This window comes from Mesoplodon densirostris, chromosome 3 (assembly GCF_025265405.1).
Source record: "Mesoplodon densirostris isolate mMesDen1 chromosome 3, mMesDen1 primary haplotype, whole genome shotgun sequence".
Taxonomy (NCBI): Eukaryota; Metazoa; Chordata; class Mammalia; order Artiodactyla; family Ziphiidae; genus Mesoplodon; species Mesoplodon densirostris.
Window position 1 is genome coordinate 136,555,088 of NC_082663.1, and position 239,698 is coordinate 136,794,785.

The following is a 239,698-nucleotide window of genomic DNA, read 5'->3' on the forward strand; positions in this document are numbered from 1 at the left end:
TAATTGTCCAACTCAGTTTGGTGATTACTCATTCAACACATTTTTCTAAACATCCTTTTAATGTGCCAGGCACCGTGATGGTTGCTGAGTATGTAATGGTGAGCAAAACCACACATAGTCTTCCTCACCATTAGGGAGCTTCCAGACTAGTGGGGGAGACAAACATTAATCCAAAAATCACCCTCCAAAAAGTACAATGACAATTGTCATAAGGGGTATGTCATAAGGTGCCCTCTACATATATAATTGGCGGATTTGACTTAGTAAAGCCAGGAAAGCTTCCCTGAGGAAGTGACATGGCTGAGACTAGCAGTATAATTTAGAGTTAAAGCAGGCAAAGCGGGGAGAGAAGATGTTTTCAGGCAAAGAGAGCAGATGTTTAAAGCAGCATGAGAAGCACGCATGAGGGCTAAAGTGAAAATGTGTGAGCAGAGAGGTATGAGATGAGACTGGCAAGGAAACCAGAGACTAGCCTCACATATAGGGACACCATTATTCCCCTTCACAGGTAAAAAAGCTGAGGCTCAGAGCTCTTGAGTAATTTGCTTATAGTCTCACAGTTAGTTAGCTGGTGGAGCCAGAAGCCAACCTGTGATAGGTAAAGATGTCCTTGTTCTAATCACCAGAACCTGTGCATGTGTTCGCTTACATGACAAAGGGGAATTAAGGTAGAATATGGAATTAAGGTTGCTAATAAACAGATCTTAAAATAGGGAGATTATTTTAGATCATCCAGGCAAGCCCAGTGTAATCTTAAGGAATCTCAAATATGGAAGAGGGAGGCAGAAGAAGAGGTTACAGTTGTATGAGATGAAAGAATTTGACCTGCTGTTGTAGGCTTTGAAGATGGAGGAAGAGGGCTGAGAGTCAAGGCATGCAGGTGGTCCTAGAAGCTGGAAAGGGCAAGGAAACAGATTCTACCCTAGAGATCCTCCAGAAAGGATCACAACCCTGCTGACATCTTGATTTTAGCCCAGTGAGACCCATTTTGCATTTCTGAACTACAGAACTGTAAGATAATAAGTTCGTGAGGCATCTAAACTTGTGATAATTTGTTACAGCAGCCAACAGAAAACTAACACACAAACTATTGTCCATCGACCCTAAAGTCCACGTTTCTACCCCTTGTGCTGCATGCCTTAACTGTTAGACGGGCTAAAGCAGGAACTATGAAGATTAAACTCTAATCCATCATATCATTTTGAGTCTGAGGTTCTTCAAAATATCATCTCTAAACCGTACAGCAAAGGGTATATATAATTTTTACTTACGCTTCATAGTTTTCTGAATTTTGAAAGGATGTGGTTGTGGGCTTTGACATCAGAAGAGAAGCTCTGCAATGTTGACTGAATGTTGGTAGAGAGATAACATTGGAGGCAAGTTGCCTTTGAACAACTCTCTGAAGATCAACTGCCTCTCCAACTCATTCCTTGCCCTGAAGCTGTTTCCTCTGGTTGTGTTGAGAGGTGATGCCCAAGGTGCATCTCTCTTCAAGGGCTGGATCATGAACAACTTTATCCTCCTGGAAGAACAGCTCATCAAGAAATCCCAACAAAAGAGAAGAACTTCTCCTTCGAACTTTAAAGTTCGATTCTTTGTTTTAACCAAAACCAGCCTGGCATACTTTGAGGACCGTCATGGGGTATGTGAGCACTTTGTTTTGTCCTTTTTAAAACAGTATTTTATAGTTAGACTGGGCTGACTCATGAAGATATACATAGAATAAAATAAGAACACAGAAAACACAGATGTACTTGTTATAACAACCTAAAAAGTACAGTAAGAGTAATTGGAAGAGAGCAAGGAGAAAAGTCAAGAGATGGGTTAATTGTATTAGGTGATTTCAGTTCTAAAAACTGTAAAAGAGTAAATTTATTATTCATTAGCTTACCTTTCCCCTGCAAGGTTAAGTTTGACTTTTAAATTATAATATTTTATGTGGCAAATGGAATGGTTAACTGATGGGTCCCATTTCAACATTTTTATGGATTCAGTTTTGTCTCAATGGTCATCACTCACCTGACATGGGGAATAATGATCCTTGGGCATTTAATTGTCTAGAATTTGCGAAGCCCAGTGGTAAACCTCTTCATCCCTTGGAGAACTTCCCAAGAGACTATCACACACAAAATGTTATGCAGTATAGAACAGCAGTTCTTATCTAGAAGATTACAGCTGCTTAGCTAAGTCAGTATTTATATATCTAAAGATAGTCTTATATTCCATAACATCAATAATAATAAGTGCAACACTAATAATCATAACAATGTAGTTTGGTACAAAAAGCACTGGAAGAGGGGTCAGGAGACCAAACTCCACTTCTCTCTAGGTGAGTTAGCCTGGGCAAATGTCTCTACCTATTGCATCAGGTTCATTCTTTTTTTTTTTTTTTTTTTTTTTGCTGTACGCGGGCCTCTCACCGCTGTGGCCTCTCCCGTTGCGGAGCACAGGCTCCGGACACACAGGCTCCGCGGCCATGGCTCGCGGGCCCAGCCGCTCTGCGGCATGTGGGATCTTCCGGGATCGGGGCACGAACCCGTGTCCCCTGCATCGGCAGGCGGACTCTCAACCACTGCGCCACCAGGGAAGCCCTGGGTTCATTCTTTATAAAATGAAAGGATTGGAAATACCACCTACAACATTCCTTTCTTCTTCCTTTGTTTCTATGAAGTAGCACTTGTAGAGCCCTTCTCAGCAATTTTTCAAAGCATGTTTGCCTCCTTACTATATCATTATATTATTTTTCCATCATCAAGGAGGTAGGGGAAACAACGTTGGTGCTTGATGGTCACTTAGAGACAAAGGCACTCTGATTCTTGGCTGAGGTCTGACTTAGTAAGTGTAGGCATGAGTTTGGGGTCTTTTGAGAGCCAGGCTTTGAAGTGTTCAATGAGATGGAGACTTGAAAGAGGCCAGGCCGGGTAATGGAGCCTATGGATTCCTAGACTTCTAAGTTGCAGGTGAAATAATACTGCCTCTTTTTTAGAGGTGAAAAGACATGCTCATCTTAAGCAGATGCTTACTGATAATAATCAGCCAATCAGTTGGGAATAATATGAAATTACTTATGCACAAGGCCCCTGTAGTAGATATTTAATGAATATTTGTTGACTAAATGAATGGAGGGCCAATAGCCAAGTTTTCAACTTGGAGAATTCATCATTTAGAGCTGATTAATCACATGGCATCAGTCAATTTTTTTTCTATTGTGAATGGGACATTAGAAGTTCTGGTTTCATATTTGAAAAGTAGTCATTTATGTTTAAATATTTTTTTCAAAGCCCATTTTACAGTTTTCACTAATTTTCTTTCCTGACTCAACACTTGACATAGCATCATCTCATGTACGTAGTACTGATCATTTCTGAGTGTAACTGCTTTTTTTGAACTGTTTGGTTGTGAATTCTGTACAATATTATTTGCAGATAGTCATACAACCAAATGGTCTTGATTCAGAATTTTGTTGGTAATATTCTGCATGTAGACAATGTTGTAAAGTAACTCAGCTTCTTCATTCAAGCATTATGAAAATTCTAGGACAATTAATTCATTCTGGGGAGCCCTGAGCTATAGTTTCTAACATTTCCATGCAGGATATAGCAGATATATAATGCACAAACATCAAATTTCTTATTTTCTAATGTCTATCCTTTATATTCATAAATAACATTTTAAAAAGCATTTCTTTAAATAGTACAGAAATTTATTGATTAGAAAATTTTCCAAGGTCACTGAGAAAGGGAAGATATGTCAGGTGTTATTGTTTATGTTCTATGTACATTCCATTGCTTAGGGCCATCGATTTGCACACAAGAGTACATTGTTCATTGCCCATAAATAAGAATAACACTTGTGGGAAGAAAGCTTTTTTACATTTATTTTTAAATTAAAGCTTCAGTCTTGCCATCTGTAAAATGGGTGTGATAATAGTATTCACTTCATGGAAAAATGGTGAATATTTAGAGAGAATATATTTAGATTGACCTATTAGAAATTACCATTTGGTAGATCAAAAAAAGATCAAATATTGGCAATTTCATATACGTAGTTCAACTTAATATATAAAGCACTTAACATAAGTCCTGTCATCTAGTAAGCATCTAGTAAAAATTAGCTATTATTTGTATCATCATTATATCTATGAAGGAGCTGGCAGGGTGGCATAATATAATCATTTTCAAATGAAGGGAAACATTCAAGGATTCTTCAAAGTCGGGCTAACATCAGGGTCCTGGATTCCCTCTATTCTGTGACTAAATATAACTGTGTGGGTAGAGACATACATGCATCATGAGATGTGTGATGTTGGGCCAACATTTCCCCTCTCAGGGTCTCAGCTTCTTTTTCTCTTTTCTCATTTGTAAAATTATGTTCATTGCAGCTCTAAAATTCTGTGGATTTATGATATCATATAAAAATAATCCTTTACACATTCAGGAACAAATACTGTAGTTCTGCAAAATAAGTCTGTTTTTTTCTAATTTCAAATTTCCATGCCCATTGTCATTATAATACATACTGACTGAGTCTTTTAATTTTACATGAATTTAGATCTGATGTCAGATGCCTGTTCAAAGTACTGAGATGTGCAAGTGTTTTCTGTGGGGCCGGGAAGCTCCTTTGTCATGCTGGAGCAGTGGGCCAGAAAGAAGCGTGGAGCTGTCAGGTGGTGACTGGCCACCAAGCGTGATTTCAGACACTCCCCTGTGCTTGCCAATTTCTAAGCAAAGTGATCCCTGTTGCCAGACATTCTTTAACAAAGGACAAGGAAAGATGAGGGCCCAGTGGTATGCTGGTAAATGTCTAACAATCATTGTACTGGTAATGGCAGTAGAGAATATGGGAGAGCCTTTGTTTGTGGTGTTTGCCAATTTCTATAGAGTAAATACTCCCATCATGACCAATGTCAAACTACCAATGTAAAGTCTACTGGCTCACAGAACTCCCGAAAATTTAGCAATCAGCTCTTATGTGGGCCAACATAAGCAGGCTCCAGCACACCACTGGCAGGGGCAGGCTTAAATAAAAATAAACTCTGGAGAGGTAGTCACCTACTGAACAACGTGCTTAGTTGTACAGGACTGATATCAGATCCTTTTTAGGGGTAAAAGAGAGAAATGGGGGGGTGGGGGCCCTCAGGTACTTTGAGTAAGCATGAGATGGGAGACAAGTGTCACAGAATGGTGAGGCCAGAATAATCTGCTACAGCTGGATTCAAATGCTGCTTCTATCACTTTCTAGATGTAGGATCTCAGGCAAGACATTTAGCCTCTTTAAGCCTCTGTTTCCTATTTGAAAAGTAAGGACCCCAACACTACTCAATGCTGAGTATTTCATGAGAAAAGTATGTTATAAGCTTGGTACTAATACAACCATCTTGATCTTCTGAAAGGCCCTCAGGAGAAATGGAAAGGTTTCCCAATTTTAATGACTCTTTGCACCTTAGGAAACAAGTTTTCCATGGTTACCATAGCATGGGAGCCATTACCACTTACACAGGACAGGAAAAACAGTCAAGATCACCATTCTAGTCATTGTCTGGATAGGGCCACCACTCCTCATGGACACTTCCCTTTAGCCAAAGTCTGATCTAGCAGCAGAAACATCTATTATAATATGCATCCTTCCTAAATTAAAGATGGCAGTTGGGGAGAGGATCCCCTTTCCTTGCTTTTGGCAACATTATTGCACAGTGGTCAAAAACACAGCTTCTGGGGTCAACAGATTTGGGTCAAAGAGCAGCTCTACCACTTAAGAGCTGTGTGGCTTTGCAAAGGTTGCTGAAGGCTGTGTGACCCTCTATAAAGCTATTTACATGTTTTAAAATGATCAAACATTCCTTCTTAAGTTTTTTTAATGAAATGAATGTTACCATTATTCTAATAATTATAGTAACTAATATTTACTGAGTACTTACTATGTGTCATTCACTGTGCTAAATGAATTATTTCATCTAATCCTTACACCTACCCTGTAAGTTAGGAACCATCATTACCTCAATTTACAGAGCATGTAACTGAGGCAAAGAGAATTTAAATAACTCCCTTATGTCTCCAGAGCCAACACAGCCTCACTGTTGAACAGTTCTTATTACTATTAACAGTTGCTGCTCATAGGCAATTGGCGATTCCACTGGGTTATTACAAAGTACGTAATGCCTTCTGGCTCTAGAGCCCTCCACCTAAAGGGCAGTCCTGAAAATCAGCAACCATGCCACATAGGTCTTCTGCAATGAAATGTGTTATGTGAGTTCTATCGTTTCCACATATACCCCAGGACAAATCTTTGTCTTCATTCACTTCTGGGAGCCTCCACCATGTGTCTAAATTTTGGCACTGAAAGTTCCTCTAGGATCTGTCCATTTCTCTCCATTTCCTAGAGTCACCTTTCTCGGGAAGCTGCCAGCATCTCTCACCTGGGATTGCTACCACTTCCTAATGGTCTCCCTGCACCCACTCCACCGGCCCCCCACCACTCCATTCCCCACACAGTAGCCAGTGTGAGCTTCTCACATGGTGACTGTGATCATGTCCTGATGACCCTCATCAGAAGCTGGCATGTCCCTTCAGTGGTTCTCCCTTTACCCTGAGAGTGGACGCTAAAATCTATCCCATGGTCTCCTCCATTTCAGTTCATGCTCCTTTTCCTCTCATCTCACTCCAAACACATAAGATTTTCTTCAACTTTAAGACCCCCCATTTTGAAGGTCACTTGCTTGGGGAAGCCTTCCTTCATTTCCCTAGCCTAGGTCATCTCCTCTTTTTATGCTCTGATACAGTGGCACATACCCTTCTTCAAAGTGCATGCCAAATTTGTAATTACCTAGTTATTAATGTGATTATTGTACTGATGTCATCCCCCTCCATTAGACTGTAAGCTTTACAAGGGCTGGTGCCCAATTTGCTAAGGATGGCATCATCAGGGTCTACCACAGTGCCTGGTACATATTATTCACTCATTATTTGCGAAAGAAAGAAAAGAAGGGAAGGAGGAATGTATAGATACAGTTGGAGAGGTTAGAGTTACACACGGGGACCCCTAACAGAACAAGGCTCAACACCAAAAGAGTTAAGAACAAAGCAAGTGATAAAGGACTTCAAACAGGAGATTCCTGGGTGCAGGAGTAAGTAATTAGGACTCCCTGGAGGCAGCAGATCATGGCTAGCCATGAGAATTCAGGAGGTTGGAGTCTTAAGATTTGGGTCAGAGACACACGTAGAAACCAGCAGGTAGGCCAGTCCCCCCTCCCAACTCTTTTTAAAAGAACCAAGCAACTCTGTTCTCTTTTACCGTCCACCCTGTCTTACCCTTCCTTCCTTCCCTTTTACAGCTAAACCCTTGGTAGATAATATTCTCAGAGCTACCCGAGCACTTTTGCTTGAGACTTTCACCACTCGTGATCTCTCTCCACTTCATTCCTACATGACTGAGTTGCCTTCCAGCTCAGCTCCCACTGACACTCAAGGCTTCCTACAATCTACTAGCCATACAACACCTAGAATAGACTTTTAAAATGAGAAATCAGATATTATGCCCTACTTTAAAGCCCTCCGTGACTGTTTAGAGTATTTAAGTTAATCCTCAACTATGGCCTACAAGACTCTTCACCCATGGTCCCTACCTGCCTTTCAGATTCATTTATTCCGATCCCTTCATCCATCATATCTGACTTCTTTCTGAACCTTGAACACTCCAAGCCATGCCCCCCTCTAGGGCCTCTGTACAGGAGCAGGACTAGGGTGAGATACACTTAAGGGGGCGCTCACTTTTAGGTCCTGCAAGGGCAGGGTCTTTGCATTAGCTGTTCCCACTGTCTGGAACAACCCAGATTTCTGTAGGGTTGGTTCTTTATTGTTTCCCAACTCTTCCAAGTATTTTCCCGGAATCCTTTTTCTTTTTCTTTTCTTTTAAAGTTCATAAACACTTCAGTAATCAATATCTGCACTTATTTATTGGGTTTATTGATGTGCTTCCCTGTTCATTTTCTGTCTTACGTCCACTGGAAGGTCACTTCCATGAGCGACTGACTGCCTTGCTCATCCCTATAACCTCTAGTACAGCGCTGGGCACATAGTAGGTGGTCAGTAAATATCCAGGGAATGAATGAAGGTCACATAACTCAAATTGAATTCAGAAGAGTATCTGGGAGCTAAAAATGTGGGCCTTGCCTAATCAGGCAAAGAAAAGTAAGAATCCAAAGCAAAGTACTTTGCAGTTCAGGCCACTCAAAGCCAAGAATGTGCGGTTTTGATGTCTGCATTAATGGCATTTCTTTGTGAATTGATTTTTACTTGTCTGATGTGATGCTGATGTTTTATGGAGATAGCCATTGGATAGAGAATTCTTGTTTTAGAGGCAAATACTCCCAAGTTAAAATTAGATTCAATTCCTACTGCTCAGGGTCTAGTACATCCATTAATCAGTTTCTGCAGTAAAAATAGGCCACAGGGTAAGACCATAGTGTGAGGGCTTAGTTCCTGACTCAGTCTGGAAGAAAGGTTTCACTGGAAAGCACAAGAGCTTAGTTTCTTAAACCATGAGGTTCATGTAATATATGATATCTTTATCTCAAACTCAGAAATGGACCCTATGGAAAATGAGTTTAAAGCTCTTCTCACGGGGCTTCCCTGGTGGCGCAGTGGTTGAGAGTCCGCCTGCTGATGTGGGGGACGCGGGTTCGTGCCCTGGTCCAGGGGGATCCCACGTGCCGCGGAGCGGCTGGGCCCGCGAGCCATGGCCGCTGAGCCTGCACGTCCGGAGCCTGTGCTCCGCAACGGGAGAGACCGCAGCAGTGAGAGGCCCGCATACCGCAAAAAAAAAAAAAAAAAAAAAAAAGCTCTTCTCACATTTTCAAGGCCCAAATAGTAGTCCTCATCCCCCCATTTCCCTAACTAACTAGTAGTAAATTCTTCCACTCATAAATGAGTTTTTAGGCCTACAGAAAATAGTCTATCTTCCAGGACATAATTTTCATTGAGAGGTTCGTCTGGGTTTGCCTTCACAAGACCCAGGAGCCTCACTTAAAGTGATCCAGAGGAGGGAATGGAAGGTCTGACATGGTTTCCCATGCACAGAAAATTCAGTTCCTTGAAATTCAGTGAAAGTTGTCAGTATTTTAATGGAATAAGAACCTGATCCAAACTCTTATGTTGCCATATAATTCCCACTAAACTAGAGTTATTTATAAGTAGACTTCTCATTATATTTTCCTTTTTTTGATATTCAAAAGTCACAGAGTTATACCTGCATATTATAAAAAATTCAAATACAAGACTTTTCTCTCTAAAATGACATATATTTGTACCAAAGCTTTATTACTATTATTATTATTATTATTATTATTATTATTATTAACCTAACCCTGTATCAGGGAACTGTTTCTATTCTGATATATATAGATTTACTCATTTGTTCAGCAAAGTTTCCTGAGCACCTACTATGTGCAGGGTGTCATGTTAGAGACTAGGAATACAGTGGTAAGTAATAGAGACAAGGTGTCTGACCTCATGCTTACATACTAGTGGGGGAAACATACAACAAGCAAGTATATAAATATAGGGAGCAGATACAGACTGCAGTAGGTTCTATGGAAAAACTAAGTAGTTGCTGGGGCTGAGTGGGAAGAGTGGTCAGAGAAGAAATTTCTATCCAGGGTAAACCTTGAAGGATGAGAAAGAGCCAGTCAAGTTAAGAAATGGAGGAGAGCATTCCAGGCAAAAGGAACTGCCAATACGAAGCCTCAAGGTAGAAAAAGCCTTGGCCTGTGTTAGGAACAGACAATTGAACACTCAGAGTTCAAGAGCCCCTTTCTTATAGCTTACAGCATCCCTCTTCCAGGGATACTTGGTCGAGACTCATCCTTGGTCTAGACTCACTCCACGCTTTGGTGGAAAAGCACCTGGTGTACCAACACTGAGGACCTCAGACTCACACTGAGCTCGGGTGGCCTTTAACAGCAAAGACTGAAAACAAGTTAGAATCCAGTTAAATCCACAATTAATCTCCAGAGACAGAGCAGTGAACCTTCACACCTCCACACTGTTAAAAAAATTAATGAAACAATTACACCCAATTGTTCTCCAAAACCCTTTTGTCTAAAAACATCAATTTACTGCCTCTGTGAGAATGATCTTTACTCTCATGCAGACATAAATTTCGTGTAGTTATAATCATAATGCATGATAATTTTATATTTTTCCATTTATTCTTTTTCCATTATTCTTTTGTAGATACATTTCCATTCATGTACTCCAAAGTAATCATTTTCTCAAATATATGATTTTTTAAATAATCAAGTGGTTCATGTCAGAGATGTACTTATCTATTTTCTGTACTGAACACACGACGAACTTATCTATCATCTATTGTTTGACATTAGGGTTGTTTTCAGGTGTAGTGAAAATGCTGAAAAATAACAGTATACCTAATATAGAACTTTCTGCTTTTTAAAATCGGCTCTTTAGGATAGAGTTATGTGGGATAACTGTGTCACGGGATAGCATTTTCTGATCTCTACCGTTTGTTGCTACATAATCTTCCAAAGAGATTGAAGCAATGCATGGGGCCACCAATAGTTACCAGAATCATTGGAGAAGATTATGTTTCTAAGAAGAAACTAATAAGAAAACAAAAGAATCCCATTGTTGTGGTGATCTTCAAATATCTAATACTATTTTGATAGGTTTTAAATGTTATAGTGAGAGAAAGGGCAAAAATATAATATTTTATACATGGGCAAGATAATTTGATTTAAAATCAGTCTTATGTATATGTAGATGAACCCATCCTACATAGTAGGATTGAAGGGGTGCCAAAAAGCCTCCTACTCTGCAAAATATTCCTCTCCCTAGATGATCATCTTAGGGGGTCTGAAAGGTTCACGTGAATGAGCTCTTTGGGTTAGATCATCAAGTCTCTTTATCAGGAAGCAAATGAAATGCAGAAAGGTATAACATAAGCCATTTTTGACTGCTCTGTAGAGGTTAGCTCTAACTTTAGATAGGGCCTCAGGGCCTGAAAGTCTCAAGCAGACTGTAATTCTGTAATTCTAGAAAAGTGAGATAAGGTGAGAAAGCAACAACCCAGCAGCTTAACAGAATGGGGACCTGGTACTGATTAATCTGGGTGACCTTGGTCAAGTCCTTCTTCTATCTGGGATTTGGTTATCTTGTCCATACTATCAAGTGATTAGACTAGATCAAAGTTTTCCAACTTTTTAAAGCCTGGAGCCCCCTTTTAGTATAAAATTACACGTGTTATTCCCATTCCCATATGTGAAGCAGAAGAAGTGTTCTAGTTGAAGAGAGAACAAGGAGGCTGCCCAGAACCCTACCCTCTTGGCCTTACCCTTGACCTGCAATAATCACCAAGGTGCTTCCAATTCTATGACCTCGGTCTCCCCAGGCTGTAAATTGAATAGTAGAAATGAAAAGATAACAGCTAGTTTAGAAAGTCATTTCACCTTGAAGCCTCATCTCTAACATAAAAAGTTGGATTGAATGATCTCTAAAGACCCCACCAGCTCAAAAGAAGTGGAAACTATGTGATTGTATCTCACTGCCAATGATATCAGGAATTCACAAATAGACATGGAGATTAGTTAAATATGGAAATCTTTCCAGGAAGTAATACAGCTAAGAGAAGGTTAATAATTGTATGGCTGATAAAAAACCATGTTATCAAAATCCAGGCATGAACCCAAGAATGCACCCTAAAAAAGAAGGCAGTCATTTCAAATGTAACCAACATAAAATTTAGAATAATATGAGCCAATACCTAATGAGTCCTTGCTGTGTTTCAGGGCACCAGATTAAGAGCTTTACATGTATCATATCAAAAATATTCACAATAACCACATGCAGTAGGTCCTATTGTTATCCCCATTGTATTGATGAGAAAAACAGAGGCTTGGAAAGGCTAAGTACCTTTTCTTAGGTCAGACATCTGGGACAAATATTAAAGTTGGAATTAAGCGTTCTACAATGGATACTTTCAGATCTAGGCTTGTTTGGGTCTGAGAAGTCTTGTAATAGAAGCCATGGGGACTGAGAAGGGAGAGTTGGGGCAAGGACTCATTGGTGAGTTTCCAACACTGTCTAATGAAGTCCTGAGTGGGGACCAGTAGGAATGCTCCTGTTAGCTCAGCGGGCCTACCTGAATGACAACACAACAACAACATCAACAAGAGCAGCCTGCAACAATAACCACAAGGAGAGGACTGAACACATTCCTATGGATTTTTCTCATTTATCCTCACAATTCTTTGAAGAAGATAAAAGTCAAATTCTGTTTTAGAGAGGAAGCAATCGAGACACAGGGAAGTTAAGCAATTTGCCCAAGGTCACAACAGCAGCTGTAAGTACAAAAGCAACAACTTACCTTAGGATTAGGGACTCGTTGTAGTTTGATCCCACACTGCTTCCTTGCCTGAAAGCAACCAACATAATCAACTTATCAGCTCTTCCAATGATTCTTTATGCATATATATATATACATACAAATAAACTTTCTTCTTTCCCTCCTTTTTATACAATGGTAGCATATGCTACATACACTTCCTAACTTTTCTTTTGGTTGATTAGCAATACTTCTTGAAGATCAATCCATACTGATATGCAAGGGGCTTCTTTATTCTTTTCTTTTTTGGGGGGGGTTGCATAATTTTTTGTTGTATGGATAAAAAAACCATCTTGATGGACATTTAGTCTGTTTCCAATTTTTTTGTCATTACAAACAATGAGGAATGAATAACCTTATAGGTATCTCACTTTCTATATGTATGAATATGTCTTAACCAGGGGCAATATTGCCCACCATCGGCAATGTCTGGAAATTTTTGGTTGTCATAACTGGGGAAGGAGGTGCTATTGGCTTTGGTGGGTAGAGCCAGGATGTTGGATGTTAAGTATCCTACAATGCACAGGACAAACTCACAGCAAAGATTTATTCAGCCCAAAATGTTAATAGTGCCAAGGCTGGGAAGCTGTAGTCTATAGAAAACATTTCTAGAAGTGGGATTGCTGTGTCAAAGGATATTAGCATCTGTTATTTTGCTGAACATGACCTAATTATTCTCCACGGAAGTCGTACCCATCAACATTCTCCAGGGCCATGTGTAAAATTCTTGTTTTCTCAAAACCTCACCAACAGTATTATCATACGTTTTGATCTTTGCAAGTCTGACAGATTTAAAAAATGGTATATCAGTAAAATTTATTTACACGTCTATTATTATAGTCAGTGAGCATCTTTTCATATGTTTAAGAGCAGTTTAGATCCCTTTTGCCCATCTTTCTATAATGTTGTTAGTATCTACCTTAATAATTTGTAGGAGCTCTTTATCTATTAGCTAAAACCTTTGGGCAGGCTAGTTTTAACTTACCTCTACGTTGTCAAGAAATTGTTATCCACTTGCCAATCATTCTAGATGTCTTTTTCAAATCATTTCTATTAAGAGTTTTGTCATGGAGTCCACAAATATTACTTTTTGCTACACACTTGGTCCTAGCTGCTGTTCCCTCAATCAACCAAGTAACAAATAATCAATTGAACATCATCTCTATGCAAGTAGTTATTTCCTGAAATCTAATGAAGTTGTTATCCATTTATATAGTATGGCTACTGAATCGCCAGTGCTCGAAAGGTAGATTCAAAAATACATTCTTTCAGACTCATTCGAAATCTAATATGCCCTATATTGGAAAGAAGGAGGGCTTTGAAAGAGCATTCAAAGACCAGAGATGCTGAGAGAGAAAATGTGCAGGACACCTTCAGGGTCTACTCTGTACCACTTAGTTCTTGCTCTTAATTTCCACATTAAGTCCTTTTCTCTCTACCCACTTTTGTAAGCAAATTTAAATGAACAATGCTTTTTTAAGGCTAAGATCACTAATATCATTGCTAAGAAGAATGAGGCTGGAATTATTCCTCAATCGTTGCATCACCTCTAAGACAAATACACCACATAAAAGCACACAGAGCTGTTTATTAATCTATAAAGAAAATGACTAGCACCCAAGGAGAGCAGGAGAGGAGATGTCATGAACTTGAACCTCCATGGATACAGAAGAGCAGGTGGCAGGTGCTGCCTGGCTGCCACTGACTGCTAAAGGGGTCATGAGGTTATAAAAGCAAACAGCTGCATCATTTTGCACACCCAGCATTTGATGTGTACCACTTGGCCTTCTCCCATAGTCATCTGCCAAACCCGTATTACAGTGTGGTGTTTTTTAAATGTGTGACTGCTTTAAAATAGTATTTTTATTTTTCTGCTTAGTAAATTTACATGCTCATGGCAAAATCTTCAAATATTATAATAATATATAACTTACCCTGCAAAAGTCTTCCATAGTGTCATCCACAAGGGAGAACCAGTATAGCAGTGTTACTTCTTGTATTATTTCTTTGATTATTGAACATATTAATATATATTTTATTATCTCTTTTCCCAAAAATGAGATGATGCTCCACCTATTGTTCTAAACCTACTTTTTACATTATATATATATATATATATATATATATATATATATATATATATATATTTCCCCTCCGTATAGACCAGCTTTACTCTTTGTTGATGGCTACAGAGTGGTCATAAGACAGATGAACCATAACTAATCTGACCGTTCGTCTATTGGTGGATATTTAGGTGTCTCTAGACTTTTCAGTGTAATAAATAATGCCACAAGGATTTTCCTACGTCTTTATATTTTGAACAAATGTTTCCATAGGATAAATCTTATAAGGGAAATTTATTTATTTTTTTTAGTTAACTGCTTTTAAATACAATAAAAGAAATACACGTTCATGGTAAAATAGTGAAACAGTATAGAAGGATATGAGGTGAAAAGAAAGTCTCTCTTCTTCCTACTCCCAAACCCCAGAAGTACTCCCAGGAGTATCTGCTCTTAATAGCTTCTTGTGAGAAAACACATTCATAATTTTAATAGAGGATCCCAAATTGAGTCTGGAAACTGTATGAGAGTATAGTCCTGTTTCTTTTCTTTTCTTTCTTTCTTTCTTCTTGTTTTTTTGTTTTTGTGGGGAGGTGGGGAGAGGGTGAGTAAAATCCTCTTATTTTCAGGTAGTCAGGGTGCTACTACTAATGAGATGGGGGACTTTAAGGGAAGCTTGAGTGTTTTCCCCACATCACAACCAGCCTCGTCGTAAACCATGGTGTGAAAAGCTGAGGTGAGGAAAGCCAGTTTACTGGTTCGGCCATGACTAAAAGGTCTTGTGGAAAGAAAAGGAGGCAGGTGTGGGATGGATCATAGTTTCCTGGCTTTAAGTCAGTCTAGGTGCCTCGAAACCTGCTACCTTAGCTCCAGATCTTCCCAGAACTTGAAAGTTTAGTGGGGGTAGGTCCAGGTGAACATGGACTGGGAGAGGGAAGAACCAGCAACAGCTAATTACAAATTACACTGGTGTTCTAGAAGACGCTGCTTTTTCCATTGAGATCACATCTTTATCAGGTACCAAGTAGCTCAGGTCATTATAACCCTGAGTTGCAGGTGTCAGCAGCATCCCTACTCCCCAAGAACTAAATGATTCAGAAGACCTAAGAGAACTAAGCCCAGAGAACTGAGACAACTTGCCCAATATTACTTGTTCTCACAGGGATTCCAACCATGACTTTTCCAAGTTCCGAGTTTCTGCTTGTCTCCCCTTCAGCATGAGGGTTCCCTTTGCCATAAAAGATAGAAAGCTGCATTGGGAGACTGGGAGGGAACTCGTGGGTTACCTCCAGCATGTTTTGCAGAGGGGATGGGACTAGAATCCAGGAAAGCTCCTAAAACCAATCTTAGAACTGTTAGTCAGAATTCTGGTAGGGGTGGGCGAAAGCAACCCCCCAAGTCAGTCACTGAAGTGTCACCTCCCATGATATCAGTTTCATTTCAATTTCATCATTGTGCCGTTTCAGATTGGTACAATGGCTGGCTGTACCACACGCCAGAAGAAGCAATGAACAAAATATTCAAAATGCCTGGTTAAAATCATCAAAAATATTTCCTAATCTTAAAGAAACCCTGATAAAAGCAGCATGTGGCTCCTTTTACAGTGTGATCCGAGAAAGCCTTTTTTTTTTTTTAATTATTTTTGGCTGTGTTGGGTCTTTGTTGCTGCGTGCGGCTTTCTCTAGTTGCGGTGAGCGGGGGCTACTCTTGCGGTGCGTGGGCTTCTCATTGCGGTGGCTTCTCTTGTTGTGGAGCACGGGCTCTAGGCACGCGGGCTTCAGTAGTTGTGGCTCTCGGGCTCTAGAGTGCAAGCTCAGTAGTTGTGGCGCACAGGCTCAGTTGCTCCGCGGCATGTGGGATCTTACTAGACCAGGGCTCGGGCCCATGTCCCCTGCATTGGCAGGTGGATTCTTAACCACTGCGCCACCAGAGAAGTCCCCGAGAAAGTCTTAAACGCATCGCTCCCCTTTGAAAAATACTGGTTCCCTTTGAAAAACACTCCCCCAGTTGATGCTTGAAATTTGATTATCAAATCTCCTTCTAGGTTTAAGTCTCTAATACCTGTCCTAATCCAAACTCCTGTGAAACAAATCAAGCCTTAAGCTCTCAGGAAGTCAATCTTAGGTGAATGACTATATGAGCGAGGTTTTGACGGGCGAGGGGGAAGGGAAGCAGAGAGCTGAAGTCCTCACATTTGCTAAAATGAGAGCAAATGTGACACAGCTGGGAAGACCAGGCAACAGGCCCCTTTCAAGGTTTTGCCCTGGTTTTACAAATAATTGGCAAAGTAAACAAATAACTCCGGAATGTCAAAATCACCAGGATCACCAGTTAAATATTAATGTTGTCCTCCCAAATGGTGGTTCTCAGTTACATATTTGCCTGAAAGGAAACCCCAAAGAAAATGTGGACACATAAAGACTAGAGAGTGAGGTCTTGTTCTATGGGCAGCATTTGGAGAAGGAAAGGAAAGGAAGTAACACTTGGGTGGTTGGTTTATCATTTGAATGATTTTCTTTTGCTAGTAGGTTTATGTAGATCTTTTAAATCCTCTAAGTTAACCCACTGATTCAGGGACAGTTATTATTTCCACTTAAAAAAAAACAAGGCAACAGAGAAGTTGAGACAATTGCCTGAGGTTGCACAGATGGTCAGGCAGACATGGGTTTGCCCGATGTAAAAGTTCCATTTCTCTCTCACTCAGCCTCACTGGAGGAGAAGGCTGAAGTTCTACTGTTTTTCAGAAGGGTGGAGATGTCCTCTTTCATGGGTAACCGACACACAGCTTCTTACTGATGTATCTGCTGGACTAGCTGAGCAGCCAAGGCACCAATGTTATAGGAGCGAAGAGGGAGCTCTGTGCTACCGCTTTGAAATCCAACATAAGCATTTCACAACCAAATGAGGCAGAAACAAATCTCCACTGGGTCACGGCTTACAGAAATTGGTCATGCAATTGATTGTGCAGCATTGGGTTTGGGGAATGAAAGTCTCCTACCTTAAGTCAAGGCAGGTGCAAAGCCATGAAGCAGTCATTAAGCACTCAGGCTCTGGAGTCACAGAGTTGAGCTTGTATGCTCACTTATAAAGAGACTCGGCCCCTCTGAACCTCAATGTCCTCACCTGAAAAATGGGGGAATAATACTCTGTAGGACTGTGATTAAATGAGATGGCCTGTTGAGTGCCTGAAGTATAGGAAATGCTCCCAAACGTTATGGTCTTTTGTTTTTTTCCTGCCTTCTTTAAAAGTCACAATCCAAAATTCTATTTCATAGGATACATTAACATAAAAAGAAAGGCGATATAAAAGCCACTTGCACAGGCTTACCTTGTACAAATATGTGGGCATCAGCATCTTTTTAGGTTGTGTTTGACATACATCAAATGTCCGGGGTGAAGCTTTGCAATATGAGGACAGCTTTGAATGTGGCCAAGAAAAGAGACAAGGCCAAGTGAAGTTCTGTGATTTTCACCTCAAGGGGTGCAGATGGAATAACGAGGAAGAATGAGGGCCTGCTTTACTTGGTGTCTCTCTTTCTCTGGTGGCTTTCATGTGACTTCCTTGGAAGGTTTTATGCTGGCAGTTTTCAGAAATAGCGCATTTGTTTGGGATGATTACAGGCAGTCACCATTTCCCAGAGACAAAGCTGCGTTTAGCTCACTGACCGACTAGGCACAGCTGACCCTGCTATTTACCACATAGCAGATCTCTGGAGATCTGAGGAGAACTGGCCTCAGGATGTCAGAGAGACTGACCAAGCAGGACGCATTGTGAGGGGGGAACCTGATCACTTCTCTGGGGCTGAGAGTGAACTTTGGTGATAGAATGTGAAATCCATTTCAACCGAAGGCTCACCTGACAGTCTCTTAAAATCCATGTTGGAACTCAACGAATATTAAGAAGTCAAAGAAGATCATCTGAGTTCAGAGAAATCTTCCCTGGAAATCTTGAAGCCACACTGTCTAATAAGGTAGCCACCAGTCATGTGTGGCTACTGATCACTTGCAATGTGGAGAATCCAAATTGAGATATCTTGTAAAATACACAAAGTCTTAATCCTTAAACATAATAGCTCTCGGGCTTCCCTGGTGGTGCAGTGGTTGGGGGTCCGCCTGCCAATGCAGGGGACACGGGTTCGTGCCCCGGTCTGGGAAGATCCCACATGCCGTGGAGCAGCTGGGGCCCGTGAGCCATGGCCACTGAGCCTGTGCGTCCGGAGTCTGTGCTCCGCAACGGGAGAGGCCACAACAGTGAGAGACCCATGTACCGCAAAAAAACAAAAAACAAAAAACATAATAGTTCTCAATTTTTTATGTTGATAACGTGGATATGATAATATTTAGAAATACTGGGTTAAACAAAATACTGTTCTTAAACTTAATTGTACTTGTTTCTTTTTGCTATTTTTAGTGCGGCTACTAGAAAATTTTAAATTCCATATATGGCTTACATTATGTTTCTGTGGGTTAGCACTGCTTTAGAACTTCACATAGAATTTGTATCCCTAGTCACGACTCCAGTTACTGTTTACGTCCACCTGATGCCCTGATTATGATGATCCCAGGCTATTAACAACTGATACTTATCCAGAATATTTCTACCCCAGGGTTTTTGCTCTTGCTGTTTATTCTACCTCAGTGCTAACTCTCCCAGACCTTCTATCTGGCTCCTTTTTTGACTTTCTGATCTCTTCTCAAATGCCCTGTCTCCAGTGAGGGCTGCCCTGACCACCAGTTGACCACATCAACCTGTCCTGTTCTCCTTAGAGGACTTGTATATATTGTCTGCCTTCCCAACTAGACTAGAGCTCCATGAGAAGGTCTACCATGTTCATCTCTCTATTTCCTGCACTCAAAACAGCACCTGGCTCAGAGCTGGCCCTCAATAAATATTCCTGAATGGCTAAACACATTAGCCTTAAGTCTGATTGAGACTATTTAAGCTGCGTTCCAACTCGGCACCCTTCGTTTATATCATCCTAACTGGGCACCCATGGTGGACCAGCCACTGTGATAGGCTTGGGGGATATGGTAACAGATGTCCTGGTCTCTACCCTCAGGAATGCAGGAGTTCCAGTGACAAAAATGTCTGCAAACAGAGTGGTCCTGTTACTGCCATGAGCCTTCTGTTGCATTTTACCATGTACACTACTAAGGAAATAACCCAACAGAGGTTGAAAACCAAGATAACCTCAAAGCTCAGACTCCCTGTTTATCACCTGTAGCTGCAGATGGTTTTTGAGAAGACAGCTCTCTTGTGCTCTTCTGCTTTTGAAAACAGATTACCCATTCCAAAGACTATGATTATGGGCAGGATCAGGACACTTATTTCTAGCTGTGAAAGACTCTAAATGAGAAGAGAGTTTGGGTCCAAAGGGCACATGTTTTCACAGGTTTTTAAGGGAAGACTGACCTCTTAATACATCCTGAGATTACAGCACACTGGAGACCACTATGTGGAAGAGATGCTCATTTTTGTTTTATATATTCTATAAATATGTGTGGGAAAGATAAATACATTCCAAATGGTTAACCTTGGCTAGCTCAGAGTTGTGGAGAAGGATAGGATACTAAAATACTAGAAATATTTTCTTAACATACCTCCATATTGTTTTATTTGTTACAATGAACATGGATAGATTTTGTACTTTCAAAAATGAATAAATTTGGGCTTCCCTGGTGGCGCAGTGGTTGAGAGTCCACCTGCCGATGCAGGGGACACGGGTTTGTGCCCCAGTCCGAGAGGATCCCACATGCCGCGGAGCGGCTGGGCCCGTGAGCCATGGCTGCTGAGCCTGCGCGTCCGGAGCCTGTGCTCCGCAACGGGAGAGGCCACAACAGTGAGAGGCCCACATACCGCAAAAAAAAAAAAAAAAAAAAAAAAAAGAATAAATTTGTTTTCAGAAAGAAAATTAAAAAAAAAAAGAAATACCACAAAACTTCCCTGTATTCAAGAGAGAGTACTTCTCACATCTTGACTTTTTTTCAATCTCAATTCTGTGCCTCAGCTACTAAAGCAAAGGCTAGCCATTAGGCTGAGTATCAAAAAGTGGAGAGTAAAGCCTGAGCTCATTTCTGGAGAATTTGATGATGTCATACTTCCCAAATACCCACCAAGTGCCCTCATATATCACAACTCTCTTGCCATAGTTAGGACTTCTTTAACCTCTTTCATTGGGAGGGTACCCTTTATTGAGGGCACATATCATAAGCCAGGTAATTCGTTTACATACTCCCATTTTATTCTGCAATCAACACTTAAAGGGTAGGCATTATTATCCTCACTTCTCAGACGTGGAAACTGAAGTCCAGGGAGGTTAGATGAATGACCCAAGGTCACAGAGCTGGTTAGAAGCAGAGCCCAACTTTGTCCCTAGCCCTTTCCAACCTTGTGCCTGATTCACCACCATCTGTGCTACCTCTTTCTTAAGGATAAGCTAAAATGAAGTGTTTTGCAACTGGTTCCATAACTGAATTAAACTCTATTCTCATTGGAAGCCTAATTCCAGGCACCTGTGAAAAGCTCCTGCTCTCCAAAAGCTTTTCCCTAACTAGCCTTCTATGGACCCTGATCATCTACCAACCTGACATGCCCTGGGATCCAAGGACGAGGACCCTTAGAAATGGGTAACACGTGACATGGTTATAAATCAGAAAGACCATCATGTGAATTAGTTATCAAGGAATACATCTAGCAGGTTCCAAGGAAATGACACATGGGGCCAGTAAAATTTAATGGGGGTGTGGAGAAGGGATAGTTACAGAGCAGAGTCAGGAATGTCCTACAGGGGTGCCACTGTGAGATCATGGATAACTAAGGGACACAGAGAAGGCAGATATAGAAAAGAAAGGTGCCACTAAAGGCATTTGTCACCAACCAGGTCAGGCCTGAGCTCACTTACTACGCTAATAAGGCTATGAATAGGTACAAAGCAGAAAAAAACTGGCACATGTGTGGTTTCCCACAGATTGCACTACCCATCCCAGCTGTAAGTTCTGCAAATGCTGCTGTTTGTCACAAGGTAACTGGGATATAAGGCACAGTGGCTCAATGCACAGAAGTCAGTCACTCCATCAAAAAGATGATTCAAATAACATGTTCTCCCAGAAGTCTGCTCAGAGTGTTCTTCTTAGGCACTGCGGGCTAAGAAGGAGCTTCTGGATATTTGGAGGGTTGGTTTACAGTGGATCTTATCTAGTAATGTATTTCTAGAAGCAGCCTGGACAAACATATTGTCTTCCTTCTTCCTTAAATGGAGTGTGCTTTTTCTCCCCACAGAAAAAGCGCACTTTGAAGGGCTCCATTGAACTTTCCCGAATCAAATGTGTCGAGATTGTGAAAAGTGACATTATCATCCCATGCCACTATAAATATCCATTTCAGGTAAGTGCACCAGGGAAAGGGGCTAGTTCCCCATTCCTTGGACAATGGTTAAAATGCTCAGTCATTGTACAAGAAGGTGGGACAGAGATGACTCTGGTCAAGGGTTAGAACTTAGACCAAGCCCAGAAGAAACTGCTGTTTTCTTTCAACCGATGATGCATTCATTCATTCAACAAAGATCAACCACAAAATATTGAAAAAGTTGTCCTTCATTTCCCTTTCCCTCATGTCTTCCCCACCTCAAGGAAAGCCCTAAGTACTCGACTCCTGGGGGGAGGAAAAAAACTATCAGGGGCCCCAAGCCTAATATTCCATAAGGGTGGTTTACTCATGACTTGGGACAACAGATTACAATACTTGGTTATAAACTGCTTGGAGGTCCTGGAGTAAAAAGACTCAGATTTTATAATCTGAGAACTATATGGAGTTGTGCTGTCCAATACAGTAGCCAGTAGCCACATGCAGATGTTTACTTTTAAATGTAAATTAATTTAAGTTACACAATATTAATCAGCTCCTGAGTCACACTAAGCCACATTCAATGAATAAACTTTTCACAACTTCAATAGCCACACGTGGCTAGTGGCTAATTTATTGGACAGCAGAGATTTTAGAACATTTCCATCACTGCAGAAAGTTCTATTGGACAGAGCTGGTGGAGAGTATATTTAGTCTTTAGGTCATGACATCATCTAAATCTCGTTACCACTCTTGACATTTATGGTTCTGAAAGAGTGGATATCTTCTTGCACATCCTAGGGTACCGTTCATGTTTACCAATCTGAGGAGTTAATATTCCACTTTTTAATGTGGCATAAAAAAGGACTTTTTTCCTACTAGAAATATGACCTCCACAAGTTGGAATTTTTAGTACCAAAAGTAAAGGAAATAACACATATTTTTCGCATCATTAAAATTCCAATTACAAATGAGTTCATAAAAAAAAAAGCCTGGTGAAATCCAAAGATGTGTAGTACATTAATAGTATTTGATCAATGTCAATTTCCTGGTTTTAAAAACATATTATGTTATGTAAGATGTTATCATTGGAGAAATTCCTGCGTGAAAAGTATACAGGAACTCTGTACTATCTTTGGAAATTCTTGGGTGTCTTATTTCAAATTAAGAAGTTTAAAAAAATCTCAATTGTATATTTATCATCTAATATCTTACTCTTTCATATGCCAGAATTTTTTTTAATCACTGAAAAATTAATATGAGAAGTAAACATCCTGTCTAGGTAAGTGGAGAACTCTTTTCTCCAGATATTTGAATTTAGTGATGGCATACTGGTGACATGTATTCGAAGATGAGCTGTGGAGTTTCACCCTGTATCTGCACAGCATCCTAACACCTAGATAAAAAGGACACTAGTCCCTAAATTACCCAAATGTTTGCCTTTTTGATGACAACTTGAGACCCCACTCTTGGCCCAGTAAGCCAGGTGGGCCTGCTGTCAGTCATACATCTCTGGCTGCATTGTTCACCTTGAACTCTGTGTGTGTTTCCAGGTTGTGCATGACAACTACCTCCTGTATGTGTTTGCTCCAGATCGCGAAAGCCGGCAGCGCTGGGTGCTGGCCCTTAAAGAAGGTAATTAACCTCCTGTGCAATTGAATCCCTGAGACGCCTAGATCCTCTAGAAGGCTTGAGTTCCATGATAGACTAAAGGGCGGCTGATGGTCAAACATTTCTCCCTTTTCGTGCTGGTGGAGGGTCCCACGTTTTCAACTTGGGTAACAACCAGTATAGTACAGGGTCAGGCAAATCCTCCCTGCCACCTGCTTTTGTAAAGGTCTGAGATAAGGATGTTTTTAATATTTTTTAATGGTTCTATTTTAAAGGGTTATGTAAGTACCTCCACAATATATCAATTGTGCCTGCTGGTGAGCAAAACCTAAAATATTTACTACCTAGTCCTTTAAGAAAAAGTCTGCTGACCCCTCGTACAGTATGAAGAATAAGAGCATGGGCCCTTGAGTTAGATGACCTGGGTTTGAATCCTGGCTCTGCCACTCACTAGCCATGTGTGCTTGGGCAACTTCCTTAACTGCTCTGTGCTTCAGTTTCTCCATCTGTTTTTAACAAGGGGAGGAGGAGGGAATAAAAATAATAATACCTGGGCTTCCCTGGTGGCGCAGTGGTTGAGAGTCCGCCTGCCAATGCAGGGGATACGGGTTCGTGCCCCAGTCCGGGAGGATCCCACATACCGCGGAGCGGCTGGGCCCGTGAGCCATGGCCGCTGAGCCTGTGCGTCTGGAGCCTGTGCTCCACAACGGGAGAGGCCACAAGAGTGAGAGGCCCGCATACCGCAAAAAAAAAAAAATAATAATAATAATAATAATACCTGCCTTCTGGTATTATGCTAAGTAGAATAAGTCAGACAGAGAAAGACAAATGCTGTATGTTTTCACTTATATGTGGAATCTAAAAAATAAAACAAATGAATATAACAAAACAGAAACAGACTCACATAAATGGAGAACAAACTAGCAGTCTCCAGAGCAGAGAGGGGTGGGAGGAGGGGCAAAAGAGATGAAGGGGATTAAGAGGTACAAACTACCAGTCATAAAATAAATAAGTCACAGGAATGTAATGTACAGCACAGGGAATATAGTCACTATTTTATAATAACTTTGTATGGTATGTAATCTACAAAAACACTGAATCACTATGTTGTGCACCTGAAACTAATATCATAAGTCAAATATATTTTAAAAAATAAATTTATGTATTTATTTTTTGCTGCGTTGGGTCTTTGTTGCTACATGCGGGCTTTCTCTAGTTGCAGTGAGCGGGGGCTACTCTTTGTTGCTGTGCAAGGGCTTCTCATTGCAGTGGCTTCTCTTGTTGTGGAGCACAGGCTCTAGGTGCGCAGGCTTCAGTAGTTGTGGCACACAGGCTTAGTTGCTCGGCCGCATGTGGCATCGTCCCGGACCAGGGCTCGAACCCATGTCCCCCACGTTGGCAGGAGGATCCTTAACTACTGCGCCACCTGGGAAGTCCCAACTATACTTTAATACATAAATTTTTTCAAAAGCACCTGCCTCCAGAGCTGCTAAGAGTAAGGCCCTTGGGACTATCCAGGCCCATAGTCAGAACCCAACAAATGTCAACTAGCCTTAAAGGTTTTCAGATCACCGTAAGGGTACTTCTTAGGACTCGCCTTCCCGACAGCATAATCAGAACCAGCACTGCGTTTATGAACATGAGATATGGAGCCAGGCTGCTAAGGAGAAAATTCCAGCTCTGCCAACTATTAGTGTGTGACCTTGGGCAAATTCCTTGACTTTTCAGTGTCTCCATTTCCTCAGCTATAAATTCTGACTAGAAACAGGCAGTCATAGGTTATTGTGAGAATTAAAAGTGTTAGGACATTGATTCACTTTGTTATAAAGCAGAAACTAACACACCATTGTAAAGCAATTATACTCCAATAAAGATGTTAAAAAAAAAAGTGTTAGGACATGTCAGACACTTGGAATCTTACCCAAAGAAAGCACTCAATCCATCTTACTATTATTATCATTTAATATTATATTATTGTCATTTAGCCTGAAGCCCTGGATTTCCAGGAGAACTGGGTTCAAATATTAATCTAAGTAGCTGTGGGGACTGAGGGTAGGCAAGCCATTTGAAATCTCGGGAGCCATGATGCCTCTATCTGAAAAATGAGAATAAACATACAAGTCTTTTCTTCTTCCAAGGTTTTTGCGAGTCCCAAATGGCAAGTGCCAGATAAACTGGGAAGTGCTCTCAAGTTTAACAGTCAACAGGCACAGAACAAACCCTAAAGTATGAAGTAACCAAAAGGGCCCCAACTATGCTCATTGGCCGTTCTACCTCGGTGGAGGGGTTTTACTCACAGGATGTTAAAGCTGAAAGAAGCATTAGAGATCATCTGTCTAGTCCTCTGTTTTTTTTTCTTAGGAGGAAAGCCTCTTTTTTCCTGTACCAAAATCTGACTTTAAAGCCACAAATCTAGAAAGGATAAAAGCAAAGTTGCTGTAGTTAAAGGTGGGAGAAATGGAGTGGTGAGAATCCTACCTATTCAGCCTTCCCTAAGTTCCCTAAGGCACTTTTGTGGGGCTCATGGTCCCAGTCTAACAACATCATGGCACAGTGGGAACTGGGGCTCAGATGAGGGTTTTGCCCAACCTAAGGACACACAACTAACTCAAGGCAGAACCAGATAAGAACCCAGATCTGCTGATGCCTAAATTCAATATACACTCCTCCATAAATGTATATGCCCGGAAAAAAGGGCCATTTTTCTGACTATTCTAGGCAATACTCATGCAAGTTCACACAGCAGGGTCAATCTCAAGGAATTATAAAGTTGGTGGCCCTTGATAGACTGACCTGGAAATAACTCTTCTGCTGGTGCCAACCCCTTTCAGAAACCAGGAATAACAACAGTTTGGTGCCCAAGTATCATCCTAATTTCTGGATGGATGGGAGATGGAGATGCTGTGCTCAACTGGAGAAGCTTGCTGTGGGCTGTGCCCAGTATGATCCCACCAAGAATGGTAAGTGACTATGAATTCCCTTTCTTCTTTGTACAGTGACTGGCCTCTCTACTAGTAGGAAGGAAAGGCTCTTTGCTTCCCATCACCAGGGGTGTCCAGGATTGAATGCAAAAGTCCACAATTTCAAAATTTTCAGAAGGCAATCATCCACCTCTACCACCAGTCTGTTGATGTTTTTTCATATCAAGGCTCATATCTTTTTAACTCCTTGATACTCAAAGTGTGGTTCTTAGACCAGCGGCATCAACATCACCTGGAAGCTAGTTAGAAATGCAAATACTAGGCCCCCTCCTAGGTCTACTGGATAAGAATTTGTATTTTAACAAGATAAGATCCCCAGGAGATCTGTGTGCACAGTAAAGTTTGAATAGCACCACTATACCTTCAAGTTAGGAAATTTGATTGCCACAGTCTACTCAAATCTGAAATTGTAGAGACAGCCCTAGAGATACATAATATTATCTATTACAGTGGCATCATATAACACATGTTCAATTACACAAGTTGAATTCTATACACTTGGAGGGGGAAGAAAGTAAAACCAAAAAAACTGCTCATTTTACAATGTGGCTTCTCCCCACAGCCTAACTGCACAGCAAAAACAAAAGATATTGTTTTTTGGCCTTTGAGGTCAAAGACCCAGGTCCTAGAGATTGGAGTGCACCTCGATTTTATCTTATGTGATGACTTTGGGACCTGAACCCCCAGTGAAGGGCAACTCCACTCTGATGCACTTTTACATACATTACACTCTCATTCCTCATGACCATCTGGAGTAGATGGTATGATGTTAAAGGAAGAGGAGGCTTGAGGACTTCAATATGCTCAAGGTCATACAGCGAGGAGGTGCTCTGCAAAGCCATTGTTGACTAGGAATGATGGATCATGTGGATGGTTTCCATAGCCCTCTCCTCTCAACCTCTCTTACCCTACTTAGCTTTTCTCATCCATCAGTTTCTTTTTTGCACTAAAACCTAATACCTCAGATTGACAGCCCAAGGCGGATGTGCTAAATGTAACACGTGGCTGGGTTTTCTGTGGCTTCCTGAGTTACACACCCTCTTAGTGTCACTTTAAAAACAACTACTTCTCACCCTCTACCTTGGGAGAGAAAGTTCAAGGTTACCAGTCCCTTGGCCCAGAAGAATATTTACCTAGTTTTAGAGGTGAGTGATCCCCTGCATTAGCCCTGTGGACCATCCTCACGAAGGTCAGTATCTCATGAAAAAGAAATGGAAGGTTTTATATGAGTGGAATCAACCACAAGAACAGGATGGTGTGGGCTTGCCTCAGTGACTGAAAGCTCTTTCCAAGGCCAGAGTGGTCTCCAAATTCCTGCCAGCACCTTGCTGTAGGTCCTTGGATGGGTCATTTGGCCATCAAGAACCCTAATATCCTCATCTCTAAAATGGAAGGGGAAGTTTTAGGGGTCCTAAGATGAAATCTTCTCTAAGCCCATTTCCAATTCTGAAATTCTTTGAATCTATGTTCCTGTTTTGCAATTTCCACTATGCATGTAGCAGCTGTTCCTATCCAAGGCAGACAGTATTTCCCTCCACTGAGTGGTACACACATGATGGAGGCGGGAGGAACATCTGAATGACTCACCAGGGTAGGACTGGTCATGCTAAGCTCCTCCCCACATGAAGCCAGGGTCTAACCACTGCACCCTGCTGATGCTCCTGCTTTTGAGTTGCAGTGTACCACCATCTCCTCATCTGAGCCTGTCCTCACTTTCCCTTCTTCTGACTTGGTTTAAATAACATCATGCACCATAGTTTCAACAGAATTGAGAGCAGACTTTTGAAGAAGCACACTGCACTGGGCACGTAGCACGTGATCATCTACTCTGAGTGAAGGCTTGTAGAATTCCCAGCGTTGGGCACATGTACCAAGCAGGGTCTAAGAGCACAGGGCTTCAGGATGAAAAACACCTGGTGTGAGTCCCAGCCCCTTCATGTCCTTGCTCTGTGACTTCATATATGTTACTTAACCTTTCTGAGTCTCTGTGCCTGTCTCATCATCTGTAAAATGGGGATTATGAGAATAAATAGCTACTTTGTGGGGTTGCTGGGAGACTCAGTGTGGGTGGGGAAGCTCTTAGCACAGCTGCAGGCACTTAGTGAGCTTGCAATAAATGGTAATTGTGTCTCTGAGCCTTTCTCATTTGTGGACAGAAGGGTCTGAAGCCGAGATAGTATGTGTGTGTCTGTCTGGGAAGTAGCAGAGGTGGTTGAGTTTTAAACAGACTCTGCTATACCCAATGCACAGCAGCACTTACATCTGCAACCAGAACTGGCCCCGATCTCACCACATACGAGCTTCACCCAGAGAGGGAGGAAGAAAGGCAAGACCAAGGCCAGAGGAAGAAGAAGGAGAGACCAGGCACAGAATGCTCAGGGCTGGAAGGGGCTCAAGTCCACACAGCTTGTGTGTGGTGGAGCTGGGGTTAGGACACCTGGCTCCTGGCTCCAAGCTGAGTGCCGAATAGGAACCATGTTTCCTATTATGTATGTCTCCTTCTTCTCTGTTAACTGCACACCCAATACCCAATCCTGCCCTTGCTTAAGGAGTTAGCACAAGGGTTGGGCTCCAGTGTCAATGTGTGAATCTCTTCTTACTACATCCCTGACACAGGCTGCCCACCTCCAAGTCAACCCCTTGCAGAGATGAGGCGCTCGCTGCCTGTAGATGCAGCCCACTCCCTGTTTACCTCTAATTGTTAAAGAAGTCCTTGAACTGAGCAGAAGCCTGGGCACTGCCTCCCATATCACACATCCTCCCAGACACACAGACACACAACTTAGGTCCGTTGATTCCAGGCTTGACCTTTTTTAGTGCCTCAAAGGACAAATGCTGAGACACAGATGGAGAGATGAAAGGGAAGAGGGAAAGGGAGAGAAAGAAGAGAAGAGAAAGGAGGAAAGAAGAAAGAGACACAGAGAGAAGAAGCGTGGAGACACAAAGAGATAAACAGAGCGGGGTGTTGGGGTGTTGTCTGGGGGAGTCAGCAAGAACAAATACTCGGAGCCCTTAAGATAACTGACTGAAAGTGGATTCCAGCCCTCTCAACAAGCAGCACGACAACCTCTCACTTCATCCACCCCCTCCTGAAGCCCACAGGGGCATCAGGAAACCAGTGAGTCACTGTCCCCCTGAGTCACCAATTCCAAGTCTTGGTTTAACAGGTGGAGGTGCCTTCGTGGAAGGCTCCATGCCCACTGGGAAGGACACACACTGAGAACCGATGTCAGCCCCTTTGGGCGAGGCTTTTCCTGGGGATACAGGAAGAGGGGCCCAGATATTGGCTTCTGGAAGTCTCTGGTGTCTCCTGGAAAACAAGATTGGGAATGAGCAGGCTGAAAGAGAAAAAACCCAGGCCCTGTGTCTCACCCTCCCCTCCTGCTGTTCTCTTTGGGGCCCCTTTTCTCTGAAAAGCCCCCTGCCGCTCACCTTTAGTTGGGCACATTCGGTTTCACGCTCATTTTCTTTTTCTGTTTTTCTCATTTCAGCTTCAAAGAAGCCTCTTCCTCCTACTCCTGAAGACAACAGGGTGAGTGAGAGCACGAGGTCCGGGCGCGGTGGGCTGGCGGCGCCGCGGGCTACAGCTCTGGTGTGGTCCCACTTGTGTTTCCCATCTGCCCAGGTTTCTCAAATGCCTGGCAGATGCAGCAGATTTGTGGTGATGCAGCTGAACTCAACACCATGGGTTTCTCGGGCCTGAATTATCTCGTGGGTGTGTCCAGGTAAAAGCCACCAGATCTTCACCCCACTGCCTTCACTCAGCAAACACTTGTTGGTAACAAACTGTGCAGCCAGGCACCTGACTAGGTTGGGGCATAATAACAGTTCACAGCTATATAAAATGTGTATTTACCCCACCCTTTGACATACAGTCATTTTGGAAGCATACGTTTGAGAATACCTTTTATTCTTCAAAGCACATCCACACTTTTACCAGCTATTTTGAAACTCACTATCTTCTCTAGCCACTTCAGAGGGTTATAGTTTTATTCTCATGTGAAAGCTTGGGAAAGCAAGTCCCATGAGAGGTTCTCCCAAAGCCATTCAGTAACTTAGTAGTCAAGCTAGTAGGATGCAGTTTCTGGTGTGGTGGTCTTGAACCCGAGTGGTGGTTCTCAAAGTGTGGTCCATGGACCAGCAGCATCAGCATCACCTGGGAGCTTGTTAAAAATGCAAATTCTCAGGCCCCACCCTAGACTTACTACATGCCAAATTCTAGGGGAGGAGCCCAGTAATCTGCATTTTAATAAACTTCCAGGTGATCCTGAGGCACAATGGAGTTTGAGACACATTGGTCTAATATACTGACTTACAAGACTTAGGTGATATCAAGTCAACTCTCAGGAAGCTATTTAGTTAAGAAGACAAAAAAAAAAAAAAAAAAAAAGGAGAAAGATCAACCTAAGCCCTCACTTTATGGTAACACCAGCACCAATATCCACATTTGAGTAATTTTACCCTTTATTCTAGAACCTACTGATTCAGCTTCCTCATGCTTCTTCCTGAAGCATGAGCTCTGCTTTTTCCCTCCAGCCAATATGGTGACATTTCAAAGACTGGCAGCTTCCCCATAAGGGAAGTTCTACATCACTCAAAAGCGGGCTGGCTTTCAGATTTGTCATCAGCCCCCTTCCTCACAACAGGAAAGAAGTGGACTGATATTGTAGCAGAAAATGAGCTCTCTCCCTTTTTATTTCATTCATCTTCTAAAGAATATTTCACCATCACCCTGGAAAACATGGTTCGGAATCCCCCTGCCCTGGCTTGTCGGGGGTTCCCCCCACAGTCCCACCTAAACCCGCACTTCTGCACCTTAGACTGGTTTGCTCCTGTCTGTTTTTCACTATCAGTGAAGGTGAAAGTCAGAAAACAGGGCCTATCCATCTCCCCTTGGACCCCACCACTTGGCTTCTCAGATTTCTTGGAGGAGAAAGCCTCTATACTGCTCTAGCACTCCAACCACAGGGCTTTTGGAATTACAGCTGTAGCTTCAACCATACGTCTAAATCCACAGTAACATTTCTTTTATCTTGAATTACTTGAATTCACTTCTCCCTTCACCTTCATGTTCTGTCTTCAAATGAGTGATGGCATCTTGAGTTGGCATCTAGAGAAGCTATACTTTTATTGATCTTTTTTAAAATAAATAAATTTATTTATTTTTGGCTGTGTTGGGTCTTCGTTGCTACGTGCAGGCTTTCTCTAGTTGCGGCGAGCAGGAGCTGCTCTTCGATGTGGCACACAGGCTTCTCATTGTGGTGGCTTCTCTTGTTGCAGAGCACGGGCTCTAGGCACGTGGGCTCAGTAGTTGTGGCGCACAGGCTTAGTTGCTCCGCGGCATGTGGGATCTTCCCAGACCAGGCATCGAACCCGTGTCCCCTGCATTGGCAGGAGGATTCTTAACCACTATGCCACCAAGGAAGTCCCCATATATGTTTTTATATACAAATATTGGGGCCTGGCTATACTGGACAACATAATAAAATAAAATGCACCTGTATTTGAATCCTGCTGGATTTGGCAGCTCAAATGCAACTGATACAGGAATGTAGTATCAGTGACTCAAAACTAGTATTACCATCTGTGATACGATTTTCCAAAATGGCAAACAACTCTTGGTCAAGTTCTGAACTAAACAAAGTGTGATCTTCCCTCAATGTAAAGGGTGGTTGCACTCCTAGGAAACCAAGTACTTCATATAGGGTTGAGGTAGGATCTAGGCTCAGAGTGTTATTGTATATTATTGTTGTAAGCAGGCTGCTCACCACGTGAATGTCTAACAGGACATTGAAAAGTTGTACAGGATGTGGGATGCTGCAGAGAGTTTTGCATCCTTGACCCTCTCCCATTCAATGCTAGTAGCACACCTCAACCTTCGTGACCTTTGAAACACTGCCATAGATGTCCAAAATGTCCCCTATGGAAAGGTTCTACATGGTTTAAGAACCCTGCTCTGACCTTTCTCTTGATAATAATTAATCAGTTGGGCCTATAATGAGATGAATACCATACCATATCCTTTCTTTATCTTCAGGTGCCCTTCAACAACTCCTTCCTCCACTGGCTCTTAGGGTGAAAGCCTCAGGCCCAACAACTCTTATCTGTAGTTCCCAATATATCACCTCACAAGCTCCACAGATAATCTTGACTTCAAATTCCCATCTGGGCTCAGCTGGGATGAGACACTGTATCAGTATGACAATTTTTTTTTTAATCTCCAGTATGTTTATGCCACCGATTGCTTCAATGTACTCAGAGAACTTATGATTTCCCATCACTGAATCTCATTCTAGCCAGTAATCTCAATCTCTTCCCATGTTTTCTGTCTCACAAACTCTGCCAACCTGTAGCAGGTGTGCCCACCCTGAACTCTTGTGATTGTTTACAGTCTCCTCTTCATATCTCAATATCTCTTCCTAAGAAACGTACTGAAAAGTAGAGACATAGGCAAGAGAGCCCACAAGAGGAACAAGGGGTCCCACATGATATAGTAGAGAAAGCATAAGGCTAACTCAATTGCTAAACTTGGCCACATCCATTTCTCCATCTGGGCCTCAGTTTCCCTATTCTAAACAAAAGAATGGATCAAATGATCTCTCAGAGGCACTCCAGCTCCAACAGTCTATGATTCTATGGATCTGGACAAGCCCACAAATAAAATCAGAAAAGCATGGACTGAATGATTTAGTGTTGACTTCACCCCCTTTGCGAACAATGTGATGCTTCTAGCAGAGAGGCTGTGAATTGTGACATGGTTCAAGGAAATAAACAAGCAGACTTTTGTGAAAAGCACAGCCGCTGGGAATTCACTGGGGTCAGAATTTACCACATAGAATGGGAGAGGCAATGAACTCCAGGTATTGAATGTCTTTGTGTCCTATTCAGCACCATAAGCCTAACTCATAAAGAAAGCCAACTAGGCAGGCAAATGGCCTCAGCAAATACCCCCAATGGACTATAGGAACCGGTGTCTGGCCTGGCATAGGTCCAAGAGCAAGTTACAGCTCGGGAACTTGCTGACCTCGTTCCACAGTTTACCTCCTTTCTACATCTTTGCTTGATTTTATTGTGTCCCTCCTCCAGCAGTTACTTCGGGAACCTGAAGAAACCTTGGTCATTGCCTTGTATGACTACCAAACGAATGATCCACAGGAACTCATGCTACAACGCAATGAGGAGTACTACCTGCTGGACAGTTCCGAGATTCACTGGTGGAGAGTTCAGGACAGGAATGGGTAAGGCACCTTCGTGGTTGCTGTCCCAGTTTTTGAGGTGAGGTGGGAACAAAGAAATACTGGAATGATTGTCCTACCTCTCTCAGCAGGACCACGGCACTGAGTTAGGAGAGGAGAGCAGGGGCAGGAGGAGGAAGGAAGAAGTAGTTGAAAAGGGTCTTTGCCCTTCTCAGAAGTGGCTGGGAGGCAGTCACTTGCTATACTGGCTCCCTGCACCCCATCAAGCACTTCCAGCCTCCAAACTCATCTAAAAATCTCCTGGGTTCTTCCACTGACATCCACAGTTTGGGAGAATGGCAACTTGTTCCACAAAGCACCATTGTTCTTGAGTGTTTAAGTGAGGTTGAAGGTACATCCCATTGTGAGGGTCTTATTTTTGGAGGAAAGAAAAGGTGCGTACAGATGGTGCAGATTGGTGGTTACATTAAGAAGCATCAGGAAAAAAATACTAAAGATTTAGTTAAACCAACTGCCTTTGAACTAGCCATCCGAATGATTCATGGAGAAAATAAAGTTGTGCAAATACAGTTTGCCCACTATAGGACTTTTGAATGAAAAAAATCTTATGACCCCTCCTCTGATCTGAAATATAGGAAAATTACTGTTATTGACCTTCAGAATGCTCTGGGATGTATATGACTTAGATACTAGTGCTTAGTTTAAAGTTATCAGATTCACACTGCTTTATAAGGCTTTCTTTTTTTCCTTTAAATATCAGAGGTATTTACCTATGCCCTGGAATAGTCTCCAGAATCATCTCCAGAAGATGATTTCAGTGATTGCCTAAATCCAACATAAAAGTGTGCCATAATTTAGCAAATTCCCTTCTTGGATGCTTAGGTTGTTTCTAATATTTTGCAAATATTAACAACACTGCAATTAACACCTTTCTATATTAATATTAAGTGTTTAAACATTTTCAAAGTGTGAGGTTATTATTAGTTTAAAAATATTTTAAAAAGAAAAAGAAAACACTCCATCATTGCAACATCTGGATAGCCTATGTTAATGTTTTATATATAAAATAAAAAACTAACAATAGTGAGAAATATACATAAAAATAAGCCACCCTCCATTTGCCCGCACATCAGTCCTAAAAGTATTCATTATTAAGTTACTTGTGCATCCTAAGCAAAAAAGTTATACATATACAAATACATCCTTTTTTCATTTGCACTAATGTGGCCCATTCTGGTCTTCACCTTGCTTTTAACCTTTAATGATATATCTTAGAGATACTTTCATATCAGCACATACAAATCTACCTTATTCTTTAAATAATTGCATAGTTTTAGAATGTATGCTTGCGTTATAAATATTTAGACAATATTTTATAGTGGGACATTTAGTTTCCAGGTTGCTCAGTGAAGATCTTGTATTACTCATGCTTGTGTATCTTGGTAATCTTTTGAAATTTATATATTTTTGAAAAAAAATTTTTTGAAAAATTTTTTTTCTTTGGGAAAAAAAAATATATCTAACATTTCTAACTATGGAACTGGTGAGTCAGACTATGTGAAGTCTTAATTTTGAAACATAAATCCCTCAAAAATTTTGCCAAATTCCCACCAACAGGGTATTCGAGTGCCAACACTGGGTATCATTAAACTTAACAACAAAAAAAGGACCAATTGTTGAGTAAAAAAAAAGAGGTACACAAATATCTTTAGGGTTAAGGCTTTACTTTTTTTTTTTTTTTTTTTTCCTGCGGTACGCGGGCCTCTCACTGCTGTGGCCTCTCCCGTTGCGGAGCACAGGCTCCGGATGTGCAGGCTCAGTGGCCATGGCTCACGGGCCCAGCCGCTCTGTGGCATGTGGGATCTTCGCGGACCGGGGCACGAACCCGTGTCCCCCTGCATTGGCAGGCGGACTCTCAACCACTGCGCCACCAGGGAAGCCCAAGGCTTTACTTTTCATATATATCAAAACTTACATTTTCAAGGCACCGTTTCTTTAAGTAGCCTTATCAACTCCACTGCAGGGGAAGTGAGGGAGAGGTATAAAACAAGATTAGGGCCTCCCTGGTGGCGCAGTGGTTAAGAGTCCGCCTGCCGATGCAGGGGATACGGGTTCGTGCCCCGGTCTGGGAGGATCCCATATGCCGCGGAGCGGCTGGGCCCGTGAGCCATGGCCGCTGGGCCTGCGCATCCGGAGCCTGTGCTCCGCAACGGGAGAGGCCACAACAGTGAGAGGCCCGCATACCGCAAAAAGAAAAAAAAAAAAAAAAAAAAAAAAACAAGATTAGATCAAGCACTGTGATCTTGGAGGCAGTGTCTCTTGCTAGCTGAGAACAGACGCCAAAGCCCCTCATCTGGAACCTCTCTCTGTAGTTGACTGGGGGAAACAAACAAAACCAGTCACATTACCTTCTCTTTGCCTGTTATGGGGAGGCCCATAGCAGAAACAGGTTCAAGACTGCCTGGCTCTACAAACACCAGAGGAACTTAGAAATTCATCCCTTCAATCAACTGACATTTCTTTAGCACAACTAATGTGCCAGGAAATTTCTTCTCCTAGGTCTCACTTCCCCAAATGACAGTTTACCCTTTGTTCATTGGCCCATGGAAAGGCTCAACTCTGCACTTCAAAGGGCATCAGAGAGGACACACCAGAGGCCAATCTGGCATAGGGGAATTTCCCCAGTTTGCTTTGTAATAGCCTGGTGAAGCAGGAAGTACACAAGATGGGGAAAAAGGAGACTTGGGCTTGAGTATCAGCTGCTTTTGTTGTACAGGACTTTGGAAAAGTCACTGAACTTCTGTGAATCCATTTCCTTATCTGTAAAATGCAGATGATAATATCAGCTTTCCATCTCAGAGTGTTGAGAAAATCAGTGAGATGAAGAAAGTGAAATGGCTTTGTAAAGTCTATACCTACACACAAGTGAAGACAATTATCATCATTTTGTAGATAACCCAGCTTTGGCTGGCATATTAAAACACAGTCATTCTACATGAAAATGAAAATAGTATTTGACCTACTAATATAATTGTAAACATATGGTGTGGCAAAAACAGACATAATTAAAAGGAATGCCAAAAGAAAGACATAAAAGAAATAGCAAATTTGAGAACAAGTTGACTCCCATCAGTTGGCACTGACTGCCTTGAGCACTGGGTTAAGAATGATTCTGAGGCTGGGTGTTCAGTTCTCCAAAGAAAGCATGCCATAATTGACTAGCAAGGTCAGGTCAGCCATGGGTACAAGATATGAGATATCCCATATTTGATATCACCATTCTTGATTTCTTCACTCCTCAGAACAATTCTGTGAAATAGATTACACATTTCCCATTAAACATAAATCACTAGGGACTTCCCTGGCGGTTCAGTGGTTAAGACTTCGCCTTCCACTGCAGGGGGTGCGGGTTCGATCCCTGGTCAGGGAGCCAAGGTCCCACGTGCCTTGCGGCCAAAAAACCAAAACAGAAAACAGAAACAATATTGTAACAAATTCAATAAAGACTTTAAAAATGGTCCACATCAAAAAAAAATCTTAAAGAACAAAACAAAACAAAAAAACATAAGTCACTAGATTACAAAATGGCCTTATACAAAAATTAAAACAGGTGATAGAGTAAACAGCAAGAAGTTATGAGACATCTTTTTATAGATTGCAGGGTCTGGAGGATTTTACATGGGATCTAGGTTAGGTCCTTCATTTTACAGGTACGGAGTCAGAGGCCTAGAGAGTGAAGGAGACACTGTTCTCACCTTGCAGTATTAAATGCGATAGTGTTTTGAAAAGTACAAAGCTACACACAGGTGTAAGGTATTTTGATGTTCTTATTAGTCTCTTAATCCATATGTCTTTGTTTATACACAATTTATTCCTGCTCAAAAGAAACCCCCAACCCCAAATCCAGCATGATTTTATCCTTTTTTTCTCATGTTTTACCATTTATGTTTGAAGGAGCTCATTTAACAAAAAATATTAGGGAGGCCTTGAATTAAAAGCTCACAAGTTTGACTGGCAGTATCTTTTGGGACCTGTGGTTGGCAAGTAATTCTTTATGTTTTATTTATTTTGGTTTCCCGACTGTAAAACACTAACACTAAAGCGGAAAAAATACTGATTATTACACACACACACAAATGTTTCCTAATAGAAAATAGAGACTGAACATTAATCTTTTTTCCAACAGAGGAAATTTCACAATGAAGAGATTAGCAAGCAGAGCTATTAAAGTAACCACTTCTTATTTATTATGATTCATATTTTAGTGGTAAAATCTACATAGCCTTTAACAGATAGCAGGTTGTTATTTTTAGCAATTCTTTTATTTGAAAATTTTAAAATGTCTTATCCCAAATGTTAAATAACATGAGACTTCATCTTTAAATGACTTTTAGTTGATTAAACCTATGAAATGGAGATGTGAAATTAGTTCTACATTAATCTAAACACTAATTTCCCTTTAACAGGCATGAAGGATACGTACCAAGCAGTTATCTGGTGGAAAAGTCTCCAAATAACCTGGAAACCTACGAGTAAGATATTTTATGTGTTTTCCAAAAATATGGTGCTAAGGAGTCCTCTTACATTAGGAGTGAATTATTGGTTGATTATTAAAATACCAGACATTTTCTCTTCTTGATCTGCTTTCTTCTCCCCCCATACTCTGATCCCTAAGTAAACAGTTGAGGGTCACTTTATTTATTTTCTTTTTTATTAGAAAGGTATTTTTATTTATTTATTTATTTTATTTATTTATTTTTGGCTGCGTTGGGTCTTCATTGCTGCGCGTAGGCTTTCTGTAGTTGTGGCGAGCGGAGGCTACTCTTCATTGCAGTGCGTGGGCTTCTCATTGCGGTGGCTTCTCTTGCTGCAGAGCATGGGCTCGAGGCATGCGGGCTTCAGTAGTTGTGGCGGGCAGGCTCAGTAGTTGTGGCTCACGGGCTCTAGGGCACAGGCTCAGTAGTTGTGGCACATGGGCTTAGTTGCTCTGCGGCATGTGGGATCTACACCTGCCAGGGATCGAACCTGTGTCCTCTGCATTGGCAGGTGGATTCTTAACCACTGCGCCACGTGGGAAGCCCGAGGGTCACTTTATTTTATTTATTTATTTTTGGCTGCATCGGGTCTTAGTTGCGGCATGCGGGATCTTACGTTGCAGTGTGCAGGCTTCTCTCTAGTTGTGGCGTGCGGGTTTTTTTCTCTCTCTAGTTGTGGCGCACAGGCTCCAGGGCACATGGGCTCTGTAGTTGTGGTGCACGGGTTCCAGAGTGCTTGGGCTCTGTAGTTTGCGGCCCGCAGGCTCTCTAGTTGAGGCGCATGAGCCCAGTAGTTGTGGTTCATGGGCTTAGTTGCCCCCTGCAGCATGTGGGATTTTAGTTCCCTGACCAGGGATCGAACCCGCATCCCCTGCATTGTAAGGGGGATTCTTTACCACTGGACCACCAGGGAAATCCCGAGGGTCACTTTAAATAGAAGGGGGAGGGTATGTGTTCTCATCTCCCCTTTTATCTAAGGGATGATTTTCAGATGCCTGCACATAACTGTGGTCAAAGGAAAAGGTTCTTCTGGGAATCCCAGGAATATTTATCTTACTTGAGAAGGAAAAAACACCATGAACACTGGATCAAATACAAACTGACTTAAAACATGGTTTAATGCCATATTTCCAATACCAAGATAGCAGACAAAAATATAGGTATTAAATATCTGCTTAGCTTGTGTTGTTTATTTCAAGCTGGCATTTAAAAGAAGAGTTCACATGGATATAACTTATTTTATTTTATTTATTTATTTATTTATTTTTGGCTGTGCTGGGTCTTTGTTGCTGTGTGCAGGCTTTCTCTAGTTGCGGCGAGTGGGGGCCACTCTTCGTTGCAGTGCGCAGGCTTCTCACTGCAGTGGTTTTTCCTATTGTGGAGCACAGGCTCTAGGTGCATGGGCTTCAGTAGTTGTGTCTCATGGGCTCTAGAGTGCAGGCTCAGTAGTTGTGGCGCATGGGCTTAGTTGCTCCACAGCATGTGGGATCTTCCCGGCCCAGGGCTCACATCTGTGTTCCCTGCATTGGCAAGCGGATTCTTAACCACTGTGCCACCAGGGAAGCCCCACATGGATATAATTTTAATGGAATTACTTAATGTTCAATAAAATTCAAGTGTAGAGTACAATGTACTCACCATGTACATGTATTTCCTAGCTCAGCTGCTGGAAGGCCCAGAAACAATAATACTACAGTAGCAATGTGTACACTCAGATCTTGGTTTTTTTGTTTTTTTGCTCTACGCGGGCCTCTCACTGTTGTGGCCTCTCCCATTGCGGAGCACAGGCTCCGGACGCGCAGGCTCAGCGGCCATGGCTCACGGGCCCACGGGCCATGGCTCCGCGGCATGTGGGATCTTCCCGGACCGGGGCACGAACCCGTGTCCCCTGCATCAGCAGGGGGACTCTCAACCACTGCGCCACCAGGGAAGCCCCAGATCTTGGTTTTTAAATAACACTTCCCACTAAAAAGAACTAGGACTTCTTGGAGAAATGGCTTGGGGATTCAGAGTCAGGGCAGGGAAAGAACAAAGATGAAACTGGAACATTTTGATGCATCAAAAAGTAAAGAAGTACCCCCCAATATTTTTTTGTTAAATAATGTGAACATATTGAAAGATCACAGAAGTCAGCTTAAAAATGCTCCTTTTGATTAAATCTGGGATAATCTGAGTATCAAAATAAATAATGACAGTAAGGGACTACAATCCACTGAGTAAAATAAAAAAATCAATAATAAATAAATAGCTTGATAGATAAGTAAGTAAATAAATAAATGGGCAAGAAGAGAAAAAAGCTCTTTCTTGCAGCAAAATGCCAACTAATGAATGTAGAAGGAACAATAAAGTTTAAAAATCACCATTTTATAACTCAAAGTACCAACTGATTCAGGCAAAAATCATCAATGAGTGTCACAAATAGGTGGTGAAAGTTTGATATTTACATAGTTTCAAAGTATCTTCTCACAAACCACTTACTAATAACAAAGAAGAAATATCTGGTAGATCCCATCTTAACTAAATGATCCAAGTTCACATCAATAATGGGGCAAGCAGACACCGTGCATCTCCTGATGTGATACACTGAGAAGGACACAACATCACTTCTGTGACATTGCTGCCCAAACATGCATAACCTGAATTATTCATGAGGAAATAACAGACAAATCCAAACTGAGGATAGTCTACAAAATAACTGCCCTGTGCTCTACAAAAATGTTAATATCATGAAAGACATGAAAGGCTGAGAAATTGGTCCACGTTAAAAAACTGAAGAGATGGGGTAACTAAATGCACCAGTAATCCTGGATCAATCTTGAACCATAAAAAAGCAAACCAAAAAAAGTTACAAAATATATTATTGAGACAACTGATAAAATTTGAATAAGGTCTAAAATTAGGTAATAGTATTGTATCAATGTTAAATTTCATGATTTTGGTAATTGTACTATGGTTATACAAGTGTATATTCTACTTGTTAGAAACACATACTGAAGTACTTAGGGGTAAAAGTCTATTCTCAAATGGCTCAAAAAATCTAGTTATCTATAGCTATCTACCTATCTATCTATCTATCTGGACAGAATGTAAAACAAATGTGTAAAATATCAACAATTGGTTCATCTATATGTGGGAGTTCTTTCACAGTATTTTACAACTTTTCTCTAAGTTCAAAATCATTTAGAGATAAAATTTTAAGTACTCATCAAGCTTAAGATACCAGGGTTGAAGAATGCTAGCTAATGAAACCTTCTATTAACTCATTTGTGTTATTAGTTCAAATGTGGTCAAGTTATTTGTTCCTGAAATTCTAACAGATTCTATAGTGAAGAACTATCATTTTCTGAAGAGTCTCTCAACCTGAGATTCATTTTGATCAAGTAGGTAAGAGAAGCCCCTCCCTCAGCTAACAGGAGTCATCACTTCCAAGAACACTCAAACTGTAATGAAATATATGAGATATGCTTAAAGAATAAAATTCTTTTATTATTTTACAGTCAACACCTTTAGAAAAAATTAGGTATTTATTTCAAATGATCACTAGGCTGGGAAGTTTTCTTTTTGTTTTGGTTTTTTACTTTTAATCAGAATTTCTTCATTTATGGTAGAAGGGGCACATTCAAACTTCCAACAGAGTATAAGGCCATAGGGAATACTGGAGCTTGGGGCACAAAAAAGGTATATTCCCCCTCTTGAAGATATTTTAAGTCACTTTTTTTTTTTTTCTTTGCGGTACACGGGCCTCTCACTGTTGTGGCCTCTCCCGTTGCGGAGCACAGGCTCCGGACGTGCGGGCTCAGCGGCCATGGCTCATGGACCCAGCCTATCCGCGGCATGTGGGATCTTCCTGGACCGGGGCACGAACCCGTGTCCCCTGCATCGGCAGGCAGGCTCTCAACCACTGCGCCACCAGGGAAGCCCTTAAGTCACTTTTAAAATGAAACACTACAGCATGCAAACAAAACAGTCTGTGAACTCTATTCTGCACTCTGTCAGTTTGCATTTCAGATATGGAATCGTAGCTAGATAATTAAATGACTCATAAACAAGCATCCAGATAGTTATTATATCTGGGTATACCAAAGAAAAAAAGGCCCAATATGATTACTTTTTTCCTTGAACTTAACATTGTCTAGATATCTGCATAAGAACTCAAAATTGTACCCCAGGAACATGATCATGGGTTGGTAAGTTGATTGGCTTCAGGTCTCCTGCCGTGGTTTGGGGACATGACTTTGGGCAAGTTTCTTCACCAGGTTGGATCTCAGATCCCTTTTCCTTAAACTGAAGGGTCAGGTAAGATGAAGGAAAGCAAAGCGTGGCACTCTTGCTGACATTCCCTCCCTGTGCCTGAACTCAGGGCAGACACCACTCTTAGATAGTGACATTCTTACTCCTTGAGCTCAGACTGGCCACACAGCTCCAGGAAGCCAGCACTAACTGATCAGAGCTGACACATAAGATGAAGCATATTTGTCAGGCTTCAACTAAATAAGTTCTAAGAGCCCACTGAGTTGGAAAGTACCATCCAGTTGCATGCGTTCAAAAGCTCAGATGAAGTGAAGTAAGTCAGACAGAGAAAGAAATATCGTATGATATCACTCTTATGTGGAATCTAAAAAAATGGCACAAATGAACTTATTTACAGGACAGAAATTGAGTCACAGATGTAGAAAACTTATGGTTACCAAGGGGGAAAGTGGGGTATAAATTGGGAGATTGGGATTGACATATACACACTACTATATATAAAAGATAACTAATAAGAACCTACTGTATAGCACAGGGAACACTATTTGGTGCCCTACAATGACGTATATGGGAATGGAGTCTAGAAGAGAGTAGATATATGTATATGTATGCCTGACTCACTTTGCTGTACAGCAGAAACTAACACAACATTGTAAATCCAATTAATTTAGAACAGTTTTTTTTAAAAAGCTCAGATGAATCCACTAATTCCCTTATTTGTGGCTACTCTCAAATAACCAAACAAGTTTTGTAAGTGGTGTTGCTTCCCCACCCAGAACTTCTCTCCCCCGGGCTTATTAATTTCCACAACTGATTGTTAACTGATGATCATTCTGTCTCCTCTAACCTAATAAGTGGACAGGGAGGCCAGGATATGGTTCAAGTGTTAACAACACTGAAAAACTGCAACCCTAAAAAACCACTCACATTCTTTTTTTTTTTTTTTTTTTACCACTTTTTAGTTGTTTTTTCACCAGACAACAAAATTATAAAAATAATGCTCCTGTTTGGACATGCTCCAGTTTGAAGAGCTCTACTTTAGAAGACACAGGGAGTATGGGTAGTAAAAGAATATAAATTATTTCACTCCATTTCATTTCTCTTTCAAACTTATACATTACACATTAAATTTTTGTATTAAAATATAGATAGGGAAAGAAGGACCCATGTGAGAACATGCACATGATAAATAGTGCAAAGATTACGTTCCTTAGGAGTTTGCAGATCGCAAAAACTATATCTGACAGGTGTAACCCCTGAAAGTTGTAGAGCTGGGGGCTACAGCATAGCAAACTAGGATTTTCTGGGGGGAGAGAGGGAGCCTGGTATTGTTTTTCCTTAAGTCCCTGGTATATGATAGTTACAGGCTCTTTATGGTGGTGGTAAGAGCATGGACTCTGGAGCCAGAATGGCTGCGTTCACATTCTGGCTACGCCTTACTAGCTCATTATTGACCTTGGGCAAGTCCCATAACCTGCTGATAACACTTTCTGACACATGATAGGTGAGCTACACATCAGCTAAATATTCTTTGCAGTCTTAAAGTTCTCACCAGAGTATGGCTGGAGTTTTCCCCCCAGCAAACTCTGATAGAGTCCACTGACCAGAGATATGATTTCAGCCTAGCTACAGCTAATGCAAAAGAGACTAATCAGGGCATACTCAGGAAGCCAAAGTTCATATCGAGGCTGTTTTAATGGAAACTTTATGAAAAGTCAGTTAGCATCTTTGTATAACTTGTATAATTCTAGTTTAGAGTCATCATTCATTAAAATTCCAAGAATGATACTACACTGCATTTATGTTACATGTCATCTGTTGTTGCTTGCTTGAGTATGATATACCACACATACAGATTAATGGCCAGCCAGGCAAGGAGCTGGACTGCTAGTTTCAAATGCTCAGATGTATGAAGAAGAGCTTTAGCACTACATATGTTAATGAAATCAAACTATAAAAATGACATTGAACCCATAGTGTACTTAGATTTGCTTTTCCCCATTATCCAAATCATTCCTTCACACTGCATTGGTTCCTAAAGGTGTCTGACATGAATTATTTCAGGTTAAGATCTATTCTTTGGTAGCAAAAATCAAGAAGTATCTCTACTTTCTTTTTTTATTTATACATTTAATCTATTATTCAAATTACTTATAGAAAATTTGATTTTAAAACTTCTCCAGAGAAGAAATGAGACACTTATCCTGAGAAAATAAGCCAGAAATCTTAAGAAATTAAAACAGCTGTATGATAAAATCAGAAACACAAAATTAAACAATATCGTGTCATCAAATGAACCCTGTGACACATTTTCCTTTTAAACCAACTTTGAAGCTCAATCTCAGGTTAGTTCGCTTTGTAAAAGTAGAAAATATGTGAATGTTTACCTTACTTTTAGCAGATTACATCCATTAAATTTTTTTAGTTTTTTCAGCAAATAAATTTAGCATTCCTTTGACAAGGAATAACAGGAATGCCTAAGGTTTTTCTACATTTGCATTTTTTACAAAGATAAACTAGCCTTATGAGACACTGTCAATGTCATTTGTGCAGGAGCTTTTGTGCAGCTGGGAAAAAAATGTAATTATTTTGCAGAAGATCTTGAAAACCAGTCTTACAGAGGAAAATACTGCAATTGTTTTAAAAGGATATTTGCTACACTTTCAAATTTATATTAAATTTTTACAGCTGCCCTAGCATCATCCTGCTAATAACCACCCACTGACTTACAAAATAGAGGAGAAGATAAATGTTTTCTAAAATTTTAATGTGGAAAATTTCCAACATGCACAAAAATAGAGAGAAAAATATAATGAACCTCCATGTACCCAAAACCCAGCTTCAACAATTATCCACATTTCACCAATTCTGATTCATTTGTTCCAATTAAACATTTTATTACCTGGAAATGGTTCATGCTTTTGCTTTTGAGTTTGAAAGCACTGGTAGAAACAAAAAGAACAAAAACTTTTCTGGCATTAATTATCTTTCATAAGTAAATAATGAAGTTTTTAAAAATGTCATTGATCTATGACTTTTTCCTGCTTTCAGGTGGTACAATAAGAGTATCAGCCGAGACAAAGCTGAGAAACTTCTTTTGGACACAGTAAGTCTCCTTAAACTGTCTTTGAACTTCAAATAAAATGAATTGTGTTACTTTTTTTCAGCCATGCTGTGCTTTGTGCTAATGCAGTGAGTTGACATATTGGATTGACAGTGGTGTCCATGTCTGGTAAAAGTCTTCTGGGGGTTCACAGGGTTAGCATACATCAGTATAAGAAACCTGGAGAGGATCAAAGGCCTTGGTATTCACGTGTGACCGTGACCACAACTTCCGTGGGTGGTCTTTCGGGCTGTGATGGCTGGCCCTGGGGAGCTGTGGTGCTGGTCTTCCTTGCCTGCATCTCTGGCTGGGTCAGGGGTGCCTGTGCTTCAGATTCAGCCTGGTTTGGCTGTGTGTGGATATAGAGGAAATACACCACTTGTTTTAACTTATTTTTCATGCAACCATTCTTCTTGAGAGCCATACGGTGCCGGAAGCAGGACTGACCTTACACAGGGGTGTCAGGATTAAGGGAGAGAAGGCGTGGTGTAGTGAGGAAAGTACTGGGTCCTGGCCACTGCTCTGGCTCCAACTCAGCGTGTGACTTCGGAAACATCTCTTCTTCCTTCCGGGCCTCAGTTTCTCAATGAGTACAAGAGGAGCACTGGACTAAATCAGGGATGACAATTACCCAGACTCATACTGCCACTCTCTGCTCCTGGCCCTGTGGCTGACACAGTTGATCAGAGTTCATGGCTTTGGGATCCTTCTCAAAACAGTGCTCCAGGATGCTGCCATCAATTGACTGGCATGCAAGGTAAAACCTCTTCCTGGATCAGAAGATCATTTGTTATTCTAAAACAGTGCCTCTAAAAGTACCTGTGGTGATGGACTACTTTTTGTGGTTGGTTTTTAATTCCCAATCTGTCACAGACTTATATTTTGTAAAATACAATAAAAATGAATTATCAGAAAAAAAGGAAAAATAAGAAGCAAAGACATAAAAAATGCAAGTCCAATTTTTTATTAGTATTAGATTCATTAAACATAAAATTACTCTGTCTGATTGCTATAAAAAGATTCTAAATGCTTACTCTCAATTTCTTTTTTTATCTGGTGGTGGACCAGTAACAATTTGCTAACTGGCACCCAACCATACACCACACTTAAAGTAGCACAGAAAATTGCACATTTAGGGCCCTTGCAGAGAAACCAAACGCATGGAGGTACTGAGAGAAAACTTTCTACAGGGAAATCAATCAATTTATCAGCGTATTTGCTTAGAGCAGTGGTTCGCAGGCCTGTCTGCACATTAAAATCACCTGGGAAACATTTTCAAAATACCAATGCCCAGGTCCCAGCCCAGATTCATTAAATCAAAATCTCTAATGGGCTAGAGGGGTGGGATAGGGAGGGTGGGAGGGAGACGCAAGAGGGAGGGGATGTGGGGATATATGTATATGTATAGCTGATTCACTTTGTTATACAGCAGAAACTAACACACCATTGTAAAGCAATTATACTCCAATAAGATGTTAAAAAAGAAGAAAACCTCTAGTGGGTAGGGTCCAGGCATTCGTAATTTAGAGGAAAATCTCTCCAGGTTAATCTAATATTCACATGATGTTAATGACCCACACCCAACACAAGCCTCACCAGTGAGACCAGAAAACAGTAGGCCTGGGTTGATGGAGGCATCAGTCTCTCTGTGCCAAAATGTTAGCCCTGTTCCTGCCATTTCATGTTCCTGCCATTTCCCAGTTATGGTTTGAAGGTATTTCCTATCTTTAAGAATCTTAAACTGCAAACCTCTCCTGGATGGAATGAAGCTGGAGTGACCAACTCATCCTGGTTTGCCTGGAACTGTTCCAGTTTTAAAACTGAGAGTCCTATGGCCCCAGAGCCCCTGCACCTCAGTCCCAGGCAAACTGGGACAGTTGATCACCCAAACCGGTGACCATTACCAGTTTGGACAGTGGCTAGGGGTGAGCTTAGAGAAGGAGACCTGGGAAGATAGCGCCCACCGATGCAGAGGGCGCGGGTTCGTGCCCCGGGCCGGGAGGATGCCATGTGCCGCAGAGCGGCTGGGCCTGTGAGCCATGGCCACTGGGCCTGCGCATCCAGAGCCTGTGCTCCGCAACGGGAGAGGCCACAACAGTGAGAGGCCCGCATACCGAAAAAAAAAAAAAAAGAGGGCAAGTCCAGTTTGTGGATTTTCCAAAAGACTATTTGTGTTTACCAGTGACGGATGCAGAACAGGCAGTCTGTATGATGTCAGCCGTCTCAATCAGCATCTGTTGCCTTTATGACATCTGCACCATTTCCTTTATTAGGATTTCTCAGTATAAACTCACATACCTTACCATTTTGCTGAGCACAGATCTAAGCACATAGAGATACTTGAGACAGGGTCTTTGATCTCAATAAGCTTTAGACTCTATTGAGAAACAAGACAAACTCAGAAGAAACAGAGGATAATCTAAGAAAAACTGAGCATATGCAGCAGGCTTTCAGTGGCCTCAGAGTTCTGAGAATATTCTAGAAGAATTAGAAAGATTTCATGGAGAAAGAGGAACTAAGCTGAGTCATTACTAGACTCTGGTTTCTCCTTGGTTCCACCTCGACTCAACACAATTATTTCCTGTGGTTCCCAATATCACACATTAGAATCACTGGGAAATTTTTAAAAATACAGACTCCCAGGCCCCAGCCCAGACCTACAGAATCAGACTCTCCAGGGTTAGTTTGTGGGAACCTATATTTTTTCAAGTCAAACTTGTGATGCATATGTGGCCCACTCAGCACCTATGTTATTGGATAACATAATAAATTATTAAATTAACCAATAAGAACTTATAATTAAATAAGAATTATACTGAGTTTAAACAAGTGCAGTTTTGTTATTTTCAATCCCACGTTGGTTAATGAAGTATTGCCCATGGAGCACCTAAAACAGCCCACATTAATGATTAGCAAAAGATGATTTCTATTTTACAGCAGTTCTTTGGAGACACAAATACATTCTGCTTGCTAGGGCAGTTGAAACATTCCTCCTTATTAATATTCTAGACTACTTCACCAAATCCTCTTTGCCTCCTTAGGTAATATAAGGGCAAACTTCAGTGGGTCCCTATATTGTATGATTTTTGAAACATCAGCTGAATTGTTTCAGGGGTGAATTTAGTGTCTCCTTATCTAACAATTATAGGACCCTTAAAAGATTGATTGATTCATTATTATTGACCAAAAATGGATTTATTTTATTTTTATTAAGTAAATCTCCTGATATACTGCCCCATGCATATTTCTCCACTAGAATATAAACCCTTTACCTTGTTCCTGCTGTACACAGGACCCCAGAACTGTACCTATGATAACGTAGTTGCTCAATGAATATTTATTGAGTGAATGAATATAGCAAATGCTTAAGAAGTGTTTTTAAATTAACAAATATGCTGTAGGAGAAGCTGGCTAATCATGAGCATCATTGGGGAGCTTTTAAAAAATACAAATTCCAGTACTCCGGCCCTCACCAGTCAGAAGCTTAGGAAGTGGTACCCAGGTGATTCTGGGTCTTACCCAAGTTTGGGAACCACAGAAAATATCTCCTATTGTGTCCTATCAATTCTTCGGATAGCACCTCCTCTAAGAAGCCACTCAGGCTTTCCCTCCCACAAGCTGTGGAATGTGGTTTTTCCACACCTTTGAACCCTTGTGGTGCAATGTCATGACATCTCCAGTGGCTCTGTTTTCACTCAGCCTCGGACCTCAGCAGTCTCTCTTCTGTCGTAACACATTTAGGTAGAGGGTGAATTCCTTGCCAGCAGGTACTCTATACTTTACAGCATTGCATACGTTGGGTGGCCTGAATTTTGGGCAGAAGCCTTATCTAAGACATTGGTTTATCATATTTCCATGATTCTAAGATGTTATTAAAGATACAGTACTGACTCCATACCAGGATTTTTTCAAGAAAAGAAATGAACCACCTCCAGAATGAAGAGTGGCTATCTGTCAGAGACACTCTTAAATTATAATGCGGTGTGAACAAGCTATAAGTTATCAGTCCATCTTTTTCACAATAACCTACCCTGTGTAGCAAGATTATCTTCTGTAAGGTGCCCTTCAAATCATATGGACAGAAAGAAAGGAGTAAATTCCTAACAGTCAACATGTCTCAGATGAAAGCAGACAATGGCATTAATACTTCTAACAGATGGTATACCATAGCATGTGATACTAACATCTAATGATAGTCCTAATAGTCCTTGTTCTGGTATTATATTCCAGGAACTGTTTTATGCACTTTAATTCTCCCAACCATCTTGCAAAAGTCATTTTACAACTGAGAAAACTGAAGCTCCTACATTTAATCAGGAAACATCTGTATTGATAGAATTATAGACTGAGTTAGAATTCCTTTTAAAGAACATCTGGTCCATCCCCTTTGTGCTACAGGGGAGTAAACTGAGTGTAAATCAGTGGCATAGCCTGGACTAGAGCAGGAACGCTTCTTCATAGACACACACACACACACACACACACACACGCACACATACACATGCACGCACACACAGTTAGTAAGGGAATATATGAGTTAAGTTCTATTCTCCCATCCCTATACTTCCCATCCGTGTATTTTACCCCCTTGGCATGATTTTTTTCTATTGTTACATCTTTATTTTTCTAGATAAAATAGTAAAAGGTAAAGTGAGACCTTGACTATATCCCGTGGGAACAAGCCCCCTCCCTGACCTACCCTGCCTGCATTGCACAGATCAGTGCCCCTATGCATGGCAATGACAGGAGCAGAGACCCTTTAGACTCCACCGTTCTTGGTGGTTGTGACTTCCTCTGAGCCCCTTGCAGGAAGTAGGTGATAAGGCACATGCCGGATGCGTCCTTTTCCTCAGAACCCTGCGCTGCCTCAGCCCTAAACCAGAGTTTCCTGTCACCAGCACTGAATGCCACCTAGAGCAACTACGATGGAGGAAGAGCTCTGCCAGCCTCCCGTCCTCGGCAGAGCTGACTGAAAACTTTACCTCTACTTTGTCTGATGTCTGTGAATCAGTTTACTCTTGTTAACAGTTGGGCCCCTCTCTAATCACAAATTTTAAAAAAATAATAATGGTTTCTTTGAAAGAATAACAACAACAAAACATTCTTAATTAAATAGAAGAGACATTACCACTCCCTTCTTCACAGATAGTTGATAAACTTGGGGTCTTTTTGGTCTATGTTTCTTCCCTTTAGAATAAGTTACATATGTAGATAATGTCTGCCTCAGCTAAAGTTTAGTTTCTTCCTGTCTTGAACTTAACCCATCACATTTCAGTGAGGCAAGAGCAAAAGCTTCGATATTTGGCAAAAGGGGAGAAATTTTGAAGACAAGTGATGGTACATGTAATACATGGATGAATATCACAAACATGATGTTGAGTAGAAGAAGCCAGACACAAATTCATTATTCACAACAGCCAAAAGTTGAAACAACCCCAATGCCCAGCAATTGATGTATAGATAAACAAAATGTGGCGTAATCCATACAACGGAATATTATGCAGCCATAAAAAGGAATGAAGTACTGATACATGCTACAACTTGATGAACCTTGTAAACAATATGCTAAGAGTAAGAATCCAGTCATAAGAGACCACATATTATATGATTTCATTTACATGAAATTTCTAGAATAGGCAAATCTATAGAGAAGTCATATTAGTGTGGCAGGGGTGCAAATGATACTGAGGTGTCTTTTGGGAGTGATGAAATATTCTAATATTATATTCTGGTGATGGTTATACAACTCTGTGATTTTGATAAAAATCACTGATTTGTACACTTAAAAGAGGAGAATTTCATGTTATCTAAATTAGGCTTCAAAAGCTGTTTTAAAATCTAATGAACTAATCTGGGAGTTTTTGGTGTCACATAGATCACCTTTACTTCAGAAACTGAATAAACTACTGACCCCAAAGGGGGGAAAATCTAATTTTTGGAAAATCAAGGGGTTTTTTTGTTTTTCGTTTTTTACATCTTTATTGGAGTATAATTGCTTTACAATGGTGTGTTAGTTTCTGCTTTATAACAAAGTGAATCAGTTATACATATACATATGTGTCCATATCTCTTCCCTCTTGTGTCTCCCTCCCTCCCACCCTCCCTATCCCACCCCTCCAGGCGGTCACAAAGCACCGAGCTGATCTCCCTGTGCTATGCGGCTGCTTCCCACTAGCTATCTACCTTATGTTTGGTAGTGTATATGTGTCCAGGCCACTCTCTCGCTTTGTCACAGCTTATCCTTCCCCCTCCCCATATCCTCAAGTCCATTCTCAAGTAGGTCTGTGTCTTTGGAAAATCAAGTTTTTTAAAAGGGCAATTTGCATGCAAAAGTTAGAAGGGTGTTTACTGTTGCACTGGATAAACAGTTTACATTCATATCTGAGAAGACAAAAATAAGAATCTGGTTAGTTCTCTGCTGTCCTCACCATGTCCAAGGTCATGCAGAGAGCACACTGTAGAGAATGTGGGAGGCTAACTATGGGCATAAGGTTGTACTATTGGTCCAGAAAGATTGACAACTCATTTTCTTAAATTTCAAAAAATTCATGAAATACAAAATCATTAAAGTAAATTCTGTGTGTTCAAAGACAGAATACTAGGACTGTCCTAGAGTACTACGACATCTTAGAAAAAGAAATGTAGCAGCTTTCTGTATTTTCCTCAATTCTTCCCCCGCTTTCAGGCAACAGCCAGGGCAGCCCTAGCTCACGACCTTGAGAAAGGAAGGTCAAGGGTGGACAACAGAGACCTGAAGATTCAGGTCTCAGCTTTGAATTTCTTCCTTTCTTTTTCCAGTTTTAGTGAGACATAATTGACCTATAACATTGTATAATTTGAAGGTGTGCCACATAATGATTTGATTTGTGTATATATTGTAAAATGATTAATACAATTTTAGTTAACGTCCATCTCTATACATAGTTACAATTTTTTTTCTTGTGAAGAGAACTTTTAAGATCTACTCTGAGCAACTTTCAAATATACAATACGGTATTGTTAACTGTAGTCACCATGCTGTACATTACATCCCCAGAATATATCTTATAACTGGAAATGTGTACCTTTTGACCACCTTCATCCAACTCCCCTACCCTCCGCTTCCCTCAACTTTCAAAATAGACTCTTGAATCTCCCAGCAGAGAGAAGAAGAGTTTGGGGAGTCTCACAAAATTGTTGTGGTAACCTCTAAGTTTGGCAAGAATGCACAATGATGTAAGGGCCAACCGTCCCCCCCAAATTCCCCTCTGCAGGGTTAGGGCCAAGGCAGAGGAAGCAGGTTACATGTCTACATGAGGATGAACTTTCTAACTATTAGTGCTCTTTCAGACGACAGGGACTACTCTTCAGGACTGTTATAAATAAGAAATGCATTTTCAGTTGACTCAGTGGAGACCAAATCTGGATGTCCATAAGCCTTTTAAAAGTTCAGGTCCCAGGGCCTCAGTCCTGGAGATTCCAAGTGTGTAGGTATGGGGAGGCGGGGTGGGAGGGAGCATAGCAAACAGCTCGTAGTCGTTGTTTTCTTTTGTCTTGTTCTGTGATTTAGATTCTTCAGGTGATTGTGATCACCAACAGTTTGGGGCACAGGGGTTTAGGGAGTTAGGCCAGATCAGTGGTTCTCAACCAGGGGTGATTTTGTCCCCCAGGGAACATGTGACAGTGTCTGGCATCCAGTTGATAGAGGCCAGGGATGCTGCTAAACATCCTATGATGACAGGGCAGCCCCCATGACAAAGAATTACTGCCCCCCAAATGTCTATAGTACTGAGGTTGGGATAACCCTGGGCTAGAGAACCTTTCTAGGGTCTTCTAAAAGGTCGTTTCTAACCCTGAGATTCTAGGATGCAAACAATTAGCATGGCCATCTGTGTATTATTTGTATGTGTAGATGACCCACCTTTGGGATTAGGGGGTGGAAGAGCTTCTAAACTGTGTATATTTTGCTCCATATACAACAAGTGTATGCCCACCACACGAGGTTCCTCTCTCTCTGGCTTTCACTTATGGCCCTTAGTGTGTCTAAGTTAAGCAAACCATAGCAACAGATTTTGCAAATATCACCAGCACAGATTGACAGGTGGGTAGGAACAGAGCCTTAGACACAAAGTACTCAAAAAACAGAGTTAAGACTTTCAAGTTCCTACCAGGACTGAAAAAACTGGTCTCCCCGTTTGTTAGTACTTATTTCATCAGCACTGGCAAAATTGTCAGTGGGGTGAAGGGTATATGTTGAGGGCTTCCCCTTCTCTCCACTTCCCTCATGCAACCAGCAGCTTCGTGTTCTTTCTCCTTTTGCCCTGCAGCAAAATCAGCACTTGAGAAAGGGCCTACAAAATATATTCCCATTAAGAAACTGATGAAGCTTCCAAGACAGAAGTTTTGTGCCCTTGTGGGGAACGGAGAAATGGCTTCTAATGTTTGTTGAATGGAGGCACCATGGACTAGTAGAATGAGCAAAGGTTTTGCTCACCTGCCACATTCAAGGTTCAAATCCCAGGTCTGCCACCTATATTTGTAGGTCGTAAGAGAGTCACTTCAGCTCTGCAGCACTCAGTATCCTCATCAGGAAATTGAAAATAATAACATCTAGACTGCAATGTTGTGGTGAAGGCTGGGCAATATCTGTAATGAGCTCCAAGAGGGCAGAGCTTATGTCTGTTTGCCTTCGTTTACTGCTTATGTCATCACTAGAATAGTCTTGGAACCATGGTAGGAGCTCAAGAAACGTCTCTGGAATGAATGAATGGAACGGTAGCCATTATAGCTGAAAGGCTGCTCTGTGCCAAGCTGGCCTACGGTATTTCCTCCTTTCACAGGCAAGAAAGTGAAGCTGGATGCACGAGCCTGGTTTCCTGGGATCGCTGATTTTCCATTCTTTCTAACCCTTCCAGGGCAAAGAAGGAGCCTTCATGGTACGAGATTCCAGGACTCCAGGGACATACACTGTGTCTGTTTTCACCAAGGCCATCGTAAGGTATGGTGCTAACTCAGCAAAGTGGGGAGAGACAGTCCTGAGGTGGGTGAGCAGTGAGCCACACACAGGAAAGTCAGACAGTCCCTAGAAATACTGTGTTTCCCTGATCCCTCTGAGAAAACCAAGGCTAGGGAGATTAAGAACATAACTGAAGTCACTTACCTAGAAAGTGACAGAGCTAGAGGGCTGGATGCCAGGTTGTCTTCCCAGTTGGCATCCCTGAGTACAAAGCTCTAAAGAAATAAACTACCTGGTCCTGTATTTGATGCATTTATAATTTAATCCAAAGAATAACAGAAAAGATACTTTTGACTGCAAGTGAGAAAATATGAATTCTAGTTCTGGCTCTGCTAATAAAACTATCCACCATTTATTGAGTCCTTACTACATGCCAGAACCTTACAGATCCTTTCACTGGGGGCTTGTCACCTGGGTACCCTCTGCCTAGCACATAGCAAAATTCCAGACTCCCAGGAGAAAATTAAGCATTGAGCATAAGCCACATTATTTATACAAACAACTTAGGTATAGGGAGCCATCCTTATCAGTCAGAGAATGGTGAGAGCCCTCCTGAAATCTAAGTTCTCAGAAGCCAGCCAAGGGCCAATCTTGCAAGCAGGCCTTTCTAAGGATAGCAGTCAGGGCTGCTATGTTAACTCTGATATACAAAGCCAAATAAGTACGAAGGGGCCAAGATGCTTCCTTAACATATGCTGAAGATTAGTTAAATCCACACAGCAGGGAAGGCAAACATGTGGCCCATACAAGACGACTGCCCATTTTGAGGTTTTGGAAGAAACATCACCAATCCATCATGGCACCAATCCTGAGTCCAGATGCAGCCTCAGAGTCCTTCTTAATACAGCAGCCAAGGCCAGCCTGTCAAGACTGACACACAAGTTGAAATATATCTGCAATCCATGTGAGAGGGCAGAAAACAAAGCTAATAGGAATCTGCTACCTGTAGACATTTCTGTCTCTAAACGTTGCCTCTTAATCATCACTGCATTTATGTTTCATTTGTTTAAGTGAGAACAACCCCTGTATAAAGCACTATCACATCAAAGAAACAAATGACAACCCCAAGCGATATTACGTGGCTGAAAAGTACGTGTTTGATTCCATCCCTCTCCTCGTCAATTATCACCAACACAATGGAGGAGGTGAGTTCTAAGGGACAAGGCCAGAGGGGGACCCTCACAGGGGAACTTGGAGAAAAGTGACAAACACCCAGCTGGGTTTCTTCATCTCAGACAAACTGACCATAAATAATAACTATACAAATAGAAAAGGATGCCAAACATTTGATTATATTACATATTCTTCATTAGCAAATTCTGCTGCTGGAATCATGAGATTTCACTACCTGCCCACCTGTGATATTATACCTCTTCTCAGGGAAAATGTAATATCAGTGACTGGGCTTTGGAATTTGTTTTCCAGAATAAAAATAGCTTTTGCATTGGATTATATTTTTTCCTGGTGATTTGACTTGGATGGTTGCTATGATAAAACTCTTAATGACTGCCTTTCACTTTGTAATCAACCCAGGCCTAGTCACTAGACTCCGGTATCCAGTTAGTTCCTGGAGGCAGAAAGCCCCGGTCACGGCAGGGCTGAGATATGGTAAGTAGTGCATTTGGGAATGTTATTCATTTGCACTAACTCACATCCCTAGAGGTCTGGGGTAAATTCTGAATGGACTTCCCCAGACGTAAAATGATCTCTGGAGATGGTGTGCATAAATGAACATTTACAATGTGTGTAAGATTACATCTATACGTATGCACATTTATCTAGGTCAAATCAATGTCTATTGGTTTTAGATGACAGTTCATCAATGAAGTGTTTACTGAACACCTACTTTGTACACAGCACTCTACTAAATGCTATTAGAAAAAAATATTAGAAACCAGTGCTATAGTACTGTGTTCTTGCCTATTTTCTAGAACTTCTGTATCATCTAGTTTGTTAGGTATGGGTCCATTGCAAGTGCTGTAAGCTAGCAGCATCCAGAAATGTCTGTCTGCATAGCACTGTGTTAAATTTTTTTGAATGCTTTTAGGCAGGGCGTGCATCTCTAGGGCCATAGGCCCTACTATTCCTTCTTGTCCTGTGGAACCGTTTCACCCACTTGTGATTTTCTGCCTGCATCCCCTGGTCCAAACTGTGCTGGTCGAGGAGAAGGCTGGTGTACCTTTCATTTTATATCTTCTAGATTGGTGGTTCTCAAGCTTCACTGTGCATCAAAGTTACATAGGATGCTTAAGAAAAGTGTTGACTTCCAGCCCCGACCCAACATTTACCAAAACACAGTCTCAGACAGTGGGGTCCTGGGGTTGCCTTTTCAACAAGTGCCCTAGGTGATTTTGACACAGGGGTTAAAGGGTGATACTTTGAGAAACACTGTGTGGGCTCTCCATCCCTAACCAGCACCATATCTGCACACAGTAGGTGCTCGGTACTGTTTTCTGTTGAGTCTGTGCCTCAAAGAGATAGAAATTGAACTGTTTATGGTACTAGACCAAGCATCAGGAAAGGATAATGCCCCTCAGTCTCCTTATAAAAATAAGATAATTCTAATACCTGTGGAATCCGAATGTGCTCATGCTGGATGGAAGCCCAGATAGCATTTTATGAACCCACTCATTTTTGCCAGTGTGAAAATTGAGACTCGGATCCCTTTTATTCTTTTTTTGAGCATTTATCGAAACCCTACCTATTGCGAGACTGTGTGCTGGCTTGCACCTCTGTACCAGTCCTCTTGGAATCTACCACCTTATCCCTAACCCCTGCTAAAGCCTAGCAAGTGCTATGTACATAATGGATGCTCTTGATGGATAAATGAATGAATGACCAGTTCAAATAAAACTTGCTCTATGTGAAAATTGACAATAAAAATTTTTCAATCAGGTATAGGAAATGGTTGGGACCTTAGAACCCTTTCATTGACTTTCTTTAATATCTCAACTAATGCCATCCTCCTTTCTCTTTCCATGTAATCGTCCCCACGCACATTTTTCATGGCTTTCAATATATGTTCTATGTTATTATTTGGGAAAAAAGATACTTTTATCTGTCTATAGTTCTAGGTATACAGGCTTATATCATCTGCCATCTTTGAGTTATATTAACAATAGGCTAACATTCTGTATAGGGCTATATAGTCTCCTGGGAGTCCTATACATCATATCTACTGCTTGCCAACTTTGGAAAACTCTTTCTCTTCCAGGGAAATGGGTGATTGATCCCTCAGAGCTCACTTTTGTGCAGGAGATTGGTAGCGGGCAGTTTGGGTTGGTGCATCTTGGCTACTGGCTCAACAGGGACAAGGTGGCCATCAAAACCATTCAGGAAGGAGCTATGTCAGAAGAGGACTTCGTCGAGGAGGCTGAAGTCATGATGTGAGTGGCCAAAACAAGAGTATGCAGAGATACCTTGGGAAGGATGTTCTGTGCTATGCTCTTTGAATACCATTCTGATGCCATCTTGTGCCACCTCCCTGCTCAAGTCCAGCGATGGCTTCCCATGGTATGGAGAATAACTCCGAGCTCCTCACTGTGGTCTAAAAGGCCCACCGTGGTCTGGCCCTGCCCACTCCCCAATCTCATCTCCTGCCCATCTTTCCTCTGGTTCCATGACATGCCAACCACACTGGCCTTCATTCATTCTTGCATACACCAGCTGAGTCCCTGCATTCTTCAGATCTCAGCTCAATGAGATATTTTTGTTTGGGGGAGGGAGTGTATTTTGGGGAGACTAAACTTAGACCATCTCACCCCTTGCCATTTTTCTTCAGGAAACTCTCTCACCCCAAGCTGGTCCAGCTCTATGGAGTGTGCCTGGAGCAAGCCCCCATCTGCCTGGTGTTTGAGTTCATGGAACACGGCTGCCTGTCAGATTACCTGCGCAGCCAGCGGGGGCTCTTTGCTGCAGAGACCCTGCTGGGCATGTGCCTGGATGTGTGTGAGGGCATGGCCTACCTGGAAGAGGCTTGTGTCATCCACAGAGACCTGGTAAGAGGGTGTAGGGCAAACCCCTACAGGTCCAGGGTGAAGGCGCATGTCCCACTGAAATGTAGAGCTACGAAGACTGGGAATGCATGAATCAATACCAAGGCATAAGCCATCTTCCTTCCCCTCTCAACTTCTTCCTTCCTCCACCCACTGTGGGATGTCCTCGTGGGACTCAGATCTGGGCTCTATTTCCAGCCCCACCTCTTTCACCCTCTGAATTGGAGTTTACGTTCTTTCTAAATAAAGCTAACAGCCTCTCCTTCTTAACCTCTCTGTGCCTCCTTTTCCTCTTGGTAAAAATGAAAGAAATTGACAAGCACATGTTTCTCAAAATGTTATCCAAGGATCTGCCAGGATCACATTGGGGTGATCCTAGAACCATCCTCAGAATCTCTGGGGGTTGAGGCTTGGGAATATTCATTTTAACATGTCCCCCTGTGGGATTTGCAGGCACATTAAAATTTGAGACTCATGGATCTTTTCTTGGTAAGGGCTCTTCCAATCGAATTAGGGACCATGTATCAGCCTTACTGAGGAATAGTTTTAAGAGAATTAGCAACTTCAACACATTCTTATTTTAGTCAAATGGGTGACAGTTTCTTCATATCATCCCTGAGGTTAACGTCAGGTTGCACTGGAGTTTACAGTTGGTTACACAACACCATGGATTTTTCTTCTGATTAGGATCCCAGGAATGAAGATGAAAGACCAGATTTACTCATCATGTTAAAGGATCTTAACATTCAACTTTCCATCAGGCACTAGTGAAGCTTAATTAGCATTTGTGAAGCTCCTCATTGCTTCTGCACAGCAGCACATGGAAAAGCAAAGGACTGTGATTATAGGAGACTCCTTAATTACTGATTACCCACCAAGTTTTCCTTTCCCTTTCGTTTGCCTGTCTCTGCTCCAGGCTGCCCGGAATTGTCTGGTTGGAGAAAACCAGGTCATCAAGGTGTCCGACTTTGGGATGACAAGGTAATACGGACCTGTGGTGCCGGCAAAGTCTCAGGAATGGGATGCAGGCCACTAGGACACTCAGACGATCTCTCTCCCCAGGTTCGTCCTTGATGACCAGTACACCAGTTCCTCAGGCACCAAATTCCCAGTGAAGTGGGCGTCCCCGGAAGTCTTCTCTTTCAGTCGCTATAGCAGCAAGTCGGATGTGTGGTCATTTGGTAAGTGTCATTCTGGCCCCACTCCCACATGACCTGGGACTGAGGGCCAGCTGTTTTATTTGTCAAATTCAGGCAGCCTTACTTGCCCTGAACACTGGATGGTGAGGGCGTCCCACTGAGAGTCTGTAGAAACAGCTCTGAAAGGAATGAAGGGGCCCTCATTATTGTATCTATTCTTGGACATGTTTGAAATAGGGGCAAAAATAAAAGCAAACACAGGATGCTGGTGATAGCTGCTGTGACATCAAAAGCTGGAGTCAGGAGATTAGAATATGAGCCCTTGAGAGCAGGGATCATGTTTTTTTCAACATTATATTTATTCTCACATTTATTCCCACATTTAACTCTCGATAAAGTATTTTACCCATTCATTCAACAACGATTTATTGAGCATCTACTACATGCTAGGAGCTAATTTAGGTGCTCACAAAGCAGTGGTACATAGGATAGAAAAGGCTCCTATTCTCTTGGAGCCCAGTTTGAAGGGGAGACAGCAACAATCATGTAAACAAGCTAACAAATATGTGTATAAGATAAAGTCAGGTAGCGGTAAGTGCTATGAATAAAACAAAAGAGTAATGGGAAAGAGAGGAACTGGAATGGAGGGAGGGTCTGTTTTATTTTATTTATTTATTTATTTATTTTTTTGCGGTACGCGGGCCTCTCACCGCTGCGGCCTCTCCCGTTGCGGAGCACAGGCTCCGGACGCGCAGGCCCAGCGGCCATGGCTCACGGGCCCAGCCGCTCCGCGGCATGCGGGATCCTCCCAGACCGGGGCACGAACCCATGTCCCCTGCATCGGCAGGCGGACTCTCAACCACTGCACCACCAGGGAAGCCCTGGAGGGTCTGTTTTAAATAGCACGGTCCGGGAAGCCTCTCTGAGGAGGTGACTGTTGAGCAGAGAGCTGAATGATGAGAGGGAGCTGTCTCCATTTGAAGGTCCAGGGAACAGTGTCTCTAACAAAGGAAGCAGCAAGTGCCAAAGTCTGGTGTGTCCAAAGAAAAGGGGTACTGACTTAGTGGGAGAACTGTAGGCAATGAAATTGGCAGGCCATGGTAAGGAATTAGAATTTCTTATAAGTGCAAATGGGCAAGAATGAAAAGACAGAATGAATGATGCTGGTGTGGCAAAAAGTACTAATTATTCTTGCTGATGTGTCCTGTCTTTCTAAGCCATAGTTTTTGCATATTAATGTATACACAAAACTATACTGGACAACCTCTTTGACTTGGATTGTAAGAAGGATTCTACTTCGGACAGGAATAGTTTGGAGTTTGATGTTGTCCTTCTATGTGAAGGGAAGGTTTGCCAAATATATTGGCTAGTAGTAGAAACCAGGGAGAAGAGGGCTAATTAAATCTCTTAGGAGAAGAACTAACTAATCTTCTCCAGCATTTTAGAATATCCATTTCCAACAACCAAGTGATTTTTGATTTTGAGTCCTTCTAAATTGTTCCTTAAAGTAGTTACCCTGTTCAACAGGCCTAACTATGACTTGGTTAGTCAAATTGAAGGTACAGAATGAACTTAAAAGAACAAAAACTGTGCTTGAGCAACCTCCCATTCTCTTTTCCCCAGTGCATATAACTAGGAAGGGTACGGCTGATGTGTGGCCACTCTCTATCGGTATGGCGGGTCATGCTGCACCAAGCCAGGTGTCCCATAAAGAGATGTTTGCAGCCATGGCCACTTTGTCACATTCACCTGCTGACTTGGAATGGGGTTTATTCTGCCACAGGTTGTCAGCCTAGGACTTTGCTGCTGCATCTTATAATTAGAGGGTTGAGCTAAAGTCCATCCCTTCCTAGGATATGTCATCTGAAGTGTCTGACTGATGAAAGCAGAATAGAGGGATGAGAAAACTGGGGTGGCAAACCTCAGAAACAGAAACCTGGATGGAAGAGAGCTTTTGCCTGCCTCAAGGCCACTGGGCTTTGTCACGCATTTTGAGGTTTATCCCCAATTAACTGCACTATTTTTTTTAACATCTTTATTGGAGTATAATTGCTTTACATTGTTTTGTTAGTTGCTGCTGTATGACAAGGTGAATCAGCTATACGTATACATATATCCCCACATCTCCTCCCTCTTGCGTCTCCCTCCCACCCTCCCTATCCCACCCCTCTAGGTGGTCACAAAGCATGAGCTGATCTCCCTGTGCTATAGGGCTGCTTCCCACTATCTGTTTTACATCTGGTAGTGTTTATATGTCAATGCCATTCTCTCACTTCGTCTCAGCTTCCCCTTCCCCTTCCCAGTGTCCTCAAGTCCATTCCCTACATCTGCGTCTTTATTCCTGTCCTGCCCCTAGGTTCTTCAGAGCCTTTTTTTTTTTTTTCCCTTAGATTCCATATATACGAACTGCACTATTTTAAACAAGTCAACTAACCTCTTTGGGCCTTACTCAGTTCCTCAATGCTTCACAAGGTTTGCATGAAAGCAGTTGTTTTCCAGCCAGCTTTCCCCCATTTTCCAAAGAAATCTCACTAGAAATCCTGGCATCTTGGGGGTGCTAATTGGTCTTATTTACTGAATTTCCATAACTCCTGAGGCATTTCTGAGGATCCCTTAGAAATTCTAATCCAGTTGTCTGGGCTAGGGCCCAGGATCTGCCATTGGAACAAATTTCTGAGTTGATTTTTCAAAACTTCAGATGTTTTAGGGATCATACTTTGGAAAACTCTGCCCTCAGGATCCCTGGACTATGCTTTGAAAACCACTGGATTAGGTGATCTGCAAGCTCTGTTCCCACTCTGACAACCTATGAATAGATGAGTACATAATAAAGCTGGTTGTAACATTTCTACTGAGGGCAAAAAAGGAAAAGGGATTAAATCAGAGGTCAAAAATGGACAACCTAAAGATTTTTGCTTGGTTAACACAGTATTTCTTTTAAATCAAATTGAGTTTATACTTTAAAACTCCCAATTTATGACTTATCTTTAAAAAATCAGAAAATGTAGCAATTCAGAGCCCTCATTCCCAGGTGCCCTATGCTGGCTGGAGCTAAATCACAGCTGCCCTTTTGGGGACAGAATTTTTGACCTCCAGTTTTTCACAGTCCTCCCTAGTCCCTGTTATGCAGACCTCATCCACTCCATTCATCTATAGCATGTGTAGACATTTGAGTTTACATCCCCTGAAACTTTTAGTAGTAACATTTGAGTTAGATATAACAAAGGGCTGAGCTTGAACATTCTTCACCACTAGGAAGGTAGGGAAATCGTTCTTCTTTAGAAATAGCACAGGCCTAATAAGCCTCAGGTGGCTTTTGATATTGTACTTTCTGGAGGTAGGGACTTGAATCTTAATGTCAAGGAGTCTGTGATTTCTAGAGGTAAGTTGGTTTGTTCGCTATTTAGGAACTTTATCACTAGCTGTTTCGATTCACCATTTCTCATAGGTGTGCTGATGTGGGAAGTCTTCAGTGAAGGCAAAATCCCGTATGAAAACCGAAGCAACTCAGAGGTGGTGGAAGACATCACCACTGGATTTCGGTTATACAAGCCTCGACTGGCCTCCTCACATATCTACCAGATCATGAATCATTGCTGGAAAGAGGTCAGTAAAGGAAGTGGTTCCCCAGTAGGGATGACAAAATAGATTAGCAAGAAAGTGATGTTGAGCATCTATTAACTAAAGGAGTTACTCATCCCCAGAAGAGCTGGCAGGGACCTTAAATGTTATTTGATTTGTAATATAATGTCACAAGCCATCAACATACTGTCAGAAAGGAAGAGTGGGGAAGGCCTAGGTCAATTTGTTGAGGAAAAAAGCATCTGTGACATCATAAAACCATTAAATATACATGAAGTTAGTTCTATAAACTGGTAAACAGAAGTTCACTGGTGCTGTGAAACTATTAAAATGACTGAATTAAAATTCATTTTATTCATACAACAATTCAGAATGGGAGCCAATTACTCTGCACCCTCCCAGACATCTCAGTTATCCTTGGGTGGCAGGCTATGCCTTAAGCCACATCAGCATGAGTGTTAGATGTCCTTGGGTGAGTTAGCAAATTTTAAATTTCAACCACAGTTGAAAGTTGCTGAATAGAGAATTAACACAAATTCAGATCATGGAAGGGTAACAGGGGGGATTTAAAAAGTATAGGATACTTGGGTTTTATCTCAGTTTTATCATTTCTTAATCATTAATCATGGGCCATTCTCTGAACCTCCTTTTTCTTACTGTAAGATAATTAAATAATGTTTGCTCTGTAAGTTCATAGAGCTTTTGTCATCAGAAACAAGGAAATAAACCATAAAGACATAAAGAAGGGTACAAAACAAATCTAGTCCACTTCTCAAGGATTAAATACTATAACAATTATGATAGCTGACATTTAGTACTTTTTTCTTTTTTAAATTTTTATTAATTTTTTAAATTAATAGACTTTGTTTAGAAGTTTTAGGTTTATAGAAAATTTGAGCCAACAGTGCAGAGAGTTCTCCCCTCTAAATAACATTTTGCATTAGTGTGGTACATTTGTTACAATTATTCTACCACCACGGACACATTATTATTAACTGAAGTCCATGTTTTACGTTAAGGTTCACTGCTTTTTTTGTACAGTTCTGTGAGTTTTGACAAATGTATATCATGTAGCTACCATTATAGTATCATACAGAATAGTGTCACTGCCTTTAAATGCACTGTGCTTCACCTATTTATCCCTTCCCCTCTTCTTCCCAAATCCCTGGAAACCATTGATCTTTTTATTGTCCAAGTTCTGCCTTTGCCAGAATGTCACATAGTTGAATCATAGAGTATGTAGCCTTTTCAGATTGGCTTCTTCCATTTAGAACTATGCATTTAAGATTCCTCCATGTCTTTTCATGGCTTGAAAGCTCACTTCTTTTTTTTTTTTTTTTTTGCTGTATGCGGGCCTCTCACTGTTGTGGCCTCTCCCGTTGCGGAGCACAGGCTCCGGATGCACAGGCCCAGCGGCCATGGCTCACAGGCCCAGCCGCTCCGCGGCATATGGGATCCTCCCAGACCGGGGCACGAACCCGTATCCCCTGCATCGGCAGGCGGACTCTCAACCACTGCGCCACCAGGGAGGCCCAGCTCACTTCTTTTTATCACTGAATAATATTTCCATTGTATGGATATATCACAGTTTGTTTATCCATTCACCTACTGAAGGACATCTTGGTGGCTTCCAGTTTTTGGCAGTTATGAATAAAGCTGCTATAAACATTTGTGTGCAAGTTTTTGTATGGACATAGATTTGTAGCTCAATTGGGTAAATATCTAGGGGTGTGATTCCTGGATCATATGAAATGAGTAGTTTCATAACACTATCATATGAAAATGTTTAGCCTTGTAAGAAACTGCCAGACTGTCTTCCAAAATGGCTACCATTTTCACATTCCCACCAGCAATGAGAGTTCCTGTTGCTCCACATCCCCACCAGCATTTGGCGTTGTCAGTGCTTTGATTTTAGCCATCTTAATAAGAATATAGTGGTATCTCATTGTTATTTTAATGTGCAAATCCCTAACATATGATGTTGAGCATCTTTTCATATGTGTATTTTCCATTTGTATACCTTTTTAAATGAGGTAACTGCTTAGATCTTTGCCCTTTTTTTTTTTTTTTTTTTTTTTTTTTTTGCGGTATGCAGGCCTCTCACTCTGTGCCCTCTCCCGTTGCGGAGCATAGGCTCTGGACGCGCAGGCTCAGCGGCCATGGCTCATGGGCCCAGTCGCTCCACGGCATGTGGGATCCTCCCAGACCGGGGCACAAACCCGCGTCCCCTGCATCGGCAGGTGGACCCTCAACCACTGCACCACCAGGGAAGCCCTGCCCATTTTTTAATAGGATTATTTGTTTTCTTGCTTTTGAGTTTTAAGAGGTCTTTGCATATTTTGGATATAAGTCCTTTATCAGATATGTGTTTTAAAAACATTTTCTCCCAGCCTATGGCTTATCTTTTCATTCACTTAGCAGTACCTTTTACAGAGCAGAAGTCTTTTACAGAGCAGAGTTGTTAATTTTAACAAAGTTCAACATCAATTTTTTTTTCTTTTATGAATCGTGCTTTTGGTGTTGTATCTAAAAACTCATTGCCAAACCCAAGGTCACCCAGATTTTCTCCTATGTTATCTTCTAGATGTCTTAAAAGTTTTGCATTTTATATTTACTTCTATGATCCATTTTAAGTTAATTTTTGTGAAGAGTGTCAGGTCTGTGTCTAGAGTCATCGTGTTGCATGTGGATGTCCAATTGCTCTAGAACCGTTTGTTGAAAAGACTACGCTTTCTCCATTGAATTGCCTTTGCTCCTCTGTCAAAGATTTGACTACATTTGTGTGGGTCTATTTCTGGGATCCCAACTCTCTTCCATTGACCTATTTGTCTATTCTTTCACCAATACCATGCTCTCTTGATTACTATAGCTTTATAGTAAGTCTTGAAGTCAGGAAGTATCAGTCCTCCAAACTTGTTCTTCTTCAGTATTGTGCTGGCTATTCTGAGTCTTTGGCCTTTCCATATGGAGTTTAGAGTTGGTTTGTCAGTATCTACAAAATAACTTGCTGGGATTCTTGTGATTGTGTTGAATCCATACATCAAGTTAAAAAGAAATGACATCTTAACAACAGCACGTCTTCCTAACCATGAACATGGAATATTTCTCGATATATTTAGCTCTCCTTTGATTTCTTTCTTTAGAATTTTATATTTTTCCTAAAATAGATACTATACATATTTCATGGGATTTATATCTAAATATTTTCTTTTTTAGTCTTACTGAGTGCTTATTTTATGTTGCATTTTTATATACAATTTTATTTAATTCTTACAACAATCTTATGAGATTGATAACATTATTATCCCCATTTTACAGATGACAAAACTGAGGTTCAAAAAGGTTAAGTAACCTGTTCAAAGGTCACACAGCTAATGAGTGGAAAAGCTATGATTCAAAAGCAGGCCAGGGCTTCCCTGGTGGCACAGTGGTTGAGAGTCTGCCTGCCGATGCAGGGGACACAGGTTCGTGCCCCGGTCCGGGAAGATCCCACGTGCTGCAGAGCGACTGGGCCCGTGAGCCATGGTCGCTGAGCCTGTGCGTCTGGAGCCTGTGCCCCACAACGGGAGAGGCCACAACAGTGAGAGGCTCGCATACAAAAAAAAAAAAAAAAAAAAAAAAAAGCAGGCCATATGATTCCAAAATACCTGCTGTCAACAACTAAGACATAATGGCCTCAAATACAATATATATAGAAGCATATTTAAAACTCAGCAGAGGGGATTGCTGTTTAACTCTGGTTTGCTTTGGAATTAGCTATGACACACAAGTACAAGGAAATCACAGAGTTCTTTTCTTCCCTCTCTAGAAACCAGAAGACCGGCCACCTTTCTCCAGACTCTTGAGTCAACTGGCTGAAATTGCAGAACCAGGACTTTAAAAGAGACTCAGTGCCAGGCCACGGGCTGCAGATCCTGAGTGGGGCAAGGAGGTCTTCCCACCACAGAGCATTAAAAGCTGCCACCATCCCAGGACTCCTCAGAGGCAACTGGCCTGTGGCGCCAGTCCCTAAGCTGCCACAGAGGCAGCGGCCTGATAGAGGCGGGTACCAGGCCACAGGCAGGAGGCTCAGCCACTGAACTGGGAGCAGGGCCAGAGCAGCCTGTACCCTTCCTCCAGCCTCTTATCTTGTGTGGAGCACAAACCTCAATCGACAGCTTTCAAGCAACATTTCTTGCACTTCTTAGAGAAAGGGAGAGATGGGGCAGGACCCTGGATTATTACCCTTATTGTTATTTTAAACATGGACCTAAAGTTCATGGTCAAGGGATTTTTTATTTGACCTGACAACACAGAATCCCAGGATATGGGGCAAGATGAACAAGGAGCAGGACTCTTTTTCAAGCAGAACTAGTGAGTTAATTAAAGTCACAAAGAGTAAGCTCTGCCTCTGTGATGCTGTCAGCCACAGCTTCCTGCCTTAGAGGATGATGGAACAGCTGCCCACATTAGAGGCCGGATATTCTGAGAAGCAGCTTTATGAGGTTTTACTCATAGAGTACCCTGCCACCTCTCTCCTTGAAGGGAGCATAAAGGACTGGGGTGAACAATTCTGATCTCACCGCTGGAGTACTGGGTATCTGGTGTCTGGGCAGAAAGAGGGCATCAGATGGTGGAAACACCTGGTACAGGGAAAGGCCTTAGGTTGTAACCACTTGGATGCTCATCTTTACTAACAAGCCAAGCAAGTGACTCTGAGTCCCCTTCTGTGCCGAATGCTTCCACAGGCATCCTGGGAGGAAATCATGGCTTCTGTAAACACTGACTTACTGAGGCCTCCAGGAATCAGTCCCCTCTCTGCATTCTTCCATCCTCATCAACAGAGTGCAGGCTTGTGCTGGAGAGTGTGGCCTGGCAGAGAAACTGAAGCTTGTTAAGGCCCTAGAGATTTGCAACTTTAAGGTTGAGACTTCCAAGTCTCCCCAGATTCTAAGAGAGGAGTAAGAGGTCTGTTCTTGTTCAAGCCATCTGGATGGAAACTGAGTCAGGCACCGAGTGGGGGGTTTCCAAGATGCACAAGGATGCCTACTGTTGATGGAGCACTTGAATATGCAAAGTGAATATGTACTGAGCTACAAGCCTTAACTGCAGAATCTCAGTTCACCCTGAGTTCACACCAGTGCAGTGAGATATTATTATTCTTCCCATTTTACAGATAATGGAACTTAGGCTTTGAAAAGCTTGGACACCTGCCTGAAGTGACAGAGCTAGGAAGAATACAGCCCATCTCTGTCTGACCGCAATGCACAGTTTCTCTATTTTTATTCAACACTGCCTCCTACTGAGGGTGAAAGGGATTGCTGAGGAGGTAAGTACAGTAGAGGGGAAAGTTCTAGAGGGCCAATAAAGAAGCCAACACAGCACCATCAGCAAGTAAAGTTGCTCCTGCATCGACCAGTGTGGCTGGTGGTGTAGCCCTCCAACTTGGAATAGGATCTTTTTTTCCTCATCTGTATCCTCACCTTCATCAGAGTTAATGACTTTGGAGTTACTAAAGGAGTAATTAGCTCTTTGATTCACTCAACCCACCAGAGTCATATTGCATGAAGCAATTTGTAGATGGGCTTCAAAGCAGCTTTAAAAGATTCTCCTGCAGAAGTGTAAATACTTCCTTGAATTATCACTTCAACTTTGAGCTGGCTGCGGTCTTCCTGGACACTTTCTGGGGAAGGGTATCCCTGATGTAAGAGAGATTTAATTTTCCTACAGTGTTCAGGGAAAACTCTTTTTGGATGCTGTTGAAATCAGCTCTTTCTAAAAAATCATGTGATATTTTGACCGGCTGAACATGCAGATGTACAACTTTTAAGTATAATTATTGTGAAACTGGTAGCTTCAAAAAAAAACTATCATTTAGAAGATGATATTTCTCAACTTATCCAAAATCATCCCTGTTTACTTTTTTGGCATTTTGTACATTCTTTTTTGGAACCTTTAATTAGAGATGATTTCTGGAACATCCAGCCTAGAAGGAAAACATCAGAATTGACTGATTTCTGTGGTATGGTTTAGAAAAATTCTCCCTTACATGGTATTATCTTGTACAAGCTCAGAATCATTGAGGCTTTAACTTAACATGTGTCAAGAGCCCTTCTCATATTTTGAAAATGGTGCCATGTGCTCACAGGGAATTCCCCTATGCAAAGTTTTGGTTCTAGATGCATTTTATAGATTTTGCATTGTGCCCTTTTGAGACTATGTATTTATATTTGGATAGATTGAATATTTATTAGTGTACAGTGATGGCTAATGTTCACAATTAAAATGTTACAAATATCTCTTATGCTTTGTAAATCGCACCAAAGTTAAGGTTGGGTCTAGCAAATAAAGCTGTGTATTTTAGTAAATAGGGTATGTACAGCCTGGGTCCATATTTATCCCAATGTCAGACAACCAAAAGTTTTCCACAAATAATAATGGTTACATAGTTTCACATTCCACAGACAAAGACTACACATCATTAAACATTGTTTCACCAAGTAAATATCAAATGCTTTGTTTCACCAAGTAAATAACAAATGCTTTGTTTCATTTCAAGTAAATATCAAACGCTTCCTGTGATCTCTGATATGCTGGGCTGAGTGCTGCAGAAACGAAGATGAAAAAGACACAGTCTTTACTTTTAAGAAACTCCAGGTATGGTTGGGAAGGCAGACATATAAACAAGTAAAATTATAATACAGCAATTAGAGCAACAACAGAAATAAGGTCAAAGTAGAGAAGAGCTCAGAAAAAGTGATGGAATCTATTGGGCAAAGGGCGACATCAGTGGAAACTTCTTAGAAACTTGCTACTCAAAGTGTGGTCCCCGGACCAGCAACAGCAGCATTACTAGCTTGTGAGAAATGCAAATTCTCTCTCCACCCTGAGATCCACTGAATGAGAATCTACATTTTAACAAGATCTACAGGTGATCATCTGCACATTAAAGTTTGTGAAGCACTGTCACAGAAGATATCATCTCTGACTCAGTTTTGAAGATGAATTATGCTTTTTTTAGGCAAGCCAATGGGCAGAAATAAGAGAAATACTTTCCGAGGAAACAAAACATATCGGAAAGCTATTATCAGTTTGCCATTGCTGGGGCATAGGGGCGGGTGTGTGTTTGTGTGTGTGTGTGTGTGTGTGCACTCTCAGCAAGGGTGAGGATAATAGAAGGGGTAGACAAGTTTAATCTAAGGCTATAAATCTAGACAAGGAGTTAGATTTTATTTTATTTTTTTAAATTTATTTTATTATTATTTTTTTTTGTGGTACGCGGACCTCTCACTGTTGTGGCCTCTCCCGTTGCGGAGCACAGGCTCCGGACGCGCAGGCTCAGCAGCCATGGCTCACGGGCCCAGCCGCTCTGAGGCATGTGGGATCCTCCCGGACCAGGGCACGAACCCGTGTCCCCTGCATCGGCAGGCGGACTCTCAACCACTGCGCCACCAGGGAAGCCCCAAGGAGCTAGATTTTAAAACACAAAAAAAGTTGGAACTCTAGTTGTAGAGAGGAAAAATGTCATTGAACAAGGAGAGAAGGTCAAATTTGTGTTTTAAAATATATTCTGGCAGCAATGTGGAGAGTGGATTTGAGAGAGCCAAAGCTGCTAGAAGAGAAACCAATCTGGAGATGATTTCTGACTTACTCCCAGTACCAAAGTGTTGTTCATACTCATTCTGTCATCTGCTGTGTGGGTGACATGTGGACATTGTAATTTGGAGTTCTTAAGCCACAGTTGGACAGCAAGGCACAGCTTTTCTCCTCCCTCCTAAAATCCCAGTGAAATAAGGGCTGGGTTATTATAGTTTTGGTGTACTGAGCTCTCCCTGTACCTTTCAGTTCACCAAATGCCCACGTCCACTGCAGGAGCCAGCTCATGCACCCAGAGGACCATCAGGTACCAGTGAGAAAGCCTGTGGCTTCCACACAGTCCTTTGTGGGACTCACCTCTGGGCTTGACTCCCCCTGGCAAATGACCCAGAGAGGAAGCTTCTAGAGCAGGATGGATGAACAGATCAGCTTCTCAGAGAGCATTTATCCTGCAGATCCTACTCTGCCTGGAACCACCCAACACACAAGACCACCACACTCAGGAAAAGGCAGAACATACCCCATTCAGCAAGATGGGCAGTGTGTGTGTGTGTGTGTGTGTGTGTGTGTGTGTGTGTGTGTGTGTGTGTGTCAGGTGTATACGATGAATAAGATATCAGTTGAGGACCAAACACATCATAGTCAAATTAAGATAATTCAAGGCGAGCCTATTTTAAAAGGACTATTTAACACAGTGTGGGTTTAGAAGAACCATAGGAAGTAGTACAGAGGGAAAGAACAGCCAAGGAGCAGTTACCACCCCTAGGCCCAAAGAGATGAGGAATGGGAGTGGTCCCTTGCTTGTGGAAGCAGAGAGTCACCTGGAGAAAGGTGCCTCGAGAGGAGAGGGCATTTAGTGAGAAACAGAGGAAGCCCAAGGCAGAAACACAAGGAGGAGGCTGTGGAATAAATATGCTGGCCCCACTCTCCTCCCTTCTCCCCATCAACTGCTGGGGTTTCTTGTTGGCCAAACCCAACTGGAAACCAGAGGACAAAGAAATACTAGTAGAGTAGTCCACAGAGGTCAGTCTGCAGGGGCGAGGGCAGGGTGAGAAGAGTGAAGTAGGTCTGGAGGAGCAAGAGAAGATATCCAGGGCTTCCCTGGTGGCGCAGTGGTTAAGAATCCGCCTGCCAATGCAGGGGACGTGGGTTCGAGCCCTGGTCCGAGAAGATCCCACATGCCGCGGAGCCACTAAGCCTGTGTGCCACAACTACTGAGCCTGTGTGCCACAACTACTGAGCCTGCACTCTAGAGCCCGCGAGCCATGACTACTGAAGCCTGGGTGCCTAGAGCCCATGCTCCGCAACAAAGAGAAGCCACCACAATGAGAAGCCCGCGCACCACAACGAAGAGTAGCCCTGGCTCGCCGCAACTAGAGAAAAACCCATGCACAGCAATAAAGACCAATGCAGCCAAAGATAAAATAAATAAATGTAAAAAAAAAAAGAGAGAGAGAGAGAAGATATCCAGTACACATGCCAACCTTTCTGTAAGAAGTCTCAGGCTAGTAAAAAATCCAACACATAAATAAATACAGTTGATTTTATGCTTTGCAGATTTTATACTTGCAAATTGCCTACTCACTAAAATCTATCTGTAACCCCAAAGTCAACTCTTGCAGCCCTTTCACAGTCATTCATGACATGCCCATGTCCAGAGCAGAGAAAAATTTGTCACTCTACATGCACATTCCCAGCTGAGGTCGAACAAGGCAAGGCCCTGCCTTCTCGTTTCAGCTCATACCATATACAAGTGTCTTTTTGAGGTCTATTTAGTGCCAAATTTTTTGCACTTGTATACATTTTATTGGTCATTTTGCTGTTTAAAGTGACCCTCAAGCATAGAGCTGAGGTGCTGTCTCGTGTAAGTGAAAGAAGGCTGTAATATATCTTACAAGGAAAACATGTGTTAGATGAGTTTCACTCCGCATGAGTTATAGTTCTGTTGACTGTGAGTTCAATGTTAATGAAGCCACAATACATATGAAACAAGGTGTTTTTGAACAGAAATGTGCATAAAACAAGGTTATGTGTAAATCAGGTGACTTTATTAAACATAACCACTGAATGATGAGAATCAACTGTGATTGCAAAGCACTGCTGTAGGTCATCTGATGGAGCAATGGTCACAATCCAGTGAGAGCACAGAGAGTGAAAATACCCAAGGAAGCAGGGAGGGCTTCACAGAGGAAGTGATATTTGAGCTGTGTCTTAAAGGGTAAATGGGAGTTCCTAAGGAAGGGAAGGTCTGGAAGAATGTTTCAGGCCAGAGAAACCAGCATGCATAAAAACACATCTTATTCCACCTTCTTCCTTTGCATTAATTTTATGTTAGGATTGGGAACCTCGGGGCCCAAAGCCAGCAGGTGCTGGAAAATCAGTTAAAGGAACCTAGTAGATTATGGTTCCTCACCCTCCAGGTTCACATCTACCCACACCCCTCTCTACCCATCTAGAGCTAACAAGGAGTTCCCGATCCCTTTTCATTTTCTCAGACTCATTTTGACTACAAATGTCTATAAGCTGAGACAAGCTATACAGACATTTACTTGCTTTTCTGTTGTGTATATCTCAAAGCTCTTTCCCATTTAAGATCATGTTTGACTTCTCCAGCAGCTTTGAAATGGAAGGGTGGGTGACAGGGTCTCACTTGACAGAAAGGTAAGTGAAACACAGCGTGCTGAGGTTGTAGAGCAACTCAACACAAGTGAGAATAGAACTCAGATTTTATTCCAACTCCTGCATTCTTCCTAAAGACCACGCCGAAATACAAACCATGGTAATAATAATAAAAACAATAAAAGCTCCCATTTTTTAAACATCTTTATTGGAGTATAATTGCTTTACAATGGTGTGTTAGTTTCTGCTTTATAACAAAGTGAATCAGCTATATGTATACATATATCCCCATATCCCCTCCCTCTTGTGTCTCCCTCCCACCCTCCCTACCCCACCCCTCTAGGAGGTCACAAAGCACCGAGCTGATCTCCTTGTGCTATGTGGCTGCTTCCCACTAGCTATCTATTTTACATTTGGTAGTGTATATATGTCCATGCCACTCTCTCACTTGGTCCCAGCTTACCCTTCCCCATCCCTGTGTCCTCAAGTCTATTCTCTATGTCTGTATCTTTATTCCTAGTCTGCCCCTAGGTTCTTCAGAAACTTTTTTCTTTTTTTTTTAGATTCCATATATATGCGTTAGCATACGGTATTTGTTTTTCTCTTTCTGACTTACTTCACTCTGTATGACAGATTCTAGGTCCATCCACCTCACTACAAATAACTCAATTTCGTTTCTTTTTATGACTGAGTAATATTCCATTGTATATATGTGTCACATCTTCTTTATCCATTCACCTGTCGATGGACAGTTACGTTGCTTCCATGGCCTGGCTATTGTAAATAGTGCTGTCATGAACATCATGGTACATGTCTCTTTTTGAATTATGGTTTTCTCCAGGTATATGCCCAGTAGTGGGATTGCTGGGTTGTATGGTAGTCCTGTTTTTAGTTTTTCAAAGAACCTCCATACTGTTCTCCATAGTGGCTGTACCAATTCACATTCCCACCAACAGTGCAAGAGGGTTCCTTTTCTCCATACCCTCTCCAGCATTTATTGTTTCTAGATTTTTTGATGATGGCCATTCTGACTGGTGTGAGATGATATCTCATTGTAGTTTTGATTTGCATTTCTCTAATGATTAATGATGTTGAGCATTCTTTCATGTGTTTGTTGGCAGTCTGTATATCTTCTTTGGAGAAATGTGTATTTAGGTCTTCTGCCCATTTTTGGATTGGGTTGTTTGTTTTTTGGACATTGAGCTGCATGAACTGCTTATAAATTTTGGAGATTAATCCTTTGTCAGTTGCTTCATTTGCAAATATTTTCTCCCATTCTGAGGGCTGTGTTTTCCTCTTGTTTATGGTTTCCTTTGCTGTGCAAAAGCTTTGAAGTTTCATTAGGTCCCATTTGTTTATTTTTGTTTTTATTGCCATTTCTCTAGGAGATGGGTCAAAAAGGATCTTGCTGTGATGTTTGTCATAGAGTGTTCTGCCTATGTCTTCCTCTAAGAGTTTGATAGTATCTGGCCTTACATTTAGGTCTTTAATCCATTTTGAGTTTATTTTTGTGTATGGTGTTAGGGAGTGTTCTAATTTCATTGTTTTACATGTAGGTGTCCAGTTTCCCCAGCACCACTTATTGAAAAGGCTGTCCTTGCTCCATTGTATATTCTTGCCTCCTGTATCAAAAATAAGGTGACCATATGTGCGTGGGTTTATCTCTGGGCTTTCTATCCTGTTCCATTGAGCTATGTTTCTGTTTTTGTGCCAGTACCATACTGTCTTGATTACTGTAGCTTTGTAGTATAGTCTGAAGTCAGGGAGCCTGATTCCTCCAGCTCCATTTTTCGTTCTCAAGATTGCTTTGGGTATTCGGGGTCTTTTGTGTTTCCACATAAATTGTGAAATTTTTTGTTCTAGTTCTGTAAAAAATGCCATTGGTAGTTTGATAGGGATTGCATTGAATCTGTAGATTGCTATGGGTAGTAGAGTCATTTTCACAATGTTGATTCTTCCAATCTAGGAAAACAGTATATCTCTCCATCTGTTTGTATCATCTTTAATTTCTTTCAGCAGTGTCTTATAGTTTTCTGCATACAGGTCTTTTGTCTCCTTAGGTAGGTTTATTCCTAGGTATTTTATTCTTTTGCTTGCAATGGTAAATGGGAGTGTTTCCTTAATTTTTCTTTCTGATTTTTCATCATCAGTGTATAGGAATGCAAGAGATTTCTGAGCATTAATTTTGTATCCTGCTACTTTACCAAATTCATTGATTAGCTATAGTAGTTTTCTGGTGGCATCTTTAGGATTTTCTATGTATAGTATCATGTCATCTCCAAACAGTGACAGTTTTACTTTTTCTCTTCTGATTTGGATTCCTTTCATTTCTTTTTCTTCTCTGATTGCTATGGCTAAAACTTCCAAAACTATGTTGAATAATAGTGTGGAAAGAGGGCAACCTTGTCTTGTTCCTGATCTTAGTGGAAATGGTTTCAGTTTTTCAACATTGAGAATGATGTTGACTGTGGGTTTGTCAAATATGGCCTTAATTATGTTGAGGTAAGTTCCCTCTATGGCTACTTTCTGGAGGGTTTTTATCATAAATGGGTGTTGAATTTTGTCAAAAGCTTTTTCTGCATCTATTGAGATGATCACATGGTTTTTATCCTTCAATTTGTTAATATGGTTTATCACATTGATTGATTTGCGTATATTGAAGAATCCTTGCATTCCTGGGATAAACCCCACTTGATCATGGTGTATGATCCTTTTAATGTGCTGTTGGATTTTGTTTGCTAGTATTTTGTTGAGGATTTTTGCATCTATGTTCATCAGTGATATTGGTCTGTAGTTTTCATTTTTGGGAAATCTTTGTCTGGTTTTGGTATCAGGGTGATGGTGGCCTCGTAGAATAAGTTTGGGAGTGTTCCTCCCTCTGCTATATTTTGGAAGAGTTTGAGAAGGATAGGTGTGAGCTCTTCTCTAAATGTTTGAAAGAATTCACCTGTGAATCCATCTGGTCCTGGGCTTCTGTTTGCTGGAAGATTTTTTTTTTTTTTTTTTTTTTTTTTTTTTGTGGTATGCGGGCCTCTCACTGTTGTGGCCTCTCCCGTTGCGGACCACAGGCTCCAGATGCACAGGCTCAGCAGCCATGGCTCACGGGCCTAGCCGCTCCGCGGCATGTGGGATCTTCCCGGACCAGGTCATGAACCCGTATCCCCTGCATCGGCCGGCAGACTCTCAACCACTGTGCCACCAGGGAAGCCCTGCTGGAAGATTTTTAATCACGGTTTCAATTTCAGTGCTTGTGATTGGTCTGTTCATATTTTCTATTTCTTCCTGGTTCAGTCTCAGAAGGTTGTGCTTTTCTAAGAATTTGTCCATTTCTTCCAGCTTGTCCATTTTACTGGCATATAGTTGCTTGTAGTAATCTCTCATGATCCTTTGTATTTCTGCAGTGTCAGTTGTTACTTCTCCTTTTTCATATCTAATTCTATTGATTTGAGTCTCCTCCCTTTTTTTCTTGATGAGTCTAATGGTTTATCAATTTTGTTTATCTTCTCAAAGAACCACCTTTTAGTTTTATTGATCTTTGCTATTGTTTCCTTCATTTCTTTTTCATTTATTTCTGATCTGATTTTATGATCTCTTTCCTTCTGTTAACTTTGGGGGTTTTTTTGTTCTTCTTTCTCTAATTGCTTTAGGTGTAAGGTTAGGTGTTTATTTGAGATGTTTCTTGTTTCTTGAGGTAGGATTGTATTGCTATACACTTCCCTCTTACAACTGCTTTTGCTGCATCCCATAGGTTTTGCGTCATCGTGTTTTCATTGTCATTTGTCTCTATGTATTTTTTGATTCCCTCTTTGATTTCTTCCGTGATCCCTTGGCTATTTAGTAGTGTATTGTTTAGCCTCCATGTGTTTGTATTTTTTACAGATATTTCCTGTAATTGATATCTAGTCTCATAGCATTGTGGTTGGAAAAAATACTTGATACAATTTCAATTTTCTTAAATTTACCAAGGCTTGATTTGTGACCCAAGATATGATCTATCCTGGAGAATGTTCCATGAGCACTTGAGAAGAAAGTGTATTCTGTTGTTTTGGATGGAATGTCCTATAAATATCAATCAAGTCCATCTTGTTTAATGTATCATTTAAAGCTTGTGTTTCCTTATTTATTTTCATTTTGGATGATCTGTCCATTGGTGAAAGTGGGGTGTTAAAGTCCCCTACTATGATTTTGTTACTGTCGATTTCCCCTTTTATGCTGTTAGCATTTGCCTTATGTATTGAGGTGCTCCTATGTTGGGTGCATAAATGTTTACAATTGTTAAATCTTCTTCTTGGATTGATCCCTTGATCATTATGTAGTGTCTTTCTTTGTCTCTTTCAGTAGTCTTTATTTTAAAGTGTATTTTGTCTGATATGAGAATTGCTACTCCAGCTCTCTTTTGATTTCCATTTGCATGGAATATCTTTTTCCATCCCCTCACTTTCAGTCTGTATGTGTCCCTAGGTCTGAAGTGGGTCTCTTGTAGACAGCATATATATGGGTCTTGTTTTTGTATCCATTCAGCCAGTCTATGTCTTTTGGTTGGAGCATTTAATCCATTTACATTTAAGGATATTATCTATATGTATGCTCCTATTTCCATTTTCTTAAGTGTTTTGGGTTTGTTATTGCAGGTCTTTTCCTTCTGTTGTGTTTCCTGCCTAGAGAAGTTCCTTTAGCATTTGTTGTAAAGCTGGTTTGGTGGTGCTGAATTCTGTTAGCTTTTGCTTGTTTGTAAAGGTTTTAATTTCTCCATTGAATCTGAATGAGATCCTTGCTCAGTAGAGTAATCTGGTTGTAGGTTTTTTCCGTTTCATCACTTTAAATATGTCTTGCCACTTCCTTCTGGCTTGCAGAGTTTCTGCTGAGAGATCAGCTGTTAACCTTATGGGGATTCCCTTGTATGTTATTTGTTGTTTTTCCCTTGTTGCTTTTAATATTTTTTTGTATTTAATTTTTAATAGTTTGTTTAATATGTGTCTTGGCATGTTTCTCTTTGGATTTATCCTGTATGGGATTCTCTGCAATTCCTGGACTTGATTGACTATTTCTTTTCCCATATTAGGGAAGTTTTCAACTATAATCTCTTCAAATATTTTCTCAGTCCCTTTCCTTTTCTCTTCTTCTTCTGGGACCCCTATAATTTGAAGATTGGTGCATTTAATGTTATCCCAGAGGTCTCTGAGACTGTCCTCAATTCTTTTCATTCTTTTTTCTTTATTCTGCTCTGCAGTAGTTATTTTCACTATTTTATCTTCCAGGTCACTTATCTATTCTTCTGCCTCAGTTATTGTGCTGTTGATTCCTTCTGGAGAATTTTTAATTTCATTTATTGTGTTGTTCATCACTGTTTGTTTGCTCTTTAGTTCTTCTAGGTCCTTGTTAAACGTTTCTTGTATTTTCTCCATCCTATTTCCCAGATTTTGGATCATCTTTACTATCATTACTCTGAATTGTTTTTCAGGTAGACTGCCTATTTCTTCTTCATTTGTTTGGACTGGTGGGTTTTTACCTGGCTCTTTCATCTGCTGTCTGTTTCTCTGTCTTCTCATTTTGCTGAACTTACTGTGTTTGGGGTGTCCTTTTCACAGGCTGCAGGTTCGTTGTTCCCATTTTTTTTGGTGTCTGCCCCCAATGGCTAAGGTTGGTTCAGTGGGTAGTGTAGGCTTCCTAGTGGAGGGGACTAGTGCCTGTGTTCTTGTGGATGAGGCTGGATCTTGTCTTTCTGGTGGGCAGGACCGCATCCGGTGGTGTGTTTTTGGGGTGTCTGTGACCTTATTATTATTTTAGGTAGCCTCTCTGCTAATGGGTGAGGTCATGTTCCTGTCTTGCTAGTTGTTTGGCATAAGGTGTCCAGCACTGTAGCTTGCTGGTTGTTGAGTGGAGCTGGGTCTTAGCATTGAGATGGAGTTCTCTGGGAGAGCTTTCGCCGTTTGATATTACATGGAGCTGGGAGGTCTCTGGTGGACCAATGTCCTGAACTCAGCTCTCCCACCTCAGAGGCACAAGCCTGACACCCGGCCAGAGCACCAAGACCCTGTCAGCCACACAGCTCAGAAGAAAAGGGAGAAAAAAAGAAAGAAAAAGAGAAAAAAAATAAAAGGAAATAAAGTTATTAAAATAAAAAATAAAAAAATTATTAAAAATTAAAAAGTAATAAAAGAAAGTAAGAAAGAAGAGAGCAACCAAACCAAAAAACTAATCCACCAATGATAACATGTGCTAAAAACTATACTAAAAAAAAAAAAAAAAAAGAGAGAGACAGAACCCTAGGAGAAATGGTAAAAGCAAAGCTATACAGACAAAATCACACAAAGAAGCATACACATACACTCTCACAAAAAGAGTAAAAGGAAAAAAATATATATCTATATATATATTTAAAAAGGAAGAGAGCAACCAAATCAATAAACAAATCTACCAGTGAAAATAAACTCTAAATACTAAACTAAGATAAACATAACACCAGAGACCAGTCAGTTCCATAGAGCAAACCCCAAGTCTACAGTTGCTCCCAAAGTCCACTGCCTCAGTTTTGGGATGATTCGTTGTCTATTCAGGTATTCCACAGATGCAGGGTACATCAAGTTGATTGTGGAGATGTAATCCGCTGCTCCTGAGGCTGCTGGGAGAAATTTCCCTTTCTCTTCTTTGTTCGCACAGCTCCCAGGGTTCAACTTTGGATTTGGCCCCGCCTCTGAGTGTAGGTCGCCTGAGGGCGTCTGTTCTTAGCTCAGACAGGATGGGATCAAAGGAGGGCTGATTAGGGAGCTCTGGCTCACTCAGGCCAGGGGAAGGAGGGGTACAGAATGCAGGGCAACCCTGCAGAAGCAGAGGCCAGCGTGACGTTGCACCAGCCTGAGGCGCGCTGTGCGTTCTCCCGGGGAAGTTGTCCCTGATCACGGGACCCTGGCAGTGGCGGGCTGCACAGGCTCCCGGGAGAGGAGGTGTGGATAGTGACCTGTGCTTGCACATAGGCTTCTTGGTGGCTGCAGCAGCAGCCTTAGCGTCTCATGCCCGTCTCTAGGGTCCGTGCTGATAGCTGCGGCTTGCACCCATCTCTGGAGCTCGTTTAGGCTGGAGCTCGTTTAGGCGGTGCTCTGAATCCCCTCTCCTCGTGCACCCCGAAACAATGGTCTCTTGCCTCTTCGGCAGCTCCAGACCTTTTCCCGGACTCCCTCCCGGCTAGCTGTGGCGCACTAGCCTCCTTCAGGCTGTGTTCACGCAGCCAACCCCAGTCCTCTCCATGGGATCCGACCTTCGAAGCCCGAGCCTCAGCTCCCAGCCCCCATCTGTCCCGGTGGGTGAATAGACAAGCCTCTCGGGCTGGTGAGGGCTGGTCGGCACCGATCCTCTTTGTGTGAATCTCTCTGCTTTGCCCTCTGCACCCCTGTTGCTGTGCTCTCCTGCGTGATTCCGAAGCTTCCCCCCACCTCCCCGCGTCTCCTCCAGTGAAGGGGCTTCCTAGTGCCAGAGGTTCAAGTCCTGTCCCTATTCTTTTGTCTTTGTTTTTTCTTTTTCCTTATGCCCTACCCAGTTACGTGGGGAGTTTCTTGCATTTTGGGAAATCTGAGGTCTTCTGCCAGCGTTCAGTAGGTGTCCTGTAGGAGTTGTTCCACATGTAGATGTATCTCTGATGTATTTGTGGGGAGGAAGATGATCTCCACATCTTACTCCTCCGCCATCTTGAATGTCTCCCAAAGCTCCCATTTTTGAGCATATATGATGGCTCTGCTTACTGTGTTACTTTGATTGTTTCATTTAATCTTCTGAGAACCCAAGGGATAGAAACAATTATGATCATCTCAATTTTGTAGATGAGGAGTACGGTGCTCAGTAACTTAGGAAAACCATTCATGGTCCCATAATTAGTAACAGGCAGAATTCGGGCTTGAAGCTAGACCTGTCTGTTCCCAAATTCCATGCTCCCAACCATTCTGTGGGGTGGATTATAGGGCCACTATGCCAGCCTCTAAGAATACAGCAGCACCAACCTCATTGTACCTTGGCTATGTTGTTGCATTCCAAATCTGGTTTGGAATATGCTCAAACTCTCCTCATCCGTTCTCATCCAAAGTTATGGTAAATAGTATTTGTTTAAATAAAGATGAAAGGTCCTTTGCAGTCAAGTTCTATGTAAAATATCTGACCTTCAGGGGAGGCCAGTTCTCTAGAAGTCGCGGAAGTGAGCAAAGTGAGAAAAAGACAGCAGAGAAGAGAGGGAATGCATTTCCAAATGACCCAGGACAGAGCTGCAATATTTCAATAGCAAAAAAGTCCCCAATATTTCATCTATAAAACAACAGAGCTACTTCTGAGGATTTTGTGAGGATAAAATTTGCCCATCCATACGCAGTACTTGGCAAAGAGACTAATCCCAAATAAACATCCAATAAATGTTAGTGTAGAATATCTGCTTTAACAAATTTTCAAAGAAGGAAATAGGCAACCCAGTTTCCTATGGAAAGACCTGGGTCTGGGTCCAGCCAGCCTTGGGCAACCCTTCCCCTCTCTGGGCCCCAGTTCTTTCATCTGTAAAATGAGGCAGTTTTGAGCAAGTGGTCAGGTTTTATCTAATGGACAATGTAAATTGTGTAACTGACCATCAAATTTCTCTTTTCCTGCTAACTACACGAATGTTTAACTACACAAACCAAATGTGTGAGCCTACTGTAGCAAACCCAAAGCACATGGAGATAGTTTTTGTATCATTCACATTTTCTCTCCATCTCATATCCCTTTTCCTTTCAAAAAAATATTACTGATTTAAAAACATTTTAATACAATGTGTCTCTATAACTTGCATTAAATGTGGTTTTAGAATAAGGTGACACAGTAATGAAAACATGGATTCTGTTTGGGAGGGGGGAAATGAGGCTATATATAATTTTGGTTAAAAGTTAAAAGCATAAGTTTTGGTTTCACTACCTTGAGCAAGTTATTTAACCTGCCTTAGTTTCCTCAATTATAAAATGGGACTAATAGTTATAGTTTCCTCATAGGATAATTTTAAATATTAAATGAGCTAATGCACTTGATAAATGTTAGCCATTATTATTAATATTTATGTTTTCTCTCTCCAGAACCAGTTCTTATGCCCATTTCAGATGCTCCACTATCGGTTTCTATGAAACAGGGTCTGCCGATGGATTTTAAAAGGAGACGGAGATGTCCTGACTTGGGGCTTTTCTAAAAACAAGGCAATGTTGCCACACAGAGAACTGCAATGCGTGGCCCACAACTTTGCAAGTGGCGAAGCAATTCTCACCTTATAGCTGTGAGAGCATTGCTGATGGTGCAGCCTGGGGATGGACGGGAAGGATATCTGAAGGCAGGAGACAGATGGCTCCAAATTTCAATGGCAACGTGTAAGCTTTCGCTTTTGATTATTCATTCAACCCACTTTTACTATTATCTCTATTATTTTACATAATAGAATGCCTGTTATGTACTAGGTGCTGAGGATGCAATGGAGAGCAAGACACATCTCTGCTCTGTTAGATTTTATGTTCAAATGGTGGTATGCAGGCAAGTATGCCAACGATCACAACACAGCATAACAAGTGGTAAGGTAGAGGAAGTCCAGGGAGTTATGGGAGCATGGATGGCTGACCCTAACCCAACCCAAACGTGGAGGGGTCATGGAGGAAGCAACAGCTGAGTGGATACCAGAAGGATGACTAGAAGGTAGGCACCATTGTGGGGGAAAAGTGTGGAAAGGGTAGGGAAAGGAGGAGAGATCATTCCAAGCAAAAAAGCCTAGCTTGTGCAAAGGCCAAATGCAACAGAGAACACAGCAAGTTTGGGGAACTAAAAGATTCCTCTTAGCTGAAGCACAGCAAGCTTGTTCACAGTAGAAGAGACTGGACAGGTAGACTCCAGATCATGGAGGCCACGGTAAGGAGGTTTGGCTCCATCCTGTGAGAAGTGAGGAGCTAGTGAATGCTTTAAGCATGGCAGGGGCATGTCCTTTGTTTTAACTCATGCAGTATTCCACATGCAGGGGGACCTTGGAGTATATCCAACCTACTTCACTGTACAGATGGGGAAACATAAGTGAAGTGACTTATCTAAGATCACTTAGTTGCAAAACCAGGACCAAAAGGCAAGCCTCTGGATTTCCAAAACAGTGGTTTCAACAAAACCATACTGCTTCCCCTTACAAGCAAATAGAATTCAGGGGCCAGGGAATCATTTTTGCCCAAGATCTAACCAAACATATACATAATCGTCCTTTTTGTTTTTAAGCAATGTGTTCCTGCAAGGTGAAAAGACAAGGAAGGAACCACAGGGAGAAATATGTCTTCCAGAAATCTACAGTATCTAAAATAATACGCCATATAGAATGAAAATCCAATATCTCATTGTTAGATATTTGTAATCACGGACACCCAAAATCCCAAGGATCACAGCAGAAAATTAAAAATTAAAAAAAAGAAAGAAACCTCACTTCTGTTTTTAAAGCCATCCTCCACAAACACACCCACAGCTTTCTCACATGGCACCAGGGACAGAATGTATATATATATATATATATATATATATATATATATATATAACTCATCCTTTCTGAAATAGCAATTTAAATTAGTATGAGTGATGTAACATCAAACCACAAAGGATCATGAATCCTGAGTGCTAGGGAAATGATGTGAGATCAGGGAGGGCAAAGACTTCCACAAGTTCTTTGCTGAGTGTTGAGTAATGTGGCTCCTCTATAAATAGCCCCTGATAGGAAGAGCTGAGTGATTAACTAGAAATTTGTGCGCCTTTTGGAAATATTTCAGAAAGGTTCCCCTGTAGCAAGACTTTACCCCTTAACTTTAAAAAGTCTCAAATGCTTTCAAATTATTTACCTTGTGAAGTAGGAAGTCAACTCTTATTCCCCACATTGTAGATAAGGTGGCACCTCAGGAACAGAGTGGTGAAGTGACTTGCTCAGGGGTCCCAAGGTTGGAATTTGGGGCAGCCTGACTTTCACCTGGTTTGAGGGCTCACCAGGCTGCATCTCCATGAGAACCGTTTCTTTGGAGACTTAGAGCAGATAAGTCTTGAAGAGAAAGGTGCCTGTCCTCTCAGTTCTTTCCCGGGCTTTGCCAGTAAATACTTCCGGTCACCATGTATTTGCCTTTTTGTCCATGAGGCAATTAATTCTTCCTGAATGAAGCTGAGGGAGATCCCTGCTTCAAAGAGGGCAGCTTCAGAGATTTGGCCCCAGGGAAGTGAAAGGGAGGCTGAGAAGGTAATTTTGAACAGAGGAACAGCATTTGGGATCAGACTCCATTGGTGGAAGCCCCCTCTCCCCAGCCCTCAGGTTTATTTTCTATCACTTCACACTGTTCTTCTTCACAGAACGTCTCTCAGTTGGAACTGGACATTTGCTAGGTACATTTATTTCCCGTCTCTCCTAATAGATGATAAGCTCCCGAAGTGCCGGGGCCTGTCTTTTGTACACCAGTACCTACTCAGCTCCTGGCACGGTGCTTGGAACAAAATAGGTGCTCGATAAATATTAGAGAGATAAATGAGCACTTGGAAATAATGTGAGATCAATGAGGTCCGAAAGAAGCCCAAATCTTCAGTCCTCCTACTGCTGCAGGTGTGGTTCCCAGGCCTGAGGGGTCCTGGGGACAAGTTCTCCCTAAGCGGCGCGGCTGGCTCGCCCGGGGCGGGAGCCCGGGTTGCAGGTCCGGGATGCGCCGACCGCGCAGAGGGGCGCGCCCACAGCCCCTGGCCGCAGCCATTTCCTGCTCTTTGTGTGACAGCCGCAGCGGCGAAGGGGCGGGATACCGGGGGCGGAGGAGGAGCCGCGGCGGGTGGAGGGGCGGGGCCGAGGGCGGGGCCCAGCGCGGCCGCAGCGGAGCGGAGCTGAGCAGAGCATCCTGCGCCCCGGCGCGGGCCACCGCAGTAGTCTCGGGCCGCTCCCCTAGACCTGCCGCAGACCCAGGTAAGCGGTGTTGGCAGGCCTTGCGGCCGGCGTGGGGACTGGGATGCTGCTGGGGATGGCGACGCGGCCGTAAGAATGCTCGAGGGGCCGGCACCTCTTCTCCCAGCCCCGGGGGGTGTGCTCAGCACGGCTGTTGGGCTAGCGCGGCCTGGGGGCTCCCGAAGCCCCCGGAGGCTGGACCTCCGGCCCGGAACAGCTCCCTGCCCGCTCCGGCCCACACTGGGCCCCGCGGCGCGTACCCACTGCGGGAGGCGCCGACGCACGGCGGAGCTGGGGCGCGGCGGCTGTGGCAGCAGCAGCAGGTGCGCGGCCTGGGCCGGAGCCGCCGGCCGGGGAGGAAGCGGCGCTCATCACGAGCATCGGAGACACCTGCAGCGGCCGCGAGCCCGGCGGCGGCGTCGGTCTCCTCGCGCCCAGGTACTGCAGAGCGCCGGCCGCCGCCTCTGCCGCCCCGGCCGCTATCGCCTCCCGCAGGGCCAGCGAGAACCGCCTGGGCCCGCCTGGCAGCCGCCTCGAGCACACAGAGCCCTTTAGTGAACGTGAGATGGGTGGGGCGAGGGGCGAAGAGGCGGCGTTTGGGGGTGGGGGCTTTAATGAGAGAGGAGGCACGCTGACCCGCTTTGAAGCCTTCCGGCCTAGCATTGCTCTCCCTCCCGGCTTTCTGGGGGCGGGGGAGGAGGTAGGGGAAAGGAGATGAGTGGGCTGACTCCTGGGGAAAAGGTTGGGCTTTCATGAGCTCTGAGCAGTCGGGAAGATGCCTACCTGTCAGTAGTAGGCTTCTGCTTTTCAGGGCAGCCCTCCCCCTCCATGGGTATACACCGTCTGAAAAGGAAGAGAAGGGCGTACTCTCCGTGTGGCAGTGGGGACGGCGGCGGGAAGCATGGTCCGAGAGGAGTATGGTTGTATTGAGAACCTGGCAGAGGAGGACGCTGGGACTGCCCAGGTGCCCTCCCCAGCCCAGGGAATTTGACCTCTGCTTGCCTAGTTTCCCCAGGACAGCAGAAAGACTCACCAAGGGCTGATGGGCTCTTACAGCCAGGCCAGAAAGGGGACAAGTATCTTTTCTTGCCGGCTCCCGGGCACCCCCTGCCTGTGTCCCCTTTAGGGCAGGGGGTGTCTTACGTTACTTTGGGGCACAGGCCTTGTTGCAAGCCATGCTGGCAACCATGAGATCACAGATGTTGGAGGGCGAAAGTCTAGGTTCACATCCCTGGCAGGATGGTGAAGGCCTTGAAGGTTGTTTTCTCCACCATCAGACCGTCCTTCTCTGTGACCCTCCCTGAGACTGCCCACCTCCAGTTCCATACACTGTCCTGTGCTCCACCATCCCCCCACCCATTCTCCTGTGTCAAAAATTGTTTTCAAGAAAGGAGCCAGTGGGGCTTCCCTGGTGGCGCACTGGTTGAGAGTCCGCCTGTCGATGCAGGGGACACGGGTTCGTGCCCCGGTCCGGGAAGATCCCACATGCCGCGGAGCGGCTGGGCCCGTGAGCCATGGCCGCTGAGCCTGTGCGTCCGGAGCCTGTGCTCCGCAACGGGAGAGGCCACAACAGTGAGAGGCCCGCGTAACGCAAAAAAAAAAAAAAAAGAAAGGAGCCAGTGAACACATTTATCCTCAAGAGCTAAATACACAAGAATTTCCCATTAGACACAGGAGGTGTTTTAGAAGTCATCTGACCAGAAAGGAAACAGAGGCTTAGAGGCATTTTAATGGGAAACAACGCTTTAAGTAAATAATATTTGATATCTCTAATGGTGGAATTTCAGGCAGTGGGCTGGAAGTGGGACTGGGGAACTGGGTAGCAATTTTGGGGAACAGCTTGATGAAATGACAACATTTAGCAGCTGTCAGCTCTGTTTGCATGCGGCAGGGGCAGCTTTGGCCCTAAGGGCAAAAATACCATAGGAGTAGTGTGTGTGTGTGTGTGTGTGTGTCTCTGTGTGTAACTGGTCAGGGGTTACTGTCACTAGAGGGTATTGTGGAGCGCCCAGTGTACACTTGGAGGAGGTGAAACTTTCCTATAGAGAGTTACTTGTTGGCACTGGCTACCATCTGCCAGGGCAGCTCCGAGGCCACAAGGAGAGTGTGTTATTGCTCACAAAGCCAGTTCCTCTGGCTAGTTCTGCAGGCTGAGCTTCTGGCTGGGGGCATTAGCGCTCTGCTCACTAAGCTTCTTTATTATATTTCCTGGCCAGTTCTGACTGGTTCTCTAGGCACCCAAGCCTGCCTTATTCAGTCCCTGCTGGTAATGGAAAAGGAAAAACTCATTTTAGGCATTAGGCCAATAGTAGGGTGTAAAATCCACCAGGATCGGAGAGTTTTACTCCAATCAAATCAGAGGCTGGCCCAGAGAAGACAGTAGGCAAGAATTTAAAAACTGGAAAAGGGTCTTGGGGGAACAGTACATGTCCCCTGTGATATATCATGCCCTCTCGGACATTCAGTGGGCCTCCGCTGCTGTCATTGATCAGCAAGCTGAATTAGGTGATGAATAGGCAACAAGCTAATTGACATTGGGAACAGCACTCCTGGAAAACAGTGCCGAGCTCTAGTCTCCATGTTTGAGGATCAGCCTACACTCTCAAAGAGGTTTCTTTTGGCCGCTGTTGGCCCCAGGGTTCCACCAAGAGCTGCACAAAATGGCCTTTTATAGTCTCCATGTGGCCACTGTAACAATGAGTCTATTTCTTTACTGGCAAGTATTAATTATTCACTTGTAGTTGACGAAACCAGGCATCAGTCACCTCATTGGAGCCTTTGTAAAAGGCCTTTGGTCTTATTGTTCTGAGGAGCAAAGCTAAGCCTAGGGTCCAGAGGATGGACCCTGCATTAGTAGTGGAGGTGGGGCAAGAGGGTAGAGCATACTGTCACCTCGGGCAGTGACACGGTGTGCCAGCAGTGGTGGGGAAGGAGCTGGTACTTAATTGGATGCTCTAGTAAACAAGGGATGCATGCAAATGCTATGCAGAGTGTCTAGCACATAGTAAGTACTATTATATTTATATGTTTATTGTTATAATGTATTAATTACATAATCATTAAGAATGTGGCTCATGCCACATTATATATTGTGGGTCAATTTAAGAACACAGATCTTTTGTTGTTGTCATTGTTGACTCTGCTAAAGGATTCTGTGGCCTTAGAAGGCCTCCCACAGTGAAGGTTCCACCCTGGTCACTCAGCAGACACCTCATTTCTGGTGGCCATGTCCAAGAACAGCACACCTGTGCGTTGGCTGGTGTAAGTCTTCATTGCTGGGGATGAGGAGGGATAGGAGTTCCTTGACCTGTTAAGAGGAGTCCCAGTTTGGGGGAGGAGGTGTCATCAACCCCGAGTTCTTACCAACTCTTCTACCTCCAGAGGCTTCCTGGATTTTGCTTTTCCCAGGGGAGTTGGTCTCTGTGACCAAGGAGCCCAGCCCCAGGTTGACCTGCAGAAGGTAGCCAAAGAAAGCGTGGTAAGATGTGGTGTCAGCAAGGGCCTCAGCTGTGAAGTGCTCCTTAGTAGCGCACTGAAGGTGGGTATAGCTGCAGTAGGAAGAGAGAATGGGGAGGGAATATGCCCAGCGGAAGCCCAGAGGTAGTTCTCACATTTCAACACAGATCAGGAAGGAGCTCTTCCTCTGTGTACATTCAGCATGTTGCAACCCAACCAAAAATGTTGAAGGCATGCTTCGCTTCCCCCAGCGGACAAAGCAGTACTGTGGTCTTCGGACACAAGATTTATCCCTGACTTGCTGTGTGCCTTTAAATCAGCCACTACCTCTCTGACTTTGAAAATTGGGGAACTGAAAGCAGTCTGCGCAGCTTGTTACCTACCTGTTGGCCACAGGAGCCTGTGGATGAGATAATGTTTGTAAACCTCAGGCTGAGAAGAAAAGGTCCTGGAAACAGAGGAGAGAAGGAGGTTCCCGAATGTGTGGCTCCTTTGGATGGCTGCCCTCCATTCCTAAAGGAACAATTTATTTATTATATATTGTGTGTCAACTTAAGAAGACAAATCTGTGGTCTCTCTGCACCACTGAGCCAACCGAAAGGGAAACTGAAAGGCACTTTGTGATTCACAGATTCTGTTAAGGGCCCTGGATGGTCTTGCCTGTACAAAGACACTTCAGAATTCGGTCAGTGCGTGTGGGACGCCTCCCAGGATGCAAAGATGTTGGGTACTGGCTGCCTAGCCATGGCCACTATGCTAAGCACTGTGTGTGATGTGCCTCAAAGGACCACCATACAGGCCACACTTCTTGGACCCTGGCAACAGAGGCAAAAACAAATTGGGTGCAAATTCTTGAAAGAAATTGTTTTGAGAAGGCAGAGGTTGGGTTCAGGCAGAATTTCTTGCAGGGATCATTCTGGCTGAGTGGCATTTTGATAGACTTGCAGCAACTCAGGAACAGTACAAGCCGAGAGGAAAGTAAACACGACCCGGAGAGCTGCCCGATAAAGACCCAACAGTGACTTATCAGTAGGTCTTTTGATTTTGTGTTTGCATCATCATTAGGCCATCTTAGGGCACTGGTTCTCAGACATTCATCTCTTCGTGGAACAGAGAGACGTTTAGTGTGTCCATGGTGTGTGGTCTCTGTCTTCTAAATAAGGCAGGAGATGAGGTCCTCTGCAGAAGTTAAAGGTGGTGGACTGGTTAGGAAAGTGCGGGAGATGTCTGGAGATTTGGAACAGCTGCCTTTGTGGGTGGAATAAGAAATCAAATGGGGATGAATGAGAGCATTGTCTAACTTTACTGAAGACCCAGCTGAGATCAAAGAGAATCTGCAGGGCTGACCCTCATAGAAGACACTGAGTAACTCAGTGTTAAGTGAAGGGATACCTGAGAATGATTTTCTATTTGTGCTTTTAAATTGTGATGGCTTAAGACCGATTCAGGCAAGGTATGAATGGTGAGACAAGAATTCAAAACTCAGGGTCAGCCATCAACCTCCAAGTATGCTATACCTTCATATGAGAAAGAGAAATGAAGTTCTGTTTTTTATTTTTTGAGGTGGAAACTGTATGACAGAAGAATTTGCTAAATATATCTATTCAGATTCTTATAGTAATAAGGCTGACTTAGATATGGTACCTTAGGGGACCATGATGTTTTAAATATATTTTTGTTTTTAATCAGAAGACATGAATTTTGGCCATTGGCTCTTGTATTCAACAAATAGTTCATGAAATGTTAATTAAGCAAGTAATGCTAGGATGTGCCCAGCTCTGTGCTAGTTGCTATGGGTCAGACCCCCCAAAAGATGACAGTTATCCTTGTCATTTTGGGTGGTACAAAGAATTAGTAAAATATAAAGCAGTTTATAATGCAGTAGGAAATTATGGACTCCAGACTGTGAGTGCTATGGGAATCCAAGAAATGAAGGTTGTGGTGGAGTTCAGCTTGTCAGACCTTCATGGAGGGGGCCTGTCTTGAATTGGGCCTTGACAGTGGTCAAAGGTAGGATATGAGAAGGGGAGAGGACAGTCCACTAGGGAGCAGAGAGAGTTTGAGCAAAGGCACAAGGCAAGAATGTCCATGGGCAGGTTTATGGCACCCTAAGTACTCTTGCCGCAGCGGACAGGTCGTGTTGGGAAGCATAGTCTTGAAGGACGTCCTTTGGATGGAGTGTCCCATTTATAGTCACAGTCATTTGCTTTTGAGTTGGAATGACTCTGAGAGAGGTTCAAGTTCAGTGATTCCTAACTAGTTGTTTTTGCTTTTGTTTTTTCCTAAGTACATTTGATGGACAGTATCGACATACTCAGTACATCACACCCAGCAGCCATTCCCCTCCCCAGCTCTACCCCATTTTCTCCCACTCAAGAAAAGAGATGAACATGCAAACAATGATACCATGGCAGGACTTTGAACCCTCCCTCACACATAATAAAAAGCACCTTGTTTGCAAACCTCACTAGTCAAACTGTTGCTGGGACAAGTTGCTGCAATAACCTTCGCAGCAGAGGTTTTGCCATCATGGTTGAGAAGCACTACTAGACAAGCCTTCTTATTTTACAGGCAGAGAAATTGCCCTTTTAGAGTGAGGGAAAGTGTGGTTTGAGGGCCTATGTCAGTCTTCAGGCTGAGCCACATTCGAGTTGCAACTTCACATCCATGAAGCTGAGGTTTGCATGCCCCGAGCTGGTGGTCGAAGTGAAGTCTTGCTCTTTGTTTCCACAGCAGTTGGAATGGCTTCCCTTTCTGAGTTTTAGCAGGTGCCTCTGAAGGGCAGCTCCTCTCCCCAGATACAAGTCACGTTGGTGCCCCGGCTGTGGTGCCCTGTCACAGGCCCCAGCGGGAGCAAATCAGCAAGCTGCCTACTGTGGCATGACCTCCCCTCCCAAGAGGGTGGGATCTGCCGGGTTGGGTTGTCAACGGAAAGCCCTCCTCAACCCTGGCTGGCAACACAGGAAGCAGCTGAGTGAAACGGCAAATGGAGTGGTAAGCCCTTTAGCCCCGCCAGGATCTTTTTCTTTGCTGTAAACAAACAGGAGGGTAGGCCTTCTCCAGAGACCCAAGTCGAGGCTGACTTGGACTTCTCGGCTGTGACCTCAGGTCCCCTGTGTGGAGAGAGGCTGCAAGTGACGGGGGCTCTGGGCCTGGGAGACCCACAGGGAGGGACTTACACATCAAAGGCTGCCTGAGACAGAGCCAGCTGTCTGACTGCCAGCAAGGCAGCCTTGAGTTGTTGTCTTTTAAAGTACATTTTAAATTTTTGATCAAAGCAATACACGCACATGCTTAAAAGAATCAAGTAGTATTGAAAGACTCACAGTGAAAAACAAGCATCCAGTGCCCACCTCCCCCAGAGGCTGCTGCTTTTAACTTACCATTTCTTCCAGTAGTTGCCTCCAGATCTGTAAATGATATGCTTCTGCTGCTCTTTCTTGATTTATCTATTCTAGGTGTCATCTATTCACTTCCTGCCGTGATAGATGAAGATTTCGCTTTCTGACACCATCCCTCTCTCTCCCCTGCCCTCATCTTCCAATATAGTAAGAGCTCTGTTTTAACCCAAATCATGTTTAAAGCATCTACCTTATTGAGACGTGTAAATGATGACCACGAGAGAGCCGAGTAATGTCCTTTGATTGTAGTATTTCCTTTCTTACATGGATTTTTGTTTTACTGCAGAATTCTTCCTCCCTCCTTCCCTCCCTCCCTTCCTTCTTTCTAATATTCCTCTTTTTCTTTTACGGCGCTGTCATATCAGTTATTGTGTTAGGTCCCCTTGTCTTCCCAGGAAGTTGCAGTGTTAGCCCAGCTCAGCCCCGAACTAGCCAAGGGACCCTGCCCAAGTCCTCTCGTGTCTTGACCTCAGTGTCCTTAGAGTAAAAAGAGAGCTCAGGTAGGAGGCTAGAGACCCATCTTGTCCTCATTCTAAACCTCAAAGCCCATCACCCCACCTCAGAGATTTGTATGTCTGAGGAATCTCTCCTCCTGGGCGGGGCAACCCCAGGCGCTGGCAGGTGGCAGTGCCACAGAAGCAGGCCGGGGAGGGGCCTGGTTCAGGCCCTGCCTCGTGGTGGTCCGCTCACCCTGCGGTCTAGGGGCTGCTCCCTGGGGTAGTGTGGCTGCGTCTCTTGCTTTCTTTTTCTTCCCTGTTCATTTTCATTCAGCACAGTCTCTGCGTGTAGGGGCAGACTCATACTCCCCAGACTCCCCAAGCTCCTGCCCCAGCTCCAGCTTTCTTTGCCCCACTTCCGCTTACGTTACATATACCCAAATTTCCCCAAAAGTGGTCATACATATACTAACATTTTTTGGTAAAAGCTTTATTGAGATATAGTTCACATATTGTACAATTCACCCATTTAAAGCATACAGCTCAGTGACTTTTAGCATATTCGCAGAGTTGTGCAACCATCATCACGTTTAATTTCCATAACATTTTCATCAACCCAGAAAGAAACTTCATACCCTTTAGCAACACCACCTATTTCCCTCAATCTCTACCCTGAGGCTAGGCAATTACTAATCTATCTTATATCTCTATAGATGTGCCTATTTTGGACATTTCCTTTAAAAGGTATGTTATGCTTCTTTCACTTAATATAATTTATTATTTCTAAAGTTCATCTACATTGTAGCATGTATCCATAATTCATTCCTTTTTGTGGCTGAGTAATATTCCATGGTATGGATATACCATACTTTATTCATCTGTTCATCAGTTGATGGATATTTGAGTTGTTTCCATTTTTGTCTATTACAAATAATGCTACTATGAGCATTCATGTACAAGTTTTTTTGTGAATGTATATTTTTATTTTTCTTAGGAATATACCTAGGAGTGGAATTGCTGGGTCTTATGGTAACTCTGTGTTTAAAAACGTGAGGAGGGGGCTTCCCTGGTGGCGCAGTGGTTGAGAGTCCGCCTGCCGATGTAGGGGACACGGGTTCGTGCCCCGGTCCAGGAAGATCCCACATGCCGCGGAGTGGCTAGCCCGTGAGCCATGGCCGCTGAGCCTGCACGTCCGGAGCCTGTGCTCTGCAATGGGAGAGGCCACAACAGTGAGAGGCCCGTGTACTGCAAAAAAAATAAATAAATAAACATGAGGAGGGACTTCCCTGGTGGCACACTGGTTAGGAATCCGCTTGCCAGTGCCGGGACACGGGTTCGATCCCTGGTCTAGGAAAATCCCACATGCCACGGAGCAACTAAGCCCATGCGCTGTAACTACTGGGCCTGTGCTCTAGAGCCTATGAACCACAACTACTGAGCCTGCGTGCCACACCTACTGAAGCCCATGCGCCTAGAGCCCGTGCTCCGCAACAAGAGAAGCTACTGCAATGAGAAGCCCGCGCACCGCAATGAAGAGTAGCCCCCACTCACTGCAACTAGAGAAAGCCTGAGCGCAGCCACGAAGACCCAACGCAGCCAAAAATAAATAAAATTAAAAAAAAATTTTTTTAAACATGAGGAACTGCCAAACTGTTTATCAAAGTGGCTGTACTATTTTACATTCCTACCAGCAATGAACGGGGGTTCCAATTTCACACCCTCACCAACACTTGTTTGCTTATAGCCATTTTAATAGATGTGAAGTAATATCTCATTGTGATTTTGATTTGCATTTCCCTAATAACTAGGAGTAATAATCATCTTTTAATGTGATTATTGGCCATTTGTATATCTTCTTTGGAGAAAAGTCTGTTCAGATCCTTTGCCTATTTTTAAAATTGGGTTGTCTTTTTATTATTGAATTTTAAGAGTTCTTTATATATTCTCCATGTTTAGCAGATATATGATTTCCAAATATTTTCTCCCATTCTGTGGATTGTCTTTTCACTTTTTTTTTTTTGGCCATACTGCACAGCTTGTGGGATCTTAGCTCCCCAACCTGGGATCGAACCTGGGCCCCAGCATTGAAAGTGCTAAGTCCTAACCACTGGACCTCCAGGGAATTCCCTCTTTTCACTTTTTTGATGATGTCTCTTGAAGTACAAAAGTTTTAAATTTAATTTTGATGGTGTGTAGTTTTATCTATTTTTTATTTCATTGTTTGTGCTTCTGGTGTCATTACATATTCCAAAGTCACAAATGTTTACTCCTGTGTTTTTTTCCTGAGAGTTTTATAGTTTTAGGTATTACATTTAGGTCTTTGATCCATTTTGAATTAATTCATTATGTGGTGTGAGGTAGAGGTTAAACTTCATTCTTTTGCATGTGGATGTCCAGCTGTCCCAAAACCATTTGTTGAAAAGAGTATTTTTTCCCCATTGAATTGTCTTGGCAACGATGTCAAAAAATCAGTTGACCATAAATGTTATCTTTGGATTCTCAATTCCATTCCATTGATCTATATTTCTGTCCTTATGCCAGCACCACACTGTTTGATTACTATAGCTTTGTAGTAAATTTTTACATCAAGAACTGTGCATCTTCCAATTTTGTTCTTTTTCAAGATTGTTTTGGCTATTCTAGGTGGGTCCCTTGAATTTCCATATGAATTTTAGGATCAGTTTGTCAATTTCTGCACAGAAGCCAGCTGGGATTTGAATAGGGATTACGTTGGATTTATATCAGTTTGGGAAACGTTGCCATTTTAACAGTGTAAGTCTTCCAATCTATGAAAATGGGATATCTTTTCATTTATTTGGGTTGTCTTTAATTTTTTCAACAGTGTTTTATAGTTTTCAGAGTATACATTTTACAATTCTTTTTGCTATATTTATGCCTAAGTATTGTATTGTTTTTGATGCTATGGTATATAGAGTTGTTTTCCTAATTTAATTTTTATATTGAGCATTGCTAATGAATAGAGATGTAATTGATTTTCCTTATATTCTTATATCCTGCAACTTTGCTGGACATGTTTATTCATTCTAATAGTTTTCTAGTGGATTTTTTTGGACTTTCTACATACAAGATCTTGTCATCTTCAAATAGAGATAATTTTACTTCTTCCTTTCTAATGTGGATATCATTTATTTCATTGCCTTTCCTAATTGTTCTGATACCCTGGCTAGAACCTCCAGCACAATGTTGAATAGAAATGGAGAGAGTGGACCTCTTCGTCTTCTTCCTAATCCTGGGGGAAAGCATTTAGTCTTTTATCATTAAGTCTGGTGTTGGCTGTAGCTGTTTTTGTAGCTGCCCTTTATCAGGTTGAGAAAGTTACCTTCTGTTCCTAGTTGGTTGAGTGTTTTTATTATGAAGGAGTGTGAGTTTTGTGAAATGCTTTTTCTGTGTGTGTTGTAATGATCCTGTGGGATTTGTCGTTTATTGCATTGATATGGCTTATCACATTCATTGATTTTTGGATGTTAATGTTAAACCAGTCTTACATTCCAGGGTGAATTTCACTTGGTCTTGGTGTATAATCCTTTTTATATGTTTATGGATTTAGGTTTTGTTGGGGGGACTAACATTTATGATGCACTTTCTGCCTACCAAGCTTTTTACATGGGATAACTCAGTTTTCAAAGCATATGAGGTAGGAACTATTATTATTCTTTATATCAAAATGAAGCACGTGAGGCTCAGAAACATCATGCCATCTTCCCGAGGTCACACAGCCAGGTAGCAGCAGAGTTAGGACTCTAGTTCACTACCACACTAAACCACCTCTAGTGAGCATATCAATGGTGGACGTGAGATGATTTTCACATGACACTCAGACCTGTGTTTGTTTTCATTGTTTTTTATTTTTTGTAGTTTCCCTCTGCTTCTCTATTAGGGATTATGATATAAAGCTTTCTTCTAAAATATATTTATAAAGTAGAAACAAAAAGTCTATTTAGAAAAAATACTAAGTAAATAATTGTACAGGCAGTTTATGGATATGACTACATATTCTGTGTTGATTTAAATTTTCTATGTTATTAATAATGAAGGAGAAGGAATGGGAAACTAGAAATGAAGACATGCTAAGTCATCTCTTTCCTCCTGTGTTGTCGGGGAATTCAGGTATGTTCATGCGTTCTTTCATCCATCCAGTACTTCCTCAGTGCCTCATCTTTCCTTGGCACCCTACTAAGGTCTCCAAGGTTTTCAGCGATGGGTAAGAAATGGTCTCTGGCTTCAGGGAGCTTGCACATGCATGCGTCGTTCTGCTCTGGTTCGGGGAGCAACGTATTTTTAATCTCGTGGGCAAACTCAGATTGAGTGCTAGTGGCCACTTGGAGTTTTGTATTTCACAAGAAGGATTCTGAGGCTACCCGTGGACTCATTGAGAAATAGAGACGTTATCAATGAGCAACATTTGCCCTGCTATGGGAAGAGGAAGTAGCAGTACTTTGGAATTTTTTCCTTGCTCAGTCAAATGCTGCTCCAAATGTTTTTTTTTGTGGGGGACAGTCTAAGCCTCCCTTATATTTATTTTTATATTTATATATTTATTTACTTATATATTTTTTATTTGCAGATATAAATATACATATGCATTTATTTTTTTAACTTTATTTTTATTTATTTGTTGCTTTCTAGCTGGAGAGATTTACAGACAAGGAAAATATTTCTTGGCCTCTCATGAAACCCAAAGGTGACAGTTACCTAATCTTTATGGCTTGAAAGAGCCTTACTCTTCAGAGGAAAGAAAAGGCAGCCAAGTTGGAAAAAAAAAAGAAAGTAAAGTGCTTGGTACCTTTCAAAAAGGTACAAAAGTGGTGCAGTCTAGAAGAAAGGGCTTAGAACTGGGAGTCAAGATATCCCATTTCTGCCCTAACTCAGTCACTAGTAGTGACCATGTTACCATGAATGAACGTTTTCATTTCTTAGCAACAGTGTGTCCTCCCTAGAAAAATAGCAAAAATAACACCTGTCCCCTCGAACCTGCAAGGGTGTTATGATTGAGGAAATCAAAATGAAAGATCTATAGAGTTAAGAATTAGTGTAATATTTCTGATGCCTTCCTCTTGTGTAGGAGAGTTGTTGCAATGTTTAATTCATCCATTCACTCTCTTAAAAAGAGGCCATCCAACTAGCTAATATTTCCCGAGTGCTTGCTGTGTGCCTGCTGTTGTGCTGAGCATTTCACGTGCTGTAATGTTATATAATCCTCATAATAAATCACTGAGGGCAGGGACTACTATTAATCATCGCCCTTTTACAGATAAGGAAACGGAGGCTCAGAGAGGTTAAGGAACATACTTATGGTTATGCAGCTAGGAAGTAACAGATGGCGGATATGAACACAGAACCCGAGCTTACCCACCATACTTAGCCTAGTTTTCCATGTCATTAAACCTTCTGACTTTTTTCGTTTTTCTTCCAGAAAGTCAGTCAGAAAATAACAATGCAGATCTTTTGCTTAGAGAATAGCAACCTGCATTCCCAAAGCCAGGCTCTCCTAGTGCCCATCCTGCGTCTGTGAGGCCCCTTGCTTCTTGTTCAGGATCTGTCAGTCATCTCAGTGGGGGAGTGGAGGGGTGGAGGGGTGGAGGGGGTCGGGCACGGGGCCTACAAGACCTTCTCAGAAGCAGATTGCCTGAGAGCCCAGTGTTATTACTACTCGGTGAAACCAGGCCCCTGAGTTTCAGTTTGTTATGAAGATGCTGAATTTAAATCTGCCATGAATGCCCCACATTGCACGTTGCAGCTGTGTCTGGTAAATGGTGCTCCCAGAACAGTGTTAGTTTTTTAAATATTTTATTAATTTCTCTTCCAAAGTGACAAAATGACCACGTGGTCGTAGACTCAGTATTAAGAATTCTTCTCCTTTGGAAGATTGCATAACAGGCAGGACACTTGCGGTGGAAAAGAAGTACTTATTTTCATGTATACCTCTGATAAAATTTCCGGAATGTTTTTTCTTTCTGACTGATGTGGAGTTGGCAGTGACTTCTAGCACTTGGGCTAAAAATGTCTGATTTCCTTCTCCCTTAGGCAGTGAATGATCTACAAAGGAACAGAGAAATCCATTAGAGAAGCTGTATTTGTAACGGAAATAAAGACTCCTAATTTACTGGCTCTGTAGGTCGTTCACTTATTGATTCTCATCAAGGGAAGGACGGGGGTATTATTGTGTTAAAGGGGAAAATCTTAAGGGTTATTCTGGTAAATGAGTATTTTAGAATCTGGGAACCTTAGAAGAAACCCAGGTTATAGGAGGAAGGAGAAGGTAAAGATCATAAGTAGGAGTCAGGGAAGATGAAGGAAGGGAAGACAGATTAGAACTGGGAGTGTATACATTGAGCTGGGAGTTTTTATGGAACATTTCTGACATATTTAAAATTGGAGGGACTTCCCTGGCGGTTCAGTGGTTAAGACTCCGAGCTGCCATTGCAGGGGGCCCAGGTTCCAGCCCTGGTCGGGGAACTAAGATCCCCCATGCTGCGTGGCGTGGCCAAAGATAAATAAATTAATTAAAAAGTAACATAAAATTGGATAAAAAATTATCATAAATCTCTGTGTGTAAGCATCACACAGGATTGACAATTATTAACTTTAGCTGGTTTTGTCTCATTTATTTCTCACGCTTCCCCCATCTAATATGATTTGGAAGCAAACCCCTGTATCCTTTTATCCATATTTTAGTAGGTATTTGTCGAAGATAAGGACTATTTTAAAATATAACCTCAATATTGTCACATCTAAAAAATAATGTTTCCTTAATACTGTCAAATATCGCGTCAGTAACTAGCCAGAGAAATTTTCCTGTTTTTTCATACATGTTACAATTTCATCTTTATGGTGGTTTGTTTGAAATAAGATCCAAATGAAGTAAAACCACGTGATAGTCTAAGTCTCTTATCATCTATAACTTCCCCCTCCATCTTTTTTTTTTCCCTTGCACTTTATTTGTTAAAGATACTCAGCCATTTGTCCAGCAGGCTTTCCCATAGATTGTATTTTACTGAGTACCTCACCGTGGTGTATTTTAACATGTTCTGTGCTCTGTATTTCCTGTCAGATTGTATGAAAGCCTTGATTAGATTCAGGTATTTTGTTTTGGGTTCAGCACTCTTTGTAAGGTGATGGTGTGTTTTTCCATCAGGAGGCACATAATATCTGGTTGTCCCTCATGTAGTGATGTTAGCAGCAGTTGGTGATCAGTGCCTACATCCATTTGTTCATTAGGGGTTGGAAACTGGGATATTTTAATTCTGTGAATATTTCTGGGGGAAAAAAGAAATACCTTTATAAAGAGAAGCATCTCTCTCTCCTACAATTCATTTATCCAGTGGTACAGTTGGTATAGGAAAGATTGGTTCAATGTTTGCGTCTTTCCTTTTATTTATTGATTTCCAACGTAAAAGTTGGTTCACAGGCATCCTCCAGCAGTAACAAAGGCATAAAACCAAGTTTTTATTAAGTGTCTTTACGATCTACTGGATTCACATATATTTGATATTGTTTCAAGTCCCTTGAGTTGTGCTAACTGGTGCTCAGATCACCCCATCTTTGGCCAATGGAAGCTGCCTCAATTTGGCCCCTGGGTCCCTTTGACATAGCCCTGTTGTCATAGATAAATAGTTGCTTCTAGGCCTTTCTTATAAGACAAACCTAGGTTCCAAGCCCAGCTCCAGCACTTGCCAGCCCTTGACTTTGTAAAGTGACCTAAATTCTGAGCTTCTGTTTGCTCATCTGTAAAATGGGAATAATCATAATACTTACCTTTATAAGGTTGATGCAAGATTAAAATAGCTGAGTGCTTGGCAGAGTGACACAGAGTAATGGCTTTAAAATGTTAGTTTTAGGGCTTCCCTGGTGGCGCAGTGGTTGAGAGTCCGCCTGCCGATGCAGGGGACGTGGGTTCGTGCCCCGGTCCAGGAAGATCCCACATGCCGCGGAGCGGCTGGGCCCATGAGCCATGGCTGCTGAGCCTGTGTGTCCGTAGCCTGTGCTCCGCAACGGGAGAGGCCACAACAGTGAGAGGCCCGCGTACCGTAAAAAAAAAAAAAAAAAAAAAAAAAGTTAGTTTTATTATTATTTGAATTAACGAAGAGAATTATTAGGGCTCTGGAGCTTACAGATCATTATGCCCTGGACAATCATTAACCCTTCCTGCAAAATTGACTTAACATTAATGTACTAAAGAAGACAATCTTTTCTGTGGATTGGCAAATGGTTTTGCTGTAGAACTGAATGCCACACTTAGAATTCAGGGCAGAGAAGAGAGCAGAGGAAGCAGCATAGGTGTGGAGAGGGCCTGAAACCACCTCGGTGAGGCCAGGCACCTACAGAGGGCAGAGGAGGCAGTTACTTCTGAGCTCCCCTGTGCCCTCATTGGATGTGGCCTTCACTGTTGCCATAGCGCGTGACAGGGAGGTGAGTTGAGAACTCAGTGAAGTGTGAAGCGGTAGTCAGCAGCTCAGCCCCATCTGCCCTCCCAGCCAGGCCTAAAGGAGACACAGGGGCAGCCTGCGTGGGGTGCGCTCTGCAACTGTGTCAGCCCTTCACAGCCTGGGCCCAGCTCTGCTGTCGCTGGTCCTTTTCTGCCCTGGCCTCTGACACCACATTTCCTAATGAGTGAGGCAAATTCTCTGACACTCTTGAGATTCCAGCCCTGAAGCAGGTCTCAGGCTTCCCTGGGATTAGGGATGGGGAGGGAGGGAGGCCGCTCTCCGGAGCACAGTCAGCCTTCTCCGTGTTTCCTCATTCGAATATGCTAAAGGGTTAGCAGTTGCTGCCACTGCTGCTTATTATTATGTTGTTAATCTTTTTTTAAAACTCGGTTTTCAGATTTTTGTTCACCTAGTCTACTATTTGTTTTGTTTTGCTGTTTTTTGCTTCATTTATTTCTGCTTTTGTAATTAGTAATCCCTGCATTCTCATTTTGGTGGTTTGATTTTTATCCTTTTTTAGGTTTTTGAGTGGAAAATTCAGTTCATTTAATTCTGCTTTCTTATTTCCTGTGAAATGCATTGACATTTATTCATGCTCTCTTTCAGTTCTAAATATTTTATAATTTCTATTTGAATTCCTCTTCAGCTATGAATAACCTCGCAGTATGTTTTTACAAATTTTCATAGATACGGGGTTTTTTCTTTGCTATAATTTGCATTATTGATTTCTAAGTTTATTGCACTGTAGTCAGTGAATGTTACTTCTAGAAGGTCATATTTGGGGGAACTTGTGAGAACTTGTTTTATGCCCTAAATCATGATGATTTTTAATGAATGTTTCACGTATGCTTTAAAAAATGAGTATTCTGTTTGCTGAGTGCTGAGTTCTTAAAATAGCAGTTAGCTCCTGTTAGGTAGGTGCTGTTTAGAACCTCTTCAGCTTCACTGCCTGGCAAAGTTCTCATCACACCCGCTGTAGTCTGCCAGGGTCTGAGACACAAAAATGTCCATTTTGGGCTGATTTGTTTGGTGTGGCTCACAAAACATACCATATGTCCAGGCCAAGGAAGACAATGGCTCTAATGTTTTTGCAAATAAGGTTAAATTTGCTGGAGTCTGAATTCTTTGACTCCCAGCTTAATTTCAAACTCTGGTTTCAAGTTGATAGTCTTTGGCTCTCTCAATCCTGGATGTTTGTGTTATGCAATAATTTAAGAGTGGAACTGATAAATATCTTCTTGAGTAACAAAAACTGGAGGCTGACTTTGGCCCATGCTCTAGCGTCAAGCATAACTTGAGGTCCTTTGCTCCTGGTCACTGTGGTTGTATGAGTGTCACCATAACTTCTCTGAGCCTTGTTTTTCCATCAGTTATGTGGATATGAGACCACCTGCCCTCAGAGGGTTGTGGTGAGGCTCAGTCAAGGCAATAGAGATAAAAAAGTACTTCGTAAACTGTAAAGAGATCCTTAGATAGCAGGCACGGGTTGAGGGCACCACGTGAAGAAGTAGCAAGTGGAAGCGGTCTTGGTGCGTGTTTCTTAACTCCCCGGGTTCTACGGAAGGAGCCTGGACAGGGTGAGCTTGGGAGAAGTGTTTGAAGGCCCCTGAAACTCTCCGTTTCCTTCTCTTCCATCCCCCCCAGTGCGGACAACAGAAACTGCCGCCATGACCACCCACGTCACCCTGGAAGATGCCCTGTCCAATGTGGACCTGCTGGAAGAGCTGCCCCTCCCTGACCAGCAGCCATGCATCGAACCCCCGCCTTCCTCCATCATGTACCAGGTTAAGTCCTCCCGGAGTACCGGGGCCGGATGGTGGGGGGTGGGATCAGGAATTCTGGGGATCCCCTGAGAGGGTTTGCTCTGAAGGCAGAGGGAAGTGGGATGCCTGCATCTAGAAGGTGAAAGGTCGTCAGCTGATGGAGTCCCTGGTGCACCGGTGGAGCTGAGCGTAAGCAATAGATAAGCTAGTAAATGTACACCAGGGCTGTTTCTCTTCCCTCAGGGAAGGCTTGTTGATCTGTTCTGACCCCAAGTACCTTCCCGGCTGTTCTTGCTGCAGCACCAACCAAGGTTTTGGCAGCTCTGACCTCATGAATTAAATATCGCAATTTAGAAACCCCTAGAGCCTGCCTGGGTAATTACTTTTCCTTCATGTATGTGAGAAGAGGTCTTCAACTCCCCACAGCTGATAATGGCTCCGGGAAGCCAGTCACAGTTGTTGGCTTTTGCCTGAGAGGCAAGCTTTTGACAAACCGTGATCGGATTGCTCAAAACTGCGATCCCACCTGGGCATGGTGGGAAGGGCTTCGGTGCAGCCGTAGTCATCCTTGCAAATAGCCCCTTGTCTGGGTGTGCTGGGCAAGTATACCATGTTATGAAAGAATTAGTTAATTGGAAATTTTTAGCTTTTTAGCTGTATTTGACCTTTTGAAAGTTCTTGGACTGCTAAATGAGACTGAATATAAACACATAGTATATTTTAAATTTCATTCAATGGCTAGATTTATTAAATAAGCACATACCTGAAGGTTCACCTCATCCACTTGGTTTATTCACATTTTCTAACCCAGATTAAATTTTAATTATGTAAATATCTTTTTTATTATTAGCAATACAGCAAAGTATTTATAACAAATAAAAATTTCCCTGTAGCTATGTCTATATATATACACATATATACACCCACACACCTTTTTACCATGTATATATATAATTTTTTTTTTTAACCAAAAGAGAATGACACTATATTATGTTGCTCTATGATTTGGCTTTTTTAACTTAAAATTTATTATGGGTATTTTTCCTGACAATACTGCTATGCTACCACACTGTATTTAACCACCACATAGTACTTATAAGATAAGCCCATTGTATGGATATACTATTATTTATTTAGCTTTTTGCTGTTAATGGATATTTGGATGGTTTCCAGTTTTTTTATTAAAAAAAATACTGCAGTTATTATTCTTGTACAGATGTATCTGCACCCTCAGGCAAGTATTTTTGCAACTGCTGGATCAAAGCAGTGTATATCTTCACCTTTTCTTCATCTTTCAAAAAATTTTTTTATTTTTTATACAATTTTTAAAGTTATTACAAAATATTGGCTACATTCCCAGTGTTGTACAATACAACCTTGAGCCTATTTTACATCCACTAGTTTGTACCTCGCATTCCCCACCACTGGTAACCACTAGTTTTTCCTCTATATCTGTGAGTCTGCTTCTTTCTAAAAAAAAAAACACGTCTTCACTTTTAAGAGCTATTTAGGCTTGTATGGTTTAAGCCTTTACTTCCAAGGCTCCCTGGGTGAACCTGATTACCCATGGGAAGCAGATGCAGGCCCTGGCTGTAGCCAGCTCCTGCCCAGTGGGATTCAGGGTGGGATTTCTTGGCGGAAGATGAGAGGGTGATGTAGAGATAGATTTCCACAGAGAACTTGGGCATTTGTTGGCAGCAGTTTATTCCCTGGACACCCAGCCACCTTGAACCTGTTTTCCAACCACCAAATGTTCCTGTTCTCTAATTCCTGCAGGCTAACTTTGACACAAACTTCGAGGACAGGAATGCGTTTGTCACAGGCATTGCAAGGTACATTGAGCAGGCTACAGTTCACTCCAGCATGGTAAGTCTCTGTGACCTTCAGGGACAGGCGTGCCCCCTGCTGGTGGGGGCGGGGCTGTGGGCAGCTTCTCTGGCCAGGGGCATGTGCTCAGCTGTTCCAAGAACACTCTGCCTCAGATCCATCTCCTCAAGCCCATCCTCATGCCCCACCCATCCCCTCTCAGCGCCTGGAGGCACACTGTTCCGTATCTTCCAGCCTTGCAAATCCTGCTCACCTTTGGGGCCGAACTCTATTCCCACTGTTCACTTCCCTGAGCTTCTCTAGCTTTGGGGGTTAACAGTTGATTAGATCCTCCCTTGTTTTATGCTTTATAGATAGATTACTGGCTGTGTGGAATTTTGGCCCTTGACCAAAGCACAAAGTTTCTCAAAAAAGGTTTGGAGTAACACATTCCTGGCGGCCTAAATCATTCACAAAGAGGGACCAGTTGTTTGACGGGTCTCTGTCTGACCCATCTGTGAGGGTGCCCTCCCTTCTTGGGCTTTCATTGATTTCATCCTCATGCATCGCTGACATTTCAAGAATTCCAAATTTCTCATTCACAGGTTCTGCCTGTGGGTCAGTGGACCTTTCTCACTATATCAGCGATAGCCTAAAGCCTGTCTCACCACACCCTGCCCATTCATTCAATAAATATTGTGTACCTGGTACCTGGAGAGACCCTGCTAAATGCTGGAGAGGGGGATATGCAAGGACAGATAGGGCTGGTCTTGGTTCTCAATGAGTCAAGTAGAAATAGACAGCCTTACCATTTATTGAACATTTTATGTGCAGATATTTTAAATGCGTTGTCTTAATTAATCCTCACCTCAACCCCTTGAAGAAGGTTCTATTACAATACTCATTTTATGGGTGGGGAAAACTGAGGTTCAGAAAAGTTAAGTAACTTACTCAGGGTCCTGCCGCTGACAAATGGCCAAGCTAAACCCAAATCTGTTTGACTACAGAACCTGTGCTCTAGATGGCTCTTTGCAAACAAATAAAAATATACAAAGTTAAAGGTAAAAGGCATGGTGAAAGTTCAAAGTCTTTAAGGGGCCCTGAGAGGGTCAGAGAAAGCTTGATGAAGGAAGTGGGTTTTGAGTAGACCCTTGTATACTGTACATAAACACACACATTATAACCATATATTATATATATATATATATATATATATACACACACACACACATATATATATATAATATATGGTTATTATATATACATAATATATATGTAATATATATATATATATATATATATATATATATATACCATATATAAATGGTACTTTAAACTATATAAGGTTTTCTTATACATGGTATCACTGGAACCTTATAACAGCCCTGTGACTTGCAAAGAGATTATTATTCCCATTTTAGGGATGAGAAAACTGAGACCTAGAAAAGTTAATAAGCAGGTTGCTCATGATCCCACAATTAGTAAATCACAGGGTTGAACCTAGAATCCAGGACTTAAGATTCCCAGCCCTGATCTCTTTGCACTGACCTCTGCTGTCCCCCACAATTAGAATTTTATCTGTCAGGGATGAGATGGAGAGCATCTGGCTGATGGAAGCAGCATGAGAAAAGGCACAGAATCAGAAGGCACAGAGACTGCCTGGGTTTGGACTGTAAAGTACATACAGGGAAATTCTTGGTGGTATTTATCAAAAATTAGATAAGGGTCAGTGCATAGAGGCTGTCTTCGTTTGATAGAGCTGCCATAACAAAATACCACAGACTGGGTGGCTTAAATAACAAATTTATTTTCTCCCAGTTCTGGAGACAAGAAGTCCAATATCAAGGTGTCAGCAGGGTTGCTTTCTCCTGAGGCCACTCCGTGGCTTACAGATGGCCGCCTTCTGGCTATGTCCTCACACGGTCTTTTGTCTGTGTAGGCACATGTAAGGTGTCTTTCTGTGTGTCCAAATTCTGTCAGATTGGATGAGGGCCCTTAATGGCCTCATGTTAACTTAATCATCTCTTTAAAGGCCCTGTCTCCAAATAGAGTCACATCTGAGGTCCTGAGGTTAGGACTTCAACATATAAAGTTGGCGGGGGGGGGACACAAGTCAGCCCATAATAGAGGGCTTTAATTCATTTAATCAAAAATCAGTAGCAATGGGAATTTTTCATTGATGGGAGAAATGTGAACAGAAATACACTTGAGGAATAAGTTCCATTTGTTAGTTTTGTGCAGAACAAGTGGTAAGGAGGCGTGAGTGAGGCGATAGTTAAAGTTATCTACACTGGAGGTGTCAAGGGCCGGATGAGGGCAATGGCGTGAGGGATGGCTAAGGGGACATGGATACGAGAGGCACTGGAGGTTGACTCCGCCTGGCTTCACAGTGTGCTGGGTGCTGGGGCCCATGGGAGTGACAACGATGCTGACTGAGGTTTCCTGGAAATACCAGGTCAGGGACACCAACAGGGCAGTCAGAGGAAGGGCCGGTTTGGAGGCAGATTGTATTCGTTTTCTATTGCTGCTGTAACAGAAGATTATCACAGATTTGGTGACCTAAAACAATACAAAGTTATTTGCTTACCATTTTTTTGGTCAGAAGCCTGGCATGGGATCTTACAGGGTTCACATCAAGGTGTGGGCAGGCCTGCATTCGTTTCTGAAGGTTCTAGAGGAGAATCTGTTGCCTTGTTTTTCCAGCTTCTAGACGCTGCCCGCATTCCCTGGCTCAGCCCCCTTGCATCCAGCAGTCACACCACTCCAATCTCTGCTTCCATCCTCACGGCTCCTGGTCTGACTCTCTCGCCTCCCTTTCACTTATTAGGACCCTTGCCATTACACTGGGTCCACCAGATAACCCAGGATGACCTCCCCATCTCAAGGTTGCTAACTTAATTCCATCTGCAGAGTCCCCTTTTGCCATGTAAGGTATTGTTTTCACAGGTTCTGGGGATTAGGATGCAGACATCTTTCTGGGGCCACTATTCTACCAACACAGGGATAGTGTTGATATGGTTTTAGTCAGGGTCTAAGATAGGGTGTACTGTTGACGTTCATGGCTAATGCCAAAACTTCACTTCCTCCACAATTTCCTCCTTGTACCTTTTGCTAAATCTTTCTGTAGAGTAGCTTTATCAGCAGCAAGAGGCTTCATTAGATGTTCATCTTCTTGTATTTCTCCTGCCCACACTGGGGCTAGGTGAATTTCTCAAAGGGTAGGATAGCCAGAGAAAAGAGGAAGAAGAGGAGGAGGAGGAAGTGTGTAATCCATGTAATTGGCCACCTATGAGGAACAGTCAAGGGTTCTTTGCTGGGGGGTGAGATGGGGGCTGAGTGTCCAAATAAGGCCTGAGAGGTACAGCCTGTCACTATCTGAAATTTGAACTGAACTCACATTGGGTTTAAATCATGGACTTACAGAATCTTATCAAGGTAAAGGACCTGAGAGGTACAGCCTGTCACTATCTGAAATTCGAACTGAACTCACATTGGGTTTAAATCGTGGACTTACAGAATCTTATCAAGGTAAAGGACCTGAGAGATCCTTAGTCCTACAGCTGTCAACCTAGGCTGCCCATTGGAATCACCTGGAAAGCATTAAAAACCACTTATGCCTGGGCCCCTCCCCCAGAGAGAATGATTTCGTTCCAGTGGAGCCCAGCCTGGGCATCAGGCGTTTTCAAAGTTGCCCAGATGACTAATATGCAGCCAGGGCTGAGAACCAGTGATTTAGGCCAACTCTTTGCCTCTAAATGAGAAAACCATGACATTGTCCAGATAAAAGTTGGGTCCAAGCAGAGCCAGGACCAGAACTCAAGTTTCCTGAAGCTCCATCCAACACACCGTCCTGACCTCTACATTCCAGGCATGATTATACAACAAATCTGACTGATGGTCAGCTGAACTGTCCGCAAGGCAGAGTCCACATCATTCTTGTTCACTGGCCTCTTTTCAGCACATAGCACCAAACCAGGGACCCGTGAGTGCTCAGTGAAAGGTTCACTGGATAAATGAATGAGAATATACCTGCCAGTGGGCAGTTTGGTGCTGATAAGTAGACACATGTCCCCTGTGCATTACTGTCACTTCCCTTTTCTGACACGTGTTCTGAAGCAACGGCAGCAGGAGACCCACAGGCTTGATCTTGGTTCTCTGTGGTCTCAAGCACAACATGTTACTGATTTAAAGAGTTCTCTAAATTAAGAATTGAAAGTGTGACTCGTCAGTGACATTTGCTGTTGAAAACAAAACTTTAAAAAGTAATAAGCTCCAAATTAAATCTGATCTTGTGCTAGGAAGATATGATGAAATAGATATGGTGTGTGGGATAAAAAATAAATCAGTAAGTGTTCATTTTTGTATCTATACAAACATTCACAAAAGAGATGATCTGGTAATACTCTTTTTATTGATACGTCCTTCATATAACAAAATTCACCACTTAAAGTGTGCAATTCAGTGTTTTAATAGTAGATTCACAGTGTTATACAATTATCACTACTATCTAATTTCCGTCACCACAAAGAGAAACCCCCAAACCTTTAGCAGTCCCTCCTAATTCTCTCCCCCAACCGCTAATCTACTTTCTGTTTCTATGGATTTATCTGTTCTGAACAGTTTGTCTAAATGGATCATATGATAGGTGGCCTTTTGTGTCTGGCTTCTTTCACTTAGCATAATGTTTTCAAAGTTCGTCCATGTTGTAGCCTGGATCAGTACTTCATTCCTTTTTACAGAAGAGTACTATTCCATTGCATGGCTATACCACATTTTATCTATCCATTCACCCGTTGGGTTGTTTCTGTTTTTTTGACTATTAGAATAATGTTGCTGTGAACAAGCGTGGAAGTTTCTGTGTGCACATATGCTTTCATTTCTCTTGGATACATACCTCAGAGCAGAATTGCTGGGTTATATGGTAACTCTGTGTTTAACTTTTTGAGGAACTGCCAGACTATCTTTTCCCTAGTAAGACTCTTAACTCCCTTTACAGATTACCTAGCGTGTATGTATGTTTGTATTGTATTTAATGCTCATAAAATTCTCTCAGGTTGTTATTGTCGTCATTATTAAACAGATGACTAAATGGAGAATTTTAGGCTAAGTGACTTCCTGAAGGCCAAAGGGCTAAGAAGTGATGAAGCTGGGATTTCAGCCCAGATATTTGGACACTGAGATTAGGGCTCTTTCCTATGAAGCACTTACTAGGTGAGGTGAGTCATCAGATTTGTTTTTCATGCTGTTGTTAGTTTTGCCATCTGCTCTGTATTATTTTTAAAAATCTTAATCTTGATCTTAACCATCTTCCTGCTTATGAAATAGTAAAGTGGGCTCTTACAAAAGAGCAGACATTATAGTCCCGTGTGATGTGAAAAGCGAAAGCCCCTGTGTATCCATCCCCGCAGAGAGCTTGCTATTCATAGTTGTGGTATGTATTCCACCAAACTATTTTTCCATACACAATAATATACTTTCATAATTATTACTCCGTGTTTTTTAACCTGTCCGCTGTACAGACTGTTTTGCTGCTTGCTTCTTTTCTTGCTAACTGTTCATCTGGGACAACTTTTGCTGTTGGAACTAGCAGGTCTGCCCCTCCTTTCTGAGGTAGCCATCTGTCTTTGAAAAATGTGTCCTGCTTGTAGAGCCCTGGAGTGTCTGATAGAGATCATTCAGGCCAGTGCTTCTCAAACTTATTGTGCACCTGGGAGTGTGAGTCCCCTGGGAATTTTATTGACATGCAGATTCAGATTCCATAGGCCCAGGGAGGGGCCTGAGACGCTGCATTTCTAATCAGCCCCCACCCCCCCGGGTGATGCTGACATTGCTGGTCCACAGAGCACACTGTGAGGCGTGACGACTGGGGGCGGGGGGAGCTGTTGAAAAGTCTCGGGGCGCCGGAGCCGTTTCTCCCCGCTGAGCCTGTTCTGCTTTTCAGAATGAAATGCTGGAGGAAGGGCACGAGTATGCGGTCATGCTCTACACCTGGCGCAGCTGTTCCCGGGCCATCCCCCAGGTGAGACAGTCCTGCCCCTTCAGGGGGTGCCTCCACCCTCCACCCCACCCCCGTCCAGATGACTGACCTTCTCCAGGCAGCAGGGAGTGAAGCAGGGCCTCTTACGGGAGGGGGTGCGCTGAAAACATTCAGAGAGCATCCCGTAAAACGGACACCAGCTTTTAAAAATTGCTCAATGTTAGTTTATTTTGAAAGCAGTATATGCTAACTGTACAACACCCAAACCACTGCAGAAAGGTAGAAAGTAAAAAGCAAGACATCCTCACCCCTCCCTCCACCACCCAAATCCCCCACCTCCCACCAAAGCGTAATCACTGTGGACGCTTGGCTGCGTATTCATCTGGCTCTCTTGCCTCAAACATCATGAATATTTCTGTGATTATTATTTTGTAAATTATTGTCGTTTACAAAAGTGTGTTGTTTCCTATTTATACAGTTCTGCCACTTGAATTTTTTACACTGTATTCTTTTTTTTTTTTTTTTTTTTCCGGTACGCGGGCCTCTCACTGTTGTGGCCTCTCCCGTTGCGGAGCACAGGCTCCGGACGCGCAGGCTCAGCGGCCATGGCTCACGGGCACAGCCGCTCCGCGGCATATGGGATCCTCCAGGACCGGGGCACGAACCCGTGTCCCCTGCATCGGCAGGCGGACTCTCAACCACTGCGCCACCAGGGAAGCCCTACACTGTATTCTTTATAACTGACTTTTTTCATGTTGACACACACAGATATTATTTTTACCATTATCATAGTTATATTATTTGTAGGTCCCACTGTAACCAAATCAACAGGCCACAGGTGTGTAAACAGAAACCATTCCTCTACCTTGCTCCCAATCCTAACCCCAAGAGGTAACTACTTACTAACAGCTTGGTTTTCGCACCCTTTCAGATTCTCTATACCTGTATTATATATGGATACACACGCACACACACTGTTTTGTGTTTTATTGAATAAAAACGGGATTAAATTACCCTTCCTGTCCTGCAGCTGTTTCCACCCCTCAGTTTATGGTAGCAATCTTTCCACCTCAGGTCAGAGATCTATCTCATTGCCCCTGACAGTTACATAATGACAGTGTATGAATGCATCATACTTTATCCATTTAATCATCGACTTCTGGATGTTTAGCTTGGTGCTTCCATTTTAAGAATTTCTATACAACAGTGTGAAGACTGTCCTTGTGTTTACTACCCTTTGCTCACTCTCCAGTTTCAGTGACCTGTTAGCAGCCTTGGGTGTGCATGCTGTGAACACATCTGCCACGGGATTCTGATGTGCTGAAAACCACTGGGCAGAGAAAATGGGCTTCTTAATGGGCCCACGTATGGCCAGGGGACTTTGTCCCAAGTGCATCCAGAGCCACGGACAGAACGTTTTCCTCTGCTTACGATCAGGCAGCGGCCCCCAGATAGGCGTAGGGGGTACTGGGGTAGGAGTGGGGGAAAGGCAGCAGGAGGGAGACTGTGCAGCTCACCGAAGTCGTGTGTACAGCTCATGGTCGGGGCACAGAACAGACTGAAAGAGAGGAGGGTCCTGTTCTGGGGACCAGCTGGTTTCTTTCTTGCAGCCAGTGTCTGGAGAGCCGTTCTGCCCCCGTCAGAATGTCAGACAGGGCTACCCCAGCCTCCTCTCACTAGGTAACCATACCATTGGTCATCCTAAATGAGGTGCATTCAACAGTGAAAACGGGCCCTGTTAATAAGACAGCAGGTGTGAACCAGGACCGCCTGGGCAAACCAGGGTGTGCGAAACCCCCTGTCTCCCCACAGGTGAAATGCAACGAGCAGCCCAACCGAGTGGAGATCTATGAGAAGACAGTGGAGGTGCTGGAGCCGGAGGTCACTAAGCTCATGAAGTTCATGTACTTTCAGGTGAGGGGTCAGGGTGGGTCTGGACCAGGACACCTGAGAAGGTCCCCACGCTTCTAGACACTGGTACTGGATTTCTGTGCCATGTTATTTATTCATTTGGCACTTTCTAGTGCCCCTGACCCACCCTGGGGTGAGCAAGACAGACAAGCCCCCTCCCTCCATATAATTCACATTCTAGTGGGCAAACGAGTGTGTTCTGGGTGGGAGGAGAGACTGACAGTTAACAATACACAACAGAACAAGTGCTGTGAATAAAATACAGTTAAAGAACCTCTGGCATGGAGGGTATCTTTGACATGGACGCAGCTTTAGGGACGGCCTCCATGGAGGTGGTGTTTGAACTGAGATCTGTATGATGTGAAAGAGGATGGCAGGTGATGATCCAGGGGCAGAGGGTTTCAGGCAGAAGGAACTGCAAAGGCAAAGACCCTGAAGCCTCAAGGAGTGTGACATGTTTAAGAAATGGAATGAAGCCAGGGAGGCTGCATAGTGAGCAGGGTAGGCAGGGACTTACTCATACAGCGCACTGCAGGCCAGGAGAAGAATACCTGGATTTTCTTCAAGCACCACGGGAAGCCGCTGGAGATTTCCAGTGACGTGATCTGATCGAGGTGTTCTGGCTGCTCTGTGGTTGATGGATGGGAAGTGGGGGGCAGCACAAGTGTCAGGGGAGAAGAGTGGCAGCAGGGAGACCAGTTGGGAAGCCAAGAAGAGTGAGCATTTAAAGGAGGAAGAGAGAAAAGACAGCCAAAGCCTCCTGTGAATGAAAGGTAAGAGGGCAAGCTGGTTATTATGCTTATTTGGAAGCCATCCAGGAATGCAGGCTGATGGCTTTAAGACCACCCTCTGCCCGGGTGGGAGTCCTACTACACACTCTGTGACCTCCACGTGTATTTATGAGCCTCATAAGTAGACCTGCACGCACTGGCCCAGGGTCTGCCCTGCGCCCAGCTCTGTGCTGGCCTTCTGGGGGAGGGAGATGGGAACATCTGGGGAAGGTGCAGATAGAGCCTCGAAGGCACAGAAGCCCAGGGTTCTGTCGCATTCTGACTGTGTTCTGTTAGTTATTTCAGACCTCTGACAACTTCAGTTTTCTTACCTTGGAAAGAATGCCTATTTCACAGGTTTTCTCTAGGGATAAATAAGGTCTGCTTGTAAAGTGCCCTGTTTGTAGAGCCCTCATTACGGAGCAGGTTTAACAAAGGGCAGCTGCTGTTATTAGCATCATGCACCTGCTTTCGAGGAACCTAAAATGTCTTTGGGAAGGCAGGTTCAAGAGAGAAAAGCTACCCCAAAACTAAGTATGTGCTAAACTGAGGGCCTCCTGACAGGAGGTGTTTAGAGAAGGGGGGAGCTGAAATAGTCTAGAACTGTGCTGTCCAGTAGCCACATATGGCTATCTACATGAATTAAAGTTAAATAAAATTTTAAATGCAGATCCTCCATTGCACTCGCCTTTTCAAGTATTCAGTATCCACATATGATGAGTGGCTATTGTATTGGACAGAGCAGGTATGGAACATTTCCATCATCCCAGAAAGCTGTGTTAGACTCTGGAAGGAGAAAGTGTGGCTTGATCTGATCTTTGAAGGCCTCCCTATCTCATTTCCTTGCTTTATTTTTCTCCATAGCACCTATCACATTCTAATATAGAGAATTTGTTTATTTTGTTTTCTGTCAGCCATCACTAGAATATAAGCTCCTTCCGGTAGAGACTTTTTCTTCCGTTTTGTTCCCTGCTTTACCCCAGAGCCAAGAATGGTGCCTGGCACGTGGAAGATGCTCAGTCAACACCCGTTTATTGGATGAATGAACCTCTTTCTCTGAGCATCCCTCTCACTCTCCATCTCTGCCCCCTTACTATCTGGTGCCTGCACTGTCCTAGGTCTTGGGATACACACATGAACAAGACAGTGTTTTCTCAGCAAGGGCGTGGTGAATGAATTCATTGGTTTGACTCACTTGGGGGCAGGTTCTGGGCTTCCCTCTAGAAATCATCTTAGTATTTCAGCACACCTCTGAGAAAGACCTCTGGGCAGATTTGCCTTTCTCTAAATGTCCAGGCTCTGACTAGGGCCCCAGGGGAGGCTCGACCTCACCAGAGAGTGCAGTGAGGCACCCCGCCAGGCCGCCGCATCCTGACCCGCTGCCCCTCTGCGTGCAGCGCAAGGCCATCGAACGCTTCTGCAGTGAGGTGAAACGGCTGTGCCATGCTGAGCGGAGGAAAGACTTTGTCTCCGAGGCCTACCTCTTGACCCTGGGCAAGTTCATCAACATGTTCGCAGTCCTGGACGAGCTGAAGAATATGAAGTGCAGCGTCAAGAACGATCACTCTGCCTACAAGAGGTCAGGGCCCCTCCCCCTCCCCCATCTTCCTGGGCCGCCGGCCAGTGGCCAGTGGGAGGAAGAGGACAGAGCCCTTCTAAGAGGCTCCTTCTCGGAACCAAGCTAGCCAGTCCCCAGACACAGTGGGGTTGGGGGCCTGCCTCTGTGTCTGCAGTTTAAGGAATAAGGTGCAGAGCTGAGCTTTGGAGAACTGGGTCTTGGCAGGGTTTTCTGTCTCAAGGTGGAATCAAATCCTCATTTGCCCCACCTGTGGAGCAGCAGCATTTTTCTGTGTCCCGTGCAGTCTGAGATTATATTGTGATTGATATAATCATCAAATAGTCACAGGAGTCATTCTCTGCAAGAATCAGAAAGCCAGTTAAAACTGCTTATGTAAAAGAAGCTGCGTTGGCTCCCAGGACAGAAAAGTCCTGGTCAGCTTGATCCAGGTACTCAGATGATATTGTTGGTCTGGTTCCCTCTACCTCTCAGCTCAGCTTTCCTCAGTATCAGCTTCATTCTCAGGCAGGCTCATGCCCTGTGTGGCCTCCAGCAGCTATAAGCGTCCCGCCAGCCAATGTAGCAACCCCAGCTCCTAAGGACGGAAAGAATGCTCCTCCTTGCAAATACTTTTGCAGAAGCCCCAGGGAGGATTGTCATTGCTCCCGCTTGGGTCATGAGCTGACCCCTCCATCAGACACTATACTATGTATGTGTGTGTTGGGGTGGTGCTGATGGGAGGGGTGCTCGTCCTTGGGGTCAGTTGGAGGTCAGTGTCAGCTCACAAGAAAGAAGGACTGAGGGGGGCGGAGGGGTCAGTCCTCTCCAGAAATTTGGATACAGCCACCCAAAAGTGGGGGAGGGCAGGCGAAAGCAGCTAATATACTTTGTGTTGGTTGAGGCTCAGATATGCTCCAGGGTGTCTGTGCACATCTCTTGGGAAGGGTTTTCTGTGTCACTGCTGAAGAGGGCCCCCCTCCGGAACCACATCCTCCCAGGGCTCCATGGTAACTAGAGAAAACAGACAACATACGGATCCTCACCGTTTTATCCTCCTGAGTGAATTGAAACCTGGGAGTACCCAGAAGACAGGGCCCCATTCAGAAATGGCAATTTCACAAAGATTCCATAGCCAGCTAGCTCATGGTACAGTATCTTCCCCACAGATTCTCCCCAGATGTGGCCAACTCCTTCCATCATGGTCACAGCCGACATGCTCTGTGGACCGGCTAGTGTCATGAGCAAGACAGGTGTCTTGTCTGTGTTCTACGGTCCATCGTGACATGGGCTGCATCACCTCCACCTCCAGGTCAGGCTGGAGAAGTCCCAGGGCTGTGGTTTTCTCCCTTTAAGTCCCGCTGTGTTCCCCACACCCATCATCCCTTCACTTGTGATCCCGTCAGGTTAAATAGACTTTGTTTTTCCATTCAATGTTTAGAAACATTGAGATTTTCCTACAAATAACATAATACGCAACGAAAACAAAACATCCTGCTGCCTGCGATTCTTCTCCGTGACTTACCGTGCAGTTTCACTGGAGGTCACTGTGAGGCACAGGGATTCCTGTTTCTCTCTGTCCTACCACAAGCTGGTTGACGGGATGCTAGCTGCCCTTAAACTTTCCTGGTCTTTGAGCTTCAGTGCGTTCTTGCCTCCTAATTTCAGATAACCCTTATTACAAGGGTGCAGACAGCTCCTAATGAAATGACTCCAGAACACACTCTCCTTTGATATTAGAGTCACTTGTGTTGTTCAGAGCCCCTTAACCTCAGGGACAGTGTATCCGGGTTAGCTGAGAGATGGGGCCCATGAGGCCCAGCTGAGGCCTGCTGTGCTTGAGCATCCCTCTCTGCAACACCCCTTCCCAGGGCGGCGCAGTTCCTGAGGAAGATGGCGGACCCCCAGTCTATCCAGGAGTCACAGAACCTGTCCATGTTCCTGGCCAACCACAACAGGATCACCCAGGTGATGGCAAACCCATGTTAGTCCTGGCCTGGCATCCCGCGACGCAGGCCAGGGCCTGGAGGTTGGTGGGGGGGCCCATGAGCAGAGGAGCTCTGTCCAGATCATCCGTCCCCTTTGCCCTACTCGGGCTTTAAGCTGCAGACCTAAGTCTCCCCTCCCAAACACAGATGGCCCTTTCACCCTCTCCGGAGTTTGTTCTCTGAAAACCTTCTAGCCAGTGTTCTGCCCCTGCATCGGTGTAGATTGAGAGCTTGGGTTCTGGAGTTAGACCGCCTTGTTTTCTCAACCTAGACCCTCCACTGACCCACTGTGAGGCCTCGGGCAAGGTCTAAGCCTCAGTTTCCTCGTCTGTAAAATGGGGCTGTTGTTTTGCCACTCATAGGACAGTGGTGAGAAATAAATGAGATACTATATAAAAAGCCCTTAACATGTAGAGCCTGATAGACAGCAAGGATATAAAAAGATGTAGTCATAGTTGCTGCCGCCACTTTGCCAGGGTATTCCCACTCAGCTGTGGCTCTCACGCTCTGCCTGACTTAAAATAACCTGTCTGGTGTATCTGTTAATTCAGTCTAAACAGGCACCAGCAGGAATGTCAGCAGGACCCCAGCCTAAACTTGAGAGGGGCCTTCAATCTTCAAAGGGTTTCCGGGCTAAAATTTTTCTCAGGGCTTCACTGGGCCTCCCCCGCTCTGTGTTACCTACAGAAGGCTCCTCAGTGTTGAGGCTTCAGGTTTTTTCCCGGGGACCCTGCCCCACGCCTGAGCCCCATGCACACCCTGCCGTGGGCCAGTGTCCCTTTGGAGACAAGGGGCCTGGGGTGGAGACCTCAGGCCTTCTTGTACAGGAAATGTCTTTGTACTGCTGTGTCCTGCCAGGAGGGAGACACCTGCTGGCCCAGCTCTCCTCCACTGAGCTTGGTCTTCCCACCATCATCTGAGAAGACGTCTTGGGCTCAGTCCACACTGTCAAAACTAAGCTGAGATTACCACGGGCCTAGCTGAACTGCTTTCAGCTCAGCCCCGTAAAGCGCTTTCTAACCATCAGAACTGCCAGGAAATACGATGGAAGGCCCCAAGGGGAGCAGGTCCCTGCCATGGGGGATGTGCAGGAGCTCTGACTAACCACTGTGGGCACGTTGAGGAGAGGCTGCAGGCTCCCCTCCACCCGGGGCGGTCAGTGAGGCCGGGCACTGTCCCAGGGCCCATTGGTGGCCCGTCCTGGGTGGTGTGTGTGTGAGGATGCAGGACGGGCTAACCGGGGCGGGGGCGCTGCTGTTTAGTGTCTCCACCAGCAACTGGAAGTGATCCCAGGCTATGAGGAGCTGCTGGCCGACATTGTCAACATCTGTGTGGATTACTACGAGAACAAGATGTATCTGACCCCCAGTGAGAAGCACATGCTCCTCAAGGTACAGCTCCCCCGGTCACACACCCCAGGGCCTGGGCTTGCCCTCTCACCTCCTTCTTATTTAAAATCATTTGTTTTTAATATTTCTTTCTTGTTACTTAAGCATTGATACAGATCTTACCGCATATAGTGTTTTGTAACCTGTTATTTGCCTTGAACATGTCATGTACACCTTTCCAGACATCATTAAGGCTCTTTCTACAGTGTGATTTTTTTTGGTGGGGGGGTATGCAGGCCTCTCACTGTTGTGGCCTCTCCCTTTGCGGAGCACAGGCTCAGCGGCCATGGCTCACGGGCCCAGCCGCTCCGTGGCGTGTGGGATCCTCCTGGACCGGGGCATGAACCCGCGTCCCCTGCATCGGCAGGCGGACTCTCAACCACTGCACCACCAGGGAAGCCCCTACAATGTGATGTTTAATGGCTGCCAAGTATTCCATTGTATGGGGACATTGTGATTTAACAGATCCCCTGTGGTTGGATATTTCTTTGCTAAACTGCATTGAAACTCTGTAGCATACCTTCGTGTCCATACTCTTGTTAAGCCAGACATCCTGGAGGAAAAAAATGCCAACTCAAGGGGAAGGCAGAATCTTCAAGCTTTTGCTGTATTTTGCCAAATGGGTCACATTTGTTTCATCAGTTTGCAAGTTTCATTTCTTAATTACCAAGTAATTTTTATTATTGTAGAAAATCTGGACTATACAGAAAAGCATAAAAAAATTGAATCTCTTACAATCTTTCCATCCAGAGATAACACTTTTAGCATTTTGATGTATATCTGTCTCATTTTTTCTGTGCTGATATATTTTCATATGTATGCAATTTACATATGCAATTTACATAAATTTTGTGCACGTGTAATTTTTATCCCACTTCATTAAATGCATTTGGAGGATTATGCAGCCCTTAAATAATGTCATTTGGATGAGCTTTAATTTCTTGAACCATTATTCTATCGTTAGCTGCTTAGATTATTTCCAATTTCCCTCTGACAACAATAGCCCGGAAATGAATAATCTTCTCCATATTCATATGCATCACCCCTTTTGATTCGTTCTTCCCCAGAATCTCTCCTTTTAAAATTCCGCTGCTGGTTTGACTTTTTCTTCCTCTCCATGTCGCCTCTTGCTATTTCAAGAATCCCAGCCCTGTTGGTGTTCCCTTCTTAACATTTCCATAACATCTCAAAGAAGCTTGCAGGACAGTGTGGCTTTGTGTCTTGTTCACTCTGGCTTCCTCTGCACAGTCAGAAATGCAGAGAAGTCACCCAGAGCTCAGCAGTCTCTCTCACCCCCAGTGCTATGCCGGGGCAATTACCATAGCTCTGCCCAGAATTGCTGCTTCCACTAAGTAGGTTGCTAAATCCCAGTCCTCCAAGCATCCTTGGATGCTGCCATCAGATTCTCAGGCCCTTCTTTTCTCTTGCCTGCTTTTAATCCTCCCACATCTCATCTTCCCAACCTTCTTTTCCCTCTCAATTCTCTGCCTCCTCAACCTGGACTCCTGCACTGCTTGCTGTTTCCCTCGTCTCTGCAGTTTGTTAGTGAACTCAGATGCCACCAGGGAGCGCCTTCTACCTTAAATGGAAAAGTCTGGTGCACACCCTGCGGAACTGCAAAATGCAAACGCCCATCCTCTAGTCCACTCCCTTAGGTGTCAGACGTGACTTATCCCCAGTCACGTAGCAACTGTGTGCTGAGGGAAGCTGCTTTCAACCTAGCAATTCAGGCCTCCTCAGGCTTGCTGTACATTCGACAAAAAGAGCAAAATAAGCCAGCATTCAGGAAACTTGTATGGACTGGAATATCAAGAATCAGCCTGTCAACCTGCTTATAGGGCATTGTCAGGCAAAAAATGTGTTCTTTTTGTTAATGAAGTCACCAATGAGATTCCTTGGGAATCTTTGTTGTAGTTTCCTTGGAGAACGGGGTGAATAGTTTCACATTCATTTACCATCTAGTGATTATTCATCAAGTGCCTGCGATGTGCTGGGGCCCAGGGATGCAGCAACAGCACCACTCAGTCCTTCCTCTCAAGAAGGATCTAAGTGCAATACATGTTGTTGTCAGATCCCGGTTCAGATCCTGTCTCTGCAGCTTACTAGCTGTGTGACCTTGGCAAGCTGTCTAACCTCTCTGTGTCTCCAATTCCTCATCTGTAGAATAAGGTTATTTTGTAGAACTTGACTCATAAGATTGTTGTGAGAATGAAGGATAATGCCTGCTAAATCCCAAAGCACAGACTGGCCCATGGGGGAGGACTCAAGAAGTGGCCGCCATGATAATATATGAAAGAGTCCTCTGCGTTTCTTCACAGAAATCAAATTTCTGGTTGAAATTAGACCTATGGGTCCCCCCCGCTTTTTTTTCTTTTTTTTTTTTTGAAGACACATGGTTTTTTGTCACAGAATGTGTCACTACAGGGAATGTGTACACATACACAGATCTGCTTTTTTTTGTTTTTTTGAAACTTTTCCAGTGGATGTGACTGGCTTCTGGCTCTGCCTGTTCTCACTCTAGGTAATGGGTTTCGGTCTCTACCTGATGGATGGAAATGTCAGTAACATTTACAAACTGGATGCCAAGAAGAGAATCAACCTCAGCAAAATCGATAAGTTCTTTAAGGTCAGCACCTGGGGCTGGGGTTGGGCAGGGGGCCAAGGGGTGGTCTCTCTGGGGAAAGGAATGAAATTAACCAGCAAGTAGTGGGGCTTATTGATTGAACTGTAGCTCTAAAGACCCCAAGAGGAGGAGAATAGAATGATAGGGCCTCCAGCTGCCCTGGGTAGAGGAATCTACACTATAGAAGGCATGTGCCTGAGTCTCAGGATTCAGCTGGGATTTGGCTAGGAGGACTTGTGATTCTTTCCGCATACTGCTTTTTCCCTTTTCTGAAATCCCTTGCCATCTAAAGAAAGAGGTGCGTCCCAGAAGACAAAGCCCACTTTAATTTTCAGTATATATCAGAGCCCACAGAAGCAGGAGGAATAAAGACTGGATTTTACATCGATTCACATTCGCAAACGCACAGCCTCTCCTGGCCCACCAGAGGCCCCTCGCTCTCCCTGCCTCTGGGCAGAATGCCTCATCAGCGTCTAGCCCACACTCAGTCCATCCCAGTGCCTCAGAGATTTGATCTTCTGGCCCCAAATCTTTAACAATAAAACCTTGTGGTTTGCCTTTGAGGTTTTCGCAAAGGGGTTTTCTCCTTTCGAAGTGAATTCCACGTTGTCAGTGTATTCTAGCATCAGGCATTTCAGGCCTGGAGTGGAGCCTCTGAGGTCAGACACGGGAAAACCAGGCTTCAATTAAAAGTGGAATTCCTCAAAGGTGTGGCCAAGCCTGGGTCCCACTGACTCTTGGAGGTTAAGAGGGAAATAAGTCACCAAAAGGCATCCTGTGGCTTGGCTTGGCTTCTTTTTGAAGCTGAAACTTTCACTTTTCTCTGGGGCTGCCCAAAGTGAAAACAGAGCTCATCTTGGGAGAACTGGCCATATCTGCCTCTGCCTTAAATCCGCATGAATGAGCTGGGGGTGGAGTGGAAGACCACAGTCTCGCCTCACAAAGACCTGGGTTTTAGTCTCGCTCTGCCACTTCATAGCTGGGTGACTTTGGGAAAGTCACAGAACTTCTCTGAAACTGAGTTCCCTGGCTCGAAAAACAGCAATGCTAAGGGTATCTACTTTATAGGGTTCCCTTGCAGATTCAGTGGGGTCACATAGGTCAGGCAAAGCCCTGGGTTATAATCCCAGCTCCTTGGCTTCTAGCCAGTCTTTGTGAAAACAGTCACTTCAGCTGTCAAAGCTTCAGTTTGTCCATCTGTTAAATGGCAATGATACTAGTACTGACCTCACCCAGTTATTCTGTGGATCGAAATACTGTTTTCTGATTTGCTTAATTGACTATTTTTTAGAGCAGTTTTAGGTTCACAGCAAAATCGAGCAGAATGAACGGGGATTTCCCATATACCCCCTGCCTCCACTCATACACAGCCTCCCCCATTGTCAGAACTCCCAACAGAGGGGTACATTTGTTATAGTCCATGAACCTACATTGTTGGCACATCATTATCACCCAAAGTCCGTGGTTTGCAGTAGGGATAACTCTTGGCACTGTGCATTCTGTAAGTTCTGACAAATGTATAATGATCTGTATCCAACATTATGGTATCATACAGAATAGTTTCTCTGCCCTAGAAACCCTCTGGTTTTGAAGGGCTTGGCACAGTGCCTAGTGCATAAGAAGCAGACAGAAAATACCAGCCTCCCCGTATCGTCTGCCCTCTGGTGTTAGGTGTTAAAGGTTTCAATCACTTCACGTTGTAGAGTTTCTCAAGAAGGTCATGCCCAGCCAGTGGCATCTGGGCACCCACTCACAGAGCTCAAAGCAGCGAGGATCCTCGAATCCAAGGAAAAGTAGAGCAGAAAAGACCCTGCCCTGGGAGGCAGACCATCTGGTCCTCATTCTTCATCTGTTCTGTCTGCTGGGTAACCTTGGACAAGTCACTTTGCCTCTCTGGGCTCAGTTGCTGGAACATAGGGATGGTTGGAGGCACGGGAGGACCTCTGTGCTGTCTGGGGCTCTTTGTGGTTCCAGGGTCACATCGTAGCATCTTCGGAAGCAGAAACTGGGGGTCATCCCAGGGGCACACACGGAGGCCTGTCTCCCCCGGCGGAAGGCAGCCACCTGGCCCTTCCCTCCGTGTCTCACGCACTGTATTTGCTTCCTTTGCAGCAGCTGCAGGTGGTGCCCCTTTTCGGCGACATGCAGATAGAGCTGGCCAGATACATTAAGACCAGTGCTCACTATGAAGAGAACAAGTCCAAGTGAGTGCCTGCCGTAATGTCTCTCGGCTCCCCCGAGGATGCCCAGCCCGGGCAGGGGGCCGAGGGGCCACTTCAGCCCCTCCCCCCTCCCCAGAGCCCTGGGCAGGTGGATTCCGTCCAATCACTGGCGCCTGGCAGAGGGGAGCAGTGGCTGGTGCTCTGAGCCCCATTGCACCTGCCCTTTGCTGCCAGGGTTCAAAAGTGCTCAGAGCACAGCCCTGCCCCTTCTCTGTCCCCATGGTGGCCCACGCCGCCTGCAGGGGAACAGCAGGAGTCCTCCTTCCCCTGAGAAGGGGGAAGAGTGACCGGCCCTCAGTGGTCAGGCAGAGTGAGATGGCCTTGTTCTTCATCACACTGGTTCTCTCTTCAGGTTTTGTGTCCACGCAGTAAGTATGCCGTGGAGGGTATTGTTCCGACGGTTCCGACTGTGAAGTAGGTTGACGACCTCTCCTTATGTCATTTTATAAACCACCACTCTAGGTGATCTGAGCTAAGATCTGGGGTGTCAGCGCCTCCTGGAAGTTGGGGGACGTTCGGCTACAGTCTTGGCCACCCCTTTGATCTCTGGCCTTGTTACAGAGGTTTCTGCCTGCGTTTCCATACAGAGGGGGGCCGACCATCCTTTAGTGAGGGGTGAGGGTATTAGGGCCTTAAAAGTATGTAAATGGAGTGTACTTGAACTCCACCAGCTTTGAGCCACAGCAGGTGAGTCTTGCCAGGGAAAGCTGGTTTAAGTCTTTTCATAACCCAGTGGCTGCTGGTGTATGAGGACGTCTTTCAGGAAAAGCACGGAGTCCAGAATGCTGAACTCATTGCTTAACTTTTCCCTGCGTGAATTCTCGGCCACCTAAGGTTGGTTGGGAGTGGTGATGTGACCAGGATGGTGGTCAGAGGTTCAAGTGATGGTGTCCCCATCCATACACGAGGACCTCAAAAGAAAAGTCATGCCAAATTATAGGCATGAGGAAGTCTGTCACCATTCTGCGTATTCTCTGGAGCGCCCTTTCAGAGCTCCTTCTGAAATAGTAAATTCTCTCTACAATGCATATCTGCTTTGTTTGGTGGCCATGCTTAATCTGTCCACTGGGTCACCCGGCACCAGATGGCAGAGGACAGTGAACGGGGTTGTCTTTTTTTCTCTTGCGGAAGGAGAGTGAACATTCTCATTCATTCATTTCCTCCCCAATTTAGGATGTTTTCCCAAAGATCTCTTTCCAAAAAGTTGAGGAAAGAGCTGAGGAGAAAGAAGAGAGGAAGGGGGAGAAGATGAGAAAGAGAGACCGGTGCCTTTCAGAATGGCTGTGGTTTTCCTCTCCATAGAGAGCTTCTGTGTTGCCAGCTTGCTGTTGAAAAAGAGGCACAGTCCCTTTAGTTTTCCCGAGTCCTGCCCATAGGCCCCCTCCAACGACAGCTTCAACCACAGGACGTAGTGCTGCCAGGGTCAGTAGATAGGTTTGGGAGGCCGCCCACCTTGCTTTTTCTTTGCTTGGATTCCAGTCCTTTGCAGCCCTAGAGAGGCTGCAAGTCCCTCCCCGCTCACGTCACTGGTAAGTACTGTGGACGCCCGTTATCTGGAAAAGCCTGCGATTGGGTCTTAGAGGAGGCCAGCCCCAAGCAGGAGGAGAAAAGGCTGTTCTGTTCAGCCTGCAGTCCCCGCAGCGGGATTTAGCAGGCACTCTTGCTGGTAGCTGGGACACCTCTTGGTCCACCCAGGGGAGCTGGCCACGTCGGCCGAGCACCAGGAGCAACTAGTGAATGGAAGGAGCCTGCCCCACCCAGGTGCCTAAGGCCAGGACCCACTCTGACCCCCCTGATTTTCTGCCCAGGTGGACGTGCACCCAGAGCAGCATCAGCCCCCAGTACAATATCTGCGAGCAGATGGTTCAGATCCGGGATGACCACATCCGCTTTATCTCCGAACTCGCTCGCTACAGCAACAGTGAGGTGAGCTCGCTCTGGCTGCTGGGATGGAGGCCCGTGTGGGCCCAGGGTGGGAAGGGGTGAGGACCGGCCAGCAAAGAGGTGAGATCATGGAGAGTGGAGGAGTAAGGGAATACACACTGGTGGCATGGATTTTAGAGCCAGATGGAACTGGGTGTGATTCTGGTTCTGCTGCTGACCTTCACAAGTTATTCAACATCCCCGAGCCTCAGTTTCCTCATCTGAAAAATGGAGCTAATAGTATCTGGAAAGGTTCATTGAGAGGATTAAACAATATGATGCATGGAAAATGCATTGTGCCTAGCAGCTAGTAACAGCCCAGTAATTGTTAGTCTGTGCGTGATCTAAACCATCTCCACCCTGGATGGCAAGAGAAACCAAGTTCTGAGCAATCATGGTGATAGCACCATCTAAATATTTTTAAACAACAATTATAAATAATCATTGTAGTAAGCCAGAAAATACAGTTAGCAGCAAAATAAGGTCATAAAAATCTCCTGTGATCCCACTAATTACATTTTTACTGGCACTGGATTTTTCTTTTCTTCCTTTTTTTTTTTTTTTTGTAGGGAAGCATGATCGGTGCACAAACCTCAGGAAAAATACAGCTAGGCAGAAGGAGGGAAAATCAATCATGTAAAATCCTCCACCCAGAACCAACTATGATTAACATTTGGGTGTATATATCCTTCTGGATCTCTTTCTGTATAAACCCTTCTAATGAATATATATGTTGGTTTAATAAATATAGGTCTCCAGATTTGAATTCCCTTATTACCTGGAGCTCCAGGAAGACTGCACTACCACGCATATGCCCACTGGCTCCACCATGTGGCCGATGGCCATACTTATGCTTTCCAAAACCCAAACTAGGGAAATGTCTTTGATCCAAGGGCATCATATTTGAAATGAGAACAGCCAGATAAATGCAGGTGGTGCGGTCATTTGACGAGTGGCCCACATTCTCAAGAGGGCTTCTGGTGGACATGGACCAGGGTCAAGCCCAAACCTTTGACTTTCTTACCTGTATGTGACAATGCACTGAACATAAGCTATGGGAATAATTTAAGTGCTGGGGACCCCTTCATTCCTTGTCCAGTTTTGGTATGATCTAAGAATGAGTCTGGCTCAAAGCTATTTTTAGAATTATACAGCTTATACATGTGTATGGACAGACCACTCTCAGTGTTCACAGCAGTTATATTCTGTAAAGTGGCCGTCAACACTAAATCAGCAAGTACTGAACCATCGCTCTTCGAGAAAATACAGGGTTAGGTTCCTGTGAGCTTCCGATCAGTGTTTCCATCAGCTGGTTTTTAATACATAACCTTATTTTACATGCGTTTCTGCTTAAAGACACCTTATGTAATATATATTGTTGATTTGTTAGCGTTAACTCACAGCCAGCAACACTATAATTCATGCCTGAGCAAAGCTTATCTAAAATACATATTTTCTCCATAATGCCCATCACAGCCTCCTTTCTCATAGGGGCATAGACCGAGCATCAGCACTGTGCTTGGGGGCCATTTTAAATAATGAAATCACCAGTAAAAAGTATAAGAATGTGGAAAATGGGACACTAAATAGACCAGGAACGGGACACTTGTGTACAGTAGGAGCCGAAACAAGAGAGCAGAGAGTTGCCTTGTTCAGCCTCAGCTGAGAACATGACTCAAATTTTTTCCCACTCTGCACACGTCTGAAACTGACCATGAAAGCACTGCAAGGATTGATCTTGAGGTGACAAATAAATTTTAGTAAATAGGGAAATTCACAAATAGAGAATCCACAAATAATGAGGACTGGCTCTATATGTATATATATACACATACACATATATCTATGCATATGCACAGTATACATACATATAGTATTTCACTGTGGAATATTACATGTTCAAATAGATGTTTATCTTCACCAGTGCTTTTTAGTCCGTGAGTCATTTCTAATTGAGTTGTGAAATCAATTTAGTGGTTTCTAATTAGCATTTTGTTATGAAATGGAATAAAAAAATCAGAGGGAATCTCAAGTATTGAGCATAAAGTTGCTTCGTGAAAAATGTTCATGCCTATGTTGAATACCTCTAAGTAGGTACGTGTTCCTGAGTTAGTATACAGTATGCACTTCCTACTGTAAATCGCAGACCCAAAAGTCTGAAAGCTGCTGTGCTGCAGTCAACCAGGGTCGTTGTGAGTGGGCCTCTGGCATCACACCACCTGAATTTGAACCCTCAATCAATTACAAGGCATGTGGCCTTTAGCAAGCCATTTGTCTGAGCCTCAGTTTGTCTGTCAAGTGGTATAATAATAGCAACTCCCTTGCAGTGTTCTTGGGGGAATCAGTGAAATAAGGTAGAAAAGTGCCAGGTGCGTCGACAGTGAGGGTGACAGCTGATGTTCCCCAGGTGGTGACGGGCTCCGGGCTGGACAGCCAGAAGTCGGACGAGGAGTACCGCGAACTCTTTGACCTGGCCCTGCGGGGCCTGCAGCTCTTGTCCAAGTGGAGCGCCCATGTCATGGAGGTGGTAGGTGTCCCAGGGCAGAGGGTCTGCCCCTTCCCGGCCCCTCCATCCTGAACTCGGTTCACTTGGAATCTGTCTGCCCCTGCCTCTCTCTGGCACTCTATTTTTTAAACCGCTTTATTGAGATATAATTCACACACCACACCATTCACCCATTTAAAATGTAAATTTGTTAATTTTTAGTATATTGCCAGTGCTGGGCAGCCGCAGTCAAATTTAGAACATTTTCATCACCTCAAGAAGAACCCGGTACAATCACCCCCTATTCCCTATCCCTGCAGCCCTAAGCAGTCTCCTTCTGTCTCTGTGGAGTTCCCTATTTTGGCTGTTTCCTATAAGTAGAATCGTATCATATGTGGTTATGTGTGTCTGGCTTCTTTTACTTCACATGTTCAAGGTCCCTCCACTGTAGCACAAATCAGTACCGCATTGCCTTTTATGACTGAGTGATAGTCCGTTGTGTGGACTCACCCCATTTGGTTGATGCATTCACCCGCTGATGGACGCGTGGGTCTCTCCTCTCTCCCCAGTACTCCTGGAAGCTCGTTCACCCCACGGACAAGTTCTGCAACAAGGACTGCCCGGGCACGGCCGAGGAGTATGAGCGAGCCACCCGCTACAACTACACCAGTGAGGAGAAGTTTGCCTTTGTCGAGGTGGGTGCTGACTCCCTGCGTCTCCTCGCCCCCCACCCCCAAGGCTGCTCAGTGTCAGCAGCCGTAGGGCTTCCTGGAGGGGTGCTGGGCCGGGCGGCAGCCATGGGCCTCTTGTGCATGCACTTCCCTGCCCCCTCCTCCCACCTGAATTCATCTCTGTCCCAAGTTGTTCTTTCAGAAGCGGTGAGAAACGCATTCTGTTCTTAGAATCCCAAAGAAAGAGGCACTCCGTTAGACCAAACAGCAGGGACAAAACACGTGGCCAAAAGAGATATAACAAATGCCCAGGCTGAGGAGTGGTTGGAGAACTTCAGATCGAAACTAAGATGAGATAGAATGCTGACCAGTCAGGATAGTAAAGATCTAGTAGATTGGTGATGTCTGTTGCTGGTTGAAGTGGGATGTAGACCTTCTCAGATACTTTGAGTGGCCAGTCCACATTTTACAGGCTTTCTGTGAGGGCATTCTGATCATCTGTATTCAGATTTTTAACAGGCATACCGTTTGGCACGTATATATCACAGGGAAATAAGCCAACTGTGCTGAGACATATATAACAGACATTTATTGCCGTATTGTTTATAATGCCAAAATATGTGAAACAACTGAAATGTCCTTCAGTATGGACCAGGTAAAATAAATAAAGGTACAGCTATATCATTGAATTCTATGCAGCCACTAAAATGGATGTACTGACATGAAAAGATATACACAGTATATTGTTAAAAAAGAAACAGGTTAAAGAGCAGCATGTAAAATGATGCCATTTCTACTAAAATTAATATACTTTTGCACACCTGCTCAAAATGGAAGGACATAAGTGTATATATTTATATATACCAAACCATTAACAGTAGTAATTTCTAAAGGGAGGATTCTACTTCCTGCTTTATAACCTTCTGATTTGGTTTTTTTTGTTTGATTACAAAAAGATATGTCTGTGAGGGTGACGGAGCTCATTCTTGCTGGGTTATGAGTGACAACTACCTCTTTCATGACTCTCTGAAGCCTAGAAGTCAGAGACTTGGATGCTACCCCTGGACCCTTCATCTCTCTGAGCCTCAGCCTCTTTGTCTATAAGATGGAGCTGATTATCTTTACCCACTTCCATCCCAGCATCATTGTTGAAAATCAAAGAGTAATTACCAGAGATAATGATGTAAATGAGCAGTGAAGGCTATAAAGCGTCATACATATTAGGGGTTAGAGTTGCTCTTTAGCTGATCTCCAGGCTGTACTTTAAAGAACTGAGGCTCAGTGGGGTCATTTCAGGCAGGTATGTGTTCCTGAGTTAGTAGATAGTATACACTTCCTACGGTAAATCACAGACCCAGAAGTCTGAAAGCTGCTGCACTGCAGTCAACCAGGGTCGTTGTGAGTGGGCCTCTGGCGTCACACCACCTGAATTTTTTTTTTTTTTACATCTTTATTGGAGTATAATTGCTTTACAATGGTGTGTTAGTTTCTGCTTTATAACAAAGTGAATCAGTTATACATAAACATATGTTCCCATATCTCTTCCCTCTTGCGTCTCCCTCCCTCCCACCCTCCCTATCCCACCCCTCTAGGACACCACCTGAATTTGAACCCTCTATCAATTACAAGGCACGTGGCCTTTAGCAAGACACTTGTCTGAGCCTCAGTTTATCTGCCAAGGGGTATAATAATAGCACCTCCCTTGCAGTGTTCTTGGGGGAATCAGTGAAATAAAGTAGAAAAGTGCCAGGTGCGTCGACAGTGAGGGTGACAACTGATGTTCCCCAGGTGGTGACGGGCTCCAGGCTGCGCAGCCAGAAGTCGGATGAGGAGTACCGCGAGTTTAAAATGTAAATTCATTAATTTTTAATATATTGCCAGTGCTGGGCAGCCGCAGTCAAATTTAGAACATTTTCATCACTTCAAAAAGAAACTGGTACATTCACCCCCTATTCCCTATCCCTGTAGCCCTAAGCAGTCTCCTTCTGTTTCTATAGAGTTCCCTGTTTTGGCTGTTTCCTATAAGTAGAATCATATCATATGTGGTTTTTGTGTCTGGCTTCTTTTACTTCATGTTTTCAGGGTCCCTCCATTGTAGCACAAATCAGTACTGCATCCCCTTTTATGACTGAGTGATAGTCCGTTGCGTGGACTCACCCCATTCGGTTGATGTGTTCACCCGCTGATGGACGTGTGGGTCTCTCCTCTCTCCCCAGACAGATTGTAATCACACTTGGCATTGAGCTGAGTAGTCCTGACCTCCTGGCACTTCCATTGCAAATAGTCAGCCTGGAAGACAGTTGCCCAGTCATCACTGGGGGAGAAAGTCCTCCTCAAGCCTGTTTATATAAAATGAGACTTACAGTCAAAGAGGACATACAACTTTGTAAAACTGTTTATACCTTTCTTTTCTTAATAAAAGCAATGCATAGGCACCATAGGTAGTTCAGAAAATGCTCCTCTCAACCCCACTCCTGCACTCACCTTCCCACAGTCTCAGAAAATCATCCAGCTACAACCACCAGTGGCATTTTCTGTATTTCCTTCTAGTCCTTACTTTACTATACCTTGAAGGTTTTATAATTTTTATTTTGTTAGTAAACCATGTAAAAATAAATTTAAGAAAAATAATTCTGGGGGGGCGGTGATGGTGGTGGGATGAATTGGGAGATTGGGATTGACATATTCAGACTAATATGTATAAAATAGGTAAGTAATAAGAACCTACTGTATAAAAACAATTAATTAAATTAAATTTTAAAGAAAGAAAGAAAAGTAATTTTACATGGCATTAAACAACACTAAAACACGGCAAAAGTATTATAGTAACCTGCACCACCTCACTCCTCCCTGAATCCCAAAATAGGAAACATCTTTTCACCTCGTCAAGCTATTTCTTCTGGCATTTATCTCTGTACTTCCACTAACAGCCTGATGGGGCTGTTCCTTGGTTTTTCAATTTATGGCATTTTCTATTGATTTCCTACTTTGGGAGAAAACAGTTTAGTTCTTTCATCTCTACCTCCCATTCCCACTCCCAATACACCCAATTCCTTTCTCCCATCTTCCCAAAGTGGCAATTTAACACTTTTTGGTTAAATTAATAGTTGCTCTATATTACTATAACTGAGTAACTGTTCATTGCTGAGTCATGCGGTCTAATATGAATACATCTCTTTTCTGGCACAGCTTTTGCCTTTTTGTTTGATAAGTTTTCTATGATCCAATCAAAAAGGAGCCCTCAAACATACCAATGTAAAACTTCCTACAAAAGAGCTAATCACAGTCATTATTTTATGAATTTTATTACTCTTTTTTTTCTTGGAGCCATTCCCGCTGAAGCCCCTTTTCCTTCTCTCCAATCTGAACTGATTTGTCTCTAGATCTGTTGTTCAGTTACTGATCTGAGATATCTCATCATCATTACCCTGGGATTCCCTTTGTCCCTCTCCTGTACTGGACCCCAGGGCTGACTCTCTCTTTATATTGGTGGAGTATATCCTCCAAAGCTTTCTAAGAAAGGGATTATGGGGGAAAATGTTTTACTTCTAAATTCACTTATAGTGAGTGGCTAGAGAATTTTAAATTGTAAATAATTTTTTCCCAGAATTTTGAAGGTATTATTCCATTGTTTTCTAGCTTTTAGTGTTGCTGCTGAAAAGTTGGATTCTAGTCTAATCCCTGTTTCCTTGTTATTTTTTCCTCTGTATAATTTTTTAATAATCGCTTTATTGAGATATAATTTATATATTAAAAAATTCACCCTTTAAAGTGTACACTTATTTTTAGTATATTCAGAGCTGTGAAACCATTACCACTGCCTAATTTTATAACATTTTTGTTATCCCCCCAAAAAAAACCCATACCCATTAGTGGTCATTTGCCATTCGTCCCTTTCCCCACCAGCCTCTGGCAACCACTAATCTACTTTCTGTCTGCATAGTTTTGCCTCTTCTGGAGATTATATTTAAATGGAGCCATATAATCTGTGATCCTTTGTGACTGGCTTCTTTCACTTAACATGATGTTTTCAGGGTTCATCCATGTTCTAGTATATATCAGTACTTCATTCCTTTATGATTGAATAATATTCCATTGTATGAATGTATCATATTTGTTTATATATTCACAAATTTGGGTTGTTTCAACTTTTTGGCTATCATGAATATGCTGATATGTACATTCGTATTTGTGTGGAAATATGTTTCATTCTCTTGAGTATATACCTAGAAGCAGAATTACTGGGTCACGTGGTGACTCTACGTTTAAAAATTTGAGGAACTGTAAAACTGTTTGCCAAAGCAGCTGCACCATTTTACATTTTCACCAGCAGTGTGCGAGAGTTGCAATTTCTTCATATTCTTGTCATCACTTATGGTCTGTTTTATTTTAGCCATCCTAGTTGTGAAGTAGTTTCTCATGGTGGTTTTGACTTGCATATCCCTAATAACTAATGATATTGAGCACCTTTTCATGTGCTTATTGGCCATCTGCATAGCTTCTTTGGAGAAATGTCTGTTCAGATTCTTTGCCCATTTTATTTTAGGTTATTTGTCTTTTTATTTTTGAAGTATAAGAATTTTTATATATTCTGTATCAGAAAAAGCTAATTAATTCAGGAAAATAGGAAAACAGGGACTGTTTTCTAAAATGCAGCCAAATTTATGAGCCAAGATGAAAAAGAGGAAAAAATTTTATCATGCATCTTGTTTTCCAGAACTGGTATATTTAAAAATATATCAATATTCAAACACCAAAAGAAAGAGTTTTTATATATTCTGGATACGAGTCCCTTATCAGACATATAATTTGAAAAAATTTTCCTCCATTCCATGGATTGTCTTTTTACTTGCTATTTGGTATCCTTTGAAGCACAAAAGTTTTCAATTTTGATGAAGTTCAATTTATTTTTTCTTTTGTCGCTTGTGCTTTTAGTGTCATATCTAAGAAACCATTGCCTAATCCAAGTTCTCAAAGATTTACTCCTATGTTTTCTTCTGAGATTTTTTCTTTTCTTTTTTTTTTTGTGGTACATGGGCCTCTCACTGTTGTGGCCTCTCCTGTTGCAGAGCACAGGCTCTGGACGCTCAGGCTCAGCGGCCATGGCTCACGGGCCCAGCCGCTCCGCGGCATGTGGGATCCTCCTGGACCGGGGCACGAACCCGTGTCCCCTGCATCGGCAGGCGGACTGTCAACCACTGCGCCACCAGGGAAGCCCCTTCTGAGATTTTTATAGTTTCAATTCTTACATTTAGGTCTTTGGTCATTTTGAGTTAATTTTTGTATATGGTGTGAGTAGGGGTCCAACTTCATTCTTTTGCATGCGGATGTCCAGTTGTCCCAGCACCAGTTGTTGGAAAGAGTATTCTTTCTCCATTGAATTGTCTTGGTACTCTTGTCAAAAATCAATTGACTATAAATGTAAGGGTTTATTTCTGGGCTTTCAGATCTCTTTCATTGATCTATATGTCTTTCTATATGCCACTACCATACCATTTTGATTACTGTAACTTTGTAGTAAGTTTTGAAATTAGGAAATGTGAGTCTAACTTTATTCTTTCGTTTTCATCTGTAGAATTTTATAGTCTATCTCTATCACAGTTTTTCTGAAGTTTCTCTGTAAGGCATCATGATAAGGGCCTTTTGCATTCATTGTTTGGGACACTAAATAGGCCATTGCAGTGTGGAAATACAAGTTCTGTAGGTCTGGGAAATTTTCTTGAATTTTAATTTTGATAATTTCCTCCTCTCTGTTTTCTCTGTTCTGTCTTTCTGGGTTTTCTATCTGTCAGATGTTGGATGCCCAGGAGTTAGTGTCTAATTTTCCTATCTTTTCTATCTTATTGCATATCACTTATTTTTGTTCTGCTTTATGAGATGTTTCCTTAATTTCAGTTTTCAACTCTGTTAGTATTTTTTATTTTGCCTATAATATTTTAAATGTCCAAAAGCTCCATCTTGTTCTCTAAATGTTTCTTTTTTTTTAACTGCACCCGACTCTTGTGTCGTGAATGTGCTATCTCCACAAGAATATTATTGTTTTTTTTCATCAGCTTTACTGAGGTATAATTTACATTTGGTAAACTGCATCCATTTAAAGTGTATAATTCACAAAGTTTTGACAGTTGTATATACACCTGTGAAACCAAAAACACAAGATGCAGAACATTTTCATCTCCCTTTAAGACTTCTTATGCCATTTGCAATCCATTCTTCCCTCTATCCTTGACCCTAAACAATCACATTTTTTGCCACCATAGATTTGTTTTCATTTTCTAGAATTTTATTTAAGTGGAATCATATAGTATGTATTTTGTGTGTGTGGCTTTTTCACTCAGCATAATAATTTTGAGACTCATCCACATTGTTTTTTGTATCAATAGTTTGTTTCGTTTCATTGCTGAGTATTTTTCCATTGTGTGGCTATTCTACAATTTGTGTATCTATTCAATTGTTGATAAACATTGGGCCATTTCCAGCTTTTGGCCAATGTAAGCAAAGTTGCTTTAAATATTTGCGTATAAGTGTTTGTGTAGACATAGGTTTTTATTTCTCTTGGAATGGTCATATTGGAGGTGTATGTTTAACTTTTTAAGAAACTGCCAAACAGTTTTCCAAAGCGGGTGTACCATTTTATATTCCCACCAATTATATATGAGTGTTCTTTTGCACACACCCTCACAGTTCTTGTGCTGTCAGTCTTATTAATTTTAGCCATTCTAATGGATATTTAGTACATCTCATTGTGGTTTCAATTTACATTTCCCTGAAGATTAATGATATTGAGCATCTTTTCATGTGCTTATTGGCTATTCATACATCTTCCTTTGTAAAGTGTTGTCTATTGAAATCTTTTGCCCATTTTTTAAAATTAGCTTTCCATCTTCTTACTGTTAAATTGTGAGAATCTTTATATATTCTAGATACAAGTCCTTATTCACAAATACATTGCAAATATTTTTTCTAATCGGTGACTTTGTCTTTTCATTTTCTTAGGGGTGCCTTCTAAAGAGCACCTGTTTTTAATTTTGATGAAGTTCAACTTATTTATTATTCTGTGGTTTGTGATTTTTTGTGTTCTAGCTAAGAAATCTCTGCCTAGCCCAAAGTTGCAAAGATTTTCCCTTAGGTCTAACAGATCTGCATACTATTCTGTGTTTGGAGTTATTCTGAAAAATCTTCATTATTTTGTCCTTCCTTTGTCCCTTATTTCCTAGTTTCATTGCCAGCCAGGAGCCCAGATTCTTTTATGAATTAACATTCCTTTAGAGCTTCTCTCTCATTATTTCTGCACTATAAAGGTTCTCTTCAGCAAAACCATTAGACAATTGGTTCTAGTGAAAATTCTTACCTTCTGAACTATTCTCACTATTTCTCCTGCCTCGAATGTTCTATTTCTTCATTTACAGTTTGGAGGAACATAAAGGCTTAGAATCTAAGCTCATTGATTCATTTACTCATTGCTTTTCAAGAAAAATCTCTTGAGGGCCCACCAGGGCCCCGGGCCCCAGGGATGGAGCCTACACAGCATGCCAAGCCTCACCCCTGCAGTGCTTACAGTCTGGTGCAAAGGGAGGAAATGGACCATGTCATGAGGGGTGTGACAAGTGTGCCAGTTGTCAGGAGGCTGATTTGAGAGGCTTTCCCCTCTGAATTCTTTTTTTTTTTTAACATCCTTATTGGAGTATAATTGCTTTACAATGGTGTGTTAGTTTCTGCTTTATAACAAAGTGAATCAGCTATACGTATACTTATATCCCCATATCCCCTCCCTCTTGCGTCTCCCTCCCACCCTCCCTATCCGACCCCTCTAGGTGGTCACAAAACACCGAGCTGATCTCCCTCCCCTCTGAATTCTGAGCTAATCTAGAAGTTTGCACTTGAGGCTGACGGGGGCCAAAGGATCAGGTTTGGTAAAGCTGGACCAGAGAATGTGACTTCACTCAAGGCCACACAAGGCTTCCTATTCCTCCCCCATCCCATGAAACTTCCCACTGGGAAACAGGCAAAGCAGCTGCATAAATATACACCTCCCATCCTCGGGATGGGGAGGGGTGACTACCGCAAGGACAAGACAGGCACCCAGAGGAGAGGACACACCCCACAGGCAGACAGATCCCAAGTGAGCGCCAAGGTCAAAGTGATGCTACACGCATCATAGTCACCTGTCTCCCCACCTCTGTAGACAGATAAGTGAGTTAAGGGGCTATGGAGGAGGTAAATAGAAGGGCAGAAGCCTTTCCCCACAAGACTTCTACAGGAATCCTATTTTATGGACTCAAGCAGCAACTGGCCAAATCATTTCAAAAGCAAAGATTGTAAAAATTCTATAGAAAGAAGTTCTATTTGATATTGTCTGTGGGTACACGGTATGTGGAGAGACCTCTCAAAGTCAGAGTGCTACTCAAAACATGGTGCATGGACCAGCTGCGAATTGTCACCAGTCAGAGTCAAGATGGGGAGCTGGTGCCAGAATGAAAATCAGCTGATGGTGAATCACACGCGCAGCGTGTGGCTGACATCTTTGCTTTGTAGTAGTACTTCCTTGATAAGGGAAGCGGAGTGCTGATTTCTCTTCTGGCACACATTGCCACCCAGCCGTGAACTGACACTCTGAGGAGCACTCACTGGCCTCATGCTTCAGGATGTCTCCTCCAGCACCCCCACGGAGACGTGGTGAGGGTACCGGACAGATGGGTATGCCAAGGCACAGTGAGCCTGACCTCGATCTGTGCCTGGCCAGGTGATCGCCATGATCAAAGGCCTGCAGGTGCTCATGGGCAGGATGGAGAGCGTCTTCAACCAGGCCATCAGGAACACCATCTACGCAGCCCTGCAGGACTTTGCCCAGGTGACCCTGCGTGAACCCCTCAGGCAGGCAGTGCGGAAGAAGAAGAATGTCCTCATCAGGTGGGTCTTCAGACAGCCTTTTCCAGGGGGCACATCCAAAATCGGGGTTGCTGGGTGCAAGCCAGAGAGGACGTTCCCAGCTCAGTCAGCTTCCAGGGAAGTGTCTGAACCCAAACGGACCTTCCAGTGAGTTCCAGCAAGTCCTATGAGGCCCTTTTAGGAGACTGGACATTTGGGATGAATTAAGCCTCCATCTCTGGGTTTGGAGCCCATATCCACCACTGTCTAGCTGTGTGAACTTAGTCATGTTACTTACCTTCTCTACACCTCAGTTTCCCTCATTTGTAAACTGTGGATGATGATGGTACCTACTCCACAGGCTGTTGGGATGATGAAATGAGATAATACATGTATAGACCTAAGCACACAGTAGCACGGAGTAAGTGTGCAACACATATAAGCTATTATTCAAGTTTTAAATATTACAGAGATTTAAATGGACTAATGAAACTGTCCTATAAGCAAAAAAGAAAAATAGCCATCCTTCACTCAGGTTCTCTCCCACTGTGTGGCCTCAGAGCTGAGTTCTCAGACAGCCAGTGGGCATCAGCATCACTGGGGCACTTGTAAAATGCAGACTTCTGGACTGCACCTCAAATCTGTGAAGCCAGCAACCCTGCGGATGGGGCCCTGGAGTGAGGATGTTTCACAAGCGTGCCAGGAGTTCTAAGGCACGTGGTCCTGGAACACCATGGACTCTAGAAGCAGGCTCGCAGTGCCTCTTTCCAGCTGGTCTGAATCCCAGTTCTTCCTTCTCCAGTGTCCTACAGGCAATTCGGAAAACCATCTGTGACTGGGAGGGAGGCCGAGAGCCCCCCAATGACCCGTGCTTGAGAGGGGAGAAGGACCCCAAAGGTGGATTTGACATCAAGGTGCCCCGGCGTGCCGTGGGGCCCTCCAGCACACAGGTAAGCAGCTCCAGGCACAGGCCAGCTCTGCTGACTCAGAGGCCAGCCAGGCTATGGTAGGTCATCCTGGCTGGACCATGGGGCAGTGGGGCTGGGGGTCCTCAGGCAGGAGGGGCAGGGTCAAGCGGCTGCTCTAGTCTTATTCTGCCATCTTGTTTTGTTATAAGAGGGAGGACCACTGACTTAAGATTCAGGAGACCTGGATTCTAGTCCTAGATACCTGTGTGACCTCGGGCACGTTACACAGATCTCTTTGTGCCTCAGTTGTCTAATCTGGCAAATGGGGGTAATAGCAGGACTGGCTATCCTAGCCCTATGAAGTACAGGTTCCAAAGTATAGGAGAGGTTTAAAGTGGAATCTGTATGCATCTATCCTGTCCCTGTTTAATGAACGCTGACCCCCGCTTCCCCTTGTAGTGATGTCCTAGCTTGGGAATTCCCAAGTTCTGCCTCTGACTTGCTGTGGGATCTTGGATAAGTGCCTTGACCTCTCTGAGCTCTGGTTATCTTCTCGGTTAAATGAAAACTTTGGATGAGATCACGTTACTGACAAAACACCGCTCTTGTTATTCCCCGTACCTGCCCCCCGACCCCGAAAATCACAAGTATCCAAAGCCCTCAACCACTTAGAGAAAGTCTAATAATCAGAGATATTCAGAGTTGCCAACCGGAGCTTTTTCAACAACGAGAGGTTGTCTATGGCTTATCCAAAGTAGTCGTTAGAATTACAGAAAAAAAAGTAAAGAACCTAGGCATCTCAGTTAAATCCTTGCCCCCTACTTAAGGACAAATAGTTTCTGGTAGGCTTTTTGAGGTATTGAAAAAAAGCATATGGACCCATTACAGCTTTTAAAGGTCTTACAGGCCCCCAAAACCCCAGGCTGGGAACTCCTGCTTCACATGACCTTTAAACCTCTCTCATCTCTGAAATCCTGATACCTTGAATCATCTGAGATGAGCCATCTGAGGCCCACCCCTGACGCTTCTCACTGTATGTGTGTCTGTGTCTGGGCACGGGGTGGGGGCAGGGAGGCGGCACCGGGGTGAGTTGGGTTCTCAGCACTGGCATCGTAGCTTCCCTTGGCCCGCAGCCCACAGATCCCTTTGCACTTATCTTGCCTGCTCGAGAGACGTGGAACTTCTCAAGGAAGCTTCTACAGACGGTTCTGTGTCATGCCAAGGGCCAGAGACCTTTCCAGTCCAGAATGGCCTGGAGGGGCTGAGCAGGGCTTCTGGGCTTTGCTTCCGGGCGAGGCAAAAGAGAAACTGGAAAGGAGGAGGTCGCAAAAGGGGGCCAACAGGCAGAGAATGAGAGAGGGGTGGAGGGCAGGGAGGGAGAACGGAGCATTTATAAAGATAATATGAGAGGGAGTGTCACCAACGGGCCCCCCCGACACCCCCAAGTCATGTTAGCGTGGCCCAGACATACTTGATAGACTCCTAGACAGTCAGCTTGGAAGAGCCCTTAGAGACAAACTAGTCCCAAACTAGTTCCTCCCCCTATTTTGCAGATGGGGAAACTGAGGTCCAGAGAGGGGAAGTGACTTGTCCAAGTCACAAGGTGAGTTTAGATGGAGGTGGGACGAGAACCAGGTCTCCTGACTCCCACCCTGGGGCTCTGTTAGGGCCTTGGGAGCACAGTAGACATGGCATCTGGCAGAGCTGGGAGGTGACTGTTCTGGTGAATTAAATGCTTTGTTTAATAAAAGTAGGTGGGGAAAACCTTTCCCCTCTTAGGGATGAAATGGATTTTCAAATAGTTAGAATTTGGTACAAATCAGTCGGCGCCCGCACAGACTGGATTGAAGACTCCTCTCTTGGAGGACTCCAAAGGCCGTCATTAGAGCAGTGCCTCTCGAGTCTTAGGGATGGTCAGCCGTGCCCACCGACAGGATTGCAGAGGATGGGCTGCCTGATAAACCAGCAGCCCCGTAGTTCCTTCACCACAAAGGAAAGTGCTGTGCCAGGGACGGCGTGCCACTGCTTTCTGTGGCCGTGCTGCCCAGCCCAGGCCAGGCGCATGGTGGGTGTGGTCCTAGAGAAGATCAGAGGCGGCCAGCATGGACGTGGTGGCAGAGGGAGGTTGGAGCATCTCAGAGGTGGTCGGCAGGTGGCCTCTAGCAGTCGTGGCGGCTTTCCCACCGTATACAATACCTCTTGCTTTTCTCTCTCTCTCTCTCTCTTCTCTCTCTCCCTCTTCCCTGTCTCTCCTGCCCTCCCATTCCCTCCTCCTCTCTCCTATCTATGTCTTAGGCCTGCCAGTGGTCCCCGCGGGCTTTGTTTCACCCCACTGGTGGCACACAGGGCCGAAGAGGCTGCCGATCCCTGGTATAACACCGCCTGGCTGGGTTGGTTGGGTACCCTTCCCCAGGAGGCAGCAGGAATGGACTAGCCTGGCTGCTCACGGCCCCTTCCAGCCCTAAGATTCAAAGACACGTGATGTGGAAAGATGTAGATTAGCACTTGCGCCCTTTGCACTTAAGGCCCTCTGTAAGCAGGAGTTAATTGTCTAGTAGGCCTCCTGTGTAAGTACCGATCTTCACCTGCTTTCCACCCAGCATTTCGGCAAGCTGTACCATGCAGCTGATGCCTGCAGAGGCGCTGTCCCTCAGTCTTGAGGGTCAGAAACCTGAGGTGGTGGGGGGCTTGCTCTGATCCTACCCCATTTCACAGTTCCTTGGAATGTCAGGGCTGAAAGGGACTGGTTGGAGAAAGCATCTGGTGCAACCTCCTCACGTTAGCAGACAAGAAAACTGAAGCCCAGAGTGGGACTTTGTTGCCCAAGGTCACACAGCAAGTCAGGGCGTACCTAGCCTTGAACCCCATTCTTTTGACTCTGAGTCCAGTGCTCCACCCCTGGTGCCACCGTGGCTGTCCAGTAAAGCAGGGAGCGACTCCAGGGTGACGTGGAATGAGGTTCTCCTCTGATGCCCACGCCCTGGGCCAAGCAGAGCAGGCAGGACCCTGGGCCTTGAAAGACCTGGTATTACCAGGTCCTCCTACCCGGGAGGCCGCCTGCCCCAGGCAGAACATCCTGCCAGGCTGGCCAGTCTCCCTCTTGAAGGTTACACATTCCAAGTTGACTTCTCCAACCCTAAACTGGTGCTTCCTTAAGACAGTGCTTTTTAAGGGCAGATATCTTCAGAAAAAAAGAATAGAAACACAGCACAAAGCAACCTTTTCCCTTGGATGGAGGGCCAGCCCCTGACCTTCCCATCTTCCTTTCTTTTTCAAGCTGTACATGGTGCGGACCATGCTTGAATCGCTCATCGCAGACAAAAGTGGCTCCAAGAAGACCCTGCGGAGCAGCCTGGATGGACCCATCGTCCTCGCCATAGAGGACTTCCACAAGCAGTCCTTCTTCTTCACCCACCTGCTCAACATCAGTGGTGAGCCGCCCTGTCGGGGGCAGGGGGAGGGCTCCCAGGAACTAGACCGTCTAAGGCTGTCGGGCCAGAAGTTGCAAAGAGATGTGATCATCTACCCAAAGGGGCACATTTTGCCACCAAAGAAAAAAGGCACGCTTTCCAGTAGACTCTGGGAAAGGCCAGGCTCAGTTCAGCTATTCTGTCTCAGCTAAATCTGGTAGATATTTGTAGCTAATTGGTTATGAAGTTCCCAGTAAAGTGGGATCACAAACAGGTGACACCCTCAGACACATGCAGGGACCAGATCAGCCTTTTGTTTTTAAGCAACAGCGCTGAGCTGATTAGTGCCCGTTGCTCCTAGCAAAGGAGGCTCCTGGACTGCACCTGGATCACAAGTCCCCCGCTCCACCTCTCCTGTTGGTGGGATGCATGTGCAGGTGGAACAGAGGTGCGGAGTGGAGGGAGAGCAGCATCCCAGAGTCCTGGGAGGGGTGATGTGTCTGTTGGTATTGAAAAGAGTGATCTTAAACAGCCCAAACTTGTCCATAGGGAGCAGCCTAGGAAGGGTCTTCAAGGCCTCTGTAAGGGATCCATAATTATCACAAGCAATGGTCATGGCTGCAGTCCAGTTAAAAGCGGGCACCCGTGGATCTGTCTTGACACTTATAGCAAGCACACTTTGACACTTAGATAGCATGTTTTCAGGATGGCTTTGTAAGGACACAGTGGAAATTGTAGGGGCATCTAAAGCTATAAAATATCACTGCCCCCCGCCACACACACACACACAGACACACACACACAGAGACACACAGAGACACAGACACACACACACACACACTCTCTCTCTCTCTCTCTCTCTCTGCTGGGTGAGCAAACACTATCTTTTTTTTTTTTTTTTTTTGGCCACAATGCGCAGCTTGCAGGATCTTAGTTCTCCGACCAGGGATTGAACCCACACCCTTGGCAGTGAAAGCATGGGATCCTAACCACTGGACCACCAGGGAATTCCCCAAACACTGTCTTCTAAATAGATGTTAGGCTGGCCTTCAGGTACAGGAGAGCAGGGTCTGCTGATCGAGTCATATTCGTGAGTACCTGCTCTGTACCTAGCACAATGAAAGAAGAATAAAAGTTTAAAAAAACCCAGTAAGAACTAAGATCTTCGGGTGCTTCCGATGTGTAACCCAAGGCTCTCTCCCTTATGCTTCCAGAAGCCCTGCAGCAGTGTTGCGACCTCTCCCAGCTCTGGTTCCGAGAATTCTTCCTGGAGTTGACCATGGGCCGGCGAATCCAGTTCCCTATTGAGATGTCCATGCCCTGGATTCTAACAGACCATATCCTGGAAACCAAAGAACCTTCCATGATGGAGTAAGAGGCAGGGTTGGGCCAGCAAGGAGGTTCCCGAGGTGCAGGTAGAGGGCAGTTTGCCAGCCAGCGAGCCCTGTTCTTTCCAGAACTTTCCAGATGAGGCAGTGTGCTCCACCCAGGATCAAGTCACCACCAGATGTGACTCAGCCTTGCAGAAAGGTTCAGAAATCTACCAGCCCATCCGCCCTTCCCAGACTTTGTCAGTCTCATAACAGCCACGGTGGGAAAATTATCATCTCTGGGGATAGGGAAGCTAATGGCCTTAACGGCCACCAGATTTCTTTTAGTCCCAGACTAATTTTTTTCAGGCCTTGTGTTTATTAACATCATGGACTTTGATTTCTGTGGGCAGACAGTAAAGTAAGTCATTCCTAAGTGGAGGCTGGAAACATCCTAGACCCTGAAAGGGTCTCTTTTTCCTAACTCTGAATTTGTTCATCCAACTGTTCATATTTCCTAAGCAAGTTTAAATCTGCCTGCCTTAAGAGAGATCATTAGTGAGCTACTGGCCGTTGTTTTTCCCTCTTCAGATACGTCCTCTACCCTTTGGATCTGTACAACGACAGCGCCTACTATGCTCTGACTAAGTTTAAAAAGCAGTTCCTGTACGATGAGATCGAAGCTGAGGCAAGTGATTGCTTCTCCTTTTGTTCTTATAATTGTGTTCCAAGAGTCTGGACTTTTCAGATCTCTAGCTGGGCACAAAGTGGGGTGTCTTAGTCCACTTGGGCTGCTATAATGAAATACCACAGACTGCAGGGCTTATAAACAACAGAAATGTATTTCTCACAGTTCTGGAGGCTAGAAGTCTGAGATCAGTGTGCCAACCTGGTCAGGGGAGGGCCCTCTTCTGGGTCCCAGACTTCTTGCCATGTCCTTATATGGTGGACGGGGCCAGGGAGCTCTCTGGGTCTCTTTTATAAGAGCACTGATCCCATTTATGAAGGCTCCATCCTCATGACCTCATCACCTCCCAAAGGTCCCATCTCCTAATTCCATCACCTTTGGGGGTTAGGATTAAAACACATGAATTTTGGGGGGACACAAACATTCAGACCATAGCATGGGAGATCAGTGACTTGCTTTGGAGACTGATCTTTATAAACATCATGATCATCAAAAGGGACCTAGAACAGGATGATAGTCTTTCTTTTTCAGATGTTTAGGGATGGCAAATGTTAGAACTGCATGGGTAAAATTAATTTCTAATGGGTCTTTTACAGTTGGATTAATTGGCTAATAATAATAACAGTAATGCTACCTATCAATTATTATATGTTTACCATTTGCCAGGTATAGTTCTAAGCACTTTATGGACATTTTAAATAATCTTTACAGTAATTTAAGAAGTGTGTGCTACTGTCCATTTTTCACATAATAAATCTTAGAGTGTTCAGGTATCATTACCCCCACATCACACAGCTTACAGAGTCTCATTCTAGTACTGGTAGGATGGAAATAGCCATCCTCTCACCTATGAAGCTGTTGAATAGTCGCTCAATGGCTTTATTTCTGAAATCGTCAGGAAAGGCTGGATATGTTGCAGTTACAGACAATCATACATTCTTAGTAGCTTGGGACCAAAGGTTCATTTCTCCATTGCATGTTGGCTGGGGGCTCTGTTCTATGTAGTCTTTAATCTGGAACCCATCTGGGATATTCACTAGTTGCCATGGCAGGGGGACGTGTCAGGGTGAATCATACTCTGATACTTAAAGCTTCCACCTGGAAGTAACACATGTCATTGGTCAAAGCAAGTCTCATGGCAGTGCCTCCTTTCAAAGAGGAGCGAGGAAGTGCAGTCCTACCATGGGCCAGCAAGGACCAGAAACAGGGGGTCAGGAGCACTAAGGACTATGAAATATCTCAATTTTGTCATCTGGAAATTGGAATGAGAGTCTCTGCTCCACCTAAGTACACGGGATTATATAAACGTAGAATGAGGTCAATTGTCACACAAATATAAGGCATTCTTATTTGTAAAGGAAAGATGTGTTTTAGGACAAGCATTACCACCAAATTAGTTTGAAAGTTTATGTATTTCAAAGAAAATCTAGTAGAGATGCTGTTTTCTTTCTAAATCTTCCAGTTGCTATGGGAGTTGAAAACCTTGATGGACCCCAGTGCAAATCTATCCTGTTTGTCTCCTGAGCAGTACACAAACTTGGAAAGAAAGATTCCAGTAGACAAGTTAATTGGTTGCATCGCAGCTTGGACAGGTCCATTTTCCAATAAGATTTTAGATAGTCATGTTCTCCAACAGGTTGAAAACAAAATATCTAGAGTGTCATATGTCCAAGTGACATTTAAAAAATAAATGTAGGGGCCTCCCTGGTGGCGCAGTGGTTGAGAGTCCGCCTGCCGATGCAGGGGACACGGGTTCGTGCCCCAGTCCGGGAGGATCCCACGTGCCGCGGAGTGGCTGGGCCCGTGAGCCATGGCTGCTGAGCCTGCACATCTGGAGCCTGTGCTCTGCAATGGGAGAGGCCACAACAGTGAGAGGCCCGTGTACTGCAAAAATAAATTTTAAAATGAATGAATGAATGAATGTAAAGAAAGCACACAGACAAGCCCTGGATAACACTGGAGGCCATGGAGCAGAAGTATAGATTGAGACCCCGAGCTCATGGCCTGCCCCCCTTTCTCTTCCCATCTTCAGACTCTGTTCTGAACCAGGATGGGCCTATGTGTGGATACCCAAGCTTTGTCTCCCTCCCGTGCCCCAAAACGATGGCCCCTTGGCCAACCCCAGGCCCTAGGGGTGCACACACCTGCAGTGCAGTCCATCCTCAGGGAAGAACCCAAGGAAAAGAGCACACAGGGCCTGGAAGGCACTTGGGCTATTTGGGCAAGAATATTCAAAGCTGGTTATCGAAGGGGGGCACTACAGGTCCTTTGCCTGAAGGAGGCCCCCTTAGGGATCCTTGAAGCTCAGACTCCAGGGCAGAGGCCTTGGTTACCTGCATATGAGGACAACACTGCACACAGCACTGTGTTTTTATGTTCAGAATAACATTTAATATGTAAAATAAAAGATACGAAAGCTCTTTGAATAAAGAGTTAACCTTATGGAACTGGGAGTTTGGTGCAAAAAGGATTGAAGATTAATCACCTAAATACAGTCTATTTCCTTTGAAGTGATACTGTTACCCTGCTACTATCAGAGCCCATCTCCTTAACGCCCCACCTTTGGCCGTTCCCTGCTCTTGCCATCATTGGAGGATTTGCTTTCAATCCTCTATGTTTGCTGTGAACTTTCTTCTCACCTCAGCATCACATTCTGCCACTGACATGATGAAACACTGAAAAGGCAAGACGGTCTCTTATTCATTAAAAACCAAAGATTTTTAAGCAAACTGATTTTAAAAAGAGGTTTTTACATTTTTAATGACCATCAACTTCTTCATTTGCAAAGCAAGTTAAAATAAAAGGAAAAGACAAGAAATTCTATCGGGAGAGATGAGGGGACTGATATGTGTAATTACAGGATGTGAAGCCCTATCTGTGGCATTCCCCCTGGGCAGGCACCTTGTAACAGCCAGGAGGGGAGCAGTGGGGACAGTGGTTCCTCAACAGCTTTTTGAATTTTGCTTTCTTTGTGCCTGGTTGAGGACCTTGAGAGCAAGGGACCAGACTTCCCAAACTTAGTTGGCCACAGAATCTTCTTTTTTTTTTCCTGCAAAGCATCTTAATTCACCTCACACTTCAGGCAGTCCTGCACCACTGCCCCCTTCAGTTGCTGAAATTTCTCTAATAAAGCCGGACAGACACCATTGACATTTCCTGCTTCTTCTTCACCAGGTGAACCTGTGTTTTGATCAGTTTGTCTACAAGCTGGCGGACCAGATCTTTGCTTACTACAAAGCAATGGCTGGCAGGTATGAGAGCCCCAGGGATATGTGCAGCAGAGCTTCCTAAGATTGCCACCTGGAAGGCAAGGTTCTCTGTTGCAAAACTTCCCTTCTCCTTTAGGACCTAAGGAAATCTGAGTGATTCCGTGGGCCTGGATTTGGTGCTAGAATGTAGGAGAAAGGAAAATAGGCAGATGTGGTGCTAGATCTCATGGAGCTTGCAGTCTAGTGAGGAAAACAGACGTTACTAAAAACTACTGAATGAACAGTGGCAAGGGAGGTTCCTATGAAGGACAAGCTAATGGGAATATATGACAGTTAAACCTGAACTAGTCTTTGTGGTGAGTAACTGGAAGGGCTATCCTGAGAAAGTAACATTTGAGTTCACATCTGAAGTTGATAGGACTTGATTAAGTAAAACTGGGTGAAGAGTAGGGCTAGAAATTGCAGGCAAAGCAAACTACTTGTGCAGAGTCCCTGTGGCAGAAGCATAAGATGAAGAGCATGCCTACTTGTACTTTGTAGGGCTGTTGAGAGGATTAATGTGAATTAGTACACGTAAATGTCTCATTCACAGACCACAGAGTGGGCAGGCTGCATGGTAAAGCTGGGTAGGTAGGCAGGGCCCAGGTCTTGCAGCCTTGTAGGCATTTGTCCTAGGAGAAGTGGAACACCACAGGATAGTTTCCAAAGTATGACAGTGACCCAGTTTGATTTTTATTTTTAGAAGTTTGATCTTTTAAAAACATTAAACTGTAGAGAACGGATTGGAGGTGAGCAAGAATGGGAGTATGAAGGCCAGACAGAAGGCCAAGGAAGAGGAGAGGTCTGGGCATGTCAAGTTTTACAGGCTCATTGGTATTGTCAGTATGGGTTGATTTAGACCCCTGAGAATTCCTGGGTTTGAGGAACCCATAATAGTACTGGTCAAAAAACCCCTGCCTACATAGATAGATAGATAGATAGATAGGGATAGAGATATTTCCCTTTTTACTGGAAATCCAAATGTACCAACCAGTAATTTCAAGGATTGTTACTTTTTCTCCCTACAATAAAAATTTGCTTTGTTTTGCTCTCAACAACTTGAGTTGTTCTGATGTATTTCAGACAGGAGGTGGTATACAGATGCACAAGTGTCTGTTAACACAGAATGCATTAAATGAAGTGAATGGCTCTTAAGGATGTAAACTATAGAAAGCATATGCATAGGGTTTCAGGGAAAGCGCAGAGAACACAGCCTTTCACAAAGGAGTCACTTCACAAGTGTCTGGATTGAATTGCATGGGGTTCTAACAGTGAGCTGGGCTTCCAGCTTCTCTAAGATACTTTTCAAATATGCTGGTCCATTGTCTGTGTAAACAAACTTAGACTTGTCAAACCCTGGGTCCTCTATATATTTAATTTACAAAATCTCCTTATCTGAAGTAGGAATCTTAATCTATATCCCTCCTTATAAGATCTGTGGTTTGTCAAAGATACAGGAAGTTGGGGGAGATAGCGAGAAGTTGGGAGAGTCAGAGAGCACAGGAGGGACGGAGTGGTCTAGATCATTGCTGTCCATCAGAAATATAATGCAATCACCAATGTTGGGTCACAGATGTAATTGTAAATGTTTTAGTAGCCATATTTTAAAAATTAATTTAATACTATATTTTATATAATTCATTATATCTAAAATATTATAATTTTAACATGTAACCAATAAAAAGTTATTAAGGAAATAGTTTTCCATGTTTTTTTCCTAAGTCTTCAACATCTTGTGTGTATTTTATGCTAATAGCACATCTCAGCTTGGACCTACCACGTTTCAGGTGCTCAGTAGGCTCACCTGGTGGGTGGCTAATGTATTGGACAGTGTAGATTTAGATGATGTCACTTTCCTGCTTAAAAACTTTCCGTGGCTTCAATTACATCTAGAAAACATCTAACCTCCTTACTGTGGCTTATATCGTCCCACATGGTCTGGCCCCTAGACTACCTTTATAAATTCATTTTTGCACCATACTCTCCTGCCCCTTATCTACACTGACCATTTTTCCTTTTTCTCAACGTACCAAGCTAATCATGCCTGAAAGATTCTTCCCCCAGATCTTTCCATTTTTAGCATTTAGGTCTCTGTCCAACAGAACCTCTTTAGAGAGGCTTTCCCTGACCTCCTAACACCAAATGATCCTGTTTTATTATTTTCAGAGCACTTATTACCCTGCAATCCCTGGCTCAGTGTAAAGGATCATAATAGAACATCTAATTCATAGGATTGTTGTGAGATTAAAAATGACTCTCTGCATGTACGTGTATGCCTGGTGAATAGTAAATACTATGCAGGTATTTACTGTTATCTGAAATTATTTTATTCCTCTGCCTATTTATTTACTATCAGTCTCTCTTTACTAGAACATAAGCTCCATAAGGACAAGAACTTTGTATCCTTGGTACCTAGAATGTTTCCTGGGATATACTAAGCAGGGACTCAATTGCTTTTATGGTGAATGAATAAAAGCAAGAAAGTATCTCAACTTCTGTGTTGCGTGTCTTTAACGTGGAAATTCTATTTCACATATTGAGCTTTTTGGGCTGAAAAAAATTAGAAGAACTTTGCTCTAGATCAGAAAAAAATATTTAAAATATATTAGATAGCACGTCATGAGTAGATCCTGTGGTTTGAAATACACATGGCTCGGTGATTGATCACCATTCACCGTCATGTTTACTGGCCTTATTTCACTTTTATCCCTTCCAGTGTCCTGTTGGATAAACGTTTTAGGGCTGAATGTAAGAATTATGGAGTCATCATTCCATACCCACCATCCAACCGCTACGAAACGCTGTTGAAGCAGAGACACGTCCAGGTATGGTGACAGGTGGAATGGGCAGGAGAGAGGAACTGTGACGTTAGCCTAGAGATTGGAAATCAGGACTGCTTACCGTCTCCCCTGGGTATTGCCCCGCATGGGCTGCCGACCATGGATATAACACCCCCTCAGAATCTTACAGTCAAGAGGCATTGGGCTTCCTTTGGTTCAAGTTCTAGGCTTCTCAGCCCAGCTGCCATTCACCTCTGATGAGTAGTGGCCACCTTTGTCCTCCCATCATAAGCTGCAGCCCACCTCCTTCAGTCGGGACTAATGTTCAGAAATGGGTAAATCTACCCCTGAACAGGGCCCATTATGGTTTGTTGTTATGGAGTTAGTCTCTGTTAACATTTGACCCCGGATGTAGAGGAAATCCTGCCAGGAGCTAGAAACATATCCCTGCTTAAAGATGTTCATGTGAGCCTGGCAGACAAAAATAAGAGATGCTCCAGCAGACCTTGCATCCTACTCCCAAGCCCTGCTGTCAGCCACATAGTGTTGAAATGGCCTTCATGCTGTGACCTCTGTGTGCTTATCCGGTGGTTCACGTGTTTGTGGAGAAGACTTGGGTGAAGGGAAGCAGGGCTGAGACTGAGAAGATGCCCTGGATAAAGAGGAGAGGATTTACCCTGGAAACCCTGGATATTCCCATTGCTCTGAGAAATCTAAGAGAAATGGAGAATCATAAGAGGAAAAAAACATTTTCACCTCTGCCAACAGTAAGGGCTCAAAGAGAGTTTTTCCTTCAGCCTCTCAGAAGATTACAGCTGTCAGTTACCAGTGCAGCTAGAATTAGTCACAGGACATTAAACCTGAGGGCTCTGTGTGTGCTCTAAGGAGCCTTAGTCAGTTGGTGGAAAATCTCTCCCAAAAGGGAAGCAGAAAAAAATAAAACAGTTGAGAATAATCCTTGGGCACCTAGCAAAGTGCAGTGCACACAACAGATACTCAATAAATGTTTATTGCTATGTATGTACCATCTGCAGTAATGCCCACGTGTACCCCAGTGGAAATTATCCTAAGCTATATTTTCCAGCCTGTAGTCAGCCCTTCTCCTCATGCTTTTAAACTCATCCCCATAAAGGTACACGGTAGGCCCTCGCTGCGGGGACTGCTACTCCCTGGTGACTCTGAACTGGGGCACAGGACAGATACAGGAAGAACTAAAAGGGTAGATTCAGGATGTCAGCAATGCATGGGGTACCAGAGTGTGTCCTGAGCCTCTTCCTACAGTCTGAATGCATCGTATTTTTCCTCAACTTTTTTTTTAATATATCTTTATTGGAGTATAATTGCTTCACAATACTGTGTTAGTTCCTGTTGCACAACAAAGTGAATCAGCCATATGCTACACATGTCCCCATATCCCCTCCCTCCCATCCTCCCTATCCCACCCCTCTAGGTCATTGCAAAGCACCGAGCTGATCTCCCTGTGCTATGCTGCTGCTTCCCACTAGCTAACTGTATTACATTCAGTAGTGTATATATGTCAAAGCTACTCTCACTTTGCCCCAGCTTCACCCTCCCACCCCATGTCCTCAAGTCAATTTTCTGTGTCTATCTCTTTATTCCTGCCCTGCAACTAGGTTCATCAGTACCTTTTTTTTTTTTTTTTTTTTAGATTCCATATAAATGTGTTAGCATACGGTATTTGTTTTTCTCTTTCTGACTTACTTCACTCTGTATGACAGACTCTAGGTCCATCCACCTCACTACAAATAACTGTTTCATTTCTTTTTATGGCTGAGTAATATTTCATTGTATATATATGCCACATCTTCTTTATCCATTCATCTGTCGATAGACATTTAGGTTGGTTCCATGTCCTGGCTATTGTAAATAGTGCTGCCATGAACATCGTGGTACATGTCTCTATTTAAATTATGGTTTTCTCAGGGTATATGCCCAGTAGTGGGATTGCTGGGTCATATGGCAGTTCTATTTTTAGTTTTTTAAGGAACTGCTATACTGTTTTCCATAGTGGTTGTATCAATTTACATTCCCACCAGCAGTGCAGGAGGGTTCCCTTTTCACCACACTCTTGCCAGCATTTATTGGTTCTAGATTTTTTAATAATGGCCATTCTGACCTGCGTGAGGTGATACCTCATTGTAGTTTTGATTTGCATTTCTCTAATGATGAGTGATGTTGAGCATCCTTTCATGTGTTTGTTGGCAATCTGTATATCTTCTTTGGAGAAATGTCTATTTAGGTCTTCTCTCCATTTTTGGATTGGGTTGTTTGTTTTTTTGTTATTGAGCTGCATGAGCTGCTTGTAAATTTTGGAGATTAATCCTTTCTCAGTTGCTTCATTTGCAAATATTTTCTCCCATTCTGAGGGTTGTCTTTTTGTCTTGTTTATGGTTTCCTTTGCTGTGCAAAAGCTTTTTAAGTTTCATTAGGTCCCATTTGTTTATTTTTGTTTTTATTTCCATTTCTCTAGGAGGTGGGTCAAAAAGAATCTTGCTGTGATGTATGTCATCTAGTGTTCTGCCTATGTTTTCCTCTGAGAGTTTTATAGTGTCTGGCCTTACACCAAGGCCTTTAATCCATTTTGAGTTTATTTTTGTGTATGGTGTTAGGGTGTGTTCTAATTTCATTCTTTTACATGTAGCTGTCCAGTTTTCCCAGCACCACTTATTGAAGAGGCTGTCTTTTCTCCATTGTATATTCTTGCCTTCTGTATCAAAGATAAGGTGACCATATGTGCATGGGTTTATCTCTGGGCTTTCTGTCCTGTTCCACTGATGTATACTTCTGTTTTTGTGCCAGTCCCATACTGTCTTGATTACTGTAGCTTTGTAGCATAGTCTGAAGTCAGGGAGCCTGATTCCTCCAGCTCTGTTTTTCTTTCTCAAGATTGCTTTGGCTATTCAGGGTCTGTTGTGTTTCCATACAAACTGAAATTTTCTGTTCTAGTTCTGTAAAAAATGCCATTGGTAGTTTGATAGGGATTGCATTGAATCTGTAGATTGCTTTGGGTATACAGTGATTTTCACAATGTTGATGCTTCCAATCAAAGAACATGGTATATCTTTCCATCTATTTGTAGCATCTTTAATTTCTTTCATCAGTGTCTTATAGTTTTCTGCATACAGGTTTTTTGTCTCCTTAGGTAGGTTTATTCCTAGGTATTTTGTTCTTTTGGTTGCAATGGTAAATGGGAGTGTTTCCTTATTTCTCTTTCTGATTTTTCATCATCAGTGTATAGGAATGCAGGAGATTTCTGAGCATTAGTTTTGTATCCTGCAACTTTACCAAATTCATTGATTAGCTCTAATAGTTTTCTGGTAGCATCTTTGGGATTCTCTAAGTGTGGTATCATGTCATCTGCAAACAATGACAGGTTTACTTCTTCTTTTCCAATATGGATTCCTTTTATTTCTTTTTCTTCTCTGATTGCTAAAACTTCCAAAACTATGTTGAATAATAGTGTTGAAAGTGGGCAACCTTGTCTTATTCCTGATCTTAGTGGAAATGGTTTCAGTTTTTCACCATTGAGAACGATGTTGGCTGTGGGTTTGTCATATATGGCCTTTACTGTGTTGAGGTAAGTTCCCTCTATGGCTACTTTCTGGAGGGTTTTTTATCATAAATGGGTATTGAATTTTGTTGAAAGCTTTTTCTGCATCTATTGAGATGATCATATGGTTTTTATCCTTCAATTTGTTAATATGGTTTATCACATTGATTGATTTGCGTATATTGAAGAATCCTTGCATTCCTGGGATAAATCCCACTTGATCATGGTGTATGATCCTTTTAATGTGCTTTGGATTTTGTTTGCTAGTATTTTGTCGAGGATCTTTGCATCTATGTTCATCAGTGATATTGGTCTGTAGTTTTCTTTTTTTGTGACATCTTTGTCTGGTTTTGGTATCAGGGTGATGGTGGCCTCGTAGAATAAGTTTGGGAGTGTTCCTCCCTCTGCTGTATTTTGGAAGAGTTTGAGAAGGATAGGTGTGAGCTCTTCTCTGAATGTTTGATAGAATTCACCTGTGAATCCATCTGGTCCTGGGCTTTTGTTTGTTGGAAGATTTTTAATCACAGTTTCAACTTCAGTGCTTGTGATTGGTCTGTTTATATTTTCTATTTCCTCCTGATTCAGTCTCAGGAGGTTGTGCTCTTCTAAGAATTTGTCCATTTCTTCCAGGTTGTCCATTTTATTGGCATATAGTTGCTTGTGGTAATCCCTCAGGATCCTTTGTATTTCTGCAGTGTCAGTTGTTACTTCTCCTTTTTCATTTCTGATTCTACTGATTTGAATCTTCTCCCTTTTTTCTTGATGAGTCTGGCTAGTGGTTTATCAATTTTGTTTATCTTCTCAAAGAACCAGCTTTTAGTTTTACTGATCTTTGCTATTGTTTCCTTCATTTCTTTTTCATTTATTTCTGATCTGAGCTTTCTGATTTCTTTCCTTCTGCTAACTGGGGGTTTTTTGTTCTTCTTTCTCTAATTGCTTCAGGTGTAAGGTTCGGTTGTTTATTTGAGATGTTTCCTGTTTCTTGAGGTAGGATTGTATTGCTATAAACTTCCCTCTTAGAACTGCTTTTGCTGCATCCTATAGGTTTTGGGTCATCGTGTTTAGATTGTCATTTCTTTCTAGGTATTTTTTGATTTCCTCTTTGATTTCTTCAGTGATCTCTTGGTTATTTAGTAGTCTATTGTTTAGCCTCCATGTGTTTGTATTTTTCACAGATTTTTTCCTGTAATTGATATTTAGTCTCATGGCATTGTGGTCGGAAGAGATACTTGATATGATTGCAATTTTCTTAAATTTACCAAGGCTTGATTTGTGACCCAAGATATGTTCTATCCTGGAGAATGTTCCATGAACACTTGAGAAGAAAGTGTATTCTGTTGTTTTGGATGGAATGTCCTATAAATATCAATTAAGTCCATCTTGTTTAATGTATCATTTAAAGCTTGTGTTTCCTTATTTATTTTCATTTTGGATGATCTGTCCATTGGTGAAAGTGGGGTGTTAAAGTCCCCTACTATGATTGTGTTACTGTTGATTTCTCCTTTTATGGCTGTTAGCATTTGCCTTATGTATTGAGGTGCTCCTATGTTGGGTGCATAAATATTTACAATTGTTATACCTTCTTCTTGGATTGATCCCTTGATCATTATGTAGTGTCCTTCTTTGTCTCTTGTAATAGTCTTTATTTTAAAGTCTATTTTGTCTGATATGATAATTGCTACTCTTTTGATTTCCAGCTTTCTTTTGATTTACATTTGCATGGAGTATCTGTTTCCATCACCTCACTTTTAGTCTGTATGTGTCCCTAGGTCTGAAGTGGGTCTCTTGTAGACAGCATATATATGGATCTTGTTTTTGTATCCATTCAGCCAGTCTACATCTTTTGGTTGGAGCATTTAATCCATTTACATTTAAGGATATTATCGATATGTATGCTCCTATTACCATTTTCTTAATTGTTTTGGGTTTTTTATTGTAGGTGTTTTCCTTCTCTTGTGTTTTCTGCCTAAAGAAGTTCCTTTAGCATTTGTTGTAAAGCTGGTTTGGTGGCCCAGCACCACTTATTGAAGAGGCTGTCTTTTCTCCATTGTATGTTCTTGCCTCCTTTGTTGTAAATTAGGTGCCCCTATGTGTGTGGGTTTATCTCTGGGTATTCTGTCTTGTAGCATTGATCTATATTTCTGTTTTTGTGCCAGTATCATACTGTCTTGATTACTGTAGCTTTGTGGTAGAGTTTGAAGTCGGGGAGCATGATGCCTCCAACTCCGTATTTCTTTCTCAAGATTTCTTTGCCTGTTCGGGGTCTTTTGTGTTTCCATATCAATTGTAAAATTTTTTTTCTAATCTGTGAAGAATGCCCTTGGTAGTTTGATAGGGATTGCATTGAATCTGTAGATTGCTTTGGGTAGTCTGATCATTTTCACCATACTGATTCTTCCAATCCAAGAACATGGTATATTTCTCCATCTGTTTATGTCATCTTTGATTTGTTTCATCACTGTTTTATAGTTTTCTGAGTACATTTCTTTCGCCTCCTGAGGCAGGTTTATTCCTAGGTATTTTACTCTTTTTGTTGCAGTGATAAATGGGAGTGTTTCCTTAATTTCTCTTTCTGATTTTTCATTGTTGGTCTATAGGAATGCCAGAGATTTCTGTGCATTCATTTTATATCCTGCAACCTTACCAAATTCATTGATTAGCACTAGTAGTTTTCTGGTGGCATCTTTATGATTTTCTGTGTATAGTATCATGTCATCGGCAAACAGTGACAGTTTTACTTCTTCTTTTCCAATTTGGATTCCTTTTATTTCTTTTTCTCCTCTGACTGCTGTGGCTAAAACTTCCAAAACTATATTGAATAAGAGTGGTGAGAGTGGACATCCTAGTCTTGTTCCTGATCTTAGTGGAAATGCTTTCAGTGTTTCACCATTGAGTATGATGCTTGCTGTGGGTTTGTCATATATGGCCTTTATTATGTTGAGGTACGTTCCCTCTATGCCCATTTTCTGGAGAGTTTTTATCATAAATGGGTGTTGCATTTAGTCAAAAGCTTTTTCTGCCTCTATTGAGGTGATCATATGGTTTTTATTCCTTAATTTGTTAATGAGGTGTATCACATGATTTGCGTATATTGAAGAATCCTTGCATCCCTGGGATAAATCCCACTTGATCATGGTGTATGAGCCTTTTAATGTGCTGTTGGATTCTGTTTGCTGGTATTTTGTTCAGGATTTTGACATCTGTGTTCATCAAAGAATAACACAGTAAACACACAGATATACTTTGTAGCCAGATTCATGATTATTCGTGTTTTAACCACATTTGATTCACTTTCTTTTACTCATGTATGTGTTTTTTCTCTCTCATAAATATAGTAAGTGTAGTTTAAATATATGTTTATAGTATATATAATTTTAAAAACATATTTACATAGAAATATTAGGTTGACCAAAATGTTTGTAACATCTTACAGAAAAATACCAAATGAACTTTTTGCCTACCCACTATAATAAAATATATATTTTAATATACGTACTTTTTTCTTAGCCTTTTGAGAGTAAGTTGGAGGTACATGACACTTTACCGCTGATACCTCAGCATGTAGCTCCTAAGAACAAGGACATTCTTTCATCATCCAAATAGAATTATCATACTCAGGAAATTTAATAATACTATTTTCTTCATAGAGCCCCTATTTGTCCTGGTCATGTTTTTCATGATTTTAGTACAGTTTCCTATCAATGCATTGCATTTAGTTGTCCTGTGCTTGTGCAGACAAACTTTAAGTAACCTTGTATCTCTCCCTCTGTCTCTCTCTCTCCCGTGCAGCTGTTGGGTAGATCAATTGACTTGAACAGACTCATTACCCAGCGCATCTCTGCCGCCATGTATAAATCCTTGGACCAGGCCATCAGCCGCTTTGAGAGTGAGGACCTGACCTCCATCGTGGTAAGAGATGGGGGCCCTTGTGAGTTCTGCTCTGGGACTCCTCAGACTAGAAGCCTCGTTGGGGGTTGTTGTTAGCCTCGTTCTGAGCTAGTTACAGAAAAGCAATGGGTCTCTTTCTCATCTGAATGAGACGGGGAAAAAAAAGATTTAAAAGAGTAAGAATAATCTTACCTTCCTGGTTGCCTAGAGAATGGGAGTGGAGGGGGGATCTTGAAATCTCTAGAAATGGCCAGCCCTGGGGCACAGCTTCTTGTCCTTTAGGATTCTACAGCTCCAGAAAGTAGCTGGGTGGTCCTAACAAACTAGGGAAGGTTACACAGCAGCGTCAGCGTCGTGGGTGTGCAGTAGTATAGAGCCCACAGAGGCTCTTGACTGGTTTAATGCTTTGGTGTCACCATCTTGGAATTCTTAATCATCTTCTAACAAGGGTCCCCACGTTTTCATTTTGTGCTGGGACGTGCAAATTATATAGTTGTTCCTGATGCACAAGCATGGGACAGGCCTGCTACCTTCTTTTATTAATCAGCAATTTGAACTACTCTCTGCTAAGTCTTTCCAAGAATTAGAATAACTTGATTGATCAGTCTTTTGGTGAATCAAAGGAAGCTTTTAATGCTTCAAAAGCAGATGAGTAGAAGGAATGAGAGAAGTAGAAAATCACCATTAGAACACCTCAGTAGTAATGGTTGCGGGCAAGATCCAGTAACAGATGCTAAAATTAGCGGGCAGAACTTTGCGAAGAGTATTTTATGATTCTTCTTATTATGAGGTTTCTAGAATAGTGAGATTTATAGAGACAGAAAGTACAGTGGTATTTGCCAAGGAATAGGGAGTTAGTGCTTAATGGGTACAGAGGTTCAGTTGGGGAGATTAAGAAGTTCTGGAGGTGGATAGTGGTGATGGTGGAACAACAATATGAATGTATCCAATGCCACAGGTACATTTAAAAAGGGTTAAAATGGTAAATTTTATGTTATCTGTATTTCACCAAAGTTTTAAAATTACTCAAAAATTTTAAAAATACTTAGAGAAGAAAAAGCATTCTTACATAGTCTCGAATTATCTCCTTCAAGATATTTATTAATTGCAAAGGGAAGAATACTAATTTTACAATGGGGAAATCTAGCAGACACCATCTTTTTTTTTTTTTTTTTTGCAGAATACTTGTTATATTTGTTTTCTCTTTTTCTTTAACATCTTTATTGGAGTATAATTGCTTTACAATGTTGTGTTAGTTTCTGCTATATAACAAAGTGAATCAGCTATACGTATACATATATCCCCATATCCCCTCCCTCTTGCGTCTCCCTCCCACCCTCCCTATCCCACCCCTCTAGGTGGTCACAAGGCACCGAGCTGATCTCCCTGCGCTATGCGGCTGCTTCCCACTAGCTATCTATTTTACATTTGGTAGTGTATATATGTCCATGCCACTCTCTCACTTCGTCCCAGCTTACCCTTCCTCCTCCCCGTGTGCTTAAGTCCACTCTCTACGTCTGTGTCTTTATTCCTGTTCTGCCCCTAGGTTCTTCAGAACCTTTTTTTTTTTTAGATTCCATATATATGTGTTAGCATATGGTATTTGTTTTTCTTTTTCTGACTTACTTCACTCTGTATGACAGACTCTAGGTCCATCCACCTCACTACAGATAACTCAGTTTCATTTCTTTTTATGGCTGAGTAATATTCCATTGTATATATGTGCCACCTCTTCTTTATCCATTCATAGCAGACACCATCTTAACCAAGCATGAAAGGTTAATATCACCAGAAATAAGGTATATTCATGTATCCCCTGATATGTGTGCATAATGCATAATCTCAATCTAATCATGAGAATATATCAGATGAACCCAAATCAAATGGCATTCAAAAATGAACAATGCGGGCTTCCCTGATGGCACAGTGGTTGAGAGTCCGCCTGCCAATGCAGGGGACACGGGTTCGTGTCCCCGTCCGGGAAGATCCCACATGCCGCAGAGCGGCTAGGCCCGTGAGCCATGGCTGCTGAGCCTGCGTGTCCGGAGCCTGTGCTCCGCAACGGGAGAGACCACAACAGTGACAGGCCCGCATACCGCAAAAAGAAAAAAAAAAAAAAAAAAAGAACAATGCTTTTCAAAAACATCCATATCATAAAAGACAAAGAGATACTGAAATCTGTTAGAGATTGGAAAAGACTAAGGAGACATGACAACTCAGTGCAATGTGGGATTCTGGATTGAACCCTAAAATGGAAAAAAAAATGGTGAATTTGAATAAGGTCTGTCATTTAGTTCATAGAATTGTACCAATGTTAGTTTCCGACTTTAGGTAACTTATGTAAGAGGTTAACATTGGAGAAACTGGGTCAGGAATATGCAGGAAGTCTGCAGTTTTCACAGCTTTAAGTCAAAAATTATTTCAAAATAAAAAGGGTTTTGTTTTGTTTTTTAATGGACAAAGTGGTTTTTTAAAAAGGGACTGGGGGGCTTCCCTGGTGGTGCAGTGGTTGAGAGTCCGCCTGCCGATGCAGGGGACACGGGTTCGTGCCCCGGTCCGGGAAGATCCCACATGCCTCTGAGCGGCTGGGCCCGTGAGCCATGGCCGCTGAGCCTGTGCGTCCAGAGCCTGTGCTCCGCAACGGGAGAGGCCACAACAGTGAGAGGCCCGCGTACAGCAAAAAAAAAAAAAAAAAAGGGACTGAGACTTCCCTGATGGTGCAGTGGTTAAGAATCCCCCTGTCAATGCAGGGGACATGGGTTCGATCCCTGTTCCAGGAAGATCCTACATGCCACAGAGCAACTAAGCCTGTGCACTGCAACTACTGAAGCCCACATGCCTAGTAACAAGAGAAGCCACCGCAACAAGAGAAGCCACCGCGATGAGAAGCCTGCGCACCACAGCAAAATGTAGCCCCCCCACTCACCCCAACTAGAAAAGGCCCACATGCAGCAACAAAGACCCAATGCAGCTAAAAAATAAGTTAAAAAATTAAATAAAAAAAGAAAGAAAGAAAAAGGGACTAAGAACTAGGACTCTAGCATCAGAAAGACCTTGGGGTTCCAGTCCTGGCCCCACCACTTAACTAGCTGGGTGATCTTGGGTGAGTTGCTTATCTTATACTGCAAGCGTGTAGTGCAATGGAGGAAATATTAGAATCCACCTCATAGACTTGTCAAAAGGGTGAAATGAGATACTGCCTGGAAAGAGCTTTGCATAGTTTCTTGCACTTAATGAAAATAGCTTATGAAAAAAGAGAGGAACATAGAAATTTTGAGCTACAAATGAGGTGCTCTCAGGGTAGATTCTCAGAAGCATTTCCAAGAGAACTTGACCCAACTGCCCACTGAAGTACTGGGTCACTGACTTTGAGAGACTATGATATAGCACAAGTTCTTCTGGGAGATCTACTTTAAGAAATATTTTTCTTTGCCAAATGTTAGCAGTGATTATCTCCAAGAGGTGGGATTTTTTTTTTTTTTTTTTTTTTTTTTTTTGCAGTATGCGGGCCTCTCACTGTTGTGGCCTCCCCCGTTGCGGAGCACAGGCTCCGGACGCGCAGGCTCCGGACGCGCAGGCTCAGCGGCCATGGCTCACGGGCCCAGCCGCTCCGCGGCATATGGGATCCTCCCAGACCGGGGCACGAACCCGTATCCCCTGCATCGGCAGGCGGACTCTCAACCACTTGCGCCACCAGGGAGGCCCTGAGGTGGGATTTTTGTTTTTATCTTCTTTGTTTATCTGTATCTTCTAGTTTTCTAGTAATGAATGAGCGTATCTTATGGAGAAACTGGTTTTGGGTTGTGTATGGGTATCTATGGCCTATTCCCAGCCCTTGAAAGGCAATGAATGTTCTTTTAGCTGGGAACAAAATCAAAACAAACAGTGAAAGCCTGTGTTTGTCAGGTGAGGGCAACATCCCCCAGGAGAGTAGCCACTTCCCATGAAGCCCATGAAGAGGAGAGCCCAAGCGTGCTCTCTCCTGTGGGGTCAGGAGGCCCCCACTGCCTTGGCTGAGAAGACTTCTGCCTCTTCTGAGAAACAAAGCAAGGGATATGCTCCCCTCAGCCCTTCCCTCCACCTTAGAAGCTCCATCTTGAGATAGGGGAGGGGGTGGCTTGATGCCCAGTTGGGAGGGTTGCAGAGATTTCATCGGTCGGTGGCCCTAATCATACGCAGCTGAGCAAGTAGATTCTCAGAGGGATCTGATGCCAAAGTTGAGAGCTGGCAGCCTGCAGGCTGTGTTTTGTTTAGGCTGTGAAGCATATTTGAAATTTGGAGCCAACACTTAACACTTGGAAGAATTCAAATAAAACTGCAGAAGCTCTGGCAACCTCAGACCAGCCTTCCCAGATAGCAGCAATTGCCCAGAAATGACCAGACTTTCCCATCGGCTGGGCTGGGCTCTCCTGGGTTTGCCGCAGGCCCTGTGGCATGATTCATTCATGGGATGACCTACCAGGCCTTGCTGTGCCTGAGTTTGAGACCCCTATTCTCCTGGCCCGCCTGGACCGCAGAGCTGGTTTAACGGCCAAGTGCGGCTGACACTCAAGTTTTCTGGTTCCCGTGGAAAAGCCCTTTCCACTACTTCACAGAAGTTGCCCGTTTGGGTGTTTTGTTTCCCCAGTGCTGCTTCTCTGTGTTGCCCCCCAGTAAACCGGCTTTAGTATAGAGAGCTGACATCCTCTCAGAAGGTACCTGGACCACCCCTGTGGCCTTCTAAACCTCTGTGCCTTGATGCACTGAGCCCTGCATCCCTCAGGCAAGTGCCCTCTTCTGATTGAAAGGCTGGAAGTACAGGGCTGAAGCAAAACACAGTTTGCATTGCATAGTAAAAACTCGTGGGGCATGGCGGAAGAAGTGGACCTACATTTCCAGCACCCCCATATCAGCGGAGTTGAGTACTCTCTCCTTCAGTCTCTGATGCACATCTGTGAGACCGTTAAAATCACAGAACCTTAGAACAGGAATTGTTCAATCCCAGTTTCTCATCTGTAGCTCTCTTCATGGTAACGGCACCTCCATGTGCTGAGGGACTCAGTGATCTTAGAAATAAAGTCATGCGCATTCATTGCATTTATTTATTTATTTACTTACTTACTTTTACTTACTTACTTACCCACCCTAAGTGAAGAGGAACAAAAATGCCGTCCAGCTAGCTAGGCCCCAGGAGATGGAAGCAGACAGCTGATTCTGTATTTCCACCCTTCGTTTACTTCAAGGTGCACAGTGACTGGAAACATATTCTTCCAGCTACCATTCCAGAATTGCAATCCAGATTTTGGCCTTCTTTCAAGAGATGGCAAGACCTGCCATCACTAAGCCCCATTCCAACGTAGCAACAAATAATCAGATGGCGTGAAGTAGCCGCTCCACCTTTATCTGGCAGTGGCTCTCCAATTTGCCACGGACAGCCCAGCCCGGGGCTCCCTCCTGCCCCCTGCTTGTCTCACTTACCTGCAGCCAGTTAAGCTTTGATACAGTATTTTGCCCCGATTTAGAGCCACAGAATCTGAGTTTCAGAGAGACGAAGCTCCAAGATTGGAAGCATGGTCTGGGCCTACCACACTCTGGACCCCAGCCAGAGTCAGAGGGGTCTTGTGGCTAATGAGAATAAAATAGAATCTCTGGTGTGAGGCCACCTCCTATGACTGTAGACAACTGGGCTCCAAGGCCCAGCTCTTACAGCTGGCCCTCTGACCACCCCACCTCCTGGCCACACTCTGGGGAACTGCCTTTGCCGACGTTCTTTTAGTTTTTACGTTGTAAAGCCATCTTTACTTTTCAAAGGGCTTTCTCAGTCGTTGCTTCTTTATTCCAGGCAGCTGTGTCACAGGGGCCAAACACACGTGATTTGAGTCAGAAGACCTGGGATAAGCCCTGTTCTGTATTCACTCTGACCCTGAGCGAGTTACTTCACCCCTCTGAGCCTCGGTTTTCTCCTCTGAAGCAGGGGCAGTCATACCCATCTCAAAAGATGGCTTAACCACTACAGTATAGGAGTGTCCTAGAGCATCACAGAGATGCTTTCTGCCCAGGACTGTGCTTTGATTCTCTTTGATAGCAGTACAGCAAGGAACTAAAGCCAGCCCAAAGTATTTTATCTGTTTTACTTCCTAGCAAGTGCAGTGACCTGCTCTGTCCAGATATTATCCACTCGGCTCCTGTTCTCTGCCTGAAGGTTGGATTCCAAACGACCAGGGCCCACAGCTCATGCACGTCCATCGTCCATAGCTTGCAGCCAAACCTTTGCCAACATGTGTAACCAAACCCTGTGTGACTGAGGGGCACAAGAGGAGTCCAGATGAGGGAACGTTCTGCCCCCAGCTGTTTTTTAAATGTCTATAGGATACAACTGTTAAGAATGTGAACTTTGGAGCCCAGCTTTCTGGATTTGAAGCCAAGTTACTGCACTTCTTAAAGCCTAGTTTCTATATGTATACAGTAAGAACAGCCATCATGCTGACCTTATAGGGGTTTTGGAGCATGAAGTGAGTTAACACATATAAAGTGCTTAGAATACTGCTTGGCATGTATTAGACTGAACCATAAAACATTACTAACATTAAATGGTGTTTGACCTAAAAAACAGTAGTTTCACATGGTCCAACCTAATTGTAAGTACTTAGTAGGTGGTAGCTCTTTTCATTGCTTTCTGCAGGGTGGAGATAGTGCCTCTGGTGATGGATGGATGTTCACAACTTTCTTTTACTTTACTTGCAACTCTGAGGGACAAGCTTTTTCCTTACTAACCTAGAAACTAGAGAGCAAGTAGTCATGCTTTTCTACCCAGGGGGGTGCAGACAAGGGATTTGCACATGGTCTGTGGTCCCCTTCTGTGGGCAGGCATGCAGCCTCCCTGGGCATGGTCTGGTACTTCCTTCACTCAGAAGAAGGGAACGTCGCCTACTACTGTAGCGGTCCTAGTCCCATGCTGGCCGTTTTAAAGTTGTCTGAGGGGCCCTCACCTGCATGAAAGGCATCTGTCAGATAATGGTGTCTGCGTGCAAGGTGCATGTGTGAGTCCTCAGCAGCCGCGGGCTCTCTCTCTGGGCAGGAGCTGGAGTGGCTGCTGGAGATCAATCGGCTCACACACCGGCTGCTGTGTAAGCACATGACCCTGGACAGCTTCGATGCCATGTTCCGGGAGGCCAATCACAATGTGTCTGCCCCCTACGGCCGCATCACCCTGCACGTCTTCTGGGAGCTGAACTTCGACTTCCTCCCCAACTACTGCTACAATGGGTCCACCAACCGGTAAGGGAGTCTCTGTGCAAAGCAGAGTGGGGGTGGCGGTAGAAGCAGCCAGCTGTCTCCTCCAGATGAGCCCTCTCAGGGTCATCAGGGCCTGGCTCACGGCCAGCATAGAATAAGTTTGTGCCAGAGTCACGGAAGGGTCTGGGAGGAAGCCACACACTTAGCAAGATGGACTTCCGGTTCTCTAAAGATTTGGGACTTTTCAATCCTCTTGTGCAGAGATCTGCACACTCCAGCCCACGAGGCACCTCTAGTTGCCAGCTCTTTTTGTTCAGCCTGTGAGCTAAGGATGGTCTTGATATTTTGAGATGGCTAGGGAAAAAATCCAAAGAATTATAACTTGGTGACAAGTAGAAATTATTTGAAATTCACCAAGTTTTATTGGAACTCTGCCATCCATGCTCACTCATTTACGGTTTATGAGCATGTTTATGGGTGCTTCTATGCTACAGCAGAGTTGAGTAGTTGTGACAGAGACCATCTGGCTGGCAAAGCGGAACATATTTACTATCTGGGCCTTTAGAGAAAGAGTTTGCAGCACTTTACTCTTGAGGAAACCAAACTGAGGACGGAGGGTCCAAGCCCTGGAGAAGGCTGTTTTCAGGCCCACCCTGTTCTCGACTTTCTTGACCACTATCTGAGCAGCTGCAAGCCCAGAGTCGAGCCTGTGAACCTGGATTACAGTGTTCCCATCTATGAAAAGGAGACAGGAGTTAACCGGGAGTCTGTCAGAAGTACCTGTATAGGCCACGGCCTAAGAAACAGTGTGGTTGCACCTGATCAGGAAGGGCTCCCGCTATATCAAGTCCCGTGAAGAATAATATTAGGACCCAGTTAACTCCTGCCCCATCTCTTTTCTTCTACTAGTTTTGTCCGAACTGCCATTCCTTTCACCCAAGAACCGCAAAGAGATAAACCCGCCAACGTCCAGCCTTATTACCTCTATGGGTCCAAGGTGAGTGTTCTTGCCTGTGTCCTACTTCTAAGAGGACTAGTGAGCAAAAGCAGATAGAAGAGTGTTCCCCAAATCAGAAAAACAAGAAGCATGGAGATACAGAGGCAGCAGTGAAATCCAGGCAGAAACAACTGCAAGTATATTCATCTTTATTTGTTCACAACTAGCCGGGGTGAGGGTGAGCGCAGACCTGGTGGGGCTGCATTCTGGGCAGGAACAGTCTGGGGAGGACTTTATGAGGCAAGCAGGGAAATAGGTGTGTGCATCTCCTTGTCTCGGTGTCCCATCTCCTGTTCTCGGTTGATTCATTGCGGTATCATCCTGTGATTCTGGGATTTTGTGCTCCGTGAAATTGAGGGATTCGCAGACAGGAAGCAGTTGGGAAGGTAGAGATTTGAAGGAAATCCCAGATGGCTGGAGTTAGAGCTGAGAGGTCTCCTCCTGTCTCTTTGCTGCTTTGTTCACAGTGCCAGTCCTGACAGTAACAAAGCTTCCCAGGTGGTGCCTGTTCTGGACTTTCAGTCCTTTGCCATTCGTTAAACAGACATTCCTTAAGCCCCCACTGCAGGCCAGATGCTGGGCAGGTTCTCCATGCTGGGGATTTAGCAGAGGTTGAAGCAGACGCATCTCCACCCTCCTCCAGCTCCATTTCCACACCCGGGGTGGGCACTGGGGAACACCCTTCACAAAGTCTTACCGACACCATGACATATGTAGGAGATCATTTCTTACCCTGCGTGTTTGTGTGGGAGAACGCCACAGAAAGGGTGCAATAGCTCAACAACAATGGCAAAAAAGCCAAGAGTTTTTTGTGTGTGACGGATGAAAAATGGCCACCTTTGACCCCATTTTCACAAAGTAAGCACAGATGGACTTAGAAGAAGAAGTGACTGGATAAATATAACATGGTTAGAAAAGGTGCTTCTCTAGGTCGGGAGCCCTGGATGGAAGTGTGAGAACCAAGATGAGTGCCCTTCACATGGCCCTGAATGTGGGGCTTAGAAAGTTTTAGGATGATGCTGAGAGAGTACAGGTGTCTTCTCCAGAGCAGCCAGTCTGGTCAAGGCAACTCTCTCAAATCAGGGAACCCTTACAGACAGCACTGTAGACAGTTCACAGTCATGGCATAAATTAACAGTCACTCACAAAGTAACTCCCTTTGCAATACTCTTTCAAATCTTGCTGATTATACCAAGGAGCAAACCTTATGTTGGTGCTAATATGTCTTTAATACCTTTCCAACGACTGCTAATCTCCCTTTTGATCAGAGATGAGAGAGCAGGCCCTGAGCTCAGAGTCCTTAATAGGCAATAGTATCCAAGTCAAATTTATTATTGTTTTGTCTTCATTCTATTTATTATGTCTCTTCCCTTCTATTTATAGCAGGAGGGTGCTGGTTTTTCATCTGGGGAGTAGCATGAGGCTATGTTTTAAAATAAGTTTAAAAAATGAGTCAATTTAAAGAAAAGGTATTGTTAATAATCGTAAAGATAGTCTGTGGTTTAAAAAAAGGTGAAGATGGGGTACAAAGTGGTGTGCGATTGGCTGAAAGTTGGAAAACACTCTAGAGCAAGGCTTCTCACATCTTTCCAAAATAATCCCTCTCAACAGCAGAGGAGACTGGACGTTTGCCTCAGCTGACTGAAAGCATGACTAAAGAGCCCATCTTCGACTCAAAAATTTCCTGGAAGTTTTGTGTTTTATTTAAGTCATGCAGATTTCACTTTCTATACCATAATATATTCATGGTTGTTTTAATATTGAAATAATGCTTTTAATTCCTAACTGAGCCCCCCTACCCTAAATGGACACTCCTGAGAGATGCCGTGTTCCTCCCTTTGCACACCAGGGGGTTATATGTTTTCCAGCTAGAGAAGCTTTGTCAAAGGGCATTCATCCAACCAGGTGGTCCACGTGTCAGAGCTCGGACATTTGAGGGGAGGCGAATGGGTAGTCTACAGATGCGTTTTTACCGGAGACCTGCTGCGTGGAGGGCTTTAAGCTACCTGATGTGGGCCGCCTCCCCTCCACCTCTCACTCCCCAAAATGAGGCAGTGCGGCAGGATGAACACCGCCCTCCCTCTGCAGGGCACCCACGTCGGGGGCATCCCATTCGGCTGCTGCGGCTGCGGCTTCTGGTTCCGCGTCAGCTCCAGAGTTCTTGCGTGGCACTTCCACCAGGGGGAGCCCCTGCAGGTCTTCCTCCCCCTGACCCAGACCCGGGGCCTCCTCTGGCCATCTCACCAGGCCATTGGCTTCCTCCATGAGGCCGGCTCTGTAAGACCATCGAGGCTCATGGCAACGGATACACCAGAACTGGAGGCAGATGAAGGCTAAGACTGCCGTGAAGCAGGCCAGCAGAATGGCCATCAGCACCCAAAGGGAGATCTGGGGGTCCACCAGGGAACTTCCAGCAGCCAGTGGACTCTTATCCAGGGTGTGGAACATGGTGCAGTAGTGCCTGTAGGGGAAGAGGATCTTCTTGCAGCTGATGCACAGGAAGTAGAGAGTGGAAGGGGTGAGGTGTTCCAGCACCACGGAGCTGATTGTTCGAGGCACCTTCTCCTTGTGGTGGAAGCTGTCGCGAAGATAGCCAGAGAAGATGCTGTTCCAATTGGGCCTGTACATAATATGGTAATAGTCCTCCAGGCAGGGCTCCGAGGACGACCAGGAAACGATGGCTCCCGTGTAAGAAACGTTCCCAACCTCGATGTTCATCTCGATTCTGAAACCAGAATCAAAGTGAAGAGTGTCATCTCCTCATTTAAGTGTTTGTTTATGATAATCATAGCCACCATTCATTGAGCATTCGAGATGGGGACTAATATTGACCCCGATTTACAGACAAAGAGATGGAGGCCAAGAGGTGACAGTACTCAGCTAGGCATAGCCGAGAAATGGCAGAACCGCAGTTCAAATCAGGGCTGCCTCATGCCAAAGCTGGGGGCCGTCGGGCCCAAAAGAGATGCACGCACATCCCCCAGCCTCATCCTGCCGTGGCTCAGATTCTTTAAATACAACATTGTTCCCAAACCTTAAAAAAAGAAGGGGAGAAAAGGCAATGAAGGGGAAAATCAGCACAGCCTCAGAGTCCCCACGTTAGTCACCACGGGTCTGTGGCCTCCAGGTCAGGCAGTTGTTTCACCTAAAATTTCCCTCTGGAACTCCTGTTGCTGCCCCAAGTGCTGTGAGCTCATTCATCTAGAACATTCTGGCCACTGTGTTTTTAGCCTCCAAGTGCTGTTGCCCGTAGCCAGAGGAGATTTGCATCATCACTCAGCGGCAGCTGATTTCTCCCCAAAGCCTCTGCTCATGTTTTGTCCATTTGTTAGCTTTTTTCAAAGCCGGATTACCCAGAAGATTAGTTTCACAGGTCAAGATAATCAGCTCCGAATACCAGCATAACTGCTACTGTTTGATACTGCTGGTTCTGTGGCTGTTATTGATGGTAATAACCAGCAATAGCGAGCAGTTGCTATGTCACAGGTCACTAGGAGCTCAACATCTAAGAATAAATATCCTGTATTCATCACACCCTCTGAACTAGATTCCCATTCTACAGATGAGCAATCTGAGAGGAGCAATCAGCTAACAAGTGCAAGACCCAAAGCCACATAACCACTGGATTTACAAAGACAAGGCTGCCGGGTTTAGCCGTAGAATGTTATTGCAAAATGAGGTGCTGGTACTAAGACTGGGTTGCTGTTTTTCCTGACACGTGAAATGAACCCTCTTCAGATTGCCAGCCCTATTGCTTTGCTAAAAGTGCACCATCTTCAAGCTTTTTAGTTTCTTTTTAATTCTATGTGTTTGAGAGAGATTGTTCTCCTCTACCAAATTTCCCCTGAGCTAAAATTCAGAGACGGCCGTAGTCAACCTGTGTATGTTCACGGATAGATCTCAGTTCTCTCCAGCTCAGTTCTCTGCCCCTCCTCTCTCACACGAAATGCAGAAGGTTTCATTTCAGATTGCAATGACAGAGTAAAAAACAGTCGATCAGATTTTAACCTGAATTGGACATTAAGCCACACTGATTGCGATTATGAGCTGCTTTATCTCCTCCCTGCTTCCCTCCAACCACCGGTGTTCATGCCCGTGCTCCTAGAGGAAGTGAGCTGCAGGAAGATGCCCAGCAGTGAATGATTTTTCAGGCCTTGTTTTTCTTCTCTATGGATGACAATGAACTAAAATGCTCAGGAAGGGGAGTTCCTTTCCATTGGGCCGGAAATTTTCTCCCAGAAAAATGGGGGATGAAAGGGACAAGGCAGGTGTGCTCAGATCCCCCCAGCGAGGGTCTTTGCAGAGGACACTGAGTATCTGCGCTCCCTCCATGGGTCTCCTTCTCATACACAGCCCTATAAATAGGGACCACAATGAGAAGAGCTTACTTCATTACTTACGATACAGAGGCAATAGCCCTCATAAACCCTTCCACCAGGAGTGATCAGGAATGCTGATTCTTGTCATGAATCTCTTCTGTTTGCCTCACATCTGTGCTGGCCGTCTTTGCAGACTGAGTTTTCTACAGCAGACATTTTGAAGAGCTTTCTGTCAAGCTGCAGCATTCACAGCTTTTACGACTAAATGTCTCCCATTATTTATTTTTCTTCCACTGCTTCTGTTTTTAAATCCCCCCTATTTTTAGCTGTTCGTATTACCATTGCCTGGCCCTCCTCCAAGCAGTGTGAAAGGAAAAGCCATTTCCATTTCCAAGAAGAGCCATTTGTGTCCCTTACCTGGTGCTCACAGTGGATCCGGTTAGAACGCAGCCCTCAGAGGCAGAGTGGACCAAAGCTGAAGGATGGTGCCTTCTCCCTCCTCTGCTCTGGGCTCTACTTGATGTCTCTCTCACCACCGTGTGAGTAATTCCACTGTCGCCCCCAACGCCCACATTATTCATTTCTTCAGATCAGTATCATTCACCATAGCAACCAGCAGGCCTCTGTACGCACGATGTTTCAGGGACCTGTCTGGAAAGGCTTTTGCCCAGTGAGAGGAGCTCTCATTCCTTTGGCCAAAAAAGAAAAGGCAAACAATCCCCTGCACACTGATCCTCAGAGTGGTACTAATTCTTCAAAGTCTCCTAAACTGTGTCTCTAATAAGCTAGTTATCATTTTTTTCCCCATCTAGACCTTCTTTGGACAATGGCTGCAAATGCAAAGCTGCCGTTCTTCCTTTCCCACAAGTAAAACAGTAATTACATCCTCATCCCCTCCCACCCCACCTCCTTACCCACCTCTACACCCTCTTCTTTCTTTATTCTTGCCTCCTGTGGCATTACCTAGTTGTATGCCACTGGTCAAGACACTTTTATTCTCTGGGCCTCAGTTCCATCATCTGTAAAGCTGATCGCTTGGGCTAGATCAGGATGTCAGGTAGAAAACATGAGTGCTACCCCCCTGCCCAGGCCTGAACCCATGTGAGGCTTGCTGAACCGCCAGGACACTCGTACTGAGTTGATTTGAGCATTCCCCACCCTTACCCCTCACCAAATTCAGGTCCACCCAGAACCTCAGAATGTGACCTTAGTTGGAAGTAGGGACTATGTGAATTTAATTAGTTAAGGATCTGGAAATGTTATCATCCTGGATTTAGGGGGAGCCCCCTAAATCCAATGACTGGTGTCTTTATAAGAGAAAGGAGAGGGAGATTTATACACAGAGAGGTGCAAAGGGTAGAAGCCGTGTGAAGACAGAAGCAGAGATTGGAGTGATGCTGCTATAAGCCAAGGACTGCCAGGGACCTGCAGGAGCTGGAAGATGCAAGGAAGGATTCTCTCCTAGAGCCTTTGGAGGGAGCGTGGCCCTGCCAGCACCTTGATTTCAGGCCTCCAGAACTGTGAGATTCGAATGTTTGAAGCCACCATGTGTGTGGTAATTTGTTACAGCAGCTCTAGCTCTGATGAATTTAGACCTGAATCATATAACACAAATTAGGCATTTTTAAAAGTCATCTTTTTTCTACTTGGTTCTTGGCCAAAGTATCCAAGTGGACCCATGAAGGTCTCCTTTTGATTCACATCAGTGACAATCAAAAAGTTATAAAGAGTTGCCCAGTGAGTCACAGACCCTCCCCAGGCCAAGGGTCTCTGTGAGGCGTGGGGTCTCGGAATGCCCGGTGTCCCTCAATTAGACACTTGCTCTGTGCTTCCCTCCCGTGGCATTCAGTTTTCCCAGGCGTCTAGAATCTGCTGTAATGCATGCTAATGGCGACTCCCTGCAGAGCATGAAAGCATCCTCTCCACAGAAAGGCCAATGCAGTAGTTTGCAGATGCCTTTTGAAAAGGTTATTTTGAGGGGAATAAAAATACCAGCGTTAGGGGGCCTGTGGAGTGACGAGATGGAGCTCAAGCCTTTGCCACTGAAAACAAGAATTTATTTTTAATGCTCCTGGATGCCATTTTTCACCCTGAGCTTTTTATTTGAGAAGTTGAGACACTTGGAGGATGTAAGGCGTAGAAGTCCTCTTGGTTGGCAGATCCTGAGAGAAGGGATGGCTTTCCTCAGGCTGGCAGAGCCAGGAGTGGAACCCGGGTCCCTGCCTCCAAGTCCAGGGCTTATCCTGCTCCTTTGGGCCATCACCATTCCCCAGCAGCACGCAGAGAAGCCAGTGAGCCCTTGTGGATGAGACGGATCATCTGGGGACACTTGGCTCAGGAGATCGCACCCCAGCCAGGCTCACTGTCTTCACCTTCAGGCAGGACTCTTCTGCAGTCACCTGAGTGGCAGCCTCTTCAGCTGTCGGGCCAGGTGGTCTCTGGTTGGTTTACACCAGTAGTAAATCACTGCCAGAGGAAACCAGCCAAGAGCGGGATCCCTGCTCCCTCCCTGAAGGTGGCAGTGAAGGGACAGTGAGAGAGCATACCTTGGTCCCAAAGCTGATTGGCACGCAGGGGCTGAAGTCCCCAGGCTAGGTTCAAATCCTGACTCTGTGGCCTTGGACAAATTTTCTGACTTTCCTAGGCCTTGGTTAACTCTTCTGTAAAAGGCAAATATCAATACTACCCACCTGATAATGTTGTAGCGGTGAGATGAACCCATCTCTGTAGTGCTGAGCTTAGGAATAGTAGCCATTATCATTAAGAAGAAAATGTCCGTGGGTCAGAGCCATTTCCTGAGTTGGTCATACCTTCATCCAGAGGCTGTAATGGACAGGGTTTGCACTCTGCATGATGCTCCCTTCCTTTTTTCTCCCCTTAAAACAGCTTTTTTTTTTTTAATGTACATGCTCGTTGTACATAAAGAGTATCAGAAAGTTCAAAGACAGCAGTCAAAATCCTATGACTCAGAAATAACCACTGAGAACATTTCAGTGCATGAGAAAATGTGTTTTCTCATTTTACCCATGGGGAACTCTTTGAGGTAGGCCGTCTTATCACCATTGTACAAAGGGAGAAACTGAGGCTCAGAGGGATTAAGTAACTTGACCAGTATCACAAAGCTAGGCTATGGCAGAGCAGGGCCCTACGCTGAGGTCTGTCGGTCCAGACCCCAAGCTCCTAGCCAGCCTCCTTGATACATTGCCGTTCTGCTGGGTCGACCTTCCGTCATAGGTGGTCAGCAGTGGCTCTTTGCCTTGTGGTTGACTTGTCAGAGAGCTAGAGGCAGGACTTCACAATTTGGTGGATTCCAGGGTGATAGGAACAGGCAAGGAATTAAAAGACCTCAAAGGAAACACCCAGCCACCCGAAGGTAGCCAGCAGAAGCAGGGAAAACATCAACTACCTTTGGAGAAATTCAGTCAGCAAGTGTTTCCTCTTCCGGAGTTTGGAGTCCAAGTACCCTTGCCTAAGAGCTCTGTCGCTTAGGGTTAGGGGTAGTATTAAATGTAAAAAGCCTTTAGCAACTGGTCTAGTAACTGAAATTAGTATATGAGTGGAAACTTTAAAAATATCTCTAAGTAATTAACTTGTAGAAAGTCTATCGTAAAACAGCCTTGCAAGTGATATAGATTGTGGCACAAATCATTCCTTGAATTATACCAATAACTTCCCAATAATGTTTGGGTCTTTAGAGATTGTGGGTTTGGTCTTTTGTTTAGTGTCATCATCGGTATCTAAACATTGCCCTAGTGTGAGCCTTGATTCGACCTCAGGGGAATTCATCATACACACCAGGACTTCCCTGGTGTCCAGTGGTTAAGACTCTGTGCTTCCAATGCAAGGGGCACGGGTTCAATCCCTGGTCAGGGAACTAAGATCCCACACGTCTCATGGCGCAGCCAAAACACACACACACACACACACACACACACACACACACACACACACACACACACACACACACACACACACACACACACACACACACACACACACACACACACTGTTTCGCCTTTAAGAAAATGTGCATCTGTGTCACACATTAATAATATGCTCCAATTCCTGAATCAGGATGGTTTCTTGAGATCTCATAAAGGTATCTATCTTGTGCAGGATCGATTTATCCAAGCTTGATTTTAAGTGAGACATCCTAAACAGCGTACGTAATTAGTTTCTAAAGGCAGACATTGATTGTAGCCTGAGTCAGCTAGCAGGATTGGTTCAGTATAAGAGATTTGTAGCAAGTTTCCAATGTCTCAAGTCATGTCACATTCCTGTTTTTCTTTGCCAAACCTCAGAAAATGCCCCGGCTCCCATATTCCCACATTTTCTCAATAGGGCCCAGCCTCCTATTGAGCCAGCAGGTCAGATGGGTGCCCTGCGTGGGTGTGTGTGCATGTACTTTCCAGCATGTGTATGTGTTTCCTCCTGCATGGGTGTGGTGTGTTTTTGGTGGGGGGGAGTTGGGGAATAAGGGGAGCTTGCTCACTTAGAAGGAGGATTTGAACTCTGCTCATTTCATGCTGGTCCTTCCTGAGCTTGGGCCATCAACTGAGGCCTGAATGGTCCAGACCAGAATCCAAGACTGATGGAGGAATGTCAACAAGAGGCCTCCTATGTGCATTGAGCGGGTCTGTAAGGGGGATTTTTTTTAAAGCCCTGTGTGTGATACAACAATTCCACAATTCTTCTTCTCTGCCTAGAACTGGGGAGAGCTGCTGAACAGTTTCCACCTGCCCAAATATATTTATATTTGTGCTTGCCAGGAAGTGCTAAGGGAGACTTATATTAGAAACTCCTTGGGTGGGAGTGGGGGTTAAGAAGACCGCTAAGAAAGATGAGCACCCGGAGGACCACACTGGAGCTTGCACCTCAGAGGGGAGTTAATAACACATCCATTCCAACCCTCTGTCCCAGGCAGGTCTCCCTTCTAACACCCCTATGTCATGTGTCTCCGTCCTTACCCAGCACAGTCTGTTGTTGGACAGCTCCTATTTTTATAAAGTTCTAAATATTGAGCAAAATCTGCATTTTGGGGTATGTTCCGTCAGCTGGTCTCAGTCCTGCTCTCTATCACATCACTGTGTAGGATATACTGTGTTGTATGAAATTGTACCCCACAGATGTACTGTCCACATTCAGAGGATCATGATTATAGCCAAAGCTGCTGGGGGGAATTTGACCAGGAAGCTGTATTTTCATAGTCTTTACTTACCAGATTACCAAAACGAAGGAATATGAAGGGCTATTATTTCAGTGGGTGCTTCCAGCGTGCCAGGCACCATGCTAAGTGCTGTATGTATGTCATCTCATTTAAACCTCCAACAACCTTACAGGAGTTGGTATTATCATCTTTACTTAGGGAAGACCAAGGCTAAGAGAGTTTAAGTAATTTGCTCAAGATCATCTAGCTAGTAAATTGATGGAACTGGAATTTGAAGTCAGGTGTGCCCACCCCAGTAAATAACTCTGGACTCGGACAAAGCAAGAAAATAAGTCAGAGAATCATACAGGGGGAAAAAAGTAGCTGATTGCTTTTCATCCCCTCCAGGGATATCCATTGAAAGCTCCTTGCTGCTCAAAAGTTCCTTTCACAGGATATTTGAAAGAAGACTGAACATGCCCAGAGCTTTACTGGGTTCAGAGGAGAGGCTGCAACACCTGGTGTGGGTGGGGAGTGAGGAGGCAGCTCTCTTGGGGGATGAGTCCATGAGGGGCCCCTTGGGCTGTGAGCACAGCCCAGTCATCCTTCTCACATGGCTGTGCAGGCTTAAGCTGCAGCCCTCTTTGGGAAGAAACTCAAATCATGTTTTTTTATCTTTGAAAGCAAATGTTGGGAAGTAAATTAGGCTATGACATAGCCCAGTGGGCTTTTTAATTTACTTTTGTTATTGATGTATAATCATAAGCAATAAAACGCACTGTCCTAGTTCAGGCTGCTATAACAAGAATACAGTAACTAGGTGGCTTAAACAGCAATGATCTCTCACAGTTCTAGAGGGTGGGAAGTCCAGGATCAAGGTGCCAGCAGATCCAGTGTCTGTTGAGAGCCTACTTCCTGGTTTGCAGACAGCCTTCTTCTCATCGTTTCCCACGTGATGGAGAAAAGAGAGACGTAGAGCTCTCTCATGTGTCTTCCTACAAGGGCACTAATCCCATTGATGAGTACTCCACCCTCATGACTTAATTACCTCCCAAAGGTCCCACCTCCTAATACCATCACAATAGGGGTTAAGATTTTAACATAAGAATTTGGGAGGGATACAACCCTTCAGTCAATAACATGCACAGATCTTAAGTGTACATATACTTTCATGAATTTTGAAAAATGTATACATGTGTGTAGTCAAGAACCCCGTCAACATGTAGGGCATTTCCATCATCTAGAAAGTTCTCTCGTGCCCCTTTCTAGTCACCCTCCTTCCCCGACCAGAGGTAAGCCATGGTGTATCTGGTGTTTGTTTCATACCCGCCTCATCCTTGGAGAGGAAACAGGAGACGACAGAGTGGGCCTTTGATTACAGGGCCAGAACTAAGATGCGCTCACTTGGGAGGGTGAGCACCTGGTACCACGTGTGCCCTAGCGCCACCTCACTCCCCTCTCCCTGGTCCCAGCCCTGTTTGACAGGGTGGCCTGTTACAGAGACAGTAATACACAGAAAGTTACATGGGCTGGCCCCATGGTTGACTAAATCAAACTCAACAATTCATATACTCCAGGATTTGCTGACCATCGACTCAGCGAACATCATGCTTTTAATCAGTTATATTTTCCCTCCTTACATAAACCACTGCTGCCCCATACCATTTAGAAGTCTTTAGTAACTACCTGCAAGAGATGCCCTCCCCAGGCTCAGGCAGAGTTTTGCTGAGACGGCACACCAGTGTGGAGTGCAGAACGCTGCTTTCTCACATTCCAAGCCTCCCCATATATAGGCATTAGCTTACCAAGAGAACTATTATTCAGCGTGCTGGATGAGTGGGTGTTCTCATTCCTCACGCATTCTTGTTATTAGTGGGCACTCTAACTGTGTTCCTTGTGTATCCTCATTATTCAAGGGTACTATAATTGTGATGCTTGTTTTGTAAAGTTGAGAATAATTCGTGTATAGTAAAATGTACTTAATGCAAAACCTAGACTGAACATAATTAAATCTTCCCTTGATGGCTCCAGAGTTGAGAATCTTGCAGAACTCCAAAAGCATCATTACAGTTCCTATTTAATTCATGTAGGATTTCTAATTAGCCAGCTCATAGAGAATTTCAGCTAATAGAATATCAGATGTGGTCTTTCCATATTTGCATGTTCTGTGTGCAAGATTTTTACAGTTCGCGATAGGAAAACTATACTCAGAACTAAGGTTAGAAGTGAAGTTTTTTCTTAAAAAAAAAAGGTATGGTTTACTTAATAATTCAGCTTCCGAAGTTCAACATTGTAGGTAGAGGTTAAGAACATGGCCTTTGGAATCACACCCACCTGGGTTCAGATCAGGGCTCAGTTACCTATGAACTGTGTGACCTTGCGCAAGCTACCTACCACCCTGAGCCTCAGTTCCCTCATCTGTGAAATAGGGCCAAGAATTGTATGGATCACGGATCACATACATTGGTTGTGTGGATTAAATGAAAATGCGCTTGGAGGGCATCATGAAGCCTGGCATGAGGTGCTCCATAAGTGGCAGCATTTCAAAACAAAGTCAGTGATAACCTTAGTGTATCACCAGCTAGGTGAGACCAATTCAGAGCCCTTTATTTTGGCCCTGTATTCTCAGACAGAAAGATCTTAAAGAGATTCCACTAATTTCGCGACAGCGTCTCATGGGGTCCAGAGGACAATGAAGGTGGCCCCCAACCAGCACCCAATCAGAGCAGCTCTGCTTCTGTCTGTTTCATGTACTTGTTTCAGTGAAATCTTTTTTTTAAATTGCTAATCGAAAAGCTACAGAACCACTGTTGTAATCCAAGCCCCTTATTTCACAGATGAAGAAACTGAGGCTCAAAAAGCCAACGTGATTTTCCCATGCACTCAGCAGGGGTCTCCTGCCTCCCAGGCCTCTTGGTCCCCAAGACACCTCCCTGTGATAGATGGAGGCGCCTCAGAGTAGAAAGAAGGCAATGTTGAATCAGCTGTTGAGTTCTCACATGGTCTTTCCAGCCAGTTCCTAGTACTGAAAATGCCCCTAGAGAAAGGAAATCATTTGTTTTACCCTCATCCCATAGCTCAGTTGTGAAAGTCCTGGTTTGTGTGTGGACAGTTGTGGGTAGCATGAGTCCTATTAAAAACATATTTACCTGGAGGCTCTTTCTCCTCTTCTGTTAGGGAACTGCTGCCCCATCTGATGACCTTCATTCGATCCTGTGGTCACTGACCACCATTCTCTATGAGCAGCTTGCAAAATGTATTCATAGGGGTCCCCAGTGAGAGAACAAGGATATCAAGTTTCTATCCTTTCTGTGATTGAAACACCTCCTGCCAGGACTCACAGAATGTCCATTCAGTTCTCCGCCACTGACTTGGCCACATCCTCTCTTTTCCAGCCTCTCAACATTGCCTACAGCCACATCTACAGCTCCTATAGGAACTTCGTGGGACCCCCTCATTTCAAGACCATCTGCAGACTCCTGGGTTACCAGGGCATCGCTGTGGTCATGGAGGAACTGCTGAAGATTGTCAAGAGCTTGGTAAGGAAGGGGGCCTGGGATGGGCCAGTAGGGTTGAGAGGAATGAGGCTTGCTTTCACTTTTTTACCTGGCCTGGAAAAGCAAGTCACAGGCTCTTCAGCCCTGTCTATAGGAATCATCCAGGGAATCCTTTGCCCTTATCCCCTGATTCCTCTTACCTATCACTCTGTAACATTTCAGTGCATCTTCTGACCTGTGGCTTTGCCTCTCCTTTTCTGACGCTGAGCTCACTCCTAGTACTTACTAACTGAACTCAGCAATCTTGATTTTGATGTTAAGGCCTACTAATGACTGCTCATACCCATCTCCTGTGCTGCATTATCTAATTTGAGCTTGACAAATCCATGACACATGTGCTGCCATTTTCCCTCCCATGCCCATGGCAGACATCTCTAATAAATCACCATGCTTCTCCCCCTTGGAATTTCTCTTTTTTTTTTTTTTTTTTTTTTTTGCGGTCCGTGGACCTCTCACTGCTGTGGCCTCTCCCGCTGCGGAGCACAGGCTCTGGACACGCAGGCTCAGTGGCCATGGCTCACGGGCCCAGCCGCTCCGCAGCATGTGGGATCTTCCCAGACCGGGGCATGAACCCGTGTTCCCTGCATCGGCAGGCCTACTCTCAACCACTGCGCCACCAGGGAAGCCCTCCTTGGAATTTCTTGATGACTGGTGCTACCAATACTCCACTGGCCTCGAGGGAGTTCCATAGACCTTTGCCACCATTCTATGTCCACCCCAAGTATGGCCATCTGAACCTTCATTTAATTCCCCAGGACACTGCTGCAGCAAGGCTGAAACATTTCAACAAATTTTCTTAAAATTTTGAGATGACAAAAGAGAAATAGATTAATGCATATCCATGTCAGGAATAGCAAACAGGATTCACCTCTTAACTCCAGTCCTCTGGTAGTAGCTGTGTATAACCAGGGGTTGTTCCAGGTTGTGAAGCTAAATTTAAGAAGGAAGATGTGGTAATGGATTAAAGAAGTCTGCCTGGGACGCAGGAGGGATGAATGTGCTATGAATTTTCCATGCTTTAATTAGATATTGTCTCAGCCTTCATAGCTCCCTGGCCCCCTTTCATTTTAGATCTTAGTTTGGATCTCATGTAAGTACTCCAACCCCAGGAGGGACCCCATGCCTAGAAATTGCCCTCCTTGAAGTCTATAAGCCCAAGGTAACACTGAGAGCATTCCCTTTTCTGTCTTACAAAGGCCTATGTTTCCTTACAAAGGGCAAGGAGGCTGCCCTCCACCTTTGGGAGAGAGCCTGCCTCTCCTCTCAGGGAGCAGTGCCCTGTGGTCTTAGGCAGCTCGGGCTGCTGTGACAAATATACCATCTGGCTTCGTCGACAAATGTTTATTGTCCACAGTTCTGGAGGCTGGAAGTCCAAGACCACAGTGGCAACATGTGAGGACCGTCCTCCTACTTCACAGCCAGCTGCCTTCTCCTGTGTCCTCACATGGCAGAGCGAGAGAGATGTCTCTCTCTCCCCTCTCTTCTTATAAGGGCATTAATCCCATCATGGGGGCTCCACCCTCATGACCTAATTACTTCCCAAAGGCCCCATCTCCAAATACCATCACACTGGGGGTTAGGGTTTCAACATATGAATTTGGGGGGAATACAAATATTCAGTCCATAGCACTTACCCACGGGTCTCAACAGAACCTCCATATGCCCCAGGAGCCCAGCGTTCAGCCCCAGGATACACACATGCAGCAGCGGTGGATTATTTCACTCATCTTGTACTCTTCTTTTGTCAGCTCCAAGGGACCATTCTCCAATATGTGAAAACACTGATCGAGGTCATGCCCAAGATATGCCGCCTGCCCCGGCATGAGTACGGCTCCCCAGGTTGGTGACCAGGGGAACCAGGGGCGGGGTGTGATGATAGGAAAATAGTCCAGACCCATCCCACTGTGGAAGGAGAGTCTGGCCTTCTACCTTGAAGTATTTGCTTCTCTAACATGGCAGCAAGCTGTCAGAGCACTGGGTTTGCACCCTACCTCTGCCACTAAATCACCTTGGACCATTTTTTTTTTTTTTTTTTTTTTTTTTTGCGGTACACAGGCCTCTCACTGTTGCGGCCTCTCCCGCTGCGGAGCACAGGCTCAGCGGCCATGACTCACAGGCCCAGCCGCTCCACGGCATGTGGGATCTTCCCGTACCGGGGCACGAACCCGTGTCCCCTGCATCGGCAGGCAGACTCTCAACCACTGCGCCACCAGGGAAGCCCCTTGGGACCATTTTTAATCCCCCTGAGTAGTATATCATCTTCCATCAGTGAAAGTAAATGATGCCCACTGGGTCTGCTTCATAGCACTGCCCGGAAGCTGGAAGAGGTCCACAAATGAGAGAACAGTTAAATCATGAATAGCGAGGTATAGCTGTAAAGGTCTTCCTTAGCTCAGCACGTCTACATTCCTTCCTCCATGTGTCTGTTTGAAAGAGGCCGGTGCCCCAGGTGTGGCATAAAGTGACATTTCTAAGGTAAGTCAGGAAATAGGAGTTTTTGCCACTCAACCTCTGGGCAGAGAAATAAGTCTTTCCTTTCCTAATACAGAAGGCACATGGACTGAATTTAGGGCCTGAGGGGTGGGGAAAGGTGGAGACTATGAGTTTGGCACCAGGGGTTTTTTCTGAATACCAAGATGTCCGGCACCTGGTCAGTATGAATCAGAGCAGGAACGGGCTGGGGCCGAAAGTTCTAGTTTTCGTTCCTAGCTGCGCCACTTAGCTGTGTGAGTATGGACGTGCCACTTACCCTCTCTGAGCCTCATTTGGGGTAATTGTGCCTAGTCCACGGTATCGTTATGAGTATTACATGAGATCCAGCAGATAGTGATTAGCACGAACCTCCAGCTGACCATCCCCCTGCATCTCCCAGGGATCCTGGAGTTCTTCCACCACCAGCTGAAGGACATCATCGAGTACGCAGAACTCAAAACCGACGTGTTCCAGAGTCTGAGGGAGGTGGGAAACGCCATCCTGTTCTGCCTGCTTATCGAGCAAGCTCTGGTGAGTCCTGAACCCCAAGGGACTGGCATGTCTCCAGGATGGAAGGGACCCTCCCCCAACCTCAACAGATGCCCGAGGCCCCTCTAGCGCACCCCGCCCGGAAGCCCTGCAGCTTAGTCTGTGCTCTTCCAGGGCGGGCACTCGCTTCTCTCCATTCCATTCAGACCACTCCAACCATTTGGACACTGGGGGGAAGCAGGCCCTGGAGTCAGACAGGCCTGGATTCCATCCCAGACCCCTCCCGCTAGCGGCAGGGCCTCAGCAGTCCATCAGAGCCTGGGTTTTCCATTCACTCCCTAGACGTATGGTTAACTCCTGGCTGCCACAGTCTGGGCACTGCACTGGGGGATGCAGCGGTAGCCGGGCCCCGCCTCGTGTCCTGGATGGTGGAGGGCAGACCTGCACTGAACAAGTGTTTACACAGAAACAATGTGTTCACTGTCACGGCAAGTGCTGCGAGGGATGAGTGCCAGGTCCGGTCCGATGGGAACCTAAAACCTGGTGTGGTCTTGAGGGTAAGGGAGGACTTCTCTGAGGAGATGACCTGGAAAATGACCAGGAATTGGCCTGGTGGAGAACTAGAGACACAGCTGTTTCAGGCTAAGGGAAGGGCATGTAGTGTTTTCTCCTTTTGTTGTGGTGGAAGACAGTGATTCTACCCTGCAGCGCAGTTTAAAGGCTGAAAGGAGATAAGGCATGTAAAGTGAGTACAGTAAGAACCAGATAATTGGTCGGAGTTATCGTAATGGGCAAAAGCACGAGTCCCTGTGCTTCCACCTCTCGGGACCACACAGAACCAGCGCACTCTCTTCCACCGGGCCAGCCCTCATGGCTTGTTCACAGAGGCTGCGTTCTCCACACACTCCCAGCGCTCTCCACTTTGCTCTGGTCCCGTGAGGCGTCCACAGGTGGGCCCAGCCCTCCAGGCGCAGGGTGACTGGTACAGCCGGCGCAGTTTAAGGTAATGCAGAGGTGTGTTGCGTGATCCTCAGGACGCAGCAGGAGCATCTTTCAGCATCCATTCCTGCCTTCCTCTGTTCGCACACACATTCACCAAAGGGTATTGAGAGCCTGCTCGTTGCCAGGTGCAGTCCTAAGTGGTGCGTAAATGGCCATGAATAATAAAGACAAATTATTACCATTTTTATTCTGGAGAGGGAGGCGACTGAAGCAGTAAACAACCAGAGATGTGAATGCAGATGGTACGTGCTGTGAAAGAATAAACAGAGAAACAGGACAGATAGAGAGTCACGGGTGCCAGGAAGGCTGCGTTGTTTTTGGAGAGGATGGAGCTTGAGGTCTTTCAGAAATGGAGAGAACCCTGGAGTGAGCTGGAGTGAAGAGGTAATGTCGCCCAGGTGGGGGCTGAGGTGAGAGAGGTGGGTGGCCTCAGTCCTGGGCCTCGTGGGCCCCGCGGGAAACCTTAGGATGCTGTGAGATGGAGAGTGGTGGGGGGGGTCTGATTTACTTTCTTAAAGGCCCTTTACCTGTTGAGAGAAGCAGCAGCTGGAAGGTGAGTGAAGGGCAAGGCTATTTGTAGCTGTTCAGTCCAGGGGTCGTCTTGGAGGCAGGAGGCACAGGGAGAAGGGAAGGAATTTGGAAGGAGAGGTGGAACAAAGGTAGAGAGAGGTGGGAAGGAAGCAGTAAGAGCAAGATCTTAGAATAAGAGCCCAAGAGGATTCCTGCCTCGAACCGAGTGAGCTCTGCAGCCAGGGATGTGGACCAGCTGCTCTTTCTGACCCGTCCCACCTGAAGGTCTCTGAAACACAGTCTGATTTGCTCTTCTGTGGGGAGTAATAGCCTCTCTGTACCCCTTTAGATGGACTCTCGAGACAGCTAAGTGTTCCTCTTCGCGCTAACAGGTTTTTAACATGGTTCAGTGGGCCTGGTTGCTATGGCAACGTAGCCGTCAGAAGTCACAGGGGTAAGATACATAGGCGAGGGCTTCCCTGGTGGCGCAGTGGTTGAGAGTCCACCTGCCGATGCAGGGGACACGGGTTCGTGCCCCGGTCCGGGAGGATCCCGCATGCCGCAGAGCGGCTGGGCCCGTGAGCCATGGCTGCTGAGCCTGCGCGTCCGGAGCCTGTGCTCCGCAATGGGAGAGGCCACAACAGTGAGAGGCCCGCGTACGGGGTGGGGGGGGGGCGGGGGAAGATAGGTGAAACTGCTCAAGGCCACAGGAAGAGCAGCACCAGGAGACATGGAGGGGGAGGGCGGGTCCCTGAGGCCTCAGTTCCTAGTGTTTCTCGTCAGCACCGCCTTTCATGAGGAGCATCAGTTAGCTTCCCCTGTATAGACCCCAAGAGGCAGACTGTGGATGAGGCTACAAGGAAAGGAAAATTCTGTCTCAGGCATCCCTGCCTGGGTGGTCAGTTGCATATACCGCGGAGGACAACAGGACACTCACATCAAAGACCTTCAGAGCTGAGAGAGACTCCAACAGTATATATGTCCCAACCCCCTCTATGCATAAGTGAGGAAGTGGAGAACCAGAGAGGGTGCAACTTGCCTGAGGTCACACAGCACATCAGCAGCAGAGGTGAAAGAACAAAAGCGAAGGTTTCTGGTACTGATCCCAGTCCTTGGGGGGATGGGGGTGGAGAGGGGACATAGAGAGAATGAGGGCTCCCCAAAGCTGCGCGCTCTGCTTTCTACTTAGACATCTGGGGAAATCCCCAAGCTAAGACAGTGCTTCCGAAGATTAGAATGAGGCAGGAGCTTTTTAACTTATGAAGCTGGAATGAAATATTCAAATGACATGTTGATTGCTCTCATTAAATAGGAGGACTAATAACAAAAAAAATGATGGGAAGAGGGGAGGGAGGAAAGAAGGAGGTACTCTTAACATATGTCTGTAGAGGAAGGGCAATTTAAGCTGGAACATCTGTGCTCTGGAGGACTGTGTAACAGTCAAAAAGAATAAAATATGAAAGTGGCTTTGCACATACAACATAGAAAATGGTGAAAGACATAATACTGAGTGGAAAAAAAGTGAGTTCCAACACAAGTCGCACATTATGACGCCATAAAGTAAGATAAACAAAATAAAGCTCACAAAATAACCTTGCACTGGAAAAAAAAATCTAGGAAAATCATCCCAAATAATTCAGTCATTTTTCTCTAGGTATCAGGGAGGGAGCTAGGATTAGAGGTCAACAGGGACTTTTACCTTATCTGGAATGTCGAATTTTTTACAAGGGAAATAAATTCATGATTATCATTGAACTAAAAATTAATTTAAAAAATACGAGTAGTATATCATAGTTTCAGAAAAACTGGAAGGACTCTGAAAAGTACAAAGTAAGAAGCCTTTTGCCCACTTGTGTTGTCTTTTTCTAATGTTTGCAGGGTTCTGTCCTGTTGTGGGTTCCATTATCAGTATATATGCTACAAATACCTTCTCTTACTCTGTGGCTTGCCTTTTTTTTTTAACAGATTATTAATATATCATTGATTTGTAGATGGAGAGAATATAAATTGAAAAGATTGATTGTCTGGACAAAGATATATTTTCTTTAAGTTTGGTGTTTATAAAAAATTCAGGGTGCAATATCAGTACAGAAAAACATGTATATACCTATGGGATGGGTTGTTTGTTTGCTTGGTGTTTTTAATGAAGGTCTAACAAGCATACAGTAATACAGTTGACCTTTGAACAACATGGGGGTTAGAGGTGCCTGCCCTCTGCATAGCCGAAAATCTGTGTGTAACTTTACAGTTGGCCCTCCATATCTGCAGATTCAACCAGCCACGGGTCTTGTAGTACTGCAGTATTTACTATTGAAAAATATCCATGAATAAGTGGACCCACACAGTTCAAACCCATGTGTTCAAGGGTCAACTGCGTATGGAATATGCAGTATTCTCACTACATAGACTAGTTGAATCATCCGTTTTACTGTGGATGTATGTTTGGATTGTTTACAGCTTGATACCATTATGAATAAAGATACTATGAATGTTCTTATACATTTCTTTGGGTGGATGTATGCTCTCATTTTTATTGGGTAAATACCTAGTAGAATATTGGGTAAATTTTTATTGGGTAAATACCTAGTAGTGGAATGGTTGGATCAATGTGTAGACATATGTTTAGCTTCGGTAGATACTACCAAACAGCTATGCGAGGTGGTTGTATCAGTATCTACTCCCGTTCAGCAATGCATGAGAGTGTTTTTTCTTCACATCCTTATGACCGGTTGGATTTGTCTGTCTTCAGTCATAGCCGTTCTGGTGGATATGTTGCGATATCTCAGTCTGGTTTTGATTTCCCTGATGACTAATGATGCTGAGTCTCTTTCCATATGGCATTCCCATTTGGACAGCCTCTCTTGTGAAATGTTGTTCAGTATTTTTGCCTATTTATTACTGAGTTTTCTTTTCCTTATTGATTGGTAGACATGATTTATATATTATAGATACATGTATTATAAATATATTTCTGTGGCATGTCTTCTGATGAGCAGAAGTTCTTAAGGTTTATTGTATTTACCTTTTCTTTTTCCTGTATGATTGATGCTCTTGTGACTTGTTCAAACAAGTGTCCCCTACTCTTAAGTCATGAAGATATGTTATCTTCTAAGAGTTTTAGAGTTCAGCCTTTCCAGTTGTAACAGACCTTTAAGTCTATTATTCACCTGGAATTGTTGTTTGTGTTGAGTGAGAGGTAGAAATCCAATTTCATTTCTTTCCAAGTTGTCTTCGCATGACTGATCGAAAAGCCCTCTTTCTCCTCTCTGTGCGCAGTGGTAGTGCTGTGTCTGTCATTTATCAAGTGTCCACAAAGGGCTGGTCATGGCAGGCTTTTAATAGATACTTGTTGAATCGAACCTGAAATGGACCATATTTGTTAGGTATCTATTTATAAGGCTGTTGTGTTTTTAAAGGAAATTCCATTCCTAATGACTAGAATTTCCTCTAGTATCTTTTACCCTGAGAAGTCATAAGGGAACTATTCCACAATCACCAAGTTTCTGTTCAAACTTTGTGTGGTTTTCGAGCCACCAGCCCATTGTTTGTTATGCCAACGCACACCAGGAGAGGGCCCTATTCTTTCATGGGAGCGAGAGAGGGCCTGAGTCCCTGCGGAGACAGCCGTTCCGTCTGCAGAGCCTCCCACGCAGGACTTTGAGAGTGTTCCCTGCCTTTGGGCCTGTTGTTTATTTATTTTCTCCTCCCTATAGCAGACTGAGCCATGTTTATAGTGGTCGGTCGTGAGAGAATTACTTATCTTTACAGGACGTGAGGACAGTTCAGGCCCAAACTCACAGAACTGAATGGTCAGATTTGGGAGAGCTGTCAGAGGCCATCCAGGGCAGGTGTCTCTACATCAGCACCACTGACGTTTGAGGCCAGATACTCCGTCGTGGTGGGGCGTGTCCTGTGCGTGGCAAGGTGCCGAGCAGCATCTCTGGGCTCTGCCCCATAGATACCAGTAGGACCTCCCCAGTTATGATAACCAAAAATGTGTCCAGATATTGCCGAATATTCCTTTGGAGGACAAAACCTCCCCCGCTGAGTACCACTGATCTGGTACAATCCCAGTTCCACATTTAGCAGATAGGAAACTGAGTCCCCGAGAGGGAGATAACCTTCTCAGAGCTACAGCTACTCAGCTAGTGCAGGAGTTGAGACAAGAACCCAAGATCCTCACGGTTCACATACTCAGGGCCAGAGAGCTGCTCTCCTGAGCTTTGCAGATTGCTCTGTTGGCTTTTGTTTCTATTTTTGTTTTAGTTCCAGCTCCATGTCTGACCCCTCTATCTCCTGCTTCCACTTTATAGTCCCTTTTCTTTCATTTTGCTTTTCTTATTGCATCACTGAAATAAATTCATTGCTAGAAAACAGAAAGGTGCAGAAAGAAGAAAACAAAGCACAGTGCCGCACCAAGATAACCCCTGTTCACATTCCAGTGTGTTGACGTTCCAACATATTAATTTTCCACGTATATGTACGTATATGTGTGTGTGTGTGTGTTTTACTTTGTTTAGTTGGAAAAATAACAGTCACCAAGCTGAGAAGAGTGATTACCTCTGTGGAGTCTGAGGGAGGCAGGGATGGACAGGGGTTAGGAATCTTCTACTTTTACTCTGCACTCTAAATTATTGTTTGAATTTAGTGCAGTAAGCCTTTATTGCTTTTTTTTTTTCCCTTAAGAGGAAATACTCCCACGCTTATTAACAAATGTTCACGCTCCCTGAGGCATGGGAACTTAAAGCAAAAGCCCACCCTCTACCACCCACCTCAGACTGTCACTCCATATTCCACCTCTACTTGACCCAGGGTTATTTTGCTCCTCACCCCGAGAAAAGATGCCCTCAGATACGCAGAACACGAATTCTGTCCCCGTACCCAGGCACCATCAAGTGGCTCCCCTCGGCCTGACTGTATGAGTGGTTCCTCCAGCCCAAACCCAGAACCCAGTGTTTTTCTCAACTGGAAACGAGCCAGGATTTGTGGGAAGGAGGCATCTTGACTCCCAGTAATACCTTTCCTTTCTGTGGCGTTACAGTTTTTAAATATATTTACATCCTTTCAGACCTGTCATAATCTGGGAAACACACCTGTTAGGTTCATCAGATTCCTGGCAAAAATGGTCTGTCGGGGGCTTCCCTGGTGGATCAGTGGTTGAGAGTCTGCCTGCTAGTGCAGGGAACACGGGTTCGTGCCCCGGTCTGGGAAGATCCCACATGCTGCGCGGAGTGGCTGGGCCCGTGAGCCATGGCCGCTGGGCCTGCGCATCCGGAGCCTATGCTCCGCAACGGGAGAGGCCACAACAGTGAGAGGCCCGCGTACCGCAAAAAAAAAAAAAAAAAGTCTGTCGGTAAGAGTCTTTGGTTCTTCAGACATGACTGAGACCCCCCAACAGGCCAGGCAGTGTGTGGGACTCCGGGGCTCACTGATCACTGGACACCGTCACTTCCCGGATGGCACTGTTCACCGTCTACACCCTCTGTCTTTCAATATGGAGGGCTAGCCCTCCGGGGGGTGGGCAGGATGATCTCAGGGCCTTTAACTATTTACTTACTAAAAAAACAGGAAATAAAAAAAATTCAGCCCTCCTGTTTATTAACACAGCGCTCGATAGTGACAGCTGTCTAGAGTTGATCAAATAAATACGTGCTAGTTGAGGTGTTTGCTCAGATTTTACTAATGAAAGTATGTGGTCAAAAAAGTTTGGAGAGTGACCAGCCTATTTCAGAACAACTGAGTGAAAAGTGGCATCAAACAAGTGCTGATCTGTGGAGCACAGAGGAGGGATGGGGCCGATAGGAAAGATTTCCCAGGTGCGGGTCCTTTTTGCATCCTCAGCCCCAAATACAGAGCTCATTAATTATAGTCTCAGTGAATGGGGGCAGGAACATGTCATCTCCGTCCTAGATGATGAGTAGAGACATGCCTGTTGGTCCTCTAAAATCTTCAAGATACCGCCATTCAGTGGGCGACAGGGGCGGTCAGTCACCTTCGTCCAAAGCCACCTCTGTCCTTGGAATATGCTATGCTGATGTCATTAACCTTGCCGGTAGTTGCCACAAAATCAGAGCCTTAGTTACTCACTTCTGTATTGGTGACTTTTCTATGACGAGACCCCAGTGGATAGAATGCCTAGAAGCTGAGGGTTCGGGGGTCGTTTGGTACAGTTTGCTCTACTAAGTGTTACAGATCTTCAAACACCCAGGAGGTAGTGTAATGGTCTCATTAAAATCACTCAAACTCCTAAAATATCCTGATGTCTGAGCCCCATCCCACTCCAAGGAAAACAAAATTTTCGCCAGTGGGTCCCTGGCTGAAATGCCTAAAAACTCCACACTTGATTGTAATGTGCAGCCAGGGTGGAGAGCCCCTGTTCTAGAAGGCGTCGTCTTAACTAGTATTGCCAAAGCTTAGTCGTTGATGTGTTGTCACAGTTCTTGCCATATCTGCAGACCACTGGTCCTATTTGTATTTAAAGTAACTTTTTACCTTAAACTTGTTTTAAAAGGAAACTTCATATCACTTCCATTTAAAACACAATATTCTCTTGCTGTCATTACAAAGCAACCAGAATAATAAATTCCATCAAAACAAAACACGATGATATAATTCCAGTTGCTGTGTGCCTAGGCCCTGAGCTTGAGGCCTGCACTCTCTCTCTCTCTGTTAAAAACAGAGATCAGCAAATGTTACAGAAGTAGTAAGACATGCTGGTTCCAAGTGGAGACTTTCTCATTAAACTTGTGAGAAAGATTAATAGGAAATTGAAAAGGAAAAAACGTTCTCACTGTGACTCACTGTTATGAAATTCCATTGCACTGTACCCGCATTTCCCACCCTTTGGAAAATGCCAACCTTGGATGACATTGACATGCATTTGAGGGAAGGAAAAGCTACTTTCAAGGTCAGTTTCTTGGCTGTAGATCTTTCCTAGTTGACCAGACATGATTCGGATCCAGAATAATAATTCATTTTCCCCTTGACAATTCGGGGGGTGGAGGTGAGACATAGTAAGTAATATATAGCGTTATTCAAGTGAGGCACAGATCAGTGGGGAAAGACCACACACACACACACACACACACACGGAACCAGATGAAATTAAATTACTGATTTATTCAGCCAGGGCTACAGAGAGCTCCTGGAAGTGAGGGGCCCACGGAGCAGGACCAGATGGAGCATGCCTCAGGTGAACTTTCCACTGCACCTGGAGTCCCCACTGAGGGGCTGGAAGCTGCAGCTCGTACTTTCTGTGCAAAGGAGGGTTGTGGTGGATGTGGGAAGCCTCATTTCATGGCTGTTCCACACGCCCTGTATCCTTGGGGCTTAACATCAGTACGCAGGAAACACTGACACTGACATCTATGTGTATCCATATAAGGGAATGTTTAGACCGCTGGGCTCTCTGGTCAGGCCCTGTCCCCCGCCACCCCCTTCCTGCGGGAAAGCCAGGGTGGGGATTCCTGTGGGGTGCCCCACCTCTAGTTTTCCAGCTCATCTCTCCACGCTCACGTGACAAAGACAAGAAAAAAAAAGTGTTAGTGTTACTGTCTTTGTTGCCTCAAGACTCAGAATGTTATTTAAGAAAATACTGTTTTGAAAATGGTTTGATCATTCCCCTTAGGAAATCAGCTAAAACTGGTATGTAGTCATTCATCCAGAAACAGGCTAAAGGTAGAGTCTAATGCTGTTCTACAGGAATCTGACACGCGTAGGATCACACCGACCCTGTTTTTTTAAATATGTATCCTGAATCTTTATGGTTATCTGTTAACCAAGAGAAGTCAAATGCCCAGTTAGCCCCCTAGAGTGAGTGAGTTGGGAACATGAAGTTTTGTGGTATTTCATGGAAATCCCTAATAGTTCATCAGTTTTAAATTAAGTAAGATAGAAAAGGAAAATTTTAAGACTGAAAGCAATACAAAAATAAAATACTCATCCCTTGAATTTTTATGTGCGTTCCTTACAATACAGTATTTTTGCATCCTGACTTCAAAAATCTCTTCATTTTTACTTGCTCTGTTGACAGAGAGCAATTTTAGCTCTTACTAATCATCTAACAACTACTACTCTCAGAATCGTAATATGTTAGGGGTTGTCCTAAGCAAAAGTAATAGTAAATGGCACTTGGTAAGTGTAGCAATTGTCACTCATTAGCTCCTCCCAGGGAGGACCCTGTACTGAAGCAGGAGCACACAGCGGTTCCCAAAGGAGGGAATCACTGGAATACTTTTTGGTAGAGAAATTGCTTCGTCTTCACACTTTAGAACACTCATCATGGTTGGATCCTAGATCCCCCAAAAAAGGCTATAAAAGAAACAGCTTAAGAGCAACCAGGAAATGTTAGTATGTTATATTATATCAGGAACTTTTTAATATAGGTGATCATAATATTGAGGTTACGTAGGAGGATGTCCTTGTTTTCAGGAATTGCATGCTGAAGTATTTAAGGCTGAATGATGGAGTGGCTTCAACTTACTTTCAGATGATTCAGTAAATCAGAGAGAGTCAAAGCAGATATGGCAAAATGTTCATTGGGACTCTACATCAAGAGTATAAGGATGTTCATTGTTCTTTCAAATATTTTGTATGTCTAACATTTTTCATAACACAAATTTGAGGAGTGTGTGAAGGAAACTGAATCATGGAATCTGGAAAGTTAAGACGAAAAAGGGTCACATGATGTATAAAGAGGAAGAAAAGTTATGAGGGCTTTTGCTTTTTTTTAGCTACTTGCGCTAGTTGGTGAGATTTACTCTTGGTAACATATGCCCCAGAGCTACTTCTGACCTCATTTTTTTTTCCTTTTTTTTTTTTTTCTGGTACGTGGGCCTCTCACTGCTGTGGCCTCTCCCATTGCGGAGCACAGGCTCCGGACACGCAGGCTTAGCGACCATGGCTCACGAGCCCAGCCGCTCCAGGGCATGTGGGATCTTCCTGGACCGGGGCATGAACCCGTGTCCCCTGCATTGGCAGGCGGACTCTTGACCACTGCACCACCAGGGAAGCCTTGACCTCATTTTTGCAATTTATAGAGGCATCTGCTAGTGCTGAACTCAGCCACGACTCTCATGCTGCCCATCTGTTTGATCTGTGAGCAGGAAATAGCAGTTCAGGATCATAGAAAGCCAAAGCTGGGGAAGCTGGCCAGCCCCAATTAGAAGGAGGCCGCTTGGGTTTGTGAGCACCGCTGGGAGAGCACGCAGGACACCACTGTCGGCTGCCCTCCTCCCAGGGGCCCGTGGTAGGGAGACTTTCCCTCTGCTTCTAGGTCTTTGAGAGAAAAGAAAACAGTAATGCCTTCTCCCTGTGCTCAACTTAAGAGACATGTTTCCATCCAGCTTCTTTGAGCGTCACTGCCTTTCCATTCTTGCTCTAGGTGGAATTTACTAGTAGGTAAAGCATTAGGGGATAAAAGACAGCTGATTTGCCCATGTAGCAGCAAAAAGGATCTTCATACCATTGTAAATCAAATCATGCAACTCTCCAGCTTAAAACTGACAGGTGGCTTCTCATTGTACTTAAAAATCTTTTCTTTTAATTTATTTCATTCAAGTATAGTTGATGTATAATGTTTTGTTAATTTCTGCTGTCATTGTACTTAAAATTCTAACTCCCAACTTTGGCCTGTGAGGCCCAGATTATTCAGCTGTACCTTCTCCTCCGACTTCATCTTTTATTAGCACTCTCTCCCTGGCTGCACACTCCAACCACATCAAGCACACGGATGACTTTGAAGGTCAGGCTAGAGATAAGGAATCTGAGGTACCTTGAAAATCTGCACCAGGAACAAGGCTGAATCTTACTATCCTTGGCTTCTACCCTATTGCTTGCTCACATTTACCCCCTTGGCATTATGATTCAAGGGGCACTAAGAGCACCCCCAAAACAAAAGCATCTCTTCTGCTTTCTATCACAGTATATGAAATTCTCCTGTTAGAGACTTAGTTTGTTGATTTGAAATATTATCTGATCTTTAGAAGCCCCGCTAAAATACAACGTCTGCTGAGACTGTTTGGGAGAAAGATAATGCTGTGCAAGCCAGTTCATTGGTGGGTATTCAGTTATCAAATAGTTGAATTTTTTTAATTTTTATTTATTTAATTTATTTATTTTTGGCTGTATTGGGTCTTCATTGCTGTGTGCGGGCTTTCTCTAGTTGTGGCGAGTGGGCAGCTACTCTTCATTGTGGTGCACAGTCTTCTCATTGCGGTGGCTTTTCATTGCAGAGCATGGGCTCTAGGCATGCGGGCTTCAGTAGTTATGGCACACGGGCTCAGTAGTTGTGGCTCACGGGCTTAGTTGCTCCGCGGCATGTGGGATCTTCCCGGACCAGGGCTCGAACCCGTGTCCCCTGCACTAGCAGGCGGATTCTTAACCACTGCGCCACCAGGGAAGTCCATCAAATAGTTTTGAGGAGTAGTAAGATCACTCAGGAAAGGGTGTGGGGGAACTAAAAGACCTCCAGGCAAAAACAAAAACAAACCCAAGGAAAACACTGAAGTAGAAACTCTGTACTGTGCTTGGTGAGATGTTGATAGTATACACTAAGTGATAGAAATAGATTACAGAAGAATAATATTTTATATTCCATTCTTATTTTAAAAATGCTTAAATGTTTTATGCATGGAAAAACCTGGCAGGATAAACCCCAAAGGTTATCAGTGATGACCCCTGGATGATGGGGTTATACATTTTTCCTTTTACAAACAAAAATGTATCTGCATCTTCTATTTTTTCAAAAATAGCCAGAAAGAAAGGGGCTAGAGTGACAGTTTTAAAAATATATCTAACACATTGCACAGTGACTGTATTTAACAGCACTGTATTCTATACTTGAAAGATGCTAAGAGAGTAAATCTTAAATGTTCTCACCGCAACAATAAGAACAAAGATGGCAGTTGTGTGAGGTGAAGAATGTATCAACTAACCTATCGCAGCAGTCATTTAGCAGTATATACGGGTATCAATCATCACGTCATACACCTTAAACTTACACAATATTATATGTTAATGATCTCAGTATATCTGGGAAAAAAAGCTATGTCCACTAAATTAATAGTTTTTCAAAGGATAGTCTTTTCCTAGAGGGTGAATTAAGTATTAGATGCATTTCCAGAAGAAAATGACAAATGTCAAGTCAAATAACACGTGTAAAGTGATTAAAATGTTGTTGTTGTTGATGGACCTTAGAAGTCAGGGATAACAAATTTGTAGCTTGAGTGCCATTGCCCCTATTATACCCAAGGCAGATATTAATAATCCATCCTGCTGAGCCCAAGTATGATGTCAGAATCCTCTCCAGAAGCAGCCACTGCCTCTCGGTCATGGTTGGTACATGAGATGACCCCAGGGCTATCACTAGCACATATGTTGCCTTCAGGCAAATCATGATGAGACATCCTTTCTCAAGATCTTCCACCTCCTTCTTTTGAATTATTTTTATAATATATTGATGTTTGTATGGAACAAAATACATCTGCTGGAAAATCATTATAAACAATCGATCTCTGATGTCTATGATAAGTTTGGCATCCCCTAGGATGGGATACCCTTGAACAATACACTATCTGCATAAACCATTCACAGCAGCCCTGGGTGATACTTTTTTGTCATCTCTGCTAGAGATCCCCCCCCCAAAATAAACAAATCCTTATCTCCCCCCAAAAAAAGAGTGGTCTGAGACCCCTGGAGACTGCTCCATTGTCCTGACGTTCTAGCACTGGAGTTTGTCCTACTTAGGTATCTGGGAGGCAGCTGAAGTACCCACTTCCTCTTGGTCTTGGTCAGATGTACAGTCCATATAGCAAGGCAATACGGCAAGACATAGGACGCTAACGAGGTATTATTAACCAGTCAGCTGTTTCCGTTTCAGGGCAGTAAGATGGAAGGAAGACTGTGGGTCTTTGTTCCAATTAAAACTGAGACTTAATTCCATTTTTTCCCCAGTCCATGAGTTTGCTAATTTCACATTCCAGTGATTTGCAATGAACATAGTTCCCTGGGGCCTTTGCTGTTGCATTGGCCGTATTGCAGGCCCAGCCTCTCCCAACACCCAGCATTTGGGGTGTGCAGTCCAGTGGTTCTGAAGAGGTGTTTTGGGTAGCACGGTCTGCTGGGCTTCATGATGAGTAAGGGGAACTCAGATGATGAGGACATCTTCCACCCAGCAGGTTCTAACTGGTCACTTAGAGTTTTTAAATCAGCATTCCCAACTTGAGACTTGGTACAGACACACGGAAGTCCTCGTGCTTTTGTCCCTCTCAAGAAAGACCTATGTCCATTCAGCAGAGCAGAATGAAAGAGCAGAGTAAGGTTGGTTTTAGAAAAGATAATCATCTTTTCTAAAGTCCTAGCCCCAGTGCAGGTCAAGCCAGACCTAGATCAGCAAGAGAATTCTGAGAGGTCTCAGCTACAGCTTATCACACGTTTCTTTATTAGATAAGTATTACCGTATACCCTGCCTATATCCAAAAGAATATGCAGCGCCTTATACTTAGAGAAATTGTTTTGCTGAGTCTAGGGGCAATGACACAGAATAAGACCAAAAAGGCATCAAGAGGCAGAGGGGAAGGCCAGGGTGTGTTACATCAGGCTCCCTCAGCCCAAAATTTCAGGTTGATTCCCAGGTACTCTCCTGGAAAGGGTATATCTCTGGACTCAGAAATCCTGGATTCAGGTCTTACCTCCGTGCTTGACAGCTATGAGCCTCTGGGGAAATGATTGAATCCCTGAGCCTTAGTTTCTACACCCCCAAAATGCTGGGGCTAGGTCCCTACTTCCCAGAGCCTTTGTGTGAAATGAGGTTACCAGAGACCCCTCCCTCCTCTTCCCACAGCCCAGCAAGGATGCTTTGACTCACCTTCCCTGTTATCGAATGCCTGTTCTCTGCAAGACACCTGGCGTTATTTCTCCCTCCTCCGAGTCTCTAGAGCCCTTGGTTGCAGACTTCTTTTGCACCTAGTGATTCTGTTTATTTCCCAGTCACAGGTCTCTTTAACCCTCTTCCCCTACTAGATTATAAACTTCATTAAAATCTAGTTTTTCCAGTCTTACCTGTCATCATGTTTCCTGCAGCATCCAGGCCCCACTCCAGTCAGAAAACAGTAAGCACTCAGTGGATGTTTGGTGAGCTGAGGGAAGGAAGGAAGAAGGAGCTCCAAGTGCATAGGGGCAGCATTCTGCCTCACACCTGGCTGGAAAGGTGGCCTGCCACCCCCGTTCAGGTGTGTATGGGTAGACATGGATGTGCCCAGAATTTATCAGTCTCCCCTTCATCTCAAGTACCACTTGGCACCTTGTCTTTCTTTGGTCTCATAGAGTCAGAGGAATTGAAATATCTGGAAAGGTCTGGTCACCTGGAGAAGCACCTACTCACATCTACCCTTGCACTTGTGTATTCCTTTTTCCTGGAGTCAGTTTCCATCCTCGTGCTGATGATTCCCAAGTTCAGATCCACTCTGTGGACCCTGGGGGGCCCTAGGCCTTATGTCTCATTGCCTTTTAGACATCTTCTCTTGAATGTCCACAGAAATTCACCTTGCCAGGATCTGATCTTAGCTTCCTCCTGTCTGCAAACTCACTGTGTCTTCTGACCCTGAGAACAGCTCAGCATGGGTGTCCTTTCCCTCTCTCTGCTGTCATATCCAGTCTGTAGTTGGGTCTTTGATATATGCTCCCAGCTCTCTGTCTCCTTTGCCACTGCTCCAACCCTGCGATCTCTTGCTTGGCCTATTCCAACACCCCTTTTGCCCTCCTCCAGTGCTTTCTCTCTTGTAGCCAAAAGGTGAAACTGCAGATGTGATCATGCCACTTCCCTGATTAAACCCATCAGGATAGCTTCCAAACACCTAAGCAAGGCTTACAAGATCCTTCCTGCTGTGCCTCTTGCTCACCACCCGCCCTCACCTCATGCCACCTTCCCCCAGCACTGAAAGCTTCAGTCTTATTCAGCTGTCAACCCCTCACCCACTGTGGTCCCTCTTGCTTTGGGGCCTTTCACAGGTGCTGTTCACCCTCACCTTCAACACTTGTTCAGGTCTCAGCTTAGCATTTCCTTCTCCAGAAACTCTTCCCTATCATTCTCCCCAGAAGTCTGGATTGATTACCCCTATTATATATTCCTGTAGTACCCCAATTGTAGCACTTAACTAGAACTACCCATTTTATGTGTTTTCCTCCTCATCTTGGTAAGGACCATGCATTAGGTCTGCCTCACTTACTGCTGTATCTCCAGCACCTTGCAGAGAGACTTGGTATAACAGATGCGTACTATTTGCTGAATGAATAAATGAATGAATAAATGGCTTAATTTCTGCTCATGCTATATCCTAGTTAGAATGAAAGTGTTGAGAATTTGGGATGTCCTTGTTTGGTCTCTAGATAGTATTATACCCATGTTCTCTATATTCCTCTTACTGGCCTTTCATAGCAGGTAGAATGCAGGTCCTGAGTATGGCTAGTCCCTCCGAAAAGACTTGATCGGTGTTTGCATGGGATAGGAGACACTGCTCTGATTCTTCTTCAGAGGCACCCTGGGCTGGGGCTGGATTAGAGAGCTCAACCGGCTTGGTGAGGGACCTGAATGAATAAGGGCTCTGATCAGTTTTTTAAAAGAAAGCTCCTATAGACTTGAAGGGTCTTGGAAGAGTCCTAGAAGGTGAATCTCGAATGGGGCTTTGCAGGATGGGCAAGAATGATGTGGTTTGGGAGGGTTGAGGAAGGAGGAATTTATAGGGATAGGTTGACCACATGAGCGATCTGGTTATTTACCTTGGAATCACACCAGCAGAACTTCAAAAATTAGTTGCCTGTGAAGAAATTGTCTACGCAAATTCAGGATAGAAATTACCTCTGGAGTTTGGGGAGCAGAGGTTTCAGTAATTGCCTGTTTTTCAGCTAGAAGGTGGCACAAGACTCTTTTCATTCTTCTTCAAACTGCCTATGTATGTCACAATTTTTAAGTTTAAAGAATGTTAGTTGATAGGACCAAAAGCTTAGTAAATAAAGCAACAAATGATGTGATCCTATCAGATAGGAGTGAGGCTAAAACGTTTCGCATGTAGTGAGATTTTAAAGTAATTTCCTCCTGTCTCTATTTTTAATAAGTGAATGTGTTTTTCATAAAGTGTATGTATAATGGGGGCGGGGGGTATATTTCAAGCTTCCCAAGGCTTTGGCTGCATAGGCAACTATGGGAAAGCAGTGGGTGTGGAAGTGAGGTGGCCCTGGGTCTCGGTGTCAGCGCTGCTGCTTCCTTATCACTGTGTGGACCTGGTTGGGACACTCCATCTCCCCAAGAGTCTCAGCGTCCTCACAGGTAGGATGGGAATTGTAAGAGCTATGTCACAGGATGCTCAGAGGTGTAAAGCAGGCAACGAGTACAAAGCACCTGGCACAGAGCCTAGGGGAGGGACCCTTACAGACCATTTAATCCAGCCTCTTCATTTTGTTTCATTTAAACTGTTCTTAACTGCACACGATAAATCAAATAGTACAGATGAGCTTATGGTGAAAAAGATCGTTCTTGGCTCCGCTGCACATCTCCCCACCTGCATCTCAATCCCCAGAGCAACCTGCTTTAATCCTTTCTGTTTCTAGTTCTTCTAGTTGGTATCTCCATAACGCTTAGTAATATGAGGCTGACCTCTATTTCTTCACGAGCAACTTTAAACAATACTTATTTTCCCCCTAGTTGGAAAGATAAGACTTCAGCTCATTTACATCTGTTCCCTCTCTTCCTCTCAGTATTTGATTATGTTACATTTTATTACTTCTGTTGTTTTCCCTTGTAATCAGAGATAATATACTTACACCTCTGATGCTTCTTTCAGTAACATTATTTAGTATTTTGACTCGAAATTAACAGTCCTAGTTTCCACTCCTAGACTTTTACCTCCTACCTCCTGTCAGCTACCCTTTTACTTTTATACTGGCACAGCTGTTTTTTTTTTTTTTTTTTTTTTTCTTTTTTTTTTGCTGTACGCGGGCCTCTCACTGTTGTGGCCTCTCCTGTTGCGGAGCACAGGCTCCGGACGCACAGACTCAGCGGCCGTGGCTCACGGGCCTAGCCGCTCTGCGGCATGTGGGATCCTCCCAGACCGGAGCACGAACCCGTGTCCTCTGCATTGGCAGGCGGACTCTCAACCACTGCGCCACCAGGGAAGCCCCGACAGCTGTATTTTTTGTAACATTTGTATTTTGTTCTGCATCTGTGATTTGTTCCTTAAGTGTAGCCTAAAAAAAAAGAAAAAAGAAAAAAGTGTTTTTCATGTTATTAATCCTATGCAAATATTGTTCCTTGCTGGACCAAGTGTCATGACCAAGGATTTTGTTTTCTTCCCTCTGATTCCAGCATCAAGACCCCAAAAGCTCCTTACTTTAAAGTTAAGAAGAATTACTTTCAGATTTTTTTCCCAGATTAATTTTTTGAAGTAATATATATTTAACGTAGAAAATGTAGTAAATACATACAAGTAGGAAAAAACAGGAAGGAAGAGAGAGAGGAATAGAAAATGAAAAAACACCTGAAAATCCAGCTTTATGGAGCAGTTACTAGAAATACTTCACATAGTGTTCATACAGGGTAATCAGTACATTGAAGAGAAAATACTTCCTATAGTGATAAGGGGAAACATCTGTGCCTACATAAGAAAACCCAAAATAGGAAGGATTCTGTCCTAAGTCTCAATTCCCTTATGTGCCACAGACTTTCAACTTTTATTCCACATACTTATTGAGCATTTGCTATCTGCCAGGCACTGTGCTTACTCTTGCGAGTAAAATATGGTCAAAAATAATCATTGTCCCTACCTTCCTGAAGGTTACATTCCAGTAGGGAGATGTAGGTATTAATCAAATAGTCACATGTGGGCATGTATAATACAAATTGGGTTCAAATGTTGAAAGGAAAAGAGCTTGGTTCTTTGAGGACATATAACAAAGGAACCGCATGGACAGGGAGGTATTGCAGTTGTCCAGGAAGTCTCCCTGGAAGGAATGATGCTTGAATTGAGATCTGAAAGAAGAGTGGGAGGACTTCCCTGGTGGTGCAGTGGTTAAGAATCCGCCTGCCAATGCAGGGGACATGGGTTCAAGCCCTGGTCCAGGAAGATCCCACATGCCATGGAGCAGCTAAGCCTGTGCGGCGCAACTACTGAAGCCCTGCGTGCCACAATTACTGAAGCCTGTGCACCTAAAGCCCGTGCTCCACAACAAGAGAAGCCACTGCAATGAGAAGACCGCATGCCACAATAAAGAGTAGCCCCCGCTCTCCGCAACTAGAGAAAAGCCCGCGTGCAGCAACGAAGACCCAATGCAGCCAAAAATAAAATAATTAATTTTTAAAAAAGTGGGAATTTACTAAGCAAAGGAGGGGAGTGGGAGAGATAGGTTAGGGAGCATTCCAGAGAGAAGGCAGAAATTCAGTGATGAATATGCAGACGGTGAATTCAAGTAACAGAAAGCTGTCATGGCTGGAGCACAAAGAGCTGGCAGGGAGTGAGGAAGAAACCCACTCTAGGTGGCCTTCACAGGCTAGGGGCCGGGTGGGTTCCTAGCAGAGTGGAAGGCCAAATGCCATCCTTTAGGATAGAGATTGGATGAGAAGGCGGTGTGCATTAGCCTAAGTGCCCACAGAGAAGTCTGTTCAGATCCCTGACAGGCTTTTGTGTGCTCTGAACTGGACATTTTTATCAGTCGCAATGGCCTCAGCTTATGAATGCCAAACAAACACCTTCCACAAAAGGCGTTGCAGGGTATGTAGCCACTTCATCATGCAAATGGCCACATAGCTCATCCTTGGGGACCTTCCAGGCAAATGTTTTCCCACCTCTATGAGGAAACCACATCCTTCTCTTTCTTCACCTTCAGTAACAAATGTCATTACAAGGTAGAGAATACACAGGAAGCATGCCAACAGGAAGCACCCCCAAAGAACCTCTGGCCCTGCAGGTTGCAAACTCGAGTGGGAGGCGCAGGGTGCAGAGCGGGGCTAAATGGAACACTCCTGTCTCCCCCAAGGAAATCTGAAGTGGATGCTCATCATGTAAAATGAATAAAGCAACAACATTGGTCTTGTTGTAGAGGGCCCAGAACCTTCTTCCCCTTTCTCCGTCCCCTAAGGTGGCTTCTAAGGTCAGTTTTATTCACATTAACAAAATAGAAAGTTGATATTCATGCAAGGGGGCAACTTTCCTAATCAGAAGACATTTCTAGGAGCAACTGAAATTTTTGGAAGAAAAGTAAACAAGAAAAATAAGAAAACTTGGCAGTAGGGCTATGTGTACCAATCCTCTGCTTGGAATACTTGTGTAATTCCTCATTGCCCTTAAATTCCAGACTTCATACCATACTATGAGACCTCGCATGATCGGGTCCCCCCCTTCTGTTAGGAACTAAGACTGTACTATGACTACCTGTGTCACTATACTCCAGCTTACTCTCTGCCCCAGCGCCATTGCACTTACCTCGTATCTACATGGCTGGCTCCTTCTTTATTCCATTCTCTACTTAAATATCTACCCCCTCAAAAAGGTTTCCCCTAACCACCCTCTCTGAAGTAGTCACTTCCCCACTCCCAGTCACTCTCTAGCCTGGTACCCTATTGTGTCTTAACACTATCTGAAAATTTCTGGTGTGTTTACTTGTTTTTATCTCTCTCAACTACAATGTAATTTATGTGAGTACAGAGATCTCATTCAACATCATATCTGCAAAGCCTAGAACAATGCCTGGTACTCAATAAATGTTTGTTGGATGAATGGATGTAATAGTATTCTCATATATGGAGGATAGTCATGTGGATAAAAAAAAATTCATTTATTCATCTAAGAAACCTGAGATAACAAACATCCATTAATAAATAATTATTGAGAGACTATTATGTCCTAGGCACTGGGGATAAAAGGTAAAAATAGAGGCGGCATCCCTACCCTTAAGGAGCTCAGAGTGTTGTGGTCAATGTGGAGAAATGTGGAGAGAATCCAAAACATGAGGACTTACTGGTCATGGGACGTGAGGAAGAGAGACGAAAATTGAACCCCGGGTTTTAGACTTGGGCAGGCGAGGAGATTATTGTGCCATTCTGGGAGCAAAGGAACCTCACATAAGAAGGGGAGAAGAAGGTCAGCTTTAGAAATGTGGAGCTGTGGAATATCCAGTGGAAATATCCAGTAAGGAGGTGGATATCCAAGTCTGGAGCTTGAAAGAGAAGCCTGGCTGGAAATACAGAGCTGGTGAATCAAAGGCAGTGCTTGTAGACATGGGAGTAGGTGAGACAAAGTAGGTAAAATGAAGTGAGGAGAAAAAAAGAAAGAGGGACCTTGGAGAAAACCAACATTTAAAGGGTGGTTAGAAGCCAAACTTGTAAAAGAATCTAAAAAGAAGAAATCAAAATAATGGAAACCACAGAACTCATTGTCATAGTAACAGAGGGAAGACCGTGCCTAATACATTAGAGATGCCATAGTACGAGGACTGAAAGGTATCCATTGAACGGGGTGACAGAGCAGCCTTCAGTAATCTTTGCCAGAGCCACTGCCATGGCGTGTTTTAGCTGGGCGTGACGTTTGTGTTTGCTGTCAAGGGAAGTGAAGACTGGGAAATGGAGAGAGAGGTAGAAAGCTCTTGTCAGGTGCTTGGCCCTGAGAGGAGGAGAAAGATGGAAGGGTAGCTGAAGAATCTGGCTAGAAAAACACATTCAGTAATACTCTAAAGAGCAGAACAAGGATCTTGAATGGAAACTACTGGGAGGCTGCCTTGGTTTAAAACTTTCTAACCATTAGAATTGTTCAAAAATGGGTTGGGCTGCCTCCAGAAGTACTGAGCTCTTGATTACTAGAGGTATCGAAGAATAGCCTAAATGTTACAGTATATTAAGAAAGAATCAGGTGTTCAATCAGTAGTCTAGGCTTCCACCATAAGAAACTGGAGAAAGAAAAGCAAATGAAACCCAAAGCAATCAGAAGAATGGACATAATAAAGATAAGAACAGAAATCAGCAACATTGAAAGCAGAAACACTATAGGGAAATATAAATGAAACTAAAAGCTGATTCTTTGGGGAAAAAAAAATCAATAAAATTGAAAAACCTCTAGCCAGACCAAGAAAAAAAAAAAAGAGAAGACACAAAATACCAGTATCAGGTATGAAATAGGGATATCACTATAGATCTCACAGACATCACAAGGATAATAAAGGCATACTACAAGCAACCCTATGCCCATAAATTAAACTTAGATGAAAGGAATCAAGTCTTTGAGTCACAGAAAACCTCAAAACTCACTTTTAAAAAAATCGATAACCTGAACAGTACTATATGTGCTAAAGAAATTGTATACCTAGTTAAAAAAAAAAGACTTCCAACAAAGAAAACTCCAGATACAGCTGGTTTCACTTGTGAATTCTTACAAAAAAATTTTTTTTGAATACATTTTTTTGCATACATTTTTTAACATCTTTATTGGAGTATAATTGCTTTACAATGGTGTGTTAGTTTCTGCTTTATAACAAAGTGAATCAGTTATACATATGTTCCCATATCTCTTCCTTCTTGCGTCTCCCTCCCTCCCACCCTCCGTATCCCACCCCTCCAGGCGGTCACAAAGCACCGAGCTGATCTCCCTGTGCTATGCAGCTGCTTCCCACTAGCTGTCTACCTTACGTTTGGTAGTGTATATATGTCCATGCCTCTCTCTCGCTTTGTCACAGCTTACCCTTCCCCCTCCCCATATCCTCAAGTCCATTCTCTAGTAGGTCTGTGTCTTTATTCCTGTCTTACCCCTAGGTTCTTCATGACATTTTTTTTTCTTAAATTCCATATATATGTGTTAACATACGGTATTTGTCTTTCTCTTTCTGACTTACTTCACTCTGTATGACAGACTCTAGGTCTATCCACCTCATTACAAATAGCTCAATTTCGTTTCTTTTTATGGCTGAGTAATATTCCATTGTATATATGTGCCACATCTTCTTCATCCATTCATCCGATGATGGACACTTAGGTTGTTTCCGTCTCCGGGCTATTGCAAATAGAGCTGCAATGAACATTTTGGTACATGACTCTTTTTTTTTTTTTTTTTTTTTTTTTTTTTGCGGTACGCGGGTCTCTCACTGTTGTGGCCTCTCCCATTGCGGAGCACAGGTTCCGGATGCTCAGGCTCAGCGGCCATGGCTCACGGGCCCAGCCACTCCACAGCATGTGGGATCCTCCTGGACCGGGGCACGAACCCGTGTCCCCTGCATCGGCAGGCAGACTCTCAACCACTGCGCCACCAGGGAAGCCCCATGACTCTTTTTGAATTATGGTTTTCTCAGGGTATATGCCCAGTAGTGGGATTGCTGGGTCATATGGTAGTTCTGTTTGTAGTTTTTTAAGGAACCTCCATACTGTTCTCCATAGTGGCTGTACCAATTCACATTCCCACCAGCAGTGCAAGAGTGTTCCCTTTTCTCCACACCCTCTCCAGCATTTATTGTTTCTAGATTTCTTGATGATGGCCATCCTGACTGGTGTGAGATGATATCTCATTGTAGTTTTGATTTGCATTTCTCTAATGATTAGTGATGTTGAGCATTCTTTCATGTGTTTGTTGGCAGTCTGTATATCTTCTTTGGAGAAATGTCTATTTAGGTCTTCTGCCCATTTTTGGAAGAAATAATAACAATTCCAGAAAATAGAAATTCCAGAAAATAGAATACCAAAAATTTAAGGGAGAAATAATAACAATTCCAGAAAATAGAAAAAATAGAACTCTTTCAACTTATGAGGTCAGCATTACCCTAATACCAACACCAACGACACTTGAAAACTCCAAATCAATGTCTCTAATGGATATAGAGTAAAAATCCCCAACAAAATATTAGCAAATAAAATCCACCAATACATAAGAAGGATAATGCATCACAACCAAGTGAAGTTTACCCCAAGAATGCAAGGCTGGTTCATCATTCAAAAATCAATCCATATAGGGACTTCCCTGGTGGTGCAGTGATTAAGAATCCACCTGCCAGTGCAGGGGACACAGCTCTGAGCCTTGGTCTGGGAAGATCCCACATGCCGCAGAGCAACTAAGCCTGTGTGCCACAACTACTGAGCCAGCGCACCACAACTACTGAAGCCCGCTTGCCTAGAGCCTGTGCTGCACAACAAGAGAAGCCACGGCAATGAGAATCCTGCGCACCACAATGAAGAGTAGCCCCCGCTCGCCACAACTAGAGAAAGCCCACGCGCAGCCATGAAGATCCAATGCAGCCAAAAATAAATTTAAAAAATTAAAAAAAAAATCAATCCATATAATTCACCGTATTAATGAATGAAGAGTAGCCTGAATAATCAGTAGGCAAGTTTTCAGATTACATGATGAATCAAAGGATCTAAGCTTAGACATAGCAGTAAAGACCAAGTTACTTGATTTACTGGTTTGGGGAGGAACAGATTAATTAAGAAAGTGAGGACATTTCCCCTCTGGCTAAGAAACTGAGAATTACAGTCAGATCAAGCAGGTCTCTCTGGAGAGTTCAGTTGTCCTCATTCTGTCATCCTCACTTCAAAGACTGAGGGAGTTGAGGGGTTTCTTTCTTGAGCAGCTGGCCTGCGAGATTTCCAGGATGGCCATGTTCTACTGATGCCTGGTTAAGAAAGCCAAGGGCCCTCACAATCCTGATTTTCTCAAGATTCTTTAGAATCCAAGAGTATCAGAGTTGAATGAAGGCTGGATCTTACCTAATCCAGATCCCCACAGTTTAAAAGAATAGAAACCAAGACCCATGGAGGGTGGCTCGTGTAGGTCCCCTTCCCCATCACTGAAATCCAGTGATCATGAGCTGGTCCCGGGACAGTAAGCCCATCTGACCATATCTTCCAGGCCTACCCTCTCCCAAACTTTCTCCTCCAACCTTTGTAGTACACGTTTGCTTTTAGCTTACTTTTATGCATAAAGAGTCCCCATCAAAACCTGTCTGGGTCCTAGTCCCTGTTCTCTCACCAGTTGGAGTCTGGGGTGGAGAAAAGCAACCAGACCCAGGCCTTCACACAGAGGCATCCTGCATTAGTGGATTGGAAAATTGGTCTAGCTACATGCTTTGAGCCCATAGGCCTCACAGCCAACCAGATGAACATAGTCTGGGTCCACATCTCTGTTTGATCCCACTGCCACTTTGAATTCTTTCAACAAATTCCTTATAAGATTGTAATGAAAATGGTACTGCATACTCATGATATCCAGGGTCTGTGCTATGAGGCTGTACGTTCTCTCACTTCATCCTCACAGTAACCCATTAAAATAGGTACTGTTCTTATCCTCATTTTGCAGATAAATGAATAGGCTCAGAGAGGTTAAGCAACGTGCTTAAGATCCCACAGCTAGTTAAGTAGAAGTGTTAGGATTTGAACCCAGGTCTGGCTGACTCCAGTGTTCAAGCTTTTAGTAATGAAAGTTCTTCCTGGTTTAAAATAAAAATGGTTTTCTCTTTCTTTCCCTCCTTCTCTATTTTCAGTCTCAGGAGGAAGTCTGTGATTTGCTCCATGCTGCACCCTTCCAAAACATCTTGCCTAGAGTCTACATCAAAGGTAAGAAACCACTGACAGCAGCTAAATGGCCAGTCTGAATTTGCACCTCATGCTCACTTAGTCCCAATAAACTCAGATGTGTGGTCAGAAATGGAGAAGGTGAGGGCTTTGGACAGCTCTTGGGTAGTCACAGAATTGGAAATGATGCTCCAGGCCTTGGTCCTTCTAGAACATCCCTAGTAAGTTGCTGTCTAGCTTGGTCTAAATCCTTCAAGTGATGGGGAACTCACCACCCCATGAGGTAGATGATTCCACTGTTGGGCACAGATAATAGAACATTTTCCTTGTAGTGAGTCCTGATCACACTTGCCAGAACCAGGGAAAACAGTTCTACACGCTCCATCCAAGTATTGGAATACAAATACGTCACCAGGTCCTCTGAGAGCTCTTCCTTCCCCATTTCCCCCGGTGTGCCCTGAATCTCATTTTCTGCCTGCTGTTCCTTTTGCAGAGGGGGAGCGTTTGGAGGTCCGGATGAAACGCCTGGAAGCCAAGTACGCGCCACTTCACCTGGTCCCTCTGATAGAGCGGCTGGGGACCCCTCAGGTACGATCCTCCTATCATGGACTCGGAGAACCAAAAGGAACTTTAGAGGGAGAGAGAGCATTTGGTCCAACCTCCTCATTGTACAGATGGGGAAACTGAGGCTCAGAGAGAGAAACAGAAAGTCTAACAGCACACAGCTTGTTAGTGGCAAGGGCAGGTGTGGCATGAGTTTTGCCGACTCTCAGGCCTGTACCCTGTATCATCTATCCTGCCAAGAAAGAAGGAAGTCAGACACGTATCTGTCACTCCCCGTTAGGTATTAAGAATTCTGCTGATTTCTCTCTCAGAATTAGAACCGCACGCCCTGTGAACCGGCAGTTCATCTCTGGGTATCTTTGCCAAAAAAAAACTCTTACAGGAACACAAGATGTTTACCATGGCATTGTTTGTTAAAGCAAAAAACTGGAAACAACCTAAATGTCAATCAGTAGAGTGTTGACTAAATAAAATGTGGTAAAATCATTTAAATGATGAATACCTGCTACATAATAATGAAAAGAAAAAAATCAGATCCAGATGCGTCAGTGTGGACAGACCATAAACACATGGTTAGGTGAACAGAGCAAGTGGCCTACAGGTCATGGAGTATGATGCTATTTGTATTTTTTTAAACACATATCAAAAACCCATATTAAGTCAAACTTTTCCTAGGAAATGAAAAACACCCAGTTCATAATGGTGGCAACCTCTGAAGAAAGATGAAAGGGACAGAGATGGGTGGGGAGATCAAAGAAGGCAGCTTTATCTGTAATGTTCTAATATTTTTGAAGGTGAATGAGCTCAGGTGTTAAATCTGTAATTAAAACTCATTTTTACAAACCTGAACCTGTACATGGAGATGAGTAAAACAGGACCCCTGCCTTTGGAGAACTCACAAACCGTGCAGGCAGTCAGGAAAGAAGACACTTTGCGGGGGGAAAGGGGTGAAACAAACAGCATGTGCTGTCTTCTTTCAAGTTGATTCAAGTTGAATCAAGCAGTTGGTGGTGGGGCAGGGCACGGATCAGGGTAGGAATTCAGGAAGAAGAGAAAACAGGGCACTGCAGCAAGACAAGCCAGTATGGCTTGTTTTGTTCAACAAAACCCAAAAACGACTGTTTAAAAGGTTTAGGATTCAGATCCGCTCTTGGACTAGCATCCCTAAGGTCCTCTCTCCTATTATCACAAAAGCTCATGAATCAGAAAAATTCTCATCCTCCACAGAGGGCGGAAGGCGGCCTCTTCTCTCGAAAAACATGGCAAGCGTTGGAGCCCATGACAGGACCCCATCCGCCCAGGTGTCACACTGATGAGCAGCCCCAGCCAGACCCCCTGCAGGCCACCCACCTCCTACTGAAAACAGTGACTAAACATTTAGTGACATTTGGGTTCTTTAGTCACCACAGAGAGAATGTAGATACTGTGAAATATGCACATTTTCTTTTTTGGCCTTCCGGGGCTGAACGCAGGAGATCCTCTAAAGATTGCCTTCTAGGGAGAAATCCCCCAAGCCAGCGACATATAAATGTGTCTGCTCCACTGTTGGTGTCATCCTACAAGAATCTGGCCTCTCACACCCAGGCTTCGGCATGTGTTTCCACTTACAAGTCTGTGAATTCCTTCCCTCTTCTGATGAACACTATTTCCTTGGGACTGATAGAAATCTTAATTTGTCAAATGCTGATATTTAACAAACAAAAGCCTAGACATTCTGCCGGAGAGGAAATGCCAGTTTTATAAGTCTCCCAGCCCTTAAGGAATAGTCCAAAACTTAGTCCTTCTGTAGATAAAAGAAACATTTTTTAAATATTAACTTCCAAGCTTGCTGGGGTTCAGGGAACTCACATAACTTCTAGGTCGGTGACAGGGAAATTCTGCTACATGTTTAATGTTGGGAGAGTTTAACTGTATTGCATTGCTTGTATTTGTTTCTAGGAAAAATTGAGGTGACCTGGTTTGTTGCCCAGTGCTATCATGAATAGAATGTTCTGTCAGGGAGTTGAAGGACTCCTCTTTCCAGCTTTACCCCTGAATTGTTGCATAATCTAGTGCTAGACATTTAATATCTTGGTCTTTGTTTTCCCATCTATAAAATGGGCGAATAGCTGTTTCGTCTTTTTAGCTGAGCTGCCTTTCACCATTACTATGATAAACAAATAAGTAAAAAGCTTCTAAAAAACAGAAAGGAAAGAGCAAGCATGGAGATATTTTTTCCAAAGTATCCTAAATGTAATCAAAGTACTCCATGCAGAAATATGTTTCCACATGATTTCACAGATGCTTTTTCTATACCCTTGTTAACTCAGAAAAGAATGGCAGAAAGAGAGAGAAAAAAAATCCCCCACTGAGTGGAACAGAAATGGCTAAAATTTATGTTAAACACACACATACACACGTAGTATATATATATATATATATGAAACACCAAGTCACAGATTGAGGGTATAGGCAACAAACAATCTTTAGTGCACTTTTTCAGATTAGAAGGACACTCATATCAAAAGAAAAAAGAGGGCTTCCCTGGTGGCACAGTGGTTAAGAATACGCCTGCCAGTGCAGGGGACACGGGTTTGAGCCCTGGTCCAGGAAGATCCCATATGCCATGGAGCAACTAAGCCCACGTGCCGCAACTACTGACCCTGCGCTCTAGAGCCTGCGAGCCACAACTACTGAGTCTGCGTGCCACAGCTACTGAAGCCTGAGTGCCTAGAGCCCGTGCTCTGCAGCAAGAGAAGCCACTGCAATGAGAAGCCCACGCACCGCAACGAAGAGTAGCCCCCCGCTCACCACAACTAGAGAAAGCCCGCAAGCAGCAACGAAGACCCAATGCAGCCAAAAATAAATAATTAAAAGCAAAAAGAAAGAAAAAAGGGCATGAAAGAAAACTCACAGCCTAAGAAATATAAATGCCAACAAACAGGAGAAAAAGTGTTCCACTTTACCAGTAATCAATGAAATGTGAAAGAGAAGGATATAGCTCTTCATTTCACAAGTTGGCTAAGAACTTTTCTTCATGATAATGAAGTACTGATAAAGGCACAAGGAACAGATTTGACACAGATAGGTGTGCAGTGGTTCAGCTTTTCTTGGGACTAGTTTGTCACTATGTAGCAAAAGCCTTTTAAAACTACTTATACTCTTTGACTGAAGAGTTCTACTTCTAGGATTTTATCCTAAGAAGATAACCAGAGATAAGCTCAAGAAGTGTAATATATAAGGATAATTACTTATGAGTTGTCTATAATGATGAAAACTTGTGAGCAATTTAAAATAACCAACAGGAATAGAGAACTAAATAAATGACATATGTCAATGGCCATTTTATGTAGCCATTAAAAAAACATTACTGAAGAGACTAAAGGAAATTTTTTTTAGTACCAATATCTTAAGAGTAAATAACAATGTAGATAGTGTGACCCAAATTGTGTTAAAATAGATACATATACATGCTCACATACATAAACACAAATAAATCATACATAAGTATTTTAAGAAAGCTCATCTGTGGGTGATGGGATTTATGGGAGATTTTAATTCTCTTATAACATTTTCACAATTTTTTTTTCCAGATTTTACTCTTGTAGCTCATAGGAAAACCCATAAAGGTAAACAGTTTTTCAGGAAAGGGACAAAGCCCCTAACCATTTCAGTCAAGGCCCTTTGGTTGGCTCTGGTTGGGGGGTCATTTAGAGTTCAAAATCTGTCTGCAGGTTTATAAACCCTGTTGCTAATTCTTTAGATCCTCCCACAGTTGTCAGGCCCTGAGGACTGATACAGACTAACTAAATGCACAGGAGATTAACTAGTAAGCCAGAACTCTCTGTATTAGTTCCTTTAACTAGTAAGCCAGAACTCTCTGTATTAGTTCCTTTAACTAGTAAGCCAGAACTCTCTGTATTAGTTCCTGAAGGAGAATATTCATGACTCGAGAACAAACGTGGGTTCTTTATTTACTGAGCATCTTCGCTGTACCAGGCACTCTCTTTCTAAAGTGGAGAGCCCTGTCAGGGCCCAGATACTACCACAGGGAGTTGCCTGGTGAGAAAAGAGTCAAGCACTGGGGTCAGGGTTTTTGAAAAGAAGTATTTCTAGCTAACTGTGGCAGCTTCTCTGCACTGGAGCGATCTTTCTCTGCCACCAGAATCAAGATGAGTCACCGTGAATCAGGGTTCCCCCTTGTGTTCGAAACACAGGTCCTCAAGCTCTTCTTCCCCAATTCACGTTTTTCGTCCTTTCAGTTTATAGCTGTCATGACAACTACACTCCTGACCCACATTCCTAACAGGCTCCAGCATTGGTGTTTCCTGATTTACTTCCCTTCATGGATTAATTTAATTGAGGCTGCCCTCTTTCTAGGGGCTGTAGGGTGTGGGGAGCATGCAGGGAGCAGGCAGGCAGACTCCACCCAGCCACACTGTGCACTGAGCTCTCGGGTGGGTCCGCCCTCTGGGGAGCTGATCCCAGGAGTGCCCTGTGGACCTCTCTGTCTCAGAAGCCAGCCCTCTTAAACTTTGTCCCTAGATTTGGAGATTGTACTTTGACCTTAGATGTTAATATCTATTATCTTTGCACATGGCTTTGAGAGCTCTACCCCTAGACATTTTCTGCTCCTGCAGACGGTAATGTGTTTTGAAGTACTAGTGTAGCCGGCTGATTATTAGAGATATAGTAACCAGATGCTATATGAGAAGCCAGTTTAAATTATTAAGGAAGATTGTTAACAGTGGTCAGAGAACTTCTAACGGGAGGAATAATCTGTAAAATCAGCGACAAATTTTTAAGAGTGACATATGCTTATTGTAGCACATTCAACTGTACAGAAGTATTAATAGTAAAAAGTGAAAACCCCACCTGCTTCTCCAAGCCCATCTGTTCCCACAACTGATGTTAATCCTTCTAGAATATTTTACACTCTCACCCCCCCACACACACATACATGCCTACAGTTTTCTGCGTCTGTCTGTGGGATTGTGTTACTGATGTCTTTTAATAGGATTGTAGTATATGTCCTCTTCTGCAATTTGCTCTGTCCACTTAACAATTTAACCCACAGATCTAGACTACTAGGATTCAAATCCCAACTTTTCCACTCACTGACTGCCTCTCTGAACCTCAGTTTCTTCTTCAATAAAATGGGGATAATAGGGCTTCCCTGGTGGTGCAGTGGTTGAGAGTCCACCTGCCGATGCAGGGGACGTGGGTTCGTGCCCCGGTCCAGGAAGATCCCACATGCCGCGGAGCGGCTGGGCCCGTGAGCCATGGCCGCTGAGCCTGCGCGTCCGGAGCCTGTGCTCCGCAATGGGAGAGGCCACAGCAGTGGCGTAACGCGTAACGCAAAAAAAAAAAAAAAAAAAAAGGGATAATAATGGCATCTTCTTCATGGGGTTTATGTAAGGAGTAAATAAGGTAAGTACTTAACGAATGCATAGAACAGGACCTGGTGTATGACACACACAGTGAGTGTGTGCTCGTAGTAGTGACAGTACAGTAGTAGCAATAGTACTAATAGTAGCATCACCTCAGTCTTTTCAAAGGCTACCTAGCATTTCATTATATAGGTGGATTGAAATTTTTTTATACTATTCCTCTAGTGATGGCTCCTCGATTTTACTTACCCCAAGACTTCTCCCTGCGGTTGAACTCAGGTTTATAAAGTTAGTGCCCTGCTCTGGGCAAGACCTCAGTTCTGGTGAATGAATTACAGATGCAACCAGCTCTGGGGTTTGGGAATATCGGGTGAGAGGTAGAAGATGGGGTCTGACATGTGACTGGCAGGTTTATGTACCCTCCCATTCCCAGCAAATCGCCATCGCTCGGGAGGGCGACCTCCTGACCAAGGAGCGGCTGTGCTGCGGCCTGTCCATGTTCGAGGTCATCCTGACCCGCATCCGGAGCTACCTGCAGGACCCCATCTGGCGGGGCCCCCCGCCCACCAACGGCGTCATGCACGTCGACGAGTGCGTGGAGTTCCACCGGCTCTGGAGTGCCATGCAGTTCGTCTACTGCATCCCCGTGGGGACCAACGAGTTCACAGCTGAGTGAGTAGCCCCAGGGAAGGCGGGGTCACCCCCCAACCTGCTCATCCCCCACCCCAAGAGCCACGGGGCAGCCAGAAAGGAGGGCAGGGGCGGGGTTGTCCAACAACGGTTTGTTGAGCACGTGCTTTATGTCGTTCAGGGTTCTAGGTGCTGGACATGCATCTGTGCAGAGCAAAAGTAGACAGTTCCTGGTATGTGGGGTTGACAGGGCCAAGAGAAGACTAGAAAATAGATAGAAGGTGCATCGAATGAGGTCCCTTGGCAGCGAGGGCAGGAAGGACAACAGATGCCCATGAAGAGAGACAAGTGGACTATAGGAATTCAATTCACAGACGACAGCTGAGCTGGAACACTGCTTAGGATTCAGCACTTAGAGGGGAGAAGGGACCCCACAGGAAAGGCTCCAAGTGGTTGAAGACAGACATGGAGTATGTGCACATCAGGGCCTTGGACCTCTCAGGGCCTGTCTTCACGGGACTAGAAGCTGGGCCAATGGAAGGGGCGGGGGGGAGCCCTGGCGAGGGCTTGGTATTAAGACCTCACCACCCAGCCCAGCAGAGCTCCAGGGGTCGTAGAACAGAGACAGGCTCCCCTGGCAGAAGGCGGGCGCCACCTTGCTCATGAGGCCTCTGCTCCTAAAAAGTAGGGGCGCCTTTGAGAGGAACCCAGTCCTGTTCTCAGAGAAGACAGAAGCAGAGCCCCATTCTCCCGTCACTCACCCAGCTACACAGCACGAGCAGAGTGGTGACGAGGGCAGACAAGGCCTGCCCTCCAGGAGCCAGGAGCTCTGGAGGAAACACGCACGGGGGCCAGAGAGGCCTCCCCAAGAGAGTGGTGCTGGGAGTGGGATGGGAAGGCTGTTTCCAGAGCAGCTGCACTTTCCGCGACAGCAGTGGGGAAGCTGGGAAACCTTCCCAGTGGGCTGCTCTGCGTTCACGGACGAGCGATCCAGCCAAGAGATGCCCCACGGCCTCCCAAATTGCCCAGGTGGCTGTTGAGAGTTGGGGGCGTGCAGGCTGAGCTTCACCAGACCCAAGAGGACTGGCAGCCCCCCACACCAGCAGCATCTGTTCATGCCCCATCGTGTCCCTCCCCCACCCCCAGTCCCTGCCCTCTCCGCCTACACTGGCCAGCTGGTCTCCTGGTTTGAAACCACCCTTCCCCTCACCCATGTTCCTCTGGTTCCTTTCCAGAGCCAAGACAGAGCTTCATCAGAATTCTAACTGGCTACATAAATCTCAAAAGCTGGTTGGATTTTTTTTCTTGCAAATTTGTCTTCTTCAAAGCTGATTTTTCTTAAATTAGTGGGGCGACAGACTGACACCTCTTGATGGCTAGCAGGGCTTATAATATAACCACAGTCCCAGGAACAAATGAGTCCACACTCACAGCTTCCCTTGTACCCATTCTACAGATTAAGAGAATTGGCCCAGAGATGAGCCAGCTCACTAGCTGTACTGCTGGTCCAAGATGAGGGTCCCTTCCCCCTCTGCCTCCTGCTTCTCACTCCAGCTGCTTCCTCTCCCACTCCCAGGCAGTGTTTTGGAGATGGCCTGAACTGGGCTGGCTGCTCCATCATCGTCCTGCTGGGCCAGCAGCGTCGCTTCGACCTGTTCGACTTCTGTTACCACCTGCTGAAGGTACAGAGGCAGGACGGGAAGGATGAAATCATTAAGAATGTGGTAAGCAGCTCGTGGCTGGGTTCTGGGAGTTGGGGCCAGGCCTGACAAGCAGGCCTTTCATCAGCAGAGGAGGGTGAGCTGCGTATGGAGGCCAGCTCCCCACACGGCAGGTAGGTACAGAGACATTCAGCAGCTGGTGACCTTCTCGTAAGAAGCCGTGAGTCACTGGCTTGTAACCCACTGGGATGAATCACATCACCCCGCAGGGCAGGGCCAGCCTCCAGACCTGAAACACACCTTCCCTGTGCCAGTCAAACTCTGCTAATGCTGCTTCGTCATCTGCACAAACTCTGACTGAACACAAAAGTTGTGCAGCCATGGGGATGGGATGAGCGCTGTCATGTGTGGGGTAGGCAAGGCTGCTGCAGGAGCATCAAGAAGGGCTGTCTAAACCAAGCTGAGGGGCTGGGCAGTGGCCTCAGAAGGCTCCCCCTAGAGGCGATGCTTGGGCAAAGTCCAGAATGACCAGCTGCAAATAGCCAGGAAGAAAATGGGGTGCAGGATGGGGAGAACGTTCTAGGCAGAGGGAACAGCTAGAGCAAAGGCACAGAGGCATGAAGATGTATGCCTGGAACAGAGGGTGGGTCTGAAGGACCAGCTGAGAGGAAAAAGAGGCAGAAGCCACCTCATAAAGGTTTTTTTTTTTTTTGCTTTGAGGTAGAACATACGTAACATAAAATTTGCTGTTTTAGCTATCTTTAACTGTTTACTGCATTAAATTCACTCATCTTGTTACACAACCATCACCACCTCCATCTTCAGAACTTTTCATCTTCCCCAGCTGAAACTCTGTGCCTAGGAAACAGGAACTCGCCATTCTCCCTCCCCACAGCCTCTGGTAACCACCCTTCCACTTTCTTTCTCTGTGAGTTTGACTGCTCTAGAGGTACTTCATATAAGTGGAATTCTCACTCAGCATAATGTGTTCAAGGCTCACCATGTTGTAGCATGTGTCAGTATTTCCTTCCTTTAAAGGCTGAATAATATTCCATTGTATGTATACACCGCATTTTGTTTATCCATTCATCTGTCGATGGACACTTGAGTTGCTCCCGCATTTTGGCTGTTGTGAATCATGCTGCTGTGATCATGAGTGTACAAATAACTGTTCAGGACCCTGCTTTCATTGCTTTTGGGTATATACCTAAAATTGGAATTGCTGGATCATGTGGTAATTCTGATTTTAATTTTTTGAGGGCCACCGTACTGTTTTCTATAGTGACCACACCATTTTACATTCCCACCAGCAATGCACAGGAGTTCCAATTTCTCTGTATCCTCCCCAGCACTTGTTATTTTCTGTGTATCTTTGGAAGTAGCCATTTTAATGTGTGTGAAGTGGTATCTCATTGCGGTTTTGATTCACATTTCCTTAGCAATTAGTGATATTAGCATCTTTTCATGAGCTTATTGGCTATTTGTTTATCTTCTTTGGAGAAATGTATATTCAAGTGTTTTGCTCACTTTTTAATTGGGTCATTTGGCTTGTTTTTTTTGTTTTGTTTTGTTTGTGCTGTTATTTAATTGCAGGTGTTCTTTCTATATTCTGGATATTAATCCCTTATCAGATATATGATTTGAAAATGTTTTCTTTCATTCTTTGGGTCGCCTTTTCACTCTGTTGATAGTGTCCTTCAATGCAAATAAGTTTTTAATTTTGATGTATTCCAATTTATTATTTATTACCTGTGCTTTGGTGTCATATCCAAGAAATCATTGCCGAACTCAATGTCATAACGCTTTTCCTCTGTTTTCTTCTAAGAGTTTTATAGTTTTCACTCTCATATTTAGGTCTTTAATCCATTTTGAGCTAATGTTTTGTATATGGTGTAAAGTAAGAATAGAACTTCTTCTGCGTGTGGATATCCAGTTTTCCCAGCACCGTCTGTTGAGAAGACCATTCTTTTTCCATTGTTGTGGGCACCCTTGTCACAAATCATTTGACCATATATGAAAGGGTTTATATCTGGGCTGTCTGTTCCATTGGTCCATATGTCTGTCTTCATGCTAGAACCACACTGTTTTGATTACTGCAGCTTTGTGATAAGTTTTGAAACTCAAAGCGTTTTATGGTCAAGTTCACATTTCACTGTCAAGCTCTGGGCACCCATAGAAGGCCTTTAAGCAAGAGAGTGGCATAATCATTGAAGCATCAGGACCCCGGACCCCACCTTCAACTGAATTCTTCCCTTTCTCTTGATTTCTCTGTCCCCTCCTCCCATCCCTAACCTGCACGTCCCTGTCCTTCTACAGCCCCTGAAGAAGATGGCAGATAGGATCAGGAAGTACCAGATCTTGAACAATGAGGTTTTTGCCATCCTGAACAAGTACATGAAGTCCGTGGAGACGGACAGTTCCACCGTGGAGCATGTGCGCTGCTTCCAACCACCCATCCACCAGTCCCTGGCCACCACCTGCTAGGCGGAAGGTCCTGCAAACCCTCAACCTGGAGGAGAAGAAGCAGGAGAGAGAAAGCCACAACCAGCCTGCAACAGGGTCTGACTGGACAGTGTGTGGGATGGACGTGGAAGGAAACAAGAACCTCCCCAAACACATCTGCACCTCCTGAGGGCTGGGCCTGTGCATGCTCTCCCACAACATCTCCATGGTGGTTTCTCCATAGTGTAAATGAAAAAAAAAAAAAAAGAAAAGAAAAGAAACAGGGCAGTATATGCTTTTTTCATTTTTACTTTTTTTTTCCCTCAGCTGTGTTAAGAGCCCTAGTTTTACCCTTTCTCCATCTTGTGGTCCCCTACATCTGTGGTTGCTTCCCAAGACCTCCTCCTCAGATGGAGACCTCCAACCCAATGCCCACATGCCACCCCAGGACTGAAGTCTTAGAGATGGAGAAAAGAGTGTGGTGATGCCCCAAGATGTCAGCCTGGCCATGCTTCCACTTCCTAGCATCTTCGCCTCCTCTGGCTCCCTCCCTCCACTTCCCAAGATGGCATCTTCTTCTGCTCTGGACGCCAGGGATTCTACCACCAAGAATACTCCTGGACCAGGCGCTGAGAGCCATGGTGAATGGGAGATGAGGTTCCTGGTATCGGTACCATGGTAGATGGTGTTGTGGTGTTGCCTTTGACCTTCCATGAACTCCCAAAACCACATCCTGACTCCCCTCTCAGGGCACTCCTAGAGAGAATTCAGAAATGCATTCACAACTGGAATGGGTGAGTAGAATTGGGGTAAGAATATGGTCAGGACCGCTGTGTAGAAGCAGTATTTATGAACACAGCCAGGGATTCCATAGTCCAAAACAGAAAGCTATTAGACCATCTCATCAGCTTGATGGTGAGAGGGTCCTTTATTCACTGAGCAAATGCTTAGCATCAAGTTGCACAGGGTAATGGACACTGGGGCTACAGCTTTGAACAGGCCAGGCATGCACTGCCCACAGCATTAGCCAGCGACCAAATTAGGGGCCACTTCTTGGCACAGAATCTCTCATCAAGGAAAACTATCACAAGAAAGAAAATATTAAAGGGTTATTTTAATAGAAGCCAGAAACATCTTGGGGCCAAGGAGGTAAGGAATATAAATAATACTTGTCAATGAGCATTTAATACCAAAATATACCCCAAAGAGGAATTCTGTTCTAGTGAATCAGGACTTTTGTTGTCCTAGAAGCTGAAAGATTCTGGAGACATTTTATCTTTGGCTGTCAACTTCCTTGATGTTCCTTAACTTAGATTTTGAGGTATGGCGTATATCTCACAGGGACGTGTCTATTTCCATTTCCCTGACTGAACCAAAATTCCCTGCAGAATCTCCTACCAAGCATGGGGAGACTGTTGAGAAGGACGGAAGCCTTTGGGAAGTGAATTTCTCATTGCAGAGCACCTCATCATCAAAGGGACTCTGTGACCCTGAGCTTGTAAGAACGTATAAAGTGAGACATTGGATATTTCTCCCCCGGCCCAGGAAGGAAAAGAAAGAGAGAAAATAGAACAATAATGATCTCCTCCCTCAGGGCAGATGAATGGAAATGGTTTCCATTAACCAGATGGCCCACTTCAACCCCATGGCAAGAGCAAAGAAGTGTCCATAGCAAGAGGTTTGTTACCCACTCATGCTCACCAGGGAGAAGAGAGGTGGGGCTCGCCAAAGTATGGCCCAAAGGCTACATACATCAGGACCTCCTGAGATTAGCACGTTTAATGCAGATTCCTGGGCCCCATCTCATACCCATTGATTCTACAGCTCTGGGAGCAGGGTCAAGAAATCCTGCACTTGCCACAAGCTGGATTGTTCTGTTGCACATGAAAGTCTGAGGACCACTGCTATAGAGGCCCCCTGCACTGCCACCCTTGGGCTTTGAGCTCCCTCTGAGCCATGAAAGAAAATATCTGTTGGGAAGGAAAGTGAGTCAGGGTGGAAGCTGTCAGATTCTCCTGTCTGGAGCTGCCACTTCCTATTCTGATTTCTCATTTTCTTCTTCTTGATGACCATAGTTGTATCCCAAAGGCAAAAGTGAGGCATTACACGACATGCGAGAACCACCAGTTAAAATTCACCTTCAAAACCCACATAAAATTTCTAAGCTCCAGAGCCTTCCGAGTCTTCATTCCTGTCTGGGAACAGTAGCTGGCTCACCCTCTGAGATTAAGTCTGGCTGTTAAGTCCTGGAGATCATTCTAAATCCTTGACCATTGCTTTGCGGAGATTTGGATCACCTGTTGGATGAGATTGCTATTTCAACAGTCCACCCCTCCCACCCTGCATTCATAGCCCTGAATTTGACCCTCTGGGTAGAATCCTATTATCCTCAAGAGATTTGATCCCAGTAAATTGAGGTCTTCACCTTTAGGAGAGACGTTTCATTTCCCTGGCTCACCAGCAGCATTGATTTACGAACACCGAAAAGGTTTAATATTCTTTCCTTCCTGGTGTTACTGCCCACCCCCACTTTTGATTTTTTGTGTATCTAAGAACCAGGAAAAATAAAATCTTAGGTTTTAAAAGGTTAAAAAAAAATCTGTTTCAGAAACTGTCAAATGTACCATATTTGTATTAAGAGTTGTTGGGGATTTTTGTACAATGAATTTACATTTATTTATGGTGACTTATATTTACGCTTGTGATCAAATAATGTTAAATTCTTAAATCATATTTGCTATGCAGCTGAAGATGATATTTTGCTTTGTATTTTGGGGTACCTGTGTTGAGTTGATAAACATTTCCATCTCCATTAAAACTGCTTCCAAACTAGTGAAATGAGCATCTTGTCTTGATTCTGGGTCACATTCTAGTCGTCGATCTGTGGAAGGCCACATGAAAACTGATGACTAAGGATACAACCTGAAAGAGAATGGAGGAAGATAAAGATAAAGAAGATAAAGACATTGTGCACTAAACTAATGGCTTGTTTTCCTTTCTCACCGGGGGAATTAAATCTTTACAAATTGACTTGCACTGGGCAAGATACTGGAGATGGTTCCTGAGCCTAGGGGATTCATAGTCTGACAGTGTAACTCTACAAACTATATCCCTAGTTTTGTTTTTTGGGTTTTTTGTTGTTGTTGTTTGTTTTTTATTTTTTTAATTGAAGTATAGTTGATTTACAATGTGTTAGTTTTAGGTGTACAGCAAAATGATTCAGTTATACATATATTTCCTTTTTCAGATTCTTTTCCATTATAGAGTATACAAGGTATTGAATATAGTTCCCTGTGCTATACAGGTGTTTGTTATTTTTCTGTTTTATATATGGTAGTGTGTATCTGTTAATCCCAAACTCCTAATTTATCCCTTCCTCCCTCCCCACATTGGTAGTCATAAATTTGTTTTCTATGTCTGAGTCTGTTTCTGTTTTGTAAATAAGTTCATTTGTATCTTTTTTTTAGATTTCACATATAAGTGAAATCGTGTGATACTTGTCTTTCTCTGTCTGACTTCACTTAGTATGAAAATATCTTGTTTCATCCATGTTGCTGCAAATTGCACTATTTTGTTCTTTTTATGGTTGAGTAATATTCCATTTTGTGTGTGGGGGGTGGTGGTGAGCGTAAGGTTGGCCAAAAAGTTCATTTGGGTTTTTCCGTCAGATCATATGAAAAACCCAAACGAACTTTTTGGCCAACCCAATATATATACACACACATATATAATATCTTCTTTATCCATTCATCTGTTGATGGACATTTCGGTTGCTTCCATGTCTTGGCGATTATAAATAGTGCTGCTGTGAACATTGGGGTGCATGTGTCTTTTCGAATTAGAGTTTTTGTCTTTTCCAGATATCTGCCCAGAAGTGGGATTGCTGGATCATATGGTAACTCTATTTTTAGTTTTTTAAGGAAACTCCATACTGTTTTCCTTATTGGCTGCACCAATTTACATTTCCACCAACAGCTAGGAGGGTTCCCTTCTCTCCACATCCTTGCCAACATGTTATTTGTGTTCTTTTTGATGATAACCATTCTGACAGGTGTGAGGTGATAGCTCATTGTGGTTTTGATTTGCATTTCCCTGATGATTAGCAATATTGAGCATCTTTTCACGTGCCTGTTGGCCATCTGCATGTCCTCTTTGGAAAAATGTCTATTCAGTTCTTCTGCCCATTTTTTAATTGGGTTGTTTGTTTTTTTGATGTTGAGTTGTATGAGCTGTTTATGTATGTTGGATATTAACCCCTTATCAGTCATATCATTTGCAAATATCTTCTCCCATTCAGTACGTTGTCTTTTTGTTTTGTTGATGATTTATTTGGCTGTGCAAAAGCTTTTAAGTTTAATTAGGTCCCATTTGTCTACTTTTGGTTTTGTTTCCTTTGCTTTAGGAGATGGATCCAAAAAAAATATTGCTGCAATTTATGTCAAAGAGTGTTCTGCCTGTGTTTTCCTCTAGCAGTTTATCGGTCTTACATTTAGGTCTTTAATCCATTTTGAGTTTGTCTGTATATGGTGTTAGAGAATGTTCTAACTTCATCATTTTACCTGTAGCTGTCCGGTTTTCCCAGCACCACTTACTGAAGAGACTGTCTTTTCTCCATTGTATATTCTTGCCTCCTTTGTCATAGATGAATTGACCATAAGTGCATGGGTTTATTTCTGGGCTTTCTATCCTGTTCCATATATATCATTTATCAATATATCCCTAGTTTTAAGAGGAAGCATGGGAACTAATATTTAATGAGGCCTAATGTGTGTGGGCACCATGCTAAATCCCATTCATCCATCCATTCCTTTGAATCAACCACCATCACTTTTTGTGTTATATCCCACCTTTGACAAAGGGGCTATACAGTGTGTTTATTTTCACACAGTTACTAAGTGAAAGCTGGAATATGAACCCAGTTCCAAAGGATGGGCTTTTGCTGTTACACTCTAGTAAATTGATCAGCCAGTCTGGACCCCAAAACTAGACTTAGGAATTTGATTACTGGACTTTTGGGGGGCTTTGGGTCAGTAAGATTGAGCTAAGCCTGGTATTAGGAGAGACCCAGCATAGTGGCAAGGAAGTTCCAGGCTGAAGGCACCTGGAGACCTCTCACACTCATCGGAAAAGATGGCAGTAGAAGATGACTAGAAGGATATGTTTAAGACCAGCACCAGTGCTTGGAGCTTCCTATGTTACACAGCGCCTGCTTTCCTGAAGACTGCCAACAGAGATGAGTTCTAGGGCATTAGTGGCCCCCACTGCTGCAGCCTGGGAAGTCCTCAAATCTCTTGGGGCCTCAGGTTCCTCATCCTCAAGGTGGACAAAATAATCCAAGGTCCCTTCAAGCTCTGGTTTCCCAATTCTAGGTCATTTCCTACTGGTGTACCTTGAGGAGGCTGACTACTTCACAAACTCAAAATCTTGCTCAGCCATGTGTCGCCCCCTCAAAGGGTTCTCATCATTAGGGCTGGTATATTTGGTCTAGTGCCGTTGAGCACTCTGAGTCTGGAGAAACGCACAGTGAAAAGAAGATTCCACGTTCAAGTAAATTTGGGGAGTGCATTGTGCTCTGTCCCCTCTTGAAGATCAGCAGTGTCAGCAGTGCTCTGAGGAATCCTGCAGACCTTAATCAGCCTGGATTAACACCACATCTCCCAGATGGCTATGACCTGGGACACGCCTTTCTCTGCATCACTAATCATTCTCTCATGAAACATTCTTTGAAAACTCTTGGACTGAGGGTGTGGAAATCCATGTTAAGATAGTTTTTTAGGGGCTTCCCTGGTGGCGCAGTGGTTGAGAGTCTGCCTGCCGATGTACGGGACGCGGGTTCGTGCCCCGGTCTGGGAGGATCCCACATGCCACGGAGCGGCTGGGCCCGTGAGCCATGGCCGCTGAGCCTGCGCGTCCAGAGCCTGCGGTCCGGAGCCTGTGCTCCGCGACGGGGGAGGCCACAACAGTGAGAGGCCCGCATACCAAAAAAAAAAAAAAAAAAAAAAGATAGTTTTTTACATTCCCACAGGAGAAGAACCACTTACACATGGGCAGTTATGACCCTTGGGTACAATTAGGGAAGCAGGGACTTGGCAAAATACCGAAGGAATTCAGGTGGAAAGAGGAAGCATTTTCATGATGGGAGAGAATAGGGTAGCTGAGTGGATTCACTTGCTAGGGTTGCCATAATGAAATACCACAGACCAGGTGGCTGAAACAACAAATTTATTGTCTTACCATTCTGGAGGCTAGAAGTCCAAGATCAAGGTGTCAGCAGGGTTCGTTTCTTCTAAGATCTCTCTCCTTGGCTTACAGATGGCTGTCTTCTCCCTGTGTCTTTACATGGTCTTTCCTCTGTGTCCGTGTCATAATTTCCTAAGGACACCAGTTACATTGGATTGGGGTCCATTTATATGACCTCCTTTTACCTTAATTTCCTCATTAAAGACTGTCTCCAAATAGAATCCCATTCTGAGGTACTGGGGTTTAGGGCTTCAACATATGAGTTGAGTTGGGAGAGAAATTCAATCCATAACAATGGAGAAGAGAATAGATCTGGGAAAGGTGCTGTGTCTGGGGCCCTGGACTGTTTGAAGGCTGGGATGCCATTGCTTGAGAAACACTTCTTGAATGCTCACTATTTTCAAGCCTTCAAATAGAGGCTTGTAGGAAGAGAAAAGAGGGCTAGCCTACGATTTGGCTTTTTTTTTTTTTTAATAAATTTATTTATTTATTTATTTATTTATGGCTGCGTTGGGTCTTCGTTGCTGTGCACAGGCTTTCTTTTAGTTGCGGCGAGCAGGGGCTACTCTTTGCTGTGGTGCATGGGCTTCGCATTGTGGTGGCTTCTCTTGTTGTGGAGCACGGGCTCTCGGCGCACGGGCTTCAGTGGTTGTGGCTCGCGAGCTCAAGCTCGGTAGTTGTGATGCACGGGCTTAGTTGCTCCGCGGCAATGTGGGATCTTCCCAGACCAGGGTTCAAACCCGTGTCCACTGCATTGGCAGGCGGATTCTTAACCACTGCGCCACCAGGGGAGTCCCCGATTTGGCATTTTTAGCTGAAAACCCATGAACGTTTTTTTGTGCCTCATCCAGCACATAGTTTGAATTTGTGACTAGGAAACTTGATTACAACTGTGCCTCTAATGTCAGTTTTGGGGGGAACAAAAAAGATCGTGTACAATATTTTATGGAGCTGTTCCAAGAGAACATTTGATGAAACACATATCAGATTTTTCATTAAAACCGCTTTTACACACTCGATGAAATTGCTGACAAAATACTGTTAAAGTAATTAGATTTAGTTTAGACAAGGTAAAAAAAATGCACTAAAAGAGTTCAGTAAAATCACAGAAGTCCTCAAAGAGTGAGCTGTGGTCTTGGGGGGAAATAAAATTAACTTTGAATTTACAGTCACTATACACTCACTGTGAACTATTGCTTACTATTATTAACATTACAAAAAATCAAGGGCATCTAAATTTGTCTAAGAGGATCAAAACATATTTTTATAAATTTTAGAGAAACTGGCTTTCCCAAATGAAAATGCATGTGAAATATGCAGCAGAAATGGCCTTCCAGTGAAATATAAAGATACACAAACAATGAAACAAAAATATTTTGCATGACTAGGAAGATGATTCACATACAAACAATTCCAAACTAACCTGTTTACAAACTACTTTTTGGCCATTATAGGTCAAAGTATCGTCTTGATGGAGGGAGGTCAGAACAAATTGAGCCATGTACTGCTTTTAGGGAGGTTTTCTTGTAATATTCCAGAATTGAAAGATTTGAAAGAACAGTTCAGGAAATACTGTACCCTCTAGATACTACTTTAAAAGGCAATGAAAACTGTAATGTAAGGGATTATTTATATAATAAATTTATTTAATAAAATGTGAATGTTGTGTAATATATTCTGTAATAATAATTATACATGACCCCAAGAGTAGTTGAATGTGTATAAAATGCATAGTTCATTTCTGAATCTAAGTGTTGCTTTAAAAACCTTATTGATAATTTCAGGTGCTACCCCTTATCAGAACAGAATTTCTTCATATTGAAATCAGTTTAAAAACTCTGAGTTTTAATGACTCAAGGAAGGTTGTCTAATTTGACATTACTGACAAGAGAATACAAATTATATAAAAATCTTGATGATAGTAGATTTTAAGTGTTCTTACCACACCCACCCCTCAAAAAAAGGTAACTGTGAGGTAATGGATGTGTTAATTAGCTTGACTGTGACGATCATTTCACAGTACATTCGTATATCAAAACATCATTTTGTACACCTTGAATATGTAAAATTTTATTTTCAGTTGTACCTCAGTAAAGGCAGGAACAGAGGGAATCTTTTTTTTAAATTGAAGTATAGTTGATTAACAATATTATATTAGTTTCAGGTTTACAGCATAGTGATTCAGCATTTTTACATTATACTCCATTAAAAGTTGTTACAAGTTAATGGCTGTAATTCCCTGTGCTATACAATATATCCTTGTTGCTTATCTATTTTATACATAGTAGTTTATATGTCCTAATCCCATACCCTATTTTGCCCTTCCTTGCTTCCTTCTCCCCATTGGTAACTACCTTTTTTTTTTCTGTATCTGTTAGTCTGTTTCTGTTTTGCTATATACATTTGTTTGTTTTCATTACTAGATTCCACATATAAGTGATATCATACAGTGTTTGTCTTTGTCTTTCTCTGTCTGACTTACTTCACTAAGCATAATATTCTCTAGGTCTATCCACGTTGCTGGAAATGGCAGAATTTCATTCTTTTTTATGGCTGAGTAATGGTCCATTGTATATAGGTACCACATCTTTATCCATTCATCTGTTGATGGACACTTGTGTTCCTTCCATATCTTGGCTATTGTAAATAGTGCTGCTGTGAACATTGGGGTGCATGTATCTTTTCGAATTAATGTTTTCATTTTTTTCTGGATATATACCCAGAAATGGAATTGCTGGTAGTTCTATTTTCAGTTTTTTGAGGAACCTGCGTACTGTTTTCTGTAGTGGCTGCACCAATGTACATTCCAACCTACAATGTACAAGGGTTTCCTTTTCTCCACATCCTCACCAACATTTGTTATTTGTAGACTTTTTGATGATAGCCATTCTGACAGGTGTGAGGTGATATCTCACTGTGGTTTTGATTTGCATTTCTCTAATAATTATTGATGTTGAGCATCTTTTAATGTGCCTGTTAGCCACCTGTTATGTCTTCTTTGGAAACATGTCTATTCAGGTCTTCTGCTCATTTTTTGATTGGGTTGTTTGTTTGTTTATATTGAGTTGTATGAGCTTTTTATATATTTTGGATATTAACCCCTTGTCGGTCATATTGTTTGCAAATATTTTCTCTGTTCCATAGGTTGTCTTTTCGTTTTGTTGATAGTTTTATGTGCTGTACAAAAGCTTTTAAGTTTAATTAGGCCCCATTTATTTATTTTTGCTTTTGTTTCTTTTGCCTTAGGAGGCTGATCCAAAAAGAGACTGCTACAATTTATGTCAAAGAGTGTTCTGCCTATGTTCTCTTCTAGGAGGTTTTATGGTTTCAGGTCTTAAATATATATATTTAGGTCTTTAATACATTTTGAGTTTATTTTTGTATATGGTGTGAGGAACTGTTCTAATCTCATTGTTTTATATGGAATTGTCCAGTTTTCCCAGCACCACTTATTGAAGAGACGGTCTTTTCTCCATTGTGTATTCTTACCTCCTTTGTTTAGATTAATTGACCATAGGTGCATGGGTGTGGGAATCTTGATTATAAAATCATAATAATGTTAAAATGAAGGCAAGAAAAATAAATTTTATAGAATACATACATATTAACTTATGAATTATATATCTCTTTATTTTAGCCAAGCAAACATCACTGCCCCAAGAGCAGAAAACCCAGAAATACACAATGGTAATTAAATTCAGTCATCTTTGGAATTTTTTCCAACTTGTAGTCCATATAAAACCCATGAGTTTATATATATCTTATTTTGTGTTATAAAAGTGTGTTTTGTCTTTAGGAAGACAGAGTGTATTTCATAACAGTTTAATAGTGTGATTTAGAATTCTTACTTATTTAAAGACATCTGGTATGTAGTACTTTTGCCCCTGACCCTGCAGACGTTGGGAGGGGGCTGCTCAGATCCTGCCTTCAGTTCCCTTAAAGTGAATAAGCCAGAGGTGGGAAGGGACAAAGACACACTTCCCTCTGGGTGGGAGGAGAGTAACCAGCCCCCAAAGCCAGTCCCCACTTCCCCATCTGGTTTGATTTACTCTGATTTCCTCAGTCTGTGCTCCCCTCTCAGCCTGTTCCCCACGTTCCCAGATGCTGCTCGTCTGGCTAGCCCGGAGCTTCCGGCAGAATGGGGAAGGCAGAGGGTTTCCCTGGGAAAATATGCTGTGAGATGCTATCAGAGCTAAAAATATACGGTCCCTAAGCTCCACCCTCATTAGTTAGAATAAAACCCAGGGATTTCTGCCTTCTGGTGTTTCAGACCAACAGGAAAGGGGGAAATCAAAGAGCCCCTGATTGGGGCATTTCTTAGACACTTCTGGCAAGGAGCCCAGCCCTGAGCTGCTGAAAGCTCGCTGGACTCATTGGGGCTGCAGTGGGGAAGGGACTGATCTCCTGGGTTCAGCCCATCCACAGCTGCCATGTAGTCTTCTTTAATTTGCTCCCCCTGTCATCAACATTCCCATCCTATACTCAAAGATCCAGGCTCAGGAAGCAATACAGGTTAAACAACCACACCAAGGGCTCTTTTCAGTTCATCCTGGGGTCCCAGGCCCCCTTGTCCCTTCTGAGATGCTCACACCTGCCCCTGTCTGCCAGGAATGCACCCGTACCTCACCTCCACCTCCCCATCTTCACAGACTCAGACCTTCCCTCATCCTTCAAGCTTCACTTAAAACACCCTTCCTCCAGGGCTTCCCTGGTGGCGCAGTGGTTGAGAGTCCGCCTGCCGATGCAGGGGACACGGGTTCGTGCCCCGATCCCGGAAGATCCCACATGCCGCGGAGCGGCTGGGCCCGCGAGCCATGGCCGCGGAGCCTGTGTGTCCGGAGCCTGTGCTCCGCAACGGGAGAGGCCGCAGCAGTGAGAGGCCCGCGTACAGCAAAAAAAAAAAAAAAAAAAAACACCCTTCCTCCTGGAAACCTAGGTCCCAGTTGCTCTGTTCAAATACTCTCGTGTGCATTCTCTACTTGACCTTCTTGCCGTTTATCAGAATTATAATTCAACGTTCATTGTGTGACCATTTCATGAATACAGTCCATGACTATAGAGATTGCATCTGTCTTGCTCACCCACCATACAGCCTGTGCCTTACACAGCAGGTAACACATGGAAAGTGTTCCGTCTGTGTCTGCTGATGGCATCAATCCCCCTGTCTCCTCAAAAAAGTTTGCCATGTAATTGGTGTCAACAAGTGAGCCTGCCTTAAAACAGCAGCTGTCATAAAAGAGAAGAGAATAAAGGACTAATTGTCAGGCGTTGACTGCAGCCATGATGGTTGTACCGTATAGGGTGGTAGGGAGGCCTGGAGTTGGGATAGAGGCAGGAGGGACCGGGGCAAACTCCAGAATGGAGCAGAGGAAGGGCTGGGCGTGAAGTCTGGGGGCAGGCATGGAGGCAGAGCCTGCTGGGAGTGGTGGTGTTCGTGGTGGTGTTCGTTTTCTCTTGGGATCCTCCTTAGCCAAGAAAGGGGGCAAAAAGGAGGAACTGATTAAAAGCTGGGTTCTTGAAAAGTTCTTGAAAACCCAGCTCTGCCAGGAACTAGCAAATTCTTAATCTCTCTTAATGTCAGGTTCCTTATGGGTAAGAGTAATAGTAGGTTTAATACCTATTTCTGCTGTTACTGCAATAATCAAATGACAGTATGCATGCGTTACCTTAGCACAGTGTTTTGGGGAATCAAGCACCTTCCTACTCTCGGTGCAAATGAAAGAGGGTATAGCCCTGTATTATTGCTGCTTTAAAAAACTACCATGAATTTAGTGGCTTACAGCAGCACAGATTTATTCTTACAGTTACGGACATCAGAAGACCAAAGACATCCGATTTAATCACTAGGCTAAAATCAAGGTGTCAGAATTTCCTTGGGTCATTGTGAAGGCTGGAAATGGTCTATATTCTTATGAGGATGGCAGTTACAAGGGCGTATACATATGTAAAATTACAACGATCTTCACACATCATTTTAACATTTGTGCACTATTCTTTATGAAGTGTTGCCTCAGTAAAAATATACATTTAAAAATTTAGGATTTTTTTTGTGTGTGGCCAAAAGCCAAGAATTGTCAACCTGAGTCCCCCTGAAATTCAGTGCACCATGGTGTGTGTATGTAGGTGTGTGCATCTTTGTGTCAGGCGTTCACAATTTGTGTTAGGTTCTTAAAGCAACGTGGGGCCCATAAAAAGTTAAAAATTACCAGTGGAGCCTTTCCCTAAAATGGGGACCACTCGCTCATGGCTCTGCTGGGGTTTGACTCAAGGTCAGACCACTCTGTACAGACCAGGCATTCTGGAAATGCAGGATGGAATTGGAGAGGCATAAATATATTTATTGGACCTGTCACAAAGCAAACAATGACATTTTTCTTTGGGCAGCAAAAAGCAGATAATTATCTCCAGTAGATTCTTAGCTCAATTTTTAAAAGGCTGCAGCCAATCCAGAGTTGGACAGCTCTGTCCCCACTCCCTCCCTCCACGGCCTCGCATCCCCAGCCCCACCAGGGCAGAGGTCCTCCAAGGTGGAATGGCGGCTTGGCCCCCTGCCCCACCTGACAAGCCATGAGGAAACCTTAACCCACGCTCTGGATTCCTTTGGAAACTCTCTTCCAGGCCCAGCTTGCAAACCAGAATTTCCAGTGTGACTGTGTTGGCAGTAAGTTAATTAAGCAGCCAACAAGGACTGGGTGCTCCCTGCAGTGGATGTATCCAAAGGGGCGGGGCAAGGCATCTGGTCCTCTGTCTTTCTCCGTGGCAAGAGGCAAATGGGAGGGATGTAGCTCAGAGAGCAGAGGCTAGCAATGAGAGTAAAAGCCCCATGGGGTGGGAATGCAGAAACTGAATGTATTGAGTGCTTAGTGGATGAATGCCAGGCTCTGTGCTATATAAAGACTTTACATAAAAGAATGGACTCTGATCCCGACAGCCTAGGGGTGAATCCCAACTCAGTCACTTTGTAGCTGTGTGGCCCCAGGGCCAGTCGCTTACTCAGTCTGTGTGCTTGGACCCTCCTCTGTAATATGGGTGTTACAGGAGTATCCACCCTAAACTCTTCCACATAGCTTCTAGGCTGGCTCCCGCCTAGCCCTCTGACTTTTTCCTTTTTTTTTTTGATTGAGATACAATCCACTTATCATAGTTTATCCTTTCCAGTGTACAATTCAGTGGTTTTTCTTATGTTCACAAAGTTGTACAACAATCGCCTATATCTAATTCCAAAACATTTACATCATCCCAAAAAAGAAACGCCATACACATTAGCAGTCACTCCCTACTCCCCCTCTCCCCCAGCCCTTTTTGTCTCTATGGATTGACCTTTTCTGGACCTTTCATATAAATGGAATCATGTAATATGTGGCCTTTAGTATGTGACCTCTTGCATAATGTTTTCAGGATTCATGCATGTTGTACCAGGAGGTATCAGGCCCTCATTCCTTTTTATGGCCGAATAATATTACACTGAATGGATGTACCACACCTTGTTTATCCATTTATCAGTTGATTAACATTTAGGGTCTTTCCACTTTGGGGCTATTGTGAATAATGCTGCTATGGACATTTGTGTACAAGTTTTTACGTGCACATATGTTTTCACTTCTCTTGGGTATGTGCTAGGAGTGAATGATTTTATCTTGTATCACTCTCCTGCTCCTTGTCAAAAGGGCCTTCCTTCTATCCCTCGAACAAACCAAGCTTGCTTGTACCTCAGGGCCTTTGTATTAGCTATGCCCTCTGTCTGGAAGGCTCTTCCCCAGATAGTCCCATGATTCACTCCTTGTCAGTCACATCTCACTTTAAACATCACCACCTCAGTAAGCCCTTCCCAGACCATTTTATCAGTCATTCCCTGCCTCTTACCCTATTTCATTTTCTTTGTACCTATTATTACATTCTGATTTAATACTTTTAAATTTATTTGCATATTTGTAGGACATCTACCGTTTCTAGAATGTAAGCTCCAGGAGAGTAGGATCTTGTCCACCATGACACTAGCTATCCCCGGTTGCTTGAACAGTGCCTGACATGCAGTAAGCACCTATTAAACATTAGTGATCAGGCTTCCCTGGTGGCACAGTGGTTGAGAATCTGCCTGCTAACGCAGGGGACACGGGTTCGAGCCGTGGTCTGGGAAGATCCCACATGCTGCAGAGCAACTAGGCCCGTGAGCCACAACTACTGAGCCTGTGCGTCTGGAGCCTGTGCTCCGCAACAAAAGAGGCCACGATAGTGAGAGGCCCGCACACCACGATGAAGAGTGGCCCCCGCTTGCCCCAACTAGAGAAAGCCCTCGCACAGAAACGAAGACCCAACACAGCAAAAAAATTAATTAATTAATAAACTCCTACCCCCAACATCTTCTTTAAAAAAAAAAAAAAAAACCATTAGTGATCATTACTCGGTACCTCAGAGCAAGCTTAGGTAGTAGGTCCTACTATTATCCTCATGTTACAAATGAAGAAACTGAGACTCAGAGAAGTTAAGTGACTTGGCCAAACTCCTACAAGTAGGAAGTCCAGAGCCTGGGTTTGATGCCAGGACTGTCTGTATCAAAGCTGGTGATTCTTGTATGAAGCTTACTGCTTACTCCAGCTCCTGTGTCACAAACTGACTGTTCCAAGACATTCTCTGAGCTTAGACAAGAGGGCAAGGAGGCAGCCATGTGGAGACTGTCTGGTCTGGCAGCATCAAGAGGCCTGGCCCCAGGGGCAGGTGGTAGGAACACCCCTCTCCTGGGAGCTTTGGCTGGAGAAAGGGCTCCTCAGAGCCACCAGCCAATCCCTGCCCCCCCCCCACCCTCCTGCAGCAGGCTCTCTTAAGTAGCAGACCTCACCTGCAGTGCCACCGTCATTCAGGTGAACTTCGTTTTGCACAAACTCCAGCAGGGACGGGTAATTAACTAACTTCTTCATGCCAGGTGCTGTTCCATATATTAACTCACTGACACCCCCATTAGCCTGATGAGATATATTCCATATTGTCCCCATATCATCAAGGCCCAAGGAGGTTCAGTAACCTGCTCGAGAGCACCTGGCTAGAGAATGGTAGAGCAGGATAGAAGCCTAGCCTGTCCAACTCCAGGTTCCTGCTTTTAACCACTACTCCGTCCTGCATCTGAGTGGTGAGTTTGAGAATAAGGCTTCATTTACAAAAGAATCCACCACCAGGTAGCTGTGTGACCCTAGACAACCCATGCAAGCTCTCTGCCCCTTAGTTGTATTATCTGCATAAACAGACAAGAATCAACTTCTTTCCCAAGTGTGTTCCTTAGAACCAGATGTTAATAGTATTATGTGGGTTCTGTGTGGGTGGGGGGTGGATTCCATGGTCAGTGGGATTTGGAACACTCTGGGTTGAACCGAGTTAAGCAGAATACTTTATAGCAGGACCTCTCAGGGACTTTAATATGCTAATAAGCAATTTGCATCTCGAAGAGGCAGGTTGAGGATGTAGCATCTCCCAAACTTTTTTGAACACAGAACAATGTAGAGAAGTGTTTCATGGAATACAATTTGGGAAACACTCATTAGAGATGCTTATTTAAAGGAAAAAGGCAGTTTTTCCTGAGATCAGAGTGAATTCTCTTCCCTTTCCTTACTTTCACTTTCTGGGAAGAGAGGGACCTGTAGACATTCATGGACCCCCTTCCGGCCTGTAGGGGACCTTTGGGGCATTTAGTGTGGAGACAGGAAAGGAAACACATTTACTAAGCCAGTTCTGTGACTGTGACCTAGGTTGTCTTTCATGATTCTCAAAACAGCCCTTTGGGGCAGGTTTAATTTAAGAAGGTGGTATATTGCAGGTGAAAATGCTGTCTTTGGAGTCAAACAAAAATGGGTTTGGTTTGCATCTTAGCTCTGCCATTTGATAGCTGGATCTATGTGAACTTGTGCAAGCCCCCTAACTTCTCTGTGCCTCAGTTTCCATATCTACAAAATACCCTACTTCAAAAGGGTATTGTGAGGGTTTGCTGATATAATACCTAAGGAGCACTTGCATAGAGCAAGTATTCAGTAAGAGGTAACTTTATTACTATCATTATCATCATCATTATCTCCATTTTACAGATAAGACAACTCAGGCCCAGGAAAGGTAATCACTTGCCTAAGGCCACACACCTACCGTGTGTGGCTGAGGTGAGACCCATACACCACCCCAAGTCTAGTCTTCCTCTCCAGGATCCCCAGAGGAGGCTGAGCTAGTTCCAAGCTTGAAAATAAAATGCCTCTCCCACCTCACACTGCTCATTGCATGCCACTTCGGAGTGTGTGGGCACTTCCCCTGAGACCCAGAGGGTCCACTTACATAGAAGTGTTCAGACCCACTTGGCAGCATCGTGCCTGTGTTCCAGGGCTCTGACAGCTGGCCCTGGAGAACTGAGAAGGTCCTGAGCCCACGGGCATTCCTTCTAGAGCCTCCCCAGCAGGGAGACAGTGTGGAGGCCAAGGCACAAGTTTCTAGGCTCTTGCCCTGAATCAATGAAAGAAGGTCCTTTTTTTTTTTTTTTTTTTTTGCGTTACGCGGGCCTCTCACTGTTGTGGCCTCTCCCGTTGCGGAGCACAGGCTCCGGACGTGCAGGCTCAGCGGTCATGGCTCACGGGCCCAGCCGCTCCGCGGCATGTGGGATCTTCCCGGACCGGGGCACAAACCCGTGTCCCCTGCATCAGCAGGCAGACTCTCAACCACTGCGCCACCAGGGAGGCCCAGAAGTTCCTTTTTAAAGAGGTTTATGTGTTGTCCTTTCATGTAACTTTGGGAAAAAGGTTTTGATGCCTACCACCCCCACCATCAAAAAGAAAAATGATTAAAAATCCTTCATTGTCACAGCACATAATGAGGAAACTGAGACCTATGTGAGAAAGACCTGCCTCAGGTCCAGAGTGTTAGTGACAGAATGGGGCCCAGAACTCACATGGCCTGACTCTCTTTTTTTTTTTGGCTGCGTTGGGTCTTCATTGCTGCGTGCGGGCATTCTCTAGTTGCAGAGAGCGGGGGCTCCTCTTCGTTGAGGTGGGTGGGCTTCTCATTGCGGTGGCTTCTCTTGTTGTGGTGCACCGGCTTTAGGTGCATGGGCTTCAGTAGTTGTGGCACGCAGGCTCAGTAGTTGTGGCTCATGGACTTAGTTGCTCCGCGGCATGTGGGATCTTCCTGGACCAGGGCTCGAACCCATGTCACCTGCATTTGCAGGCTGATTCTTAACCACTGTGCCACGAGGGAAGTCCGGCCTGACTCTTTTTAACACCAGCCTCTCAGACATCAGAGTCCAAGATGGGCTTATTTTTTAAAATCCAAAAGGGAAAACAGCCTAAATTTGTCCTCCATTTTTTAGTTGACTTCCCATTTTAGGATCAGTCTTCCCTCTGGCCATGAAGCTCACTGTGCCCCCTCCCTGTTCCTCCATACCAGATGCTGCAGATCCAAAGAGGTGGAGAGGACCAGCATCCCCACGGTCCCCCACCCTGCGGCTGCTGACCAACGAGAGGCAGGAACGAGGATGAGACTGCATCAGTGCTTTGAGGACCCGCTCAAATCCCAGCTTAGCCACTTCTTCTCTGAGTGACCTTGAGCAAGTCACCAGACCTCTCAGAGTCACTATCATCAGTTGTAAAACTAGGATAACTTCATGTACCTCATGAGATTGCTGTAAGGATTAGAGGTTAATACGTGCAAAGAACCTGCAGCACAGAAGTTGTGCAGCAAGTAAGAGTTCATATCAGTATTAGCTCCAGCTGGTTTTAGATAAGATCTGAAGTTCTCTTCCATACACAAAGTGCATCAGGCTCTCTGCACACCCACACCAAGGCCAAGCAGCGCTGTCCTTCCACATACATTCCTCAGTGAGCTCTGCTCTCCGTGGTAATGTGAAACTCCTTCCACCTCTAGGCAGATATTCTGATGGAGGATCCCATAAACACGGTGTGATCAGCTTGAGAAGAGCGGTCAAGAAATGGCTCCAGAATTAGGCTGCTGAGTTTCATCATGGTCCCACTATTTAATTGCAGACTAGTTACTTAACCTTCCTGAGCCTCAATTTTCTCATCTCGGAAATAGGAATCATAGCAGTACCTAACTCATAGGCTTATTGTGAGGCGTAAATGGGATAATGTGTGTAAAATTCTCAGTGCACTGGCTCAGCCTTAAAAGTGACCAAAAAGTAATACCTCTTATCATTTGCCCTAAGGTCGGCCCTTTCTGCCCAGAAAGAAAGCATAGTAGTAGATAAAAGTGCTGGATTGGGATTCCAGTGACTTTGAGTGAAGTAATGATTCTGCCACCAATTAGCAGAGTGATGTTGGACATGAACTCGCCCCTGTCTGTGCCTCAGTTTCCCCATGTGCCAACTAAGAGGGTTGGGTTCCTTGAGCCCTTCCAGCTCTGACTCTGAAGGATGGCTGATGAGAAGATCGTACGGCCACTCCATGTAGTTTCTGGATGGTCCCAGTCTTCCCAGCCACCCCATACAGAGGAGGACGAGGAGCAGGTCTGGGAAGAAGACCCTGGCCTCCTCAAACCAGGGCCTTGGTTAAGAGCACTACTCTGGGGGTGCCCAAGCCCAGCTTGAAATTCTGTCCCTACCACTGTGTGTGGCCTTGGTAAAGTCACTTCACTTCTCTGAACCTCAGTTCCTTCATCTATAAAATGGAACTTCAAATGGTACCCAGAGTAAGGGATTGTAATGACCAGGTGAGCCAATGCCTGCAAAGTTCTTAGCATACAGAGGGAGGACTCAGTGTGCTGGTTTTTTTTTTTATTTTTTTTGCTGTACGTGGGCCTCTCACTGTTGTGGCGTCTCCTGTTGCGGAGCACAGGCTCCGGACGTGCAGGCTCAGCGGCCATGGCCTACGGGCCCAGCCGCTCCACGGCATGTGGGATCTTCCCAGACCGGGGCACGAACGCACGTCCCCTGCATCGCCAGGCAGACTCTCAACCACTGCGCCACCAGGGAAGCCCTCAGTATGCTGTTTTAATAATCACGATCGATGCCAGTTGCATGTGGACCTCATCTCTGGGTGCAGTGCTCTTCTTAGGGCCAGTCTGAGTGCACTTGTGTCCATTCCAAGCATTATTTCTTAACGCTCTTTATGAGCATAAGACAGTAAACCTCTTTTTGAGGACAGCAGCCATCCTGGGGAACCACATGCAAGAGAAGAGTAGGCCGGCCTCTGCATACTGACCGTCTAGATTCCCATGATTCCAGGTTGGCTTGAAGGAGGAGACAGCCCTCTGTCCTTCCCCTCCCTGCCCAGAAAACCAGCTCTCCAGGACTGGAAAGGACCATAAGCTACATCTTTTCCAGCCCTTTCACCTGGTGTAGGATGCCAGGAGAAGTGGCCTACCCAAGTCTCATGGGATGTTTCTAGACTTGGGACTCTAAGTAGTTTGTGTGGTATTGAAGAGAGTGTCTGCATTTGATTCTTGGCTTCTCACGGAACAGGCTGTGACCTCACTGGACTGGAAAAGGGGATAATAATAAACCTTTGCTTCCTAGGGTTGTTGCAAAGATTAAACAAGCATGCATATAATATATAGCAAGCCCTCTATAAATAGCTTTCCTATTACTCATGTCTCTAACTTATATTCCTCCCCCAGTGCTTTTCGGCCATACCACCCTGGAAACACCCAGTGCGCTGATTTTGGGATTTCTTTTCAGCTGTGAAGGTGTGTGAGAGTAGTAGCACTGGTCTGGAGTACCAGCCTGGAAACCTGATTGGAACCCTGACTCTGCCCCTCTGTTGCTCTGTGACCCGCCACTGGTCATCTTCCCTCTCTGGCCCTCTGTCTCTTCCTCTGTAAGAACACTGTCCAATATAAATAGAATGTGAGCCACAGTCTATATGTAGTTGTAAATTGTTCAGCAGCCACTTTATAAAAAGTAAAAAGAAGTAGAGAAAATTAATTTTAATAATATATTTTACTTAACCCAGTGTATCCAAGAAATACTCATGTCAACATGTAATCAATACTAGAAAATTATTTAATGAGATATTTTACAGCTTTTTTCTTATTAAGTTTTGAAATCTGGATGATTCTTGATCTGGGGTGATTCGGGCAATTGTCTGGGATGCTTTTGCTTATCACAGCCAAGAGGGGTAGAGGACAGCAGGTAGAGGTATGTGTGTACTATTGGCATCTAGAGGGCAGAGACCAGGGATGTTGCTAAACATCCTACAGTGCACAGGAAAGCCCCCCACAGAGGATTATCTGGCCCCAAACATTTAACAGTGCCTATTTCACACATACAGCACAGTTCAGATTCGCCACTTTCTAAGTTCTCAGTAGCCACATGGAGCTGGTGGCTACCATATTGGACAGTGCAGCTCTATAACATAAAACATTTGCACATGCACTTAAAAGCCAAATTTTTAGGAATTTGGGTTTTGGTAAATTTGTTTTCCTGCTCATCCCTGAATAAGTGACCAAATGAGATGTGGCTGGTTCACCCGTCCCTGGCTGGCTAAGGACAGAGCCCATCTGTCCCTGGCTAGTTAGACTCTTCCAAAGCTATCTGCCCTCCCCTGGGAGACTGAGCCTGGGGTGGACAGTGAACCCTGTTGTTCTTTTCTGGGGAGACAATGCTGCAGGCCCTGCTACCTACCTGACAGGGCTTTTGTGGCTCAGGGAGAAAAGGGCTTTGTCAGGACAGCAGCCGAGGAGCCTGCAGTTCAATGGGGCCCTTTATGTCTGCACTCCCGGGATGCTCGGGATGCTGGATGCCAGCCCTGGGGAGGCCCCACCCCCTCCTAGAACAAATGGGGACCCTGAGGCCCAGAGAAGGTATAGAAGGCCCTCCACTAGATCCCAGTTCCCTCCACCTCAGCCCACTGCCCTGAAACATGAAATCCACTTAACTCTGAAAAGCCCCATCTCAAATCAAAGGGTGAACTCAGTATTGTCCTTAACCTGGTCAAGGAGGCCCCTGCCCCCTACCCTGAACTTTAGCAGCTACACAGATGACAAACACATACACAATTAATGTATTAAAGTCTCCCAAGATCCAGGCCCATCTCTGGCACAAGGCAGCTATAACCAAACATCTCTTGTGACTTAAAAAGCCCAGGCCAAAGCAAAGCACTCCATCTCTCTCGTCCTATGTTCTTGGAACAAAAGCGATGGAGTTTGAATGCAGCGAGAGTTTGAGGGTTGTACCTTGGCCAGCCTCAGAGATGGACACTCTTTCATAGCACAAGTGGGATCTGAGCAGCAGAAATGCTTAGGTAAGAGAAAAGACAAACTAAATTCCTTGTCAAGTCCTCCCTCCCAGGTGGCATGGATACATTCATTTTTCTCTAATGAAGTATCATTTCCCAGTAGGGCCGGTCTCCAGTTTCTGGCTCCTTTGTGTCTTGGAAGTACTCGTGCTGGTCTTGGAAGTATTCACCTCCATTTGAACTCTGGTGCTACATCCCTCCAAGGTTAGGGACAGGCCTGGGTGTTAGGGGTAAAGATACATGAACTTGGATCTGGTATGTGGGCAAGACCTGTGGCTTCCCTTTCCTTTCTAACCTCTGCCCTACCCACCCCGCCCTGGACCCCATGATGGTTCTCTCTCTCTCTCTCTCTCTCTCTCTCTCTCTCACACACACACACACACACACACACACACACACGAGCAGGAAGGGCTGTCTTATTTGACAGATAAGGAAACTGATCCTTCTGGAGAGAAGGTGACTTTTTAAAGTCATCCAGCAAGTTAAGGGAAGCCACATGCTGCAAGGACCCTCTCTTTGAGGCCCAGCAAGAAGGCCACCAGCAGAGGGTGGAGGGTGGTGGCTTGGGAGACAGGGTGAGGACATAGCAGCTCTGTTTACTCCTGGCGCCCTCAGTTATTGGCTATGGGACCTTGTGGGGACGGGGCGGGGGTAGTTCATCAGTATTTAAAATATGGCTTTTTCTATTCCTATACAAAATGTTATTAGGGGAAGCTGGTGACAGGTATATGGGAACTCTGTGAAATATTTTTGTAACTCTTCTGTAAATTCAAAATTACTTCATAATCAAAAAATTTTTAATACCGTTTTCCCTCATCTGTACCATGGAGATTAGCACCTGCCTCACAGAAGGCTTAAATGAGATAATGCCTGTAAGCCTTTAGTACAGTATCTGTCCCAGAGTGAAGAATCAGTAAATAACTACTTTTAAAAGCTACTTCCGGGGCTTCCCTGGTGGCGCAGTGGTTGAGAGTCCGCCTGCCGATGCAGGGGACACGGGTTCGTGCCCCGGTCTGGGAAGATCCCACATGCCGCGGAGCGGCTAGGCCCGTGAGCCATGGCTGCTGGGCCTGCATGTCCAGAGCCTGTGCTCCGCAACGGGAGAGGCCACAGAAGTGAGAAGCCCACGTAATGCAAAAAAAAAAAAAAAAAAAAAAAAAAGCTACTTCCTCCAGAAGGCCAGTGACCTATGGGCGCCCACCACTACTTTCTTGGCCGTCCCCACTACTTGGGAGCAGGGTTATTTCAGCCTAAAAGGCCAGGCTTGGCGTGGCTGCCGGGAGCGTGCATTTCCTCTTGGCTGTTCTGCTTCCTAGCTAGGACCCCGGGGCAAGTTACTAGATCACTCTGTGCCTCAGTGTCCTTTCTATAAATCCTAAATCCACAAGTAAGTTTGTCATGAGGATTAAATGAACTGGGATTTTTCAGCGCTAACAGCAGTGCCTGGCCTATAGCAAGCAATACACAAGTGTTTTTAAGGTCCAGCTCAGTGTTTCTCGAACTTTTTTTACTAGCACCCACAGTAACAAATATACTTTCAATC

The 239,698-nt window shown here is 43.9% G+C and overlaps 3 protein-coding genes across 3 annotated transcripts; 2 read left to right on the top strand and 1 right to left on the bottom strand.

Moving 5' to 3' along the window:
• The first annotated feature begins 1,375 nt into the window (after positions 1-1,375).
• On the top strand, positions 1,376-67,066 carry ITK (IL2 inducible T cell kinase). Its single transcript, XM_060092099.1, has 17 exons — positions 1,376-1,642; positions 21,736-21,840; positions 23,352-23,433; positions 26,241-26,369; positions 29,882-29,922; positions 33,477-33,628; positions 38,053-38,118; positions 45,424-45,478; positions 54,370-54,452; positions 55,482-55,615; positions 56,004-56,078; positions 57,685-57,856; positions 58,252-58,468; positions 59,382-59,446; positions 59,528-59,646; positions 63,053-63,210; positions 66,995-67,066. The coding sequence occupies exons 1-17, from the start codon at positions 1,505-1,507 to the stop codon at positions 67,064-67,066; spliced, it is 1,863 nt and encodes a 620-aa protein (XP_059948082.1). The 5' UTR covers positions 1,376-1,504.
• Positions 67,067-85,241: 18,175 nt separating this feature from the next.
• CYFIP2 (cytoplasmic FMR1 interacting protein 2) lies at positions 85,242-219,396 on the top strand. Its single transcript, XM_060093720.1, has 31 exons — positions 85,242-85,324; positions 102,689-102,828; positions 104,584-104,673; positions 110,555-110,632; positions 112,403-112,504; positions 114,669-114,850; positions 116,698-116,794; positions 118,077-118,205; positions 120,724-120,828; positions 122,938-123,029; positions 124,856-124,973; positions 127,378-127,497; positions 128,025-128,150; positions 136,870-137,036; positions 137,797-137,944; positions 141,180-141,333; positions 142,527-142,683; positions 143,214-143,310; positions 146,485-146,561; positions 149,275-149,383; positions 156,699-156,818; positions 163,855-164,054; positions 164,922-165,009; positions 177,870-178,013; positions 179,780-179,870; positions 180,904-181,034; positions 206,007-206,079; positions 206,531-206,625; positions 212,404-212,642; positions 214,177-214,324; positions 216,578-219,396. The coding sequence occupies exons 2-31, from the start codon at positions 102,712-102,714 to the stop codon at positions 216,743-216,745; spliced, it is 3,762 nt and encodes a 1,253-aa protein (XP_059949703.1). The 5' UTR covers positions 85,242-85,324; positions 102,689-102,711; the 3' UTR covers positions 216,746-219,396.
• Positions 167,044-169,909, bottom strand: FNDC9 (fibronectin type III domain containing 9). Its single transcript, XM_060092100.1, has 2 exons — positions 169,746-169,909; positions 167,044-167,734 (listed from the first exon to the last, which is right to left on the bottom strand). The coding sequence occupies exons 1-2, from the start codon at positions 169,907-169,909 to the stop codon at positions 167,044-167,046; spliced, it is 855 nt and encodes a 284-aa protein (XP_059948083.1).
• Positions 219,397-239,698: the final 20,302 nt, after the last annotated feature.

Excerpts from the sequence above, each read along its gene's own strand:
- ITK (XM_060092099.1), top strand. The coding sequence starts at position 1,505 with ATGAACAACTTTATCCTCCTGGAAGAACAGCTCATCAAGAAATCCCAA. Across the intron at positions 26,370-29,881 it reads GTATGATCCCACCAAGAATG|CTTCAAAGAAGCCTCTTCCT; the intron begins GTAAGTGACTAT and ends TTCTCATTTCAG. Across the intron at positions 38,119-45,423 it reads AATAACCTGGAAACCTACGA|GTGGTACAATAAGAGTATCA; the intron begins GTAAGATATTTT and ends TCCTGCTTTCAG.
- CYFIP2 (XM_060093720.1), top strand. The coding sequence starts at position 102,712 with ATGACCACCCACGTCACCCTGGAAGATGCCCTGTCCAATGTGGACCTG. Across the intron at positions 141,334-142,526 it reads CCACCTGCTCAACATCAGTG|AAGCCCTGCAGCAGTGTTGC; the intron begins GTGAGCCGCCCT and ends TTATGCTTCCAG. Across the intron at positions 181,035-206,006 it reads TGCTTATCGAGCAAGCTCTG|TCTCAGGAGGAAGTCTGTGA; the intron begins GTGAGTCCTGAA and ends CTCTATTTTCAG.
- FNDC9 (XM_060092100.1), bottom strand. The coding sequence starts at position 169,909 with ATGAATAATGTGGGCGTTGGGGGCGACAGTGGAATTACTCACACGGTG. Across the intron at positions 167,735-169,745 it reads GGATCCACTGTGAGCACCAG|AATCGAGATGAACATCGAGG; the intron begins GTAAGGGACACA and ends TTCTGGTTTCAG.